The 288,358-nt window shown below is 40.3% G+C and overlaps 1 protein-coding gene and 1 pseudogene across 15 annotated transcripts; one reads left to right on the top strand and one right to left on the bottom strand.

Annotated features, from left to right (window-relative positions):
- Positions 1-144,411: 144,411 nt before the first annotated feature.
- LOC106834034 (macrophage metalloelastase pseudogene) lies at positions 144,412-171,695 on the bottom strand (annotated as a pseudogene).
- PPP2R2A (protein phosphatase 2 regulatory subunit Balpha) lies at positions 171,626-255,335 on the top strand. 15 transcript variants are annotated; one of them, XM_070505177.1, is made up of 11 exons: positions 171,896-172,230; positions 174,052-174,126; positions 207,728-207,857; positions 224,589-224,686; positions 238,033-238,198; positions 244,119-244,231; positions 245,177-245,354; positions 246,639-246,803; positions 247,739-247,908; positions 250,310-250,401; positions 253,648-255,335. In XM_070505177.1, exons 3-11 carry the CDS (start codon positions 207,842-207,844, stop codon positions 253,925-253,927), a joined length of 1,278 nt encoding a protein of 425 aa, XP_070361278.1. In that variant the 5' UTR covers positions 171,896-172,230; positions 174,052-174,126; positions 207,728-207,841; the 3' UTR covers positions 253,928-255,335. The 15 variants fall into 15 exon arrangements, with proteins under 15 accessions (XP_014700889.1, XP_070361278.1, XP_070361280.1 ...); XM_070505179.1 differs by having other exon boundaries at positions 171,912-172,230; positions 224,592-224,686; XM_070505178.1 differs by lacking the exon at positions 171,896-172,230 and adding an exon at positions 172,971-173,064.
- The last annotated feature ends 33,023 nt before the right edge of the window (positions 255,336-288,358 follow it).

Genomic DNA, 288,358 nt, shown 5'->3' with positions numbered 1-288,358 from the left:
TTTGCCCTATTACAGGATGAAAAGACCTCATTGAGCATCTTGGGCATTTAGAGAGACCCCAGAAAGGCCATACCTTGAGAAAAGTCCCATACCCTAGAGTTGTGGTTGGTAAACTTTTACTAGAGAGGACCAGATAGCAAATATTTTAGATTTTGTGAGCCACATGGATCTTCTTTTTCTTTTTCTTCTTTTTAAAAACTAATTATTTAAAAATGTAAAAACAATGCTTAGTTCACAGGCTGCACAAAAATAGGCCATAGGTTGGATTTAGTGCCTAGTCCAAAGTTTGCTGACTGCTGCCTAAAGTAAGGGCAATGCTCTACAACTGAAGGCCAAACCAATACGAGCCCAGCCTAATAAAGAATAAAGACAGCCTGGCAGGATGTAAAGGATGCACCTGCTAAAACAAAACTCATCAATCTAAAGGTGGAGAACATAATCCAGAATCTGTGTCGTATTATCTACCAGGTCCAGCATCCAACACAAAATTACTGAACATACAAAGAAATGAGAAACTGTGACTCATAATTTAAAAAAAAAGAGTCAATAGAAAGAGATTCCAAGATGACTCAGATGTTGGGATTAGCAGAAAAGGACCTTAAATTATTATAGTCCTATTACAAATGTGTTCAAGAATCCAAAAGAAAAGACAGACATATGAGTGAATACATGGAGATTCTAAGCTGAGAAATGAAAATTATGAAAGGGAACTAAAGGGAAATTCTAGAATTTTTAGAAATTCTAATATTTTATAATATCTGAGATGAAGAGTTCACTGAAAGGGCATAATAAGAGAAGAAATGGTCAATGGACTTGCAGATAGATAAATAGAAATTATCCAAACTAAAAAACAGAAAAGACATTGGAAAAAAACACATGGAACCTCAATGGTTTGTGGGAATATGAAGTGATCTAACATATCAGTGACTGGAGTCCGAGAAGGAGAGGAGAGAGAAAAAGAAGGAGAAAAAAAAAATGAAGAAATAAAGGCCAAAATTTGTCCAATATATTGAAAAACATCAATTTATAGATCCAAGAAACTCAGTAAACCCCAAGAAGAAAAAATACAAAGAAAAACCACCTAGGAACATCATCGTCAAACTCTTGAAAATGGCAAAGAGAAAAATCTAAAAAGTAGCCAGCGGGAAAATAGATGCATTACATCCAGAGAAACGATAGTACAAAATATGACTGATTTCTGCAAGAAACGATGGAAGCCATGGCAATAGTATAACATCTTTAAAGTGCTGAAAGAAAATCATCTGTAAGCCTAGAACTCTATATCCAATGAGAATATTTTTGAAAAATGAGGATAGAATAAAGATTTTCAGATAAACAAAAGCTAAAATAATTTTTGAAAGTAAACAGTCTCTCCAATAAATGCCAAATAAACCTCTTCAGGTTGCAGGGAGCTGATTCCAGGTCTCCAGATTATGGATTTACAGGAAGGAGTGAAGGATATTGAAAATGGTAAATAAGAGTATAAATATAAAATGTTGTCTTCCTTTCCTTCTCTTAATTTCTTTAAAAGACGACTGCCTGTTTAAAGCAAAAACAAGAGCAGAGTATCGTGGGGTTCATAATACATCCAGAAGTAAAATGCTTGGCAACAATAGCAAAAAGCACAGTTGAGGCAGATTGTATTTTTTTAATGTCCACAACAATATTAGTCCCACGTTCTCTTCCAAACTCTTGATATTCCTTTCAGCTGTTGGAGTCTAATTACCCTCTTCTTGAACGTGAGCTGGCCTTTATGACTCCCTTAATAACTAGAATGTGGCAAAAAATATTATATTAATCATGTTTTTTAAATTTTATGATATTTTGACATCCTGGGAGGCCTTTCTGGCTGAGGAAAGACTGCTTCTCCCAAGGCTAGTTAACTCCTAAGATAATAGAAAACTGATGTGGGAACATGCCCTTCATATGCAAACCAACTAACCCTGAGTCCATATTCCCAAACACCCCCTTTATCTGACTCTCACACACAAAGCCAATATCTCCCCTGCGCTAAATCACCGCAGGGCCAGGTACCAGACACCTAGAGACCACCCTGCTAGCCCGGAGCCTGCTGACATTGTTCGAACTCCCCATTCCTGAGTGTTTCTCCTGGTCTGCTCTCCCTTTCCTACAGAAAATGCAATACAATCTCTCAGCCACACTTGCACATGGCTCCTGCTTCTGCCTCCTGGCCAAACCTGGTGCTTCCCCAGGTGGCCCTCCATGGCATGGCATGCTTTCTTCTCTTGCAAAGTGTAAGGAATAAATTCCTCTTTCAATGGCATTGACTTCTCCAAGTCATTGCTGAGTCACTTCTATAAATTAAAATCCTGTGGGTACAATGATCCATACAGATATGTTGCAAGACTTCCAAAGCTAAATCATAAAGAGCAATATGCCCCCCACCTGGTTCTCTCTCCCTTGAGAAGCTCACACGTGAAACCCTTGAAATCGTGTTGTAATGAAGCCCAGCCCACTTAAAGAGCCCACATGTAAATATTCCAGCTAATAGCCCCAACTAATGTCCCAGCCAAGAACCAGCATCAACTGCCGGGCATATAAGTGAATGACCTTTAAGCTGTTTCCAGGTCCCAGCTTTCAAGTCCTCTGGCTGAGTTCCCGACTCTGAGCAGCAAAGACAAGCTATGCCCAGTGTGTCTAAGTTCCCAGCCCACAAAATTCACGAACACAATAAATGGTTGCCTGTGCCACTGCGTTTTGGGTTAATTTGTTATTCAGTCAAATTAACTGGAACAGAGAGTGGGTGCTTTGTATAACAAAACAAACAAACAAAAATTAAACTAAAACATGTGGGAGTGGCTTTGGGACCAAGCAGTGAGTAGACGCTGGAAGGACCTTGAGGAGAGCATTAATGAAACTGTAAAGGGCCTCAAAAACACTGTTGACAGAAGTCTAATGACTCTTCAGGAAGTGTCAGTAAGGACTTAAAGAAAAGTGAAGGAAATATTATGGGAAGTTAAAGCAATAGGACGTTTTATATAATGGTAGAAAATGTTGTAACAATGTTGCCTGTGGTAATGTGTAAACTATAAGATACAACAATTGAAGAAGACACAAATAAATGGAAAGATATTCTGTGCTCATGGACTGAAAGAATTAATATTGTTAAAATATCCACACTACCCAAAGCAGTCTACAGATTCAGTGCAATCTCTATCAACACTCCAACGGCATTTTTCACAGTAGAACAAGAAATCCTAAAATTTGTAAAGAGCCGCAAATGACCTGAATAGCCAAAGCAATCTTGAGAAAGAAAAACAAAACTGGGGGCATCATGCTTCCTGATTTAAACTATATTACAGAGCTCTAGTAATCAGAACATTCTGGTATTGTCATAAAAACAGACAGAGATCAATGGAACAGAATAGAGAGCCCAGAAATAAACTCACACATATTAGTCAATTAGTCTATGACAAAGGAGCCAAGAATACACAATGACAATCTCTTCAATAAATTGTGTTGGGAAAACTGGACAGCCACATGTAAAAGAATGAAACTGGATCACTATCTTATATCATATATAATATTAACTCAAAATGGATTAAAGACTTAGGACCAGCCCAATAGTGCCGCAGTTAAGTTTGCATGTTCCACTTTGGTGGCCCGGGGTTTGCCAGTTTGGATCCTGGGTGCACACCTATGCACCACTTGTCAAACCATGCTGTGGCAGGCGTCCCACATATAAACTAGAGGGAGATGGGCGTGGATGTTAGCTCAAGGCCAGTCTTCCTCAGCAAAAAGAGGAGGTTTGGTGGCAGATGTTAGCTCAGGGCTAATCTTCCTCAAAAGAAAAAAATGGATTAAAGACTTGAATGTAGGACCTGAAACCATAAAACTCCCAGAAGAAAACATAGACAGTAAGCTCTTTGATATCAGTCCTGGTGATTTTTTGGATTTGACACCAAAAGCAAAGGCAACAAAGCAAAAATAAATAAGTGGGACTACATCAAACTAAAAAGCTTCTGCACAGCAAAGGAAATCATCAACAAAATGAAAAGGCAACCTATTGAATGGGAGAAACTATTTGCAAATCGTAAATCTGGCAAGGGGCTAATATCCAAAATATATTTTAAAAAAAACCTCACACTACTCAATAGCAAAAAAACAATGTGATTAAAAAATGGGCAGAGGCTCTGAATAGACATTTTTCCAAAGAAGACATATAGATGGCCAACAGATATATGAAAAGATGCTCAACATCACTAATCATCAGGGAAATGCAAATTGAAACCGCAGGGAGATATCATCTCACACCCGTTAGAATGGCTATTATCAAAAAAGACAAGAAATAGGAAGTGTTGATGAGAATGAGGAGAAAAGGGAACCCTTGTGCACTGTTAGTGGGAATGGAAATTGGTGCAGCCACTATGGAAAGCAGGATGGAGGTTCCCCAAAAACTTAAAAATAGAACTACTATATGATCCAGCAATTTCATTTCTGGATATTTATCCAAAGAAAATAAAAACACTAACTCGAAAAGATATATGTACCCCAATGTTCATTGCAGCATTATTTACAATAGCCAAGACATGGAAACGACCTAAGTGTCCATTGATTGATGAATGGATAAAGAAAATGTGGGGTATACACACACACACACACACACACACACACACAAACACACGATGGAATATTATTCAGAAATAAAAAAGAATGTAATCTTGCCATTTGCAATAACATGGATGAAACTTGAGGACATTATGTTAAGTGAAATAAGTCAGACAGAGAAAGACAAATACGGTATAATCTCACTTATATGTGAAATATAAAAAAAGAAAAACAAGCTCATAGATACAGAAAACAGATTGTTGGTTTCCAGAGGTGGAGGATAAGAGGTGAGAGAAACGGGTGAAGGGGGTCAAAAGGTACCAACTTCCAGTTATCAAGTAAATAAGTCATGAGGGTGTAATGTACAGCATGATGACTAGAGTTAAGACCACTCTATTGCATATTTGAAAGTTGCTAAGAGAGTAAATCTTAAAAGTTCTCATCACAAGAAGAAAACAAGTCTATAATTATACATGGTGATGGATGTTAACTACAATTCTTATGGTGATCATTTTGCAGCATCTACCAATATCTAATCAAATGTTGTACCCCTGAAACTAAAATAGTGCTGTATGTCAAGTATATCTCAATAAAAAAATAAATAAAATATAAAGGATACTTAGTAATCTGGATGATCTTTCTAAGGAGAACTCCAGGTAGGGTGTTGGAGGTGCTGCCTGGATTCTTCTAGCTCCTGTGGGAGAGGAGAGAGATGAGTTAAAAATGAATTATTCCATTTTAAAGTGAAATTTCTAGAATATATGAAGGATTCATAACTTACTGCGTTAAAAAACAAATCTGTTTCTCCTTCCCAATCTTTTCAAAATTTGCAAATTTAGACAGGGCATCAGAACAAAGATCAAATTTAGGGTGAGATTATATGATCATGTGTTAAGGCCTCAGAAAGATCTAAGTAGGTGCATCCAAGAACTATTCAGTCAAACCAAAGGCTCTCTAAGGATCTTAAGAGCATGCCACAAAGATCCTTTCCGGTGACAATAGAGTTTCTAAGAATTTTAAGTGTTTTGATCCTCAGGAGTCTTAGAGAAATCCTCAAATAGAGAAGGATTTATCTTGATGAAATTTCAGAATGTAGCTTTTGTCTAATAATGTGATCTCTAATAAGTTCATAGAAAGAAAGCAAAGTTTTAAAGAAAATTGTAATAGTGAAAACACTACCAGCTTGAATTCAAAGGAACAGAGACAATACCAAATGAAAAGAAAGCCTTGGACCCCAAACTACGACAACAGGAAGCAACCAAAAAAACTATACCTGCAAACACGGAGCATTTCTTATGAAAAAGAAAGGATGACTTACACGGCAAAGAGCTGAAGGGTGGAGCCAAGAGCCATGGAGAATTATTCCCAGATAGACGGACTGAGATCTGATCAAGAAACTGGAAACATGTAGCTGGCTAGATTTCAGAACTGCCATGGACCGGTGACTCTGGTGTGCCTCCCGTGTCCTCTCCACTTTTGAAAGGCAGGGTCTGTACTAGTTACCACATGTCTGTCCCACTACTAGTGAGGGGAGCAGATAATTTGTCCCTTTAGTTTATGGGCCTTCAGACCAAGATATAATAGGCTCTATGTGATGTGTACACCCAACGTGCCTGGTCCACAGCTGGACCTGATTTAGGTAATGAGATCCTAGACATTGAGGCTGAGACTGATGCCATAAAAGGATGAGACCTCAGGGAGTCCTGGGAAAGGAGTGAGTGTATTTTGCAGGTGAGAGATGAATTGTTGTGGCCAGAAGGCTGACTGTGGTAGCTTATATTTTTCAGAAAAGGCCATAGCAATACTTCTGGTCCCATAGATACTCCTTGACACTCCTTTCATAAAAAGGGTAGAGTCTGATTCCCTTCCCCTTGAACATGGCCTGGTCTTCACAGCAGCTGCCTTGACAAGGAGAAGGTGGCAAAAGATACACTGAGTGGCTTCCACAGCTATGTCATGAAGTGTAGTTTGGCTTCTGCCTGCATCTGTCTTTCTCTCAGGATGCTCATCCTTGTAACACAGCCCTCGTGTTGATGCTCAAGCCACTTGGTGAGGCCACGTGTAGGTATTCCAGCTGACGGATCCAGCTAGGGTACCAACCAGCAGCCAGACTCATCTGCCTGATACAAATAAATGAGCCTTTGAGTAATTCCAGCCCCGAGCATTCAAGTCTTCTAGCTGAGTTCCTGGGCATTAAAGAGCAGAGAAAATTCATCCCCACTGAGCTCTGTCCAATTTCCTGACCTGGGGAATCCACAAGCATAATAAATGTTTGTTTACGCCACTGAATTTTGGGGTTATTTGTTAGACAGACATAATAACTAGAATAACTGCCACGAAAGGAATTATACTGTTGTAAGATATTTATATTTTATGTGAAATAGTACAATGCTAACTCTAAGTAGACTATGATAAGTAAGTGATGCATATTGTAATCCCTAGAGAAACCACTAAAAAAAACCATGAAGAAGTATAAGTAAAAGGCATAATAAAAGAATTAAAATAAAATCGTAAACAAACTTTGGTTTACCCAAAAGCAGGCAGAATGGAATCCCATAATGGATTGAAAACATAGAAAACAAATAGCAATTTTGTAGACTGCAACCTATACCATATCAATTATATCAAGTGTAAATGAATTAAAAATTCCAATTAAAAAGCAGATGTCGTCAGACTGGATTTTAAAAGCCAAAACCAAGTACAAACTGTCTACGTGATATGTACATTCACATATAAACACAGAGATAGGTTGTATAATAGAGAGGCTGACTGATTTTTGATGTCTGACAGCTGACACTTTACAAGCCTTTGTAAGGCTTCTCCCTTTTGTCCCACATCTGGGCAAACCTATACAAACGCCCCCTGGTTCCCTCCCTTGGCACTGAAAGCCAAACCACACAAGCCTCTCACTCTGCCCCACCCTCCAACCACCATGAAAACCAAATCCACCTGCCACACATCTCCCTTCCTTCACTCAAGACATTCTGGACCAGCTTACATCCACCCTGCTCTCCCCAGAGAGTCCCATCACTTGAGCCATAAATCTTTTTATACACTGTTGGTGTGTATGGCATCTTCGGTCTTGACGTGCAAACATATTTTGGTGGGAGGCCACCATTGCACTAACACCAAAACCTTAAAAAAGCATTGAAAGAAAATAAAATCATAGGCTAATATCCCATACGTATGTTTCAAAAAATAAAATTACAATTCAGAACCCTTTTAAAAGTTAGTAAATTGAAGACAGAAATATATGAAAAGGATAATACATCATGAGCAAGTGGGGTTTATCCCAGTAATACAAGGAGGTTTTTTTTTTTTTTTTATTAATGTTATGATAGATTACAACCTTTTGAGATTTCAGTTGTACATTTTTGTTAGTCATATTGTGGGTACACCACTTCCCCCTCCGTACCCTCCCCCCACCCCCCCTTTTCCCTGGTAACCACCGATCAGATCTCCTTCTCAATATACTAATTTCCACCTATGAGTGGAGTCATATAGAGTTCGTCTTTCTCTGACTGACTTATTTCGCTTAACATAATGCCCTCGAGGTCCATCCACGTTGTTGTGAATGGGCCAATTTCGTCTTTTTTTATGGCTGAGTAGTATTCCATTGTGTATATATACCACATCTTCTTTATCCAATCATCAGTTTCTGGGCATGTAGGCTGGTTCCACGTCTTGGCTATTGTAAATAATGCTGCGATGAACATAGGGGTGCAACGGACTCTTGAGATATCTGATATCAGGTTCTTAGGATAGATACCCAGTAATGGGATGGCTGGGTCATAGGGTATTTCTATTTTTAACTTTTTGAGAAATCTCCATACTGTTTTCCATAGTGGCTGTACCAGTTTGCATTCCCACCAACAGTGTATGAGGGTTCCTCTTTCTCCACAACCTCTCCAACATTTGTCGTTCTTGGTTTTGGATGTTTTTGCCAATCTAACGGGGGTAAGGTGATATCTTAGTGTAGTTTTGATTTGCATTTCCCTGATGATTAGCGATGATGAACATCTTTTCATGTGTCTATTGGCCATATTCATATCTTCTTTTGAGAAATGTCTGTTCATGTCCTCTGCCCATTTTTTGATCGGGTTGTTTGTTTTTTTGTTGTTAAGCAGTGTGAGTTCTTTGTATATTATGGAGATTAACCCTTTGTCGGATAAGTGGCTTGTAAATATTTTTTCCCAATTAGTGAGCTGTTTTTTTGTTTCAATTCTGTTTTCCCTTGCCTTGAAGAAGCTCTTTAGTCTGATGAAGTCCCATTTGTTTATTCTTTCTATTGTTTCCCTCAACTGAGGAGTTACAGTGTCCGAAAAGATTCTTTTGAAACTGATGTCAAAGAGTGTACTGCCTATATTCTCTTCCAAAAGACTTATTGTCTCAGGCCTAATCTTTAGGTCTTTGATCCATTTTGAGTTTATTTTGGTGTGTGGTGAAAAAGAATGGTCGATTTTCAATCTTTTGCATGTGGCTGACCAGTTTTCCCAGCACCATTTGTTGAAGAGACTTTCTTTTCTCCATTGTAGGCCCTCTGCTCCTTTGTCGAAGATTAGCTGTCCATAGATGTGTGGTTTTATCTCTGGGCTTTCAATTCTGTTCCATTGATCTGTGGACCTGTTTTTGTACCAGTACCATGCTGTTTTGATCACTGTAGCTTTGTAGTATGTTTTGAAATCGGGGATTGTGATTCCGCCGGCTTTGTTTTTCTTGCTCAGGATTGCTTTAGCAATTCGCGGTCTTTTGTTGCCCCATATGAATTTTAGGATTGTTTGTTCAATTTCTGTGAAGAATGTTCTTGGGATTCTGATTGGGATAGCATTGAATCTGTATATTGCTTTAGGTAGTATGGACATTTTAACTATGTTTATTCTTCCAATCCATGTGCAAGGAATGTCTTTCCATCTCTTTATGTCATCGTCAATTTCTTTCAAGAAAGTCTTGTAGTTTTCATTGTATAGATCCTTCACTTCCTTGGTTAAGTTTATCCCAAGGTATTTTATTCTTTTCGTTTCGATTGTGAATGGGATAGAGCTCTTGAGTTCTTTTTCTGTTAGTTTATTGTTAGTGTATAGAAATGCTACTGATTTATGCACGTTAATTTTATACCCTGCTACTTTGCTGTAGTTGTTGATTATTTCTAATAGTTTTTCTGTGGATTCTTTGGGGTTTTCTATGTATAAGATCATGTCGTCTGCAAACAACGAGAGTTTTACTTCTTCGTTACCTATTTGGATTCCTTTTATTTCTTTTTCCTGCCAAATTGCTCTGGCCAGCACCTCCAGTACTATGTTGAATAGGAGTGGTGAAAGTGGGCACCCTTGTCTTGTTCCTGTCCTCAGAGGGATGGCTTTCAGCTTTTGTCCGTTGAGTATGATGTTTGCTGTGGGTCTATCATACATGGCCTTTATTATGTTGAGGTACTTTCCTTCTATACCCATTTTACTGAGGGTCTTTATCATAAATGGGTGTTGGATCTTGTCGAATGCTTTCTCTGCATCTATTGAGATATCATGTGGTTTTTGTTTTTCATTTTGTTGATGTAGTGTATCACATTGATTGACTTGCGGATGTTGAACCATCCCTGTGTCCCTGGTATAAATCCCACTTGATCATGGTGTATAATCTTTTTGATGTATTGCTGTAATCGGTTTGCCAAAATTTTGTTGAGGATTTTTGCATCTATGTTCATCAGTGATATCGGCCTGTAGTTCTCCTTCTTTGTGTTGTCCTTGTCAGGTTTGGGGATCAGAGTGATGTTGGCTTCATAGAATGTGTTAGGGAGTTCTCCATCTTTCTCAATTTTCTGGAACAGTTTGAGGAGAATGGGTATTAAGTCTTCTTTGAATGTTTGGTAGAATTCTCCAGAGAAGCCGTCTGGTCCTGGACTCTTGTTTTTGGGGAGGTTTTTGATTACCGTTTCTATTTCCTTACTTGTGATGGGTCTATTCAGATTCTCCATTTCTTCCTGATTCAGTTTGGGGAGATTGTAGGAGTCTAGGAATTTGTCCATTTCTTCCAGGTTGTTCAATTTGTTGGCATATAGTTTTTCATAGTATTCTCTTATGATCTCTTGTATTTCATTGGTATCTGTTGTGATTTCTCCTCTGTCATTCTTGATTTTATTAATTTGCGATTTCTCTCTTTTTTTCTTGGTGAGTCTGGCTAGGGGTTTGTCAATTTTGTTAATTCTTTCGAAGAACCAACTCTTTGTTTCATTGATCCTTTCTATTGTCTTTTTTGTTTCAATATCGTTTATTTCTGCTCTTATTTTTATTATTTCCCTCCTTCTACTGACTCTGGGCTTTGTTTGTTCTTCTTTTTCTAGTTCTGTTAGGTGTCGTTTGAGGTTGCTTACGTGAGCTTTTTCTTGTTTAGTGAGGTGAGCCTGTATTGCAATGAATTTCCCTCTTAGGACTGCTTTTGCTGCATCCCAAATGATTTGGTATGTCGTGTTCTCATTTTCATTTGTCTCCAGATAATATTTGATTTCTTCTTTAATTTCTTCAATGATCCATTGTTTGTTGAGAAGCGTGTTGTTTAGTCTCCACATTTTTGCACCTTTCTCTGCTTTTTTCTTGTAGTTGATTTCTAGTTTAATAGCGTTATGATCAGAAAAGATGCTTGATATTATTTCAACTCTCTTGTATTTATTGATGTTTGCTTTGGTTCCCAAAATATGGTCAATCCTTGAGAATGTTCCATGTGCACTTGAGAAGAATGTGTAACCTGCTGTTTTTGGATGAAGTGTTCTATATATATCTATTAAGTCCATCTGGTCTAATTTTTCATTTAATTCTATTATTTCCCTGTTGATTTTCTGTCTGGATGTTCTGTCCATTGGTGTTAATGGTGTGTTGAGGTCCCCTACTATTATTGTATTGTTGTTGATGTCTTCTTTTAGTTCTATTAAGAGTTGCTTTACAAATTTTGGTGCTCCTGTGTTGGGTGCGTATATATTTATAAGTGTTATGTCTTCTTGGTGGAGAGTCCCTTTTATCATTATATACTGTCCCTCTTTATCTTTCTTTATCTGTTTTGCTTTGAAATCTACCTTGTCTGATATTAGTATAGCGACACCTGCTTTCTTTTGTTCGTTATTAGCTTGGAGTATTGTTCTCCATCCCTTCACTCTGAGTCTGTGTTTGTCTTTGGGGCTGAGGTGTGTTTCCTGGAGGCAGCATATTGTTGGATCTTGTTCTTTGATCCATCCTGCCACTCTGTGTCTTTTGATTGGGGAGTTCAATCCATTTACATTTAGAGTGATTATTGAGACGTGGGGGCCTTCCACTCCCATTTTGTGTCTTGTTTTCCGGTTTTCTTCAGTTTCCTTTGTTTCTCGTCCCATGGTTTAATCTGTTCTGATGTAGAGCTGCTACTCTCTGTTGTTGTCCTTCTACTTATCGCCTCTGCTCTTGGTTTTGTAGCCCCTTTCCTTTTTTGGATTTTTCAGGAGTGAGGGTTTTCCTGAGGATTTCCTGAAGAGGAGGTTTTGTGGCAATAAACTCCCTTAATTTTTGTTTATCTGGAAAAGTTTTTATTTCTCCATCATATTTGAAGGATATTTTCGCTGGGTAGAGAATTCTCAGCTGTAGATTTTTGTCCTTCAGATTTTTGAATATATCATTCCACTCTCTTCTAGCCTGTAAAGTTTCTGCTGAGAAATCTGCTGATAGCCTGATGGGGGTTCCTTTGTAGGTTAGTTTCTTTTGCCTGGCTGTCCTTAATATTTTCTCCTTGTCGTTGACTTTTGCTAGCTTCACTACTATATGTCGTGGAGTTGGTCTTCTTGCATTGATAAAGTTTGGAGATCTATTGGCTTCTGTCACCTGCAGATCCATCTCCCTCACCAGATTTGGGAAGTTCTCAGCCATTATTTCTTTGAATAGGTTTTCTGCCCCTTTCTCCTTCTCTTCTCCCTCTGGTATACCTATAATCCTTACGTTGCATCTCCTAATTGTGTCTGATAATTCTCGGAGAGTTTCTTCATTTCTTTTAAGTCTTGCTTCTCTCTCCTCCTCTGCCTGCAACAATTCTATATTGCCATCTTCCAAATTGCTAATTCTTTCCTCCATATTATCGGCCCTACTGTTCAGAGCATCTAGATTTTTCTTAATCTCCTCTATTGTGTTCTTCATTTCCAATATTTCTGTTTTGTTCTTCTTTATCGTATCAAACTCTTTTGTGACATAGCTCCTGAACTCGTTGAGTTGTCGGTCAGAGTTCTCTCTTAACTCATTGAGAATCTTAATGATGGCTGTTTTGAAGTCGTCATCATTTAGGTTATATATCTCATTTTCTTTGGGATTGTTTTCTGTGTATTTGTTACCTTCTTTCTGTTCTGGAGATTTAATGTATTTTTTCATATTGCTTGATGTTGTTGATTTGTGCCTCTGCATGGAGATAGAGTTTAGTTGCTCCTTTCACTTGTTTCAGCTGCTGTGGTGGGGGGAGCCGCTGTTTATACTTCACCAACCAGGAACCCTGTCCGTAGTTGCTAACTGGGCCTGGGCCCCTCTTCGTAGCCACAGTGGCCCTTTGTATTCCCTCCTCTGCCGTGGGGGCCGTCACAGGGGGGCTTCAGGCTGCAGGTGCCTACTGTTGCAGCCCACCTAGATGTGCTCTCTCCTTGGGGTCTGCAACGGTGTTATGGGCTTTTCCAGCGGCCAGGGGTGGGATCACTTATATTTGTTGCTCCGTTGCTCTCTGCACCCACCAAAACTCACTTGTCCTCTATGGGTCGCAGGAGAGCTATTGGCATCTTCTACAGTCTGTGGTTAGTACACCTAGCTATGCTGCTTTTGCCCTGGGGTCTTCCAGCCTTGTGGCTGGCGGCTGGGTGCCTTCTACTGGTGCTGTGCAGAGGCTTTCCCTAAGGCTGCTGTGAGCCTGTAGGGTTTCCCACTAGGCTACTAAGCTGGGTCTCTGGAACTCTTTCCAGCCCCAGTCCTCTCCGAGATCTCCGGCTATCCCTAGTCCCACGGGGCGGGCAACGGCAGCTGGGGGTTGCCCCGCCCTCTGGGATTCTCTCTGGGCCTCTGCCAGAAGCCCTGAATGCTGGGCGTGGCCCCTCTGCTAATGGCAGACAGAGAGTTTTGTCTGCTGCCTGGCGGAGCTCCGGCGCTTCCCCTCCGGGTCGCAGGACCGGCCTTTGAAAGTTCCCCCCGCCCCGGTCCTCTCCGAGATCTCCGGCAATCCCTAGCCCCACGGGGCAGGCAACGGCAGCTGGGGGTCACCCCGCTCTCTGGGATTCTCTCCGGGCCTCTCCCGGAGCCGTGAATGTTCAGCGTGGCCCCTCTGCTAACGGCAGACAGAGAGTTTTGTCTGCTGCCCGGGCGGAGCTCCGGCGCTTCCCCTCCGGGTCGCAGAACCGGCCTTTGAAACTTCCCCCCGCCCCGGTCCTCTCCGAGATCTCCGGCAATCCCTAGTCCCACGGGGCGGGCAACGGCAGCTGGGAGACCTCCGTGCCCTCCGTGTCTCTCTCTGGGACCCTCCGGGTGCCCCGAGCACCAGGCTGGGTCTCCCCGCCAATGGCGGGGAGAGACTCTCCCCGCGGGCTCAGGTGTGCAACTCCAAAGTTTCCCTCTGCGTTTAGGAGTAATTGCGGGGGGTTTAGGTAGGGTTCTGGTCACCTGTTTCCACCGTCGCTCCTCTGTTGTGTTCTCGCTCCTGGCCTAGATGTGTGTGGATCCTCTGGGGGCGTCCGTTGGAAGAAAGCCGCTTGCGGGTACTAGGCTGCCCGTCGGGGTCGGAGAGTTTTCACCTATTTCCACATCCTCCCGGAGGAAAGTCCATCCGCCTTCCGATGTATAGTCGCATGGGTGTCTCAGACGTCCTGAGATGTTGTCTGGATATCCTTTGTCAAGCGATAAGTGTCCAAATAATTGTAGACTCGAAGGGCGAGAGACAAAGAGGACTACTCACGGCGCCATCTTGGATCCTCCTCCCCAAGGAGGTTTTAACATTCAAAAATTAAGGTACTTCTCCATATAGGAATAGAAGAGATATACCATGTGAACACTTAATGAAAGAAAGTTGGAACGGCTATACTAACATCAGAGAAAGTAGATTTCAGAACAAGGAATATTACTCGGGGGGAGACAATTCATACTGATGAGGGGAACTGTTTATCAGTAAGATGTTAAAAATCCTAAATGTGTCTGCACTAAATAACTGAGTTTCAAAACAAATGAAGCAAAAATTGTCAGAACTGAAAGGAGAAAGAAAGAAGTCCACAACTAAAGGAGATTTCATTATCTGTTTTTAGTAATTGATAAAGTACACAGAAAAATGAGTAAGAATATAAAAGACTTAAACAACACTATGAACCAATTTGACCTGATTTACATTTATAGAACACTGTACCCAATCACAGAAGAGTAAACTTTCTTTTTAAGTACACATGGGACATTAACCAAAACAGAACATATGATGGATCGTTACATGAGTCCCAACAAATTTCAAAATGTTCAAACCATACAGAATACATTCTTGGCCAAAGCAGAAGTAAATTAGAAATAGGATGGTAGTGGCCACCCTTGGGGAAAGGGAGAAATGAGGAAATATTTTTTAACGGATATAGCATTTCAGTTTTGTAAGATAAAAGGAGTTCTGGAGATGGGTGGTGGTTATGGTGACACACTATTGTGAATATACATAATACCACTGAATTGTATGCTTAAAAATAGTAAATCTTACATGTATTTTACCACAATTAAAATTAAAAAAAAATTTTAAACCACAAAAGAACCCTCCAGGCCCGGATGGCTTCCTAGGTGAATGATACAGATGAAACAATACCCATCTTTCATAGGGTCTTCCAGAAAACAGAAGAGAATGAACCATTTCCCAATCATTTGATGAGGCTAGCATAACACATATACAAAAACTTGGTGAAGATTTTACAAGAATAGAAAACTGTAGTCAACATCCCTCATGAACATAGATGCAAAATCCTCAACAAAAGATTTGCAAACCATGTCCAACAATATATTACAAGGAAACTTAATGAACAAGTGGGGTTGATTTCAGGAATGCAAGGTTAGTTCAACAACTTTATAAAATCAGCATATTTTGCCAGAGTAGACAAAAAAAGAAGTATATGATAATCTCAATAGATGAATTTGACAAAAATCAACACCCATTCATTATAAAAACTCTCACAGACTGGAACAGAACTTCCTCTACCTGATAAAGAGTATCTATGAAAATTCTACAGCTAGGAAAATACTTAATGGTGAAGGGCAAATACCTTATGCCTAAAATTGGAGGAAAACTAAGATGTCTGCTCTCACCACTTCCATTCAACATTGTACTAGAAATTCTAGCAAATGCAATAAGGCAAGAAAAAAAAGTAAAAGGACTATAGCTTGGAAAAGAAGAAATAAAAATGTCTCTATTCATAAATGAAATGATGATAAACATAGGAAATTCCAAAGAATCTACAAAAAGTTACTAATAAATGAGTTTAGCAGTCTCAGGATGAAAAGTCAGTATGCAAAAAACAATTGTACTTCTGTATAATAGTAAGAAATAATCAAAAATTGAAATTTACAACAGCTTTGAAAAACATGAAATACTTGGGAATAATTTTTTTTAAATATATGCACAATAAAAACTACAAAGCATTGTTGAGATGAATTAAAAGCCTAAGAAATAGAAGGATATTTCATATTTATTAATTGATAAACTAAATACTGCTACAGTATAAATTCTCCCACAAATGACCTATAAATTTAATGCAACCCCAATAAAAATTCTAGAAGAATTTTTTCATCAAAATTGGCAAGTTGATTCTAAAGTTTGTGTGGAAATGCAAAGGACCTAGAATAACCAAAATGATTTTGGAAAAGAAGAACAAAGTTTGAAGATTTACACTGCCTGTTTTTTTTTTTTTTTTTTTTTACTTACTATAATCTTCAGTAGTTAAGACAGTGTGATTTGGGCATAATGATGCACATATAAATCAATGAAGCAAATTAAGAGTCCAGAAATAGACCCATTCATAGTCAATTGATTTTCTACAAAGGTCTCAGGTAATGAAATGGAGGAAAAGATAGTCTTTTTAACAATCTGTGCTGGAATCACTAGATAGCCATATGAGAAAAAATGAACCTCAGTTCATACTTTACACCATACACAAAACCTGGACTGGAGCTTAGGTCTATATATAAGCTAAAACTACAAATCTCCTAGAAGAAAACATAACCCTATGGTCAGCAAAGTTTCCTTAGATGGGGCACAATAAGAACATACTATAAGAGGAAAAAAATTGAATAAATTATATTTCTTCAAATTAAAAACTTTTGTTCTTTGAAGGAAACCATTAGTAAATGGAAAAGGCAAGCTACAGATTAGGAGAAAATAGTCATAAATTTTAAAAATTATATGTCCAGAATATAAAAAGAATTTTTACATCTCAATAATATAACACCCAGCTCATTTTTTAAATGGGCACAAAATTTTAATGGACACTTAACAAAAGAAGATATATGAAAGGCCAATAAGCACATGAAAAGATGCTTAATGTCATTAAACCATGATGAACCACCTATACACACCAATTAGAATGGCTAAAATTAAAAAGACTGATAATACCAAGTGTTGACAAGGATATGATGCAAGGAATTATTATATATCACTAGTGGAAATAAAGTGATTCAACTACTTTGGGGAAAAGTTTGGCTTTTTCTGATAAAGGCAAGCACACATAAGCAAAGTATGTAATTGCTTTACATACAGCCTAGCAATTCCACTCGTAGGTATTTAACCAACAGAAATGAAAACATGTGTCTACGTGCAAACTTGTACACAAATGTTCGTAGCGGCTGTATTTGCAATAGCCCAAAATCGGAAACAACCAAAACTTGCATCAATTGATAAATGACTGAACAAAATGTGATTTATCTCTATGATGCAAAACTACTCAGCAATGATAAAGAATGAAATATTCATACACAAAACAACATGGATGAATCGCAACATAATTATGTTGGGTTAAAGAAGCCAGAACAAAAAAAGTTTATATTGTATGATTCTCTAATATGAAACTCTAACAAAGACAATTCTAATATATAGTAACAGAAATAAGATCAGCTTTTCCCTGAAACTAGGGTTGGGGACTGACTGGAAAAGAGCAAAAAGGAACTTTTGGGGTGATGGAAGTGTTCTATATCTTGATTGTGGTAGTTGTTATATAAGTATTTAAACTTGTCAAGACTCACTAGAATATTAATTTTAAATAGGTGGATTTTATTTTTCATAAATTATACTTCAATCAAGTTGATTTTTAAAAATTACAATGAGGGACCGGCCCAGTGGTGTAGTGGTTGGGTTTGTGCACTCCACTTCAGTGGCCCAGGGTTCACAGGTTCAGATCCCAGGAGCAGACCTAGCACTGCTCATCAAGCCATGGCAGCATCTCAAATAAAGTGGAGGAAGATTGGCACAGATGTTGGCTCAGGGCCAATCTTCCTCAAGCAAAAAGAGGAAGATTGGCAACAGATGTTAGCTCAGGGCCAATCTTCCTCACACACACACACACACACACACAAACAGTGAAATTACAATGAGATGCTGGTGACATCAGCATCATGATGGAGTGAGTTGTTCCCTTTGTCTCTCTCCTCTAAGTTACAACCAATAGGACATCCAACAAAGGACTCCCTGCACAGCACACCAGAACTCCCAAGAGGTCCATACATCTATACATCTGAAGGTGAGTGTACTGGGCCTCTGGAAGACAGTGGATACAAGGGAGCAGCCCCTTCCCCTACCCTGGTGGTGGCAACTCCAACATGGGCCCTTCCAGCAGTGGGGGCTGCATTCAAAATGTGGATACCCCTGGCAGTGGTAGTGGTGCCTGTGACCCAAGGCTTCAGGAAACACAGCAATGCTGGCAACTCAGCCTCCTCTCCATCCCTGGGCAACAGTGACTCCAATGCTGGCCCTTCCAGCAACAGGGGTGGCATCCAAAACGAGGATACCCCTGGCAGTGGCAGTGGTGCCTGTGACCTGGGGTTTCAGAAAGCACACTGGTGCCAGAGAGCAGAGGCTGCAGGATCAGCAGCAGCACTCACAGCTCAGCCCCTCCTCCTCCCTCAGCTGTTGCAGATGGTTTTGGCAACTTGAGGATTCAGGAAATACAACAGCACTGATGGCTTAGCCCCTACCCCTACCCCAGCAGTGGCAGGTGGCACCTGCAACCTGAGGTTTCAGGAGCCACAGCAGTACCCATGACCCAGCTCCCAGTGGCAGCACCCCAACACCAACTGTATCAGCAGAGGGGGCTAAATACAAGATCATGGGCCCCTGACAGTGGCACCAACACCTGTGAACCAAGCACCCCTCGCAGCAGTACTACCAGCACCCTCAGATAACCTGGGAGCAGCAGCACAGCGGGGACACATGGCAGCAGCACCAGAGCCCATGAAGAGCCCAGGGAGAGCCAGGGGGGAACATGAGACCCAAGTGACCTCGGAGCAGCAGAGGTGCTCACAGCCTGGTGACCCTGGTGGTGATATCTGTGACTACAGTGGCATCATAAGCAGCAAGGCACCAGCAACCTTGGAGGTGCAAGGAACACAAGGAGGGTACCAATGACACCTCTGGCAGAGGTAGTGGAGGGTGGAAAGTACAAGCCCTCAAATACAACCAGAAGAAGCTCAGAATCAAAGTAACAAAAGTCTTACCCAAATAAGGAAGGCATTTAGTACCACAAATGCGCTGGCAGAGGAACAACTCATCAAGCACCACAAAGAACTATAGTAACATGGTAGAACAGAAAGAAAACGACAACTCTCCAGAAACCAAACTTGAAGTCATAGAAGATTGCAATCTAACTGACAGAGAATTCAAAATAACTGTCATGAGGATACTCAGGAAGACAGTTCAATGAGCTCAGGAATAAAATTAATGAACAGAAGGTGTACTCCACCAAAGAGACTGAAACTGAAAAAAAAAACCAGAAAGAGAAATTCTGGAGATGAAGTACACAATTAATGAGATGAAAAATAAAGTAGAAAGCATTAGAAATAGAGCAGACCACATGGAAGAGAGAATTAGCAAGCTCAAAGATAGAAATACAGAAATGACTCAGGTGGAAGAGGAGAGAGAACTAAATTTTTTTAAAATGGAGAGACTCTATGAGAAATATCCAATTCAATTAGGAAAAGTAACATAAAGATAATGGGTCTCCCACAAGGAGAAGAGAGGGAGAAAGGAGCAGAGAGCTTATTCAAAGAAACAATAGCTGAGAACTTCCCAAACCTGGGGAAGGAACTGGGTATACAAGTACATGAAGCTAATAGAACTCCTAATTGTCTCAGTGCAAAAAGACCTTCTCTGGGGTGCATATTAAAACTGTCAAACGTCAATGACAAAAAAAGGATATTCAGGGAAGCCAGAGAGAAGAAAATAGCTTACAAATAAACACCCATCAGGCTATCAGCAGATTTCTCAGCAGAAATGCTACAGGCCAGGAGAGAATGGAATGATATATTCAAAATATTGAAAGACAGAAACTATCAGCCAAGAATATCCAGCAAAGTTATCCTTCAGATATGAATGAGAAATAAAGGTTTTCTCAAACAAACAAAAGCTGAGGGAGTTCATTGCTACTAGACCTGCATTACAAGAAATGTTGAAAGGCTCCCTCCTGCCTGAAACAAAAAGGCAAAGGTTTACAAAGCTCTGAGCAAGGTGATATACATACAGAATCAGAAAATTGCAACTCTATATCAGAACAGGTTAGTAAACACTATTATAATATAAAGGCTAAAGGGAAAGAAAGCATCACAAATAACTATAACCACTTCAATTTGGTAACAAACTCACAATACAATAAAGGATAATTTGTGACAACTAAAACACAGAAGAGGAAGAGGAAAAGGATGGAACTTATATAGGCTAATGAAGACATGAAGCTATCAGAAAAAGGGCTATCTCATCTATGAGATCTTTTATACTAACCTCATGGTAACCACAAACAAAAAATCAGAGCAGAGTCACAAAACATAAAGAGAAAACTGAGAAATACATCACAGAAAACCACCAAACTGAAATGGCAGACAGAAATGCAAGGAAAAAAAACTAATGGAAATATAGAACAAACAGAAAACAAAAGATAAAATGGCAGTAATAAGTCTCATACATCAACAATCACTCTAAATATAAATGGATTGAATTCACCAATCAGAAGACACAGATTGGCTGGATGGATTAAAAGACAAGACCCAACAATATGCTGCCTCCAGGAAACATATCTCAGCTCTAAAAACAAACATAAGCTCAGAGAGAAGGGATGAAGATGATACTCTAAGCAAATAGCAAGCAAAGAAAGCAAGTTTCATCATACTTATATCAGACAAATAGACTTCCAGACAAAAAAGATAACAAAGGACAAAGATGAACATTATATAATGATAAAAGGGACATTTCACCAAGAAAATATAACAATTATTAATGTATATGTACCTAGCATAGGAGCACCAAAGTATATAAAGAAACTATTAACAGACCTAAAGGGAGAAATTGACAGCAACAGAATAATAGTAGGGGGCTTTAACACCCCACTTACATCAATGGATAGATCATCCAGACAGAAAGTCAACAAGGAAACAGTGGCCTTAAATGAAACTCTAGACTAGATGGACTTAATAGATATATATATAGAATATTCCATCCAAAAGCAGTGGAATATGCATTCTTCTCGAGTGTACAGGGAACATTCTCAAAGATAGACTATATATTGGGAAATAAAACAAGGCTTAATAAACTTAAGAAGACTGAAATCATATCAGGCATCTTTTCTGACCACAATGGTGTAAAACTAGAAGTCATCTACAAGAAGAAAGCTGGAAAAGTCACAAATGTGTGGAAACTAAACAACATGCTAGTGAACAACTGTGGGATCAATGAAGAAATTAAAGGGGAAATCAAAAAATACCTGGGGACAAATGAAAACAAAAACACAAAATACCAAGACTTATGGGATGCAGCAAAAACAGTACTAAGTGTGAGGCTTATAACAATACAGGCCTACCACAAGAAATAAGAAAAATCTCAAGCAATCTAACACTATACCTAAAAGAACTAGAAAAAGAAAACCCAAAATCAGTAGAAGAAAGGAAATAATAAAAATCAGAGTGGAAATAAATGAAATAGAGACTAAAAAGATGATAGAAAGGATCAATGAAACTAAGAGTTGGTTCTGCAAAAAGATAAACAGAACTGATGAACCCTTAGCTAGATTCACCAAAAAAAAAAAAGGGAGAAGGCTCAAGTGAATAAAATCAGAAATCAAGAGGATAAATTACAACAATCATAACTTAAAGAATAAAATACCTAGGAATAAATTTAACCAAGGAGGTGAAAGACCTGTACACTGAAAACTATTAGACATTACTGAAAGAAATTGAAGAAGACATAAAGAAATGGAAAGATATTCCATGTTGGATTGGAATGGAAGAATTAACATAGTTAAAATGTCCGTATTACCTAAAGCAAGCTACAGATTCAGTGCAATCCCAATCAGAATTCCAACAATATTTTTCATGGAAACAGAACAAAGAATCCAAAAATTAAAAGGAAAAACAAAAGACCCCAATTAGCCAAAGCAATCCTTAGAAAAATGAACAAATCTGAAAGTATCACATTCCCTGATTTTGAAATATACTGCAAAACTATAGCAATCAAAACAACATGGTAATGGCAGAAAAACAGACATACAGATCAAGGGAACAGAACTGAGAGCCTAGAAATAAAACCGCATATCTATGGACAGCTAATTTTTGACAAAGGAGCCAAGAATATAAAATGGAGAGAGGAAAGTCTCTTCAATAAATGGTGTTGGAAAAACTGGATGGCCACATGCAAAGGAATGAAAGTAGACCATTCCCTTACAGCATACACAAAAATTAACTCAAATGTGGTAAAGACTTGAAAGTAGCACCTGAAACCATAAAACTCGTAGAAGAAAACATTGACAGTACACTCTTTGACATCGGTCTTGGCAGTATCTTTTTGAATATCATGTCTCCTTAGGCAAGGGAAACAAAACAATAAATAAACAAATGGAACTACCTGAAACTAAAAAGCTTCTACACAGCAAAAGAAACCATGAACAAAACAAAAAGACAACCCACTAACTGGGAGAAAATATTTGCAAATCATATATCTGATAGGGGGTTAATATCCAATATATATAAAGCACCCATACAACTGAACAACAAAAAATGAATAACTTGATGAAAAAATGGGCAGAGGATCTGAACAGACATTTCTCCAAAGAAGGTATACAGACGGCCCACAGGCACACGACAAGATGTTCAACATCACTAATTTTTAGGGAAATGCAAATCAAAACTACACTGAGGTATCCCCTCACATCCATCAGAGTGGTTATTATTTAAACAACAAGAAATATTATTAAAAAACAAGAAATAAAAGCATTGGAGAGGATGTGGAGAAAAAGGAACTCTTATATGCTGCTGGTGGGAATGTAAATTGGTGAAGCCACAAAGGACAACAGTATGGAGATTTCTCAAAAAATTAAAAATAGAAATACCTTATGACCCAGCTCTTCTACTTCTGAGCATTTATCCAAAGAACATGAAAACACTAATGCAAAAGATATACGCACCCCTATGTTCATTGCAGCATCATTCACAATAGCCAAGACATGGAAGCAACCTAAGTGCCCATCAACAGAAGAATGATAAAGAAGGTATGGCTAAAGAAGATATGTAATGAAATACTACTCAGCTATAAAAAAAAGAAAGACAAAGTAGTGTCATTTGCAACAACATGGATAGACCTTAAGGGTATTATGGTGAGCAAAATAAGACAGAGAAAGATAGTTACCCTATGACTTCACTCATATGTAGAAGATAAACAAACACATAGATGTGGAGAACAGATTGGTGGTAACTAGAGGGGAAGGGGGTGAGGGAAGGGTGAAAGGGGTAAAGGGGCACATGTGCACAGTGATGGATGGCAACTAGACTTGGCGGTGAACATGATACAGTCTATACAGGAGTCAAAATATAATGATTTACACCTGAAATTTACACAATGTTATAAACCAATGTGATCCTAATAAAATAAATAACTGTTTTAAAAATTACAATGAGATACCACTCACACCCACTACAATAGCTACAAACAGAAAACCTGGCAACACCAAATGCTGGCAAGAATTTGACACAACTGGAACTCTTGTACAATTTTGGTGGGACTACAAAATGAAAAACCACTTTGAAAACAGTGTGACTGTTTCTTATAAATTTAAACATACACTTTCCCTGAGACAGAACCATTCCCTTATTAGATATTTATCCAAGGGAAATGAAAACATATGTTCATAAGACGACTTGTATGGGGCTATATCAATCATAATAGCCCCCAAATGAAGACTATCCAAATGTCTATCAGAAAAGAAAAGAATAAACAATTGTGGTATATTGATGTAATGGACTGCTATTCAGAACAAAGCTTAGGCCACTGATACACTCAATGATATGGATAAATCTCAAATACATTATATCAAATGGGGAAAAAAGCCAGTTAAAAGAGCACATACTATATGATTCTATTTATAAGAACTCAAACATAGGCCTATCTGATGTATGGTGATAGAAATCAGAATAGAGATTCCTATGGGGCTGGAGAGTGAGCAGAAGGGAACATGGGGAACTTTCTGAGTGATGGGAATGCTTTGCTGTCTTAACTTCGGTGTGGGTTATATGCGTGTACACATTTGCCACATTCATCAAATCGTTCACTTAATGTCTTTGAATTTCACTGTATGTGTAAACTTTATCTCAATTAAAAAAAACATAACCTCATATCATATATAAAACTTATGTGGATCCAGGTTATTTATAGATATGTCATTTATGAGGTAATTGGAAATTTGAATACTAGAAAATATGATAATAGTATGGAATTATTGTTATTTGTAGATGTGATAACAGTAGTTTTTTTTTGGGGGGGGGTTGTTTTTTTGGTGAGGAAGATAGGCCCTGAGCTAACATTTGTTGCCAATCTTCCTCTTTTTGCTTGAGGAGGCTTGCCACTGAGCTAACATCCGTGCCAATCTTCTTCTACTTTGTATGTGGGATGCCACGACGGCATGGCCTGATGAGCAGTGTGTAGCTCTGCCCTCGGGATCCTGGGTGCTAATCCCGGGTGCTAACGCTGGGCTACCGAAGTGGAGTGGGGGGGGGGGGGGGGGGGGCGGGGCAGGACTTAACAACTACCCCACTGGACTGGCCTCCTAGTGTGTTTATATTTTTTTAAAGAGTACTTTTCTTTTGGAGATACATCCTGAAATATTTTTGGATGAATAAAAAATAAAGTCTAACAGAAAAGCTAAAGAAAATACCATAAAAAAGACCAAATTCTTTGGGTGATATGATTGTGGGTGATTTTTTTCTGCTTTTGCGTTCTTTCAAAATCTTCCACAATAAATATATGTTATTTTGATAAAACAAAAATAAGTAAACAAAAACTAAAACAAGGAGGGATGAATTAGACTAGAAGTCAGTAAAGTTTTTCTGTCACGAGCCAGGTAGTGAACATTTTAGGGCTCGTCCGTCACAGTACTCAGCTCTGTGGGACGGAAGCAGCATCAAGAATATATAAACAAATGGGCATAGCTGCGCTCAAGTAGAATTTTGTTTACTTTGTTTACAAAAACAGACGCAGCAGCTGTAGTTTGCTGTGCCCTGGATTGGATTATTCTTGAATTCCTCCCTGACCTAAAATTCTCTTCTATGCAGGTTTCTGCTTTGGTTTACTAGCTACTGAAATGAAATTGCTATCAAAGCTCGGCTGGGCTGGTGCCTCTTGTCTCACTGCAAGCTCTAGATGCCCACGTAGCCAGGAAACCTGCACAATTTATAACCGAATCCTCGTACTAATGAGAAGGCAATACAACAAGTTATACCCCCGAAAGTGTGTCATTACAATTGAGTATGTGTGCTTCTCCTGTTCACATAATGCAAAGTCTGCGCTTGAGCATATTTCCCGATAGTCAGACCTGCCAGAAATCTATTCCCATCAGGCACCTCAGGGGCCCCTACTCCTATTTCTTTTCATTCTTTATTTCCTATCTTTAGGAAAATAGCATCACCAGGAATTTATGGTTTTCAAATAACCTTCAACAAGGAAAGCAGAGCTCACGACCATCAGCCTCGTTGCAGTGGGATGGAGGAGCCGGAGGGTCTGTGGACGGGGCCGTAGAGCTGAGAGTTGAGCAGACCGCTCAGGCCCGGCCTTCATTCTCCCCTGAGAGAGAGTGATCTGCCGGCAGAAAGGCTCTGTGGCTGCTACCACTGCCGCCCCCATTTTCCACTCGGGTTCTAACTACAAAGAACAGTAGAGGGTGGAGAGGTGAGGCAGGAGATGGGGAGGGAAGGAACTAGAAGCCAGCAGCCTAAAGTGGAAGACCTCTTTTCTCTTAATTATAGTGATTATTGTGATACTCAGAGTTCACCAGTCCTTTGATGTCAGCAGACAGAACAACCTGCTGATAGTTTCTGGTCGTTTGGTCTCTATTGTAGAAATAAAGCAGATGGTAGTGCCTTGGTGGAAGGATTGTGTGGTATTTCTTTTGTAAGTCAGGGTCCAAAAGGAGAAGCAGGGCAGGTGGGTAGGCTGGCCTTTGGTGATGTTGAAGGTCAAGACCCCATCTCCGGAGACAGTCGTGCTCTACCTTCGGAGAGAAAGGAAGACCTTACCCATGTTTAGGAAGACTTCAGTGGACAGCTGGTGGATCCAGCAGCCAAACCAGGCGAGGGGAGGGGTGAGAAAGGCAGCTCTGGGACCTTGAGCACCCTCCTAAAAGACCCAAATTCCAGTATTGTCCTGCCACCCAGGAGGTGTCAGAGCCTTTGAACAATGGAATGACAGTTGGGAACACGCATCACTGCAGTGGCTGAGGCTCAGGAGCTCCAAGTTCATTTGTAGGTGTTGCACTGCACAGCTTTAGGAGATGGCGTTCCTATTGAAGTCTGTAGGAATGCCACTCCCTGGAGATGTGCAGTGCATGAACTTCACAGTCATTTGCAATTACTCTGCCAGGGCAGTGGCAAGGGCAAATGCCAGACTTGAAGATCCACCTTTTGGAAGATGGCTTGCTGGAGCAGATGGCCATTCTGTGGTTGGATGTTGGCCTCTGAGATCTGGAGATCTTACTTGCCAGTCTATTACTTATTATAATATGCTACATCCCAGCATTGATTCCTTTTATTTATAAGCTATGGGGGCCACTACAAACATGAGCAACATAGGAAGGCAAAACTGGACAGCTGGGGCATTTTACAGGGATTGAGCCAAAAAAAAAATTAAGTTAATTAAATAGAAATGGCAACCCAAAAAAGGCCATAAAGATGGCAGATAGGTCCAAAAAAACATGGCCAGCTCAGGTGCAGTTAAGAAAAGCATTTGTATTAGGAGGGTGGGATATGGCAACAAGAGTTTTGGGCAATAATGGAGATGCAGGCAGAGCAGGATAGTCACTCTGGGAGATTAGTCGAGAAGCACCAGATGACCAGCTAATGGTCAGCTTCTTAGTCCTCCTACCTCAGAAGAAGGAACTAGCAGGAACTAGACAGGAGTCAGGGCCATCACCAAGTACCTTTGCTTCATAGCAGGACCCAGTTTCCTCAGAGAAATTGAAGTGGTAGGTAGAGAAATTGGAAAAACTATGGACAATGAACCAAGACAGGATCCCAATAGTGTGGACAGGTCAACACTGGGAGAATGCGGTCCTGTGAAATGGAGCTGGGGCTGGCACCCTGGGCTTGCTCCTCATATAGGGAGGTGGATGCTGAGGATAATGTTCTGGATATAATTCCTGAGTTAGGCCAAGAGATAAGAGAGGAAACCGTCAGTAGATCCAGTAGCCAGGAGCTAGGAAAGATAAAGTTCAGGGAAATGAGGTAACGAATGATACCACTCATTGTTTGGGTAAATCTGCAAATTATGGGCTCAAAATAGGCCTCAAGAGGAAGGAAAACGTAATTCTGGAAGGAGACACAAGTATAAAGGGGAAGTGGAAATATCCATGAGAAGAAACTTGCCCTGTGAGTATTCAGTGTCCTGGAGGACTGAGTAATGAGGGGGATCACAAGGGACTCAAAAGAGGAGTCTGACTGGAGAATGATCCCAGGAATTTCAGTTAGAGCATAAAACAGAGAGAGAAATGGAGGACAGATATCAAAGAGACCAAAAATCTGTTAGACTCTAAAAATCTCCCTCTTCTGAAGCCGTATTGGTTTGGGCACAATTCAATATGGCATTTTGAAATATCGTTAAATCCTTGATTTGTTGATGTTCCTCTCTTTTCAAAGTAATCCTTTGCTAAAGCATGTATTACTACTGCTTGCAAGGGGTATGTCCACCCACTGAGTGCAATGCATTTCCCAGGTTTCTGATTAGGAGTTCTGGTCAAGCAAAGTATGTCAGTAGATGCTGTGGCCCACCAGGGTCCTGAAACATGGTGTCTGCTTGGCCGATTGCCTGGGTTTTGGCCTTAATTCCCAGTTCCCACGCCTTTCACCTCATTTTCTCCCAAGACCCATGTCCTGCGCTGAACCTAGCCTGCTTGGCTATATTCCCAACGCCTCTGTCAGCTCTCATTGCCCTGGGTGTCAATTCTCATTGCCTATTTCCTGCCTTCCCCCACCCTTGAAGAGTTAATGTCATGAATTGGACATATGTTCCTCCAGCTGAAGCCACATGGTTGCCTGATGTATGGAATCTTTAGCTGTCATACACCACTCCCTGGACTGGACACCCAAGTTTGGATTCTTAGTAAAGTGAAGCCTAAGCTTGCCTTGCATCTGGGACATTGTGCCTTACATGGCATGTCTACACTTGGTGGAGCAGCCTCTACAACTGGGTCAGTGCTCCTCCCCAAGCAATAACTTATACCTGAGGAAATGGAACAATGTCAATACCGGCTCATCTCCACCTCTGGTGTCTTGTCATCCTGTGCCAGCATGCTTTTCACTTGACTTATGATGGCACAAGGGGTACAATTGAATAAATGCCCTCTTTAAAACAATCAAGAAGTCTAGCTTGTTTCCGGTTTCACAGTCGTTTCTGAGGATAAGAAATATCCTAAGAATGATAAACAAATGCAATTGATAGACCGTGAGCATTTTTCCCAATGGGTGGCACCCAATGTCAATTCAGCTCAGTGCATTGGCCAGAGAGCGCCACCTAGTGGGGGAAAAGCTGCTTATCCTGGAGATGCAGAAAAATAAAATGGAGAGAGGATAAAATGAGATATATTAGTGATATTAGAGATGTTTGGAATCCCACAAAGACAAATTATTCTGCTAGAAACAGGAAATGTGATGAGTCTCTTGAAGATACAAAATAATTCGGGCAAAACTATTTTGATACTTTTTCAGAATAAATACACGAATATATATTTTCAGGTCGACAGTTACGCACTTTGTTAGGATATTATATAACTGAACTTTATACTCCCTATTTTTAGGCAAATGTGCAAATAACAAGTTAAAAACTTACCATAGTTCTTTACTGAAGTAAATTATATCCAATATATGTCAGAAAATCCAAACCAATTAGATTCAATGCCCTGCTTCCTAAAGCTTCCATACATGTTAATGTTCACAGTGATGAACCTGGAGCAGTGCTGCTCAAGTAGTGCACGTAAGAACCGTGTTTGTAAACATGGCAAAGTCGTTTAAAGTCCATATTCTTGGTCTCTAATAACAGCCACTCAGACTCATCGGTCTGGACTGGGGCCCAGCTATCTGCCTTTTTCACAAGCACATGAAGTGGTTCTAATGCACACGGTCTCTTGCCAGGCTTGGAGTGATGACTTAAGGCAGTGTAAAACGCCGCAGCTCCTTCTGAATCGTTAAAGAATAATGAAATTATGTGTATTCAAATGTATTTCAGTGCTGGAAAGCCAGCAGCCCCGTGTGAGTCATGTGTTACAGCTCTCTGCAATCAGTGTACTTAATACGAGACCGCTCCCTGCCTGAGCTCGTTGGGCGACAGGTAACTCACCCCTGAGTGTCAGAAACAGGGTTCTAGATTCAGTGTTCCCGCTGGGGAACAGAGGTGTAGGGAGACTTGTTACCTGCCTGATAGCTCCCCGCCCACTAACCAGAGCGCATTTCACAGCACGTGTGTTCTGATTTCTCCCTACAGTCTGCCTCTCCCCCCTGCTGAGCCGCTGCCTCATCTGCAGGCTCAGCTCTGTGGCCTCCCTAGCTTCACTCTGAGGAGGCTCCACTACCCTCAGAGGAGCCCCCAAAGCGTTGAAAGCCAGAGACGTGAGTACTCCTGACTTCTTTAAACATCTCCCTGAGGCTTGGATAATAAAACTAGATTCTCTCCAAACAAATTAACCAATTCAGAGAGTACCGACTCTTACCTTTAGCCCAATTTTATCACACTTTTCTCTCAAATATACATGTACAGGTGTCCTCCAGTCCTTCTGCCTCAGCTATTTAGGGCAGTGATTCCCAACCTTGGCTGCCATTAGAATCATTACAAAAGCTTTTAAAAATTCCAATGCCTACCCACCAGCATATACAAAAATTGACTCAAAATAGATCAAATATCTAAACTTAAGAACAAAAATGATAAAACTCCAAGAAGAAAACATAGAGGTGACTCATCAAGACCTTGGATTTGGCCATGGATTCCTAAATAGGACACCAAATCAAAAGCAATGAAAAAAATAGATAAATTGGACTTCATCAAAGTTAAAACCTTTTGTGCATCAAAGCACACTATCAAGAAAGTGAAAAGAGCACCCACAGAATGGGGGAAAGTATTTGCAAATCACATATCTGATAAGGGTCTAGTATCCAGAATATATAAAGAACTCTTATAACTTAACAACAACAAAAAGACAAGCCACCCAATTAAAAAATGGGCATAGGACTTGAATGGACATTGCCCCAAAGAAGATATACAAATGGCCAACAAGAGCATGCAAAGATGCTCACCAACACTAATTACTAGGGAAATGCAAATCAAAAGCACAAAGAGAAACCAATTCATACCCACTAGGATGCTATAGTAAGAAAGAGGGCAGGTAAAAATCACTTTTAGTAAAGATATGGAGAAATTCAAACACTGCTGGTAGAATTGTAATATGGTACAGCTGCCATAGAAAACAGTTTAACAGTTCCTCAAAAAGATGAAGATAAAGTTACCACGTGACCCAGGAATTCCACTCCTAGGTATACAAACAAAAGATTTGAAAACAGATATTCAAAAAAGAATTTGTACACAAATGTTCATAGCAGCATTATTCACAATAGCCAAAAAGTGAAACAACCCAAATGACCATCAACAGATGAATGGATAAGCAAAATGTGATATATCCATACAACGGAGTATTATTCAGCCATAAAAAGGAATGAAGTACTGATAGGTGCTACAACATGGATGAACCTCAGAAACACTATGCTACGTGAAAGATGACAGACGCAAAAGGTCACACATTGTATACGATTCCATTTACGTGAAATATCCAAAACAGGTAAATCCACAGAGACTGAAAGCAGATTAGTGGTTGCCAGGAGCTGGGGGAAGGTCGTGGGGAGATGGGGAGCGACTGCGTAAAGGGTGCAGGGCTTCCTTTGGAGACGATGAAAATATTTTGGAACTACATGGAGGTAGTGTTTGCACAACATTATGAATGTACTAAATACCACTGAATTGTTCACTTTAAAATGGTGAATTTTACCTCAACTAAAAAAAATCCCAATGCTGCACCCCAGACTTGTTAAATCTTGCTTTCTGGGGTGGGACCTAGCCATCAGCATATTGTGAAGCTCTCCAGGTGATTTCCATATGTGGGCTGGGTTAAGAGTCACTGACTTAGAGAGTCAATGGCTAACATATATCTCACCCTTCCCAGAGTCCCAGTGGGATTTAGGATTGGTGGCCTACAGGTGTCCAGGTGGCATCTTTGTTGAGCACACCAACGGCCTTTTGTCTTGGCTCCCTTGGCTCTCCAGGGTTTGCCAGTCCTCCTTCCAGGGGCTGGTGTCCAGGAGGAATCTCGCCTGTCATCCCCAGTCAGCTGTGGGCTGCTTTGTTCTACCAGATGGCCTCTTCCATCGAATCCTGAAGTGGAGCACAGACTTGGATGAGTACAATCCTGATATGTTTTCCAATGGTCTGGAAGGAATTCTTACAATGACCAGGCTTTGCAGTTGCTTCTCACACTGTCTCCACCATTTCCATTTAAGCGACTGTACAGAGTCTAAAGCCTTTCCTTCCAGGAATTCTAAACTTACAAGTCATGAAGAGAGGCAAAGGTCTAGCTTAAAATGCCAGGTACTCCCTGCAGCTAAGGTGTGGGCATGTCATTTGACTTGGCCAATAAGAAGAGCCCATTCCCAACTTTGAAAAGAGCGAGGGATGCAGAGAAGCAGCAGTAGCAGGGAAGCCCCCTGGGCAGTTGCTGGGGTCTCAGTGGTCGTTGTCCAGTGCAGAGGGATCAGCCGTCCAAGCTGTGGGATCTTGTGCTCAGCAGCATGAGCAGCACGGGTGTCCAACCAGTTCAGTGCACGGGTTAGGGCTGGTTTCTGCCTGCATAGTCTCTGATATTTTAATATGTTCAATTAATTCTTAAATAAGTCAGAGTTGATTTCTTGAACTAGAAGTATTATATCCTTTTCGTTTGCATTCAGACCTTCCTCTGTTCATCTGCCCCACATCCCTCCCCTTGCCTGCCTGACTTTGGCCTAGACTGACTGTTTGGACTTGATCCTGGTGGTTCAGGGTGTGGAGAAATACCTTCACACCCTCTCTTTTGTCTTAGCTCCTGCCAGCTCCTTGTCTCCTTAGGCATGGCCCTCCCTTGCTCTCAGCAGGCCTCCCAGCCACGACAGCTGAACGGGGGTGACTTGGATGGGGAATGCTAGCCTTAATTGAACCCCAGAGCCTTGGAGTCCTCTGTGGACACAGTGTCACTGGTTATACACCTACATCAACCCATCCCTCTGCTCAGTTCTGCAACTACTCATTCATTCATCAGACATTTTTGAGTGCCCACTCTGTGCCAGACACTGTTCTAGGCCCTTGGAGAAAATGGGGAGAAAGACAAGGTCCCAGAGTGCATGCTTTTTAGACTTTATGGGGAAAAGACAAATAAGCGAATTAATTCAAATGATGATGAGAACTATGATGACGATCAAAGAGGACAAAGGGGAAACCATATGACAGCATGAGAGGGTGGGATAGGCAGTATGGCACACTGATTACTGTGGTCAGGGGGTAACACTTGAACTGACGCTTAAGTCATGAAAAAACCAGGCAAGTGACCATCTGGGAGAAGAGCGTTTCTGACTGGGACAAACTAATCAGGGCCACACATTCTTTCTCTCTCTTCCTATTGAGAGATGGGATCTATGAATCTTGCTAAATCTTCTGAATCTAGCTGCACTCCATAACTGCCTTGACCAATAGAATGTGGCAGGATTGACACTGGGGCCAGTTTCCGGGCCATAAGAGACCAGCAGCCTCCATTTCCTGTCCCTTGGGACCCTTGTTCTGGGGGCTCTGAGCTACCAGGTAAGAAATCGGACCCCTGACTCCAACTAAGTCGAGAGCCCCTAAGAGTGCCTGGAGAGAGAAAAGGGCATGGCCTTCCAGAACCTTCCAGAGCCTTCCAGACATTCCTATCCAGGGAGGGATGTGTGAGTGAAGTTATCTTAGACTCTCTAGACCAGACCAGCCACCAGCTGAATACTAGCATATGACCCACATCAATACCATGTGGAATAGAATTACCCAGTTGAGCCCTGCCAAATTCCTGACCCATAAAATCATGATAAATAATAAAATGTTTGCTGTTTTAAACCACTAAATTGTGGGGTAATCTATTATGTAGCAAAGGATAACGGAAACACAGTCCAAGGGAATGGCTGATGCAAAAGTCCTGAGGCAAGAACAACTTTTCGAGTGTTCAAGGGACCAAAATAAGGCCATTGTGGCTGACACTAATGAAAGGATAGAGACGAGTAAGAGGTGAGTTGGGAGAGCCGAGCCAGGACAGATGGTGTGGTGCCTGGTGGTCCATGCAGTGGGTGGCCATTGAAAGGACTTTAGTAGATGAGTGCTATGGTCTGAATTATGAAAGTTCTTTCTGGCTGCCTTGTAGCAAACAGACTGTAATGGGACAAGAGTGGACAGAGAGCGACCAGTTAGGAATCTGCTGCAATTGGCGATTTTCCTGGTTGGGAATTCGGCCTGATATGTGGAAACTCACCTTGCAACACTGTCATCGACTTCCTGACCTTTGTTCCAATTCCAGCAACTGGATCTCTGCCTTATTTCCGTAATTTGTCCTTCACATTGCATCCCGGTTCTATCGATGGTGTCCCTGTCATGCTCCTCATTGTCCAATGTTAATGGAGGCAGCAAGGAGGAGAATCTTTCCTCCTTCTGCTGGTTCTTTATATGTAGAAGAAGCCCTACTGGTGTGCCCTTGGGGAGGAGGGTGACTTATTTGGGAAGAATAAACGTGTTGGGCATTCTCGGCTCAGCTCCCCACTGCCCATAGATAGCATTAGTCCTGATCTACTTTCCTCTGTGTGAGGAAATAGCCCTGTCCCTGTGGAAGAGGCCTAGGGTGGCCAAGTGCTGCTGTGACTGAAGGGTAAGTCCACCTTATTCTGGGATTCAGTATTGGGATGCTCCCTCACCTCCTGACATATGCCACGTTCTTCAATATCAGCTTTATCAATAAGAAAGGTGATATTTTGACCTCCATTGCCTGATTTCTATCTCTCATTTGGATTCAAACTCAGATGGAGAAAAGGGGCACTATTTAGTGGGACCCCAAATCCCTAACACCTGAGATCCTGTGTCAATAATCTGTCTGGTAGTCAGGACCCTGGCCTTGCTCACTAGTGCTCCCAGGAATTACCTGCCCCAGACCTCTCTGTTGGTAACTACCTGGTCACCCAGCCAGATTTTCACATATTTCCTGTTCCTAGACTTTCCCATTGTCATATGACATCCACTTCTCCCAGTGCTTGCCCGTCACTTCTGGTTTGATTTCCCAGAGTGGACTGTTTCCCAGCCCGTCACAGGTCATCTGACTCTGGAACTGGGTGTGGACTTCCTCCTGCTAACACCACTGGGCCTGCTCCTTTAGGTCTGTCCCCATTTGGGCTGCAGTAGGTGTGTCTTATTCACGTGTCTGAGTCCCTCCCATTGACTAAACCCACAGCCTACTGAGCCACGAGCTCCCATCCTTATAACACAGATAAGAGAGAATAACACAGTGCTGTGAGTTCTAGAGTTCCACGAGGTCCTAACTCTGTGTCCTTTAGCTAGTTTCTTAATCTCTCTATGCCCCAGTTTCCTCTGAGGAGGGTAGTGATTATAGCATCTACCTATTTCTGTGAGAAGTGAAATAATACCTGTAAAATACTGAGTACCTTGCCTAGCATATAATAAGAACAGGATGAATACTAGCTGATACTGGGCAAGCCCCCTCCTAATGCACGTCAGAGCTGGTTTAGAATCTGAGTGGAGATAAATGCAGGAGAGCAAGGCGGCCAAGAGCCACTCAAGAAGAACATGAATTTCGTTCTAGGACTAGAGATGAGTTCATTGAAACCGTGGGCTGTGGCTTTTCATTTCTTGTGTCTCTGACACATAGCTTGGTGCCTAGCACAGAGTAGGTGCTCAATAAACGGTTGCTGAATAATTCCAATGAGCATACATCAAAGAATTGGGCATGACTGGGAAAGTCACCTCACAAAAACTCCAGAAATGGGACATTTGACCAGATATGTGTGCCCCGAATTCTTCTCTCTCCCCCTTCCCCTTCTAAGCCCAGATGGGGCAGACCCAAGGGCTTTATTCTGAATTTCTGGGTCACTGTGGTCCTACATTTATAGATCCGGGCTGAGGCCCAGCCATGTGAAGCCAGCAATCTCCCAGAACGTCAGCCCCAAGCTGGGCCCCCCTGAGGCAGTGCTTCAGGCGATGCTCTGTTCCTGCAGGATGGGGCAGGCATTATAATGAGAAGTGGAAGCTGGAGAAATAACGAGGCGACGCCAGGCCTCCTAATCTTGGGAACTGGTGCCGTTTCCAGTGAGCAGCAGCGGCGGTGAGAGGTCAGGGCAAGAATTTGGATTCCTGCTGTGCTTCATTCTGCAAGGAACTGGAGGGTTTTCTGTAAAAAAAAATCTCCTTGTAATACCAGATGCCAATGACTATGGTGAACTCAGAGTGGGTGAGTAATTGTCTCTTCTTTTCTTACTGGTTCCTGTTTTACTTGAGCCCCCCTTCCATCAACAGTGCCCCCCACTGATGTCAACAGAAGCACAAATGTATGAAGAGAGGACATTGGGGTGACAGTCTCAGGCTCTGGGTTCTCAGCTCTACAGCCTGCCCCCTGCTGGGGGCGCTGAACAAGCCATTCACCTGCCTCTGCCCCAGTTTCCTTCTCTGGGAACCCAGAATTCATAACACACAGGCCATTCCCTTTGTCTGGGTGAGGTTGTGAGCAGTCTGAGAATTGCGGGCAGATGCAGGAAGCGGTCTGCCCTGGAGGGCAGCAGGGATAAACAATCCTCCTATTTCTAAGCGCTGCTCTGTCTCTCATGCAGACCATTTCCTCCCAGTGCTGTGCCATCGTGCCTTCACCTCCTCCTAGCAAGAGGTCCTGCGAGAGCGCTAATGTTAGGATAAGGTCCCTCTCAACTGAGAACCTCGCACCCATAACTTGGCACCAGCTTCGCAGTCCCCAGGCCATTCACCAACGCCTCCCCCAGCTCTCGGTCTAAGCATGGGCATGTTCTTTTTTCCTTTCCCCCCTGCTTTATGGAGGTATAATTTGTATAAAAAAGACTGCATATAATTAATGTATACAGTTTGGTGAGTTTGGACATAAGTATACACTCGTGTTAATCAAAGTAGCAAACACATCCATCACCTTCAAACGTTTCCTCGAGTCCCTTTGTTGTGTGTTGTTTTTGTGGTAAGAACACATAAGATGAGACCTACTCTCTTAACAAATCTTTTAAGTGCACAATACCTAATTGTTAACTATAGGCACCACGTTGTAGAGCTGATTTCTGGAACTTACTCATCTTGTATAATTGTAACTTTATACCCGCTGAACAATAACTCTCTATATCCCCCTACCCCTGTCACACCCCCTGGTGACCATCATTGTCTGGTCTATCTTTGTACATGTGACTGCTCTAGGTACCTCAAGTAAGTGGAATCAAGCAGTATTTGTCCTTCTGTGACTGGCTTATCACTTAACATAATGTCCTTGGGTTCCTCCATGCTGTGTGACAGAACTTCCTTCCTTTTTAAGGCTGAATAATATTCCACTGTGTGGATAGACCACATGTTCTTTATCCTTTCATCTGTGAAGGGACAGTTGGGTTTCTTATTTACTCTCAACACCCCCATGCCTCTTACTCTCATCTCTGGAAACCACCCAAGTCCATGTCGCCTGTCGGTGGCAGAGGAGGGAACACAGCACCTGCCAGAGCAGGGCAGTGCAGAGGTTTTTCTTTCAAACACTGCCAGAGAGGAGACGGGGCTGGGAGTCATCCTTTGTAGGTCATGTTTGGGAGCTGGGACGCAGGGTCAGAGATGCTGGCCAGGCAGTCTCCAGGGTTCTGCTTTCCCCGGACAAGCTGATAGAACCAGCGGAAGTTGTGGCCGAAATTAGAGGATTCACTCCTCTCCCTTTGGTCAAGGTCAAAAACCAAAGCCCTTCGTGGAAACTCTGCAGCCTCCATCAGGACCCAAGTTTGAGGGGGAAGCTCATCTTCCCTGGGGCCCGCGCGGGTGACGTGACAGATTTTCCTCAGACGGAATCTGGTGAACTCAGCTCAGGTGGTGCTAGAACTCCATCCATCTTTGTAAAGACTTTTGTCTTAAATCTACATCTTAAATTTTAAACACCATTATTTTAAGTAAAGTAACATATATTTATAATAAAAAGTCCCAAAAGCTTTTAAAATGCAAAAAAGGAAATAGAAATCATTTGAATTCTTCTACCTAGAGCTAATCACAGTTAACATTTTGGTTTATTCCCTTAAAATCTATTTTATTGGTACCACATACATATGTTTTTAGGTGGTTAATGTAGGAAGAATTACAGATCCTAGATGAACAATAAGATAAACAGGGGCTTAGTTGTGTAGGAAAATCTAAGTCCCTAAAACTAAATAGTGATATAAGACATAAATAGTGGCTTTCTCTTGGTGGTAGGATTATGAAGTGATTTCTACTTTCTTCTTTTTACTTGCCAAGTTTCCAAATCTTCCGCAATGAATACTAATTTAGTGATAAGAAAAAAAACAAAATTATTCAAGAGGCAGATATCCTAATTCACAAATGTGTATCAGAGTGGGGCTTTCTCGTCTTGGTTTTCCCCACCTCCAAACCCCTTCTTCTTCCGTCTTCTCACTCTTTTCTGGAAGCGAGTCTTTGGTGAAGACTCTGGCAGCCTCAACACTGCTCAGGCTTGCAGGGAAGGAAGGCTCCCAGGGCAAGGGAAAAGGTCCGCGGTCTCAGGGATGCTTCACCCTAAGGAATCTGATGGGCTTGATGTCCCTCCAGCAGCACACAGGACTTGAGGGGCTGATGTTGCCTCCATACCCAGCCCAGGAGCGAGCTAGGAGGACAGCACAGGGATCAATAAGGCCATTGTGTGTGGGAGCAGAGGGAGGACACCTGGGGAGAATGGGAATTTAGAAGCCTGGGAGGAACAGACTCCAAAGGGGCTAATGGGTGACTAGATGGGGTAAGTAAATAAATATTTTATACCTCTGGACTCCAACAGTCTGTGATACAATAATAGTATGGTCGCTAAATATGTTAACAATACTAAGAAAAAGAGGAACATGATGACCACCAGGTGGCATGTTAGTTTGTCAAAAGTCAAACAAAATAAAAATAAATTATACTGGCAAAAGAATAGACAAACAGATCAATGGAATGGAACAGAGAGCCCAGAAATAGACCCACATAAATATAGTCAGATGATCTTTGACAAAAGGTCAAAGGCAAAACAAGGGAGCAAAGACAGTCTTTCAACAAATGGTGCTGGAACAATTGGACATCCACATGCAAAAGAATGAGTCTAGACACAGACCTCACACTTTTTTAAAAAGTTAACTCAAAATGGATCACAAATGTAAATGTAAAATACAAAACTGTAAAACTCCTAGAAGATAACATAGGAGAAAATATCAATGACCTTGCATTTGGCGATGACTTTTTAGGTATGATACCAAATGCTTGATCATGAAAGAAAAGGTTGATACAGTGGACTTCATTAAAATTAAAATTTTCTGCTCTGCGAAAGACAATGTCAAGAGAATGAAAAGACATGCCACAGACTGGGAGAAAACATCGTAAAGGACTTATCTGATAAAGGACTGTTATCCAAAATTTACAAAAAACTCTTAAAACTCAACAATAAGAAAACAAACAGCTGGATTAAAAAAAATGAGCCAAAAATCTTAACAGACAGTTCATCATAGAAGATATACAGATGGGAAATAGGCATATGAAAAGATGCTCCACGTCGTATGTTATCAGGGAAATGCAAATTAAAACAAGAATGACATACCACTACACACCTATTAGAATGGCCAAAATGGGACACTGACAACACCAAATGCTAGCAAGGATGTGGAGCAACAGGAACTCTCATTGCTGGCAGAAATGTAAAGTGAGGTGCCGCTTTGGAAGGCTCTTTGGTGGTTTCTTACAAAACTAAACATACTCCAGTCATACAATCCAGCAGTCGTGCTCCCCAGTATTTACCCAAAAGAGTTGAAAACTTATGTCCACACAGAAACATGTATATGAATATTTATAGCAGCTTTATTCATAATTGTCTAAACTTGGAAGCAACCAAGATGTCCTTCAGTAAGTGAATGGATAAATAAACTGTGGTACATCCAGACAATGGAACATTATTCAGCAACGAAAAGAAATGAGCTATCAAGCTGTGAAAAAACATGGAGGGAACAAAATGTATATTATTAAGTGAAAGAAGCCAATATGAAAAGGTTACATTCTGTATGATTCCAACTATATAACATTCTGGAAAAGGAAAAACTATGGAGACAGTAAATAGATCAGTAGTTTCCAGGGGTTATGGGAAGGGAGGGTTGAATAGGCAGAGGACAGAGGGTTTTTAGGGCAGTGAAAGTACTCTGTATGACACTGTAATAATGTATAGATGCCATTATGGATTTGTCGAAACACATAGAATATACAACACCAAGAGTGAACTGTAATGTAAGCTGTGGACTCTGGATGATTACGATGCGTCAATGTAGATTCCTCAGTGGTAACAAATGGACCACTCTGGTGGGGATGTTGATAGCAGGCGAGGCTGTGCACGTGTGGGGGCAGGGAGTCTACGGGGAGTCTCTGTATATTCCTCTCAATTTTACTGTGAAGCTAAAACTGCTCTAAATAAAGTCTTTAAAAACAAAAAAAATTAAATTAATTAAAATAAAAATTAATGATTCCTGTAATATGAGTTTCTTAGATGCAGAAGTCACTACCTGAGTTCCAAAACTATGCAAATGTCTATTATCTTGGTCTATGCAATTCTTCCTAGAAGATATGGAAAAAAAATGTTCTTTCTTCTCTAATTATCTTAGACCAGAGTTCCAAACGTGTAAAATAAACCCTTTTTAGCTAGAATCTATCACTATCAGTTATTATTTCAAGTGATCATCGCAATAATAACAAAACAAAACAAAGCATGCTAACCATGGGTAGGAGGATAGCAGGCAAGAAACGCATTTCCCGGTCATGGGAAGGAGTTGAAGCAGATCAGCAAGAGCTGAGGAAAGAAGTGGTTTGTTGAGTTTCATCCCCAGGCTGCAGAATTCACCTGAAAGGATGCAGTCTGTATGGATTCCTCAGTTTGAGCTCAAACCAAGGAAGTTCTTCACCTGGAGGTCTTTTTACAGAATGACTTACCCATGCTTGAGTTCTTAATTTGATCCATCTTTAAGTTGGCAGTATTAAGCCATTTTTCTCAAGAAGAATGCGAGAGTGGTATATTTGTGAGCTCTGCATATCAAAGAATGTCTGTTACCTTCACACATGAAGGAAACTTTACTACATATAAAATTCTCAGAACACTGTAGTTGCTGGTACTTGATATTTTTCCAGCGTTCAGCTGTGCAGATGAGAAGTCCGTGGCCAGTCTGGTTTTGTTCCCTTTTAGGCTACTCGTTTTTAAGCCTGAATTAATATATAAGACATTTTTCTTTATCTTTGTCTTTCAAAACTTCTTCCAGGAGGTGAGGTGCTATTTTCAGAGACTCACTTTGAACCACAACGATTCTTTTCTATTTATACACAATGCTTTTTTCAAAAAGCTTTCCTCAATTTCGTCTTTGATTGTTGCTTCTGAGTTGTTCTGTTTTTTAAGGAGCCTCTGTCATCCTTGAGTTAGCTCTCCAAACTCTATCATCCAAATCTATTATTTTAATCATCGCTCACAGTTGTCTTTTCCCTTATGTTTCTCAAGAGCTTTTCAGATTTGTTACTCACATCATTGACTTAGCTTATCCACTATATCAGCTCTATCTTTTGCAGCTTCAAATGAAGGTTTTAATATTGCTCTGATTACCTTCTGGATCTTAAGCTGTCATTGATGGCAGTTAACCAAAAATTTTGACTCAGTTCAATGTACATAGTAAGGAAATCTATTACTTCTCATAACAAGGACTTCTCAGACCCTCAGCTGGATATTGGGATGACATGCCTGGCTACTAACCCAATTTCCCTCATTTGGGAAGTCATCATCTACTCTGTCTTTGCTGGATTTAAATGGAATCCTCTCCCACCTCCACTGCCTATTTCTCTGATTTAATCATCAATTGAAATATATGAAAAGATATAATCCTGGAGATCTGTTGCCAGAACTTCCTGTCTCCAACTTTGCCTTTGGTATTTCCTTGAGGGTATTAATTGTTCTTTCCAGGACGCACCAGGGTGCAATGCAGTTCTCCCCAGGGTCAATTCTCTGTCTCTCTCTGTCTCTGTCTCTGTCTCTGTCTCTCTCTCTCTCTCTCTCTCTCACACACACACACACTTCCTGTCCATCTCTGGGAGCTGTAGTCACTGTATGGGTATATTTTGAACTGTAGTATATGAGGTGAGGATGGAGAGGGTGGAATGGTGATCATGCTGTGGGCTGCCTCAAAGAGCAGCTCTATAGAGACAGCTTCACCATGCTTTGCTTGGTTCAAGTCTTGAGGGTTTTGTCGTTTTTCTGGTGAGGAAGATTAGCCCTGAGCTAACATTAGTGCCCATTTTGCTCTATGTTGTATATGAGATGCCGCCACAGCATGGCTTGATAAGCAGTGTGCAGGTCCATGCCCAGGATCCGAACCTGCAAACCCCGGGCTGCTGAAGCAGAGCGTACAAACTTAACTATACCACCAGGCTGGCCCCACAAGTCTTGAGTTTTTGATCCAGGGTGAGGACTAAGAGGCATGAGCCCTTATTGCAAGCTGGCAGCAGACTGAGGATGAGTAATTCATTCATTTACTTTCAAAGCGATTCCCTTGGCCTTGTCTGTAGTAGACACTCCTTGCAAATTCAGGCATTACGCTGATTGTCAGCACTAGTTTATGATGATTAGCAGGTGATGGTCTTTTTCTGTGTCATAGATACAGGTATCTTCATCAGAACTTGAAGAAATATGCTACTTTCTACAAAATCCACTATCTAAATCAGAAATCTACTGTACAAAATTTGCAAGCCTGAGCCAGTGAGCACCCTGAGGGAGGGTTACAGGATCTAGAACTGTCACCTTCCCACCGTCCCCCAGGGACGAAGCCCTTCATGATTTCCATGTTAGATTCCCCAGGGCACCTGGGAGCGCCAACAGCCTGGATCCAGGGTAGATGGAAACCTTAATGCTTTTGACATGTTATTTCATTATTGACTTAGATTGCAGTACATGGCGCCGCATGATGCAGGGGCAAGATGTAACTGTAAGTCACATGGCTCAGCAATGTTGTCTGCGTCCCACAAAGAGACCCACTGATGAGTTCCTTAACTGTTATGTAATTGAGGCTTCAAAATGCTTCATTTTATTAAAAAAACTCTAGTGAGTTCTTATATAGATGTTTATGAATATCTTAGTGGTGTTTTTTTTAATTTTCAGAAAAAAGGTAGTTGAGGTTTTAGATGACCAGGGAAGCACTATTATTTTTCCCATTTAAAAAAAATTAAGCTCCCACTCTCTAAAAAGTTGTTATTCAGCACATTTTCAGGGAGGAGGTAGCTTTGGGTATGAGGAGAGGACTGCGTTTCAGTGGGAGTTGGGAACTGTGACAAGCACTCCTAGCTGATGACATCTTCCTGTCCCTTCTTGACCTGCTTGTCTCCCCTTTCCCTTCCCAGCCACTGCAGGTGGATGTGCCTCAGTTTTTATCTCTGTAATTTATTGGAACTCCAGGGCTATACTGCTTTCAACCTTTGTCTCTAATGACTGACCGCAGCAGCCAATTTTCCTTCTGGTGGAGCAGGCTACGGGCCGTGCATGAGCAATAAATAATGGTGGGCTGCAGATTGCACAACGAAGATCTGAAGCAAAGCAAAGGCTGGACCGGTGCCTGTAGGAAAGAGGGCACCCCTCACATGCCCCACACACCTTCTCTCTCTCCCTCTCTCTCACACACACACACACACGTGCTACAAACAGCAGCGTAAGGGGTTAAACAACATCAGAGAAACGAATCCATCCCCCCTCTTTCAAATCCTCCAAGCCTGGCAGCTGGTAAAGGTTGCTCTCACAGGCGTCATGTGTCAGTGATAACTGAAATGATCTCATTATTTCCTCATCACAATAGCATTTTCTAACATCACCATTGGCAAAAACAGGCTTTACCAAAAAAAAAAAAGGAAATTGCACTAATCCAACAAGATCTGATTTATTTTTTTAATCAAATATTCAGGCTTAAACCAAAGCTGATAACAGATTTTTGCATCCCCTTTCCCCCTACAAAAAGAAAATCCTGCCATCTTACTTTTGAAAAATTAGGGATGAAGGAAAGTGCATTCGTTTATATTTACATAAGATATCATACATAAGATATTTGCAGATATTTATTAGCTCAGGAATTGGCAGAATACAGCCTGTAGGCCAAATCCAGTCCACTGACTGTTTTTGTATAGCCTGCAATGAAAAAGAGTTTTTACATTTTTAAATGGTTGGGAGAAAAAAATCAAAAGAAGAAGAAGATTTTGTCTCGTGAGCAAATTATATAAAATTCAAATTTTGGTGTCCAGCAATAAAATTTTATTGGAACTCAGCCACATCCATGCCTTGACATGTTGTCTATGGCTGCTTTTGTGCTACAAGAGCAAAACTGAAGAGCTGTAGCAGGAATCAAGTGGCCCACAAAGACTGAAATATTTACTATCTGGTCCTTCGAAAAAGTTTGCCACCTCCTATGTTAGCCCATTAAAATAAGTAAACAAAAAATCAAAATGGTACTCGCATGGTATTATTAGGATACATTACATGATTAGTGAGCGAAGTAACTGCGTACCACAGAGCATAAACCATCTTAAATCAAGACTCCAGGGAATAACGACCCTCTCTCTTGATTTTATTTACCTACAAAGAAGTTCAGAGACGTCTGGCAAAAGTGGGTGAGTCAAAGTCCTAGAGAAGTCAGCAGCAATCACGCACATGGTGTAGTGGGTTGAAAACCCTGTCCTGTGCGTTCAGGGGGCCAGAAAAGTTTACTCCTTTGCTTTCTCTAACCGTTACTCCACTTTTCCTTGAAGTAGAAAAGAGCAGAGGTTGGAGAGGAAGGGTGTACGGACTTGCCAGCTAAATATATTTCCATCTTTTCCAGTTTAACACTGTTGTTTTGGTTTACTTTAGTCTCTTGCATCTTTCAGGATTTCTGCCTTGCTCCCACCCCCACTTGCCCTTCAGTTGTTGTAGGGAAAAGCTTACAGGAGCTTTGCCCCGGAGGAGACTCTCAGACCCCAGTGTGGTCCTTATGCAAGAGTCAAAGTTTCTCGTCCCTCTTCGTCACGGGCACACTGCTTGTGCCTCTCCTCCCAGTTCTGCCATCTTGGCTCTCTCTGGCTCTCGCTGGCTTTGCAAATGCTCTGAATCTTGACAACATTCTCCTACATTCCCACAGCCTCTGCTGTAGGGTCACAGCTGCCCCAGGCAGCCCCATAGGCGGTCTCCTGGCTCTACTCAGCTAACCTTACATTCTCCACCAGGAGCACACAGGACCATCAGGACCTTTTCTATGCCACACAGGGGCCTAGAAACACGTGCAGAGTGGGACTGTCTCTATCCTCTCTCTAACTAGGCCCTGCATTCGGCCCTTTGTAACTCACCCCCTGGGTGGCATCATGTTGGATGCGGCAACTCTCTGGGATTGGCATTTTTCCCGTCTGTACCTGGAAAAGTGAGGAACAAAGTCACTGCTCTGGGATTCCCTCAAACGACCTGGATGTTTCTAACACAGCCTCTTTCAGGGGAAGAAGCCAGGACACAGGTCTGATGATTTTACTTCCTATCTTCCTCTTCCTGTCCAGTCGGCTCCTCCCTTATGAAATAACCTGAGTTCTCTCTACCTAAGGCTTGTATGTCTAAATGCCAGCCCTAACTCCCCGTATATAAAGGGAGCTTTTAAAATTCAGAAAATAAGCATTTTCTCTCTCATAAAGCCTGGCTTTCAAAACTATTATTTCAATATGGAGTCAACAAAGTCAGCTTTTGAAAATCAAAGGCCATCAATGGCCTTTTTATTCCAGACACTCCCCTCCCCTCCCCTGCAGTTTGTGGCTTAGCATTCATGGTAGAAGGCTTGGGAGTGCCTGACTTACTGGGGTATGAAAACTGGGTCAGGTTAATATTTCATAATATTATTCCTGTTACCCTTACAGAGTGAAAATCCCTTGTAAACATCATTCTTTAAAAAAATTTACATTATACCTCAGCAGAACGCTTTGGATTCAGCTATTGTATCAGTCTGCTCGGGCTGCCATAGCAAAATACCACAGACTTGAAGGCTTAAACAACAGATATTTATTTTCTTACAATTTTGGAGGCCAGAAGTCTAAGATGTCAGCAGGGTTGGTTTCTCCTGAGGCCTCTCTCCTTGGCTTGCAGACAGCTGCCTTCTTGCTGTGTCCTCACGTGGTTTCCTCTGTGTGCGCTTATGCCTGTGTCTTTCTCTCCTCTTCTTATAAGGACACTAGTCACATCGGATTAGGGCCCACCCATATGACCTCCTTTTAACTTAATCATCTCTTTAAAGGCCTTGTCTCTAAAGACAGTCAAATTGAGGGTCAGGGCTGCAACATACGAATTTGTGGGGGACACAATTGTGTACAAAACAGTCGTCAAGGCTAGTATCAAATGAAGATTTTATATTATTGCTGCAGGTACCTTTTTTGCAAAAGGATTACAGGAATGCAAACTTCAGTTGACAAATGCCAGTTGATCACTTGAATTTTCATTTGCATGACAGGTTCTCGGTACTGTGTAAACCCAGGGTCCTCCTGGGTGAGCAGCAGTGACAATTCACTTTGCAGCAGTGGTTCTCAACCCCGGCTGCACATCAGAAGCATCTCGAGAGCTTTAAAAACAATTACTTGTAGCAGGTGAAAAAGCCATTATCTTGACAACTGCCACCAGAGTTCCTCTTAGGGAATGGACCTTTCTGTTTAGGAAAACATCTTGAGATTAAGAGTGAGAAGGGAACAGCCTCTGGAGATTGAGATTAAAAGATCTGGATCACAGAAATAGCTAATTGTTGTAAGTAAGCAATAAGCTGGAATTGGGGGTACAGGATAGAGAACGAAAGAAAAGGGAGGAAGAGGGAGGGAAAAGAGAAAGACCAGATGACAGGAGAGGAGGATGGAGCCTGAAGAGAAAGGTGTCCCGTGGAGGGAAATCCCTAAGGCCATGGGATGCGTTCATTTGCTAGGACCACCATAACACAGTGCTGCACGCTGGGTGACTTAAACGAAAGAAATTTATTGTCTCCTAGTTCTTAATCTACAAGTCCAAGATTAAGGTGTCAGCAGCATTGGTCCCTCTAAGGGACACAAGGGAGAATCTGGTCCAGGCCCCTCACCTTGGCTTGTAGTTGGCCACCTTCATGCTTACATGGCGCTCTCCCCGTATCTGCCCCTGTGCCCACATTTCCTCTTCTTATAAAGGCATCAGTCATAGTAGATTAGGGCCCACCCTCACCACCTTATTTTAACTCATTACCTCTGTAAAGATTCTAAAAGGTCACATTCCAAAGGGATTAGGACTCCAACATATCTTTTTTGGTGGGACACAATTCAACCCATAACAATGGGCCAAAGAGTATACAGTGATGTATAATATTCAAGGCAGAGTTGTTTGTGTTCTGGGGTAAACCTCTATTTCCTCAGAGGGAAATCACTGGGGATTTGAGGTCTGGCAGCCAAGAGCATCGTGCCCATGTCCACCCTCCACTGCCAGCCGGAAGGTGAGGAACAGTGATCAGAGGCAAAGGAAGGCTTTGCACAGGTTAGCGGAGAGGCGCCAGGAAGCAACTGTGCTGAGACCAAAACTTTTTTCCCAAATAGATAATCTCAGAAAGAAGGGAAATTGCCATCAGAGCCACATATAGACATACAATCGGGCCCCACCAGACCTACAGAATCAGAATCTGAGGAATCTAAGAGTTTCTAAACCCCCAAAGTGATGCTGACTCTGAGTTTCAGAACCACTGCAATCACCTAACAAAGAAAAGGGTCGGGTCACATCTGTTTTCTCTGGAACTGTTTAGCCCTAATTTTAGTTCAATTCTTCACCCTCGTTACCTCCCAAGGTATAGAATCTCCCAAAAGTGACCAATCATAGAATTGACACCATTTTCAAAATGGCGGCCCTCTGTCTCCCCAAAATTATGGCTGAATTATTTGGGAAAGGGGATGTCATGTCTTTTGAAATCCACCCCAGCTCTTCTTCTGATTGAATCGTTTCTCATAGAGTCTTGTCAGAGGATTCAAGTAGGTCTCAGATGCAACTCTTCCCCTGCTGATCATTTTCACAATGTTTGATAGGACTGAGAGATGGCCAAGACCGCCTACAGTTTTGTGCTGTATTCACTGATTTTTTTTTTTTTAACAAATTGCTGCTTGAAAAGAGATGGGCAAGCCAAATGATCTTTCCAGTGTGAAGATAAACCAAGCCAGGCTGAAGTGGTGAGGACCGATCGTAATTGGTGATATATATCCTATTGCAGGAGGGAAAAAGCGCAGCGTGAACTGAACTAAGTGAACTCTGATTTGTCCAGAGGTCACGGGATGTTTTCAAGGAGGAATGAGGGGATGGGGAGGGCGGTGAGTCGGGGCTCAGCAGGGTCAGGAAAGTGAAAAATTACAAAAAGGGGAAGGAGGTTGGTCCCTGTGAAAGCTCTCTGGGTTTGCTACCTGGGGCTTCTCCAAGCTAGGGTCCTCCCCTCCCACAGGGGCCCTGTCTTCAGGTGTTGGCTGGAACAAACAGTAAGTTTGCTCAGCAGTGAAGGTTCTGCACTCATTTCCAACATGTGGGGTCTTTCCCCACACCAAGCAATTCTCTGACACTGTCTGGGTGTCCTGCAATTTAACTCAATTCTGACACTGTCTACCTGGAGATAGTGTCAGATCCCACAGGTTAAGGGCTTTGTCCTACAAGACTGCTCCTCCCTGCCCCACTTCAGATGCCAGTTGCAAGTTTAGGTTGTCACCTGGGCTTCTGACCAACTGACTGTAGATTGGAGGTTCCAACCACCCTCTGCTTGGGTTTAATTAATTTGCTAGAGCGGCTCACAGAATTCAGAGAAACATTTTACTTACTAGATTACCAATTTGTTGTAAAAAGATATAACTCAAGAACAGCCCTATGGAAGAGATGCATAGGGCAAGATATAGGGGAAGGAAGGCTTGCTGTCTCCAAGCACAGTGCTCTCCCCAGATGTCCATGTGTCCACCAATCCAGAAGCTCTCTGAACCTTGTCCTTTTGGGGTTTTATGGAGGCTTCATTACATGGGCACGATTGATTAAATCATTGGCCACTGGTAGTTGAACTCAATCTCCAGCCCTCTCCCCTCCGAGGAGGCAGGGTGTGACTGAAAATTCCAACCCGACCTTCTGATCTCATGGTCTGCTCCATTGGCAACCAGCCGCCCCCCACTTAGGTCACCCAGGGGCTTTCCAAAGGTCACCTCATTAACATAACAAAAGACACCTTGATTGTTCTCAACACTTTCCAAGATCCAAGGATTTTAGGAGCTCTGTGCCAGGACTAGAAAAGCAAATATTCATTTCTTACTATAAATCACAGTATCATAGCAGTCTTGAGTTTTCTCAAGCTTTAAATTCTCTCATACTTTAAGGGGGACCAGGATCATCCTGGGGAATGTGGCCTTGAGCTGTTAGAAAGTATGCTAGCATTTGTTCACGTCTTTATGGGCCAAGGTTGAGGCCTAGTCAGGAAGAGGGCTCAGAGGAGCCCGGCTGGGTTTGGTCAAGGAGCAGATCTTCATCAATCTGCGGGCGGAGAACTCACTCAGAGCCTCGTGCCTGCCAGCATCGGGACAGAGGCGACTCTTTGTTCTGACAGACAAATCCAAAGGGTAACGGGACTGTCTTAACGTCTTTGGTGTTTTTAAGTTTACTTTTAAACAAGACACAGCCGGTTAGCTGAACTGTGTGCATGGCTGCAGCCACAGCAAACAGAGACTTCCGTCCTGCTGGTGATGTCAGTTTATTACTAAGAACCAGAAGCAGCCTTAAAAACAACTGAACTTGCCTCCCAAGCTGGAACATGGGCTTGATTATTATAATTACAACATGAGATGAAGATCTGCGTATTCTGCTGTATGAGCCCATGTGATAAAGTTAATTTGCACATTGGGACCCACAAAATGGAGGCCACCCCAGTGGCCTGGCCCATGTCACAAATCTAAACCTAAGTCAGCCTTCATTTACGGGAAACGCTGTCGAGGAGACCTGACATACACCAGTCACAATCCACCAGCTCAGCTTTGGCTAGCTTGCTGTCTCTTAGAAAACAGGACCTGTCAGTCTCCCAATGAAATGCCCTCCCTCCTAGCCAGTCAGGCCCTGTTTCCATATTTCCTCATCTAACTTTCTCTACAAGACTCCCTCTGCTCCAGATCCCTCGAGAACAGTGCTCTACTGCTTGTGAGGCCCTGTACTCCCCCAATCCGTGAATTGTTTTGCCTCAAATAAAGGACAGCAAACTTGTTACTAAATTGTTAGAGTTTTGTCATTTGACACGTGTATCTAACATTTTCGAAATGGTAGAATCATAGAGATAGAAAACACATGACTGGTTGCCAAAGGCTGGGGATGGTGGGGAGAGGATGACTGCAAAGGGGCAGCACGAGAGATGCCACCGCTCGTGTTATTCCTTTATGGTGGCCGCGGAACAGGTCTTCACTGAGTCGTGGAGGACAGGTCTGTGTCTTGACTGTGGTAGCATTGACAGGAATCTCCACGTGTGATAAAACAACACAGAACTATGTACACATATTGTACCAATGTTAATTTCTTGGTTTTTATTCTGTACTACACTGATGTAAGAGGCAACCATTGGGGCCACAAAAAAGACAAACGCTGTATGATTTCACTCACAGGAGGTACCTAAAGCCGTCAGATTCATAGAGACAGACAGTAGAATGGTGGCTGCCAGGGACTGCGGGGAGGGGCATGGGTACGGAGTTTCAGTTTGCAAGATAAAGAGTTCTGGGGATTGGGTACAAAACTATGGGAATGTACTTCACACTCAACTATGCACTTAAAAATGACTCAGATGGTAAATTTGTATATTTTACCACAATTAAAAATACAAATTAAAAAAATATTTAACTTAAAGAAATGTAACTAGGGACAGCCCAGCGGTGTAGAGGTGAAGTTCACACACTCCGCTTCAGTGGGCCAGGGTTCATGGGGTCAGATCCCAGGCACAGACCTACACGCCATTCATCAAGCCATGCTGTGGTGGCATCCCACATATGAAATAGAGGAAGATTGGCACAGATGTTAGCTCAGGGACAATCTTCCTCAAGCAAAAGAGGAAGATAGGCAACAGATGGTAGTTCAGGGCTGACCTTCCTCACCAAAAAAAAAAAAAAGTAACTATTGGAGGAAACTAGGTGAAGGGTAACTGGAACCTTTCTATAAAATCTTTGCCACTTCCTGTGAATCTATAATTATTTTAAAATAAAAAGGTAAAAGAGCCAATGCATCAATCAACGTGTACCCCACATTCACTAGAGTTTAGCTATTACCTCAGACAGTAGGTTAACTCATCCCACTAAATGGGGGTGGGGGTAATTCCTGTGGGCACATCGCAATGGGTTCTCCCTCAATCAGATGCTCTTCAGGAGTTTCAACCAGGCTCTTTTATGGTCTGAGAGCTGTTCTACCTACTTTAAACCATTTTAGTATGGAAAGTGTGCTATATATGTGTGTTAGTTGGTTTTATTCTACGTCCCAGGAGTGGTGAGAAAGCATCTGAAGTACCCAGTCACGACTGCACCCTCCAGGTGTGTTGGTCACCACAGGCAAGAACCAGAAGACCATACACCTGTGGCAGCTACTGCAACTATTTTTTGTTAATTTGTCTCAATACTAGAGGATTTATTAACCAGCATGGTGATGTTAAAATTATTTTTAATTGATGAAGTGTGTGATATTCAAGATCTACAGATTGGTTCAATATATTGGAAGGGTGCCTCCACCTTTGCATGAACAGGATATAAGAGTTCGGCCAGCCCAGGAGTCTATACTCCTCGGAGTGGCACCCTGGGCTTAGAACTGTTAGATCCGGGACAGGCCATTAGCAGGGGATTCTGTCTCCTCGTCCAACTAGAACATAGGTTGAAACGTGACTCAAATAGCATTCCATTTGCCTCAAGTAAACTTCATTAAGGTACTTATTGCTATGTAGGAAAGGACAGAGAGCTACAACTTCATCAAATTTACAAACTAAATGATTATATGACTCTGTGTTCCTTGCTAATAAACGTTGATATATATAGCAGAATTCAGTGTGATACAAATTTTCCTGGAAGCATACCACTTGACAGCAAGGTGGAAGGGAAGACACCTGTAGCCCCCCATTACCTGTAATTTTTGAGGCTACTGAGCTCTATCAAAGAGACTCAGAATTGCAGGCAACCAAATTGACTCAGATCTGTTCACAGTAGGTACTCAGCCTTGACATTTCTCTGCCTCAAACCATCTCTTTCATGTCTTATGACAGAGTGTTCACAGGGGGTTCAACTGGGTACTTCTTACAGAACTTGAGTAGATTGATGTGTGTGTGTGTGTGTGAGTGTGTAAATTGCCTTATGCTCCCCACTCCACGTAGCCTCCCCAGACCTCCTTTTCTGAGCCAGTGAGGCCACTCCTTCCCTCTGTGGTCCACACTTCTGAGAAAACATCCATCACACTGCATTACCATCTTTTGTTTGCTAGTCAGCCTCTCGTGTGAGGCTTCAAACTTCTTGAGGCCAAAGATCTTCTTCATCTGCGAGGCATCAGCTCCAAGCACAGAGCTGGAAAGCATTTGAGTGATGTAATATTGACATAAAGATGGAATGTAAAGACTATATTATCCAGGGGTCACATTACATTCTTCTCACAGTGCTACAGCAGACACACTCCAAGGCCCCACATTTTATATATTTATTCGTTTGTGTTTATTTATATAATGATGAATTTTATAATTGATTTTAGCAACCAAATTTGAGCCCATTTAAAATCTTGTGATATTATACACTCTCAAGAAAGATTTTGGGTCTGATCTAAGGAAGTGTGAATAATAAAGGGGCAGTTGGTTAGGAAACAATATCTATAATACTTCCAGCCTTTTCATTTAGAAAAAATCTGGTATCTGAGTGCTCCCAGCCAGATGCAGGTCAGTCTGAAGCAAGAATGTGAACAGAGTGTCACCCCAAAATCCCGTTGGTGAGATGCCCAGGACTTGTGCTAGAATCACTCATTTTGCTGAATGCTAAAAATACAGCTTCAGTTTTAGGTGATTGCCTTGAAGTGATCTGATCTCAATTTGTTTAGGATGCCTGTGCCCATCATTGAAGCTAGGAACAATAGTAACTGCAATGGCCGACACTGGGGACAGGAGCAGAAATCCCTACCTGGCCGCACTGGCCAGACCACAGTCATCAGGTAGTGGTGGCCAAAGAGCCACCGGTTCAGTGGTTTGAGGATTTCCTGTCGGAGGGGTGAGGCCGGCTGTGTAAGGTTGTAGGCACAGGCGGCATTCAAGGTTGGTCAACGGCCCCTCGCCTCCAGGGAGATGTTCCCTGGCGCCTGGTCATCATCAGTGACTTAGGGAGATAAACCACTGATTCTCAGCCCCACGAGGCCCAATGCTCCTTTTTATAATAAATATTTTGTAATACTCCCTTTACTAACCTAAAATGAAATTAATAGCTTATTTAAGCTACTGATACATAATTTAAAAGAAAACAAAATGCCGTAACTTGGGAATAAAAAGGAATGTAAAATATAATAAAATAATACATATTTCAATATGTGAATGTTCATACATAATTACAGTAGAAAACATTAAAGCATCAAATGCTTGCAGCCATGTTCTATGTAGCAGTTACAAACAGACTGATGGATGTAAATTTTATTGATGATTAAATACCACTCATGGCCTTGTCACTGGTGATGGTAATTTTCCAATACCATGAACAACTCTTGGTAAAGTTTTTGATGAAACAAAGGACAGATATTATATGATTCCCCTTATACGAAGTACGCATAATAGGCAAATTCACAGAGTCAGAAAGTGGATTAGAGGTTGTAAAGACCCAACGGGAAGGGGCCTGGGGAGCTATTGCTTAATAGGCACAGAGCTTCTGTCTGTGGTGACGAAAAGTTTTGGAAATATATAGCAGTGATGGTTGCACAACATTTTGAAAGTACTTAATGCCATTGAGTTATACACTTAAAAATGGTTAACATGGTAAATTCTATGTTGTGTATTTTTACTACAATAATAAAATACCCAAAAAAGTCTTGCAAAAAAAGTGTTTTGTTTATACACAAAACAGAGTTAGATTCTAGTTCAGATAATAGTAAATAGCCTTTCACTTACATGAACGTCCTGCGGGACATTTGAAAGTCATGCAAGACAATTCTTTGTCGTGCAGGCCTGTTCCATCACTGGCCAATCCCACGCAGTACCAGTAGGGCACCCCTTCGCTGTGATGAAAATGCCCCCGCCGTGTTCCAATTGCCGTAGGAGGATAGCATCTCCCTCTCGAGAACCACTGAGATGCCGGAAGCAGAGCCACGCAGGTTGCCCGGGTTCGGACCGGCCAGTGCCTGGAGTCCTCGTTGGGACGAGAGTGCTTGGCCCAGAAACCGCAGAAATTCAGTTCTTTGAAGGATCAGCATGGAGCATGAGGAGCAAGGGGAAGAAGGATGTGGGAACTATGACATGAAAGCTGCCGCCGGTTCTGACCCCTGGCACCCCGGCTCCTGGTTTCTCACGCAGAAATGCTCACGGCAGTCCCCTCCCAGACGGTGGAGCTAGAGAGCCTCGGACTCGGCTGGGTGGTGTGGGCTGGCGCGGGATGGGGCAGGGCTGACTCGGCCATCCACAGATGATGCGGCAGTGCTGCTGACTATGACGGTGGCAATAACAGCTGCTATTTATTGAATAATTAGCAAGTTCTTTACTATATTTTCATGTAATTTTAACAACCTATTTATTACAGGTGGGAAAACAAGTTCAGGCAGCTGGGAGGTGCTCGGAAAATCAAAAGTCATGGAGAGAAGGCGGGAGCCCAGTCACAGAGATTCCTAGCCGACAGATTCGAATCTGCTCGTTCTGAAGTCCCACTCGGCTGACCTCCACGTGCGGATGCGGCCGAGTTCCTCCCCCCAACCCCGCGGTTTGCTGGGGCGTCAGCTGGGGAGCCAGTGCCGCCGGCCGTGCGGGGGTCCAGCCACTTCCCCGCCGGCCGAAGGACACTGCCAGCGCCCTCTTCTCCCGCTTTCCTCCGGTCGCAGGGATCTGACTGATGGAGGGGCGCTCAGCCCGCCACCGTGATGCAGCGCCACTTGGAAAGCACTGACTTCTCCCAAGAAGCTTGGAGCTCCTGGGGCTAGAATGAGTGTGGTTGGCTGACAGCTGCTTCTGGAGCGGCGTCCCTCTCGGACTTCACGCCCGATGGTCGCCTGCAGAGGCTTCCGGGTCCAGCGTGGGACCCCAGGCACAGAAGCAAGACTGAAGTCCCTGTCGCTACTCCTTCCCCTCGTTACAGGGGGCTGGAAAAGCCCACCTCATGCCACTTCCTCCCCCAGAGGACCCTTTAACGTAAACCTTTAATTTTAACCCTTTCCCTGCCGTATCCTGCCCCCGCACACCCAGCGCTTACCGGGACTCACCTGTTTGCGAGCGCTGACGGCCGCAGTCATTTGCTTCTGTGCACAAGATCTTTGTGCGCAGGGCCAAGCCTTCTGCGTCCTCGAACCCAAGCCCGTGCTCCATTGTAATTAAGACAATAATTCGATACGTGGCACTAATAATTAGGGCAACTGCCTTTTTTTTTTTTTTTTTTTGCACTTTCACAGCACCTCATTTGATCCTCTTGACAATCCTGTCAGGCAGGTGTTACTGTCATTCCTGTTCTACAGATGAGGAAACATGAGGCCCGGGTCACACCCCTGGAATCCGGCAGAACTGGGTCAGGAGTTCAGGTCCTTTCATTGCAAGCCCCAGTGCCTTCAGCAAGGGATTTGTGTGCCTGCCGGTGAGTCCTCTGAGGGAGTCTCTTGAAAAATCATTCTGCCTCAGATTTTGATGTCTCAAGTACTTTAGCAGTTTCTTCAAACAGGAGCAAGACTTTGTACTTTTTCCTCAAAGTATTTAAATTATTTCACACTCATGAACCAGTTTAAGACTACAGAACTTCAGTAAGACTCACACAGCGGGCATTGTGTTCTTGTTTCTCTGAGGGAGCAACAGAGAGAGTCATCCGCGTCTATGGGCCCATCTGGGTTCCTGGACCAGGAGGGAAATGGAGAGTCCAGCCAGGGAAGGCCCAGACCCCTTCCTGCCTCCAGGGTAGCATTTGCAGCCAATGGGTAATTATGAAAGGTGTGCGATAAAGTTCAGAGGCACACATGTGGATCCAAACAGGCATAGCAAGACAAGGAGCCAGAAGGCCAGGCCACGCACAGTGGAGATCACGAGAATCGAAGGAAATCAAAATATGTGTTTATATCCATAGGACTGCCTGGAGGCAGAGGCTAGGAGCTGGGGAGTTAGGCGCCAGGAGGCTGAGGTTCTTGGGTCTCAAGGTCCCAGCCAGCTCGGCTCCCCACACTGCTCCCCACGGTCTTGGTGTGTCAGGTCAGAGGGCCAGAACCCCCAGCTTCATCACAGGGAGCAGTGCACAGAGCTCAGGAGAAAGGCTAGAGCAAATCATGAATCCAAAGGGACAGGCAAACAGGAGAACCCAGACAGGAGGGCACACCAAAAGCAGCCAGCGGATTCATTCCTCGCGGGGTGGGGCTGTGACAGGCAGCAGCGTGGATCGGTAGCCACAGAAGGGAACAGTCAGCTCACACCACGAATAGGTGTTCACACCAAAAGAGTTCTAATTTTCTGACAATCAATCCGATTGCTTTCTCCTCTGGACCCTCTCAAGTTGCAGGAAGTCATGATTTTGAAGGAGGCAGTTCTCAGAATGTGATGCTCTGATTGGCCCCCAAACCTCCATCCTGAGCTCCAGCCCCCGCCCTCCTGAAGCCGTTGGATTACCTGCTGCTGCTATGAACAAGGAGGGTCTTCAGACAGCTTCTAGAATTTCAAGCTGGAAACACTCCCAGGGAGAAGACATGGTCAACCCTACATCTCTAGTGAGGCCCAACCACCCTCCTGGAACTCAGAGGCAGCCTGAGGTATGTGTGAAGGAGATCTCAGAACAGGATCAAGCATTTTATTACTTTTATCTAATAACTCTTATTCTTTATTAAATAAATGACATAGAGACATAAATTAATAGAACATCGAGGAAAGGAAAAAGTTTACCCACGCTATCAACACTCCAGGTTGAACCGGTTTTCATTTGTTCCAGTTCCGGTTCTATTCATTAGTGTACGTCATTTTTATGTAGCTGAAATCATAGTAGTGTGTAACGTATTCTTTTTATCACTTAAAATGAAACCATACGCTCTTTTTTATGTTGTTACGGACTCTTCATAATTGTTTTTGGCTCAATACAGCTCCTGAGAGGTTGTGTCCCCTCACGTGCCTGACCTCCCTCCAGGGCTCTTCCACACTGCTTTCAGCCCTTCACCACTGTGCCAAAGACTACGAGGAACACGCGAGCGCATTACTCAGCGTCCCGAAGCCTCAGGGAAGATGGAGGGCGAGGTGCTGGCAATTTTTCCGGCAACTCTTTGCGTGAGATGACATGCAACAGGGAGCAGGGCTATTCTGGCCTTGTGGGGAGAGAGATGGGAAGACAAGAAAAATGGAAGACGTGACATTTGTTCCACAGCTGGCTGGCGGCACTGGTTCTGAGCCTTTGTAGAGAGGAGGTAAACAGGCAGCAGCAGAAGGTGTGTTTTTGATGAAAGGTCTATGAGACCTGGGGCAAAGCACTGTCACTTTCTGGTCCGGGTATGGAAAAGACAGTGGCCCTAGGTCAGGGAAGCAGGGCCCATCAGCAGACCTTGCCGTGCCCCCGAAATGGCGCAGAGGGAACCTGTTCATGTGGGTGGAGCAGCTGGGGTAGAAGCAGAGTGCCCCCCTCCGAGAGCTTACAGGCTGAGGGATCCACGAGCAGGCAAGAGCAGAAAAGAAGTAGATCTGGTCCTTAGCATGCGTGAGACACTTGCAAGGGACTCTAAGAACTGACTGGGGGCTCTAAGGCAGGGGCTTGAAGTCCTCCAGTTGGACATGTGGGCCCGGAGTCAAGGACTCTGGATGCCATCGCTATCCGATTCTCGTCTGTACCCGTAGGCCGGATAGGCTGGGAAGAGTCGGGGGTTGGATCTTTTCTTTTGATTATTTTCCTAGGATAGCTTCCCAGAAGCAGGATTACTGGGTTAAAGGGCACCAAAGCTTTCTGCCCCTGTGGGGATTCCCAGCGTCAGTTCTCAGGCCTGGCTACCATGTTCTTTTTTTCCCTGCCCCAATCCCTTCTCTACTCTCCTTTTCTCTCAACACTGCCACCCCTCTCTACACCCATGGGGGTGCTCCCCATCCAAGACCAACCCTACCCCTCCCTCCTCTCTCACTGTCTCTGAAGACAGACTCATGGGTCCATTGCATTTTGAAGCATTGCTCCAAGGATATAATAAGGGAATGACTGGGACATTTAAAACAAGGGAAAAGGTGCAAAAACTTTAGAAGTCTTGTTAGGACTATTTCAGTTATAATCCCTGATTCTTTCTTGAGACAGTTACTAGATATCCATTTAAGACATCAGATCCTCTTCACCTTGGGGCCATGGTGAAGATTTGGGGGTCTAGGTCAGCCAGGGGCCTGGTCAGGAAAACGAAACCACACCAGTTATGTTTAACAGAGAGAATGTAATGTAAGGAACTGATTAATCAGGTACTGAGTGACTGAGAGTAAAAAGGGAGACACTAGGTAGCCCAGAAACAATAACTGCAGGAAACAGCGCCCAACCTGGACTAGGGGAACTAGAAGCTTGGAGAAGGTTTCCACGGAGTTGAGACTCAGACTCTGAGGAGGGGTGTTATAGGTTGAATTATATCCCCCCAAAAAAGACATGTTGAAGTCCTAACCCCTAGTATCTCTCCATGTGACCTTATCTGAAAATATGGTCCCTAGAGAGGTAATCAAGTTAAAACTAGTTTATCAGGATGGGTCCTAATCTAACATAGCAGTGTCCTTATAGAAAGGGGAGATGTGGACACAGAGACAGAGGCGCAGAGGAAAGATGAGAAGACGCAAAAGGAGAAGACCGCCGTGTGACTGGAGTGATGCATCCACGAGCCAACGAAGCCCCAGGATTGCCAGGAACACCCAAAGCGACAAGAGGCAAGGAAGAATTCTCCCCTAGAGCTGTCAGAGGAAACACAGCCCTACGGACACCTTGATCTCAGACTTCTGGCCTCCAGAACTGTCACAGAATACATTTCTGTTGTTTTAAGCCATGTAGCTTGTAGTGCTGTGTTTTGGTAGCCAAGAGAGTGCTCAGCCGGTGCTCTCTCTGATGGGACACCATGAGCTGGTTCTGAAAGTATGGAAGCAACTGGAAGCTGGAACCAACCACTACTAGAATCACCTGCCACTACTAGGATGGAACACTCTGGTTGGCATGACACTGACAGAGACAATGAGCAAAACAGAAGTGCCCTCTCTCTCTTCCAGCCTTCCCGTCACCTCTTATTTGCTCCTTGGCCAATGCCCATGTAATGGGGGGCCAGCTGACAGGGGAGAAACATTGTGTGCCAAGTCCTGGCTTCACAGAACTGACTCTGGCAGGTGGAGGGGGAGCTGAGAGACAAGAGCCTAGTACCCAGCATCGGGCATGGAAGCTTGGGTGGGGAAAAAAAACCTCATCTTTATTTTCATTATCCTCTCTCTGAGATCTAGCATTCCCTTCCCTTATGAATATGGGCCAAAAATAAATGGAGAAAACCACAGTAGTATTAGCAGAACCTATAACTCTGTCACTAATGTTTTCATTGCACGTTAGAGTTGCTGCAGATATTTCAAATTATCATTTACGCTTATCACCACTACTTAAAAATTATGGTAGGTGTTAGACTTGCTGCTAGATCTGGTAATTCAATATGCTAATAAAGGGGCAAACGGATTACCGGCATGATTTTGTTTTTTAATGTTTTCATAACTTTATTTAGTGTATGACTTCCTTTTGTACTTGAGTTATTATTGTATTTTATGCATTAAACATCTTATTTTGGAAAGATGACCAAAGACTTCACCAGACTGACAAAGGAGTCCATGGCACCAAAAAAAAGCTGAAGTATCATTAGGAGGAAGGAAGGATAACCAGGCAGAGCAGAGGATTTTGGGCAGTGAAACTGTTCTGTATGATACTGTAATGGAGGACACGTGACATCATATATTTGTCCAAACCTGCAGAATGGACAACACCGAGCATGACCCTAACGTAAACCATGGAGTCTGGGTGTTAATGATGTGTCAATATAAGTTCATCAATTGTAACAAATGGACCGCTCTGCTGGAGGATGTTGATAATGGGGGAGACTATGCATGTGTGTAGGCAAGAGGTCTATGGGAAATCTCTGTACCTTCCTCTCAACTTTGCTGCAAACCTAAAACTGCTCTAAAAATTCAAGTGTATTAAAAAAGGAGGTGACAAACCTCTGACATAGATCCTTTCCTCTTTATTCCAGAAATTGGGTCTCATCCACTGGTGACACAGACACTGGTTCAGTGGGTGGGGGCTGGAGTTCTTATTCCAAACACAGACATGAAGGGGGTGCATTGGGAGTGGTGGTCTGACTCCAGCCTTCTTTGGTGTGACCTGGTGCACAAGGTTGCTTCTTTCTTGGGCATCCACTGGTAGAGTAGAAGGTTTACCTTTCCCTTTCTCCCAGGACTCAAATGCTGGTCACCGCTCCCAAGCGGGCCAGCTCCACGGACGTCCACCCAGGGCTCCTCACTCCAGCGGGCCGTGCACTGGGTTTGAAGCTCTGCTGTTGATGTCTTAAATTCTGAACAATTTTAAGCAAGGGGTGCCTCATTTTCATTTTGCACCGGGCCCTACAAATCGTGTAGCCAGTGTTCCTCGCAGGAAACGTGTGGGCTGGGCTCTGAGGTCCAAACATTTAGGGTATAAGAGACTGTACTTTCATTCCGCACATGAATTAATAATTCAGTTCTGCTACTTAATAAAGGCCAAGCCTCACCCCACTGACTTCTCCCAGTAATTCTCATAACGATTTGTTTTTCTACCTGAGGAAAGGAAAAATAGGGAAAGGAAGTGGGGTTTTTGTATTATTCAGATACTCTTGGTCTCGACATCTTTGAGAACTTCTAATTGAGAAATGGATAAAGCGTTTGTAAAATGACGTTTGACGTCACTTCTGGATGTACGGAAGATCAGAAATTTGAGACTTCTATACAACCTCCGGGTGGTGTGGGATTTGCTTGGCTTTTGTTATTTTGTTTTTTAACATGTCTGATTGGAGGTGCTATCGAAGTCCCAGAAACAAAATTTCACAGGTACTGATGGTTCAGTCCCGAGAGCCGCGGTTCGAAGTCCTCAAGCTTACAGTGTCCTCAGGAAGACGCGCCCCTGGGCCTGAGGCAGCCTGAGAAGCTGGCTCCTTTCTTCCTGCATCTGGATGGGGCAAAAAAGCCAGTGGTGGGACATCCACAGCCTGGACTGCAGCACTTCACCCCGCCAATAGAATTTTAAAAGCTTTCAAAAAAGCCAGGGGGTGGCCGAGCGGTTAAGTTCACATGCTCCGCTTCGGTGGCCCAGGGTTTCACCGGTTCAGATCCTGGGGCAGACATGGCACCGCTCATCAGGCCATATTGAGGCGGCGTCCCACATGCCACAACTAGAAGGACCCACAACTAAAAAAAATATACAACTATGTACTGGGGAGAATTGGGGAGAAAAGGAAAAAAAAATGGCAATAGTTGTTAGCTCAGGTGCCAATCTTTAAAAAAAATGTTTTAAATAAAAAATAAATTTAAAAAACCAGCTGTGGAATTGTTTCATTGGCTCTTTCAATGGGTACCTGTGTCACCGGCTGAGGGACAGCACATCTCCTCAGGCACATTTCAGAGTAGCAGCGCCTTCCTCCTTCCACATCAGGGATCGTCTCCCTGTGAGTGAGCTGTCAGAGATGGAGCCTGGGGAAGCCATGGAGGAAATCCACAGGGCAGGCAGGGTTCCTCAGCTGGATTCTGCTGCTGTGAGGTTTTTCTCACACCTGAGCTCACTTGCTCCTCATTTAATCACTCAAACACATATTTAGGAGCGCATGCAGAGGGCATCAGAACACAGCTCTGCAGCTAACTCTGTAGCTAGACCAGCCGTGTGGTCCTGGGCAATGATTACCCACACTGCTCTGGGGTTCCCTGTTCACACGATGTGGATAATGAAGGCACTTCATCAGCTCCACCAGGGCTGCTGGGAGGATTAAGTGAACTAACTGACATAAAGCACTAGAACAGGGCCTGGCACACAGCAGGCATTCTGGAAACAGTAGCTTGAAAACACGCCTGAGGGTTACGCACACCTCTCTAGGCGCCTGGGAAATGTACACCATAGTCTGTCTTCTAGGACTGGGTATTTACATCATGCTTCTCGGATCCTCGGGGTTCCAGTGAAGGGCATCCATGGCCCATGGGAGATGAGGAAGGGAGGATGGGAAGCAGGCAGCACCTCACTTCTACTCCACTTAAGACAAGAATATTTTGGGCCAGCCCCAGTGGCCTAGTGGTTAAGTTCAGCACACTCTACTTCAACATCCCAGGTTCAGTTCCCAGGCTCGGACCTATACCACTCTGTTAGCGGCCATGCTGTGTTGGCAGCCCATAAACAGAGGAAGACTGGGATAGACGTTAGGTCAGGGCAAATCTTCCTCAGCAAAAGAATTTTTTTACAAAAAGAGTCTTTATCTAATGTATATATTGAGTTTTCAGAAAAGCTTTCACTTGAAGAAAACCTCCCAAGCAAGGCCATAAAGGGTTTGAAACCACTGCTCTTGGAACCTAGTGTCTAAATGGAGACCCAGGAAATGCACCCAGGACACAAGCAAGCAGTCCCACACGAGTGAACATAGTTAGGCTTCGTATCAGTCAGGGTCATGGAGGGAAAGAAGTGGCACACACTCAAATGGGTTATTAGAGGAGTGTCATGAAGGGACTATCAGTGTAGGTAGGGTTTAGGGAAGCGAGGGAGAGATGACATGGTGCCCGGAGCCAGCACCCCTCATAGGGCTGAAGAGGGACAGGCAAGGAGTGTCTGTATTCCAGAGAGGATGGATGTGGAGAGGGTGCCTGACAGCAGCTGAAGACTTTGTAGAGGGAGGCAGCCAAGCTGGGGGAAGCAGTTAGGGACGGAGCCAGGAGAACGGATACTCTGACTACACTCTCTTCCCACCCTTCAACCCTCTTCAGGTGCCTCCCAATGTCCAAACCCAACCAGAAGCCAAAGGGGCAAGGGAGGCTATTGATATATTAACATAGCTCCTGTGGTGTGCTGGTAAATAAATATTTAACAAGCTCTCTGCGTGCGTGCACACTTATTTATAGTGTTTGCCAATTTCCATGGTGCAAATATTCCTACCATGGTCACCAAACATGGAGCTAAGAAGAGATGCACATAATCAGCTCTCACGGGCTCCAGCACACCACTCAAATGGACCATATGTGTCAGCCTCCCAGGTCACAGAGCAGGGTGGAGAAGGACAGAGAACAGATCTGGAAGGACAAACAAAAGATGTCCGGTGCTTGTGTTGCTGCCCATGCTGCAGCTGCCAGTATCAGGCCAAGGGTTCTATCATCTGGACCAAGGATGTCAGTGCCTCCATCTTCAGCATCAGCATAACTTCCATTTGCAATGCTAATAAAGAATGGTATTTTCAATAAACATTCAGCAGGTCAGTAGTGTAGGTGAGAGAGAGAATGAGACAGGGAGAGAGGGAGATGTAAATTGCACTCCAGGCTGGGAAACGTCTGCATTCCTCACAGATAGCCACGCTGCCAATAAAGACACAAGGTGGGTAGCAGTGGGAAGCTGTGCTTCTCCAACTTCAATTAACTTCATCTGATAGCTCAACAGTATCCTATAACTAGCTAGGGATGGGTCTTGTGGAGGAAGAAGGGGTGACACACTAGAAATAGGAGTCCCAGGGGTGGGGACAGGACAGAATACACCATCTGGCATGAGCTCCAGGTTTTAGAGATCATAGCACCATCTTATGTGGCTGCAGAGCCGTTCAACTGTTCTGAACCTGTGTGGCCCATCTTGACTGAGCCATTGCTCAAGGGACCAAAATTCTGTGATGCTTAGGAGTAGTTCTCTGGGTCCTAGCACTGTTTCTCTGCATGTGGAAAGCATAGTTCCAATTCTCTGGGCAACTGTGTGAAATAGGAGCTCAGCAACTGCCACCACCTACCCACCAGACCTACCACAAATGGTCTGTCCTGACATCACCATTATCCACCACGACAATGTCTTAAGTTCTGCTTCCAAGACAGAAGCATCATGAACTTACCAGGTAAAATTGCAGGTATAGAGGCTGGCCCAGTCAGAAAGCCAGGTCCAAAAGAGGACTCTGTCACAAAAGAAATGACACAAAAGTGAAATCTTCCCTTCCACTCCCAAAATCCACTTCTGCATCATGCGTCTCCATTCTCCTCTCGGAATTATGTACTGATGAACAGGTAACGTAAATTTATATTGACAATCCCTCCTTAAGATTTGAGAGGAGAATTCTAACAGCATCCACTCCTATTGCTTACGGGAAACCAAAGGCACTGGGCAGACCTCTACCAGAGGGCTGGTAAAGAGAAAAGAACCAGCACAGGGCCTGTGAAAATATCCTGGGGCACAGAAGACAGAGCACAGCTCTCAACGCAGAGGAAGAGCACAGCCTTGAGCACTGCTTAATACACAAGACAGAAGAAAATGCCAGAAAACAGACTGTAAACAAGACTTTAACAAAAATGAGGGGGAATTGAGATCTGTGGATCTGGCTAAGAGGCAGAGAAACAGAAAAGGAAATTGATGAGATGGGGAAAACAAAAAGCTAAAAATTCAATTAAAAAATTAAATCTGCATTAAAATCAGGAAAGAGAAAGCGAAAAAATGCAGAAAACATAATCCAAATATAAAGAATAAGTTTGCCTAAGAGGGTAGATCTTAAACCTTCTCATCACAAGATAAACAAAATTTGTAACCATGTGCCATGATGGATGTTAACCAGACTTATTATGGTGATCATTTCACAATATATACAAATATCAAATTCTTACATTGTACACCTGAAACTAATATAATGTTATATGTCAATTATACCACACTCTAGAAAAAGAATAATTTTGCCAAGCTCTATGATAATAGAGAAGAAAAAGATGACAAAATGAAACTAGCAGATATAAAGACTACACAAGAGAGACCCAATATATGGGCTATTGTCTTGTCTCTGAAAGAGAATCAGAAACCGAGGAAACAAAAGCAGAATGCTAGATATTATGTAATAAAAGAGTTCTTTTTTCCTTTGGAAAAACAATTGCATGGTATAGTGACTAACAGCTCAGACCCTAGAGTGAAGTAGACCTACGTTCCTCTCTCAGCTCTGCTCTTGACCTCCTATGAGCGCTGGAACTCCATCTCATCATCTCTGAATGGGGAAGGACAATAGCTATCACCTCATAGGGTTGTCACCAGTGATACGTACAGAGCACTTAGCACCGTATCTGGCAAAAGTTTCCACATTTCAAAGGGGTTCACTGAGTACCAAGAAAAGTTAACGACAAGAGACCAACCCATAGATACAAATGACAGAGTTTGTAAATATCAAGACTGCAGAAAAAAAATCATATAAGCATTGAGGGGAGAGGGATAGTTAATGTAAAAAGGAAGAAAACCCATGTGACTTCAAACTTCTCCCATAAATCCATGTTAAATGCGAAAAGAACGTGTCAACCGTTACAGTTTTGAGGGAATAGGGTAGTTAATCAAGACCATGGACTCAGTCAAGTCCTGTATAAAAACAACAAAGAAATAGTCTCAGCTCTTCACGCACTCGGAAAGTCTGTCTTCTCTATACGTCCTTCTTCAGACAAGGACTGAAAGGCTTTTTACAGAAACCAAGACACAGCAAATAAAGAACTCAACAAAGGCTAATTTGTGTTGTGAAAGGGTAGTGGTGAGCACTAAAACCTGTTATATGTTAAACGAAGCCTAAATAATTATTGGAAATATGATTACAAGATAGAATGCAAATGTCAAAAAAATAATTAATTATAACTTTGATGAGACTCCAGATTATACCAACAAAGGTAGATAGGCGAGAAAGTAGATGGAAGTAAAAGCATGCTAAGTTTTTACCTTACTCAGGGGGAATTAATAGATACTGTTTCATTCTTGTCATTGGTGATAATAAAACGATGAGTCAAGTGTATTTTTAGAGATACAAGTAGGCACTAGCACTATTTTAAAATATTGCGTGTGTTAGGGTAGACTAACTGCTAAAACAAAGAGTCCCACAATCTCAGTGAGGCTCAGAGTAAAATCTACTTCTTGCTCATGGCACAGTCCAGTGCAGGCGGTGCGGAGGGAGCAGGGGGTTCTACTCACAGGCCCCACTTAGCTGCAAGGACAGCGAGAAGCGTGGCTCAGCTGTCCGCCCAAGAAAAGAGAACGTGGGTTCGAATGAGCGCCAGCAGTCTGGTCACCAAATATTTATACTTCCCTCTTCCTTCAGAGAGAAGGCCTACCTCTCCCATTATCAGTACTGTACTAGTCAGGCTTCAGTCAAGACAACAGAAACTAGTATTTCAAATGAGGAATGCAATTCAGGGAACCGGGTGCTTACACAATCATTGGAACCATAGGTCAGGGAAAACCATGGCTAGCTGTTGAGAAACAATGTGCAGAAATTACAGGAAGCTACCATTCATGACCTCGGCTGTCTGAGGCACCCGAGCAGGCAACACGCAATGTCTCACTGTACGGTGGCTGCAGCCCGCGAGTAGCACAGAAGTCAGGACACCGCCATCCGTCCGAGATTCCACCTGCTGCTGCCGGAGGAACATGTACCTTCTCCTCTTCCACCTTCCTAATCTCAAACGAGTAATTCTCAATGGCAGAACCTAACCTGGAACCTCGATGGCAAGGGATTCTGAGAAATAAGTGCTCAGAAGGGGGTGAAGATAAGGAGGAGCTGACCGCTGACCTTCTAAGTCACTGAGAGAAAAACCGTAGAAAACAGTGCAATCAGTTCTCATTAGCCACTGTAGTCATGTTCTGTAAAGTCACCGCGAGCACTGAATTAGCAAATGCTGAGCCATTGCTCCTGGGGAAACACAGGGTTAGAGTCCTGTGAGCTTCTGGTCACAACAATTTTGTCAACTGATCACTACATAACCTTATTTTATGTGTGTTTCTGTGTAAAGACATCTTATTTGATATATATTGTTGATTCGGTAACACTGAAGTCACGGCCAACAGCACTGTAACTCATGCCTGAACGAAGCTGATCTAACACGTGTATTTTACCTATAAGGCACATCACAGCTTCCTTGGACCAGGGAACACTAGACAGCTCTTCAGCACTATGCTTGGTGGTCATTTTAAACAGTGAAATCACCAAAAAAAGGCATAAAAATGCAAAAAGCATGGCACTAAATAGGCCACACAAAGGACCCTTGTTTACGACGAGAGCTGAAACGAGAAGGCAGAGCGTTGCCTTGTTCAACCTCAGCTGGGAACTTGTGTGTTGAGCGACTCAGATTTTTCACTGCTCTGCACACGTCTGTGTAGGACCACAGAAAGGCCTGCAAGTTGACTTTGAGGTTACAAATACATTTTATTCAGTAAGTGAATTCTCAAGTACCAAGTCCTCAAATAATGAGGATGCACATATATAACAAAAGATAGAAAGTAGAGAAAATAAAGCACTAAAATAGAAAACAACAAATAAAACACACATTTAAGATATCCAGTGTAATCAAAGGCAAATGAAAATTACCAAGGCAACACTGGTCATCCATCAAATTGTCAGACCAGATTAGAATATTGGTAAGCAATAATAGAATTATTGGTAAGCTATTAACTTTCTCAAAAGAAATTTCATAGAAATATCAAAAGCCTTAAAAATGTTCAGACTCTGGGGGCCGGCCCAGTGGCGCAGCAGTTAAGTTCGCACATTCTGCTTCAGTAGCCCGGGGTTCGCAGTTTCGGATCCCGGGTGTGGACCCTACACGCAGCACTTGGCAAGCCATGCTGTGGCATGCGTCCCACATATAAAAAAAATAGAGGAAGATGGGCACGGATGTTAGCTCAGGGCCAGTCTTCCTCAGCAAAAAAAGAGGAGGATTGGCAGCAGATGTTAGCTCAGGGCTAATCTTCCTCAAAAAAAAAAAAAAAAATGTTCAGACTCTGATCTAACTGCAAATCTGGAAGTTCCATCCTAAGTTAATGGGCCTAGACATACACCAAGATCTAATTACAAGAATATTTATCTCAGTAAAATGTATAACAGCAAAAAGAAAGTATAAATAACCTAAATGTCCTATAAGAGAAGACTGGCTAATAAATTATGGTCCCTCTGAACGATAAAACACTATGCAGCCTTCAGTCATAATGTTATAGAATGATATTAAATCATGGGAAGAGGCTTATCATAAAAGTCCACCAAAATTTAGAAAATAGTATATAGAATTTGATTTCCTTTTTTTATCTAAAAGAGAAAAAGGAGAAACTTACATAATTATTTAAATAATTGTGAAAAAAGACATGGAATTAATTTAAAGGTTATCTTCTTAAACGCTTAGCAAATTAGGATGAAATATAAGTATATTTAAGGAATTAAATGTTCCAATGCCAATATCATCTTTTGATATGAAACTGATTATGTTAAAGTAAGGGAAAAACAAAGATACCACTATTATTTAAGTTCTCATCAATGAAATAAGATAAAGAAAAAAAGAAGTACGACATCATTATTGAAGGAAGGAAATAAATATCCTTACTTATATGAGATTTATCTGTGTACCTAGAAAACAATTAAATCAATAAAAATCTTTTAGAAATAATTGGAGCATTAGGTGAGACTTCTGGTAAAAATAAATACAATAAGCACATGAAAAGATGTCCAACATCATTGATCACTAAGGAAGTGCAAATTAAAACCACAACGGTGTACTAATGCACATCCACTGGAATGGCTAAAATGTAAAAGTCTGACCACACTGAGTATTAGCAAACGATATGGAAGAAGTGGGACTCTCATTTACTGCTGGATCAAAGTGATATGATCATTTGGAAAATGGTTTGGAAAACAGTTGGGCAGTTTGCTAAAAAAAAGTTCAACACATCCCCCACATAGAACCCAGTCAATCCACTTGTAGGTATTTACCCAAGAGAAGAGAAATCACGTGGCCACACACAGACTTGTGCACAAATATTCATAGCAGCTTTATTTGTAAAAGCCCCAAACTGAAAACAACAAGCAAACGTCCATCAGTAGGTAAATGGATAAACAGATTGTGGAATATGACAGATATGACAGAATACTAGACAGCAATAAGAAGAAATGAACTATTGATACACAAAACAACGTGAATGAATCTCTAAATAATTATGCTAAGACAAGCAAAAACGGGATACATACTGTATGATTCCATAACAAATTTTAGAAAATGCAAACTAATCTATAGTGCCAGAAAGCAGATGAATGGTTCTCTTGGGCCAGGGGCTGGTGCCAGGAAGGGATGGATAACAAAGGGACATATGAGAGCTTTTGGGGTGATGATTGTGGTTATGTTTTTATAAATGTATACAGATGTCAAAATTCATGCAGGCATCATTCTAAATATGTACAGTTTATTATGTCAATTATACCTCAGTAAAACTAAAAAATAAGTAAATAAACAAATAAATACAATAACCTATAAACACTGTTTTTACTTACTAGGAATAGCCAGTTAGAAAATATAATGGGAAAATGTCTCATTCAACAATCCATCACTAAATATCAAATAGCCTATAACAAATTTAATAAGCAATGTGGTTGGCAGCATATGAAAAAAATTACAAGTCTTTGTGATGATTTTAATCTTTGGAAAAAAACAGATTTGACTAAATGAGAAGCACAATATGCCCTCATTGTGTTGTAGTGGATGCTGTGATGCGCCGTCCAGATTTCCCTCTTCAGGAACTCACCTCCTTAGTTGCTGATGGCTCTCAGCTGCCTTGTCCTCCAGGAATCTCCCTCAATTGAAGAAAGCCACCTCCTCTCCCGGGGTGGTCTCATCGAGTGACCGGTCAACGGTGGAGGAGGAAGCTTTACAAAAACCTGGTCCCCTTGCCTCAATTTGGGACAACTACCAAGTTCCATCCTAGCCCCAGAACTCCCCTGGGGTTAGCTGAGGGCTTTGTCCTGACTTCACTGGGGTTCAGCCACTTCGTCTGCTCGGTCCCGCTTCCTTCAGCGCACATAGGCACCGATCTCAAGAGGACCCCCTAAAAAACCTCCTGCACCCACACCTCCCTCTGCCTCTGCTTCCCAGGGAACTCGACGGCCAACAGAGTGTGATGGCATCAACTACACCCAAACTGAAGCGCACATTCAACACGATTTCTCATCAGAATAACAGTGGAGTAATTTTATTAAGCGAAAATAACTAAGAAGTTTTGGAGAGAAAAAAGAAACAACAAAGTTAGACTTGAAACACTAGAAATTAAATTTTGTTATAGAGCTATAATAATAGAAACAAAATATTAATGATAAATAATAGAAAAAAATCAAATGAAACAGAAAACACTGTATGCAATATAAGCAACCCCCAGGATGACATTATGCTTCCATAATGTTCTCTCTACTTCCTCAACTTTTTGAATCCTGTCTCTTCCCTGAGAAAATGGCTCCCCAAGAACCCTTTTCAGTGGAAGCTACTCATGCTCTCATATGGACACCAGAGGCAGCATTAGCATTTAACTCTCTAATAACGCTAGCAGGACACTATTTCCACCTCCTTCTAACAAATCCCCTTTTTTTTTCTTTTAAAGATTTTATTTTTCCTTCTTCTCCCCAAAGCCTCCCAGTACATAGTTGTGTAGTTTTAGTTGTGGGTCCTTCCAGCTGTGGCATGTGGGACACCGCCTCAGCATGGCCTGATGAGCGGTATCATGTCCATGCCCAGGATTCCAACCTGTGAAACCCTGGGCCGCCAAAGCAGAGCACGCGAACCCAACCACTAGGCCACGGGGCTGGCCCCACAAATCCCCTTTTTGAGGTTCCAGGCCATTTATTATTCATTCCTCTACCCTTCTCTTTAATAATCTACCAAAGTGAGCATCATGCTTCTACTTTCATCGGGCACTTGATAACGGCTGTCTTCCTCTCCACCTTAGCATCTGCTATGATCTTAATGAATCCAATATCCACATGGGCGGCACATCAAACACCCCAGCCTCTTCGTTCTTTAACCTCAATGGCAATAAACTCCAACTCCCTTCCCCTTGCAGTCTACGCCCACAGACACAGTGTCACCACGAGGAACAGTTCTGCCTCTAAAACCTTAAACTCTAACGTTTCCATCTATAACAACAATCTCCTTGCCTTCCTGCTTGTTTATTACTTCTCTTCTAAGCTTACTCTTTTAGTTCACAGAGATCCCAAGAGAATTGCTTGAACTCCGAAATCAATTAGAGTCCCTCAATTCCACCTGAAATTTCTTCCTTTCCTTTTGAACTTGAACCCAGCCTTTTCAGCTCCTGGTCTCTTGTCCTTCCACCACATCCACCCAGCAAATCCCCAGTGCTGGGCCAAGGTTTTAATCTGACATCTGAAGGTTGCTGAAGGGCCGTTTTCCTGCAGGCTGGCACCATGATTGATGGGCTTTCCATATTCAAGTGTGCTCTCATGGATGCTAGAAAACGCTTTACTTTCACTTATCCTGTTTCTGCTCTCTCCCTAGTTTCTCCTTGTAGCTGTCCCAAGTCATCCTCCTCGTGCTCTTTCTTGAGAACAACTCTTTCTTGAGGCACTTTCTTCCTTTAGCTTCCTAGACCTCACACTCCCCAGGTTTTCTGCCTACCTATTAACTTCTCATCACTTGCCTTCATGAGCTATCTTCCTCATCTGTCCTTTAAATTGTAGCGCTCCCTGCATTCACTCTTCATCCCCTGTTGTCAACCACAGACAAGACTTCAAAGATTCTTTGTTTTCTGATAATGCCATACCCATTCTTCCAGCCCAGACCTCCCTCCTGAGCTCCAGAATCCTATTTTCAACTTTGCGCTGGACGTTACTACCCGGACATTCTACAGTCATCACAGACTCAGCATGTTAAAAACGGAATGGTTATGATCTACCCATCCCAAGTCTATTTCTCCTTCTATATTTCTTCTTCAGGATATGGAGGAGGAAATTCTTTTTTTTTTTTTTCAAAGATTGGCACCTGAGCTAACAACTGTTGCCAATCTTCTTTTTGATTTTTTCTGCTTTTTCTCCCCAAAGGCCCCCAGTACATAGTTGCATATTTTTTAGTTGTGGGTCCTTCTGGTTGTGGCATATGGGACACTGCCTCAGCATGGCCTGATGAGTGGTGCCATGTCCGTGCTCAGGATCCGAACCAGTGAAACCCTGGGCCGTCAAAGCAGAGTGCATGAACTTAACCACTCAGCCACAGGGCCAGCCCCCAGGGAGAAAATTCCTGCTCCTTTTTTTCGTTTTCCTCCTACTTTTCCATCCTCTCTAATCAAAATGGAAAAGTTGCAAAACAGATTGGTCTTAATCCAAGACATAGACTGAGACACATTTACCGGTGGCATGAGATTACTGTAAATTACAACTCTGTATACTCTTGCATTCTCTTGCTTTTCCATCTCATTTGTGCATGCGGCTGGGTGGGCAAGTTGACTTGGCCGGTTTTCTCCTTCTTTCCCACATCTAGATGGAATGGCCCCAATATTTGGATTCAGAGGAAGAGTTAGGTCCTCATCTACGTGCTCCAACCCCAAAACTGGTTCCAACAGAAAGGATTTTGCTGCTGCTGCTTCCTTGACAACTTCAATAGAGAGGCAGGAAGTGGTGATTGCCGAGACTGATTTCTAACACTAGGTAGTGGGCAACTATAATCCCAATTGCCCTATCCAATAGCTTGAGGTTATCCTAGATTTCCCTCATCCTCCCCTCCATCATCCAATCAGTCATTAACTTCTATTATCTTATAATAGTCACTGGAGTCCATGGCGCTTTCTCACCTTCAACGTCCTATTTAGGCATTTATCAGTCTGTGTCTAGGCTGTTTTAACAGACTCCTCTAGGGAGTCTCCTAGGCTTCATTCTCAACTCCTTCCAACTCATCCTCTGCAACACTGCCAGAGAAGTCCGTCAGAAAGACATATTTCATCAAAGCATTTCTCTGCTAAGGCATTTCCCCCCTCGTCACGAAGCCCGAACTCCTTGGGCTGGCCCAGAAGGCCCACTATGGTCAAGTCACTTCCCTCCTCACTCCCTGTGTTCCAGCCACAACAACTTCCATAAGGATGTTCTACGCCCTCATGAGTTTGCATACACTGATCCATCCACCTAGAAGGCCCTTCCCACATTCACCTTATTCTCTTTCCAGTCCTACTTCCCCAGGCTGCATGATTAGTCCTGCCTGAAAAATCTTCATTGTCCTTTATACATACCCAAGGCACCTTAGTGTCCTGTATGGAAACTATCTCAATGTCAGAGTCCGCTACTAGACTGTCAATGCCTCCTGTTCAGGCAGATGTGAATGGCATATTCATCATTACATCCACACCTATCTCATTGTACACAGCCCAAAGCAGACACTGGACAACCATGAGTGATAGCAACTCTATAAGGATGGCTCAAAGCTGCAAATGAGATAACAATGTAAAATGCATAAGATGGTTCCTGATGTACAAAGGGCACTCGATAGTTTAGTTTCCTTTTTGTTTCTCATTTCTCCTTACCTCTTGCTCTCTCTCCTCCCCATTCCTTGCTTTTACTCCTCTTGGTTCTCATCTTTTCACCCTCTCCTCCTCATGCCTTTGGAAACTGCAACAGAAGGAAATAAATCCAACTTACTTGGACTCAATCATCACAAGCTTCTCAGTGCTCCAACTCCCAGCTCATGACTCAGTCACTGCTTACTCACCTCATTGTTGCTCCACCTTAATAAATAGTTAACCTTTTAGCTCATCTGACAAGGAAAGGTTGCTAGAAACAAACTGAATGTACTCACCTGGGTGTGTCCTAGAATCTTCCTAATGAGGAACTACTGAGAGTCTAAGCACTTCGCTTAACAAGCCTTTAGGGAAAGAAGCTGTGGAATTCCGACAGCCAAACTCAACTTCATCCTCAGTGAAGGATCCGACTGCCATGGTCATTGAAATCCAGATGCTACATAATGTTGTACCGATGAAACATATAGGGAATTTCCAACTATTCTGGTGACTCAGAAAAGAAAACGAGCTAGAAACAGAGAAATCACTAATTTACAAATTTCAGCCAGATCTAAGCCTATGCCAGGGTTCCTTGATGCTCATGAGAGAATGTGATTTTTATAGCATAGCCCTATAGATTCTATCTTTATACAGTCTTGCATAACTTAACAACAGGGACATGTTTTGAGACATGCATCATTAGGTGATCTTGTCATTGTGTGAACATCACAGAGTGTACTTACACAAACCTACTGGTATGGCCTACTGCACAGCTAGACTATATAGTACTAATCTTTTTTTTTCTTTTTTTTCCTGTCTAAAGATTGGCACCTGAGCTAACAGCTGTTGCCAATCTTCTTTTTTTTTTAATTTCTTTTCCCTGCTTTTCCTTCCCCAATCCCCTCAGTACATAGTTGTATATTTTTTTTATTTGTGGGTCCTTCTAGTTGTGGCATGTGGGACGCTGCCTCAACGTGGCCTGATGAGCGGTGCCATGTCTGCACCCATGATCAGAACTGGCAAAACCCTGGGCGGCCGAAGGCAGAGTGCACGAACTTAATCACTCGGCCACGGGGCTGGCCTCCTATATAGTACTAATCTTATGGGACCACTGCAGCCTGTCATTGATCAAAATGGCATTAGGTGACACATGACTGTACAGAGACAAGGATGACACTGAAGGCTTAACATGGAAGGCAGAAGAGGTGGTAAAAACAGTTACTGTTAGAAGTGAACTAGTATAGCGGGGCACAAAAGAAAGTAAGGAAACAGAAGGGGAAGGAAGAGACCTCCCCACTATCATACCCAGCTCTCTCCTATTTTCTAAACTAGTAATAAAAATAATAACAGTTATGCACTTCTATAAGGAGTAGAATCTAATTCCAACTTTATATATTAGAAAACTGAGGCTCAGAGAGATTAAATAACATGTCCAAAGTAACACAGGTAGACATCAGTCACATCAAGATTCCAAACCAAGTCTGTCCAACTCCACAGCCCATGTCATTTCTAAGTCTGTCTTTCATGCTCTCTCAAATAAAGCGTACTAAACATGTATGAAATTAATCCACCAGGATGAACGGGGTTTATCTAACTCAACTGGTCATCATCTGGCAGAGAAATATTTTAAAATATCCAAAACCATTAGGAGGATAATTCCAGTTTCTGGTCCAGCATTTAAGTTTCTTGGAGGTCCTCACTCTGAACAAACTGAAAATCAACAAGTCTCTTAGATCTGTCAGAGAATTGGAGTCACAGGACAAACCACTTTCCCCAAAACTGGGATATTCTGGTGGAGACAAATAGACAGGTGGATCCAAAGAATCACAACCTACCAGAGCAGAAATCTCAGCAGGAACCATTGCTGGCGTAGGAAAACCTGCCCTGGTACTGATGAATTGCTCAAGGCTCAGAGTGGAGGCTCTGAGAGTCAACAATTCAAAGGGGACCCAGTCATAGGGAGGATCCACGCTTTTGCAAGTTTTACCTCCTGGAGTTCTACCAGGTTCTCACAGTGAAGATCAGAGAAACATCTCCTTGTGCTTCCAACAAGAAGAGGAGAAAAGGAGCATTCTGTTCTTCCTAACAAGGCCTGACTTCAGGAGAAACTATTTAACCAGATCCTAAACTGCTGAGGTTTTATCAGAGCCTAAGTGACTGAGAGAAGGGAAATACCCAACTCCAGCCCCCTCTAGCCATCCTGTCTCACCTAAGGGGGAAGGGAGAACTGAGAAGCACTTGTGAAGTTCACAGGCTGGGGGCAGAGGCTCACTAAAAGACTAAGATCTAACGAGAAGACTGTAGAACAATTCCACATACACACATCTTACCACCACACTGCTAAAGGCCTATTTACTGCAGTTGCTTTTAACCAGTACATCATGTCCAGCTTTCAACCAAAAATTGCAAGCCATCTGGGGAGTGATGTCAGCAACAAGGCAGAGTGAGCTGTTCCCTTTATCTCTCCTGCTTCAAACTACAACTAAATGGACATTCATAGATTAGCAGAGGACAGCCACACAGCACATCAGGATTCCTGAAAGACCTGCACAGCTATACATCTGAAGGTGGATGGGCTACCCCTAGGGAGGTGGTGGAGATAGGTGAGCACTCTCTGGCCCCCTGGCAGCCCTGTGTATGTGTGCTACTGCTCTCCCAGCTGGAGCTCCCATAGTATCACTGTGGCCCCAAGGGTGGGAGCACACCTTGGTGCAACTGCAGGTACAGGTATGGCAGCCCTGAGCCCCCACATGATTGTTTTCCCAGCCAGTGAGAGAACCCACAGTGCTGCCACAGTCCCAAGGAGTGGCCCAGGCTCAGACCCACTAGTGAGGCCCCACCCACCAAATACAGCCTGTGTGACCTAAGAGGACATGGCAGCAGATCTGTATGCCCAGGTGAACTACTTCCCAGCTGCCAAGAACACCCATAGTACCGCTGCAGCCCTGAAGTGGGAGCACACCTCAGCAGGACTGTGGGAGCAGGTGGCAGCATCACTGAGACCCCTGTGATCGTTTTCCCATTTGTAGCGGAGCCCACAGGGCTGCTGCAGTCCCAAGGAGTGGCCCAGGCTTGGACAGGCACGGCTGCCAGGGATCATGGCAGGCTCATAATACACAGTGGCAGCAGGTGGACTCTGCGACCAGATACTATCACCAGGCAAAGGCACAAAGCCAGTCCATCAAATAGTACGAAGAGGTTTATTAATACCCCAGACAAGAAGGAAAAAGACAAACACCCAGAAATCAATCCTGAAGCAGAGAAATTTACAATCTAAATGACAGAGAATTCAAAATAGCCACCTTAAAAAAACCTCAATGACTTACAAGAGACCTCAGAAAGACAGTTCAACGAAGTCAGAAATAAAATTAATGAATAGAGGGAAATCTTCACAAAAGAGATTGAAACTATAAAGAAAAACCAATCAGAAATGTTAGAGATGAAAAACATAATGAATGAGATAAAGAAGAATCTGGAGTCCTTAAATAACAGAGCTAAAATTATGGAGGACAGAATTAGCAATTCAGAGGACAGAAATGTAGAAATGCTTCAGATGGAGGAAGAGAGAGAACTAAGACTAAAAAGAAATGAAGAAATTCTCCGAGAAATATCTGACTCAATTAGGAAATGCAACATAAGGATTATAGGCATTCAAGAGGGAGAGGGGAGGGAGAAAGGAGCAGAGACCTTGTTCAAAGAAATAATAACTGAGAACTTCCCAAACCTGGGGAAGGAGCTGGAATTACAAGTAAAAAAAGTTAATAGAACTCCTAATTACATCAATGTAAAAAGACCTACTCCAGGGCATATATTAGTAAAACTGGCAAAAGTCAATGACGAAACTATTAAGTGTAGCAAGGCAGAAGAAAATAACCTACAAAGGAACCCATATCACTCTTTCAGCAGATTTCTCAGCAGAAACTTTATGGGCTAAGAGAGAGTGGAATCATATATTCAAAACTCTTGAAAGACAAAAACCTTCGGCCAAGAATGATACACTAGCCAATGAAAATATCATTCAGATATGAAGGAGAAATAAAAACTTTCCCAGATAAACAAAAGCTGAGGGAGTTCATCTACAAGAAATGATCAAGAAGGCCCTCATACCTGAGAAAAAAAAGAAATGGTTTACAAAATCTTGAGCAAGGAGATAAATAGGCAGAAAAATCAGAAAATTGCAAATCTCTATCAGAACAGGTTAGCAAACACTTAACTATAACATTAAAGATAAAGGCAAGGAAACATTAAGAGTAAATATAATAACTTCATTTTAACCACAAACTCATAACACAAAACAGAATGAGTTGTGACAGCAATAACTTCAATGGGGAAGAAGAAAGAGGTAGAACCTGCTTAGACTAAGGAAATAAAAGGCTATCTCATCTATGAGATCTTTTATACAAACCTCATGGTAACCACTAAACAAAAAATCAGAACAGAGACACACATTACAAATAAAGAGAAAACTGAGAAAACCATCATAGAGAACCACCAAACTAAACTGGCAGTCTGAAATACATGGGACAAGAAACAAGGGAAATACAGAACAACCAGAAAACCAGTGATAAAATGGCAGCATCAAGCCCTCATATATCAATAATCACCATAAAGTAAATGGATTGAATTCACAAATCAAAAGACACAGAGTAGGGGCCAACCCAGTGGTGTAGTGCTTAAGTTCACCCACTCTGCTTCAGCAGCCCAGGGTTCACAGGTTTGGATCCCAGGTGTGGACCTACACACCACTCGTCAAGCCATGTTGTGGCAGTGTCCCACATAAAAAATAGAGGAAGATTGGCACAGATGTTAGCTCAGCAACAATCTTCCTCAAGCAAAAGAAGAAAAAGATTAGCTAGAGATGTTAGCTCAGGGCCAATCCTCCTCACCAAACAAAAAGAGAGAGAGAGAGAGACAGAGAGTGGCTGGATGGATTAAAATACAAGACCCAACAATATGCTGCCTCCAGAAAACACATCTCAGCTTTAAAGAAAACACAGGCTCAGAGTGAAGGAATTGAAGATGATACTCCAAGCTAAAGGCAAACAAAAGAAAGCAGGTGTTGCCATAGTTATAGCAGACAAAGTAGACTTCAAGGTAAAAAAGGCAGTGAGAGACAAAGAAGGGCAGTATATAGTGATAAAAGGGAGACTCCACCAAGAGGACATAACACTTATAAATATATATGCACCTAACACAGAAGCACAAAAGTACATGAAGCAATTATTAATTGACCTAAAAGGAGATATTAACAGCAGCACAATCACAGTAGGGGTCCTTAACACCCCACTTTCATGAATTCATAGACCATCCAGACAGAAAGTCAACAAGGAAATAGCAGAACTAAGTGAAAAACTAGACCAGATGGACTTAATGGATATATATAGAACACTCCATCCAAAAATAGCAGAATAAACATTCTTCTCAAGTGCTCATGGAACATTCTCAAAGATAGACCATATGTTGGGAAACAAGGCAAGCCTCAATAAATTTAAGAAGATTGAAATCACATCAAGCATCTTTTCCTACCATAATGCTATGAAACTAGAAATCAACCAGATTTCTAGAAGAAAGCTCGGAAAGTGACAAATATGTAGAGACTAAACAACATGCTACTGAACAATCAATGAATCATGGAGGAAATTAAAAAGAAATCAAAAAATATCTGGAGAGAAACTGAAATGAAAATACACCACACCAACTCTTATGGGATATAGCAAAAGTGGTCCTAAGAGGAAAAGGCATAGCAATACAGGCCCACCTTAACTAACAAGAAAAATCTCAAATAAGCATCTTAAACAATGCCTAACAGAACTGGAAGGAGAAGAAAAAACAAAGCCCAAAGTCAGCAGAAGGAGGGAAATAATAACAATTAGAGCATAAATAAATGAAATTGAAACGAAAACAAAAGAGTAGAAAGGATCAATGAAACTAAGAGCTGGTTCTTTGAGAAGATAAACAAAATTGACAAACCCTTAGCCGTTAGCTAACTCACTAAGAAAAAAAGAGAGAAGCCTCAAATAAACAAACTTAGAAATGAAAGAGGAGAAATTACAACAGATAACACAGAAATACAGAGGATTATAAGAGAATACTATGAAAAACTATATGCCAAAAAGTTGGACAATCTAGAAGAAATGGATAAATCCTCAAACTCATTCAACCTCCCAAAACTGAATCAAGAAGAAATGTAGAATCTGAATCACAAGTAAAGAGATTGAAACAGTAATCAAAAACCTCCCAAAAAATGAAAGGCCAGGACCAGATGGCTTCTCTGGAGAATTCTACCAAACATTCAAAGACAGTTTAATACCTATCCTTCTCAAACTATCCCAAAAAATTGAAGAAGATGGAGGACTTGCTCACACATTTAACAGGCCAACATCACCCTGATCCCAAAGCCCGACAAGGATGACACAAAGAAGGAAAATTATAGGCCTATAACATTGACTAACATAGACGCAAAAATCCTCAACAAAATATTGGTAAACTGAATACAGCAATACATCAAAAGGATCATACGCTTTGATCAAGTGAGATTTATACCAGGGACACAGGGAGGGGTCAACATCTGCAAATCAATCAATGTAATATACTACATTAACAAAATGAGGAATAAAAACAACATGATCATCTCAATAGACACAGAGAAAGCGTTTGACAAGATCCAACATCCATTTGTGATAAAAACTCTCAATAAAATTGGTATAGAAGGAAAGTACCTCAACATAATAAAACCCATATATGACAAACCCACAGCCAACATCATACTCAATGGGGAAAAACTGAAAGCCATCTCTCTGAGAACAGGAACAAGACAAGAGTACCCACTCTCACCACTCTTTTTCAACATAGTACTGGAGGTATTGGCCAGAGCAATTAGACAAGAAAAAGAAATAGAAGGAATCCAAACTGGCAAGGAAGAAGTGAAACTCTTGCTGTTTGCAGACAACCTGATTTTATATATATAAAACCCTAAAGAATCCACCAGAAAACTATTAGAAATAATCAACAACTACAGCAAAGTTGCAGGGTACAAAATTAACTTGCAAAAATCAGTTGCATTTCTATACACTAATAATGAACTAACAGAAAGAGAACTCAAGAATACAATCCCATTTACAATGCAATAAAATGAATAAATTTAACAAAGGAGATGAAAGACCTATACAATGAAAATTATAAGATATTATTGAAAGAAACTGATGATGACATAAAGAAATGGAAGGATATTCCATTCACATGGATTGGAAGAATAAACATACTTAAAATGTCCATACTACCTAAAGCAGTCTACAGATTCAGTGAAATCCCAATCAGAATCCCAATAACATTCTTCACAGAAATAGGACAAAGAATCCTAAAATTCATATGGCACAACAAAAGACTCCAAATAGCTAAAGCAGTCCTGAGAAAAAAGAACACAGCTGGAGGCATCACAATCCCTGACTTCAAAATATACTACAAATCTACAGTAATCAAAACAGCATGGTACTGGCACAAAAACAGACACACAGATCAATAGAACAGAATTTAAAGGCCAGAAATAAAACCACACGTCTACAGACAGCTAATCTTTGACAAAGGAGCTAAGAACATACCATGGAAAAAGGAAAGTCTCTTCAATAAATGGCGTTGGGAAAACTGGACAGCCACATGTAAAAGAATGAAAGTAGACCGTTATCTTACACTATACACAAAAATTAACTTAAAATGGATTAAAGACTGGAAGGTAAGATGTGAAACCATAAAACTCCTAGAAGAAAATATAGACAGTGCACTCATTGACAACAGCTTTAGAAGGATCTTTTCAAATACCATGTCTACTCTGGCAAGGGAGACAAAAGAAAAAATAAACAAATGGGACTTCATCAGACTAAAGAGCTTTGGCAAGGCGAAGGAAACCAGGAATGAAATGAAAAGACAACCCACCAACTGGAAGAAGATATTTGCAAATTATATATCTGACAAGGGGTTAATCTCCAAAATATATAAAGAACACATACAACTCAACAACAAAAAAACAAACAACCTAATCAAAAAATGGGCAGAGGATATGAACAGACATTTCTCCAAAGAAGATACACAGATGGCCAACAGACACATGAAAAGATGTTCAACATCACTAAATCTCAGGGAAATGCAAAGCAAAACTACAATGAGAAATCACCTTACAACTGTCATAATGTCTATAATTACCAAGACAAAAGACAACAAATGTTGGAGAGGATGTGGAGAAAGGGAACCCTCACACACTGCTGGTGGGAATGCAAACTGGTGCAGCCACTATGGAAAACAGTATGGAGATTTCTCAAAAAATTAAAAATAGAACTACCATATGACCCAGCTATCCCACTGCCGGGTATTTATCCAAAGAACTTGAAATAAACAATACAAAGAGACTTATGCACCCCTATGTTCACTGCAGCATTGTTCACAAAGGCCAAGATGGGAAGCAACCCAAGTGCCCACGGACTGATGACTAGATAAAGAAGATGTGGGGTGTGCTTGTGTGTGTGTGTGTGTGTGTGTGTGTGTCGGGGCTCCCACACAAACACCGACTGAGACACTCCGGCTGGCGTCTTTCCTAAGGATGGACCTAGCATTTGGTTTTGGAAGCCACAGTTCCACTGCCAGGCTAACCCACGGTGTGATGTGGAGCATTGTTCTGGAAATTCAGCTTCAGTCTATTTTTCTCCAGAATGCCCCGAAATTCAGTAAGCCATCTAAAATCCTTTAATACGTTTGTTTTCTTCTTAATGAATAACAAAATTCACTTTGGTTAGTTCACTAACAACCAGAATCAATATAAGCTATATACCAAATGTTATTTAGAAATTTGGAGGCAAATATTAGGGAAACAAAGACCAAAAGGGTTAAAAGTGGTTGCCTCAGAGAAGTCACAATCAAGAAAAGGAGGGGTGGAGTGGAGCTGCCGTTTTTTATGAAAAATTTGGTAGTGCTAAACTGCGTTTATTTCATTTATATATTGCTTTGATTTTTTTTAACTTTTTTTTCTAATAAAGTCAAAAACGTTTAAGAGAACCATTAAAACAGCATCATCATCAACAACAAATCCTCAGGCCACTAAACGCAGAGGAAGACATTTTATAACGCAACACAGAAAACATCAGAGAGCCCCGATTTCTACGTAACGAAGGAATTCTTTTAGCCTCCACTTGCTCTGGAATGATGCTTCCTTTCCACACAATCCTCCAGAGCCGTGTCTACCACTCCTTGTTCACCACTGAGCAGAAGGGAGAGAGGGCCCGCCTCAACTGTGGCTGCGGTGGAGACAGAAAGAGGAGAAACAGAACAGTCAGCGTTCTGAGAACTTTGCGACCACGTTAAGAGCTGTGACACCAGGAAGTGCCTGTGAAGGACGAGGAGATGCTGCCCCGCCAATACAGGGCGAGGAGCCCCAGGCAGGGTCTGGGCCACACTGGGCAGACATCGATTTCCCACAGCCTCACTGCTTAGTCTCCAGCGAGAAGGATGGAGAGCCAACAATAAAATTAGAATGTGGATTACTCTATTTACAGTTGAGGAAACTGAGGCTTCGAAAAGGTAAGCAACATGTCCAATCCATCAAATTGTTTAAGAAGAAAACAAACACCCCCACACACTGTCGTCAGCATAGTAATTCAGAACACCCTTTTGTTAAGGGACGTTCCTATTCAGATTCGACAAACGTGTACTGAGGACCTCCTAGGCACTAAACCCTTGGCTGAGTGTTTTTGCACGTCTTCAAGAGCATTCATCTCCTTCAACCACATAGCTCCACTCCTGGGCATCATCCAAAGAGTAATCTAGCAGACTAGAAAAGTCAACGTCATGGAGAGATTCCTCACAGCATTATCTAACTGGAAACAATTAAGAGCAACATAAATATCCACTGGGAGAGAAGTAATTGAGTAAATTAAGGCTTATCTTTTTAAAGCACTTTTTTTTTTTTTTTTTGCTTGAGGAAGATTAGCCCTGAGCTAACATCTGTAACAATCTTCCTCTATTTTATATGTGGCTTGCCGCCACAGCATGACTGACAAGTGGTGTATGTCCACACACAGGATCCGAACCCTGAAACCCAGGCCACTGAAACAAAGCATGCCAAACTTAACCACTAGGTCACAGGGCCGGCCCCTTAAGGCACTTTCTACGGCCAACAAGCTCTGTTTTCACAAAAGCTATGTAGAAAAATAGCAAGAATCTAATTCAATGCTAACTTTAAATATAAGATAATTGTATTATTCTGTGATAACTGTAGGAAAATTATATATATAATATATATATATATGTAATATATATATGCAAGGTCAAGATTGAAAGTGAACCAGAATGAAGGAAGTTACTTCAGGTAAGTGAACTTGTATATGATTTTTTTCTCTTCTTCCATTTCCCTTCCCCTTGCTGTCCTGAAGCACTCAGGCCTCAAGCCATTAGATGGGGCAGAGAAGGTAGGTGGGACAAGGTGGTTGGGGGGGTAAGGTGCTTGGAACAGAATTCAGAGCCCGAGCAGGCTGAGAAGGGCATGCATGTAGAGGGCTGCTCAGCACAGGGGGCCGGAGCCAGAGCAGCGTACAGAGGCATCTGAACTGGAAGATGCTTTGTGGGAGGTGTTGGAGCCTGGGAGGGAAGTAAAGGGAGGAGGGCATCCACATGGTGGGGGACACCCAGCATGAGGAATCTGACCCTGAGCAGGGTGAGGAGAGTGTCCACGCAGAGGAACAATGGGCAGCCCAGCACAGGAAGTCAGAGCCCTCTAATCCAATGGTGGATTGGAACTGAAGGTATCAGGGTGAACTCGGGATTTTCAATATAGGGAACTAGATAGATGATGATGATGATGATAGATAGATAGATAGATAGATAGATAGATAGACATAAGCAGATAGATACATAGATACACAGATACATAGACAGATACATAGTTACATAGATACATGCATAGATAAAGAAATAAGTGTAAGTGTGTAAACATATATACATACATATGTTCTTAGCTTTATTTTCTGAGAGGACATGGGAGCAGTGACACCCCCATAGCAATGAGCATACTTACTTTCCCAATTTTGAATTTTAAATACCATTGTCCACTAAAAGCAACCAGGGCTCCTTGGAGAAATGGCCAATTCTAGGCCTAAGGTACGGAAATTACAAGACGAGCCTGGAACATCTTTTTGTGTTAGAAAGCAAGAAAGTGTTCAAAGAATATTGGGACATGTCAAAAGAACACAGAAGATATCTTGAAGAAGCTCCCATTTTCTAAATCACAGGCAATTTAAGCATCAAAAGAAATGATAGTAACAGATTATAACCTACTAAATAAAATAGGAAAACTTGAGCTCATAGTGATACAAATAAATAAATGAATAATTTTAAAGTTTGATAAGGAACAGGATGTTTTCATATCTTTGAAATAGCTCTTCACAAAATACTTAATTTTTATAAAGGGAAAATACTTTCTTTACAGAGGAAAAGCCTGGCAGATACCACGTTAATCAAGTGATCAAAGTGAGTGTCACCTGGAAAAGGACAAATGGAAATCATGTACCATCTTTCCTGAAAAGAGCACAATCTGAATCTTATCATGAAAAAATATGAGACACACAAAAATGAAGGACATTCTACAAAATAAAGGGCCGATAATCGTCAAAGTGTGAGTGTCACGAAAGTCGAGAGAAGACTGAGGAGCCATTCTGGACTAAAGAAACGTACCAACTGACTATAAGATGTGATTCTGAACTGGACCCTTTGACTATAAGGGCCGTTACTGGGACAACTGGCAAAGCTTGAATGAGATCTAAGGGTTCGATGAGAGTAACGTACCAGTGACAATTTCCTGGTTTTGATCTTGCATGGTTGGCCATGTAGGGAAGTGTCCTCATTCGTAGGAAATGTCCACTAGAGTACTGTATTGGTTGCCAGGCCTGCCATAACAATGTACCACAGACAGGGGGCTTAAACAACAGAAATGTATTGTCTCACAACTCTGGAGGCTGGAAGTCCAAGATCAAGGTGTCAGCAGGGTTGGTTCCCTCTGAAGGGCATGAAAGAAGGATCTGTTCAGGCCTTTCTCCTTGGCTTGTAGGTGGCATCTTCTCCATGTGTCTTCACATCATCTTCCCTCCGTATCACGTCTGTGTCCAAATTTCCTCTCCCTATGAGGACATCAGTGATATTGGATCAGGGCCCACCCTAAAGAGCTCATTTTAACCTAACTGCCTCTTTAAAGACTCTGTCTCTGAATTCAGTCACATTCTGAAGTCCTGGGAGTTAGAACTTCAACAGACAAATTTCGAGGGCACACAATTTAGCCCATAGCAAGTATCAAGGGCAATAATGGGGCATTATGTCAGCAATTTACCCTCAAATCGTTCAAGAAAAACAAGTTCTTTGTGCAGTATTTCCAACTTTTCTGTAAACTTGCTTTTGTTTAAAACAAAGAAAAAAATGTACTTGAAGGCTGATTTTATATTCTTTCTATAATATTCTAAAACGAAATGAAGGCAAGAGAGTGATTTTTTTAAAAAAAGATTCAAACGGAAAAGTATTAATTTTATCTCTGACATAACAAACTTCCATTATTTTGAAAATGCGCTTCTGTGGAAAGCTTCAAGCCTTGGAGATACGGACACGGGCCACACGGGATAACAGATCCGCTTCAGCACCGAATCACATGCTCTGGGTGGACTGGCCTGCACCAGGTCCCTCCTGGGTTTCCCTATACGGTTCAGCTCAGGCATTGTGCAGGATAAACGTGTTTATTTCTGAAGTGGTATCTTACATCATTTTATGGCTCCTTCAACAGGCTACCAGCTGTGTGAGCCTCCCACAGAACCACAAAGCATATTAACTAGCAACAGAAGGAAGTAGGAAATGTAAAGGAGAGTTTAATTTCACTTTACTGGTTTTTGCCAAATTATAACCTCATGCCATATGGTGCATGTATGATGGTACTGGACCTGGAAAAAAGCAGGTGGAGTTAAAGGAAGAAGGTGGGAGAGGACAGAAATCGGAGATTGGCCACATAAATAAAGCAAGCGGGGGAAAATGACACTCGCTGGGGACACCAGGATGAGCTGTGGAACCACCAGTCCCTCTTCTGGCCCTCGTCCACAGCCCTGCTCCCTCAAATGCACAGCCCAAGACGGAGACCCCCTCAGCGCTCACTTACCCACTGCGATTACCGGGTTATGTTCTCCAACAGTGTTCCCTGGCCAAAAGGACGTTGCTCCTAGGCCCCTCGCTCAGGGTATAAAATCCACCAGGGGAATCCCATCAAGTAAATCATTGTGTTCTTAAACTTTTCCCTTTTAAGATGTAGATTTCCACAGAAACAGTAGCGCGTTAAGACTTTCTCTGTCAAGTCACCTTAGCATGAATCGGTTTGTGAAACAACTTCTGCAGGACAGCTGCCTGAAATCCACCAGGCCTGAGACAGAAACGCAGGGGAGCGAAGCACCACGTGGCCATGCTTTCCCATTCTCCCTCTCTCAGTGACTGCGCCTCCACTCGGCCTCACACACCACAGTCAGGGAGGCGGGATTAGCCACCATTGCACCAGGATCCTCCATGTTTTCCAGGTCTTCACTTAGTCTCTTTCTTCCATCTGGATTTCCCATCCTGCCCAGGATCCCCAATTCAGCTAAGATTTTATCTGTCCTTTAAGAGTCTCCTAGGGGGTACCGGCTGGTGGCCGAGTGGTTAAGTTCGCAGGCTCCGCTGCAGTGGCCCAGGGTTTCACTGGTTCGGATCCTGGGCACGGACACGGCACTGCTCACCAGGCCACGTTGAGGCGGCGTCCCACACGCCACAACTAGAAGGACCCACAACTAAGATATACAACTATATACTGGGTGGCTTGGGGAGAAAAAGCAGAAGAAAAAAAAGAGTCTACTAATATGTTGCTTATTCTTTGAAGTCTTCTGGCATTCTCCCACCTACTTCCCTATCTCTTTTTACACTGCTTTTAGCACCTGATTCTGGCATTTATTCGTGTACTTGTCAATTCCATTATCAGGTTGTGAACTACTTAAGTGCAGGTACCACGTCTTGCTCCTCTTCTGTGTCCAGCTCCTACTACACTGCCTGGAACATATAAGAGTTTCATAAATGTTTGCTGAATTAAATAGACTCAGACATAATGAGACCTTTGATTGTCCAGGACCTTATTTACACATTCTTTTCACACTACGGTGTAGGAAGGCATTAAACCAAAAATCCATGGGAGCAAGCCTCTTCATGCAGTAAAATAAGCTTCAAAAGTGTTAATTAAAAAGCATTTCCCATTAAAAGGAAAAAACAGATCCAAGGGCAGTAACTTCATCTTCACATACGCAGTTAGTTAAAATGCATATGCTTTTGTGCTATGGATTCAAAAGTCATGAACTTGAAAATCAGTTCCCCTTGGCTTTGTGAGCTCTGAATTGCATTTCCTTCCCCATTTGCTTAACATCAATGACACCCAGAACAATGCCAGGAAGGCCTCTGGAGGTGCTTGTGATGTTATCAGGGGCTGCACAGGAACCAACCTGGGAGCCTGAACTAGGGGCTGGCCAGAAAAGAAAATACATTTCAAAGGATTGAATTTATCACTCTCATTTGTTAGTTGAACCCAGCTCTGAAAGGTTTGATTCTGTATTAAACAGATTTTTCAAACCAGTACACTAGAATTACAAATCTAAAGAAGTACTCTCCCCTCTAGAGTCTGTATGCTTGCTCCATTGACACTACCATTGTTCGCAATGCATTTCGAATTTCTCCTTGGCGTTGTCTCTGACTGGAGTCATCAGAAAGGACATTCTCAAGTTGGGTCAGTCACCTTTTACCAGACTTTGCTCCAGATGACCTGGAGCTGATTTCAAAAATGAAATCTGCTCTAAAAATTGACCCCTGAGGATACGTAAGAGAACATCCCTCTGACGCTGACATCTACAGCAACAGCGACCTCTGGAACAAACATCGAGAACAACACACTGCTGCCATAAGAGAGGATACTCATTCAGATATACAAAATTCTGGCATGCTTATTTAAAGGTCCGGCTCCTTGCCTTCATCTGTAAAATAGGCATGATGACCCTATCTGTGAAAGGAGTACAGTGATCTACCGGGGGGAAAATGGTAATTATGCGAGGTAATAACTAACCTTATCATGGTAATCATTGCTTAGTATATAGGTGTATCAAATCATCACGTTGTGCACTTAAGCCTACACAATGTTACGTGCTAACTATATCTCAATAAAGCTGGAAAAAATGAAGAAGTGGAGATTATAGAAGAAAATGACCTACAGAGATTAAATAAGAAGGAGAACGTGAAAAAGAACAGGGCTCATTTCTTCATTCATTTATTCACTCAACTCATATTTAATAAGCACTGACTTTAAGCAAGCTCTGCCTCAGGGGCTGAGGATACAGATGTATGAGACTCCGGTCTCACTCTCTCAAAGTATTCCTGCGCTGGCTGGGGAGAGAGACAGAGATAATTTCTATGCTGTTTGAGTGTTTTCGATGAAGCACGCACAGAGGAGCCGGAGGAGCAAATGGGAGGGGAGCTGACCCTGGATGTGGTCTGTTGCATGTGGGGACAGGCCCAGGATAAACATGATGGGTTTTCTGGAGGAGGGCAAACCTGCTGTGTGAATATGAGCACTAGTTTGCTTGGAGGCAGATCACGCTGCAACATCCCATCCAGGTTAAAATACCCCAACACCCCAGAAAGGCTACATGGAATTTATCCAAAGCCTAATAGAACACGAAAGGTGATAATCCATACAAATAGTTACATAATTAATAAAACATAAGTCACCATTCTATTTAGTGTGCAACACCATAAAACAGCTCAAACTCTCGGCAATAACGAAGAAAAAAAGAGTAAAGAAAAGCGACGACTGCCTCTCAGTGGGACCTCCCACTGCTGGGTTGGAGGGCTCCCTACCCAACCCCCCTCCCTTCCCCAGTTCAGCTGCTTCAGTTGTGCTGTGGGGCGGAAGGGGAAGGGGGTGTTGTGTGGTCTGAAAGTGAGGCATTGTCTCTACCTTCTAATCATGCTTCCTCATGGGGAACTACCAATTAGCCCTGCTGGGTTCCCCGCCTCTGCTGGCCCCTTCTCCTCCCAACACAGCGCTCACTGTCCCGGATTCTGGTCTAGAGTCAATCCCACAACTAACCCAGGCCCAAGCCCGGGAGGGTTCAGAAACTGCACAGTCTGGCGCCCATCTTGTCCTTGTTCTGACACCTGGACTTCCGACTTATTCTCTGATCTAACCACCAACTCATAACACATTCCATGATACCAGTATTATATTACCTCTCTGACAAATAAAAACATCAAGGTTCAGAAGAAGTTAAAATGTTGTCCGGGAGCCCATGGTTAGAAAGCCGTGGAGCAGGGACTTGAATGCAGATCTGTCTTGTTCCAGATGCCCTGCTTTCTCCTCGATTTTGCTTGCCTCCAATAACTCGCTCTGTGACCCCTGAACAAATGGCCTCACCTCTCTTCTCCCTACTTCCTCATCTGAAAAAGGAAGGGACCATACAGCATTTCTAAAATTATTGCTCCTTGGCATGCTATCCACAGTTAATAGTGTGGGGCACCAAGGTGGGGGAGGGCTCCACAGCCAAGCACACTTGGGAAGATGGATTTGAACAACCACCAGCATGTTTGTCTCCTTCAAAACTTCTCAGAGCCTTTAGCTCGATGATATGCTTTGGGACTCTTTGAGACAGGGATATAGGCTTATCTCCCTCATTTAACCACGGAACCCCGTTTTTCCTGAGACACCCAGTTTGGAAAACACTGTCCTAGATGCTGCACAAGGGCTTCCGGTTCCCACATCCAGGGCCTGGACCCAGAACCTCAGACTCTTGCTCTAATACTATGCAGTTTCAAAGACCTCCGGGGAAAATGAATACATAATGTTTCTTCATGGCCTACGTCGAAGCTGCGGAGAGAGTCTGTTAAGCTAATTAACGGCATCGTGAATTCCTTAGGTACCTTTCAGTGTCCTCAGTGAGGACCAGAGCGAAAGCAGAGCTGCAGCTGCCAAGTGCTGTATGCACAGGCCCGTTCCCACATGGCTGTCATGGGTTCACTCACTGTTTATTCCTGGTCCTTTATTTCTCCCTCAGCACTTAGACTTGGATTCATTTTCATAAACTTAAAGCTGCTATTTTGGGATTTGCCTTTGTAACTCTAAATTTATTTAGTTCACGGTGGACTACACTTCACTACATCTTCCTAAAAGGAGAGCTGCCCATTTGTCTGGATTTAGTGTAAGTGCAGTGCTGTCTGGATGGAGAAGGATGGGCTGGAAGGTTTATGGAGGCTCTTCAAAGCCCAGCATTCTGTGATTCTCTAATTCTTCATCCTACTCATATATTTCCAATTCCTTCAGAGAGCCGTAGAAAATTCAAAAAGAACAAACGAAGAAGCAAAAGAGGGAGGGAGGGAGGGAGAGAGGGAAGGAGGAAGGAAGGAAGGAGAAAGGAAATAAAGAAGGAAGGAGGGAAGGAGGAAGGAAGGAAGGAAGGAAAAGGAAGAGGAAAAAGCTCTGATTTCCCTTCCCTCCCATTGCTTAATGCTTCCTGTCCCCTCTTTATTTAAATAAATAAAATAAAAATTTTTAAAGTTTCTGAAATTGTTAAAGCCAGAGTGGCCCTGGCAGCAGGATGCGAACCCCCGTCTTCGTGGTTCGGGGGCTAGATTCTATTCACACTTGCCTCTAGTTTTCTATAAACTAATGGACAAGTCACAACAATTTGGTCTGTTTTCCCAACTATAAAATGGGATAATAATCTCTCCAACCGTTTCGTCCATCCTTAGATTGTTCCAAAGATTAATTTAATCTTATAAAGTCACTTTGAACACTTCAGTGAAAGGAACTATGCAAACAAAGGACGTAATTATAGAGCTGCTGGGTAAAGCAGCTATTCCTTCTGACTACAGGGAACCCAGACCAGACATTTTATTGGATTTTGCCTCTCTGCTTAACCACCATTTAATATATGACACACCCTGTTTCCCACTGAAAAGACCCAGGGCTCCTTGGAGAAAGGACTAATGTCAGATCTGGAGTATCCTGTCATGACAAGATGACAAGGAAATTAACAAAGACTATAAGAGTCATTTCAAAAGGACCATGGCATAACCCAAAAGCTCCTATTATCCAAAAACGGGGCCATTTGAGCTTCAAAAAGAGTAACTAAAATGGTTGGAAATATCAACATGTTTAATTTTATCAGCTTATAAAATACTTTAAAAATCTAATTTGTGAATAATATACTCATTTTCATAATAGTGGTGACAGTTTCACAGGTATAAACATTTGTGAAAATTCATCAAATTATACACTTTAAATACATTCAGTTCATGTTGGTTATAACTCAATATTAATATGGATATATTAATAAAGAGTTGAATTGTTTACAGTTTAATGATACTAAAAGCTAACTCATGATTTTGAAAATTAGTAAATAAAGGGAGAGAATTGAGGAGTTTTTTCAACCCAACTGCACTTAGAATAACCAAATAGTAGACGAAGTTTCTCTTTATAGATACATTCCCATTAATAACTTATAAAATAAGCCTTAATAAATTAATGACTGCAGGTATAGATCATCAAAAACTGCTAACATCACAAAAAGAAAGACGGCTAGATACGATCTGCCTCCCGATGGAAGACAACACCACCACCTATAAAGTTGTCTTGCCAGAAAAAAATCAAACCCACTTCTGAGCAAGCCTCTAGGCCCAACTAGCAATGTGCAGGAAATACAGAGGAGAACATGTTAAATGATATATGAACAAGCCATCAGAAAAACCCAGAGAGCAGGAACTCTACAGGACGAAACCTGATTTTTCCAACAAATACACTACAAAAGGGAGAAAAGAACCTATAAGTTTAAAAGAAATATAAAAGATATATCAATCAACACAAAATGTGAGCCATATTTAACTCTTGATTCAAAGCCACAAAATTTTTAAATTTATGATATTTATAGAACAATTGGAAATTAAAAATGGATTGGATACTTGATATTAGGAAATCATTGTTTATTGTCTATAGTGTGATACTGTCATCATGTTTGCCTTTTTTTAAACAGTCCCTATCTTTTGGAGATACTGAAATATTTATGGATGAAAATGTATGGTGCCTGAGATTCGCATCAGAATAACACGGGAGGGTCGAAATGGGTAACACAAGGTTAGCCACGACTTCATAGTTGGATGGTGGGTATACAGATGTTCATTATGCTGTTCTCCCTATTTCTGTGTGTTTAAAATATTCCATAATGGAAAGTGTGTTTAAAAAATAATAATCTATGCATCCTCTTGGCAAATTAGCTAACTCTCCAATCATATGCTTAACCAGCAGAGAAATGGATCGAGTAGCATCAAACCCCTGGGGCTGTTCATGTCTATTAATATTTAGAAAAATGCTTTGAGGTTTGAAGATGAAAGATGCCATATAATTGTAAGGTTTTATTACTATATTAGAATTAAATAAATTACACAGTAAATTTGGAAATCCAAAATGATCACCACCTATCTCAAGCTTTGGGTCATGTAGAGAATGAGCTTCCTGAGAAATGCTCATAAAGGGCCAATGATCAAAGGTTGATTCAACTGACATTCTTTCTCACGTAAGACATCCCCTTAGAACAAATCTGAGGCAAAATTACCACGAAAATTAAGTTCACCTCAGTGTTCGCTCGTCTTCCTATTCAAAATGCATCTTCTCCCTCTCCTGATGCCTCCTCTAGGCTCCTAATTAACCCATGCTAGACTTGTACGCTCAAAATCACCCCAACCATCAAGGCTTCATTCTTTCATTTGTTCATTTTTCTCTACAAACATTTATTGAGTGTCTGTTTTGTGCTGAGAATGCGTAAGAATAAAGCTCATCCTGGAGGAGCTCGTAGTCTATCGGGCCAGCAAGGCATCTAAATAAATCATTATGCTGCAACTGTACAAGGAATAGACACAGTGGGAGCAGAACAGACAGAGTTACTAACTCTCTGTGGAAGGATCTCGGGAAGTGTCACTAGGGCAGTGACATTTAACCTGCCTCGTCAAGGATAAATAGGAGCTCACAAGTGGAGTCAAAGGAGAAAGGCACTCAAGGGGTATTAGTCAGGGTTCTCCAGAGAAACAGAACCAGCAGGATGTATACAGATATATAGAAAAGGAGATTTATTATAAGAGTTAGCTCACATGGTTATGGAGGCCGAGAAGTCCCACAATCTGCCGTGTGCGAGCTGGAGACGCAGGAAAGCCAATGGTGTGAGTCACTAGAAGTCCAAAAGCCAAAGAAGCAGGACAGGAGAAAATGGGGATCCCAGCTCAACAGAGAGCAAATTCGCCCTTCCACTGCAGTTTTGTTCTATTTGAGTCCTCACAGGAGTGGATGAAGCTCACCCACATTGGGTAGAGCCATCTGCTTTACTCAGTTCACCAATTCAAATACTATGTCTTCCAGAAACACCCTCACAGACACACCCAAAAATAATATTTCACCAGCTATCTGAGCATCTCCAAGCCCAGTCAAGTTGATACACAAAATTAACCATCATGCAAGGCAGGGGGAGCAATACAATCAAAGTCATTGTAGAACCTGGAGATCACTTACTTGTGCGTAGAGGAGGTGCACTTGGTAAGCTGGGTGGAGTCAGGTCGTGAGGAGCCCTGTGCACCGACCTGGGACCTTGAACTTTATCCTGGGGCCCCTGGATGCTTTCTAAAGAAAGAAATACCTCATTCAGATCACATTAGGACTGCTCGTTGACTTGTTTTTGGACCACGTGAGACTATAAATTCTTTGCCCGGGCTTGTTTTATCTCGTAATCCCCGTTCCCAGGACAAATTTAGACCTTTTGCAACAGACAGGCTTAGAATCAGTACTTTTCATTTTTTTTAGACACAATAGCTACAAACAATGCTTTGGAAAGGAGCCTGAGGAAGAAAAAAAATAAAAGGGGGCTCTTTCCCTTAAAATAAGTCTAGCCTGGCAACTTGAGTTAATCTAACCTTCAGTCTCACCTCAGAACTCTGGGATGTCCCTCCTCTTTCTAAGTGCCCCTCGAGAGAAAGTGAAAAGGGACGTAGAGGTCAGAGGTCACATCCCTGGGTGTAAGTACTAAGGTGCCCATACAAAGGAGAGGAGAAGAATGTAGACCCCGAGTCTCCTGAAAGGAAAGGAAAGGGAGCTCTCCTTAAAGGAGGATGGACCTGAGTCCTCATCACGGGAGCTGGGTCAGGGGAGGAGGATCATTGTGTAGCACAGAGCAGAATCTTCCCCACGGAGCTACCTTCCCCTTTCATGGGAACTTGGTCTGAGCTGGTGACCAAGTGGGCTGGATGTCTGAAATATCAAGACTACCGCCGGGAATTTGAAAAGAGCTATAAACTGCCAGAGAGCTCAGGGGCTAGAGTGCCCACAGCTGGTAGGGAGGAGGTCCCAGTTGGAGGGGCCTCCTTTGCTTGGGTAGAGAGAGTTCCAACCCTGACAGGTGGGTTTTCAGGGGCCAGAGAACAGCAGTCTCTTGGGGTGTGGCAGGGACTTATAAAAGGCAGCCTAGAGACCCCAGCCTTCTCACTGGGTCTTTGGGAGTTGCCCCTAGACTTGGAGGGATACGGCTATGCAGCATGCCTGTGGACAAGAAGTTTCTAGGGACCAGGTAGTGGACCACAGAGCCGGTGAAGTCCCGGCAAAAACAGTTGGGAGGCCCACCCTGTGGACTGGATTTTCTGCCTCTCAATCACAGTCTCCTGGATGAGGAAGTCTTCTCGGATGTCCCTGATGCTGGTCCCTGGCTGGAGCGTGGACTGCATTAATACCATCTCAGACTTCGCTGGATTATTGATACTTTTAGTCTTCTGATAATACTACTTGGTCTTAACTCACCCTTTCTCCAAGAAACTGTTCTGCCTTTGGATTCATCCCCACTGTCCAACCTTAGCATTTAAAGCTGCTTTAGAGAGAGAGAACACCATCTTGGGTAAAGCCATACATGTGACAAGTTTTGTTTCTGCAAAATAAACTGCTTAGGCAATTTGAAAAACTTGATTTCTATTTTCCGCCTTTTTTTCTTTCTTCTTATTCACAGACATTTTGAGAATGTGTGTGATCTTATTAATTTATTAGTTATTACTAACAATGGATAATTCATTTTTTTTTCTATTGTTCCATCATTGGCAGCCTGTCATCTACTACCATGACAGCTTAGCTATCAATTGCTGGTATAAACACCATTGTGTGTGTGACCAGCTTGGATATTTTCATTGTTTGAATCCATTTGTGGTCCAATTGGTCTACCAATCAGTGATGAACAATCAGGCATGATAATCACTCATAAGTTAAAGTCCTGGTGCACAAAATTTACGTTTTGCATTTTATCTAATACTATCTTTTGTGTGTGTGTGTGCGGAAGCTTGGCCCTGAGCTAATATCTGTTGCCAATTTTCCTCTTTTTGCCTGAGGAAGACTGTTGCTGAGCTAACATCTGCACCAGCCTTCCCCTATTTTGCACATGGGACACCGCCACACTATGGCTTGATGAGTGGTGTGTAGGTCTGCATCTGGGATCTGAACCCACGAACCTTAGGCTGCCAAAGCAGAGTGCGTGAACTTAAGCACTGTACCACCAGGCTGACCCCATCTAATACTATCTTTAAAAATTCTGTTGTAAATATACTGGCGTATCGTATCTGTCCATGTTTATTTTTTTAATTTTAATAAAATAAAGTCAAAAGTTTAAAAGAATTGCATGGGAATTGAACTAATACCTTATGCTGACAAGCGAACGTCCTGATTTTTTTCCTGTGATTGGTCGATGTTAGAAATACATATGACTCAAAGATTTGGAATTCAGTTTTTAGGTTGCTTTAGTGCACAGGAACCTTTGAAAAGTGTTCTTGAAGCAGCACTCAGTAGCGTCTGGAAGAAAAGGGACACACTTCTCCCCAGGTACAACACATTAGTGTGTATTTGGGGGTGGGGTGGAGAGTTGAGATAATCATCAAAAATAAAAGTTTTATATTATGTATTAGTTATCACTCTTTTTTTTTTTTTAAGATTGGTACCTGAGCTAACAACTGTTGCCAATATTTTTTTTTTTCTGCTTTATGTCCCCAAATCCCCCTGGTACATAGTTGTATATCTTAGTTGCAGCTCCTTCTAGTTGTGGTATGTGGGATGCCGCCTCAACGTGGCCTGATGAGCGGTGCCGTGTCCGCGCCCAGGATCCAAACTGGTGAAACTCTGGGCCGCCAAAGCGGAGCGCGCAAACTTAACCACTTGGCCACGGGGCCGGCCCCTAGTTATCACTCTTGATCGATAACAAATGACCACAAAACTTAACGACTTAAATCAACAATAAACATTGCCATATTATGTACTGTCTCTCAGTTTCAGGAGCAACTTAGGTGGGTCTTTCTGGCTCACAGTTCATGGGTCTCTTATGAGGTTCCAGTCAAGATGACAGCCAGAGTTGTAGTCATTGAAGGCTTGACTGGGACTGGAGGACCCGATTTCATGGTTGATGAGTTGGTCCTGGCTATTGGCAGACATCAGTTTCTTGCCTCACAGACCTTTCCAGATGACTGCTTGTGTCCTCACCACATGGCAGCTGGTTTCCCTGGAGGAAATGATCCAAGACAGAACCAGATGGAAGTCACAATGTCTTATTTTTACCTAGCCTCAGAAGTCACACACCATATTTCCATAATATCCTCTTGATTACACAGGTCAACTCCATTCAGTGTGGGAGAGGACTGCGCAGGGGTTTGAATACCAGGGGCCAAGAATCACTGGGAGCCTTCTTAAAGTCTGGCTACCACAATAACCCAGATAGATATTAGCCCCTTAATATTTCCAGGACTGCTACCTTGCTAGAGCTTCCTTGCCCTTCACACCATAGTTATAAATCAGTTCATACACCTATCCCACATATAGTGTAAAACCTAATGACCATCCCAGCATCTGCATCTAGTCCCAAAAGCCCAAGGCCCCATGTTGGACATGTAGATGCTCAGCCCAGAGTCCCTTCAAAGAAGGACCAGCTGCCGAGAATGCTGTGAGAGGACAACCTCCAGCTGTCATCTCCTCTAGGGTCTGCCTCAGCTGCACCCGGCCCAAGGCCATACCTTCTGAGGAAGCCCATGACCAGTGACTGATGGAGGAGGGCATATGAAGGCCCAGCCATTTTAGACCAACTGGGAACAACTCTGACATGCCAGTATAGCCCTAGACTGCGCAAAAGTTTCCCTGAGATTGTATGGCCCAGCTCAGCCTCCCACAGTCTTGACCCTAAGCACTCTCCTTAATATACTTCCCGGACACGAACTTCTGCCTCAGCATCTGCTTCCCGGAAAACCTAAACTCCAACATCCCTTTTCCCCTAGAGTTCTTCCAGAGCTTTCTCACTCCTCAAACCAAAAATATCTGTTCATTTCTTTGGCAGAGCAAATTAACTGACTCACACCTGGCCCTGGCCACAGGGGGCCTGAGTTCTATTTTTTCACAACCAGATTGGTCCATCAAGGTCTTTGTTAAATAAGACTGTTCTCTCCCCTAGGAATTCTAAGCTCAAATGTTAGAACATCGATGTTCTTTCTCCTCACACGAGGAGGAGGAAAGTGGACTAGGAGAATGCCTCCACTTGACTTCCAGGCCCCCCCCCATCCTGCCTCAACATAAGCCTGTATCTCGCCTTGGCTCCATTGCAGCCCATTCCTGCCCTCTCAGTCAGTTGGGCCACTATCCCATCTCGTTCCCCATTTTCATACTGCTCCTGTCACCAGCTCCTCCTCCTCTGCCTCTTTCTCCCCCTCCCGACAGCTGGCTGGCCTCTCCCTCCTCCAGACTCAGCCTCCTGGCTCCAGAATCCAAAAAGGGTAACAAAAGACTTTTGTGGCTGCAGCCCCTTAGCAGGAAGAATCCTTCTTAGTTCATCAAGTTGTGGTGTTTCAGGGCTAAGGAAGGCCAGCTCATACCTTTCGGTGCTGATTTTCCTCTTACATCTGAGTTCTTAGGATGAAGCTGTGCTCCCCTCCAAACCCATCCCCAGAGCATGCCTAAGCCCCCAGCCCTGGTAGACTGGGCCATGCCTTGCTTCAGCCAGGCCCTCAGCCAGGGTGTGGACTTCTGCCGTACCTCCTGGAAAGAGATGATAGATCCCCCTGCACCACCCGCCTGCTTAATGGTCAAGTGGGGCTGCTTCCTGGATCCCCACTGCAGTAACCTATGGAATAGCTTGCTTGGGACCTCCTGGGCCTGCTCCTAAAGCACATTGCATATTGTTGTCCCCAGGCTGATGTCTTCAGACTCTTAGCTAACCTTGCACCCAGCCCTCCAACATGGGCCCCCAAGAAAGAATCACAAATGAAGACTGTTTCTTCCCCTGTGCACTGTTGGTAGGAACGTAAATTGGTGCAGCCACTATGGAAAATGGTATGGAGGTTCCTCAAAAAGTTTAAAATAGGAATATTATATGATCTAGCAATTCTACTCCTAGGTATATACTCAAGGGAAATAAAATCACTATCTCAAAGAGATATCTGCACAGTCATGTTCATTGAAGCATTATTCATAACAGCCAAGATATGGAAACAACCTAAGTGTTCACTGATGGATGAATGGATAAAGAAAATGTTTTACATATATATATACATATATACATACATACAATGGAATATCATTCAGCCTTTAAAAAGATGGAAATCCTGCCATTTGCAACAACGTGGATGAAGCTGGAGGACATTATGCTAAGTGAAATAAGCCAGACACAGAAAGAAAAATACTGTATGCTCTCACTTATATGTAGAGTCTAAAATAGTCAAATTCATAGAAGTAGAGAGCAGAATGGTGGTTGCCAGGGCCTGGGAGAGGAAGAGTGGGGAGATGTTGGTCAAAGGGTACAAAGTTGCAGCCACGCCAGATAAATAAGTTCCACAGGTGCGATGCACAGCGCAGTGACTATGGTCAACAACACTGTATTGTAGACTTCAAATCTGCTGAGGGGGTGGATCCAAAGTGCTCCCACCACACACAAAAAGAGGTAACTATGTGAAATGATGGATATGTTAATTAGCTTAATTATGGTGATTATTTCCCAATGTATACATATTTCAAAACATCAAGGTGTACATCTTAAATATATACAATTTTTATTTGTCAATTATGTCTCAATAAAGCTAGGGAGGGTGGGGAGATGGTTTCCTCTCCCTAAATTGCCTTCTTCCCTTCTATTCCAAGCCTACCCATCTTTCCTTGACTGTTTCCACCCACAAAAATCTCGCCTTCTCTCAACCCCTCCTATGCTTAAAAGCAGAACCACAGTTTAGTACATAATTATATCCTTCCTTTATTTGCTCTCTGCCTTGTGTGCGTCATGTCTCACCAGCTAATTTGTAAACGCATTAAGTGCAGAGACTGAGTCTCTCTACAATGCCGCGTTCACATGAGGCTGACTCATTCATTAATTCATCAGATATTTCAGTGACTACTCTGCCCCACGCATTGTTGTTCTAGGTACCAGATACAGGAGGCAAGGTGGCAAAAATAAACAGCATCCCTGCTCTCGCGGGTGGGAAGACAATCAAATATTTACACAAATCAATGTAAAATTACACCAGAGGGCCACTGTGGGAGACAACATAGAAGTTCCTCAACAATTAATGGTAGAATTGCCATACGATGCAGCAATTGCGCTTCTAAGTATAATGGTCAGAAGAATTGAAAGCAGAGTCTCAAAATGATATTTCTACACCCACGTTCACAGCAGCATTACCCACAACAGCCAAAAGGAGGAAACAACCCAAGTGTCCATCAACAGGGGAATGGATAAACAAAATGTGGCACACACATACACTGGAATATCATTCAGCCTTAAAAACAAAGGAAATTCTGACACACGCTACAATATGGAGGAACCTTGAGGACATTATGCTAAGTGAAATAAGCTAGACACAAAAGGACAAATAGTGCATCACTCCACTTATAAGAAATACCTAGAGGAGTCAAATTCATAGACACAGGAAGTACAGTGGAGGTTGCCAGGGGGTGGGGGAAGGAGGGGGTGGGGAGTGTGTATTTAATGGGTACAGAGTTTCAGTTGGAAAGATGAGAAGTTCTGGAGGGGGATGGCAGTGACGGTTACAGAAGAATCTGAATGTACTTAATGTCATTGAACTGTACACTTAAAACACATTAAGATGGTAAACTTTATGTTATGTATATTTTAGGATAATTAAAAATAATTTTTAGGAGGCCAGACCAGTGGCATAGTAGTTAAGTTTGTGCACTCTGCTTTGGTGGCCCAGGGTTTGCAGGTTTGGATCCCTGGCACAGACCTAGTGCCACTCATAAGCCACACTGTGGCGGCATCCCACATAAAATAGAAGATTGGCGCAGGTGTTAGCTCAGGGCCAATCTGAAAGAAAGAAAGAAGGAAAGAAGGAAGGAAGGGAGGGAGGGAGGAAAAAAAGAAAGAAAGAAAGAGAGAAAGAGAGAGAGAGGGAGAGAGAGAGAGAGCGAGAGAGAGAGAGAGCGAGAGCGAGAGAGAGCGAGAGAGAGAGCGAGAGAGAGAGAGCCAGAGAGAGAGAGAGAGAGTGCGAGAGAGAGAGAGAGCCGGAGAGGGAGAGGAAAGAAAGAAAGAAAGAAAGAAAGGAAGGAAGGAAGGAAGGAAGGAAGGAAGGAAGGAAGGAAGGAAGGGAAAGAAAGAGAGAAAGAAAGAAAGAAAAAGAAAGAGAAAGGAAGACAGAAAGAGAGAAAGAAAGAAAGAAAGAAAGAAAGAAAGAAAGAAAGAAAGAAAGAAAGAAAGAAAAAGAAAGAAAGAGAAAGGAAGGAAGGAAGGAAGACAGAAAGAATGAGGCGGGGGAAATTTCCCAATAAAAATAATTTTTAGGATAACAAACAACATTATACCAGAGATGAGAGTAACAAAGGTGAGGCTGCCCAGAGGAAGCGATGGTCGCGCTGAGTTTTGAAGGATGGGTGAGGCTCCCTGGGTTAGTGGGAGAGTCTGTGCTTCCCCACAGCTGAGGGAATCAGATTGCACAGAGCCCCAGGCTCACTGGGGAGCCCTCCTCACTCGGGTTGAAGAACCATGTGCGGAAGTAGGTTAAGGAGCCTTCCAATATCCTGTACCGATGTCCCATGATACACAGATTGCCCTTCAAGCTTTGTGCTACTTTGTTCTCCAAGGACTAAAGCAGCGGCTCTCAAACTTCGGTATGCGCAAGACGCATCAGAGGAACTCGTTAAAGGCAGACTCCCGGGCCCTAACCCCCACATTCTGATTTGGCAGTTTCAGTGGGCCACACACATATGTATTTTAAATAATATAGCCCTTTCCAGGGACTCTGAAGAAGACCACCTGGAGACGACACTTTGGTGAGATACTGACCCAGATCTCTGTTGATTTTGTAAGCCTAAAACTCCCACCTTAGGCCATCATTATTACCTATTTGCCACTCAATTGCAGGGTGAGGAACTGAAGCAATTTATTTCAGAATGGCCTCATCATCCAAAGAAAATAAATAGTAACAGGTAAATTCACATCTTCACACGCTATCTATATCTCAAGCTACTTTACAGACAAAATTACCCTCTACCACTTTCTAGGAAGCAAAGAAACATATCTTAGCACCCCATTCTATAAACAGATAAATGAAGGCAGGCACAAGGCAGTAATACGAGTTATCTAAAGAAAGGAGCTTGTCATGAAATACAACTCTCCACCACCTTTCTGTGTCCCAGAACAGCTCCTGCCCGCCAGTTCTGCAGGGCCTACTTCCCTAGAAGCAAGGCTATCAAAGCCACTTACTTAGAGGTATGCACAAGTAATGTTTACCGGTTGATTAGCTCAAGCTATTAAAACGTGCTCCCAGCAATTATTATCAGGTCAAAGCTGGTGTATTTAGCACTCCATCAACCTGAAACCATTATTTTCCAATACTGCCCTGCAATGAGGATCACAGTTGACCTGCGACTCTGCACAGTTCTAAGGGAGAAATTTTGCTCAATCACTGAAGAAAGATTACTCTGTTCTGTGTGGTTACACTGTGAAGTAAACTTTATTGAATCTGATTTCTTTGAAAATTGGTAACAAGGTATTATTAAATAGGCTGTTCATTTTATAAACCCGTGCATGCCGTCCCCCAATCACAGCAAGAAGTGGTCCCCATTCTCTATTCTACCCAATGACATTGCTCATTTCCCTGGGCTGAAGATGGGGCTGGATGCAAGACGGAATGAACACTCATGCAGAATTTAGTATAAAGTGGATTCTGTTAATAAGGATGGGCCATTTCTTTGTTTTATCTGGATCTTTTAGCTTGGCAGAATACCTGTTAGTCAGACTCGTTTAATTTCTACTCTTTCTAAGACTTTTCAAGACATTCACTGTCTTGACCATTCCATGTTAGGACTCAACCTTTCTTCCTACTTCATTCGTCTGTGTCTTATCTCCTGGTGAGTCAGTGAGCAACCTAAGGCAAAGTCAGGATGAAACTTCGGCCTCCTGATTCTTTCTACCACACGATTCCACATGGAACAGTCTCCTTACCCCTGAAAACCTGCAACTGTGTAATAATTTTATACTACAAGGCAGGATGGTGGCCTCCAATAGCTCTTGGAGTCTCGTAGACCTGTATTTGAATCCCAGTTATATCAGCTGGTATCTTACACAAGTAACACAAACCCTAAGTCAAGTCTTTAAAAAATAAGCATATCTACCATTTCTCACGACAAAGAATCCAGAGGTAGCGTTGCTCCAAGTGGCTGCTTAATTCAGTGGCTCAAGTATCCTACCCAACTCCAGGCATTGCATCCAGGCACAAGGCCAACAGAAGAAAACTATTAACTTCTTTGAGCCTAGTTTTATTTATTTGTAAAATAGTCTTATTATCTGTATGCACTTTATGGAGCTGTTGTAAGAATTAAACAAGATAAAATATGTGCAAGCCCTAAGCAGAGCCCTCAGTCTGGGAAGATGCTCAATACATGAAAGTTGAATGAGGTCTGATCAGAATCTCATAGGGGATGTAATTTAAGGGAGTGAGGATGTGGGCCCTGGATTTAAAATCTGACACCACTGCTCACTAGCTGAGCAACCTTGGATAAATTTACATAATGTTTCTAAGCCTGTTTCCTTATCTGTAGCATGAAGACAATACTAGCACCTAGCTTTAAGGGGTTGGGAGAAGTAAAACAAAATGATGCATGTAAAACGTATAGCCCTGAGCCTGGCGCCTGGGGAGTGGTCAATAAACAGAACAATTTTTTTATGATAGCGATCAGTGGGAGAGCAAGGAGGGCAGAGCTTGGTGAATAAGCTGAATTTACTAGGCCCTAAAGATGCATCTGGGGAGGGAAAATTACTAGCGCACGGAGTGCAGTGTCTCTGTTCCGGAAGGAGATAGGGTTAGCTGGATAAGGCTCATAGAGTGAGACCTGGTTTTTAGCACGCCTTCAATTGCCCAAGAAAAGATTAAGCCTTTGTTATAATAATGATCGAGAGGCCTCTGTAGGAATCCCATCCAGGCACTGGCGCTGGATTTGCTCCATCACAAGGCCAGGCCAGTCTCCGCAGAAGGAAAGGGCAGGGCCCCCGAGGCTGAGTTGCCTCTCCAGCTCCATAGGTGGCAGTGTGCGTGCAGCGATGAAGACGGGCGGCGGGTGTGGCCATCCTGCGTCTAGCCGGGACCCCGGACCAGTTCTACACCAAGCACCCGGAAACGGGTCCTGGCAACAACCCAGAATGCCTTCCCGCCGCCAGTCCCCTGGCCTCCGCTCTCCTTCAGTCAACCTGCCGTGCTGCAAACAAACTCAGATTTTTAGAGGCTCGTTTGCAATAAAAAATACAGCGTGAAAAAGCTTCAGCTGAGTTTGTAAACACCATTACCTACTGTTGCTCTCAGAGTGGAATCGTAAATTTGTTTTCACATTAAATAACCGATTCCTGGGCAGCCTTTGGTCCTGAGAAAACCACTCTGCCAGTGAGAGGTTTAAAATGAGGGTTACACGACTCCAAGGACTCGAAGTCAGGCTAATTCTTTCTCAGGGCGTTTGTCACTCACACAGAAGTAAATGTTTTGCTCACGCCACCCCACCTCCACCCCAACAAGACAATTTCAGGGCCACATGGTGATTTATACCCTCAGGGCACTCCGCAAATGATCTCCTTCTGGCACCTCTGAAAAGTGGTTATTTCAGAGGCAAAGGTACCAACTGCCTGGTAATACATATTAAGAAATTCTTTGAAGAAGGCAGTGTTGTGGTCCTGAGATAGCTATCCCCAAAACCAGGCAGGTGGCTACAGTCTTATGACAAAGAACACAGACAGTGGGGTCCTGGGTTCGAGTCCCTCTCCACCACTTACTGGAGTAAGTTATGCATCTCTTTTGACTCCCAGTCTACGGAACGGCCCTCCCTCTAGGGTACAAGAAGATGAGCAGTGCCATGCCCAGCCATTTAGGACCTGAGGCCAGAGAAAAAAATCGCTAACACAGATATCCTGTCTTTATTTAAAATCTTGATATTTTCTCATCATAGATTTGTGCATTAATTTGTATTTCTTTAAGATTCATTGAAATATTATTTATCTTGATTACTGAGTCAGGATGGGTATTTTGGCACTCTCCCCTTAAATTTTACACCAGAGGAAAACATCTCACCCTAGCCAACCACCCTAAGGATTACATAAAATAATGTGTGGAAACATACAAGGAACCCAATAGCCTTTCCACACTATTTGCCAAGAGAATGCATAGAGACTCTGAGGCTGGGTCTGGAGCCTGGGGGGCACATGAGCACGCTCTCTGTGCTGAACACCGCATTGGACCCTTTCGCCCAAGTCTTCTGTTTAATACAAACATTTGAGTTATGTGTGTTAATTTCCCCCGTCTTCAGATAAAAACCCAACTTACTAGAGTGTTTGTAGGAAGGTGACGCTCCCTGCTTCTCAGGCCCCAGTAGCAATGATGCTTCTTCTCTGAGTCATTTGAATTCTTACTCCTGCTGCCCTCTCGGCACACCCACCGGGTGGGGGGAGACAGCAGGCGAGCCTGGCAATGAGGAGGCACAGGGTGTTCCTCTGGGCCGGCACCTAGGGGCAGCCAGAGAGCCCCTGCGTCTAAGGGGTGGAGGATTCACAGAAGCTCACTGCAGCGCCCGAGCCAGCACCTTTGTGATCCAAATACTTTCAAAACTTGGTCACCGTCAGTCTTTGGGTAGGAAGAGCGAGTGGGATGAGAGAGAAGGGGGAAAACTGATTAGCAGTGTAATGTATTCACTGAAGCTCTTTATATTGGTTTCCTTCAGGGAAAATAAAATACTATTATTAAGGTTCACCTTCTTATAAAAAACGACTCCAGTATTATTTCTACCTCGAAAAAGAATATTTAGAGTTCAGTAATTTAAAAAAATAACTCCCTGATATGTTTTTTAAAAAAGCTATGTCTGCTGAGAAAAATTGGCCTTAAAGTAGACTGGATGGTGTGCTTGCTTGCTTCCGAGAGTTTTAACTGAATTCGAACATCAGGTTGGTAAGGACCCATTTAAAACAACTTGTGTTTCAACTCCTCATGGCATCTCCTCCTTCCATTCTTGCCCTTTACTCTCTACTCCTCCCTTCTGGGAAAAAGAAACAAATTGCTGAGTCCTTGCTCTGTGTCAGGCTCCAGGTTAGGTGTTTCCCATGTGTTAGCGAATTTAATACTAAAATGTTGCTGTGAAATAGACATTTGTACCGTCATTGTAAGGTGAAGACACAGCCCAGGTCCATCCAGATCTGATGGCTACACCAGGGCGTAGCCAGGCCTTCTGACTCTAACACTTCCCAACATCGCACTCCATCACTGTCTTAAATTCTGACTTCAATTCCACCATAGCCGGTAATTAGATTAGAAGATAATGGGTGTTTGCAAAGTGTTTCAATCTTGAATTTGCCATCCCCAACTGTTTATTATTTTATTAATCTGCATTTTATTGTGTGAAAGATAAGAAGTGAATATTAATTCTCTCTGTTTGAAATGAGAGAACAGAAGTATCTTGAGATGAGAGGACTCTCTGTGTTCATTAAATGAGTGAATACAAGTCCAAATCCCCACAGAAGCCCACTCCTCCCCTAACAGACCCTCGTGCGAGGAGTGGTCACCCTTTCCTTAGAGCTGCTCCTCCTGAACAAGACGAAAGTCTCTGGTTCTGCTGCTGGCAGCGAATATCAAGGGACCGAGTACACAATGCCCAGAGATCAATTTCAGGACAACAGTCATTTGTTTGCATTTTAGAGGAGTTCTTTTTCCTCCCAGAGCCCCCGTACATAGTTGTATATCATAGTTGTAATTCCTTCCAGTTCTTCTATGTGAGACGCTGCCACAACATGGTCTGATGAGCAATGTGTAGGTCTGCGCCCAGGATCCGAACCAGTGAACCCCGGGCTGACAAAGCGGAGCTCATGAACTTAACCACTCGGCTACGGGGCTGGCCCCAGAGTACACATGTGTCGGGGGGGAGAGAGAAACAGAGAGAGAAGATAAAACAACACGTGAGAAAAAGAACATGAGTGTGTAGGTGGAAGAATGATATCATTTCTTCCTTTGTTTTGGCCTGGGATGAAAAACATTAGCGTCATCACTTCTGTTTCCCTCAGTTTAAGATGTCAAGACATTAATGACAGTTTCGGAGTAGGGTGGGAGAAACACAGAGGGGAAAAACAGCTCTGGTCTTCTGCAGAACAGAAGAGGGGAGAGAGATTGCAATTTGCCTACGATAAACCTCCAGTCCCCCTTTCCTCCTCTTCCTCCTAGAACCCCACATTACTGCCCAGCTGAGACTTCATTTTCCAGACTTTCTGGCAGAGGTCTGGCCATGTGCCTAATTTCTCACCAAAGAGATATAAGAAGTACTGTGTGGATTCAGGAAAGTCTTTTTAAAAGGGAGAGGACGCTCTTGTCTTCTCCCCATTCCTTCATCTTGCTGCCTGGAACATGGATATGATGACTGGAACATTAGCAGTCACCAGGGACCAGGAGGCCACCTTAGGGGTGGAGCTGGAAGGGGCATGGGTCTTTAACAGCTTTGTGGAGCTGTCACATGAGTTCTGAAATGCCTAACTCTAGTCTTTTACATGAAAAAGACATGGAATTTTATCTCCTCCAAGACTAAATTGGGGGAGAAGGCCTGTGTGCAGAGGCGTGTTTCTACTTTATGCAGATGAACCTAATCCTAACTGATGGAGAATTTATGTTGAAACAACATAATCCTATTTTACTGGGAACTTTCTTTTCTCCAAGGTATAGGAAGAGACCACAGCCAGAACACGAAGAGCTGAGTGGTGAATCTCACCTTGTCTGCATTATTAAAATGCCACATTCATTCCAGAGGCCAAAACAACAGACTGACTGAATGCATATTTTCTGTGCATTATAACATGCCAGGCACAGGAGAGACACTGCCCGGGGACGTCCTGACCCTCTTGCCTCAAAATAACCTAATGAGGCAAGTCAGGGCATCAACAAGATTTCAGAAGCCCCCTCGTTGCCTCCCAGCGCTGCAAGAGAGAAGTGAAATGATTCGCTGTCGCTGGTCCTGATGGGAGGGTTAAGTGACATTAAGACGCATCAACCTTTCATGTCTTCACCCTCTTTTAAGCTTTATCCTAACCTGGCAATAGGTGTTACTGTCCTGAATTTACACATGTGTAAACTGAAATGCACAGAAATGAACCAACTGGCTTTCAGACCCCCAGCCCGTGAGTACTTGGGATGCTGCACGATGAACACATGTTGAATGAACGAATGAAAGCCCACGCTCTGTTCACTACCTGGCCGAGCATAAATGTAAAAGAAAAAAAGCGGACGTGTAATATCCCCGTTCCTAGATATCTTTGGAATGAATGAATGAGAATGGTTGTGAGTGCTTCACTGGAGCCAAAACCGGATGAGAAGGTTTATCTGCTCTGGGCTCCACGCAAACAGCCTGATCAGTCAATCCCCTGACCAACCTTCTCAACAGCACTGCCGCTTCTCAGATTCTTCCAGCGCTTGACGTCAGCAGGGGCCAGCCATAGCACCACAGGAAAGCCTAAGGCTCGTCCGTCGCTCTCAAGAGTTTGCTGGCGAGAGCAAAGCTTCAACTAATGGACACTTTGGCTTTTAGGTTCAATTTCACTACGAGGCATGTGACCTTAAGCAAGTTACTCAATCACTCAGGCTCAAGTGCCTCATCTATAAATAAGGATTTTATTCAACAAAAATAGGGGCTTGGCACTATGCTAAGTGTCGAGGATACAGAGAGAAAAGATAAAATACTTGTCTTCAAGGACCTGAGTCCAGTGAGGGAATTTTCAGATAAATATAATATAGTGGTGTGATTAATGCATAACATGCCGTCCTATCTCTGAAGTCCCTAATTTAGGGTACATGAAAGTACTCCAGCATGGCTCAGAAGGAGGGGTGCAAGCGCTTCTCTCCGTCCCACCCCCAGTCCCTAGGGCCACCATCCTGCTGGATGTCCAGTTGCCCAGGGGCTTATGAGTCTCCTGGTGTTGCAGGGCGGTGTCCTCTTGAATTGTCCTAATGCTGTTGGTGCTTAACAGTGCCCCCAGAGTGGCTTTTCTGGCCCCATGGCACTTCCTAGGCCATGAGAGCTCAGGGATGGAGGTCCGGGCACCTGTCAGAGCTGGAACTTCTCCCATGGCACCATTTCCCCAAAGCATCACGGTTTCCACCCACAGCCTCGTCAGTCCTCACTCCGTAAAGGCCTAATTTTACTTCTTTTTTCAAATGATAGGTTTCCATGGCCTATAGCAAAAGACATTAAGACAAAATCCAAATCCTCAGTAACACAAAATAGAGAATCCAGATTTTAGAGACAGATGGTCTTCCTTCCCAATAAGGGAGAGAAAATGATTTTACTCAGGTTGGAGTGGTACCAGGCAAGAATTGCCACTGTAGGTAAAATTCCAACTAAACTTTGAAGATGATGAGTTCTTCTCAGATAATAAGCGATAGCTAACATTTTTTCAGCACTCCTAGCACTATGTGCCAGGCACTGAGCTAAATACTCTAAAGCTGAGCATGTTAACCCTCCCCAACCCCCCAACAGCCTTACAATAGAATCTAGTATTAGCTGCATTTACAAACGAGAAAGCAGAGGCACCAGGAGCCATTAACTTTCCCAAGGTTGAGTTGAGTTGGGTCCAGCCTTGTGACTCCAGGGCCTACACCCCAATCACTGTTCTAGATTAGATTATGAGCCTTTTGTCTGTTGCTTTGAGCCTCCAACCAGATGCCCTTTCCTCTGTTTAGAATGCCCTCCTGCCACCCCTTAGTCTAACCAGCCCCTTCTTACTCCTGGGCCCCAGGTTGCATTAGTCTACTCAGGCTGCTGTAACAAAATATTACAGACTAGGAATTTATATTCTCACAGGTCTGGAAGTCCAGGATCAAGGCGTTGGGAGGATGGGTTTCTCCTGAGGCCCTCCCCTTGGCTTCCAGAAAGCTGCCTTCTCTCTGCATCCTCATGTGGTCTTTCCTCTGTGCACGAGCATCCCTGGTGACTCTGTGCCCTCAAATCTCCTCTTTCTATAAGGACACCAGTCAGATTGAGTTAGAGCCCAACCTAAAGATTCATTTTAACTTAATCACCTCCTTAAAGGCCTTATCTCCAAATACGGTCACATTCTGAGGTTGCAGGGGTTAGGGCTTCAACAAAAGAATTTGTTGGGCAGCGGGGGATTCAGCCCATAACACAGATTAAATGTCATTTCCCAACATGAGCCTTCCGCGATCTCCCGGTGAGGTTAGTTCCTCCTATTAAATGCTCCCATGGTGCCATATATGTATTCCTGGAGCAGTTAGAACTGCTATGATTAACTACCAAAATGACCATTTGCTTACTGTCTCTCTCTCCTAAGAGATGTCTTCTCTGTGCTTCCTTTCCCAGCACTGCCTGACACCCGATGACTGCTGTCTCAGTCGGTTCAGGCTGCTATAACGGAACACCATAGACTGGGTGGCTTGAACAACAGACTTTTCTCACAGTTCTGGAGGTTGTGAAGTCCAAGGTTAGGGTTCTTGCTGAGGACACTCTTTCTGGTTTGCAGATGGCCACCTTCCTGCCGCATCCTCCCAAGCTGAGCACAGCACATGGGGGAGGGGAGAGGAAGCAAGCTCTCGGCATCTCTTCTTACGAGGGCACTAACCCTGTCCACGAAGGCTCCACCCTCAGGACCTCATCTACACCTAATTGCCTCCAAAGACCATTACACTGGAGTTTAAGCTTTCAACATACGAACTTGGGGGGGACACAAACGTTCAGTCAATAGCACGTACTCAAGAAAACTTTCAAATACATCATGGACTAAGGTATAATTTTTTTTAATAACGTAAAGCATCATGACATTTCTAGTTATTGTTAGGATCTTTTATAAGATGAAAGAATATTAGAGCTAGAATGATCTTGGAGATTATTTCGTTTCCTCACAATAATGAGATTGTTGCTCGAAAAAGATCCTTAAGAAAATTGACACCCTGACACATTGTGCTTTGTCATTTTCCCGGGTGGGTAGGGGAGTTTGCTTAAGCTTTTATTTCCTTTTAAAGTAGTGCTGGAATCAGTTCATACCAACTCATGGGAACTGATTTTTAATTCTTCAGGAATTTTTCAAGTAGCTGTTAAACAGCCATTATTTAAACTTAAACCTACAAACTTATAATTTAATAAATGATATTAAAAACAAAAGAAACAGTCAAATTCATCACTTCCTAATTATTTTACTACATTTGTTAGGGACTGAATCTTATCCCCCGCCCAAAACTCATATGTTGACGTCCTAACCCCAGCACACTCAGAATCTGACTGCATTTGAAGATAGGGCCTTTAATGGGGTGATTAAGTTAAGATGGGGCCCTTAGGGTGGCCCTAATCCAGTCTCACTGGTGTCCTTGTAAGAAGAAGAAATTTGGACCCACCAAAAAGACACTACAGATGCTCGCATGTGCAGAGAGACAGGGCAGCCATGTGAAGAGGCAGCAAGAGGAAGGCCGTCCACAAGCCAGGGAGAGAGACCTCAGAGGAAACCAACTCTGCCCACACCTTGCTCTTGGGCTTCCAGCCTCCAGAACTGTGAGAAAATAAATTTCTGTTGTTTGAGCCCCCCAGTGTGGTATTTTGTTACGGCGGCCTGAGCGGACTAATGCAAATTTCACTCTTTTCCATTATCCTGAAGTTGTTTCCTCCGACTATATCTGTCTGGTGGAAATGGTACGTGACGGTGTGCTATTGCACATCTCTTCCCAACACTGCGCTTCGTGACATCACAGTGACAGCTTGAAACCCACCCTGTTGGAAATATTTACACCAAAGAAATTGGCCAAATTATAAACCAGAGCTTTTCCACCCAGAGAGTCACATGTGAAACATTTTTTAGCACACCACTGCTTTTATGTTACCAAGGAATGAACAGTGGGAAGGAGGGACCGAATAGAGAGAAATGTGAGAATGGTTTTGACTTTTTCTTTCACTTACTCATTCGCTTCAGCAGACTGCTAGCTTCCTCCCTAATATCCATCTCTAGTTCTTCCTTACCAACAAGACTCGGGCTTTGTTTGGGAGAGCATCATCTTCAACTAAAAATGCCTATCTGATGGGGCCAGCCCGGTGGCGCAGCAGTTAAGTGCACATTTGTTATGGCGGCCTGAGCGGACTAATGCAAATTTCACTCTTTTCTGTAATCCTGAAGTTGTTTCCTCCGACTATATTCTCGGCAGCCCGGGGTTCGCCGGTTCGGATTCCAGGCGCGGACATGGCACCGCTTGGTGAGCCATGTTGTGGTAGGCGTCCCACGTATAAAGTAGAGGAGGATGGGCACGGATGTTAGCTCAGGGCCAGTCTTCCTCAGTCAAAAGAGGAAGATTGGCAGCAGTTAGCTCAGGGCCAATCTTCCTCACAAAAATAAATAAATAAATAATAAAATACAATAAAATGTACAGGTCTTTGTTTAAATGACCTGTTATCTCCAAAAAAATAAATAAATAAATAAAAATACCTATCTTCCCAAACTCAGCGGTAGCTGGGAGCAGGATTGTCCGCTGCTTACAGCCTAAATGCATTCCTAATGGCTTTATTTACACACTCATGACACGAAGCGGAAAACCACTGCCCTAGGGACAGAGAAGGCACTCAAAAAGGACAAATGAACCATGCTCTGGATGTCCACAAATCTTCTTCGCTAAGTGTCAAAATGCCAGTTTTCAAGAATCGGAAAAACTGTAAAAATCAAAAACTTTGAAATGAAGGGTGAGAAGGAAGTTGGAATTTGCAATATTAACTTAAAGGAGATAAATTCCTTATACCTCTTACACAGCTATAAAACCAAGACAAGCATACACATTAAGTCCAAACCAAAATATAAAACCAATTATATTTAAATTAACACTGTCAATTTAATATGTTAGATTATTTTTGCTCAATGAACTCACACGTGTTGTGTTTAATAGTAAGGCCCTGTAGGCCCGGGTCCTGCTCTTCATTTAAACTGTTCTAGATTTTGACTTCATAACAGTGCGGCAGAGAACCTCTACTCGCATAGTATGCATTGTACAAATGGATTATTAATTTCAAAGCTTTGTTTGCTAGTTCAAGATCATCCAACTCCATGTTTAACCAAAACTCTGCTGGCAGGCAGTCCTCAACGCCAATTTGACGTGGTGACACTTGATCTCTGCAAAGCGGTTTTGTTCATTTGAATGTGAAGTTAACATTGCAGCTTTATTGAAATCTGCACTAAATAAGTATCTAATCCAATTATCACTGGAATTGGTTGCGGAAAATTTCTTCATGGCACATTTACTAATACACTTATAGCTAATGAACTGTTGCCAAGCTGCCATGCTCGGTGATGTGCTCCACGCAGAACATTTGATTGTGCTGCCGCTACGAGACTGAGACCCTGGCCCGGGGCTTTTGGAGGGCACATGCGATGGTTTGAGCCACTCCCTACTTTCCCTATTTGAACTGCTGAGAACCTTTCAGTTATGCCATACTCTGAGACATTATTTGAGGCAATGTATTATAAATGGTTGAGATTATAGCTCTGGAGTCAGAGAGCCTGAATTCGAATCTTGGCTCCACAGTTTACCAGCTCTGTGATCTTTGGTAAGTTACTTAACCTCCCTGTGCCTCAATCTTCTCATCTAAAATAAGGGTACTAAGAATATCATCTTCATAAAGTTGCTGTCAGGATTACACAAGATGATACATGGATTTAGAAGGTGCCTAGCACGGGGAATGTGCTCAGTCAAAGCTGGCTGCTGCTGTTGTTTCTGTTGTCACTGTTCAGCCTTCACTTGACATGAATTCAACCTTAAACACAAATTCAACCATGAACAGCTCTGATAATTCAACTCAGGTACCAGCACCTTCCTGACATTTTTCCTTACTCATGCCCATGCAGCACAGAATTAACCGCTCTCCTCCAGTGGAACTGTGCCCTGTGCAGTCTCCCACCACTGCATACATAAACAGTGATTGCTTTCCTACATTGGTCTCCACCAGCTAGACCATAGGTCCTATTGTCAGAGATGAATCCTAACCAGTCTTTGTATCCCAGAGTCTGGCACAGTGTCCAGCATAGAGTTGTCATGGGTGAATTCTGAAAGAGAGAAGAGAAGAGGAAGAAAAAGAGGAGGAGGAGGAACTCCCACACAGCCCCCAGTCTTCACAGGGAGGCATATTTTGAAGGGGATCCAAACCTTATAAATAAGGCACTGATGGTGGACTAGTAACTGCATCTGGCGGGAAGGGGTCGTCTGGGGTGGAGTGGGTGCCGCAGCGGTGGTGCACTCGCCCTGGCTCCCAAGAGCCCATTATGCCCGACTCTTCTCAACGAAATCTGAGTTGGGGAGCTTGAAATCGGCCATGGCGCAGAGCATTTGTACCACTGAAACATCCCCGAGCCAACTTTCCCAGCACACCGCCGGCAACAAGGTTTCTCCATGACTCCAAAAGCAATGAAATTTTACATGCTGAGTGACAGAAGACCGTGTGGGGCACTGAGGGACTCAGAAAGCCGAGTCGCCATCTGCCCAGGCTGAGGCCAGCCCCGGGTGGGTGCCAGCCATCTGTGCATCCTCGAAATCGCAGCCCTGGCCCCAGTTACGTCTCTGGGGCCCACACTTTTATCATTCTCATCACTCCTCATGGAAGCAGCCATGGAGATTCTTGTCTTGTTACTGTTGATTGCTTCTTATCTGTTAAAAGTAGGCTAATAGTAAAATTCATTATGTTAATGACTTACTAGCCACAAAACTAAGCAATTGAATGGACTATTTGCTTAATATTTTCATGAGAGAATGTGCACGTGACCTTGCATCTTGGTGCCAGTTACATTTCTATTTACATGGAGACTGGGGACAATTAGACCATTTATCTCACTTAGTCACTAGTCACCCTTTCCCCCAACTTTCCCCTCCCTCTTCCCAAAAGAAATGAAAAAACGTTTTCATTATAAACTGTTATCTGTTGGTGAAAGCAGCTATTTTTAAAAAATGATGTCACAGAGTCTAGAATGCTACTTTGTTCTGCTTTCAGAAAACACTCAATGGACTCTTTAGTTCTAGCTGTTTCTACATGTTAAGTGGACAATAAGTAACCTCCCCCTCCTCATCTCTTGTCTTCTTTTATTCATTTGCAGAACCTTCATTTGACACCTAGGGAAACTTGTATAAGTTTATGTTTTTCTTATCCTTCAAATGAGTTTTCACATATTGTATATGCATATAACCATCTCCATCCTTTACAGGACTTCAAACTATCGTCTTTATAACTCCAATTCAGAAGAATATTCCTGCTATAGAAGCATATATTTATATATTTAAGCAACTTTACTTTTTCTACAAAACCTGAATAAGCCCCAAACACTGGATGATTTTCTACAGGATACCCTCAGGAATAGAAAATGTACTGGAGGCTGCTCGCCCTGGCTCCTACAGCCAATTATGCACCACTTGCCTAGCTCCATCCAAGTTGGGGAGCTCCAAATTAGCCACGGTGGCAGAGCATTTATATCATTGAAACTTTCTCAAGTTTTGTGTTTACAGAAAGAAAGAAAAAGAACAACTTCTCCAACCACCAAAGACACCAACCATGTAACAACAAATATTTATTATCTACCTGTATAGAATTGGAAAATTACCTTTAGAAGTCTGTTTTCTAGCTATATTCTTTCAAACAATATGAAGAATAAATTGCACTTTTGCAAGAACAATATTTTATATGAGAAAAATAAATAAATTTCAAGTTTAATCTCATCTGAGAAACTAATCCCAGTGTCTTGAATGAGTGTGACCCAGATGCCATGTTTAACATGGAGGCCTCTGTGTTTGTGAGACTCCGGTAATGTGTGTATTATAAGCATGAACTAGGGATAAATTGAATTAGTGCTTGTGACAGGGACTGGAGAGATGTCCTGGAGAACTCACAGGCCAGTCAATTAACCTTGCCTGAATCTTCTTCAGCGTGCTTCAGCTTTAATTTACCACCACACTTCCTCCTCGAGTCCTACATACACACACAGACCTTTCTTCTCAAACCATTTACTGTACCTTCCAGCATCCCCACCCCACAGTTAACATACCTTCCTGCATTTACACTCTCAGCCTCTTGCTTGAGGGGATTTCCAGCTCTTGGCTTTAAGTAAAATCTAGTTATCTCCAAGTCTCTCCTAAGTGCAGCTGCTCATCTTGCCACACCATGAAGACCTGGAATCTAGAGAAAGACTGGGGTCCTCCCCCACTAGCTTGTGATGCCTTCAAATCACTATTTTCTTACTTTTGTGTGAAGATTCCTCCTTGTGCCATCTGCCCCCACTCATTGACGTCATCCACCCACCTCCCAGTTATCCTGCTCATTCAAGACCTAGCCTACGGCTCACAGTTTTCTTCTTTAAACTGAGTTCTGCCTTTATTTGAATAACTTCACTGTATATTCAGACAACCTGGCTAATATCTCAGCTTCTTAAAATTCTCACCTTCAGTGTCCATCACTTTTAATCCACTTCAAACATCCATTGCCATGAACCCACAACCGTTCAACCTCTGAATTCTGGAACTCAAACATTCTGCTCTCCTTTCTCATTCTCCTATTTTTCACTGCCTATATCGTCATCTATTGCAGCAAACCAATTACCCCAATGTTTAGCAGCTTAAAACAACAAAAATTTATTAATTCACACAGTTTCTGAGAGTCAGGAATCCAAGAACAGCTTAGCTAGGTGGTTCTGGCTCAAAGTCTCTCAGGAGGTTGCAGCCAAGATGTCCTGCAGAGCTGGAGGCATCTACTTCCTTCCTACGTAGTTCATGTAAATGCAGGACAAGTTCATGTGGGCTGTTGGCAGGGGCCTCCATTCCTCACCACGTGGCCCTCTCCATAGGGATTCTTGAGTGAACTCAAGACATGGCAACCAAGTTCCCCAGAGCAAACGCTCCAAGAGAGAGCAGGGCAGGAAGCCACAGTGCCTTTATAACCTAGCACCACCTGCTTTTTTCTATATGTTAGAAGGGAAGCATCAGGTCCAGCCCATGCTCAAGGAGAGGGGAATTGGGCTCCCTCTTTTGAAGGAAGTGCCAAAGATTTTGTAGACATATTTTAATCTACCACAGTGCTCCTTCTTTGTTATTCCCGCTACACCTGTTCTTTGACCCACTGAGATTTTTAATCCCTTGAAATGTCTAATTTCTCTCTGTCAACCTCGTTCCATTTTCACTTCCTTCCACTTATATTCTGGACCCATCTGGTCCATCAATTCATCTAGCCTCTTGTTGATATCCTCATTCCTTTGTCTTGTCATCCTTTTATTGCTCCGACCTAAAGAGGAAAAAACAGCTTTGGTTCAAACCAACCAACCACCTGAGCCCATCACCCAGACTGTTGAGCGCTGCTGGAGGTCAATACATACAGCAAACTGGTGCTGCGACACAGCCTCCCGCGGCCAGCGGGCCTTCCCCACAGCAAGCGTTCCCTCTGTTTCCAGGTCACCGCAATGGCTATTTCCATCCTTACCCATTCCCCTCAAACTTCCTTCAACACCATGAATCATGTTCCTTCCTGGTTCCTCCCTTCCCAGACCTTGCATGATGCCCCACCCCACCTCCCCCTCCTCATCTGAAACCTTCACACACGGCCCCTCTTCTTGCTCTTCCCCATCAGTCATGGTGGGAGAGATGAAGAGGTACCTTATCGAAGACCCAGCCCTCCGTGGAGCAGACACTGAAAGAATATATCTTGAAAAACAGGACTTGAACTTTGGGTCAGAAACCACCTGCGCCTCAGAAACCTCACAGCAGCTCTGTCTTCTCCCTTCCCTGTGTCTCAGCTTCTCCCTCCTGACTCCTTCTGCCAGTATTTACACACGCTCAAATCTCCTCCGTCTTACAGGAAGAGCCTCCCCTTCTAGGCCACATCCTCCTCAGGTTAGCACGCTGTTCCTCTTCGTCCTTAAAATCGTCGAAAGGGTGACAGAGTGATTACCCTCACCCTCGCCACTCCCTACTTCCTTTCACAGCTGGAATGCTCAGCGCTCCCCTTAGGCAGCTCTTGCTAAGGTCACATCCGGTGGTGCTGGCGCCATCTGCTTGCCTCCTCATCTTCCTCAGGGTCCTCGAAGCATTGACACCTGTGGCCACACCCCCCAAAAAGCCGCCCCTCCTGCGTCTTCACGTTCTCCAATCACTGCTGCAGGCAGGCTCCTTTCCCACAGCTGGGCCTGTGAATGCTGGAGTTCCTCAGAGTTTTGCCCACAGCCCTCTTCTCTTAACTGCACAGCTTATTCACTTCCAGGACTTTAATATATCTGATATAAGCTGATAAATCACAAGTCTATGTTCTCAGCTCCATTTCTCTCCTGAGCTTCAGTTTTAGGACTCCAACTGCCCCCTTAACATACCATCTTGGATATCACATAAGCCCTGAACACTCAACACAAGGCAAAATGGTAAGTGATTGAAAGTAAGGGCTCTAGAGTAAACTGGTCCCAGGGTTAACTATGCCACCTGTTAGCTGTGGGGCTTGGACAAATCACTTAATCTCTCTGAACCTCAGTCTCCTCATCTGTGAAATGGGGCATAATAATAACCCAATGGATAAGGTAACTATGTGAATAAGTCAATTCATGTAAAGTTCTTGGCATGGTGCCTGGTATATGGTACTAGGGCTCAGAAATGTGAGTTATTATCATGAGGATTAAATGACACATACATGTGCAGCACATAGCCCACAGTAGGTATTGACTAAGTATTGTCTGGTATTATTACGTCCCAGCCTGAATTTATCTCCCTGGCCCTCTCTGTCTCACTCTAAAAAGTCTGCCTCCTCCAACATTTCCTCCCTTAGCAAGTGGGGCCTCTATCTCCCCCATATCCAAGCAGTCACCAAGTTCTAGCTGTTCTGCCCCATTACTGCCTCTCCAGTCAGTCCACTTCTTCCATCCCTAGGTCCTTCCCTCAGTGTCTCTTGCCTGGATTACCATCAGGCGTCCTTCCTGGTCTCTCTGCCTCTGGACCCGCCCCTGGCCAATCCATTCTTTACACCACAGCCAGAGTGATCAGTCAAGATGCACATCAAATCATGTAATTTCCCGGAGGGTTTTGCTTTGCCCTCAGGCTAAAGTCCAACGCTCTTAATTGGATTACAAAGCCATTTAGAGTGTGAACTGTGTTTGCCTTTCCAGTTGACTCCCAGCCTCACATGACTCTCAGTTTCTCTGCCTCCTCTGGCCTCTGTATCCTGCATGCTCCTCTGGAACCTCCTCACCTGGCCACCATCTCGGGCTTTTCCTTTAGCTCTTAACTTGGGTGACACCTCCTCCAGCAGGTTTATCTGACTGTCCCCAACTATATTAAGTGTTTGGCCCAATTTACTCTCCTAGAACCATGTATACACTCCAAAATTACAATTATGTACTGTTATAATTTCCTATTTTTCTCTCCAACTTTAGACCATAAATTTCACCAAATAATAGTTGAATGCATATATGGGTAACAGACGAAGAGCTATCCTTTATCTTGTGTGGCCTGTGACATTGTTGACTACTCTCCCCACAATGTGGGTGGCCTATTTCCATCCTTTCCCTAACAACAGACATGCAGTGCCCTGGAGAGTACAGGTAAGAATTGGGAGAGCTGAGTTTGAGTCCTGTCTGCCATTTACTAGCTGCATGATCTTGATAAAGCCACTTCATCATTTTGACTATCAGTTTCCTCATCTAAAAAATGTGGACAAGGAAGCTCAAATAATGTATATGAAGGTGCTATGTAAACCAATTCCCACTCTTTCCTTTTTGGGTTTCTTGGTTTGCTCTCTCTCTTGCCTCAGGCTGTCTCTCTTTTCCCTCCTCTGCTTCTTCTTATTCCTGCTTGGGGCAACCAAGATTTGGCTGACAGTAGTCCTCAGAACACCCATGGTCAAGGGGTTACCCACTGTAGAAGGAAAGCGTGGAAGAGCGTGGAACTAGTCAACCACAACACATAGTCAGAGCTGACACTAACTCCTTGAATAGTGTTGCCTCATCACTTCTTCACTGGAGGCCTCAGTTTCCCTCACCCTTTAGATGCTGGGAGAGTCACACATAGAATTCCTAGAGTGGCATATTGCTTCCCAATTATAAACACACTATCTCATTATCATTCAGAGACCACTACAGGACCTTTCCCTTCTCTGAGTCAAGTTATTCTCCAACCAATGGACCATTTAAGATGAAGAAGTTAGGGATTTGGGGATTCCCATTAAGGCAAATGCAACAGCTTGAGACAGAAGAAACTGCTTGTTTTTAAACATTTAATATGTGCCAGGAGAGTTACATATTTTTATTTCATTTACTCTTTACAATAACTGTAAAGACGCATATTCTTTTCCTCTTTTTTTTTTTTTTTGCCTGGGAAACTAGTTTTCAGAGAAGTTAAACAACTTGCCCTAGAATATGGGGCAGGTAAGTTGTGAATTCAAATCTAGTTCAGACTCCATATCCCAAGCTTTCTACAATAGAAAAAGTATTTAGTTCATTTTCTCTCAGGTTTCTCCTCACCAGCAATTCAGAATTGCTTTTTCCTCCTTCCTTTTATGTCCTAGACCCACCCCAACTCTACATAATCTGAATATACTATAGAAATATTCTACTTAAACTGTAGGCTAAGAGCTACAGAGCACTCATGCCAAGAAGGTGGAAGCTTGAGAATGGTATAAGCATATCACTAGCTCTCTGTAGGCACAGCTACTCCCTGTAACTCCTTTATTCTTAGAAATAGTGATGTGATGGCTAAGCAACAAACTGGTGGCCACTGGGGAGAAGATGAGAGTAGAGAGCAAGAGGAAGGGTTTTTCAGTATGGCCCAAAGCTGACACGGTGGTCAGCAACTCATTCATCCATTGCTGCTTAACTCACAATGGAGCTAACCAAGCAGGGTGTCAAAGACCTCAAGCACATTAGAAACTCAGAAAAGGGCAGGTCTATGTGAGACAGCATAAGCACAAAAGTCTTCAGCTGGCAAAGTACTATGGCAGACGCTGTGATTCTTCACTTCTTTCTGGATTGAACTGCCCTATTATGTACACTTGCAGCAATTCCCAGCAAGAAATGGAATCTGTTTCCCCACCTCTTGAGTCTGGACTGGTCCAATGACCTGATTTGACCAAAAGAATGAAGTGGGAGTGACCATGTGCCAGTTCTGAGCCTAGATTTCAAGAAACCCACTCTGTGGGAATCCTCTTGCTGCCATGTGAGCAAGCCTGTGCAAGCCTGCTGGACAATGAGAAACACAGAGCCTAGTTGCGGCATTAACCCAGCCGATAGCCAGAATATCCTGCAGCTCACCAAAGATGCTAAGGGAGTCCAGGTAAGAACAGAAGAGCCACTCTTCCGGGTCCAGCATGAATTGCTGATAAGCAAATTAAGAAGTAAATAAATGGTTGTCTTTCTTTTTTTTTCAAGACTGTCACCTGAGCTAACAACTGTTGCCAATCTGGTTTTTTCCCCTGCTTTTCTCCCCAAATTCCCCCAGTATATAGTTGTGTATTTTAGTTGCGGGTCCTTCTAGTTGCGGCATGTGAGACGCCACCTCAACGTGGCCTGACAACTGGCGCTATGTCCGCTCCCGGGATCCAAACCAGTGAAACCCTGGGCCCCTGAAGCAGAGCCCTCAAACTTAACCACTTAGCCACGGGCCGGCCCCCTGGTTGTCCTTTCAAGCCTCTAGCTTTTGATGTGGGTATTATGTAGATACAGGCACTTTAGAGCTTCAGTTTGAGTCTCAGTTTCCTCATCTGTAAAACTGGGATCATAATGATTTCCCCCACAGGAATGTGAAGCTGCTAAGCAAAGAGGAGATCTTCAATAAATGTTGCATCAGAATAAATATAAAAACCTGAGAACAAAAGTCTCTCATCCATTCGGGGGGTATCCCCCATCTTCTATGCCTCTCATCTAGAGGAAACACAGCCCACCTGCTTTCAAGCCAGGCACGTCCTCGGGCGTTCTGCTGGGGCTGCGTGTGAACTCGACGCAGCATTCCCAATGACTACATCTAATCAGTTCAGCAGCTCGCGGATTCTGCAGGATTGAACCGTTTGGTGTGCAAGCCCAAGTGAGTTTTAAGGATGACAGATTGATTTCTGCTTCCTGAAGACAAATTTAAATTGATGAGACCTTAATGAATTCTTTCTCCCATTCCTGAGGGGGTTCAGATAATGCTTTAAGCACACTGTGAATAAGAACTGTTTGCCAAGTTCTCTGACACCGAGAAGGCACTGGATTTCTCCTGCTGAAGAGCTGTGCACTCGTTCAGTGACAGCAGTTTCAAGGTCTGATGAAAACTGTCCATTTCCACTGTAGTTGTCAAGGACTCGCTCTCCAACTTCTCAGAAGTCAATCAATTAACAAGAGTTTGTTTCATCTGAGTTATTTGCACAATCTCAGGTGCTTGGTGGGAAGTGAGAGAGTAGAATCCATAGTCTCTCGTTGATTTAACAAATATTTCTTTAAGGACCACCTCTATGCAAAGCACTGTGCAAAAGATCTTGGGTACATCCTTAAACAAAACACTCAGAAAAAAAAGTACCTGCCCTTCTGGGGGCGTTCTTTTTAGGTGAGATAGACAAAAAACAATAAATCTAATGAATGAGTAAACTATATAAGAAAGTTTTCAGTGCTGTGGGAAAGCTAGAATGGTATAAGGGGATTAGGAATGCAGAGTGGACCATGAATATCAATTTTAAATAGGGTGATCAGGGTAAGCATCTTGTCAACCTCAGTTGATAAAACCATGCAACCTACATTGAGTCAGTGGTAGCAGCTGAGATGGGGAAAGCAATTATGGGTCCAAGAGATGAAGGAGGCCAAGAAAATCTGAAAAGGCATGTAATGTATCTCTAAGGCACCATCGATATGCTGGAGCCAACTCACATCGGCTCCCTAGAGCCAATTATGCACGTTCCTTCCCAATTCGGTGTTCAGTGTTGTTACGTTGGTAACTTGTAATCGGTTGTGATGACAGCATTTACACCATGGAAGTTGGCAAACTCTACAAATCAGGTGGCCAGGGGGTCATTGTTTTTTTGTTTAAATAAGAGCTGGTTGTTAGGCATTTCTTAGAAACCCTCTGAATGGACTCCACCTCCAAAGGGCAGATGTTTGCCCTTTAATAGTAAGCATAGAGAGCAATGAAGTATAACACTTATAGAGAGAGATCGCTATGGCAAAGTTTAAGGGAAAAGCTTTCTGGAAGAGGGTCTCCTCGGGGAGGAGCTGGGTCGAATCTGCATAATGGAGAGGAAAGAGAAGACAGTGGGTAAAAAGGGGTGATTGCATGGGCAAGGCGCAGAGATTGGGCCGACAGGGTGTTACAGAAAAACTCCACAAAGCAAACACCCAACTAACACTGAATTCATCTTCTCACAAGGTGGGATGGGAAGCTTTCCAAAAGTGAACTAAAATTATCTTGTCTTTCACGCCCCCACCAAAGTCATTGCTAGCTCTCTGAAAGCTTTGCAAACCTTGATGAACACGGTCCACGTGTATCCTTAGGACTAGAATGTGGGCTTAATAACTGTTTGAGTCAATCTTCTGAATTTTTCCCTGTGGAAATATGACCTGGTAAATAGAAACTAGAAAGCTGAATATCCGGGGGGGAGGGGGGGTTCTACCTCTATAACTGCTTTCCTTGGTAATATCAGGAAAGTTATCTCAATGCTCAATTTTTCCACTTTAAAATTACCAGTTCACATTTTTCACTCATTGGTAGGTAACGATGAAAAATATCATCTCTGGGAAATATTCCAAGCTCTTTTAAGAAAGACATAAACAATTATATGCTTATAAGAAATGGAATCATATTATTTTTATTCCAACTATGAGTATAAACATCTTAGAAAAGCTCAAAAGGGAGAAAAATCCCCACTAAATGTTTCTATTGTCAGGAAAGCCTTTTTCTCTCAAAGTACTCCTCCTCCAGACCATAGATTTACAAAGGGAATTCCCACACCAGGCTCTGGTGAAATGGCCTCGGATCAAGGGTTCAGAGTATCAGGCTATCCAGTAGTAGAAATACAGGCAGTAAGGGGGATGTCCCATTCAGAGGCCACAGTTCAGCATGGCACTCACTCTCTCTCAGATCCTCTCGCCTCCCCAGCACCGTTCTTCTTCTGTGACATTCCAACCCTGGATGAGTCCAGAAATTTGCTTTGTTTCAACTTACACCGATGCCTCAGGCATGGTAGGGAAAAATCACACACTTTGGCAGATTGGTGGCCCTTTAAATTCTTGGTCACCAACCTCAAATGCTCATTGAAAGCCCACTCCTAACACAGCCCACTAACAAAGCCCAGTCATAACAAAGGTTATGGTGCTTTTCTAATGTGATTTTTATCCTCCTCACTACAAAAACTATTTCATGTCTTCTTCATATCTCCCTTCACCCTCAGTTAATAGCTGTCTTACTTTGGACTGCTATAACAAATACCGTAGACTGAGTGACTTAAACAGGAAATGTTTATTTCTCACAGTTCTGGAGGCTGAGAAGTCCAAGATCAAGGTGCTGGCAGATTCTGTGTCTGGTAAGAGGGCTCTTCCTGGTTTGTAGACAGCCACCTTGGCTGTGTCCTCATGGTGGAGAAAGAAAAAGGAAGCAAGCTCTCTTTTGTCTCTTCATATAAGAGCACTAATCCCATCATGAGGGCTCCAGCCTCATGACCTAATCGCCTCCCAAGGGCCCCACCTCCTAATAGCATCACACTAGAGGTTAGGGCTTGGGGTGTGAGAGGACCCAGGCATTCAGTCCATAGGATTAACCTTGCCTTACTCCTAACTTTTAACGTAGAAGCACCAGACAAAAATTTCCTCACTTTCCCCACCACAAAATCCACAGACCTATCTGCCACTACATCCATCTGTTTTCACTCCTCTTGCAAGGCAGAGTCCTTTCTCCTCCCAGAACTCAGTTCCTCCAAGTAAGTCTTCAGTCCCATCTTGTCTCATTTGTTCAGGGACCCCCAAACCATTGTTTATCACCTCTCTTTCCTTAGTCTTCAATCTCTTCTCTCGTGTTGATTATTCCTGGCAGATTCTAAGATTTGGTAGTAACTACTCTCTTTCATTTTTAATGTATTTTGAAAATAATGTGTGTGTATGTATGTGAGTATGCATGTGTGTACAGAGGGAAGAATAGAAAGAGAGAGAGAAATAAAACACATGTGGTAAAATGTTAAAAGTTGTTGACTCTGGGGCCGGCCCTGTGGCCAAGTGATTAGGTTTGCATGCTCCGCTTCGGCGGCCCAGGGTTTCCACGGTTCAGATGCTGGGTGTGGACATGGCACCACTCATCAAGCCATGCTGAGGCGGCATCCCACATGACACAACTAGAAGGACCCACAACTGAAAATACGTAGCTATGTACCGAGGGGCTTTGGGGATAAAAAGGAAAAATAACATCTTAAAAATAAATAAATAAATAAAAATTTGTTGACTCTGTCTAACAAAATGATCAAGTCACTTACAGAGGAGAGAAATCAGGCTGGCCTCAGAATTCTCTGCAGGAACATTCAATGCCAGGAGATTGTGGGGCAATACTTAAAGATCTTCAAGGAAAAAAAGTATTACCCAGGGATTTTATATCCATCCAAATTATCTTTCACTTATGAAGACTACAGACCATCTTGATCACAAAAGAATTCAGGGAATATCCATTCTGTGAACGTTTCCTTGAGCAAACTACCAGAGGACGAACGTCAGCCAACTAGGAGATCATTGGGGGAATTATGGAAAAAAGTTGGCTGCAAGCTTTGAATACATTTACAGATTAAAACTAAAATAATTCTGCACGTTAGGGTAATTGAAAAGGATGTAAAAATTATGTGATTGACAATACATAAACAATGTAATTAACAAATATTGGGAAAGGAAGAGAGAAAGTAGGTAAGAGCATAAGTTTACTCATTGCTATATCTGTAATAACTGGGAGTCTGTGCACTTTCCTCAAAGCCGACAAACCGAGTAATAAAAGCAGCATTTTTAAAATTAAAAAAAGTTATTGAATCTGGGTACAGGGTGTGTTGGAGTTTTGTGCCATTCTTATAACTTTTCTCCAAGTTTGAGATTATTTCAAATGGCACTTCCCAGAGAGGTCCTCCGATACCACCAAATCTAAAGTAGTTACTGCATATTACTTTCTTTCCTAGTCACCTGCCCTTTTCATTTCTAGAACTTGCCATCTCGGAATTCTATACATACAGCAGCCATCTCAGCTGCGTTTATGACTCAGACGTGACCAAATGTGTCTGAAAGGCTTGTGAGAGTGGACCCAGGGCCAGGACCAGGGTGAGGCAAGTGAGGTGAGTTGGGCACCCAATTTACAGGGGCAATAAAAACTCAGAAATCAAGACAACATCTAATATAATATTTTAGAAAGTCAAAATTCATGCAAAAAATCCATGATGAACAAACTATCACAACTTTAAATAAAGACAAGATCCAAACCTGTACTTTCCTGGTCCTATCTCGCTCACCTCACCCTAATTCTTATATTGGTTCAAAACTTTATTTATAAAACCAGGGCCATAATTTGCCTTTATTTATTTATTTTTTTTTTTTACGTTAATCTTGATTACTGAAGCTTTTGGTGTTTCCTTAAAATTTGCCTCAGCCTCATCCCAGCCCTGGGGGACCCCTCTGCCACTGTCACAGAGAGTCTGCAAAGGAACCTTCAGGACATGAGTAGAGGTGCCATTTGCTCAAAGATAACGGGCTAGCCTGGGGGGGGAAGGGCGGCTCTGGGCTCAGCACTGTGTCTGTCACTCGGATTGTTGCTGTGCCTGGCTGATGTAAACACTCCTCCTACGGGTTCCCCAGCACCCTGCGTACACTTTGCAAGCTGCACATTCATGTACAACCCTTCACTGAAACTATTTATTTATAAGCTGTATGCTCCTTGAAAGCCAGATAGCATCTTTATCCTTAACACTAGAGCCTGAGCTATAGCAGCTCTAATGGGGTGCCTGGGGATTCAGAGCCTCACATTTTTATATGCATGATAGGCTGCCGACCAGTGGGCTTAATGGACTCAGCTCCGCTGACTGTCCCTCAGGCTGCAGAGCTGTCTGGTGGTTGTTCTTGTTTACAGACGGGTAAGAGGAGATGAAATGAACTAATCTGCAAAGCATCCAAAGGCTCTTTCAAGAGCAAGCAAATGGATTGAGACCCCAATTCTTTTCTTTTTGAAGTTCAACATTATTAGAAACTCCCTGATGAAGTCAATGCTGGCAGGAAAATCCCCAGAGGTGCACTGCCACAGGGAGAAGAATTCTGAACTAGTGGCCTGGACCTCCGTTCCTGGGTGAGAGCCGGTTCCCAGGAGGGAACCTAATGCCATGAAACATCTCCAGATCCAACTCCTTGGCATCAGGATCATGCTTTGGAATAACGCCGAAGCGTGTAAGTGTGAGTTAAAAGAGCTCTAAGCCTGAAGTCCGAAGTTGTGGCACCACTACCACTAATGTGGGGTCTAGGCAAGCAAGGCATCCTCAACATAAGGAGTGAGCATCCTAGGCGTGAGTGGGACCAGTTCTAACAGCAACAGTGAGAGTGTGAAAGAAGCAATGTCAGCAGCACGGTGATTCACTGCTGTTCTCCCTGCCCGGCAGAACCAGAACTAGCCTAGCATTTTGGACTAGGCAAGCGTGTGCGGCTCTTGGGTAAATCAGAGATGCCTCAAGAAGATGTACTTCCTGCTAAGTTGGACATATGAGATCTTGAATGATTAACTAGAAAAATAGAAGATGTGTGATCACTTTTGTACACCCAAGCTGCTGACACAAGCCGAATATCTAGCTTTAGTAGATAGTCGATAAAAGTTTGATGAATGAATGTATGCTGTAATCCTTTCTGCTCCGTTGTCTGGATCCACCTTTTACCCTAGAGGACGCTGGTTAATGAGAGGAGAAGGGGCTCGTTGATGAGAAGGAAGAAGGTCACCTGGAACTGTGATGATTATGGCCACCAGCTACTAGCTCCCCTTAGATGACAAAAATTCCTATCTTTTTCAGTAGGGACTATATAGTTACATACCATCTTTCCTCAACTCAGCAAAAGTGCACTTCTGCTCCAAAAAATTTGTCTGTTAAAGTGTTTAGGACTCATTCTCAGTCGTGCTTCATTGCTATGCAGGATGAATCATAGATCTGTATCTCTCTATAATGTCGAGTAAAAAGGTTACAGTAGAATAGAGCACACATATTTCAATATCCAGATTTTCTTCCTTGCTTAGACATAAAAAGGTCCTTTCACAATCAATAATATTCCTGGCACCATAAATATTTAAGGATGTAAGAGGGGCAGACCCAGGTTTTACGGAGTCTCAAGCTTATACAATTTAGGGGGCCTACTTTCAGAGAAAAATTATGGAATTCAAATTAGACATGAAAATGAATATTTAATCAAAATAAGAAAATAAATCACAAGAAATAGCAATTTTCAAAGCTGATACATCTAGAAAAGCTGACCAAAAAATCCGGAAAGGGTAATGCAGTATTTTTATCAAGTTGCTGCTAATATCCTTCTTTAATACATTTTTCATGCATTTTTTAGTACATTGTCTTTGATCACTTTATCTCACAATGATTTTATAACATAATTTATAAAGAGAATAGAAAAATAAATCTCTCCTTTTTTCTAACATGATTCTTTGAAATTTGTTTTTTTATTACTGATAATTCCAATTTCTAGAGCTGTTACTAAATTTAAAAAACCTTTATCAAATTTCTTTCATATGAGCTGTAGAATTTGCAAGAATTTTCTGCAAACTTAATTTTGACTCTACATTTGAAGGCTTCTTTCTCCTCCACTCTCCTCACACTTCTGGGGCTGGGTGTGGTGGCACATTTGTATCATGATAAGTCCTCTAACCCCACATCTTCATATCACCACACCTGGTTGCCCAGCGATAACCTAAGTAGACATAGAAGTGACTCTGAACCCCGTGAACATATCCCTTTAAACTCAGAGCAAATGTATCCACAAATCGACTTCCTTTTACCTGGATCCCAAAATGACCATGACCATTCCAGTACCACCAACACGAGGGGAAATGTGACAGAGAGCAAGACCAAAGAAATGGACAGCAGTCTTAATCAACTATGGCTAAAATGTCTTAATTCTGAGAATTTTACTAAAGTGTACAATTGTGTGAACACATGGCTAGGACCCCCCATAGAGTCGTGGAAGGGAATAGTGCAAGTGAGAGGCCCTGAGGTTTAAGGTTCGTTAGCTTGGCTGTCAATCTTCCTCTGGGGTTTTGTTTCGTCAGGCCCTAGCTTTTCCCTAGGTCTAGGAGTTCTTTTGTGTTCTCATGCCCTTAAAGACTCTTTTAATGCCAATTGGACCCACAGTCGATTTCTCCACTGACTTCATTTTTCCCACCTCCCTGGCCCAGTTCCTGCAAAGGGGGCTCCTGCTTTGTCCCCGCTGTCTGTCTCACTCTTGATGGTTCTTTTTCCCAGAGCCTGGAGTTCCCACTATTAAACCTAGCATGGTGGTAGGTCCTCTTTCTTATGGTAGCCCTCTTGGTGCAGGATGGTCACTGCCCACCTGCTGGACTCTGAAGACCAGCTACCTCAGACTCTCCTCTCATTTGTACTTGGCTTGCTAGATTATGACTTAGTTGTCCTCTCATAGAAATGCTTTGAAATATTGTTTGACTCAAAGTGGAGCATGCCCATACCCTTTGGGATCTGAACCTCAGACTCAGTTCCTGGTAGCCGAGTCCTCAGATGTCGCCAACTATAAATTCTGTCCTGGCCCAGTTTCTGGCCGAAATGGTTTAGATAGGGGCCAGCCCAGTGGTGTAGTGGTTAAGTTCCCGTGCTATACTTTGGTGGCCCGGGGTTCACCAGTTCGGATCCCAGGTGCGGACCTACGTACTGCTTATCAAGCCACGCTGTGGCAGGCATCCCCCATACAAAATAGGGGAGGATGGGCACAGATGTTAGCTCAGGGCCAAGCTTCCTCAGCAAAAGGAGGAGAATTGGTGGCAGATATTAGCTCACGGCTAATCTTCCTCAAAAAATAAATAAATGAAAGAAATGGTTTAGATAACCTCAGCTCTACTCCACTTCCCATTGCCTTTGGGAAAGAGAGGGTGTTAGCTTAAGTTACCTCTTCTACCCTCTTCAGCCCACTTGCAACTTTGCTTCCAACGTACTTCATTGTTCTATTCAAGTAGACCCAGTATCTCACAGCTTTCCTAATTATGACACTCAACATATTAATTAATGACATTCAACACATATTTTCTCAAATTTTCTGCAATGTACAAGCTACTGACCACCTTTCTTCTTAAAACTCTTTCCTTTGGTTTCTATAGTACCTGCATCCTCACATACTTCTCTATTTCTCAGTTTTCTTCCCTAGCTTTTCCCCCTAATAATTCCTTAAATTTAGGCCTTCCCCATTGATCTACCACTCGGTCCTCTTCTTCATCCGAGCAATCTCCCTTAGCTTTAACTACAACCTCTAGAAATGACTCCTAAATCTATATCTGTGGCTCTGGTTTTTCTCCCAATCTCCAGACTGTATCCTTCAACTGCTTTTTAGACATCCCATATGCATGTCCCACCTGGTTTCAAACTCCATGTACCAAAGCTGAACTCCTAATCTTCGCCCATCACATTCTCTTCTTCTTTTGTTCCCCTACTTCCATCGATGGCCTAACCACTCACCCTGCGCTATCAATCTCTAGTTTTCTCTCTCCTTCCTTCAGCAAACCTGTTACATCAAATCAGGTTGAGTCCAACTCCACAACATCTCTGATACCCATCCCTGTCCATTCAGTTTCTGTGCCCATCTCCCCAGTCTAGGCCATCAGTTCCTTTTATGCAGACTTTCACAGTGGTCCCCTATTAATTTCCCTGCTTCCAAGTGTTCCTCAGTCTAATTTTTCCTGCATATTGTTGACTTTCATTTTTCTGTAACAGATTAGTTCACGTCACTTTCCTGATCAAAAAACTTTCATACTTAACGAAGAAAGTTCAGACTCCTGGATGTGACCCTGAACATCTCCATAATATGCCCCCAACTTAACTCCCCTGCCCTAACACCCACACAAACACCCATGCACATCAAGATCCAGCAACCTGAACATGCTGGCCCTCCCAATCCTTGCCCGTCCTGTTCCATCAGCTCCATGCTGATGAGCTCCCTCTCTTCCTGAACCACCCTCTCATCCTTCAAACCAACCAATCTTCTTAATTCAAGAGAATCGTCCTCTCCTCAGGGCCACAACATTGGTCTGGAATGACGTCAATTTGGGTGACTATGGTATGGTTCACGTATATTTAATTGAAGACCTCTCTTCCCCATTAAGCAATGAGTTTTCCAAGACTAAGTCGTGGGTCATCTTCCTACTTGTTTTTCTCCATTTTGGCACTGTGCCTCTGCTCAGTAAACTCATGGTTGTTGTGGAGGCTGTGGTTTAGGATCCTCGAGGACAGCGTGACTCACTGTGGCGTGGCTGAACTGCTTGGTGGAAGGCGCCCTGGGTTTGCCATCAAAGAGACCCAGATGCAAAACCAAACCGCATCATTCATTAACAGCACAACTTTGGGCAAATTCTTACCCATTTCTGTCCTCAGTTTCCTTGTCGGTAAAATCTGAATAGTCGTAACTTTACTAAGATTAAATGATACAATGGGCACAAGAGTGTTTGGGATATGGAAGGCTCTCAGATGTTGACTGGACCTCATCATGCTATCACTGCGAAGCCCACTTTGGTTTCTTGTTTTTGTTTTTGGGGGTTTTTTAAGGAAGATTATCCCTGAGCTAACATCTGCCACCAATCATCCTCTTTTTGCTGAGGAAGACTGGCCCTGAGCTAACATCCGTGCCCATCTTCCTCTACTTTGTATGTAGGATGCCTACCACAGCATGACTTGACAAGCAGTGCATAGGTCCGCATCCGGGATCCGAACCGGTGAACCGCAGGTCACCGAAGCAGAACGTGGGAACTTAACTGCTGCACCACATGGCCAGCCCCTGTATTTTGTTTTTTAACCTGGGAAGCATATTACAGTCCAAAAAGTTACTTTAGATAAAAAATATTTCAAAAATCTTTAAAAATTTACAGTGAAGGAATAAAACTAGTAGCTAGCACAGTAAGGTGACAAGTGCTACAAAACCCTTGTTACAGTGCTCACCACATTACATTCTAATAAGGCTGTGTGTCTCCTATGAGCTTCTCAAGGGAAAGGACTGGGACCTTTTACCCCCAGCACCCAGCACAGTGCTTGGCATAGAGATAGCATTCAGTACATATTTATCGTCTATGTGGAGAACAATTTCACAATCTTCCACAAATTAAATTGCACATACCCTTTGACCTAAATAATCTACTTCTAGGAATTTCTCTTACAGATAAGCTTTTACAACTGTGCAAACAGATGAGTCCAAAAAAATGAAGTTCGTGGTGTTGTTAATAGTAGCAAACCAAGAAAACAAATAAAAACAGCTCAAATGTCCAGAATTAGAGGTCCAGTTAAATAAATAAATACATGTACACCAAGAAACTCTTTGTGGCATTAAAAACTATGAAGTAAAACGCAAAAAAAAAAAAAAAAAAAAAACTATGAAGTAGATCTCCAGGTTCTGGTGTGAAAAGGTGTCCAACATATATTGTTAAATGAAAAAAGCCAGCTGTATAGTGCAAATACACACACACAACATACACATACACACGCAGACGTATGTGTGCAAGAACAATTTCTTGGAAAGTATATAGAAAGCTTATATACTGATAACCTCTACAGAGTGGGACCAAGGCAGCAGAGAAGGAGGATGAATTTTCATGCTCACTGTTTACCCTCCAATAGAATTCGAAATTTTTACCATGAGCAGCAACTAATTTTAAATTTTCCTAAGTGATAAAGTAAACAAAGAAACATCTGTTGAACAATTCTACTTTGAGTTGTCTGGATAAAATTTGTTTGATTATTAATTTCCATCAGCAGGATAAAGAAAGCGATATGCAGAAGCTCCTTTCTTTTCCCTTGATGTGAGTTCAAAGACCATAGAAACAATTTCCGGAACATTGGGTTGCACAGCGGGAGTCTCTGGTGGTTTATCAATGTCACTAAGAGCTCCAGATGCATTTATAATCCCACCCATAAGAGTAAGAGTCGATTGTGGCTTGTTCTCCATGATCAATTACCAGCCCTGACTTACACTCTGTTAGCAGAAAGCACATCCTCTCCAGGACAAAAGAGGGAATGAAGAAAATCAGCTTTGCCAATTGCCTCTGCAGAATTCAAGCTCTTTCCGTGGAAGCCATGTGGCTGCCTTAACAGTTGTCCCAAAGCTGGCACTGCACAAAGGAGAGGGATATAAGCAGCAAGTGGTGGTGATTAATTGTAAGTTGTCATGGAAAATGTTTTTTGCATGTTAATGTCAGAGAACTGCATTATTATTATAGGTCTGATGTCCCCTTGCCAAAGCTGTGTGTTTGCCCCAGGATACAAAACGAACACAGAAAGCTTTCTGGTTAGCTCCCAAGAGCGTCTTTTGGAGAAAGAACAAAAGTAATGCTGCCAAGCAGCCAGGTCCCAGTGGGGCCCTCCCCAACCTGCCTGCCTCCCTACCTCCGGCTGGAGGAAGCCCTAACTACTCCCCTCTGGCCTATGGTTGTCCAGATAGATCCCAGTTTGCCCCCTTGCGTCATTTGGAAATGCCAGATAGCGCTGGACACCCCAGAGAAGAAAAAGATAGAGAAGGTCAGAGAGGTCAAAGGTTGATAGAGAAAAGATGCTGCTGACAGTGCAGAAATAGGTGGAAGAGAACAGGGGAACCAAGATCAACCAGCACACAGAGGTCTTTAAGCTCCTTGTCACCTGGGTCTGAGTGAGACACAAAAACTTTTCCTCTACCTTACTCACTTCCATGCCTGCTAGCACGCCTCACTCCCCACTATACACATGCAGAGAGAGAGAAGAGGGGAGATGCAAAAACTGACTAGCTTTTGCATTTCAATAAAATATTTATTTCTTGCATAATCTGCCAGCAAATTAGATCAAAGAGCTGTCAGTTTTTAAAATCATGCAATTCATTAAGGGAACAAACTTAAAATATTCTTAGTCTAAAATAACATTTACCAAGAGGCAGGATTGATTTATGTAGCCGGAACAGATCTAGGAACTAGGAGAGCACAAAAGACAGAGAATCAGAACATTTACTTTCTGGCACTATATCAAATCTCTTTGTAAGAACTTAAGTTAGAAAACCATATTAATAACTACTATTTATTGAGATCCTACGTGTGCCAGCCAGGCACTTCCAAAGTTTTTATCTGTAATCTGACACATGGTCAGATAAACTGTATTTCAGTTATTCTCACTTTTCAGGCGAGAAATCTGAGAATCAGAGAACTTGCTAAGAGCACACTACAAGGAAGCCATGAGAATGCTCCCCGGTATCTGCTATCAAGAGGGATGCATGTCGTGGGTAACCAGCCCGCATCGTAAGCTCAGCTTAGGTTCGCATACTTCTTTTCATTACACCATTAGCCAACTGTTGACAAAAAATGGGTCCAAATTTAAGCTTAAAAAAATATGGTCCTTCCAAATCTTGATTGTATGTGTGGAGAAGAACACGGGTGTTGAGGAAATGGGGCAGCAAGTAAAAACAACTGTTTGAAGAGTTTTGTTTTAAAAAGAGTGCAACAGGGACCAACCCAGCGGTTAAGTTCACTTCGGTGGCCTGGGGTTCACAGGTTTGGATCCCAAGCACGGACCTACACACCGCTCATCAAGCCACACTGTGGCAGCATCCTACATGCAAAAAACAAAGGAAGATTGGCACAGATGTTAGCTCAGCCACAACCTTCCTTACCGAAAGAAAAAAGAAAGGGTGCAAAAAAATAAAGCAAAAGGTGGAGGGTTGCAAAAAATATATATATGGTCCTGAAGCTATTCAAATATTGGCTACAATAAGCCAATAGGAGAAACTGACTTTGTGCCCCTGAGTCAAAAAATATTGCTATATTTCATGTTAGAGTTTGATGGAAGGGGGCTGAGAGCCAACCTTGTATATATTATATGCTACAGTAGCTACTGCTATACTCTTATCCAGTGGATTAAGAGCTACTTTATAAGGTGGTAAGAGAATAAAATGACATATTGTGCACCATTTATGGATTAGCTCTCTCCTCTGGGCTCCAGAATCATATAACCAATGCCATTTGGACGCCCCACAGGCAGCTCCAACTCATCATGTCCAGAACTGAACTGGCCATTTCCTCCTTAACTAACTCCTCCTGGTTTCCCATCTGAACAAATAGCCCCTCCAGCCTCCCAGGGGCAGTTACTGAGGCAGTAACCTGGGTGAGATCCCTAACTTCCCATCCCCCGCACCCGGCTCTCACCAAATCATGTCAATTTTGTTCCTTAACGTCTCAGATGTGTCCACTCCTCTCTCTCTGTACGACTACAGCCTCAGTTCAGGGTTCCGTATGGCTCTCCCACTACTGCAGCTACCTCCTAATGGGCCTCACTCACGTCGGCCCTGCCCTATCCCAACCATCCTCAACAGTGATTCCAGAGACAATGTTCTAAAGAGCAAATCTAATGAGAGCACTTTTCTGCTTAAAACTGAATGACTTCCCTATTGCCCCCCAGATATTTTTTAACAGCTTCATTGAGATATAATTCACATATCATGCAATTGATCCATTTAAAGCATACAGTTCCACGGTGTTAGTATATTAACAGAACTGTGCAACCATCACCACAATCAGTTTCAGAATATTCTCATCACCGAAAAGAAACTCCATACCCACGAGCAGTCACTTCCTAGTTTTCCTCAACCCCCTTCAGCCCCTGGCAATCAATAATCTACTTTCTATCTCTACGAATTTGCCTATTCTGACATTACATATAAATGGAATCATACAATGTGTGGTCCTTTATGACTGATTTCTTCCACTTAACATAATTTTTTCTAGGTTCATCCATGTTGTGGCATGTTGTATCAGTACTTTATTCCTTTATTAAGGCTGATTAGTGTTCCATTGTATGGATATACCACATTTTGTTTATCTGTTCATCAGCTGATGGGCATTTGGGTTGTTTCCACTCTTTGGCTGTTATGAATAATGCTGCTATGAACACTCACATACAACTCTTTGAATGGATATGCATTTTGTGTCTCTTAGCAAGACATGATTGGAATTCCTGGGTCACGTGGTAAATTTATGTTTAACTTTTTAAAAAACTGCCAGACTGTTTTCTAAAGTAGCTACACCACCCCAGATATTTTAAATCCAAGTTCCTTAATGTGGTTTACAAAGCCCTTCCAAATCTAGTTGCAGTCAACCTTTCCACCTTCATCTCCATCTATACCCCAACTCAAACTGTATACTTTAATTATGCCCAACTTAGCAGTCCCTAAAAAATACATCCTCTGTCTCATCTGAGCTCCTGTAAACACTGTTTCCCATGCTTGGACTGCTCCCCTGCAGGCTGATGCCACTGTCCTCAGGCCTCAGTTTCCATGACACTTCTCCCCAGGACCCCCAACAAGACTAGCATTGCTCTTCTGCTCCTTTGTGTGTACCCTGAACTTACTGCTCCAGCAGCACTTGTCACACTACACAATCATTGTGTTTGCCGTTCTTATTCCCATCGCTGGTCTAGACCCCTTACTGAACTGAAAGCTCCCTGAGGGTGAGGAGTATCCCTTTTTTCCTCAGCCTAGAGCATTTCTTGGTTGCCTAGAGCATTGCCTAGAGCAATAAATAGTTGATAAATTTATTGAGCCCCTGGAATAAAGTAGGTTGCACCCTTCTTTCCCACTAGATTAAAGCTATGGTGCAATGGTCTAGAACTCCCTTCTCCCAAAGGAAATTGTTCACGACCCATCATGGAAATGCACAATCTGATTTTAAAAATAAAACATTTGTAGTTCCTTGCTAATTCTGTTTTGCTCAGGCTAATAATAAAATGAGTTGGCATTACTCGGGTATATATCAACTGACAGTAGAGGGAGCCAAGCCAAGAATGTGGTAGGTGGCGAGTAGGAATCTGCATGTGATTAAAAATAGGCCATGTGTAATAATGAAGACTTGAAAATTACTCAGATGACCCACAATTGAGAAGTAGTTAAATAAATTCTGGAATTGGATAGATGATAGATAGATAGACAGACAGATAGATAGATAGATAGATAGACAGGGGAATAATACTGCCATTAAAATTGTAAATATGAAAAGTTTTGTTCAAGATAATTCGAAAAATAAAACTAGAACACCAACTAGAATATACACACAGGTTACAGTCTGCAAAATTGTGTATGCACAACGACAATGACCAGAAAAGGTCATGTCAAAGAAACAGTAGGTGTCTTATAGTGAAATTTAGAATTTTATTTTTTCAATGTTCTTAGCTTTTGCTGTAAAAACCTATAACAAATAATTGCCATGTATTGTTTCCAAAGTGTGTATCATAAATTGAACCTACTGAGCTTTTCTAAGATACCTAAGGGCATTGTTTGTAATTTGTTGGATATATATGATGCATTTCACCATTTTAATTTAAAAATATATATGAGTGCGTGTATATATATTTGTATATACATGTATGTATGCAGGTCTTTCGTAGTGCTCTTACAAAAGGCAAAATGTTTTCACTTTGTTATTACACTTTCCCTCTGCTTCTTCTGGGAGTCAGACAAACAAGCACAATGGTATTATTCCCTCTTTATCAATTTAACTTTTTACATAAGCTGAAACTGAGATTTATGAGCTGACTTGCTCAAGGTTACATAGCTGGCAGGGATCAGAACCCCAGTGTCTCAACACAAACACGACTCCTTAACTCTGCCCAGAAACCCAGCCAGGACAAGAGCGGAAGGACTCCCTCAAGTACTTAGGATCTGCAGAGTTATTTGCTGAAGCACTTGGCACAGCATCCTGCACTAGCAGATGCTCAGGTAGCATTTATTCAAAGGATCCATGGATCAATGGATCCATCAATGGGTGCGAATTTAACAGGTCAACACTCATCAGCAAAAATTCTTTGGTACACTCTGTAGTGTCAGTCTTCACCAGATCTTCACTACTGCTTTAAATTTTTCCTCTATAAATATTCCATCCATTCACTTACTCATTCAGCAATTAATTATTAAGCAAAACTATGTAGGAAGCTGTGTTAGTAACTCAAGGAGTTACAGAAATAAGATATTATTCTTACTTTCAATATACTTATAGTCTACTAGGAGAATGAGATTTGTGTTTAAAAAATCACTGTAATTCCTGGCAGAATATGAGATTCACAGAGGATAAACCGTGTTCACACAGTCCAGGGGAGAGAGAAATGACGTTAAGTTGAAAGAATAGAGGCAAACTTCATGGAAATGTGGCATTTCAACAGGACCTTGAATGACAGGTGCAATTTCACAAGAAGAGATGGGGGAGGACATTTCAGGAGAAGCAAAGTATTTTAACAAAGGCACGAGGTGAAAAATTGTGCAAAATTGAGGATCTAAGAAGCACTGTTTCCTTAGAGAAACACATTTCGGCTAAAATGTGTTCTCTTTTTCCATGGTCGCTTTTTCCAGTCTCTTTGTCTAAAGCAAGATAGACGGTGCTTTAGTCATCTCCTCTGACTTGTGCAGGTGCTGGAGCTCGGGTCCCAGCTATGCAGGAAGATACTATAAGGACTTGTCTCTTAATTTCCTCTCTTTTGTGAACAAGTAGAAAGTATTATTAGCACTGTTTTACAGCAGAGTGTGAAACAAAGGTGCAGAGAGACTGGGAACTTTCTCAAGGTCACAAGATGAGTCAGCTGGAGAGAAACTCTAGAACAAGGCTGCACCTCTCCACTGGAGGCTGCATGGGCACGTCTGCGTGAGGGACAGCGTGTTCCCACCCAACACCCTCTGCATCCGCGCAGAGCCTTTCTCCTAGGAGCTCAGCATGTACTTGCAGACATTGTGTACTTAGTTCTCTCAGCACCACTGTGGTCCAAGTAGGGTGAAGGCATCTTTAATCTTCTTTCAAATAGACAAACTGAAAGCCCATGGGGTACCCTAAGCTGTTCATCTGATAGCAAGTATTATGTGTTACAGTCAAGCTGACAATTGGCCAAGAGCCATGTTCTACTTGGCTCCTGTGTTGGGACCGAAGGCTAGTTAGAGAGGTGGGAGTGGAAACGTGGGCCAGGCATTTTAAAGCCTGAGTTCTCATCCGAGCTTCATCACTTGCCTGCTATTTGATCTTGGCCAATTCCTTAACCTCTTTGAAGCTCCATTTTCCTCATCTATGAAATGGAAATAATATATTTGTATCTGTCCTCAACATATATTTTCAAATGCTAAGAAAAACATCTGGGAGAATACCCACAAATCTACCTAAAATGATTACATTGCGATAAATGTTAGTTTTACATCTAAAAATTAATCATTATGTCCTGTGCAAAAAAGAGGTGAAATTAAAGCATGAAGTCAAAGAGTAATAAAAGAATAACACCTGAGGCTGGCCCCGTGGCCAAGTGGTTAAGTTCGCGCGCTCTGCTGCAGGCGGCCCAGTGTTTCGTTGGTTTGAATCCTGGGCACAGACATGGCACTGCTCGTCAAACCACGCTGAGGCAGCATCCCACATGCCACAACTAGAAGGACTCACAACGAAGAATATACAACTATGTACTGGGGGGCTTTGGGGAGAAAAAGGAAAAAAATAAAATCTTTAAAAAAAAAAAGAATAACACCCTTTCTAATCAAGAGCCAAATTCCTTGTGATATAATAAGTGGAGAAGAAAGAACACAGACCCTAGCTTTGAAAAACAGACCTGGTTTTGAATCCTGTTGCTGCAGCACACCTGCTCTATGACACTGGAGAAGTCACAGCCTCTCTGGGCCTCAGTTTCCTTATCTGTAAATGGAGATGAAAATTCCCACCTCATAGATTTACCGTGAAGATTATGTGAGGTAAACATGTAAAGTACTTCAGAAGACACTGCATATTACAAACGGTGTGGGCCACAGAAATAAAAACACTGTGTACATCTGTGAAGCTCCTATTTTACCTGCTTACGGCAGGTAGATTGTTCCATAGGGTGTCTGTAGGACCATATCATGGGGGAATCTCCCAAAGTGTTTAAGCTATATATTATTCCTTTAAGAATATTTTGTATTGTATACTCGGAAGTTGCTATAAATGTAGGGCTTTAGTGTTTTCTCCGTTATCAACAAAATGGTAATTGCGTCAGTTAAAGGATGTGTTAACTAACCTTATTGTGGTAAACCTTATTGTAGTTTCACAGTACATATATGTATCAAACCATCACATTTACACCCAAACTTACACAATGTTATAGGTCAATTGTATCCCAATAAAGCTGGAAAAGATATTTTAACAGAAATAAATTAAAGCCAAGAAAGCACATTGAAAACCAGCCAAAGTGGATCCACCTTTCTGTCTTTCGGATGGAGACAGGCTTTTCACGCCCACATACTTGCGGTCAAGTGCTGGCCGCCGCCGTCTCCTGGTGCTTCCCGGACACACTGTGTTTACTCTACGGCAGCCTGTGCTAACAGATGTGTTTAAAGAGCCATAAACCCAGCAACGATAGATGGGAACATGCCTGCTTTCCTCCAGCCTTCCTTGTTCTGATTCCAAGGACGTTGCCTGTAGAGGCCTCTGGCCTCCGCGCTCCGTTTGGTACCAGCTAAGGGATATTTCTATAGGAAGCTCTAAATCAGGGTGATTTCTGTCCGCCTCCAGTCAGAGCACTTGGCTTTCCAAGTCTTTCTTCACCTGTGAAACGAAGCAGGCTCGTTGTCGTCATGGCATAAAATCGTGGCTTGTGGTGAGATTTGAAAGAGACGCTATACGTGACAGTGTTTTGCAAACTGGAAATAGTAAACCATCGGGAAGAAAACACACAAGGGGGCTGAGGTCCCTAACGCTAGAACTGCAGCATCGATTTTCTCGTCTAAGGAGATACTTAGGGAAAACCTTCCCGAGACTCAGAGGAAAAGGAGGATTTTGCTCTTGAACTTCACAGACATTTTTTCCCCCAAAATCTGCCACTTCTCAATTTTAATCCCAATTTTACCCTCTCGCTTTTGGTTCAGTGCTTCAGCCTGTGCTTCTGTGCTGTAGTCATCTCTCCCACCTTTCCTCCTCTTCTCTTTGCTACCACGGGCATATCCAGGCAGCAGGGGGCAGTTGCCCTGCCCTGTGAGGTGAAGGAGTCATGTTCCTCAGAGGAAGCAGAGCGGAAGGCAGTGGCTGGTAGGTCCAGCCCCTCTTGCTAATTCCATCTGCCTCCTATCCTGCTAAAACTTTGACACGACCTGGAGCAAATCTGACCGCCACCACCCACCCAACCTCCCCACAGCATGCAGGGCTGTTGTTTATCAAGCCTGGAACATCCTTTTCTCTCCTGAGAAAACCCTGGTTAATGCTTCAAGACTCAGTTCAGAAGATGTCTTTGCTGAGAAACTGGCTTGACTTCAAGGCCAGACTGACGTCAAGGCTCCTCAAGGTTCCCACAGCCTTAACCCTGTATATTTTTACATTTCAATTGTTGGTTTACTTGTGTGTCTCCCTTACAACACAGCAGGCAATCTGAGGGCAGTGTCTGAAACTCTTTGTGCATTCTCAGTGCTTCACCAGGGCCAGGCACTGGACCGTAGTTGGTCCTCAGAACTTGTCTGTTGAATGAGTAAATGGATTAATATATAATGAAGACATGAACAGCAACAACAGCTACAACAAAGAACAACCCAGCCCTGCTCCTTACTTCTTGTACCCTCATCCCTATTGATGTGACGCGACCAACCAATTAGCATTAAATCAATTCAGTAAAGATCTATTGAGCTGTAGGGTAGCATAGAGGGTACTGGCACTTTGCATCAGAATATCTTAGAAACAAGGACCCTGGGCAAAGATTCCTTGTCTGTAAAACGAGTTACTAATAATACCTTTACCACAGACTTGCCATGGGGTCAAATTGCAGAAAGGCTATGAAAGCAGTTTGGAAACTGCAAAGTGATACGCAAATGTGGGTGGTCATTATTTTATAGTTATTATTATGCACAAGGCACTATTCAGGCCCCAAAGGAGGCCTTAAAGATGAGGAAGCTATTGCCCACACAGCACCCACGACAGAATGAAGCAGTCAAAGGGCTATGATATAAGGCAGAAAATCACAAAAGTTCAAAGACCTAGAGGGGCTCAAAGGAGGGAGAAATCAGGGGTCTGGGGTCACATACGTGGTATTTGAACATAGAGAGCTTTTTCAGTGTGTGGTCAGGGAAGCCATCCAAGACCTGGGCTGGATCTCAAAAACTGGATTGGATTCAGGTTAGGGGAGAGGAGGGAAGGTGTCCCTTACAAGGAGGAGGATGTAAACAAAGGCAGGATTGAGCGTGGAGGGTCTGAGGGCTCTGTGTGTTCCATCACCGTCCTCATCCCATGACCCCAGGCAAGGCATCAAAATCGAATGTCGTGCCCCGCTGGGTTGGATCAATAGTCCATTCAGTACTCTGTGTTTGGACTATAGCTCCAGGAGATATTTTGGGAGAGCCTCTGGTCATACTCTTTGGATAATTCTTTAGTGATTAGAAGGATAAATTATATAATAACCCACTATGGAACAATTTTTTTTGAATTTTTAACCCTGTCTGTACCTATAGGCAAAAAAAAAAAAAACGAAGACCATCTTAAAGGAATGTTCTATAATACAGAGCTATTTCCATGGGGTCTCAGATGGCTGATAGAAAAAAAGTTTTTATATAAAAAGAAACACTAAATTTAAAAAAAAGCAATAGAGACAGAAAACTGATCAGTGGTTGCCTAAAGCTAGAGGTGGATATATGGATTGACTGCAGTGGGCACAAGGATGTCTTTTTGGGAGTGGAAGTGTTTGAAATTCACCTTACAATGGGTGAATTTATGGTATGCATATCATAATCTCATTTTTAAAAGACTACCCATAAACATTATTCTGTATAAAGAAAGATATTACAAGGACATAAATGAGAATGGGAGGAGACTCAAAATGATGTCACATGAGAAATGTTTCGATGACCTGGGGATGTTCAACCCGGAGTAGTGACAGAAAATAAGGGGAGAGAAAACCTGGGGAATGGATTAGAGGTGCTCTGTGTAACCCCAAGGAGGTGGAACTTAGCTAAAACAGATGAAGGTTACAGTTTGCTCCAAGAAGTAGGGAGCCACCTGACAGGGAAGGCTTCAAGCCTAGGCTGGATGCCCCGTTACCAGATGTTGTGGGTTTCTAAATAATGACAAGGGCGTGGAGTATAGGACTGTAAGGCCCTTTCTCACCATGAGAGTCTATGATTCTATAAACCTAGTGAAATGTGGATTTGCCCACCGTTTGGGAGAATAAGTTAACCCTTTTCTGAGACGTTCTCCACTTTCCTTCCCAAAGAGCCCGACTAAAAATTGTGCAAGAAGATCCAGCAACTAGCAGGGGGAACTAGATGTCAGCAGTTAATGCTGCCCTCCTTCCCCCAGCGTTTTACTTCTTTACAGTACCTAGAGTTCAAGGGTCAGTTCTGTTGTATCTTTGGGTCTTAAAGGCCTTGAGTTCAATCCTTGGCTTGGCATCCAGAAGCTTCCACCTGTAGAACTCTGAGCTCCCTTTCCAGCCTTACTTCAATGCTCCCCATTGCAAACCATCCGTTCCAGGCAAAATGGCCAACACACAGCCCCCAGGACACCTTTCGCATTTGCCATTCTGCATCTTCCTTCAGATCATTCCCCCTGCATAAAATGCCCTCCTGCGATCCCCACACTTGCCTAAGTCCTAAGCTGCCCACACGGCCTAGGTCCAGTTGCTTCCTGCCATATCCCACAGGTGAGATGGTGGTGGAGGTGTGTCCTGGGAGGGCCTCACTGGGAGTTGGCCACCAGCAAAGGCCAAAGCTGGTCATTGGGAGGCTGAGGCTGCAACAGGCCCAGGAGTGAACACAGAAGTGGAGATTGGGAATCCAAAATAGGTCAAAGCCAAAGGGAGGTTGCCTTTGGCACAGGATTAAGGTGTTCAAACAGAACACTGCTCTAGTGGGCTTTTTTTCTTTCAAAGTTTTACTTTATATATACTTTATATGTAATATTGAGAAAGTTAATCCTGAAACAGAATAAAATTTATTATCACAATTTAAATAGTTTACTTATATAATCGCCATTTTTCTTTGAGTTCTAAGGTGTATTCTGTTTTTACTCTTAATTAAAATGATACCCTTATTGAAAAATGTAAAGGTAATCAATATGTCACTTTTTAATTGTAGGCAAGCTAGAGGGGGATCATTATAATTTCTCAGACCGAGGATTTTTAGGAACCAACTTATTGAGCATTCTCCAAAAGGTTTCCTCTTGGCCTTTGAGGGTTTCTATTTCCAAACTTGACAGCAAAAATTGAAAATGAAAAGGCTATATCCTGGAGGTTTTCAAAATTGAAAAATGTTACAAAAAGTTCAATTTATATTTTTCATAATCATTAATCTATGGTCTCTCTATAAATTTTACCTTCTTATTTTCAGATGCCACTACATAAAGACGTTAGACACAAAGCCCACATGCAATAAATACATAAGCTGAAGTAAACTGATGTACACCGTTGGTTACACCTTTCCTAACAACCAAACCGACTATTGCTTTCCAGCCTTTTGTAACAAGATTGGATAGCTTATCATATTCAAGTTGATTACATCCTTGGAAAAAATTGTTGTATCCTTTGGAGTAGAAGACTGCACCAATTTTAGGTCTAATTCCTGGAAATTTATCAGTAGTCATTATGGAATAACCAGGGTCCATGAATTGTCTTCTCTCTTCTCACCTCCAGTAATGTCTATCCACAAAGAGGTAGGTCTTGTAGAAGCATGCATTAAAAACAGCAGGAGCAATCTTCTCACAGAGTCAGGGAAGGCCAGAAAATGTGTGCCTTTGGGATAGTTTGGCTGTGGTTTTAGATTACTCATTAACCACTACTTGTCATCTTTAAAAAAAAACTTGACTCCTGGCTCCAATTTCAAAGTGGCTTGATCGTTCAGGAAGCTTCCACCAAAAGAACCCATCTTTAAAGAAAAAGATTTTTCCTGCAATTGTAGTGACAGCATCAACACTCAAATTGAGACCACAGGTGGCTGGTTCTATCATGTTAAGAATGCGACATAGGTTGGTGTTTTTATGAGTCTCCATAGAGAGACTGGATGTCACAGATGTCATCAGTAGAGAGGCGAAATTGGTTGGGGTCATCATAACTATAGAGGGGGATCATAATAGCCTTTGGATCTTTGCAGTGACCAAACTCACAAACAGCAACAAGAAACAAGTTTAAGCCTTTGGCGTATTTAATCAGATTTCAGCCTCATCAAAATGTGAGTCTCCTCCAAGACCAGCTCCAGGTCCATAAGCACAGGCAATCGTTCCACCTCTGCCATCACAAAGAATAGCGTCCCTGTGAGCTCCTTGTGTGAAATATATCATAATATCAACCTCACTGGAGTTAATCTATCTGAGTTTCAGGGGTCACATCACTCCATATTTAAAAAGCCTTTGGGATGGCATAGTCAACATCCTTCCACACCATTTCAGGAGTATAATTCTTGATTATGTAGGTGACATGACATTTCATCCATACTGACTTCCCCATCATTGTGCTGAACTGGTGAACATCGGGTACTCCACATCAAGGTGTGCACATCATTGCCAGAGGAGATGCATCCAATTGCCAGTCACATTTAGCCCCAAGAACTGCTGCATTTCCTGGATTTTGCCCACCATGAAGTCCCTAGTGACTCTTATTTTGAGCACGAGAGTTCTTACCATCTGCAGGCCATAAAAGGTGGTGCCCAGGTACCTTTGTGCAAACATCACCTCATTTTCTTCTGAACTTGCACTATTAGGCAGAGGAACAGCTCCAGAAGCAGCACCTTGAAGGACCAGAATTAAGAGAGGAAACTTCACTCGAAACTTCTTTTGAAGAGTTTAACCCAATTTACTTTGTTCCTTTTCAGTCTCCAGCTGGCTTTTATTCCTGCCTTATATAGATGCAGGTATTTCCACCCCCAGCGTTCCAGAATGTCTCTGACATCAGATTCAGGGAGCACTCCCACCTCTAAATTCCTTATTATCTGTACCTCCTATTTAATGATGCCTTATATTGCTACCTAGCTTTTCATAAAAATGATCTGATTTACCAATTGTATTGTAAGATCCTTGAGAGCACACAGGTCAGCCTGAGTTTCCAGATTTATTATTGCTGTTGTTGTTTATCTGCTATTTGTTATTTTATAGGCTGACATGTCCCTTCCACTTCTCACTCTCTCCTTTGACCCTGAATCTTCAACTTTAAACCAAAAAGTTTTCACAGTTGCATTCAGATGAAAATGAGGTGAGGAGCACAGAGCACACAGAGTTCAGTCAGAGGGCAAGGAAGCTCCAGCACGTGGGATCATGCCCACAACAGGTGGCATTGTACGTATCTCAGATCAAGCTTGATTTTTAAAATTAGGACTCTGTGTATCTACAAATCTTATCTAAAACTTTTAGGCTTTTCTGAGCCTTTTGTTGTTGTCGTTGTTAAATCAAGCAAATGCTACTGTGAGGGGTCCAGCCTACATATAAAAGATTCCCTCAGAATGAAAGGACTTAATTTTTTTTTAATTTTATTTTTCCTTTTTCTCCCCAAAGCCCCCTGGTACACAGTTGTATATATATATATTTTTAGTTGTGGGTCCTTCTAGTTATGGCATGTGGGACGCTGCCTCAGCATGGTCTGACAAGCAGTACCATGTCTGCACCCAGGATCCGAACCAGTGAAACCCTGGGCCACGTAAGTGGAGCAGGTGAACTTAACCACTTGGCCATGGGGCTAGGCCCGAAAGGACTTAAGTTAAAACATTTCACTGGCAGTCATTCCACACTCTTTGAGAATTGTAGCTGTTACTTGTCTTGCCCACTAAATGGGCAGCAGCTGAGCTTTCCTCTTGCCCCTTTTATAGCAGGAGGACCATAAACATGTTTATAAATTCCCCAGTACGAGTGCAGGTCGTTAGTACCACCCAACATGCATCCACCTGCCACGGGAGCCCGGAGAGGGGAGATGGGGTTATCTTTCATTCAGATTACTCACTCTGGCTTTAGATATAGAATTATGTTTAAAAGGGCCCTTAGAGATTATTTAATTCAAATTCCCAACAAATTCTGGGATTCATTTTTCTATCTGGCCTCTGTTTGACCCCTCCCAGTGTTGGCGATCAGTACTGTGGGGGGCAGACCTGCCCACTGCTACACAGCTATGGTGGTCAGGAAATTCCCAGGGGTGAGATGGATCTTCTGCATGTGGGTCTGACATTTCCCCCCATCTGCCTCCTTCACTGAGTGTAATGTCTTGAGCTGCTAAGGCACATCCAACCCAATGTGGATATTGTACAACTGACTATCAAACCCCAGTGGAGACTATGTTGGAATTCACGCTGCACTCTCTTCTCTTTTTCGTTTCTTTCCTCTGTTATTCCGGATAAGTTAAACTTATAGAGTTACGTAATTGTTAAACTTATAAGGGACCTCAAACTTCATCTAGACCATGAATTCGCAACATGGACAAAAAAAAATCATACTCTTTTTATGTATAAAGCACAGATATACATACAATACATAAACGGATATACAGTATATCTAGTGGTATTAAAATTTTATGGGAGAGGAAAATGAGGAAAAATATATCTTTAAAAAGGCTCGTTAGAGTAGAAATAATGGGAAAAAAGTTGAGGAACACTGATAGATCAGTGTCTTCAGACCAATTAAAACAGAAACTAGAAGAAACTGGGATCCAAGCAACACTATTTTTCTTTTTGAGGAAGATTAGCCCAGAGCTACCATCCGCTGCCAACCTTCCTCCTTTGCTGAGGAAGATTGGCCCTGAGCTAACAGCAGTGCCTACCTTCCTTCTATTTTATGTGTAGGACGCCTGCCACAGCATGGCTTGATAAGCAGTGTGTAGGTCTGTGCCCTGGATCCAAACCGGTGAACCCTGGGCCACTGAAGCAGAACGTGTGAACTTAACCACTACACCATCTGGCCGGCCCCAAGCAACACTATTTTTTTAAACTATTTTTCTGCTATACAGCTGGGGGTGGGGTGGGGTGGGGATTGAGAACCACTGACCTAGACCAACCCCCTATTATTCTGTGGGGCCGTTGAGGACCAAAAAAGAGAAATAACCTGTCAAGATGATCAAACTAGACAGAAGTAGAGTCCCTCTTGACTGCCATTCCAACATTGTTTTCAGCACGCCATTACGTCTTCCTCGGCTTTTCTTCTGTACAGTTTTATTATGTTTTATTACATATTAGCCTGTTGACAGTTGGTCTGTGTTTTTAAACTGGACTTTATCCTGACAGCTTGAGCAATGATTTATAGCTCTTTGTAAAAGTTGAAAATGTACTATATGCACACGGCCTTGGAAAATTCAAATATAAAAAAATATATTATGAAAACCAAGTTTCTGTTTCTCAACCTGACTGCAGTCTCCTGGTCACCACCCCCTTACCCAGATGCAGGCTCTGTGCCAAGTGTCTTGAGTATCCGTCCAACAAAATTCTGTGCCTCCTTCGATAGCTGTGAAATAATGAAAATGTTTGATAATGAAGCAGAAATGGATACTGCTTAAATCAGGGCTCCCAGGGGCCTTTACTCCTAGCTCCATCGTGTCTTTCTTAGGGTTTGATAACAAGCACACGCTCTTCTTCAGGAGTGAAAAATAACGTCATTTTGAACAACAGTACAATTATACTTTCATTTTGTACCAAGCCTGCCTCTACCGGAAATGTCCCAACTATAAAATAGAACCACAACAAGTTGTCTCATTGTCCTGCTATAAGGCAGCAGGAGTGGTAAGTTACCCAGCGCTTCACAGAATAATCAACCTATCAGAGAAGGAAAACTTTGCCTATCACAGATGTCTGCCCTCTCTCTTTTTCTTTTCTTTAAAAGCAAATTGCTTTAAGCACAAACTGGCCAAAATCCTGTATAACTGATATGCATAGTAAACTGTAAAAAGTGTGATGGTCTTTCACATGCCCATAAGCATTTAGTATCCTTGTTGGATAATTTGGATAGTATTGATTCCTCTCTTTCATAATGAGATTTTTTAAATAGAGCATCTTTCTGTCTTCCTTACCAAGATATTCCTGACGTCCCAAAAGTGACCTGAAGCAGTGACAAGCAACCATCTATAGACTCTTATTCTAGGCTGATGACTAATCTCCAAAACTGTGCTCTTCTCTGCCCAACCCCCAACTCTGAAGTGTTACCCTAAGGAGAAAAACAATTTTACTTCTCTGGGAAGATACATTTTTAAAACTGTTCTCTTGGAATTTATCCTTACCCAGAACATGCTGACATAGAAGCGATAACAGTTAAATTTAGAAAGTTCTTTCTCAAATCAGAGAATACTCAAGCTGAGAGGAAAAACAGAGCTCCTTCTAGCCCGTTATTCCGTTTTGCAGAGAAGGAAGTTGAAGACAAGGGAGGTTAACTGGTTTGTCCAAGGTCACAGGGGGAAATTCACTCATGTTTCTTAGTAAATAGTTACTGGGTGTCTACCACATGTCCAGCACGTCCCAAGCACGGCAGCAAGTGGGCTCCTGTCAGGGACACGAGTGGCAGTGCCAGGGCTCTAACTCAAGTTCTGTCCTCTCCCACCGCCCTCCATCCCAGTTCCCTGGGGAAGACCTCTGGCCTTGCCTCCTCAGAGGATTAGCATTCAGAGTGATAAAAATAAGACAATTTCCAGGAAAATGGAGCCTCATTTTTCTCAGCCCTTCTGGCAGAAATTGAAGGACACTTGGGAGGAAGCCAGGAACATGAATGTGTCCTTATTCATAGTGATGATGCCACTGTCCCAGAGCCCATAGGACACGGCCTTGGGTGACTTCATAGACAGCCCTACCGTGGTCATGCACCCCCTTGTGAATCGAGGCAGGGTAGGGGCTAGAAATGGATGTGGTGCCCACAGAACACACACCATGAGAAAGTTGACCCACTCAGGGGTTACAGCCAAGACCTTGTCTCCCCTGGAACAGCACTGGAGCCAACCTGCCACAAACACAACAGCCCTACAATCTCACTTTCGACCGATGACTTAACTTGTTTCTGGAATGTCTACTTATTTAAGCTTCATGACTTAACAGGGACAGTGTGAGGTACAATGACATAAGTCACTTAAAGACTTTCAGACGGTGTAGTAACAACCTTGACAAGAAAAATAAAAGCAACCCTATAGACAGGCACAAGGCATGCACATGCGTGTATGCACACATGCGCACACGTACACACGCTGAAGCCAAAACTTGTCCTTACAATAACAAAATCTGACGATAGGAAACCTCACAGAACACTGACTCTGGAACATCTCTGTGAATGAGTATTCATTTTCTTAACAAAATGGAAATAAATGGATGAACCTTAAGAACACTAGGCTGAGAGAAATAAATCAGTCACAAAAAACCATGTACTGTAAGATTCCACGCATATGAGGTACCTAGAGTAGTCAAACTTGTAGACACAGAAAGTAGAAGGGCGGCTGCCAGGGGCTGGGGGAGGGGGGCTGGGAGCTTGTTGCTTCATGGGACAGAGTTTCAGTTTTGCAAGATGAAAAAAATCTGGAGATTGGTTGCACAACAATATGAATATACTTAATAATACTGAACCGTACTCTTAAAAATGGTTACAATGGTTAATTTTATGTTCTGTGTATTTTACCACAACTTTTTAAAGAATTTCAAATAGACAAGAAGTAACACATGCTCTCCATCAAGAGTTTTCTATGATATATGAGGTAGTGTTAATAGGTGCCCCAGAGGAAAAACTTTTCCTCTACCCTCTTATGTTCATTCCTTGAGGGCCAGCGAATTAAACTGAGAAAAGCCAGATTAGTAAGAGAAAAACCAATGTTTATTCAGTAGGTACTCAGGAGCTCACAAAGAAAGCGCTCAACTCAACAGCTAAAGTTAGGGGTTTATACAACAAACTGAACAGGGAAACGGAGTGGGAAGAAAAAGGCTCCTGTGGGAAGAACAAATGGGTTTCTTTAGGAAAGACAAATGGGCTCTTAGGAGAACAAAATGGGAGATAAGATGATTTGTGATAATGTTTGTTTACGGGGGTGTGTGGGTGTGTGGTCTTCTTCCTTTTCTCTGGGGCATGAAACTCCCCTGGAGATGGGGATTTATGGTTTCGTCATTCGAGGTCTCTTTCTAGGGAGGGAAACTGCCCAGATGAGAGGAGTTAGGGCAATCTCACTCCTAGAAGTTTCTGCCTTTAGTCAGATAGGCGTGTGTTTGTTGGGGGCGGGTCAGAGAAAGCCTTTTTCTGCATCTATTGATTCTCAAATGTCTTCAGCTCGAGATAACCTTTATGCCACCATGGCATAATTTGGATTACTTCATAGGTATTCTTCCAAATATTAAAGGAGGTGCTGTTTATAGTTTTTCCCAAAATTTTAATCAATAATGCTAAACAAACCTTTTAACAAACCTGCAAGGGGCCCGAAGTTCCATATATATACAAATTTCATTAATGTATATATGTAAATTTCATGCACATATATAAATTTGTGGGAACCTTACCTCTTCAATTTTAGCCCACAAAATCTGAGGCTAAGCTCAAAAGAGCTTTTGAGATCAGTTGTCATTGGAGAGGGGCAATGAAGTGAAAAAAATTGGAGGCTATATATTGGTACAAAAATGTGATTTTTTTACTTGGGAGGCACCAGCTGGGTGGCACAGAGGATTTTATTTTTGCTCTAGATTCTAGAGCCCAGAAGAAATGAAATTGATTCGTAGACTTCTATGTGCTTTACTACCTCGCTGCAAGTATTTGGAATAAGCCCAAGCAGTTTTCCTGGAAGAGTGAGATATCCTCAAAGCCTTGCTACTCAAAGTGCGGCCCTGGACCGGTAGTCTGTAGGAGCTGGTTAGGGATGCAGAGACTCAGGCCCCACTCTTGACCAGTGAATCAGAACCTGCATTTCAACGAGATCCCCAGGGGATCCCTGTGCCACTGAAAGGCTGGTTAGAGATTCGGAGTTCTGGGGTCCACCTCAGTGACTCTTTCCCAAGTCGGAGACCCCTGGCTTCGAAGTTTCGAGTTACTTCAAGAATTTCATAGGAAAATATGCAATTTCATATCCATAGAATTCCCCTGATAATAGTGATTGCTTCTGGAGGAGAATTCTCGGGGAGGGACTGTCCCGTCACACCATTTGGATGGCTTGATTTTTTTTTCTTATGTGTCCAGATTATCTTTACCGTGGTAAAGTAATCATGAGCCTTTCCTGACTACCACATTTCAACAGAACATTGTAATTTACAAAGTACTTTCCTATACATGCTTTCACAAATCCTCTAAACATCGTTACCAAGAGGTGATACATTCAGAGATCCCTATATTACAGATGAAGATGCTGAAGTATAGGAATAAAGGTCATAAGAAAACACTGAAAATGAGAGCCAAAAATAGGATACAAGTGTTTGAAATATTTTTATTACGAAAAATTTCAAACATTTAGAGAATAAATAGAACATAGTGGACGCTCATGCACTCTCCACCCCCAAGTCCACCATTTTATGTATATACAGATTTTTTTTAAGGTAAAATTTACATACACTGAAAAGCACAAATCTTATCAGGATCCTTTCTTTTCCCTTGATTCCAATATTGTTTGGCAAAAGCCTGGCTCCATTGCCTCCCAAATGTACATGCTATTGACGGATTTCCTGCTGTTTCCTACACAGAGTTGAATCATCCTTCCCTCGATTTAGGTTCAGCTAGGAGAAGAGGAATGCCTTTGTTCTCAGTCAGAAAGCATATGGGATAGCAAGTCGGTTTGCTGCACTGTTACCCACTCACAAGTGAAATCCAGGCATTCCCCCTTGAAACCGTCCTCTCGGCCAGCATGTACTCAAGAGCCTCCCTCCAAAATGGAAGCTCAGAGCCCCTTAGCTGTGTTCCACCGCCGGTCAGTGCACCCCAACCTGATGCTCGCCAGGCTGAGTCAGCGATCCGGGCCACCATAAATACATTCAAGGCTCATTTATTTAGTCCTACTACGTACCGGGCATTGCCCATACTTGATCTTATCTCAAAGAGATCCAAAATTATAAGACTCCCTTTCCCTTTAAAAGCTGGAAAAGAAAATATAAACTGTCTTCCATCTCATTGCAGGAGATGAGTCAGCAGAACAGGAAATTCTCCTTGCACAAGCCCTTCTGATCCCGTGGGTTGGGTGTGTGTGGTATCGAGCGAGGGCTGGGAAGAGAACCGGCTTCTCTCCTGGAACCACTTTGAAAGGCGAACAATGCAAGTTGGCCGGTGAGTTTAGAAGTGTTGACACCCACGTTGCCAATTAGAATTGTCCCAACACGTTTTGGGGAAAGCTCAGCTGCTTCCAAATAAGTTACACGGCAAATAAGAAAACTAGTTGTGGCCAAAGTCTAGGTGGCTTCAGAATGCCAGAGGTTAGAGGCGTTACCATCAGTGAAACTCCAGACGCACCTGAGCGGCAAGCCCAGCTCTCAGGAATGTCTGAGGAAAGAAGTGATGCCAGGCTGGGTGCAAGGAAGGCCCTTACATGCCACAAAAGTACACGTGATGCAATTCAGTGCATGCAGTAAATTACAGAAGGAAGAAGAGCTGTGTGCACTGGAAACGTTTGCGTGACGAAGGCACTTCTGGCTCCATCTCTAATGACAGCGCAAAGTCCACTGAGGGGACGCAGTCATAGTCTGGGTTCTGCCCCTAGCTAGCTGTCAGACTTGGAATAAGTCATTTAATCTCTGTGGGTCCCAGTTTTCTCATCTGCAGAACAAAAGTTAACACAGTATGCTCTTCTAAATCCTGTAGCTCTGCTACAAATTCAAATTGGTTCAGCATCAACCCCATTTTTTCCTTTCCTTCCGTTACTCTTCAATGAGACAATGAGGGAGAAACAGCTGAGCGTGGCTGTTAGCGAAACCAGGACTCTCTAAAATAACGATTCCGTGGGAATCAGGCGCTGAGTGCTGTGTGTGTGTACATTTCTATTGGGTGGGGCCTTGTAGAGGGGGGCCAGCTCTAAATGTTTCAGCTTTGCAGAAAAATAGATGCAGCAAAGATTTTGCATATGAGAAGGAGGTGGGGGAGGAGCAAATGTGCTGAGATTCCAGCACTGAATTAAAAAAAGGACAGGGATGCAGTTAGAAGGGTAGGCTGCGAATGAGCCAAGAAGTAAAAATACGCTGGAGCTTTTAAATAGGGTGTTGCCAGAGCCGGCTAAATCCTACTCTTCCACTCTGACTGGCCTTCCCCTCACCCCACCCAGACCCATTCTAAATTCTTTCAAGGCTCAGATCCCTCCCCCTCCTCCCCCACAGAGAAATGATATAGGAGCTGGGAGGAAGTGACACATTTTCCTGCCTGAATGGAGCAGGCCCGGCAGCAGCCTCTCGGCATTCGTCAGCAGTCTTATCTCACCCCGGCCATCACAGGCGCCTGGTTCCTCAAACAATGCTTTCCTCTGGCTGAACCCTGGGTAATGACTAGGACGCCTAGGAAAGCTTCATGCTTAGAGGTTCAGGGCACCCGTGCATGGTTCAAGTTCCTTTCCAGTGCAACTTCCAGTCAGTAATCAAGCGCAGAGGGTAGTGCTTAGAGCTTTGTTAGATCTGCTGAAGGGGTCTGAGTTCTGTTGTTGCATCTCAGGAAGTGCAAGGCTTTGGGAGGTGGAGTAGGAGAATCCGAAGGTGGGTAGTCTTTGAGGCCTGAATTTGCATGCCAGCTTTCTCACTAGCTGTGTGGCCTTGGGCAAGTTACACAGCCTCTCTGAACCTCTGTATCTTCCTCTATGAAAGGAGGGATGATTGGTAATAACGACTGCCTTGAAGATTCAAATGAGGATTTAATAAAGTAGTAGATGTGAAGTGCCTGAAATATTGTGGATAATTACAGAAGTCCATTTGCCTTCCCCTCCCGTCTTGGACTCTCCCCCACCGGTCCACAGCCCTATTTGCCTACCCCCAATGACACTTTTTATCAGTGCCTTCCCAGCTTAGCACTTAATTTTACGCAGTTGTACTGTAGTTTAATCATATAGGCCTCATTCTCTAAGTGACACCAGAAACAGAAACCAGCATTCCAATCTAACATCTCATTAGGAGCTCCCACATGACTAACTAAATGCTGTACTAGCAGAATAATAATACTACACAAAAATGGAGAGTGAAGTTGAAAGCATCCTGGGCAAAAATGGTCTCTAGTCCTCCCTGTTTCCACTCCTGTTTTTGTCCTGCCACGTGTGTGTGTGTGTGTGTGTGTGTGTGTGTGCGTGTCTCTACTGTATAGGATTTATCACATTGGGTTCTCATTATCTGTTTCTATGCTTGTCTCTTGCTGGACTGGAAGCTCCCTGAAGACAGGGACAATGCCTCTTTTATCTTTGTATTTCCAGAACTAAGCTTAACAAAATACATCGTAGGTCCACAATAATTGTCTAATGCATTACTTTGAACAAACCTTTGAACTAGTAGATTCTGGCCTGTTCTGTCCACTGATGTAGCTTCTGCACATGGAATAGTGTCCAGCACACAGTAGGCGCTCAATAGACACATGTTGAATAAACTTGGGGCCTTCCTGGGCCACACATTCCTCGTGTGCGTGAGGTTGGTTCACTGGGATCAGTGGACTGAATTAGTTCTTCTCAAACCCTGGCTCTCCAAAAACAGAATTGTGCTGGGGTTTTCAAAGATACAGATTCCTGGACTCCATCTCTGAATGACTCAGTAGGTCTGAGCTAGGACATATAAATTTGCTCTTAAAAAAAAGAGAAAAGCTTTCCAGACGATTCTGGCACAGGACAAAACATAGACCACACTATACCGGATATTTCTAACAGTTCCCACGTAAAATCATTCGACATATCATTTTGACTGTTTTCAAAAGATGCCAGTCCTCGGACTAGTTTACTAGGCTAATATAATGTGAGTATGTAGAGCTTGATTTCAACAATCAGGGCCTCAGCCAGACTAGTTATCATGCACTCTTTATTTATTTATTTATTTTTTTTTTAAAGATTTTATTTTTTTCCTTTTTCTCCCCAAAGCCCCCCAGTACATAGTTGTATATTCTTCGTTGTGGGTCCTTCTAGTTGTGGCATGTGGGACGCCGCCTCACCGTGGTTTGATGAGCAGTGCCATGTCCGCGCCCAGGATTCGAACCAACGAAACACTGGGCCGCCTGCAGCGGAGTGCGCGAACTTAACCACTCGGCCACGGGGCCAGCCCCTATCATGCACTCTTTAAACCCATGTATTCATGATCAGGTATTTAGTGGGGTCAGAGAGAAGTGCATTTTTTAAAGAGATGCATACGTATTGTGTACCTCTTTATGTTCCAAATAAGAGATTTATGCCACAAATTTTTTTTTCTGAATTTCTGAGCCAGACAACTTCTTAGAAGGCAGATAGCATAGTTTCAAATTTAAATAAAAATAAGTTGTTTCAAGTAAACAAGATGATGTCATCTATTATTCATGCAACTGTCAGCTAGCTGCCTTCAAGGCCAGGGCAGGACCCGAATGAAGTTGCACCTGGAACTTGCATGTGTCACAAAATGCTAAAGGTATCAGGGGTACAAAAACCAGGAAAGGTTTGTATTTCTTCCAGGGCACTCTCTACTTTGGTGGTAGCAGGACTGATTTATCTTTCACCAATTAGGTAAGAAACCTGCTTTAACTGGCTGGGATTGTTCAACTTTCCTCCAGCGATGCTTGAACACGCCTTTTAGATTGATGTCCCGGGTAACAGGCTGGCTGGCTGGCGCATTAGTCCTCTTTGCATTTGAGACACACTAATCAGGTGACAAAAGGGGACTTCTACACCCCCGCAAATATTTTTTCTCTCTCTCCCAGGTCAGTGTTTTGATCTTCCTTTGTCTCCCTCCCACTCAGTAGGCAGGGCATCTGCTGAGAGGCCAAGTAACTGGGAGGAAGGGTCCAAGGGAAACCTTCAAGAGATTCAGCGTCTCTTAGCAGGGCAGTCGAGAGGGAGAGTCAGAAACCTGTGCGCAAAGAAATGCAAAGCCTGTGAGCAGATCTGTAAACAAACACAGTGGCGACAGCCAGGTGGGAATGGGACAGCGAAGGTGCTGTGATCATCCATTAAATTATATCAGTGTGCTCATAGTTATTCTGTTTTTCTTTTCTATTTTGATGAAAAATTTTGCAGTTTTTACACTGTTGCCAAAAAACAACAAACCTGTGACATTTTACAACATATAGGCAATTCAGTCAACTTCTGACAGTTTTATCATGTTTCTGACACTTACAGAAACATGTTCAACTCCTCTGGGCTGGTGAGGGTGTCACGTGTCTGCCTTTCTGTCCCCCCATGCTTTGTTTATGTCACTATGTGACTTCTGATGCCAACACAGGCAGACAAGATCAGTAACATGGCTGTACAGTCCCCCAGGATGTTCTGCTTGGTGGCAGAGGAGAGCGTACCCTTCAACACTGCTGCCCATGGCGGGACTGAAGAGGGGCCTCCTGGAGACTTGCAGGCAAAGCAAGTGCATGCCATTGAGTTGCAGAAGGAAATTCAGGATTTAACAGTGAAATTCGAAATTGCAAAGCTTTGGCTGACTGAAAAAAATGAAAGGGACATGCACAAATACCATAGCTCCTTCCATCAGTTAATAAGAGCTGGAGTAACATGGTGAAGGTCATCAACATTTTGGTTTTGACCATAGAGTCAGGTTCTCTGGAAGGACCTGAAGTTCACACTGAAGGACAAATTCTTCCTCCTTTGAGATCCAACGCTTGAAGCACAGCTGCAAGCATGACCTGGGGGAGGGGGCCCCTTTGGTGACCAGTAGGACTTGTATTTAGCATGGAATCATTTATGGAGTGTCAGCTGATGGAGGTGGTATAAAATGGCACGTATTTCATGACTGGGCTTTCAGACTCTCTGCAGAGGGATTCACTCCCATGACAAAGAGGACTGAGGATGACTGTTCCATATAAAACCAAAGCAGCCTGCTCGTCATCTTCAACACTTGGAGTAACTATTCTGCCTTTCTTCAAAAACGTGTCTCCCACAAGCACTTAGGAGAGAGGTCATGTTCTCAGTAGCAACTTTTAAGTGAGTGGAAACTCTTTGTAAATAAATAGAAATAGAACACATTTAATTGCATTATACTCCAGTTCCCTCAACTCTAGTATTGTCATCCTAATACATCCAATTGTATTATTGTCACCTCAAATTTCTAGCCCAGTAATAATGGTAACGAGGATGACAAGCAGCACCTGCTTTGCAGCAGTATTATTTTTTCAAAACATTTGTTACTAGCTGTGGGACAGAACGGGTAGTATTAACCCCATTTCATCAGGGTGTAGGGCATAATCAAAGTACAAATTCATTGCAACTGATAATTTTTTAAGCAGGGGCCGTGATTCATGAGGAATAACCTTAAAGGACCAGTATTCTATCAACATAAGGATATTTGCTATCCCAAATAAATATCTCATATGACCTTTTTCTTTTCAATAAATCAGATGTTCTTAGTATTTTGGGTCATGAACCCCTTTAAAAATCTAATGAAAACTATGGACCCTCTGCTCCCAACAGTGTACATTTACATATGCATAGAATATTTTGCATGCAATAGCATGGGGTTCACTGATCTCAAGTTAGGATTACCCTGCTATAGACATGGGGGAGCTAGAAAAAGAAAGTTCTGGAATGGATCTTGTTTCCAAAATTCTTTGAGACCCATCTCCATGGTGATTGTTTCAAATGCAAAGTTCCAGGGCCACACCTTTATAAGATGAAACTCAGATTCCAATTTTTTTAATCTTTTTTTTTATTGAGGTCATAATAGTTTACAACATTGTTAAATTTCAGTTGTACATTATTATTTGTCAGTCACCACATATGCATGCCCTTTTACCCCTTACGCCAACCTCCCAACCCCTTTCCCCTATGGTAACCACTAATCTGTTCTCTTTGCCTTTGTGTTTGTTTATCTTCCACATATGAGTGAAATCATGTGGTTGTTATCTTTCTCTGACTTATTTCTCTTAACATAATACCCTCAAGGTCCATCCACATTGTTGCAAATGGGGCGATTTTGTCTCTTTTCATGTCTGGGTAGTGTTTCATTATATATATATACCACATCTTCTTTATCCATTCATCAGTTGATGAGTACTTGGGTTGCCTCCATGTCTTGGCTATTGTGAATAATGCTGCAATGAACATAGGGGTACATAAGTCTCTTTGAATTGTTAAATTCAAGTTCTTTGGATAAATACCCAGTAGTGGATAGCTGGGTCATGACAGTATTTCTATTGTTAGTTTTTTTGAAGAATCTCCATACTGTTTTCCATAGTGGCTGCACCAGTTTGCATTCCCACCAGAAGTATATGAGGGTTCCCTTTTCTCTACAGCCTCTCCAACATTTGTTATTTTCTGTCCTGGTAATTATAGCCAGTCTAACAGGATCCAATTATTTTTGCCATTATTTTTAACTTCTCTTCTTGCAATGGGCCTCAGCCTTGGGCATATCACATGCGGAGCTTTTAAAAAATCCCAATGTGCAGCCAAAGCCATACTCCAGATCACTTAAATCAGAATTTCTGGAGGATGAGAGCGAGGCATCAGTAGTGTTTAAAGCTCCCAGGAGATTTGGATGCACAACCAAGGTTGAGAAACAGTATTCTACTGCCTCTCCATAATGAAGAGAATAATTCAGTTAATCTGGGCATTCCAGCCCCTCACAAACCCTGTATTTTCCTTTCTGTGTCTTCTGCATGGGATATAACATTTTCCTCTTTAAGCTGATAATTGGCTTTCCCCTCATGTTGTTAGTATCTCACCAAGAAATGTATTGCTCAACTACCACTTAAGAAAAACTTCATTTGACTCAGAGGTTATGATGGGGAGAAAAAGAAGCAGAAGTAATCAAACAAAAGCTGCTCTTCATTATTAAACTCCATCCAATCTCATGAGTGTGCTTTACCAAAAGAACAGAAGACAAAGAGGTGGTGGTGGCCAAAAAAATTTTTAGAAAGCTGATTTTGAAGAGGTAGATGACTCAGTTAAATCTGCATGAGTGAGGAAGTCCAGAGATGAGACAGAAACATCTAAGGAGTGATGTTCCTTTCATCTGTGGGAGGTGAAGAATAGGGTGAAGACGAGTAGGTGGGATTGCGTAGGCAAAAAGAAAAGTTTTTTTCCTATAGTGTCATAATTTTAGAGTTAGAAAAGACCACTGAGATACTTGAGTGCTATTTCTTTCATCTTATAAATGAGAAAGCAACCCATGTTGGTGATGCCCCTGCCTGAGGTCTCAGTGGGTGGTGGCAGGGTCAGGTGTGGGCTCAGGTCTCCTGAATTTAGAGTGTTCTCTTATCCTCCATGATGCCGGGCTTCCTGGGGCTCCTGTGGACAAGAGAGATCAGGTGAGCAGAGGAAGCTACTGTCACTCGTTAATAAGTTCACCATACACTTTATCGTCTAAACCCAGATACTTTTGAGAGTAAAAAGAGACAACAGGCAAACCTGGACTTATTTCTCTCTAAAACCCATTTGCCATCTTTCTTCTGCCCCTTATTGGTAATTCTACCATCAATAATATTACTATGCGGACAGTGGCTTTTAGTAGCTTTTCAATGACCTTCGGCTCATCTGCCAGCTTTTCCAGTTGAGAATGCCAAGTTGTTAATCCAAAGAAAAGTTGCCTGGTTCTAACTCCTGTTACTTCTCTTTTTCCTTCCTTTCTTCTAGATTCTAGCATTCCCACAGGGTAACGCATAGACTCTTAAGAGAACAGTTTCACAAACACACCTGCTGTGGTAGCAAGGTCTCGGATGTGTGTATGATGCCTCGCTTTCTGCTTCCTTCCTTGTGGAGTTTCTGTGTATGAAATCTGCACCCTGTAGGGAGCCTCTCTGAGTTGACTTTTCTCTTTCCCAGAGAGGCAGTGTCGCTTCCCAAGTGAGCATACTATTTCTTCTTCCCTCAACAGGTTTCCTTTTTGAGAAGGCAATGCTTTGATTTCTGTGACTTTTTTGCTTATTAAAAGACAGATCTGTCCTCTTTCCTGATTAGGCCCTGTTTAGTTAAGGCAGGATTTAAAGATCTGCCAAAAGTAGTCAGCAACAACAATGGCACCTCTAGTCAGTTTTCTGTAGGCGCTGCTCATATGTTCCTGTGTTAAAAATTTATTCTTTTGGGACCTTCTAAGAACAGAATGCAATTTCCTTACATGAGAGGAGTGCTGTCTCCAAATGGCTAATTATGTATCTCCTGCACCATCTGTTTTTTTTCCAAGCGGCCCAAGGTAGTTACCAGACTCTGAGATACTTGGTAAGCCCCTTTATGATCTCTCTGCACTGGTATGGAATGAAGTCCTATTAAAAACTCTTGAGATTGGCTTTTGGGACTCCATTTGTAATTAAGATTGGGACCAGTCAGGAGCAGGACACAGTCAAGGTTATGTGATCTCTATAAAATACATAAATTTCAATTGTCAATACTTCAATGTCCACCCAACTGTTGCTGCCTCATCTTCAGATTTCTAAACATAGTAACTGATTAATTCAATTATCTTAAATTTAGTGGCTTACTAGCCATTGGTACTGTTCAGTTAGCTTGCTGTTACTGTAGACTTTTGCTATATGGAAATAGCTTAAGCCCATTCATTCTTGGATGTGTCACAACTTTAGCTGTGGCACCGTCTCTAATTTTGTTGAAGCTATTACTACTGTATCAGGTTGTCTTGATTTGTATTAGCCTCCTTCTCCAGACACAAAGCAGTATTTTGCTCTGGATGAGTTGCTTGGGGCCATGAAGCCTATAGCGAATAAAGAGGTTAAATTGTGGAGGTAGGTACCTATGCTGGAGGGAAATCCACTTAGGTTGGAAAGGACTCCACTCGGGACCATAGGAGGGACACTCAATAGCATTCTCATGTGACCGCCAAAAGAATCACACATTTTTCCTTCTGCAGCTTGGTGGGGATTCTGAACTTTGCTGTGGTGGAGGAGGTTAGATTGTGGAGGTGGTGCTTCAAATAGCATTTGAAGAGTGGCGTCTCATCTAATTTCCCTTGCTGGAAGCAATTTTGAAGTTTAACTTTTGTTGTAGATTTATTGCCTTCCAAATTAAGAAGTTATTACATTTAAATTTTTATTGCAAAGCTACCGACATAACATGTCAGAGAGGTCTTTGCAGGTTTATTAAGTATAAGCCGGATTTGATTCATTAAGCTTTCAATTTTCTCTAAAGCCATCTTGAAGTGTTTGTGGAAGCATTCATAACCTTTTTTGGGGGGGGACGTCTGTTCTAAAGATGAGGGGTACAGTCATACCAGGCCATATTTTGGGGCCTCATAAGTGAGTTTACATGTTTTACACCCAAGGAATTTTTACTCAGCCAGTTATATTTTGATTGTTTTTAAAATGTGTGTGTTTGAGGACATATCTTCTGTAAGTGCTCCAGATCAAAGTATAGTACCAAGATAAACAGCAGAGATATCAGCTTGGTGGGATAACGGCAGGAACACTAGACTGAGTGGATTGGGAGCCAAAAACTGGGTCCTAGCTCCCAGCCTCTCCACTAACTAGAGGGATGACTCCAAGCTACCGGGCGTTTAACAACAAATGCCTTAATCTCTTAGAACAAGAGTCCTCACTTATCTTATCACAAACAAAGCTAATGTACGGTCCAAATGCAGAATATTATTGTTGATTTTGTTGTCATGAATAATAATATGCGATTTGAAACCTGAATTACGGTAAAAACTGAAATGAGCAGGACTTGGACGCCTTTAAAAATTTGGAAAGTGAACACAGGAAGACCTGCACGGGCGTACTCTTTAGGGGCTTTAAGTGCTTAAGGCAGACTCAGTGTTGAACCAGGGGTTGAATTCAGAAGTGCTATTGTTGAGGTGGGACATTGTGAAGTGTGTGTCAATAGCAAAGGCTATCTTCCTGATGGTTAAGTGACAATTAAACTGTCGCTCTGAGGGGCCTACAAGCAACATGGACAGGACTTGGATATGGTAGAACAGGATCCAGCAATCAATATTAGAAGATCCCTAGGTTCTTGAATGTACCAGACCCAATAGCCTATCCAAGTAGCTAATTCAGAACTGATGAATAGAAGATCTGGGGGAGGCACACCACAAGATCTAGTATTTAGAGTTGAGTGTTCCAAGGCCAAGGACTCAAGGAAGTACTGTTTTGTCAGTGTTGTCAATGAATCCAGTGGAATAATGAAGGACAGTGCAGAATCTCCAGCCAGGAGGCTCGGAAGAACTGTTAGCACTAAAGAGTTTCTCGTGGCTTGCTACAGAATGCCCTGAGCTAGATATGAGGAGAGAGAGGATAATGCCAAGACACAATAAACCTAATATAATGGATGTCCAAAATGAGGATAAAGCCCAGAAACAATAGCTTAAATAAGTCCTAAAGTGCATTATCAAACATTGGGGCAGAGTTGTGGACTGACTGCTGGCAGAAAATGTGAGAGCAATACTAATTGGCAGTATGGTTAGAAATGAATAAGTAATAGCTTCTAGCATATCCAAATCGATCCTTATTGCAACTCAAAAACAATCTTTATTTATAAACAGACTTCTTTTGATGTTGATTGGTCAGTCTTCATTCATGACTATACATATTCTAACATCGCTATTTTGCCATCACAAGAGAAAAAGGTTCACATTTGATGTACAGGCATATTTTAGTAAACATCCTAAAACTGAAATAATAAAATAAAAAGTTCAGATTCATCATGGAGATGAGGGTCATCATAACTGGAATGTGTCAACGGGAGGAAATGCTTTGGGGTAAAAATCTACTGATTAGGAAGGAGAGCAGAGTGTAACTGTAGGGCAGAGATTTACTTATGTGGAAGTCAATGAATCCATGGGCAGTGACCCGCTGGTAAATGTTTAACAACCAGCTTTCTGGCGGGGGTTAGGGGGAGCCCTGGTTTCTAGCATTTGCTGATTTCTAAGGTGCAAATATTCCCATCATGACCAGTTTCCAACATAGAGCTACAATAGATGTAAATTACCCCAAAAGCACAGAAAATAGTAAAATAATTAGGGAGTGATGAGACCTGAGTATTTATTACCTTTACGATATAAATAACTTAATTGTAAGTTTATATAACTTAATTTTTAATAATGACTTTTTAAAAACCACCTTTCAAAATTCCTAAATATTTAACAACCAAGGGCCAGCCCCATGGCGGAGTGGTTAAATTCGCATACTCTGCTTTGGCGGCTCAGGGTTCATGGGATTGGATCCTGGGTGTGGACCTAGTCCCCGTCGTCAGGCCGTGCTGAGGTGGCATCCCACATAGAAGAACTGGAAGAACTTACAACTAGGCTATACAACTATGTACTGGAGGGCTTCAGGGAGAAAAACAAAAGGGAGGGAGATTGGCAACAGATGTTAGTTCAGGGCCAATCTTCCCCACCAAAAAGCATACCTTTAAAAAATAAATTAACAATCAGCTCTTGAGAGCCAGTGCAAGCTGGTTCCAGCGCATCACTGCCTATGAGTGAAAGAACCTCAGAGCATCTTTAAGGAAATATGAAAGGAGAAAGGCCTATCAGTGAAATATTCTTTTATTTATGAGGAAAATGTGAAAAAATGTAGGTTTAGATCCTTCTTCATTTAAGTTAATACTTCACTGGGAATGATTATACTCAAGTAATGCTTGTTAGTGGCTCAGTGTCTTTTGTCCTATGAGTTTGGGGAATGTTTCATGTTAAACCTCACCAGCTGCAGATTCACGATGTCTACTAAAAAAATTACAGAGTAAAGAACTCTTTTATGCATCTAGTGTTCCCCAATTTTTTTGACTGTAGAATCCTCTTTTTTCACAGAATACTTAATATCTTCTGGAAAAGAGATTGAGAAACCTGCTCCGTGGGTATGCTCTGAGTATCCTCTCCCCCAACATTTGTTATTAATGACTTCAGTCAGGCACTTTATACCATGCTGATCAAATGTGTAGATATGATAAGTCAATGATTCTTAAATTTGACCGCACATCAGCTTCACCTGGAAGTTTACTTCTTTATAAAAATTCTGTATCTATTCAAGGTGCACATCATAATGTTTTGATATACGTATATAGTGAAATGATTACTAGTCAAGCTAATTAACATATCCATTTCCTCACAGTTACTGTTTTGTGTCCATGTATGTGCATGTGTGGTGAGAGCATCTGCAATCTATTGTCTTAGCAAGTTTTCAGTATATAATAGATATGGCATTATTAACTATAGTCATTATGCTGCACATTAGATCTCCAGAACTCATTCATCCTCCATAACTGCAACTTTCTACACTTTGACCCACATCTCCCCACTTCTCCTTTCCCCCAGTCCCTGGAAACTGCCATTCTACTCTCTGCTTCTATGAGTTTGACTTTTTCAGACTTTCATATAAGTGAAATTATGCAGTATTTTGTTTCTGTGACTGGCTTATTTCACTTAGTATAATGTCCTCCAGGTTTATGCAAATGGCAAGATCTCCTTCTTTTTTAAGGCTGAATAATATTCCTTTAAATAACTCATATTTTCTTTATCTGTTCTTCCTTTGACAGACACTTAGGTTGTTTCCATGTCTTGGCTATTGTGAATAATGCTGCCATGAACATGGGAGTGTAGATATCTCTTCAAGGTATTAACTTCATTTCCTTTGGATATATACTCAGAAATAGGATTGGTGGATCATGTGGTTGGAAACTTCTTAAAGGACCTACTAAATCAGAATCTTTGGAGTGAGAACCTAAAAGTTCTCATTCTAAAAAGCTCCCCTATCAGACATGTGAGCTACCTGTCACGTTTGGTTGTGGTAGTCTACTCGTTCCTAATAATTTGTTAACGTGTAATGCATAAATTTTGGGGCATATACATATAGTATTACTGATAATAAATCGTGAACTCAGGGGACTTTAGATGTAACCACTTATCGATGGCTTAAGATAATACATTTGAAACCCTCCTTTAAATAACATTTTGCTACCAAATTTTAAGCTGGAGTCACTGAAACAATTTTCCAGAAATAATTACAACTACTTGACTTTTTAGATTTTCTGAACAAATTGTTCTTAGTTTCTATGAACCAATCATCAAATTGTAACCAATAAAATTTCAACTATGAAAAACAATTAATAGAGAATAAGATAAAAACTTGCATTTGTTTATTCAAATAGTTATCAAGTTCCTACTATGTTCCAGAGATTATGTATCAATTCAAAAAATAAGACACTGGGAAAAAGATTAGGGAGCTGTGTATTAACAGCTATGCATGGTAAAGGGCCCAGATCACAACATGAGATTGTCAAATCCAATGGACTCATGCCTACATTAACGGAATTACAGTTTGCAGGTGAGGGTAGGTAACAGTTTTACTCAGATGTGTAATTGTTGGGCCTGAATCATTACATTTAGTTCTGGGCATCACTACTGGAGGCATTTGGAACAGGTAGACCATATGCAAAGGATACTGACTGAGATAATGCATTGATGCACAGATCAAAGCTGGATAAGAAAGGACGCTTTGAAGAAGCTGAGTTGATTATTGTGGATAAGAGAAAACGTGGGAGACAGAGTTATAGTCCAATATCCAAAGGACCTTTGTGTTCATGTCAAAGAGATTCCAAACAGGAGAGTCAGGTCTGCAGAAAGAAAGTTGCAATGAAGTTCATTTCTGTATGATATGGAGAAGAATTACTTAGTGATTACAGCTGTCTAAAAACAGAATAATCTGGGGGCAGCCCTGTGGCATAGTGGTAAGTTGCATGCACTCTGCTTTAGTGCCCTGGGTTTGCAGGTTCAGATCCTGGGTGTGGACCTATACCACTCATCAGCCATGCTGGGGTGGCAACCCACATACAAAATAGAGGAAGTTTGGTTACTTGGTTACTTGGAAGTTTTTAAGTAAAGGCATGTTGAATAGGGAATTCAAGTATCCATCGAGTGAATTGGGCTACTTAGTGCTAAAGTTCCTTCCAGCCTTGAGCCTATATATTTCTGTTATTTAGGCACAAAACACATACCAGTGTCACAGCTAATCTCAAATGCCACCTAAAAAATCTATAGCCTGGAAGTAGACTCATACTTCAAACAAATAGGCTATTTGGATAATTTGTGTACATTATGGGACATTTATGATCGTTTAATAAGCAACACTGAAAACAGATCTCAGAGATAATGTTTAATTTCATAAAGTTTGCATTTTACACCAAAGAGATATTCAGGTTATATATTTATAGACTGTACCTCCCGTGAAAGCATAAAACAAGATTTTTGGTTGTAATTATAAACAGAAGGTAATGACATGCATTTACTAAACTTTCCTTCATATTTAAGTATGCACACTGTTAAAAGACCAACACAAAATATTTCTCTGTTTTATGGTAAAACCATGGATTAAATCACATCTGTGTATACAGTTATAATGGACTTCAACTTTTACTTTAATGTGGAAAATCTATAACATAGATTTTATCATCATGTTCTAACACCAGCATTACAATAGACTTTTAAAATTAAGTTTATTCTTTCCCTTAATATATGCCGATTACAGAATATTTGGAGAAACGCAAGTATCAAAGGAGAAACAATGGCCCCTTGTCCACTGCCCAGAGACACCTCTGGGAGCACCTGGTACATTTCCTTCCCGTCTTTTCAGCTCTACGTGTTTTGTGTTTGTTTGTGGTACACACTAGTGATCATATTGTATCTGCATTTTGTATCCTGTTTATAAAGCACAAGCAATTTCCTCTGTTTTTACAAACGCTTGACTACATAATCATCTGCCTGGTGGATTCACTGTCTTTTTTCTTCAACACCTGCTAGTGTAGGATAGTTTGGTGATTTGATAGTGAGTTCTACACCTTGAAATTGTGGTGTGAGTTGTCATCATAGTCTAGACTCTGCAGAGTTTTGGAAAACTGCCATCCAGGCCAAATTTGTAGATATTAAGAAAGTATATAAAGGGCTGGCAACTGCTTATAATTGTTCCCTGTAAAGTCCTTGCATCTGCTCCATGTCAGAAAGCATGGCTGTGGTGGGTTTGCCAACATTTTAAACCATATCATTTTCTAATCAGGGACTTCTCCTTTTCCCCTTGAGTTCATGGTCTTTCTTAGACACCCCTAGTTCTAACTGCCTAGTGGAGAGAAGCATTTAAACCATGCTGCTTCTCATTTAGTGTAGAGGAGGGTTTGGGTTCATCTCAACTCCAAGGAAAAGAACATCTTTCAAGTGATTCTCCTCTCATCGTATAATATACTTTAAAAAGCTGTTTTGGAAAACCCCACAAGTGAGTCTCATTAGCTCCATTCTGCTGGTGAGATTATGGGTATACTTGGCGCCTCTCAGCTCAGATTGGAAGGAGAACACCTCCAGGAAAACCCAGAGGGAGTTTTCCTCTTGGTGTGCCTATGCTGAACTCAGTTCTCCAGGGAACTATTACTTGGTGCATCTTACATGTGGTCATTGTTGAAGTTCTGGCTAGTGGCTCACATGAAAAAATGCTTGCATCATAGTATGTGGATCATGTGGATGAGGGAATGGTGTCCTATGGGATTCTCTTGGATTAACACGTATTCAGCAACAAAGGACCAGTTGAAAGTAGTTGGGATGAATCCATCTATAAGCAATTTACATATTTAACCAACTATTGCCTAACAAATGTAGAACAGAATGACCAAGATAACTTGTAAAATGCCTCTTTGTTCCAGGGATAATAAAAGTGAGTGAAAACATTTATGATATGGCACACTTTAAGGAGCCAACATTTCACTGGTTTTCTTCCCAAGCCATAGAGATCTATTCATTTATCCATTAATGCAACAAATTATGTGGCTGGTGATATGGAGATGAATAAGACATACTTCCTACCCGCAAAGAACTCAAGCTAATAATGGATACATATTTAGATAATTTAAACATAATCTAGTAAGAGAGAACTGCATTAGATTTTACGAGAATATTTAGGAAGCACAGCCAGTCCAGCTTAAGGTGGGTAGAAAATGGGAAAAAATATCAGAGAAGACTTCCTGGAAGCAGATACATTTGAATTGGTTTTTTAAAAAAACCAGAAAGAGTTTTACTGGCTGAGGAAGGAAAGAGGGATGGGCATGTGGGAATGTTGGGGCAGGGTTGGGTGAGTGGATGGTGATATTCCAGGCAAAGAGACAACATCAGCCAAGGTAGAGGGGACATGGAATCAAGACTTGTGTTCTGGGAAGGCTTGTGTTAAATCCTTATTGGACATCTGCAGAAATGTCAAGGAGGCAGGTAGAGGTGTGTGTGTCTGCAGTTCTGGGGTGAGGACTGAGATAGAGACTAGATTTTGCAGTCACTGGAATATACATATTATTTACATCTGCAAAGACCTGTAAATACTAAGTGAGGTTACCTGGGAGAGTGTGCAGTTAGAGGAGGGGATCCAGGAGAGAGGCCAGTGAGACACATCACCCTAAAATTTAGAGGGTGGTCTGGGAGGAGGAGCCAGCAGAGGAAACTGAAAGGGGTGGCTAGAAAGGTTGAGGGGAAACCAATAAGGTGTCAAGAAAGAAGAGTCTCAATAAGGATGGGGTGATCAGCCATTTCAAATGTTTTTGGGAAATAGAGAAAGACAAAACCAAAGAAGTGACCATTGGATTTTGTAACATGGACATCACGAACGACCTTGACGGAAACCATTTCTGTGAAGTGATAGAGAAGGAAGCCCCAGTGCAGAGGATTGAAGATAGAATGTAAGATAAGGAAAAGGAAATAGACAAGAGCAACTCTTGCCTTTGGGCTATTGGGTCTCCTGGCCTCTATTCCCTTCAGAAGAAAGGGAAGCAGCTTGTGTTCCGCTGAAATGACTGCTCAGGGTCAGAAACTGCCAGGTCATTTGTACCTGGGCACCAGGATGCACTGATCCTTGATTATCAGATCCATCTCAGCTCATCTCATAGGCACCTAGTACCCTCAAGACTCTATATAGTATTCCTAGAAGAGTGCCCAGCACATAGCCAGTGCTATATGAACTTTTGTTACAATTATCCCAGTTTCTAGGCAAGCTTTATTGGCTCCTAAGAAGAACAAGTCATTGATGTAGACCAAATCATTTTTCAGGATATGTGAAGATTCAAATCTTACACATGGCAAAAACTGAAGCACAAAAGAGAAGAATGACTTGCATACAAGGATGCCAAGTCCTCCAGTTTAATGGTCTGTTCTCTCTCTTTTTCCCCCTGAGTTCTGGTTAAGGTGGAGAGCTCTCACCAGGAAAAGGAAAACGAATTGTAGAGACATATCCTGAGAAAAACACTTATGAAATAAACCAAAATAGAAGTAAATACAGCACACAGTGCATTGAAGTTTGTACCTGTTTGTACAAGTAGCTGAAAGATGACAGATACAGGGTAGATTTTTAGTTTTGGTTTGTTCATTGGTAAAGTGAGACACATTGCCCTAATAATTAGAGAGTGGTCTGGGAGGAATAATAATACAATGGTACAGCTGTCCCATGTAGAGGAATTCTTCTTTTTTATTTTTGCTGGAAAAGAGTCACCCTGAGCTAACATATGTTGCCAATCTTCCTCTTTTTTTTTTCCCTCTCCAAAGCCCCAGCGCATGGTTGTAGATCCTAGTTGTAAGTCCTTCTAGTTCTTTTAGGTGGGCCACTGCCACAGCATGGCAACTGACAGACAGATGGTGTGGTTCTGCAACTGGGAAGTGAACCCAGGCCCCAAAGCAGTGAGAGTGCCGAACTTTAACCACTAGGCCATCAGGGTTGGCTCTATGTAGAGGAATTCTGATACTTGTTTTACAGTTGAACTGCTCTGGAGATCAAGAATAAGGTAGAAGGTGGAGATGATGGAGAGGAGGAGTAAATATTATAGATTTCCCCTTGGTCTCTGAATGCCTTATCACTCCTTTCAGCCTTAATGTTAAATTCTGGAGGTTTTTGCAGGTTTTTTCATGTGTAAAATGCAGATATCTATCTCATGGGAGTATTGTGGAGATTAATGAGATACATAAAGTGTACACTATATAGTGACTGTCTCATGAGTGCGTTTTTCAACAAAGTGCACATCCCGTCTTGGCTGATGACTAGTGGCTCCAGTTTACTTTCTTCGTTATACCTTTTAACTCTATTGAAGATGCTTTAAATACAAATCTAACAATAACTGCAGCTAACATTTATCATGCACTCAAATTAAGTTACTTAATCTTCGAAACTAGCCTATAAGGTAGGATTGTTACCCTCATCTCACAAGTGGAGTCAGCATTTGGCAGCCTGGCTTCAGAGCCCAGCTCTTAACTACTGTTTTTACACTTTTAGTTGCACATACCAAATATGGGCCACTTTGTCAGCCATACTCTGCTACTAGCAAACTCCCGTTTTCTGTTTAGAAACCACTCTTAACTGCATTCTGTCACCAAGGACCCTTGCCACAGTTCCCCAGGCCCATGAGAAGGTAATTTAATTCACCCGGATGGAACCGGTCCAGATACCTCTCTCTCAGATCCGCGAACTGTCACCTTGGCTAAGCAGCCAGTCTGCACCACCGTCCCTTTCTTTCACCGGCCTCAGGGCTAACCCACAATGTCACTATTTTAAGTAGCAATACGGGTATTCTCCAAAAGGACACAGGACCCCATGAATCCTTGCGAGCTGAGCCCGCCCCAGAGTCTGGGCACTGGCGCGAGGGCTTCGGACCCTGTGATGCGCAGCAGGACCGCGGACTGGCACCAGTAGAACGGGGCACAGGGCATCGCAGGACACCCGCTCAGCAGGGCGCGAGCCGGGGCGCGGCGCAGGCCAGCCCGGGCCAGGCCCGGACGCAGCGAGGGGGCGGGGGAGGAAGGGGCGTGGTCAGGAGCCCGCCCGGCCGCTCCCCGCCCCTCCCCCTCTGCTCTCCGCCCCGGCCCTCGCCCGCCCCGCCCCTCCGGCCCAGCCCGGCGGCTCCGCCCCCGGTGACGTCACTAGCCAGGCCGGCCGGCGCCATTTTGAAAGTGGAGTCGCCTGCCCCTGCCGCTGCCGCCGCCGTCGCTGTCGTAGCTGCCGCCGCCGCTGCTGGAGAAAGAGCAAGAGCAGGGAAGCCCCAGAGTGAAATCCACCATCCTGCTGGCCAGTCTGCCCGCCCCGCCTTCCTTCCTTCTCCCCCGACCCCCACCCCCTCCCCCCACAGGTGCCATCCGCCGCCATCCGCCCTCTCTACCCCCCCATCCCCAGGTGAGGGGGGTGAGTTCAGGAAGCAGAGACCCCGAGGAACCCAGCAGGGTCACCATTTGCAGCGCAACATGGCAGGTAAAGGAGAAATCACCCTCGTCCACTGACAAGGCACCGCTTCCTTCCTCCTCCCTCCATCACCCCCTAGCGACCGCCTGTGCCTCTGGTAGAGCCACGGGGCGCCCCTTGGATTTCAGGGAATTGGTCCAGTGGGGTGGGGAGGGTTCTGGAGAGGCGAGGGGTCGCTGCGGGATCGAAAGGGCTTCTAAAATGAGGGTTGGAACCTCGGCCCCGGGGGGTGGGGTGCGTGCCCGGAGCAGCGGGGTGAGGCGTGGGCGGGGCGGTGGGGGCGAGTGCAGATTTGTCCCCACTGCCTTGGAGCCCGGTGTAACCTCCGCGCCCCCCCGCCCCGGGCTTTCCTGCGGATCTTCCTTCGTTTAATTCCTGTTTTTCTCTCGGCTGCAAGCCTTCTTGGGTGTTGATACACATATGTTTTGCACTGAGAAGGAAGAGTGCTTTACAAGTTAAAATACAATGGGGACATATGTGTATTTTTTTCCCACCGTGGGTGCGTATATTTTTGAGACTTAAGAGCCTGAATTTTTTGTCTTGAACCATCTCCCTTTCGTTTCTTCCCCTTTACGTCCAAAGAGTGCAAGGCCTTTAATACAGCAAGTTGCATGAAAAATGTAACTTAAACTTTCCGTTTTGCGTGTTAGCTTTTGTGCCCATGTCCTTTTCCCAGAAGGGTTTCATCGAGTTAGTTAAAATAGTTGTGGAGTTCAGTGATATAAATAGCCAACGGGAGAGAGGTATTTAGGTAAAAGCTTGTGCGGGGGGAGGGAAGGAAGGATGCTTAGAGAAAACCAGGTTGGAATATTTAGCAAGGAGTGGTGATGAAGGAAGGGAAAGGTAATGGCTTTGAAGATTATTTTTATGCATTTCGGTGTTCCTGAATATCTGTCTTCATCTAGTAGAATCAATTGTAGATCTCGATTGTTTCTTTCTCCGTACATGCCGGACATTTCCTCATCAGTGCTTGTAAGTGAAATAGAAATATTCAGGGACTAAACCAGTTTTCTGTGCTTTTCTCAATGTTTAGATAATTAAACCTTTTAAAAAGTTAACATGTTGAATTGACTTACGGTTTGCTATGAACAGGTTGCTCTTTGGCCTTGTTGAATAATTAAATGAAATTAAAATTGTTTTGCTCAAGATGATAAATTAGCAAAATTAATTCTTTGCAAGGTCCTTTGGACTCAGAGGGATAAGGTGAAGGGAGGCGAAATGAGCTTCCTTTGACAGTCTCTTCGCAAGCTTTCCTTTCGGTTTCTTTCCCTCGCTCTCTGGATCCAGTGATTTGCTGGTAAGGAAATGCAAAGAAAAGGGTGGTGAGGTTGTTTGCCGTGTGCGCGCTTTGGTGATAGGGTTCATATGAATCATTACTCCTCACCCAGGCAGTAATGTTCCTGAAGTTTTCTCTTCGTTCCATGTTTTATGGTAGTTTAACCTTATTAACTTTTCTGCAGGCTTTTTGTACACTTAAAGGAAACCTCTCTAACTTTTGATAATTACTTTTTTCTGGTAGGTCTTGCTTGAATGTAAGGCTTTTATTGAGGGGAAGGGAAAATGGAAGGAAGTTTTGAACTGAGGTTCAGTGTTAACGATAGTACGTGGCCTTTAAATATTTCCTACCTGGAATCAATCAATCTCTCTTTTTTAATGCAGTACCAGTTGTTGGGGACTAACCTTTTTCCAAATTAGTGCTCTGGGGTGGTAGTTGTATGTGTGGGCAGTACTAGGCTATTAGTATCATGCCAGCCGTGGATACCATCTCTGTGTTTACGGGAGTAAACATGAACAGGACTCAGTTTTAATTGGTATGTTTTCTTTTTCCAGGAGCTGGAGGAGGGAATGATATTCAGTGGTGTTTTTCTCAGGTGAAAGGAGCAGTAGATGATGATGTAGCAGAAGGTAAGAAAGCTTGCTTAATAATGCAAAATCTGAATATAAATCTTTTCAAAATCTTGATTACTGAAGGATTTCCTTGCAACTGAGTGTGTAATAGTTTAAGAACATTTTGTGTTTGTTGTCCAAGCAATGGAAAAACAGTTTTAAAAGTCACTTTTCTGAAAAATAGTCTTAAATCTCTTTTATAATTAATGCCTTGTTTTGTTATTATTTTTCCCTGAATTAACTGAAAGGAGCGCTATATGATGAGAGAGAGAGATATATATATATATATATATATAAAACCATCAGAAGAAAAATCTAAGGTCCATATGATAAAGGTTTCCTTGCTATATAAATTTCATGTACAAATAAATGGTGATGCATTTTCATGTTTGTACATTGTTTTTGGATGAGTAAGTTGAAACAGGTACCGTCAACATTTAGCTCAGAAACATTTTTGACTGCATCTTTTATTTTCGAGGGAAGATTTTTAGCTTTTTATGACCTTGCCTATTTGAGAATGTAGTGTTGATTGGCATATTCTGTGAAGGAATGCTGGTTCACATGATGCATTTTATTGTCTTGTAAGGATTAATTTAGGTGAATAAGAAAACAACAATGCTATGGATATAGTTTGACTTTTGGGAAGCTTATTCTTGTGCAGTTAGAAGCTGGATTTGATCAGCTGAAGTACTTAAGTCTTAATTTTTCCCAAAAATTTGTTTATTAATGTATTTTAAAGTTTAAAGTTTTGAAACTTTTTTAGGGTTTTGCACTTATTTGAGATGGTCTTAAGTGGTGGAGGCATTTTTTCCATAAAGTAGTTGCATTATCTCATTGTTCAGAAATGTTATTTAAAGATTGAATTTTAATAGTATTCTGTCTTGAATTACAGTAGGAATTTTCCAACAAAACTCAGATATTAAAACATACTTTTAATTTTTAAACATTTCTCTAGTGAAAATTTATAAATCATTTTTTTTAAGATTGTGTTGTTCTCATGTTAAGATCCTGTTTCTTACCTGCTGTCTAGAGTACTGTTTGGGAAGTTTTCTAGGTGCTGGTAGGGTGATGGCTTTGTGATGAGCCAGTAAATGCTTGTGTGGGTGTCAATTTTAATGAAGTTTGGTCAGAGTTTGGTGAACCCTGTGGGGGAGCCAGTTGACATGTAACATTATACTTTTTGATGCTTTACAGAGCAATCTCATGTTTTTTTTTCTATTGAGTCCTCATCCGTTTTTCACTTGAGAAACGAGAAGCTTAAAGAAGCTAAGAGACTCTCTGATGGTCACACAAATATTGGAAATCAGGGTTTTCTGGTAAAGCCTGTGGTGTGTGACTTGTTTAGAGAAATAAATTCTAAATTCAAGGGAGGAGTCATGTGTTACTCATTTTGTAACACCATTACCTGTTGAATAGTAGGCAGTCAAATATTGGATCATTAGTTCTACGCCGTTGTGTAATACTCACCAAGTTATGAAAGTTCTGTATACTTGAAAAACATTGCTTGGTTGAATTCATCTTACTCCCTTTATCAAGGATCTTTTGGGGCTTCCTAAATGCTGAGCACTGGGGCCACAAGGTGTTGAGGACATAAACCTTGCCCTTTGAGAAACCATAGTTTACTTCTTAGCAGAAAAACCGCATGGGTTTTACTTAATTAGAAGAAATTGATGTTCTAAATTTACGTAACTGCATCAAGTGATAGTTTGTGATAAGTATGATGGATCAGTTGTAGTTGTCTTCTACTAATACTTAGCTGCTTTTTGCTACTGGTTCATTAAAAATTTTTTTTTGAGGTTAAATATCATTTTGACGTACAGTGCATTCGTAGCATTTTAACACGCTGAGTTTTGGTATGTATATTTAATAAAAATATGACTGTTCTGGTGCTTGTGTCTATACAACTGTATGAAGTGTAAAAAGCATCCAACTTTCAGGTTTCACTGCTTTAATTTGGGTCTTTTTGCAAACTATGGTTTGTGTATCATAGTCTGTTATGTTTAACTAAGAGAAGATTTCCTTTTGTGAAATCAAGTAAAACTATTAATATGTTTTCCCCCTTGGTTGAAACTCTCATCTCTAAGCAGATTCTATCTATCTCAGCCTTATAGTTTAGCTTGCTTGTTTTCTATTAGTGATACATCCCAATTTCTTTTCCGTTAAGGGCTCCAAATTGTCTGTCTTTCCCCTCCTCCATGCAGTCAGCTGTCATGGCATACCATTTTTACTTCTCTAATGCTTTAATCTTCTTTCCATACCCACGTTCACTTTAGTTCAGGTTCTCAGTATCTCTCATCAGGATTGCAGTAACTTCCTAAATGATTCTTTGCTTCTTGTCCTGTTTTACTTCTAAGTTAATCTTAAATGCAGTCCCAGTTTTATTTTCCTCAGAAATCTTAAGTAGATTCCTGTATCCACGGGATTATGAATTACTTTCAAATGCTTCAGCCTTTCACCAATATGACCTGTGCTTCTCTAAGTTTATTTCCTAGGATGGTTTATGATCCAGCTAAATGGATACTGTTCTTCACACAAGATGTGTACACTCTTACTTTTGGGTCTTTTGTTTTTTTGCTGTTCCCACCTTGGAATGCCTGAAACTCCTCCCACAGTTCTCTTATCAGAATCCTACTATCCTTCACATCAAACCTGTAACCCTTTTACTTATCTCCCTTTTTTGGAAATACTTTTAGAATCTTTCTTCACAGCACGTTATTTCTATAATATTTAGTAGCCAAAACCTGTACTGTTGTACTGTAAGCTTAGTGCAGGACTCATGTGTCTTTGTGCTCTATACAGGACATCCTATATAAACTTGCTGTGCTTAGAACAATGCCTGGCATATGGTAGCTGTTCAGTATTTATTAAATGAAGTAGTGTAAGTGTTACCATTATTATGAGGTTATGAAGGGGGAAGAGAAAGGTGAAAGCTAGGATGATCAAGATATACTTCTGGCAATGATGGATTTATTGATTTGGCAGGCTTTATAACTGGCTTGATGATATACAGCTATATAACAGAAACAAGTCAGGAGACCTTGGGTTTTTATCCTAGTGACAAACTAGTATATGTCACTTTGGATAAGTACTCCTCTGGGTTCCAGTAGGCTGAGACTTAAGACGGCAGGACTGGCTTAAGTGATTTCTGTTGTTCCTTATACTCTGATCTTGTTCATTCTCAAAGATGTCTTAGAAGAGAAATCGCCCAACTTTACTAGTATTGGTAAGTTAAATTGTTTGAGATGTTGGAGTCCCTGGAGGCCTTAGTTTAAAAATAAGTCTTCACTGGACTTAGTTACTCAAAGCTCAGATTTTTTCATTAAGTACATTACAGAGCTAAGACAGAATTTTGACATTTAACCAAATACTTTCATTGACCTTGGGCCTGTTTTAGGCTCTTCCAGGACATTTACAGCCTCTATGGGGATGCTTATTCTGTGTCCAGTTCTCTTCAGGCACTTTTAAGTGGTTTATCTTTGGTCTAGCTACTTGTCTGGGAGAAGGGTGAGGCACTAAAATCTCTATCACTTGGATCTTCTCGTGTCGTGCAGTTTTTCATTTTAATCTTCGTGGTTAGCAGTAACAACATTTTATCGTATTGCATACTTTGAACTTTTCCTTTATTAAGAGCTTTCTCTCATGAGACAGTAGGTAAGCGCACAGACTCTGGTGCTAGGCTGCGTGGTTTGAATCCTACTCAGTCACCTACTAGCCGGGTGATCTGGGGCAGGTCACTTAACCTCTTTGTGCCTGTTTCCCCTTCTAAAAATGAGGATAACAATACAATCTGTCTTACAATGTTGTTTTGATGATTAAATGAGTTAATATACATAAAACAGAAACCAGCATATGGTAAGAGCCTTATAAGGGTTTAGTTATTGTTATTACTTGAACGTTTATGGCAAAAAAGGGAGAGTTGGAGAGTGAAGAAACTGGAGAATTGTCTTTAAAGGCTATGAAAAAGTTTCTCGTCAGCCAAAGTGAAGAAAATGGTACATGTATGTTTTATACATATTCTTTGATTTCATTAATATGAAGTTCAGAAACATTCAAAAGTAAACCATAGGTTTAGAGACATATATGAAGCTGGTAAAACTCCAAAGAATAGCTACGCAGTAATTACTGTAAAAGCCAGTATAATGGTTGCCTTTAAGCAGTGAGAGGGAGCTGTGATTGGGGGGGCGTCTGGGAAGGCTCTTGTGGATGGTGTCTTGACCTGGATGGATGATGGTGGTTGTACAGATGTTTGTAATAACTGATTAACTTGGACATTTTTTATTTTCTGTATTTGTTAGGTTTCACAATAAAAAAGGGTTTTAAAAAATTCAATACTGGACTAAAGGGTTTAGAGTGAAAAATGGCAATCTCTGCCTCACCCACTCCCTAATCCCTGGTCCATCTCCTAAAGGCAATTACATTGAATTCTTTTAGCTGTGTTCCCTGGTGCTTAATTACATTTTTTGTGAATAAAACGATACTTCTGTTTCTCATCAATTTTAGACATTTCCAATTGACTTCCTTCTCTAGTATATGAAGATTAAGCTGTTTAATTATCATTCTCATGCCCCAGTGTTACATCACACTTTATGGTTAAATTAGAAGTCAGTGCTTACATTGTTATGACCATGCACATGTTTGCCACTGAACTAATACTATTATATAATGTTGCTCATTTCTTGTGTGTCTCTTCATTTTTCCTGAAGGTAATTGCCTGTTTTTTAATTTGCCTGGTTCTTTTTGCATTTTTAAAAAGACTTCATTATAGTGCTTTCGAACATTGCAGGAAGTAGATGGAATAATAAAATGAACCCCCATCAGCCAACATCATCAACCCCTGGCTAGCGCTGCCCCATTTATACTTGCATCACTTAACTCCTTTCCCAGACCATTGTTTATTTAATAATAGAAATATTATTGATTTTGTTTTTAAAATCAGAATTCAACAAACTAGAAAACCAATTTCATTTTAAAGTGAAACAGTAAGGAATTTTTCCTAATGATTTTTTTGCAGTAGCCATTCTGATAATTTGTTAGTTTATTTAAATTTTGTAGAAATTATTAAAAATTCAAATACATGTGAATAATCTGAAGTGTATGATTTTTGGTAAAAAATATGAAACAATCATTCAAGATGGCTATTTTAATGTTAATTTTATTATTTACTCTAATATTGTTTTAATATTACTGAATGTTAAATAATTTTTGTTATTTTAATGCTGTATTTGACAATCTTAAACTTTCCTTCGTAGGAACTTATTTTAGGAATTTGATTTTATTACATGAGGCCTGTTTTTATGAAACTTGGATCCAAATGCATTGTATCTTTTCAACACTTTGCTTCCTGTTTATTTTTAGTAGGATTTAGACTTGTGGACTGGTTCTTGGGAACAATTTTTCAATGGTAGAGTCTAAATACTCCCCAAATAAGGATATAAATAAAATTTTGAGAAACAAATAATTTTTGCGGGTATCACCTAAAATTGAATAGTTTTAAATCCATTCCATATTTCTGATGCTACAATATAAACAGAATTTAAGGTCATTTGTGTTCTGTGTTTCTTAGAGGTGTATGCATGTTAGATTTAGGCACTAGTGTCAATTAGAAAAAATAGTACAACCAGTTATTTCCAGATTTCAAAATATTGGCACATCAGCTATATTCCAAATGACCTATTCCTAATGATCTATAGCAAAGGTCTTAGATACCATTCTTGCCTTGTGTCATGTGACACTCCTCTTTTCTCTTAATATTAGCATTACTACTGACAAAAAGTCTAGTTCTCATGCAGTGCAATCACTTAAAGTAGGGTAAATTTGCCCATTAAATAACATCAATGACCTTGTTTATTTAGTATTGGGCAGTGTCTTTGTTTTCATTTAAGATATTAAAAATTTTTTTCTTATTCCTTTATTGAAAGAGAAATTATGAGAGATAATGGTTCTGAAAGAAAGTTAGCTGACATTTTGTCTCAGGTTATTAAAATAAGCCAAAAATTAAACTTAGTTATTTCTTAATACTTTCTCTTTGTGAACTAAATTTTAAAATCCTTAAAGATTGTAGAATAAGCAGAATGCTAAGAGGTTGTTTGAAACAAAGAATTTATTTTGTGAAATCAGTAATAAGTTCCCATATATTATGTATTTGCACATGTTTATTTGCTTAGTTTAGTTGAGTTGCAAGAGGAAGGGTAAACTATATCTTAAATTTCTTATGCTGTTAAATAGTAAAATTGAAGGGTTGGAGATAGATGTTTTAGCTAATATTCTCAACTATAATCTCTTTTCCCTTCTCTTAGGTGATATGAAAATTATATTTGAGTAATCAAGGGTCTGCAAGTTGCTTCCTTAGTAGAAGGAAAAGAGAAGTAAACACCTGGTAATATAAATTAGATTTCTTATAAATAATTGAATTTGATTTTTACCACTGTAGAGTCAATATAAGGAAGAGATGGCATGGCCATCGTAAGTACTCACAGCAGCTAGTGTTCACTGAGTACTTAACTATGTGCCAGGTACTGTTTTAGGTGCTTTATATATATATTACTTCCTTAATCTTCACAAAAACTCTATGAAATAAGTAGACACTGTTTTCCCATACAAATGAAGAGTCTAGGCTAGGAAGGTTAATTTATTAAATATCCTTGAGCAGGTGGTGGACTTGGGATTCTTACCTCAAATCTTTTAATTCTCCTAATGTAATTTTATTTATTTCCAAACTTGAGCTGCCTTTTTTAGGTTAGGTGAGGGTGTTTGAAGTTGTTGGAATGTGACTTATTTATAACAGAGTTTATTTATAATGCCTAATAGATTATTGTTGTTTTGAAGTAATTTGGTTTGGAGATTTACTGGATTTTCTAGTGGAATTCTTAAGAACCTGCTATAAACGGGCTGTAAGGGCTGTGTGAACCTTCTCAAGTTGTATGTAAAATTATATTGTGTGTGCATGTACATATGTGCGCTTTTCTGGTCCAAGAGGGTCTGTAACAGCTATCATTTATTCCATTTCAGAGCGTGGTCTGGCGCCCACTCAGTTCTTTCAAGAGGTCTATGAAGTCGAAACTGTTTTCATAGTAATGCTAAGATGCTGTGCCTTTTTTATTATGTTGACATTTGCACCCATGGCACAGAAGGAGTATGGGTAAATGTGCTGGCACCTTACCATGAATCAAGGCTTTGGCACCAAATGTCCCAGTAGTCATGGTAATCTTCATTGCCATGTACCAGCAGTTTAAAAATGCCAATTTTACTTAAGAATGTCCTTGATGAAGCAGTATACATTACTAATTTTTTTAAATCTCGACACGAGTACATGTCTGTTAAACATTCTGTGTGACAAAATTCTGCTATAGACCAGAGTACAATGGTTGTCTGCAGCAGAAGCTTTGGTACAATTATTTGTTTCAGAGTGAACTAGCTGCTCTTTTCATGGAACATTATTTTTCCTAGAAAGAGCTGCTGACAATCTATGGTTATTCAAACTTGGATAGTTGGCAGATATTTTCTCAAATGAACAGTGAAACTGTTGCCTCAATGGACCGTATTTGCTGCCCGTGGTAAAATTTGAGCTTTTAAGCAAAAGTCAGAATTTTGGAAAACGTGTATCTGCCATCCTGAGCTTGTTAACTTCCTAGTAAAGATTTTTCAAATGAGATCAGTAGTAATATTAACGACTGTGATTTTTAATATTGTATAATATTTGGAAGATCTGCATAACTCTGAATCAGTATTTTGCAAATGACCAATGCCTGTGATATTAAAAAGTCATATATAAGTAAAAGTGCAAGATGGAGGATTGCATTTTAACATAACAGACAACCCAATATGGTATCAGATTCCACAAACCTTTAAGAAACTACCAATTGTTGAGTTTTGGTGTATTATCAAAGGGATATCCATAACTACCTGAAAAGACTATTAAAATATTTCTTTTCCAGCTACATACCTGAGTGAGGCTGGATTTTCTTCATATATTTAACTGAGACAGCGTAGTGTAGTATGTTGAATGCGGAAGCAATGAAGAGAATCTAGGCATCTTCTGTGAAGCCAGACATTAGAGATTTGCAGCAATGTAAAACAATACCATTCTTACTAATTTTTGGGGGGGCAAATATAGTTGTTTTTCGTACTTTTTTTGTTAATGCGTAGGGCTTATTATTACTGTTTTTAATGAATAAATACTTAAAAATTTAAAAGGTCTTTGAGATTCTCAGATTTTAAAAGTGTACCTGCCATCCAGAAATATCTGACAACTGTTGGTTTAGTCTGTTATTGGATTTCATTGTGCTGTTGCCTTACAAGAGTCTCATGAACCACAGGATAAGTGATCAGAATAGTGTGCTGCTTTTGTGCACGCTTGTCTAAAGCGTTCCTGTGAAAGAGTTTCTGTGACTGCAAATTGTTTCAGCCTACTCCCTTGCTGTTCTTCACATCCCTGATTAGATCTGCCATGAGCCCTTTCCTCTGGTGAGCTTGGTCAACTAAGGATACCTTCAGGACTTTAAAATACCTATTTGTAAACTTAGCTCTCCCTAGAGAGATTAAATACCAAGACATATTTGCCAGAATGCTTTAACCCTAAAAGTTTTGTAGGGCTTTTCCAGCTATTTCTGCTCAGGTACAACTGTCATTAATACTTAACGTAGAATTACTAAATTCCTCAGAGCCTGGTCTAGTGCCATTTCTGGGTTGGCGACCTGCTCATTAGAAATGAGTTGGTGCCCTTGACATTGTGTTTTATTTTGAGCCCAACATGTCGCAGTTTGATGTGTTGTTTTTTCATGTAAGAAAGATATAAAATCGGCTTAGTAACTTTTTATTTCCCAACTGTTTTAACTACTAAAGGGAGGAAAAGGAGGAGGAACAGTGTTTTTCTTTAAATTCTACTTTAAAGTACAAAATAGTTCTATTTTAAAATAATTGCTGCATTTCCCATTCTAAGAGTGCAGTATCAACTATTTACTGCTAAGTATTTTCAGTGTTTTTGTGGCTATTTTTGTAGCCTTTAAAAAAAATCTGCCCAACTATGTAGTACTTTTAAAACTAGCTGTACCAGTTTTGCCTCCATGTTTAGAAATTGGGTTTATTAAAAGAGCAACACAGCTGTTTTTTTTATTAATAGGAATATTTTTAGTTAATATTAGCTGTAGTTGATTACAATGTCATATAGATCCTTGCCCATGGCATATGTGGAATCCTTAGCAAATCATATTGAATGCTTCTATATGTCATTATACCTAGGTTTATACTCCTGTGTTTTTAGTTTCTGTTGGTTGACCTCCTCTCTGAATGTTCAAATACCAACTGGAATTTTCTCTTCTGAAGTCTTTGAATGATTTTTTTTTTTTTAAGATTTTATTTTTCCTTTTTCTCCCCAAAGCCCCCTGGTACATATTTGTGTATTTTTAGTTTTGGTTCCTCCTAGTTGTGGCATGTGGGATACCGCCTCAGCATGGCTTGATGAGTGGTGCCATGTCTGCACCCAGGATCCGAACCGGCAGAGCCCTGGGCCACTGAAGCAGAGCATGAACTTAACCACTTGGCCATGGGGCCGGCCCCATGAATGATCTGTTTTATCCAGTTCAAGGGGGTTCACAGGCCAGTGACCCTGTTAAGAACCTCTGCCCTAGTCTATAAGGTTTTGCCTGTGATTATATGCCTACTGAAATTTGGAGGAGTCAAGGATATTTTCTATGATAGTGATAGTTTTTAGATTATTAAGAAAGTATTCTTTCTTAGGAATCCTCTTAGTACTTAGTGTTCCTGATGTAATATTAGAGGGATGAATCTTCTCTAAGATGTTAGGCTTGACAGCTTTATTGTATTCTCATCTTAATTTTTTTTAAATTAAAAACTGCTGTCTCTTTAACCATGGTTAAAAATATTAGGAATATATTGGATTTTGAGTCAGTTGCTCATTTTATACTTCATTCTGAAGGAATCTAAATTATTCTTCAGTAGCTGATATTAAGAGAGAAACCAAAGCATATAAAAGGAATTGATGGGAAAATATTTTCAATTTCCTAAAGATCTGAAACAATGTTACTTTTTAGAATTTGCTATTGTAGTTTCAGGTCTGCTCTGTGTGAAAGTGGAAATAGAACCTTTTTGGTGTTACCTGGTATCTGTTTTTCCCCATCTTACCATAGGGTAAGAGTCTTGTGGTCCTGCAGTAGATGTGTTTCTAAGATAGCATGAGAGAAATCTTTAATATCTTAGATTGGCTACTAAATTGTGAAGGCTCTATTTCAAGAGAAACAGGCTATTGTAGGCAATAAATCTTGTCAAATTCTCTATCTAGGGATGCAACATAGAAAAATGGTTATTATAGGAATTGGTAGTAGAGAAGGGATTGCTTCTTTTTAGTGTTTTTTTTCCCCTTGACATAAAAAGAGAATTACTTATTTTTTTCCAGCAGCAGAATAAATTCTTTCAGAAATATTTTTTAACTACCTTACATTTTTATGCATTTTTTGTTGTAAAAGACACATAAAGTTTACCATCTTAACCATTTGAAGTGTACAGTTCAGTACTGTTAACTGTATTCACATTATTGTGGAACAGAGGTCCAGAACTTTTCTGAATTACAAAACTGAAGCTGAGCTCATTAAACAGCTCTTCCATTCTCCTTTCCCCTCAGCCCGTTATCCACCGTTCTGCTTTGTGTTTCCATGAATTTGAGTGCTTTAGATGCCTCATACAAATGGAATCATACAGTGTTTGTCTTTTTGTGACTGATTTATTTCATTTTCTCAAGGTTCATCTATGTTGTAGCATGTAGACAGGATTTCCTTCCTTTTTGAGGTTGAATAGTATTCCATTGTATGCATATGCCACATTTTGTTTATCCATCAACCGTTGATGGACATTTAGGTTGCTTCCACCTCTTAACTATTGTCCGCTCCAATCTTTTTATATATGGTTGGGGTTCGGTGAGAAGGAACAGCGTAAGTACTATCTATAAGTGATTGGAGGTGCACAGGAAGAACCTTAGGCAGAACATGAAGGTATCAGTTAGAGGATATTAAGAATACAGATTGGTACTTCTGGGAGATAAATGTGTTATCCTAGATTTGAAACAACAGTTTGAAAATTAGAACTGGATTACTATATTTCGTAGACTCGTTCAGGATAGGATTAGACAAAATCCAGATTTTTGACCAAAGTTTCACCTCATTTGTTTTGCAGTTTCTGGTTTAAAAACAGAAAATCTTGTGGATTTTGTAAGTCAGTGTTTCATTACTGTAAAACTTCTTATATTAACAATAAAGCAACCTGTATGTTGTTTCATATATGTTTTAATTAGACAAAGTCTTCAGCATAATAGGGAAAGTCGATAACTGCATTACATTTCTTTCTAATGAAATTGTAGATAAGGAATGATCAAGGTCACATTTCTTAAAATAGCCTTTGAGATAGACGTTATTGTCATTTTGTATGTGAAGAGCAGTGTTGGTCTAAGATTATGAGTTAGTAGAACTATTCTGTCTACTTTTTAGGCTCCCACCTTGCTTCTGTGTGGTTCAATTTTAAAAAATACTGTTTGATTAAGTCTGAATCTCTGGTTCTCATAGGAAGGGGGTGAAATTAATGTGAGACCGTAGTTATTCATCCACAAGTCAACAGGTGTATGTTGAGTGACAAGTACTGTGGAGAATGTGAAGGAAATAGAAGACATGGTTCCTTCACTTTAGGTATATTAAAAAGGTCAGTTTTATTAAAATAAGCATTTTCCATAACACTTTGTGGCTTTTGATATTAAGCTGTTATGTTACTAGGAGATCCTCGCCTAATTCCATGTAAAAATTTTACAGGAGGGGCTGGCCCGGTGGTGCAGCAGTTAAGTTCCCATGTTCTGCTTTCGCGGCCCGGGGTTTGCTGGTTCAGATCCTGGGAGCGGACCTATGCACCGCTTGTCAAGCCATGCCATGGGAGGTGTCCCACATATAAAGTGAGGAAGATGGGTATGGATGTTAGCTCAGGGCCAGTCTTCCTCAGCGAAAAGAGGAGGGTTGGCAGCAGATGTTAGCTCAGGGCTAATCTGCTTCAAAAAAAAAAAAAAAAAATTACAGGTAATGCTGAAATGTGAGTAGTAAATTCTTTTCCCTTTTCCCAGTTGACATGATGCTGCCTGATTTTGAGATGGTGCTGTTGTACAAGTACTTAGTTGTTCCTTGGGGTTAAATGAAAAAAATCGCATATATCTCAAGTCTTTCTAAGACACAAATACGCCTTTTGATGGTTTCAAACGGTTGTGAATTGAATTGATTAATGAATAGTATTACTAGAGATTTCTCCAGGTAAATGTTTGTGGTAGCTTACAAGCCTTTTTTGTCTTTGTCCTCTGTCTCAGGTTTCAAAACTTTAATTTTAACAGTTTGGCAGTTCCTTAAAAAGTTAACCATAGACTTACCGTGTATAATCCAGCAATTCTGTTTCTAGGTATATACCTAAGGGAATTGAAAACATGTGTCCACAAAAACTTGTACACGTTTATAGCAACATTATTTGTAATAGGCAAAAAGTAGAAACAAACCAATTGTTTGTCAACTGATGGTACATAAGGAAAAGATGGTGTATCCAAACACTGGAATATTATGCAGCCATAGAAAGGGATGAAGTACGGCTACATGCTGCAACGTAGATGAACTTTGAAAACATTATGCTGAGTGAAGAAGCCAGTCACGAAATCCACATATTGTATGATTTCATTTATGTGAAGTGTTCAGAACAGGCAAATTTGTTGAGACAGAAAGTAGATTAGTGGTTGCTAGAGCTGCTGGGGGGCAGGGGTAAGGGGAGTGACTGCCAGTAGGTACAGCATTTCTGTAAGGGGTGATGAAAATATTTTGGGATTAGATAGTGTTGATGGTCGAACAGTACTGTGAATTGTACACCGAATTTGAAGAAATAGTAAATTTACTAAAAAATATAAGGAGAGACCAAGAGTAGGATTCCCTTTCTTAAGTGAGTTTCCAGAGCCAGTAAAAAACTCATGGTTATAAAAGAAAAAGCTTTTGTTTTGCTATACTTCTATCACACACACCACCCTACATCTGACTTTCTCCACAATATTACGCAAATCTAGTTTGCACATCTTTTTTACAAACTAAATATAAGGCAGCTATTTTTATCTTTTACTAACTAGGTTTAAATATATACACACACCCACACACATGCAGTGGTGAATCCAAACAATACAACAAGAGGTATACAGTGAAAGTATGTCTCCCTCTTGCTCCATTCTCCAAGATTTTATATCCCCAGAGATGCGATCACAAATTTCTTATATATTGTCCAGAAGTATTTTATATTTGTATGTGTTTTCAATTTAACAGAGCATGTTCATCATTTTAGGTTTGAAAATGGGAAAATATATTCCAGAAATCCATGATAGACAAGGTCCATAGGCCCTTTGTTAGAGAGGATCTGATGAATTGTCCAAATATCTACCATTTTCTTGTAACTGGCCTATGATTTCCATAGCTTCAGTCGGAAGAGTTGCTGAGAAGGTTATACACATTTGGGATATGCACCTAGATATACAATTAGTGGACTGTAACTAAAACTAAGTAAAATTTATAGTAATTAATTTCTAAGATATCCAAGTCTTTAAAAATAACCATTTTGGTTCTTTGATGCTTGGAGTCTGTGTCTTATCCCTGTCTTATCCCTTATTAAATTAGACCTTGAGCTTTCTCCAGTTGAATCTTACTGTTCCTGATGGTATGTGAAGTGACCAGGTCTTTTGGTGATTATTTAATTAGGACTATAATAAACGTTATACGGTAGGCTAGATCCTAAACATCTTTTTTTTTTTTAAAGATTTTATTTTTCCTTTTTCTCCCCAGAGCCCCCCAGTACATAGTTGTATACTTTTAGTTATGGGTCCGTCTGGTTGTGCTATGTGGGATGCTGCCTCAACATGGCCTGATGAGTGATGCCATGTCTGTGCCCAGGATCCCAACTAGTGAAACCCTGGGCCGCTGAAGTGGAGCACGCGAACCCAACCACTCGGCCACGGGGCCGACCCCTGGATCCTAAACATCTTATGTGTCTTTTTTTTTTCCTCCTAATGTGTCTTTTTGACTGTTCAGTAAACAAATGGGTCCTTTTGTTCACATGTGCACCATCTCTAATTCTTAACTGAATTTCTTGGAAATTTTGTTAACATTGTTTAAAAGGCCAAAATGTCATGATTTGTATACTGCTCAAGTTGGTGAGAATGCAGCTTCATTAAATTCTTGCTGTGTGGTAATTGTTACTATTAAGAATTTTTATTCTTTAAGGAAAAATAGCTTCCTGAATATAAACATAAAATGTCTGATATATATATATATTTTTTTAAAGATTTTATTTTTTTCCTTTTTCTCCCCAAAGCCCCCTGGTACATAGTTGTATATTCTTCGTTGTGGGTCCTTCTAGATGTGGCATGTGGGACGCTGTCTTAGCGTGGTTTGATGAGCAGTGCCATGTCCATGCCCAGGATTCGAACCAACGAAACACTGGGCTGCCTGCAGTGGAGCACGAGAACTTAACCACTCGGCCAGGGGGCCGGCCCCCTCTGATATATTTTTAAAATAAGTCCTCAAGAAACTTAGCTAACTGTTAATGTAAGTACTTTACATGCATTCTCTCATTTAATCTTCTCAACCAGCCTCTGAGGATAGGTATTATTATTATTTTCCTTTTATAGATGAGGAAATTAAAGATTATGTAAAGTAATTTAGCCAAGGTCACAGAGTTGGTCAGTGGGGAATCCAGGGCTTGAACCTTGGTTCTTCTGACTTCAGAACGTCCACAAGTAAGCAAAAAAAATCATGTCTCACTATTTCAGTCTTTATGATTTTTGCTATTATAAATTTATGATGAACATCCTTGTGAGAATCTTACTCCTTTAGGGTATATTTCTAGAAGTGGAATGGCTAGTCAAAAGGTGTCGTCTTTTTTTATGGCTTATGATATGTGTTACCAAATTGCCTGAGAAAGTTGTTGATTTTCTCTTCTTCCAGCAGTAAATGCGAGTGCCCATTTCCTGACTTGTTGACTGGCAAAATATTACCATTCAGAAAATTCTTTCCTGCTTAATTGTTTTACTGTTTTTAAGTGTGTGGATTCTGTTCATGTCCTTTGTTTGTTCTTTGGAGATGCTTGTCGTTCTTATTCATTTGTAATAGCATAGTCCCTTTTCCCCCTTGAATCATATTATAGCTGAGGAAAGTTTTATGGAAGCTCAAAGAAGAAATAATTTGGGTCTGGAGTAGATGGGAAAGGCTTTCTAAATGAAGTAATTTTTCATTTGTTTTTGACAGGCAAAGGAGGGCAGAGGATAAGGAAACATTTGAGAACTACTGTGTTTGGGTTTTTTTAAATCTGTAGGCGGGGATAATTAATAGTACTTGGCGTGTTATTTCAAGGATTAATGTACATGAGTGCTTAGTTTTTATACATACTAAATGCTCAGAAAATTTATTCACTGCAGTTATTTAGTTATTTAATGCATGATTGACAGAAATAACAGATGAACAACAGAAGAATAAAAGCCTGTTCGAGTCCACAAACGAAGATCAGCTAGTTGTTTTTGAAATTTGAGGCAGATTATAGGCACTTTCAATAAGTGTATGTTGCATTAATGAATACAACTGTAATTTTGTTGGGTTGGGAGTGGGAAATCCAAAGAGAGAAGTGGGAAGAGTAGTTTCATCAGAATTGGGGTTAGACTAGGGCCTGGAACTTTGACTATTAATTTGACTAATTTAAAACTATTATGTGGCAACAAAAGTTCAAGCTTGTTCCTTTTTTATTTTTTATCTCATTTTCCTTTTTTCCTCAAGTTCCTCCAGTGTTTTGTTCTTCCCTATGATTGTATACTCTACATCTTCTCTCAAGAATAATGTAATTTGGGAGTGAGGCTGGGAGACTTTGAACATGCGCTAGAGCCCAGAGTGTCCTTCCCTAGTAGTTTCATTTTTCCCTACCAGGTGGGAGTGGAGTTTGGGACACCTGAAAGTGTGATCTCAGGAAATCGAAGTACTGACCCTTAAGTGTTGAGGCTCTAAAAAGCCCTGTCCTTCCTCCCCTTGTTGCCTGAGGCATCATTGTGAGTGCGATATTTTTTTACATTATAAATATTTTCTCACTACTCTTTCTCCACTCCTTAGATGTTTCTGTGATGATCTGAACCCTTTACGGGACCTGAGTAGGCTGATGAATATATGTAGAGCCCATAAAAAATTCTACAGGAGTCTTGAAGAGAAAGCAAATTTTCTTGTACCAATGAACACCCTTATTTCTCTCTTTGATTCCTTATTCAGAAGTGTGCTGTGTTTTGTTGTCAAAACAGCCAGTACTTCTCAAGCTTCATGTGCTGAGGAATTCCCTGGGAATCTTGCTAAAGTGCAGATCATGATTCTGAATGTAGGTCTGGGCTGGAGCCTGTGAGTTTGCATTTCTTACCAGCTCCATTGATGGCCATGTTGTTGCTACTGCTGTTCTGATGGTCTGCACTCTTGAGAAGACAGCTTACAGCCTTTTTATGGGAGAGAACAGGTAGGGTAGTATCTTAATTCTTTTACTGAAAATTTCTGATGGACTGAATAGATCCATTGTGCTGTTCTCACATCAGTTAACGGTTGTTCAATAAATGAATAAACACCTCCTGGGGAGCTAGCTGTTAAAAAGCAGTTTGCATCATAGTACTACATGTTAGCTATCCCTAATTGTTAGATTAAATTTGTGTTTGTATTTCAAGTTTGGCTCAGGCCAAGATTTTACTGTACATAAAGATTTACTTTTGCTAAGTAGTTTGCCTTTTTAACTAGATTCCCCCCCAGTACTGTGAAAAGGATGAATTTAGGAATTGAAATCTTAACTCCTTAATTGATTGTTTCATAACCTAACACAGGTTTTTAATATGTATAAATGGTACGCTTTTAATTTTTATGTTTTTGATTTTGTGTTTGCCTTGAGGTACCATTTCAGTCTCCAATCAGGATTTCTCTCTCTCCCCCCAGCCACCTAATGTTACTTTTGTTTTAGGTTGTTATTTTATCAGTACAAGTCAATAGTTCAAAATGCTTGTGAGGAAAGTTAACAGTTTCTGTGCTTTTCACCTATCCTTACCTTGACTCCCCTTCCCTAAACTTTTCTTCGGATACAGTCATGTTTCTAAACAGTGTGCTCACATAGCCAATTCTTTATCAATTTTAGACATCCTCAGATGTAAATGGTAGCGAAGACTTGAGGTCTATTCTGCCCTTCTTACAGCTCCTCCCTTGTTTTCTCAGTATAGTTATAGCATTATTACTGTTTAAACCAGTGTTCAGAGTTGTAGGAGGCTGTACTCCCTTTCAGTTGTACCCCCGAAAGATATCCACATCCTAACCCCCGGAATGAGTGAGGATTACTTTATATGGCAAAGGTACTTGAGATGTGATTAAATTAAGGATTTTGAGATAGGGAGATTATTTTGAATTATCCTCCTAGGCCCTAAATGTAATCACAAGGGTCTTTATAAGGAAAAGAGGGAGATAAGATGATCTAAGGAGGAAGTAGTAGATGTGACACCAGAAGAAAGAGGTTGTAGTGATGCAAGGAAAGGAACACAAGCCAAGGAATGCAGGTGGCCTCCAATACCTCAAAAAGGCAAGAAACCAGCTTCTTCCCTAGAGCCTCTGGAAGGAGCTAGCCTAGCCCACACCTTAGCTTTAGTCCAGTGAAACAGATTTTGGACCTCTAGCTTCTAGACCTGTAAGAGAATGAATTGGTGTTGTGTTAAGCCACCAGATTTGTGGGAATTTGTTACAGTAGTCATAGGAAGCTAGTACAAGAGTGTACATCATGTTCATATAAGTACTGTTCACTACTACCAGGTAATGAATTACGATTATATCCTTTCTTTAACATTGTTTTCTCTAGAGTTAATAATTACCTTGTTTTTCCATTGTGTTTTGTTTTGTTTAACCTACTGTCACTGTTTTCTTTCTGCACCTTTCAATATAATTTTCTACATGGTGAAAAGAATCAGATAAACCTGTCAGCACTCCCCCGGTGTTCTCCATCATGTTTCAGTCTGGAGTGATTTGTTTTGTTTCCTGTGACTCTGTCAGTAAATCATCCTCAGATCCTTTGACAGGAGACTGTGTCTTCTGTCATGGTATTGAAGCACGTCAGATGTTCTGTTAGTGTCACTTTAACCTTGAACTCTATCCCTCCAATGCTCCTTAAGTCTGGGCTGGGTCTTTTCTAAGTTTGTTGCACAGTTATTTTCCTTGGATTTTCCTTCGTTCTTATTTTCAGGTCACCATCATGGGAATTCATTTTGCCTCTCCTGTGTTGGATCTCCTTGTTCCTGAATCCCATGTCTTTTTCTTTTTTGATTTATTCCCTCATTTTAGTGGTGTACAGTATCCAGGATTTCATGAGAAAGATTTCATGGGTGGTACAATTTTTGAGATCTTGTCTGCCTGGAAAAGATCTTTATCCTGCGTTCACACTTCCAGGTTTGGCTAGTTATTGGAAATCATTTTTCCTCAGAAATTGGAAGACATTTCTTTTTGTCTGCCAGTGTCCAGTGTTGCATTTGAGAAGCCTGATGCCATTCTGTTTCTTCTTCTTTTTTCCTTTCTGGATGATGTACCTTTGGGTAGGTCTTTTTCATTAACTGGGCTAGTACTCACTGGGCCCTTTTAACTTGTGGATTCATTTTCTTCCGTTTTTTCCTTCTCTGTTTTATTTGTTCTTTCTGGAGCTCCTATTAAATGGATCTTGGGGGCTGGCCCCACGGCCAAGTGGTTAAGTTCGCGCATTCTGCTTCGGTGGCCCAGGGTTTCGCCAGTTCGGATCCTGGGCCTGGACATGGCACTGGTCGTCAAGCCATGCTGAGGTGGCATCCCACATGCCACAACTAGAAGGACCCACAACTAAAAATACACAACTATGAACCGGGGGGCTTTGGGGAGAAAAAAGGAAAATTTTTAAAAAAAATCTTAAAAAATAAAAAATAAATGGATGTTGGACTTTCTGCCCTGATCCTCTAATTTTTTTTTCTTTTCCTATTTTCTGTCCTCTCTATATTTTTTTGTACGTTCTGAGAGAGTTCCTCAATTTTTTTTCCAACTCTTTCACTGATTTTTACAGTTTACAGTTTTTACAGTTTTTACAGTTATTGTATTTTTAAGAGCTTTTCTTTGGAGTGTTCCTTTTTCAGCAACCTGTGTTTTATAAATAGAGTATCTTTGAGAAGATTACTTTTTAAAAAAATTTTCTCATCTTGGCATTCCATTTCCTTTGAGTTCCTTTTTTCTTAGTTGTATTAGCAGACTGCAGTATCTGGTGATCCTTGGTTATCAGCATTTAAGAATGAGGTGCTAAAAAGTAGATTGGAAATGCTCTGTTCACTGGCAGAGCCCATCAGCTGCTGGGCTTCACTGTAAAGTGATGAGCCAAGGACTCTCGCTGTTTCAATATGAGAAGGAACTTCCAGTGTCCTGTCTCAGAGGGAAGTGTGTGTGTGTGTAGGGGGGGTGGGTGTGTGTCATACTCAATTCTGGCTGCTTATATTCTGAGATCCTGGAAGGTAGCTAAGCAGCTCATGGTTTAGTATGCATCCTTTCACTTAATCTTGTTTTCAGTTTGATGCTTCGCCATCAGCCTCAGCTCCAACTGATAGCTTCTCTGGTTCAGTTTCTTCAGAAAGTAAAGTAGTTCTCTCCTTTACAGTGGGGCTTCTCTGTATCTTATATAGAAATTTCAACCAGTAGCCGTGTTTTGAGCCCCAAGCCTCACTGTCATGCTTTCCTGACCCTTTTCAGGGTCTACAGGGTGAATCTGCTTGCCTCTTCCTGGCAGCCCCCTTCCACCTGCTGTTAGGTGTCAGTTTCCTTTATTCTGTTAAGTTGACTGCTTTCCCTTTTCCAGCGCACTTCTTGCTGTCTTTCTTCTGCATGTTCCTTTATTCTTATTGTCTTAAACTATTTTTATTCATTTATTGTCATTTTAGTGGGATCTAGAGGGGAGAGATAAATGAATGTGTTTTGAATCTCCATGTTTAACAAGTGGATCAATAAAATATTTATAGTTCCCTTTCCTTCATGTCCCACAACACTTAGTAATCACTTTCTCTGCCATGGAACAGGAGAATTCACAGAATTCATATTGGTAATTTTTTTTATATGAAAGTAGATTTAGTTGTTTTCTTAGATCTAAATTCTAATGTGTACAGTTGTTCTTAATATACTAAGCCTTGGAAAATTTTGGAATTCTTTTTGTCAACTACAGCAAAAAATGAGAGAAATTAAAATAAAAGACACTGACTTGCATTTTCAAACCTAAATTTTAGGCATTAGAGAGTCAGCCAAAAGCAGAGGCTTTAAAAAATTTATCACTGTTTTTAAACTTTGAAATGTATTCTGATTTATTAAACTCTACAAGGACCAGGTCTTTATTTACTGCTATATCTTCAGCACCTGCCACAGTGTCTGGCATACATAGTGGGTGCTTATGAAATATTTATTGACTGAATACATATTGAAATTTGTTCATATATTTATCATATCAGAGAAAACTTTAGCTTTATTAGATATGAATGACTTTGTTTTTTATTCCTGAAATCTCTTTTAGTTAATTAAAATGTTTGTCTCAGACTAAAGACATTCATAAGTAGAATGTAAGATTAAAGACACTTAATGATTGCAAGGCAGCTAAAATCATAGTTTTCTTTTGGGACTATCATTTGTCCTGAAACCAAGACAGAATAAAGGGAGTAATAGTTTCTCTCTGTTTTTTCATCAGGAGCACTCATCCCCTGATAGAAGTAATAGAACATTTGTGTGCTTAATACCAGACTGCTGCTGCCTACCGCTAAGATGTTTTCTGTCCTTCTCCCCCTTGTTCACCAGTAGCTCCAGGGATGGGAGCTTTTTTGATGGTCCATGAACATACGCTGTCTTGTTCTTGCTGACGTCTTTGAACTTGCCTTGTTTAACCTGGAATATTTTACGCAGATTTTTGCACAGCCTTGACTACCCTGTGTAACTGATTTCCTTTCCAACCCCAGAGTATGCTTAATGTTAGGGATTTTTTTTTTCTTTTTCAAATTCCTTTCTTATTATTTGAAATAATCTTGTTTATTTGTTGTTGGCTTGCTTATTGTAGGCTTCCTCTGAATTTTTAAGTTTCGTGCACAAAGGAATGAACTCCGTTTCTTTTGTTCTACCGCTTTATTTGTAGTGTCCTGAATAGTTTCAGGTACATAAAAGCATCTGGCACTTAGTGGACATTTTGTAATTATTTGTTGAATGGGTAGATAAATTGTGCAAGGTTTTGTTTACATCATCCCATTTTAAAATATTTGAAGCTTCAAGTTTATATTTTACTGCATATACATACTTAGTTTTTTAAAAAATAGGAAATACAGTAAGCTGAAGAAGAAGTTAATAGCACTCATATTATTCTTCCCAGTTTTGTGAACCAGTAAAATGAAGCCCAGGGAAGTACCCAGAGTCACACAAGCTACTATAGGCCAAGGTGCTGTAAGAGACCCAAATACACAATGGTTCCAAAAATTAGCAGCTTATTTCTCCGTCATGTAACTACCCAGTGGTAGAGAGGAGTCCCAAGTGGATAAGCTGCTTTTTTTTGCCAGAGATTATCCAAGTTCTAAGTTTCTTCTGTCTTAGTGTTCACCCTTCCGAAGTAGATTACTCTTGTCTACAGGGCTCAGTCTGGCTCACATCTGTGTTCAGCCCACGGAAGGGAGACAAAGAAAGGAGAGCAAGTAGCTTCTTTTTAAGGATGTGACGTGGAAATTTTACACTCATATCCCATTGTTAAGAACTTGGTCACATGGCCTTAGAAGAGCCTAAGAAGTGTAACCTCTAATTTTCTTTCAAAACTCTGTGTGTGCTTTTGCTGGGGGAAGTAGGGTGCTGGGGTGTTCTGTTACTAAAAGCAGAAAGGGGGAAATGGCCACTGGCAGGGACAGTTAGTCTCTAGGACAGCTGTAATTCTTAGAACTTTTACCCAGGCCTGTTGACTCCCTAGTTCAATGCTCCTTCCTTCCCCCTTCAGCTGCACCTAACATCAATATTTTCTTCAGGAAATTAAAAAATAAAAGTGTTACTGTGACCTTCATTGTCAGATGAAATGTTGCTTAATGCAGAATGAAATAGGTTCTAGAGTAGTAACAGAGCAGTAACAAAATCTTCAGCTTTGGTTTGGTGTATCTTGTTTAATGGGGACTTTAATAGGCCTGCGTCTCCTTTTTAAGTCATAATTCCCCTTTCCCCAATTATGAATGCCCTATATAGCCTGATTAGAATAGGGGAGATTATTTGGCTCATTGATAGTTTGGGAGAAACATGCCAGCTTAGATCTTGGTTTTCATACTGGCTAGGTGGGAAAAGACCATTCTGGCTTTTTTTTTTCCTCATTATAGGTGGATTCATGGTTTTAGGACTAAGCTAAATATGAAATGAGGTCAGACAGATATTAGATCTATACAATGAAATATGAAGAGCTGTCTGTGGGGGGCGGGAGCCCAGGGAGATGGTTCCATGAAAGGCTCAACACCCCTTTAAAAAGAAACCCAGGAAAGAGCTCTTCTTTTTTTGCTACAGTGTATGAGAATGTATCTGGAGCTGCTCTTATTCTCACCCTCTTTCCTTTCCTTCTCCAACTTTTTATTTTGAAAAATTTTAAGCCCACAGAGAAGTTGAAAAATAAATACAACTATAATTGTTTTTATGTATATTCACCAATTGTAAACATTTGGCCACATTTGCTCTCTCAGCTATACACACACTGACACTTTCTTGCCCCCAAATCTTTTGAAGGTAAGTTGGAAACAGCATGACGCTTTACCCCTAAATATTTCTCTCTCAAGAACAAGAATATTCTCTTAACACAACCACAATACCATTATCATACCCAAGGAATTTAGCATTAATACAGAAATGTTCTCTATTACACAGACCATGTTTAAACTTCCCCTACTGGCTGAAAAACAGTCCTTAAAATTTTTTCAATCCAGGATCCAGTCAAGCATTCTCTTAATTTTGAAGAGTCAAGGCTTATCATCTCCTAAAATGTCTCACTTTCTGGATTTCACCAACTGTTTCCTCATAATTAAATCCAGGTTAAATATTTCGGTCAAGACATATTATGTAAGTGTGTTTAATGTGTACGTCCTGGTGCATGAAATAATGTAAATTTGTCCCAGTATTGATAATTCTTAGTTTGATCAGTTGGTCATGTAGTGTCTGCCAGATTTCTCAAAAAAGAACCTTTTTTCCCCTAGTAAGGATTCATTGATGGCCCTTGGCTGAGGCGTTTCTTACATTGGTGGATGCAGAATGGTGATTTTCTTATCTTCCACCCCTTCCTCTCCTTTTTGGTATCACTGTGGACTCCTAGGTTCTTTTCTTTTTTTTTTTAAAGATTTTATTTTTTTCCTTTTTCTCCCCAAAGCCCCCCGGTACATAGTTGTATATTCTTTGTTGTGGGTCCTTCTAGTTGTGGCATGTGGGATGCTGCCTCAGTGTGGTTTGATGAGCAGTGCCATGTCCGCGCCCAGGATTCGAACCAACGAAACACTGGGCTGCCTGCAGCGGAGCTCGCGAACTTAACCACTCGGCCACGGGGCCAGCCCCTCCTAGGTTCTTTTCTCATTCTGTGTGTTAACAGTCTGTTAATGCCACCCAACCTTTGCCATCATTCCTTTTGATGCTCAAATTGTCCTAAATTTGGCGGTTGAGAGACACATCAAGTCCCTCCCATGTCCCCTTTATATGTCACAGTCTTTGATCGCTCCTGCTTTTCTGACATAGGATGTTTCAGATTGTACTTTTACTGCTTCAGATCTGGAATCAATAGTTTTTTAAGAAGCCTTGGGTTCTTTTAGTAGGGAATGGTATTTAGAAACCATTTTATGTGCTAAGTGTGTTTTTTGTGACTGGAATGTCATTATTTCTAGGTCCTGTCATGGTTGTCTAGACAGAGCTAGAAAATTAGAAGGATTTTTGGGTTTTGCTTTCTTTTTAAATCATGAGTTCATGTAGGACAAACCAACAGTACCTTGTTCTTCAAAAGATAAATAGCAAGGAAAAAATAGAGGGAGAACCTGTAGATTTAAAAAGACTTGAAAGACATATCAAGCAATTGTAGTTTGAAAATGTTATTGGATCTTAATTCACGCAGTTGAAAAGTTTTTTTTTTTTAAAGATTTTATTTTTTACTTTTTCTCCCCAAAGCCCCCCAGTACATAGTTGTATATTCTTTGTTGTGGGTCCTTCTAGTTGTGGCATGTGGGACGCTGCCTCAGCGTGGTTTAATGAGCAGTGCCTTGTCCGCACCCAGGATTCGAACCAACGAAACACTGGGCCGCCTGCAGTGGAGCGCGTGAACTTAACCACTCGGCCACAGGGCCAGCCCCTGAAAAGTTTTTTTTGACATAAGACAATTGGAAGTTTGACCATATACTGGATATTTGATACTAAGGAAGTGCTATTGATTTTTTTCAGGTATGATAATGGTGTTAGATTATATTAAAAATGATAGTCTTACCTTTTAGAGATACTTTCTGAAATATTTATGGGTGACATAATTTGATATCTGAGATGTGCATAAAATAATATGGGATGGCTTTATAGGTGAAACAAGATTGGCCATAAATTTGTAATTGTTGAAGCACGGTACTGAGTACACAGGAATTCCTTATACTATTCTCTTCTACCTACTTTTGTATATGACTGACATTACTCTGTGATAAAATTTTTAAAATATCACTTTATACTGATCTGCCAATTTAGGTTGAATACCACAGAATTCTTCTTTACCTCCCGCATTCTGTATTTGTATCTTTTTTTCTCCCACAGTGAGAGCCCTAGTTCCCAACTGTGTGTACCTATCTTTTGTCAGAATACAAAGATAAAAAGAACCTGGATCCTTGATGAAATAAACTAGTGAATTAACTAATCATGGATTTAATTGCCCTACCTTGGGACTTCTTATGGGAGACAACAAATAATTTTTTATTGTGATAAATTATGCGTAAGATTTACTGTTTTAACCACTTTTAAGTGTACAGTTCAGTGGCATTAAGTATGTACACGTTGTTGTGCAACCGTCACCACCATTCATTTCCAGAACTTTTTTATCTTCCCAGATTGCAACTCCATACCAATACAGTAACTCCCCGTTACGTGCTTTTCCTGCCCCTGGCAACTCTCAATCTTCTCTCTGTCTCTGAATTTAACTACTCTGTGAAATTATACAGTATTTGTCCTTTTGTGACTGGCTCATTTCACTTAGCATAATGTCCTTTTCCTACGTCTGTTCAGGCTGCCATAACTAACTGCCATAGACTGGGTGGCCTAAACAACAATTTATTTCTCACAGTTCTGGGAAGTCCAAGATCGAGACACTGGCAGATTCTGTGTCTGCTGAGGGCCCACTTTTGCTTCACAGACGGCTTTCTTCTTGCTGTGTCCTCAAATGGCAGGAGGAGATGAGAGAGCTCTTTGGGGTTTCTTTTATAAAGGGCTCCACCTTCATGACCTAATCACCTCCCAAAGCCCCCACCTCCTAATAACATCATATTGAGGGTTAGGACTTCAATATATGAATTTTGGGGAGACACAAACATTCAGTCCATAACAGTCTTCAAAGTTCGTCCATGTTGTAGTGTGTGCCAGAATTTCCTTCCTTTTTAAGGCTGAATAATCTATTGTATGTATATACCATTTTGTTTATCCATTCACTGTCAAGGCACGTTTGGGTTGCTTCCATCTTTTGGCTGTTGTGAATAATGCTGCTGTGAACATTGGTGTTCAAATATCTGTTTGAGTCCCTGCTTTGAATTTATTTGGGTATATACCCAAAGTGCAATTGATGGATCATAAGGTAATTCTGTTTAACTTTTTGAGGGACCAGCCTACTGTTTTCCACATTGGATTCCCATCGGCAATGTACAGATGTTCCAATTTCTCCACATTCTCACCGACGCAGGTTATTTTCTGTTTTTGGTAATAGCCATCCTAATGGATGTGAAGTGGTAACTCGTGGTTTGGATTTGTATTTCCCTGATGATTAGCTGTGATGAGCATCTTTTCATATGTTTATTGGCCCTTTGTATATCTTTTGGGAAATATCTTTTCAAGTCCTTTGCCTGTTTTCAAGTTGGATTTTTTCTTGTTGTTGAGTTATAGTTCTTTATATATTTGGATATTAACCCCTTATCACATATATCCTTTGCATATATTTTCTCTCATTTCCTGCGTTGCCTTTTCACTCTGTTGATTTTGTCCTTTGATGTACAAAAGTTTTTAATTTTGATGTTCAATTTATCTATTTTTTTCTTTTGTTGCCTGTTTTTTCATTGTCACATTCAAGAAATCATTGTCAAATCCGATGCCATGAAGCTTTTTCCCTGTGTTTTCTTCTAAGAGTTTTATAGGTTTAATTCTTATGTTTAGATCTTTGATCCATTTTGAGTTAATTTTTATAAATGGTGTAAGGTAAGGGTCCAACTTCATTCCTTTGCATGTGGATATCCAGTTTTCCCAACACCATGTGTTGAAAAGACTTTGTCAAAAAGCATTTGACCGTATGTGGAAGGGTCACATGTGACCATATGTGGAATAGAATACAGTGTGTTTTTCTGGACTCTGTAGTCCATTGGTCTGTATGTCTGTCTTTATGCCAGTACCGCACAATTTTGATTACTTAGCTTCGTAGTAAGTTTTGAAATCACGAAGTCTGAGACCTTCAACTTTGTTCTTTTTCAAGATTGTTTCAGTTATTCAGGTTCCTTGAGATTGCATATGAATTTTAGGATGGATTTTTCTATTTCTGCAAAAAATGCTGTCAGGATATTGACAGGGATTGCACTGAATCTGTAGATCACTTACGGTAGTATTGACAACAATATTAAATCTTCCAGTCCACAAACATTGGGTGTCTTTCCATTTATTTGTGTTTTTAATTTATTTCAGCAACGTTTTGTAGTTTCCAGTGTATAACCCTTTTCACCTCGTTGATTAAGTTTATTACTAAATATTCTTTCTGATGCTATGTAAAAGGAATTGCTTCCATAATTTTCTTTTCAAATTGTTCATTGCTGTTGAATAGAAGTGGAATTGATTTTTGTGTGTCCATTTTGTATCCTACAACTTTGCTGAGATAACAAGTAATTTTATTCCTTAAGTGCTGAAATGTTTGAAAATCCCTTTTCTTTGACTAAGAACATATCACCTAGAAATCTGATACAGGGTTTTAACCCTCACGTGCTCTGCTTTATAAATATGTCTGTACAGGATGGCTGCTTGGGGAGATTAGATCCCGTGTAGCAGTATGTGGTGGCCTTGTGTCTGCTTAACATATTTGTGTTAATTCCCTTCTTAATTCTCTTTCCCACATATTCATCAGCAGAGGACAAAGAACCTGAATTCTGGTTATCCAGTAGATTATGTACTCTGTACCTGAGTATCAGATCAGAAAATTTGTTGACATCTGACTTAGTTTTTGTTGATTCTCTTCCTACTCTCTTTATTAGTATTCTAAGGAAATAGGATGAATAAATAATCTTCAGGGAAATGAGGGTGGCGTAGAGGAGTAATACGGTATAGGAAAGTTTTTTTCCATTGTTAACCAAAAATGGATATTTTGGTTTGTGAGTGAGAATACCCTTGGTATTCTGACTTAAGCTTTTTCTTTGATTAAGTACTATGTCCATTCCACAGTGCTAGGTGCCCATTACTGGGCACATAGTTGTAAGGACTATTTTGCAACCGTGTGAAATCCTGCTGAGTTCATCTCGCTGAGCAGCTGTGTCTCATTCCTTTTCAAATTGTAGATATATTGTTAAAGTGTTTCTGTGCTTACTAAGTTTTGTAATTAGTCACATCTTAAACTGAACTAAGTTTGGTGACATTGCATTTGTTAGAAATCAGTAAAATTTAGTTAAATTACCATAGTAGAAGATATCCTGGGAATTGATGATGTAGATTAAAACATCTTTGTTTTATCCAACAATAGAATTGAATTATATGGCTAAGAAAACCAACAAGCCTTTCCTGTCATATTTATCAAAACAGAGTCTTTTAAAGAATGTGTAAAGTGCTTTACTTAAATAAATAGCTGTGTTGACTTCCGGTGGAGGAGGATGATCTAATCCTGTGTGTTAAAACAAACAGACAAACACACACTGAAATGACCAACAAACATAATGGGGAGAGTTCAGTCTCCTTGGAAACCCTGGAAGTGTGCCATAACTAAACTAAAAAGAATTTTGGCAGGAAACATTACAAATGAGAACACAGTGAGAGAAGTTCTTACTGCCTGACTCTGTGTTCATTTATGTGGTTGAGAAGCCCTCCTGGGATGTGAGTAAAGGGACCTACTTGGAGCAGCCAGAGCTAGAATTTGAGGATGGTCCACAGAACAGTTGATTGGTATGATATTTTGTACTTTGAAGCAGAGATTAAAGACTAAATGACTCAGGATGGTTCTTACCAAGGGGAGTATGACCAGTGGAGAGGAGCTGGCTAACCATGGTTGCAGGAGATAGACTAACCATGAAGCACAAAGTTGAAACTCCCTGTCCCTGACCACATATTGCTGAAGCTGTAAGCTGACCAAGGAATTGTGGCAGCCAGCCTCTAAGATAGCCCCCAATGATTCCTGCCTCCTGGTATTCATGTTCTTGTACCTGGTCCTCTCTTGAGTGTGGCTGGACCTAACCACTTGGCTTCTACAAGTATGGCAAAAGTAATGGGTTGTCACTTTCAAGGTTAGCTTACAAAAAGCCTTCGACTTCTGTGTTGGGCTGCTCTCTTTTCGTTTGCTCTGAGGAAAACCATTTTCCATTTTGTCAGCTTCCCTATGGAACTCTTGTGGCAAGAAGCTGGTGTTTCTGGCCAACAGCCAGTGAAGGCCTCTGATGCCTGCCAGCAGCGGTGTGCGTGAGCTCGGGTTGCAGACAGGTCCTTCCACCATTCAGTTTTGAGATGACAGAGGCCCTGGCTGAGAAACTGACTGCAGCCTTTTGAGAGACCCTGAGCTAGATGCCCCCAGCTAGGCCACACAGATTCCTGATCCACACAAACTGGGAGATAATACATGTTTATTGTTTTAAACTGCTAAATTTGGAGTAATTTGTTAGATGGCATTTGAGAGCTAATACAGGAAGTAACAATTTAACCTGCTCCACATAAAAAGGATTTGAACTTGGTTCTAGGTGTTTTCTGATTGAACCCAACTCAGTTCCTAGTATTACATAAACATAGAACTTTTTCTTTGAAGTTGAATACAGAGAAAGAGACAGATGCAGACTCAGTATGTGTATTAGTCACTTTAAAAAAAGGTGACCAGTGTGAGCAGTTGATTTCCTATGTCAGATTTACTGCAAGAAACAAGAGAAAATGTTGAAATTTAAAGAACAACTAACTTTCTCAAGGAGAAAAAAAAAATCAGAGAGCAGGAAGGAGTTCTTAAGTGAAATTTGTGACTCTCAGCTATTGACTCTTTGAAGGCAGGGAGCAGCAGGGCTGTAGAAATGTTCCCACAATTTGGAGGAAAAAGTAAGATGAAGATTGTAGACAAAAATGTAGGAAACGAAGAATAGATCTAATGCGTAATAAAAGTTCAGAATGACAGGCTGGAGCAAACAGATAAAAGAAAGTCAGAGAAACAGTAAAAACTTTTGTGAGCCAGAGAGAACAGGTCAAAAGGGCTTATGGAATAGAGCTAACGTTTATTAAACACTTACTGTGTTCCAAGTATTTGGCGAGTTGAAACTCATTTAGAATTCTCTACAACCCCCATGTGGTAGGGCCTGTTAATATTATTCTCTTACAGATAACTAAAGTGCATGCCAATCAAAATAAATGAGATCCATACCTAGGAATAGCCTAGTGTATTTTTAAATTTTAGGATATAGAAATAAATAGTACAAGTATCCAGAGAAGAAACAGATTACCTACAGAGGAAGGTGTATCAGATAGACATTGCATCTGTCTTCTGTGCTAAAACTGTGCTGTCCAGTTAGTGGTAGCCAGTAGCCATGTGTGGCTAGGTTTAATTTAAATAAAGAAAATTCATTTTATGAGTTTCATAGCTCACAGTTTAAGTGCTCAATAAATAGCTACATGTGGCTAGTGGCTACCGTGTTGGACACTGCTGTGCTAAAAGATGGGGGAGTGGGATCTAGAGAACTGAGGAAAAACTGTTATAACTTAAGAATCTTAAATAGGTGGCAGGGCAACAAAATGGCATTTTTCAGAGTTGGAATGACTCAAAATGTATCACTCAAGTATTTTTCTTTTTTTTTTTTTTAAGATTTTATTTTTCCTTTTTCTCCCAAATTCCCAGGTACATAGTTGTGTATTTTTTAGTTGTGGGTCCTTCTAGTTGTGGCATGTGGGATGTGGCCTCAGCATGGCTTGATGAAAGGTACCGTGTCCGCGCCCAGGATTTGAACTGGCGAAACCCTGGGCCACCGAAGCGGAGCGTGTGAACTTAATCCCTCAGCCACGGGGCTGGCCCCTCTAGTATTTTTCTTGAAAGCATACTACTCAGTACACCCAGCCAGGTGAGAAGTCAGCATCTCGGAAGCATGGTGAGTCAGCTTTAGGGCCTTATTTGTTTAACCCTCTGTTTCCCAGAATAACCCAAGGCATATAATAGTCAGGAAATCTTCATTGATGGCAGAATTAGAGAGGATACCCTTCATAAGCCAAATCTCAGGCTGTCAGTGCTTTCAGCTTATACAGCTCAACTCGAGTTGCTTCTCCTTCTGACAACTGTAAAATAAAGCTACAGAAAACAGCTTTTGTTTTAAGGAAGAGTAATCCACTGAAACCAGTTTTGTTGCAGTCACCCAAAAAATCTCCCTGTTGTCAAATCTAAGCTGAATTCTCAGCCCTCACTTTACTTCATCTATATGCACTTTTTGACACACTTCATCACTGCCTCATTCGAGAAGCACTATCTTTGCCTGCCTTCCAGAAAAGCTCTTCCTATTTCACCAGCAGTTCCTGCATAGTCTCCTTTCTTTGCTGGTTCCTCCTCTTCAGTGCTAGGTGTAGGAGACCTTCAGGGCTCAGTTCTCGGACCAGAGCTCTTGTTTTCTTTATCTATATTCACTCACTAGGAAGTCACATTTAGTTGATGATAGCCTAATCTGTATCTCCTCTTCCATCCTTAAACTGCCTTCAAATCTGTCTAGCTGCCTATATGACATTTCTACTTGTGTGTCTGGTTGAAATCAGCACCAGAGATGTGAAAATGGAATTTCTGCCTCCTTTCTTAACCGAAACCTGCTTTCTTCTGGCCCATCTCTCCCCAGTAAATGGCACTGCCTTTCCTCCATTTGGGCTTGGTTCCAAAACGTTGGAATCATCCTTTGATACCTCTGTCCATCAACAAGTTCTGGGAGTGCTATCTTCAGAATGTGTTCTGAATTCATCCATTTCTCTATGGCTGCCACCTCAGTTTATTCCATCATTATCTCTTGCTTAGGCTACTGCAATAACTTACAAACCATTCTTCTTTCTTCCAATTTTGCACTGTATTCACACAACAGATAATCACAAAATGTAGATTGGAAACTCTCCAATGGCTGCTTATCACTTTTAGAACACATCTACAGCCCTACCATGGCCTACAAGGTTGTATGTAGTCTGGCGTCTGCTAAGTAAATGCTCCATCTCCTCTGCCACCTTATTCTGCATTAGTCTTAACCAAGTTTAGCAAACTCGTTTCTCCTTAGGCTCTCTGCTTGGAATACTTTTCTTTACAAGATTGGATGACTGATTTCCTGTTCATTTTGGTTTCTGCGGAAGTCTCTTCAGAGAGGCTTTCTCTCACCATCTAACCTGAAATAATCTCCCACCCTCTTGTGTACTTTCTATCCTCTTATTGGTCTTTACAGTATTATAGTACTTAGCACTACCTGATAGATTTTATATTATCCATTTGTTTATAATAGGCCCCCATCACTGGACTATATGATCCAGGAGAGCAGGGATTTTGGTCTATCTTACTTACTCTTGTATCCCTAGCACCTGGTAGTGCTAGCATGACCTAGAGTGTCTGGCATGGAGTAGATGCTCAGTAAAATATCGTTGAAGTAATGGCTCTCTTAAAAATGAGCAAAACAACAAAAATGCACAAGATTTATGAAAAATAAGACCAGTTTTCAGAATTAGAGGAATAAATGTTTAGTTCTAGTAAATGGAGAAAACCTTTAATATTTCTGTTTTTCAGTGAGATTCACGAAAGCAGTTGCATCTTTGAAAATAGAATCATGTGAAAATACTTTCAAATCATTTGAAAAGCATGATTACAATAGTTTAAAAAATATAGTGGAGACGATGAGTTGCAGTCAAATATAATTAAAAACAAGGTCAGAAAATTACCACCTTGAGCAAAATAACCTACCAGAACTGAGAGGAAAAGGATGATAAAAGGAAAAGATGAGCAAAAAGAATTTTCTGAGCTAAATTTTTTGGTAATAGTATGATATGGTAATATGATATATTCCTTTTGGTTAAGAGTTGTGATGAAATCATCTTGACATAATCTTTTGTATTATTTAGCCAATGGAGGTTCACTTTTTTTTTTGACTTGATGTTGTACCTGCTATGTAGATGCTGTTAAATAACACTTAATGTAAGGTAAATATCTATTAGTGGTATTAAGTACATTCAGTCAGCATGAGAACCTAGACATTATTCTTGATTTCATCTTTAGCTCTCCACACGTTATCAATTATCAAGCATTGTTTTATGTACTTCATAAACGTATTTTAAAACCTGTACACTTCTGTCATCTCATGTGCCTCTATACTTTAGTTTCTTCATCTATTAAATGGCTATATTAATACAACCAACTTTTTAGGTTTTATGAGGATTAAATACCTAACGTACTATATGTGCATTTTAAATGCTATCTCCTTATGATAATATTTTTACTGTACTACACTGGCTCAGATCACTATCATTGCTTACGGGGATTTCTGAAGTAACTCCAAACTGCCCGGTGTGCTCCTTTTTGCCATTGGAATAAAAGTCTATAAAATTTTCTGTAACATGCCTTAAAGATCTCTAGCTTCTTTCTCTGAATATTCTGTACCTTTATACCCAGTTTGTCAGTGAGCTGGAGAAATCTGTCAGAAAACAACTGAGTTGGGTTTGACTCCACTAAGACAAATGGACAGTGAAGTGCTTTCTGGTTCTTATAGCATGGCTGTAATACTCTTAGTGTGTAAAGATTTTATGTAGAAATTAATAATCATATACCCATTCTGGTTATAAAAATAGGCATGCATGTAAAGATGCAGGAGTTTTGTGCAATACTATTTGTGTAATCTCCTTGAGAAACTTATTTGCGTTTTATTTTGATAAGGCAACTTAATGAGGTGATTTGCTCTGTGGAACCAATTATAAGCCAGTTAAAAGTTGGTGAACATCTAATGAAGATGGTAACTTCAGGTTTAGAATGGTCACTTTGGAGCTCTTCTTTCTAACATTATATATAACGTTAATACACCAAGACTTGTTTGTTAAGATAACACCTGTAGACTAAATGTATTAGCAAATGTTTATCTTTCTGTTCTTTATTGCAGGAGGGTATGGTTCCATTCCATTTTATCCAAACATGATATCAGATTATCCAGGAACAAGTTAAAAAGAAGGGAGGCTGGTTCCAGAACACATCTCTGGAAATTACCCTGGCTCTCATGGCAACATTACAATGTAGGTTCTGTATGAGCATCAATAGCCGGTGGTCTTTGTTGAGCTTATCGCATAATATGTTCCTGTTCACTGAGTCAGAGGTTGAGGAGAGGTTATTATAACGGCTGTTAGCACTTACTCTGTTGTTGGAACTCATGGTGTAATTGAAGTGATATTTTGGCCAAGAGACAAAGGAATACAATATCCTGTCCTTGACCAGTGGTGCTTCACCCTGAGGCCTCTTGAGCATATATACAAAGGAGCAGCTTTACTAGTTTGGGCTTTAGTCTCAGGCTACAGGGAGCTATGCAGGACCACGTGGAGAATTTATTTGCCTAGGTTAGGTTGACCTGAAGATCCTAGAAACAAATAAGTGCTTAAATGCTTGTTTTTTGTGCAACAAGCCCAAACCCCAGCCAACATCTTCTGCTTACCAATGTACCTATCATGTGCCTCATTCAAAGCTCATTTGTTTGCATTTATTGCTTGTTTAGCCATCAAAGCAAATCTATGAGGTAGGTATTTAAAGATGAGGAAACTGAGTCTTTTAAAGGCTAAGTTGCTTCCTCAGGGTCCTATAGACAGGTGAAGTGGGGATTTGACAGTGGGGAAATGATCAGTCTGACTTCTGGTCGCTTCCTGCACAAATTCCCTATAGATGTGGCCCCAAGAATGTGTTATAGGTGTGCTGAGATAATGATCCCTCCAGTCCTTGGGGGTGGGTGCCTGAGTGGGAGCTTGGCTGACTAGAGTTCCTGGGCAGATACAAGCAACTTCATCTTACCTTTATACTAGTGTGCAATACAAGTACGTTCTGTGTATGCCCTGGCATGAAGAACGTGGAGGTGCACTGCCTACCATGCAGATGGTAACAAGAGTCAGCAAGAGGGAGCATCTGCCCCCAGTTCTTACAGCCATCCTCCCTTCAGCCTCTCAGGCTACAGTAATATGCCCTAGTCAGTGCCAAGTGGGAAAGAGAACGTTTGAGGGGAGTCCTAGGAGTCTGGAAGGGAGAGAGGAAGAAATGGTTGGGGCTTACTGCCTCAGGAGCAGATGAGCAGGTCAAGCCTTATTCACTTCTCAGAAGCAAGAAATTCCTAAAAGGATGGTGCACATTTTACTTACTTAGGCCACAATGAAATCTTAAATCTTGAAGATACCACATTTGTGGGAGGAGTGTCCTGACCTTTCGGAAAAAGTAACAAGAACTTTGAGCTCCCTCTAGAGGTCAACGGTGATAAAAGAGCATCATAGTGGTCTGTGGGGAAGTAACTATATCTAAAGCTAGCCGCCTCCTTTAGCGAGAAAGTAGCATGTTATAGATGCATCATCCAGTAAAATATTTTCTTATATTGAAGAGTAATTTAGTTACCTTTGAGAAGAAGTTTGGGTTAATTGTATTCTGTTTATCTATGTGGGGCCAATCCTAAAGTTCAGTGTTTGCCTTAGAGGGTATAGTGAACTAATAAAGGAGAAAAGATCATGAAAATGGATCATGTGTCCAAACAAAATAGCATTCTTCTTAATAGGAGTTCTAAGTGTTGAAACAAACCAGATCAAAATGAGAAGGAATTTCTATGTTATGTCCCAGAATGTTTTGACAGCAGGCCCTTGACTTTAACAGAGGTGAAGATGATCAGTATACCTGCTGTGTTCTCACCCCCACCTCTCTACCATCTGAAAAGAAAAGAGCAGTGAGTACTAGCAGATTAATACAAAATCCATGTTGCACACGTATGTTAACACTTCTAAGAAAGCTAACACATAGAATTTCTTAACTTTTAGAGCCTCAGCTGACCAAAAGAGAAATCCATTCCAGGACAGAAATCTTAGACATGGTCAGATACTCCAAGGATGAAAGTTAGTTATGGTACTAACCTTTAATCTAGGTAGTCCTTTTGTTTTCAGTGTATTTCTGTTTTCTTCAGAAATCACTAAGAGAGTTCAGTGCTTAAAACTTAGTATGGGGGCCAGCCCCGTGGCTGAGTGGTTGAGTTCGTGCTCTCTGCTTCAGCGGCCCAGGGTTTCACCATTTTGGATGCTGGGTGCAGACATGGCACTGCTCATCAGGCCATGCTGAGGCAGTGTCCCACATAGCACCACCACAGGCACTCACAACTAGAATCTACAACTATGTACTGGGGGGCTTTGGGGAGAAGAATAAAAAAAAAAAAGACTGGCAACAGATGTTAGCTCAGGCGCCAATCTTTAAAAAAAAACCTTGGTCTGTAACCATATAATGAAAAAGCTAGAAGTCATGTTTAATTTGTGGTAATATTAAGAATGTATGAAAGTTACACGTTTTTAAAAAAGTTCCGAAAGTGCTCAAGAACAGAAGGATAGGAGCATGTCAGAGAGACCCAGGAGCCAACCTGAAAGAGCTCTCAGTGGCCAAATCTGGAAAAATTTGAGCAACCTACAATGCATTACATAGTATTAGATTATAACCCAGAGTATAAACTAAATATCTGTAAGTTCATACTGATAAATGATTGGTTAAATAAATAAATGGGGGAGAAGAGACAATTTTCCCCTACAGAAGAATTCCAAATAATTTATGAAGGTACTCCCCTACCAGGGGATGGAGCTTAACACCCCTCATCCCTTGAACGTGGACCACTCTCAGTGACTTCCTTCCAGACTACCTTATATAAATGGGGGCGACTTCATAGTGGAGAAATGTGGCAAAATAGTGACTTGACCCAGATAATCTAGGTTGTCATCAATAGGTCATATTGATAGGATGTACCTTTGTATGATATGATAAGAATGACATTTCACTTCTGTGATTTTCTTGCCAGTAACCCATAATTGCAGTGTGGCCATGAGAAAAACAGCTGACAGTCTCAAATTGAGGGACATAACTGCAAAGTACCTGACCAGTATTCTTCAAAACTGAGAAGGTCATAAAAAATAAGAAAAGTGAGAAACTGTCACAGAACAGAGGAGACTAAAAAGACTAAAGAGACGTGATGATTAAATGTCTGTGGTATCCTGGAACTGAAAAAGGACACTAGGGAAAAACTAGTGAAATCTGAATAAAGTGTGGAGTTTAGTTAATATTCCAGTGTTAGTTCCTTAGTTGTGACAAATAAACCATAGTAACGCAAGATGCAAAGGATAGGAAAAACTAGCTGAGAGTATACGGGAACTGTGAAGGATCTTTGCAACTCTTCTGTAAGTCTAAAATTATGCTAAAATAAATTTATGGAAAACAAAAAGATTCAGCTCAATTAATTCTTCTGCTATGTAGCTTTTGTTCATTAATGTTTGAAAAATGTTTTCTGTTACCTGTATATGCATTATCACTTGCGCTTAAGTAGTTTCTGACTTTTATGTATAAAAGTGAGGAAGATTCCATCTTATAAAAGTATAGTGAATATTGATGACATGAGAATCTCCTGTGCAGTGCTTTACTGCTGGACTGGCAGTATGAGTTGAGTGGGGCAGAAAGTGTCATATTTCATTGTTTCACTTCCATTCTGATTTCACCATTGATTGTCTTATAACTTACTGAAAGTAACTTTAATTAAATCACTGTTGTTGTTGACTTCTAGATCAAAAAGAAATAAATCTGGGATTCGTTTTTGTCAGAGTGAGATCTCTAGCAGAGATCCACGATCATGGGTAGAGAATGCAACTTTTGCAGATGTTTTGTCCTTTCAGGTCTTTCATTTTCCATATTAGAAGTTTTTTAATAAAAGCATGATATTTTTCTCCAGCCATTATTCTGTTTTCTTCCTCTCACAGATGTGTTGAGTTTGTGTCTGAGTATATCTTGTGTATGCTCTGTGAAAGACTCATCCTCTGAAGAGAGAGATCATCTATCCATGTTTTTTTGCAAATGAGAAACTTGAAGTTCATAAAGATTAATTGACTTACTCGTGGTCAAATTATTACTTAATAACAGAGCTGAGGCTTCATCCCTGGGTGTCTTGTTGCTCTTGCTCAATGGTTAATGAAGTGCCAAGGCTTGTAAGGAAAGACTTGAAAAGGGGGAGGATTTCAGGAAAAATGAGAGCAAAATGTGAAAGGATATTGGCAGAAGAAGAACATTTGATGTTTCTCTTATATTCTCTAACACTAGATAATTTGAAGACATTAGTGAGCACCTTTATACATTTAAAAAATTTGGGGGGATTATTTCAGTAGGATGACTTCTGGAACTGACATAAAGTTCCAAGAGAATGAATGCTTTGTGACTTTCGATATAAATTATGAAATAGTTTTCCAGAGTAATAATATATACTTCTATCTACAATAAAGGCAAATAGTAGTCTTTTGAACAATTTGTATTTTCTTCTAGTTTAAGACATAGAAAATAGTATCTTATTTAAAAATTTATTTAATTGATTTGACTAGATATTTGCTTATGTTTTACCAGTATTCATTCCTCTTCTGTGAATCATCTTCCTATGTTGTATAAATTGTTTTTAGAAAAACAAGTATATTTTATTTAGTTATTGTGTAAAAATCGTGTTTTTTGTTTATTATTTCTATAGCTATTTTATTTCTATAGCTGTATCCTTCTGCGATATTTCTCCCTCTCCAGAGAGCTGTGAATTTAGTTCTTTTTTCTTCTTATGGGCCACATACATGAGAGCTAAAGGAATGGAGAGAGGAGAGGAGGTATTTCAGGCAAGGTAGACAATACAGCCAAGCTAAAGAAGGAGGCGTGAGGATGGGCATAAGTGTGTATGTTGGAAGTGTAAAACATTAACCCTGGGTCCAGCCCCATGGCCAAGTGGTTAAGTTCACACGGTCTGCTTCTGTGGCCCAGGATTTCACCAGTTCAGATCCTGGTCACAGACCTAGTACCACTCCTCAGGCCATGCTGAGGCAGTGTCCCACATAGCAGAACTAGAAGGACCTACAACTGGAATATACAAGTATATCCTGGGGGGCTTTGGGGAGAAGAAGAAAATAATAATAAAGTAACACTTCATTAAAAAAAAAAGACAAAACATTAGCCCTACTAGAGAATTTGTTGGAAGCTATGGTACTAGAAAGTAAAATGATATGTTTAAGGGAGGTCTTTATATTATGGAGGAGATGAGTGCCAGGCAGTACTTCAAAAACCTTGTGGTAATTCTTAGAGGACCTTTAAAGGTTTTAGAGCAGGAAACCATTTTGTAACCAGTAAGTAAAACATCAGATTAGGATTCTGGAATGTCTGGGATGAGATTCTAGTATTTGGATTTTGTTGTTTTCTTATGATGTAATTTACATATAGTGAAATTCATCCTTTTTAGCATATGGTTCTTCAGTTTTGATAGAAACATACAGTCATATAGTTACTACCACAGTCAAAATAAAAGTAGTTCCATTATTCCAAAAAGTCCCATGTCATTTGTAGTCACCCTGTCATCCATCCCTAGTCCCTAGCAACCACTGATCTGTTTATGTCCCTCTGTTTTGCCTTTTCCAGAATGTTGGATAAATGGAATCATATAGCAGCATGGAGCCTTTTGAATCTGGCTTCTTTCACTTAGCCTAATGCATCTTGATTTTTATGCATGTCATTGCTTGTATGAGTAATTTGTTCCTTTTTATTGCTGAGTGATACTTCATTTTATGGGTATACATTTTGTTTATTCATTCTCCAGTTGAGGATAATTTGATGTCCAGTTTTTGGTAATTACGAATAAAGCTGCTATGAATATTTGCATCCCAGATTTTTGTGTGAATATGTTTTCGTTTGACTTGGATAAAACTCTAGGAATGAGATTGCTGGGTCACATGGTAAAAATGTTTGTTTTAACTGTATGAGAAACTTCTATTTTTTTTCCCCCAAAATGTGTGTGCCATGTTGCATTCCTACCAACTGTATGTAAGAGTTCCAGTTGCTCACCAGCACTAGGTATTGTCAGTTTTTAAAAAAATTTTAGTCATTCAAATGGTGTGTAGTGATATCTCATTACTTTATCTTGTAGAGGTTCATCTCTTGTCACTTTCCATGTTACTGTTAGGCTAATGGCTGTCACATTTGTTAACCTGGTCTCCCTGTCTAAGCTCTGGTAACTAATTGCATAATGCTGTGTTTTATTTATGTTACACAGGTAGGCAGATAGGCTCAAACACACTTTGTACCTTTTTTTTTTTTTTTAGCTCAGTGATATAATGTAGACAGCATTCTTTCTCAGTACAAATAGATCTGTTATTTTTTGTGCAGAGCATGTGAAATACACATGGATAAACTTCAGAAGGATATATACAAAAGTAACTATAGTGGTTCTCTCAGAAGTGGAGTTAACAGTAATGATTATCTTGTTTTACAGAGTGGTTTATTTGTGTGATTAAAAAAAGAGTAAAGTTAATTAATTATATTTCCATTGAAGTGATTTTACAGAAATCATATCGTATATAAATAAATACATCTATATATTTTGCAATTTGCATGAGTTTCTAAAAGACTGTTCAGTTCAGTTATTACTTGTGGTTCTCTCTTGGTGGTGGGATTTCAGCTTTTTATTTTTTCAGTTTTCTTTTATAGTGATCATTGTCATCATTTTTTACAAAAACAATACCACCTTAAATATTTATATACTTAGGTTCCTCTAAATCTTTTTAAAGTATTTTTATTGCAACACTAATTTTTGTTTTTGCCCTTAGAATTTTAAAATTACCAAGTGGTTGATTAGAAACAGTGGTTGTTAATATTTAGCTAATTTTATTGTGGTTAGAGAATGTAGTCTTTAAATTAATAATTAGAATTCTTTAAAGGACTCTGCGGCTCAGAGTATGAGTGTTTTTTGAATTGCATAGCTCTTTAGAAGAATGTGTATTTTCTGTATCAGTATAGAGTTTTCCCTGTGTGTTTATCAATTATATTTTTCAAGCGACTATCCCTCCTACCTCCTCCCTACCTCCACCAATCCCCCCTTGTCTACTTTTTTTTTTTAAGTCTGGTCGGGCATAGGGAAGGATATGTCAGTCTTCTACTATAATTATGCTTTTTGTCAATCCCTTTATTCCTAATAACCCCGAAATGTATAAAGTAAAAACCTTCTTTGGGCGTAAAGATTTATGACTATTGCATCTTCACCATGTCTTTCATCCGAGTGTACATATTACAGACTTTTGACCTGTTCAGTTCTTTTTTACTTAATTTTACCAGTGATTGTAGGCATTATTGGCATTTACTAGGCATGAGCCAAGTGTGCCAGCTGTTTGGCAGTTTGTAGGACAATCTTGAACAAGAAAAAATCGTTCCATGGTCTGCATGACTTAAAATATTCTACCAAGTGTTCACGGTGCCGAAAAAAGCTTCCTTATTTTCTGAGCCTAAAACCCAGCTCTGCTTTATTTTGTTAAGTATTTTTTTGCATGGGTTTAATGTATATACTAAAGTTTACTGTGTAAATCAAGAGAAGATTATGCTTTGAAATATTGTAATTTTATGAAGAATTCTTCAGGATTTTGCAAAGTCACATCACCAGTGCAAGGCTATTCGTGATTTTTGATTTGCCACTGCTATATACCTGTAGAAGTGACATTTATAACTGATGTCTTGGTTTGATTATTCTACGTACAGTGTCACCGTGCTTAAGCATTTAAATGCTGGTCATATTTTCAAATATTCCCCCCCTTTTTCCTGTGACTGCAATGATACATATGTTAGAACACTTGATGTTATCCTACAAGTTAGATCTTTGTGCTTTTTTTGCTCTTTGCTTCATTTTATTTTGATTGTATTGCTAGGCCTTCCAATTCTTGCTCTTTTCTACTGTGGTTATCTAATCTGTTAGTCCATCCAGTGTATCTTTCATTTCAGATAGTGTATTTTTCATTCTTAGATGTTTCTTTTTTGTCCTTTGTGTTCCATTTCTCATCCTGTTCATGATTTGTTCTATATGAGCATATGGAGCATATTTACAACAGCTATTTTAAGGTCTTTGTCTGCTAAGACCTTAATTCCATCATTTTTGTCACTTCTGGTTCTGTTTCTTTTGGTTTATTTTTCTTCTGGTTATGGGTCATATTTTCCTGCTTTACGTTCTTGGTGATTTTAAATTGGATGCCAGACGTTGTGAATTTACATTGTTGAGTGTTGGATTTTTTCTAGTACAGTTAAGTTACTTGAGATCAATTTGGTCAAAGTTTGCTTTTGAGCTTTGTTAGGACAAATTAGTCATTAGTGCTGATACAGTCCCACTACTAAGGGTATACTCTTCTGAGGACTCTACCCGATGCCTCATTAATTATGCAGTTTCTCTGCTGTGGCTGGTGGGAGCCCTTAATATTCTGAGCCCTCCTGAGCTTTCTGCTGGTTCTTTCCTAGGCCTTGTGGAGTATCACACCACATATTCTCAGATCAGGATTTAACTAGAGATTGAAAGTGATCCCACTGTAGATCTCTTGAGCTTTCTCTCTGTAGTCTGCCCATAAATTCTAGCTATTTTGGTTCTCCCTAACCCTCCAGTTTCTGACTCCACAACTCAGTGAGATTGCTGATCTCTGGCTTCTTCCTGGCTCGCTGACCTGTCCAGGAAGCTGGGGCAACTATAGGGCTCACTTTGTTTCCCTTCTCTAAGGGTTCACAGTCCTGCACTCCATGTTGCCCAGCTGTCTGAAAACAGTTGTTTCATGTATTTTGTTCCGTTTTCTAGTTGTTCACAGCAAGAGGATGAATCCAGATTGTCTTACTCCCTCAAGGCCAGAGACAGAAAACTGATGACAGGTTTTTAATTTTGAGTTTTGTCTTTCACTTCACCCTTTTCAAAGTGGAAGTGCTAAGTTACTGTACATTTTTATTAGGTACTTTTTTTGAATACTTTTGTTTATGCGGTTAGTTGTAGTATTCTTTGTTAGTCTTTGTTTTTACTGAAATGTAACAAAAACGGGAAGAGACTGATTACCTGGTAGAGTTTTGTGGGAAATCAAATATTGTTTGTCAAAAGATAAGATTCAGTACAGCCAACTTGATAAGTTCATTTTCTTCCAGGTATGGAAGTTTCCTTTCGTATCTAGAATACCACACTGGCAGTTCCTCTTGGAGCAAATCTTTGCAGACACTTGCTCTTTTCACCAGGGCAGTCCCTTTTGAAATAGTGTTCAGAATCCAGAATTTTAAGAAACAGTGGTTATAAAGTTTTTGTGAACCTCCTGATTATCTTAAGATTTATGCTGTCTTGTGTCGCATAAGGCACTTTTTAGAGTTACTTATTTGCTGCTGCAATGTTTAGTATTTTATGAGTTTCAGCCTTTTAAATTTTCTTCTGTGTTATTTATCTTTAAAGCCTAATCATATTGAGAAAAATAACAGAATCAGGTTTGTCAGCATCCACTGGATGCTTTGTTAACTCTTTCAATTGGAAGTTTTGGGAATCTGTAATCCAGATGGTTAGAAATATGTAAGCAGTTCTTCCTGGTTGAGCTCCCTCCACCCCGCCTTTATTTTTGTCTAAAAAAAGAGGGAACATCTTTATATATTTACTCAGTCCTTATGGCCTGGAATTTATTTTGTATTGTTTATTTTGCCGTATGATATTCCTTCTTAGGTTCTTTTAAACATTCACTAAATCCTTCCTTGGTTAACTGTTGTGATTACATTCCACTTTTTTTAGGGCGGGGGGGATGATTAGCCCTGAGCTAACATCTGCCCCCAATCCTCTTCTTTTTGCTGAGGAAGACTGGCCCTGAGCTAATATCTGTGCCCATCTTCCTCTGCTGTATATGTGGGTCGCCTGCCACAGCATGGCTTGACAAACGGTGTGTAGGTCTGCACCTGGGATCCAAACTGGTGAACCCCAGACCACCGAAGCGGAACATGCAAAGTTAACTGCCGCACCACTGGGCCTGCCCACATTCCACTTTCTTATAAGCCCCTTTAGGGAGTAGAATTTAGAATGTGGATCACCCAGTGCCTTAAATGTAGTAGGTGCTGAAAGACAGACAGTAATTATAATGTGACCATTAGTAAATAGTATGAAGTCGATGTAGTTTGACTCTGTTTTATTGAATACAGGCATTTTAGCAATGAAAAAGAGGCAGTTAACTGAATATTCTGCATTAGTCCTTTATTCATTATCCTTTGATTTACAGACTTTTGTGCTGTCACCTTACTCATATGATTGTTCACACCTGCTAAATTTGAATCATGGCTCTGACAGTTGATGCAGGTGTGATAGACAAGTTACTTAATCTCTCAGTGCTTCCTTATACTCTTCTGTGAATTGAAAATGATATCTGTATCATAGTGATGTTATAAGGATTAAATGAGAATATATGTGAATGCTTACTTAGCACACAGTACTTGGCACATTATGGTTGTACATATCTGTGTAAAGTGTGTGCTTTGACATTAGTTTGTTGTGTCTTTGTATTCACATAAACCATATTTATTATTTAATGTTAATACAGATTGTGTTAATAGGGGTTGACAAACGTTATCTGTAAAGGGACAGAGTAAATATTTTCAGTCTTTGCCAACTATTCGACCTTGCTGCTGTTGAGTGAAAGCAGCCAAAAGACGATATACAAACAAATGGGCATGGCTGGGTTCCAATAAAACATTATTTACAAAAACAGCGGGTAGGCCGTAGTTTTCCAACCTGTGTACTAGAATTTACTTTTATATTTCCTAATTACTGGATGTTTGATGTCTGTTCAGCTTTTTTTGTTATACAGTAGTCATGGGGGATGCATGCGTTCCAAGGCCCCCAGTGGGTGCGTGAAACTGCAGATAGTCCTGAGCCCTACTGCTATATTTTTTCTATGCACACATATCTATGATAAAGTTTAATTTATAAATGAGGCACAGTAAGAGATTAACAATAGCTAAAAATAGAATAATTATAACAATATCCTGTAATAAAAGTTACTGTAGATCTTAGCAACCTCAGCATATGATTTTTTTCTTTCCTTATTCAGTCGAGAACTTTGGCTTCTCTTTGGGCATCCGAATTGCCAGCATCACTTCTCTTGTGCTTTGGGGCCATTATTAAGTAAAATAAGGGTTACTTGAACACAAGCACTGTGATACCGCGACAGTCCAACTGATAACCAGAAGGCTACTAAGTGACTAAGGGGCAGGTAACATATACAGTGTGGACATGCCGGACAGAGTATGAATCACGTCCCCAGTGGAACGGAGCGGATGGAGCAAGATTTCTTCATGCTACTCAGAACAATGTGCAATTTAAAACTTAGGAATGGTTTATTTCTGGAACTTTCTATTTAATATTTTCACATGGTGATTGACCTTGGGTATCTGAAATCATGGAAATCAAAACCACAGATAAGGGAAGACTACTGGATAGATAATATACCTATAACCATGTTGGTGCTAATTTTAATTGGTTTCTTTCAGATTATTTATTTGAGCCATAGTCCTCAAATAGAACTTTAAAATCAGTGAATAACCCCATAAAGTGCCTCACAACATAAGGGTTGAAGTATTTAGAGAATGTCAGTGCTAATAATAATTTGGTCGTTTAATATATAGGAATTATTGTTAATTACTGCTATTTATATATACTATATATTAAATTCTCTCATTTGATTTTTATGCTGAGAGTGTTTTTTTTGAACCTTTCGCTGATTGTGTCCTATTCTGTTGATTATAGCACATAAGAAATAGAGAAAGTAGGTAGGTAGCAAGAAGGAACCGTGTGGTGTGCCTTGTGAAGTAGAAACAGACCAGTAATACTGCCCTTGTCATTCCTGCCACCACTACCAACTACCACTCCATCCCCAAAAGAAAGCGGTTATTTCAGTTTCTTAGGCTGAAACCCAGCTGCTGATAGTTTAGAAAGAAGGGGTTGGAAGAAATGAGTTCCATTTTATATAACACATCATAAATTCCTTGGTGTTAATAGTATATAGATTTTAACAACAAAGGTCAAAAACATTGTGTTAAATTTTCTTTAAAAAATTTGTGCCTTTTAAATACTGCATTTGTCTTGCACAATTTGAAGTCAACGTGTACCTAAAATTGCTGTGTCTTGGCTTATTGCACAGTAAGGCAGTTGACTAATGTTCTGAAAAGGAGTAATTCCTTTTTATTAACTTTATTAGAATGTTCTTTTGTAAGATTAACAGATTTTTTTATTGTGAAATAACATTTTTGTTGGTCATATGAAAGATTCTTATTTTTCTTTTTAAAAGAGGAAGTTTTTTGTTCTTCGATTTTTGTTGTTGGTTATTGTTAGTGTATGAGAACATGACCTAGTTGATTTGTCATACTGAACCATACCTCGAGTTCAGTGTGATGGCTCTAACAGTGAGGTTAATGTCTTTGCTTTTCTAAAAACTATAATCTCAAGAGTAAAGTATTCTCAAGTATTCGTAGCTTTCATTAATGGTTTATTGTAAAACTAGCATCCAGGAATCTAAATTTTCATGAAATGTATTTACATTTTCAGCCTGCTCCTCCTTGGAGCAACAATCTGTGTGTGTGTGTTTGATAGTTGTTTTATTGTACCCGGAGTATGTTTAAAGGTTCATAATTTTCTTAGTTGCAGCGTTTTTGGCTTTGCAATAAAAGTCTATGTCCACTCTGTAATGTTTTAGACCTAGGCTGTCCAGTATGGTAGCCACTAACCACATATGGCTAAAATTAAAAATTCAGGAGCCACTTGTGGCTAGTGATTACTGTATTGGACAGTCCAGATATTGGACACTTCCATTGTAACAAAGTTCTATTGAATAGTGCTATTAATAGATTTTCTGCCATCATCCACTCGAATTTTTGTTAGTGGTATAGGCATCAGAACATGAGAAGATTATTTTCTAGGAATAGATTTATTGTTACTTTCAAAAGCACAGATACCAGTATTTGACCACCCTGTGGTATGGCATGATCTGGTAGCACCATTTTTAGAGCCATGCTTCCTTACCTGTTGCACATCATGACACAACTAGGAAATAGTAATGTTTGTGTGGCACACTGAGGTAAACAAGATTGTTTACAACTGGAGATTACAGATTTGCGTCTCTGCAGTATCCAGGCACCCATAACCTGCTCTTGGCACACTAACATGCAGTGGCACATGTGGTTCAAAGCTCAGTTTTATAGTGTTGTCTATAATTGATTCCTCTATGTTTGTCTTGATCTAGAAGCGGAATTTGATTTCATTCTCCCTTTATTCATCCTTTTTATGTGTCATATTCCCAGTGAGACCTTGCGAGATCTTGGCATTTTACAACTCAGAAAAACTTTAAAAGCATTCATAAACTTGGACATTAAATAGGTACAAATGTATACAGTGGCTCTCACACTTATACAGATGGCCAAGCATCCAGAAATCGCAGTGTTTCTTTTTTCTTTTTTTGGGGGGGGGTGCAGAGACAGGAACACTATGACATCATACAAACCAGGAAAATAATTTACCTTCTGAAATATGGATATATTAAATACATGCAGCATAAAAATCTCAGGAAGGCAGGCTGGCCTGGTGGCGTAGTGGTTAAGTTTGCATGCTCCACTTTGGCAGGCCGGGGTTCGCTGGTTTGGATCCTGGGCACAGACCTATGCACTGCTCATCATTCCACACTGTGATGGCGTCCCACATAGAAAATAGAGGAAGATTGCCACAGATGTTAGCTCAGTGACAATCTTCCTCAAGCAAAGAGAGGAAGACTGGCAACAGGTGTTAGCTCAGGACCAATCTTTCTCACCAAAAAACCCTCAAATCCCAGGAAGACGGCTACGAGTCAGTCCACCCACCCTTTCTCCAAATAAAATTTCTTTACACTGTTCAATTAAGCAGTGGCTTCGTTGGCTATTTCTAAAAATTTCTCTTTTTTCATTGGCTTTTGGCAAGGTAAATACAGTTGGCTGTCTGCATCTGCAGATTCAACCAACCGCAGATCGTGTGCTATGTTTACTTTCTGAGGTTAATTGAATCCAAGATGGAAAAATCACGGATACAGAGGGCCCACTAAAGGACTTGAGCATTCACAGATTTTGGCATCTGCCAGGGGTCCTGAAACCGGTCTCCTGCAGATACCAAGGGATGACTGTACTAACAAACACCAGTGTCTGAAGAATATCTATAAATTGAGAAAATTGTATGCCTTTCACCCAATCTTGTTCTCCCTCAAAGATTTAAAGTAGCTTGACTTTTTATGGTGTAAATGTTCGATTCTTGTTTTGTCTTAACATTGAGCATCTCTTGATATTTAGGCCAGTTGTCTCTAGGATTCCTCAGCCTGTCTCCATTGTGCTAAGTTTTGTACCCTTGCTACAAAGCTGGTTCAGTACTAAACACACATCATCACTATCTGGAAGTCTCCTTGTAAAATAACCATTCCTGGGATGAGAAGTGACACGTTGTAAAAGCAGGTGTATTATTCCTGTTGCATCTTGCAATAAGTTATTGGTCTTTTTCTTTCTGTTCCCTCTCCCTCCCCGTCCTTTTCTCCATCCCCGTCCCGCCCTTTTGACCCGCCACGAGCACACAGACACGTATACACACGCTTCTTTCTTCCTCTCCCATCACATATTGAGTGAACACGTTATAACTAGCTATGTGAGTCAGTACTTTGGGGTAGGTATTGTGCCTGCTACTTTGTTACTTGATTCTTGTTCAGTCTTCTAAGAATAAGTGTGAAATCCCCACCACCACTACCCCCTTCCCAGATCTCCTCAATCCTTTATTATAATGATCTCCTTACTGATGTAATCATCTCTAGATTTTCTCCTTTCCAGCTCACCAAGGAAGATGAAGATTTCTCCCCCACTAGAAATTGAGCCCATCTTGCAGCACACCTTTTCCCCCTGCTTTTCACTACTGCTCAGCAGAGAGGCTAGTCAGGCTAGTCATACTGTGAACGTTGACATATCGCTTTAGTAAGTTTCAACCATAGCAGTTCATCTTCCTAACAAGGAGTCGTAATTACTTTAATTTAGATGAATGCAGTAATTTGGACCTGGAGAACAGATGTAAGAATTTAAATACTGAGCCAACTCTCCCTATTATTCCATTGAGTGAACAGGAGAATAAATCTGGTGTTGGTGTCAGCTGTGAGCATTTCACCAAGCCAAGAGCATATTCTAGAATTCAAGGATAAGTGTTTTTGGTGTAGCATGACTTTATATTTAAATAAACTAGTTCATTTGATGAGTTAGCCACAGGAACCACAAATTATTAATGCTGTGGGGAAATTGGCTGAGTTGGACTTAGAAGAGAAAGAATTTGCATCTCCAAAGTGATACCTGTCCGAGGGGTTTGAATTTAAAGATAATTTTTACTGTGTATGATTTTCACCTTATTGCCTAATTTTAGAACCTAACTTTTGAATAAGATGTGACTCCGTATGCTCTGATATAGTTAGCTGCTACTTATTTTCTCCCTCCAGCTGTACTCTACTGTGCTTTAAGTGCAGGAACTATCTCTATTTTTAATTCTTTATTATATTCACCACAGAAGTACAGTACAGAGCACCTAATAGAATGGCTTTTAAAAGCACTTATTCATGTTTGGCTTTACAGGGTAATCCAGTGTATTCAGCTTTATGCCTTTGTGTTACATATGCATGCAGTGTAAACAATAAATTTCTTTCCTGTTGATATCACTGACCTTGGTGGGCTGTCTGGGTTAAGGTGTTTAACCTGGAGGTGGGGTGCCGTTCAGACCCTCTGAATTGTATGCAGATTTTTGTGTGCACTTAAATATAAACATGTGCCGTTTCTTGGGAGAGCGTGTTTAACTTTCAGAGGGTTCCACACGGGTGAAGTCCTTGGACCTAGACAATGGAGGAAGCAAAGAAAGCTTTCCAAAATCAAGCTGGACTTGGAAAAATCACTAAAAAGAAAATAAGATCCAGTGTTGGACAGATTATTGTTAAGATACGTTGGTCAGTAAATTTTTTAGTTTAAGGTATATAGTCTTCTTTATTATATAAAGTCCCATTCTTAAATTCTTACAGTGAGCTAATGTAGACCAGAAAATGACCCTTATCTTCTGTAAAAAAAAAAAAGTTATTTATTTAAAATGTATGTAATGGGGTCTTTTCTAATTTGGCATACTATGTTTATAGTGAAGAACTTGTTCATAACAATGGTGAATTGTACAGTGTAATTGCTTCATCTTAATGCCCAATTCTGTAACTTAGGTTTTTTTCTTAGGAAAATGGCTCTGGTGTCAAAAAGCAAGGAAAAAACCCCCGATAACTTTATTTGAACTTGACTGTGAAGTTAGCACCGACTTTGAGTGTAACATGACTGATTCTAGTAGTCCCTGCAGTGTTTGGGAGCCACAAGAAGAGCTGTGCATATTGAAGGTGCATAGCACAAAACGTTTCTGGTATAAATGTGTTCTATTTGCAAATTTTTGTTTGACTTTATTAATTTGAATTTATTAATTTATGACTTAAAATTTCTTCTGAAATTATTTTTACATTTAATAAATTTTCCCTGTTTCAGCTATATCTGCCTTAATTTTATAAACCATATTTGGATTTGTGTAAAGAACCTTATCAGAAGTATATAAGAAAGAAGATTAGCAAGATAATTGTTCTTGTTTAATGATGCTATCATAGAATGTTTCACAAATTGTTAATTTCTTTACATTCATGAATTTAGTGAAATATTAATATAAACCACTAATATTTATTGTTTGTTGTGTTCCTATTTGTTAAAGTAGTTTCATATTGATTTATTCTGGGGATAATTAGTTTTTAGTGAACCAAAGTATTCATGAAATAAATATAGGCTTAGAATGTGTTTGGAAAAACATGTTAAATTCTTAAACTGTAGTTAGTTGGGAAAGAAAAACTGATATCTTCGTTTTTGTTTCAATTATACAGCAGATATAATTTCTACAGTAGAGTTTAATCATTCTGGAGAATTACTAGCAACAGGAGATAAAGGTGGTAGAGTCGTCATCTTTCAACAGGAGCAGGAGGTAAGCATTTAAAGTTTAATATCTAAATTTCAGTTTGCTTTTGGGACTGGAGCTTGTGTTGCACTGGAGAATCTCATCAGAGGATGTTGGCATTTTTTTAAAAAGAAGTGTCTTTGTCAAGCAGAATATCCAATGTAGAGATAGCTCTGGTTCTCTTAGCTTTGTGCGTATGTACGTGTGTGTGTGGTTTTGATTTAAAAACATAATGCTTTAATTGTAAAAATATTTGGCTAGAGAAAGGGGTGGGAAGTGGTGGAATAATTCAAGATTTTAATTTTTTTTGAAGCCTTGGCCCTCCTCAGTTTTTTCTCTTAAAACTCCATATAGCAAAATTGCTTTGACCTCTTCTCAATGCTTAGTATACTTTGTGTAATTGGGGGTGGGAGGCTAGTTTAAAGAAGTTCTAATCAATTATTTTTACGTCAGTTCATACTAATACTGTTACTGTGATTTAAATACAAAGGTTTTAAATGACAGTTGCATGTATAAGCGTGTAATGTAATTTATAACCTTTTAAAAATTGTTTCCTTTTCTCTTTGAAGAAAGGAATTTCTCATTACAGTATCTGTGATTAAAGTGGGTTTTGTTTTGTTTTGAGTACAAGTTAGGCACACTTCTAAATCCGATTGACAAGATTTCTCACTAAATTTTATGCTAAACAAAATTTGTCACACTAGAATTTTCCCTTGCTCTCTCCCACTGTTTGAGGATCAAAGTTAAACCTTTAAAATAATTTGTTTTGAAACATCCTGCCCCTGTCTATTTATAATATATTCAGAAAGTTAAAAGTAATGTGGATAAATTGCAGGGTTTTACAAATAGATATCTGAATCATAACACAGGTTTTAAAGGATTGTGAAATTCCTTAAATAAGCAAAGAATCTAGTAATAATACTACTACTTTGCACTTCTATAGCGCCTTTGACCTGAGGATCTCAAAGTGCTTTACAAACACTAATGAATTAATCCTCACAACACCCCAGTGAGGTAGGTAATTTAATTTTAAAAGAAATGATTAATAGTGTCTGATTAGAAGATGCACAAACACTAAATATGTCTCCTTTTATTTATTTATTTATTTATTTTGGTTGGAAGAAGATATGAAAATAAGAGTCAAGCTTTTCTTGACAGAGAATGTTCTTGTGGGAAGGGGGGACAAAATCAGTTTTCTTTTCCTGTTTTTAAGCTTCTAAAAACTTGACCATAAGAATATTGAAATACTTAAGAGTTGAAATGGAACCTTACAGATCATACAATTTCCCTTTCTTTACAGAGAAAGTCAAGATATTAAGATCACTTGATTACTTAGTGACAGAACCAAGAACTAGAACCCAGAACTTCTGACATGTCATCTTTCAGTGTTCTTTGATGCCTTTCCTATTAGATAACCAAAATGTGAATGTTAATTTTGTTATTCAGAATTTAGAACTGGCTTTCCCATAGGCACTCTCTGCTCTTGAATGTATTTTTTTTTACTGAAAGTTAATGGCTTTCTACACTTTGCTTTTGTTTTAAAGAAAGGTGTTTGGAGAAAAATATTCAAAATTAATTTTGCTTCCTAATCAGTTCCATCTTGAAGTATATAATACATGGGCTTACATTGAGGGTTTCTAAGAGAGTTTACATTTTTACTGAGGGCTTTATATTATTTTAAAACATAAGTTGTCAAAAGCTGATTGAGTCATATTTTGCTTGACAGTGAGGTCATTTTCACCTTTTGTAGTTGGTGGTTTGTTCTTCAGTCAAAATCAAACGTGAAAAAAGACTCATTTAATGGAGGAGATGTTTGCTTTAATAGGGGGTCGATAAATGTAGTCAAAGAAATAGTTTAGTATTTTCCTAAAGGCTGTCAGTAATATATTAAATTGGAATTAAAAGTCTAACGTGGAGTTACTGAAACTGCTCAGACATTTTACTTATATTGGAAAATAAGGCCAAAAAATTTAAAGAATAATCATTTTCTGTGATGCTTTTCTGAAGAGTCTACTGAAGATTCTAAAGTGCTATTACTGACTTTTTGAGAAGGGCCACTGGTAGGAAAAAAGGACTTCCTTTTTCATGCATCTGTCATTCTTAACTGCATTTAAGAATTCAAGACAGAGATTCATTATCTAGAACCTCAGATTAGTAGTGTGTCTTTTGAGAATTACTTAGTGTAAATATCAATGTACTTTTTAAGTGATAGATTAAATAATGATGATCATAATAATTGACTTTTCCCTCCAAAACTTGATCTTGTTAATAGTAGTTTGGCACATTTTACCTAATTTATTTTCCACATTTTCAAGCCCTGTCTTATACTGGACCTTCTAATGTAGTGCTATCTTCAGGAAAATCAGTGTCTACATCATTGATTATAGTACCTTACACTTAGAGGCACCTGTATTTCAGTGCCTAACATGCTTATATTAGATTTTAAGAATTCACTTCTATACATCTGTAAAATAATGTTACAGTTTGAAAAGTGGAAGAGAACTTAGAGATGATCTTTTCCTAGTTTTTAGATAATCCCCGGAAAAGTTGATATAACAAGGTTATATTGCTTAGTTTAATAGCAAAGCTTTGGCATTAGAACTTGGATCTCTGAATTTTAGGCCAGCTGCTTCTAACAAATACAGCTATTATCCATACGTTCCAGGGTACACTGGTGCCTGTCCAGCAGGCATTTCTTAGTCTCAAATAATGATGCCAGCTCTGTTGGCACACACGATGTGCATTTGCACTGTTGTAGCATTATTCTCTCACTCAGTGGCAGGTTTCCTTGCTGAACTTCGCCTGCCTGGAGACCAAAATATTTCCACTCACTCTTTTTATTATCTGTAATTAAAAAGAAAAGGTCATACAGAAGCAGCAGTGAATGTGGCACATCAACCTTGCCATCTTAAAAACCACCTTTTTGTCTCGCTTCTTACCCTTCATTCATGGCAGATCCCCTTCCTGTCCTCCTAACGGGAACCTCTTGCTGCCTGTCCATCTACTCCGCAGTCAGAGAAACTGATTCATTCAGTTCAAATATATTTCAGCCTGGTGACCTTGTAACATTTTTTGCTGTCATTTAATAGTTTTTTGGGTTTTTTCCCCTCCCCAAAACCCTAGTACATAGTTGTACTTCCTAGTTGTAAGTCTTTCTGGTTCTTCTGTGTGAGCCACTGCCACAGCATGGCTACTGACAGACGAGTGGTATGGTTCCACGCCTGGGAGCGGAACCTGGACCACTGAAGCAGAGTGTGCTAAACTTTAACCACCAGGCCATCAGGGCTGGCCCTAATAGTATTTTTATGACTAATATGTTTGAATAGTTTTTTATTTGATAGAATCTCTGATAGAAGCAGCGCATATAGGGAAATTGAGGCATAAGGGTAAAGTGATTTCCATGAGGTATCACACCCATCACGTGGTCAGTAAGGGTCCAAAACTTTGATATCTAATCCAGTGTTGTGTAAAGCATGTCCTAAAATAGGTGACCATCGTACTAACTTATTTTCACACCTTATCTATAATAGCTTTTGACAACAAAGTAAATGGTGGGATATGGTCTTCTTGATAATGAAGTTATTAATACAGTTTTTCTTGAAAGATTCTAAGGAACTTTTAGAGTAGGTGGTGTTCTGTAGATTTTAGGGGATCTTTAGTTATTTCTATGGGTGCTCAAATTAGGTGACTCCAGTTGTTTAAGAAGCTGGTTTCGTGTTGACTTTGGATTGCTCAGACCTTGAGTTTTCTCTCAGGCTTTCTGATGTGCATGATAAGCTAAAGGAGAGTGGTTTTTTAAGGGAGAATTAAGGAGAAGTTGAGAAGGGAAGTTGTTCCTTTTTTCATTTCTTTCCAGATCATTGTACAGCCTTTGTTTTCTGTTTTCTAGGACTGCTGGAACTTTCTAGGATATCTTTCTCATTTTTTGTTCTTTATGTGGTATTCCCCAAACTCTTTAACGGGATATAGAAGAAACCTTAGAAAGCATGCTTATCACAGAATCACATGCTTATCAGTTACCTACTCATTTTGAGGTTCCAACTCATTAAAGTAGTATATTTTTCCGGAAGTGGTGTATCATTTAAAATACCTTTGCTGATTGCCGAGCATGTCAGTATGAATGTCACTAACAGCTGTTAGACAAGATAGGATTCCTTTAAATGTTAGTTTTCTTAAGGCCAGAAATTAGATCTTTAAAGCATGTTTTTGACATATTAAAGTAAAATAATTTTCTCATTTTAACTGTTGCTGAGAAATTTGAATTAACGATATTTCTTATGTTGTCCAGAAAATTCCCAACAAAGAAACAGATCCAAACCTGTGAAACTAATAATACCCAGTAATTTTAGAATTTACTTACTTTTTTCTTCACATCATCTTTTCCCAAATCTCACACATAAAATGCTGCTTCATTGTATTCTTATCATAGGTTATTTAATTAAAAATTACTTATTAAAATTCATCATACTCATTGTAGACAATTTAGGATATATGGACAAGGGGCAAAGAAAGCACCTGTAATTACACCAAACAAAAACAGGCATTTCTGGTGTATATCAAAGGCCTATCTTTCTACAATGAGATTATAATATATTTAGGGTTGTATAATTTTTTTTCCTCACATACTGTGTTCTAAATCATCTTTAATCATTACATGATACTCCGTTAAGGAGCTGTGCTGAAGTTTCTTTATAAAGTAGTCTTTCTTGTTAGATACCTAGATTGTTTAGTTCTTGTTTTCTGTCTTTTATTTTTATTTGCTATCATAAAAGACATTGAAAACGTTGTAGTTGAATCTTTGAAGCACTTATTATTTCCTTAGAGTGTTTCTAGAAGGAAAATAGCTGGATCAAAGGGTATGTACATTTTAAGGCTTACATTCCCAGACGCCTTCCAGAAAATTTTACCAAGTCATATACTTCAACCAAAAGTTTTGAGACTGCCCCTTTCCCCTTGAGTTGTTGGTAATTTTTTCCCTCTTTTAAATACAGTGAAACAAGAAATAAAAGTGACAAACTGGTAGTTGAAAAGATATTTTACTGGGTTTTAGTTATCCTTTACCTCCTAATACTCCCAATAATTAAAATTGTTTGCTCTATGCCCTATTTTTCGAATGGGGTATTTATTGAATTGATTTGTATTGGCCGTGTATTGTGAGGGCATCAGTTCTTTCTCATGAGACAGTATGTATTTCAGTTTTGTAGATTGGCTGCATTTAAGTTTTGTTTACTTTTTTGTTTATTTTTGTTGATTTTTCTGCCCCTAAATTATTTAAACATTTACCCATACTTTGTTTCCATTTGAATTCATTATCTAGTTGGAATTTATTACCTTAAATTATGTGATACACAGATCTTTCCTTTTTTTACCTCCCTTACCACTCCCAAATTGCCAGGCAGATTATTACATTATTTATTGAAAATTTTTCTACACTGATTTTAATAAATGCACCTTTATCAGACAGAACATTGTTTTATGGAGTTGCAGCTAGACTTCACTGTATTTTAGTTTTTTAATGCCTTAAGGATGTTGATCTACTGATCTTTTCTATTCTGTATTGTGATTGAGCTGTGTAGATAGGTTTTGAAATGTTTTGAAATTGGGTTCTTTCTCAAATATCTTTTTAGGCTCTTTCAAAGTAAACACTTAATCAGAATAAAGGTGATTGTAGGTTTCCTAATTTGAAGCTTTAGTTATTAAGGAGGATTTGACTTGCGGCCTTGCAAAGTCAAATTTTCTAGCGAACTTCACCTTATAGTCAAATTATGAGAGAGAGAGAGAGAGAGTGTATGTGTGTGTGTGTGTGTGTTTCTAGCTTGTTAGGATATTACCAGTGGATAAGACTTTAAAGATCATCTGGTTCAGTCTTTATCTTCTTTGTCACTTTTCCGGCTGAGACACAGAGAAGAGACTGAAATTAGGCTCCTTGAATTAATTCCAGGCCGTTGTGTGTTAGCTGCGTCCTGCTGTCTCTAAATGGCGTAATGTGGATTCCCTGGACTTGGTCCCTCTCCGGAATGGAAACTAATATTTGAACATTGCTCACTTTCTCATTTAATTCTTAAAAATGCCCTGTCACTTCAGAAGTAAGAGGGGGTAAAGTCTATTTGACATATGAGGAAGTCAAGGTCCAGAGGATTGTCATACATTATGAACCTGCAAGGTAAAAATAGACAATTAGTAAAAATCTTCTCTTTCTTTCCTCCTTTTTTTTTCGTTTTAAATCTCAAGTAGGCTCATCTGCTAAATATTGTATGAGAAAGAAACCAACTCCTTAAAGGTCTAAGTTGAATTCCTATTTGAGAGAAACATGGATCAGAGAGCATTGAGATCTACCTTCTTTTTCAGTGATGTATAACGGGAAGAAGGCTGTGGTCTGAGGAGGCAAAGTTTGTGTGTGTGGGTTTTTGTTTTTCCTTTAAGCAGCATGCAAAACCTTCAGTAAATAAGCATTCATCCTATGTAACTTCATCCCTTAGTCTAAAGCATGGTTTAGAACTAAGACATTTTAGCTATTTAGATGATCTGGATAGCACATTAACAATTTTAGATTTTATGACATGTTAAAGTATTATATTAATTATAACTTATAAATCTCCTTTAAATTTTATTCAGATACTATAGGCAAAGAATAATACTTGATTTGATTTTCTAATTGTGTTAGCCTTTCTCTCTCCTCCACTATCTTATAGTTTTGTGTCTAGGAAACTTTGACTGATGTTCTTCTAAATTGTGTTTTGCTTACTATAGTACATAATAGGCGCTCAGTGGATGAGCATTAGCTTAGTATTGAATATAATTTAATAAGATCCCCCAAACTCTTGAAGTACTCACTGCTACCGTCATCATTTGTGATCAGTTTAGGAAAGTTTGAAATTTTTTTTTCTGCTTACATCATTGGTTGTGCTGTATTTTGCTTTGTTCTGGAAAGTTCCCTTGTTTGCTAAGTGCATTGATAGTGGTTTGTTATCAGATATGAATTGATTTTGTTTTGTACGTTTCTGTCACTGTCCCTGAATGGCCACTTCGCAAGACTCTAAAACTCTTTAAACTACTTTGAAATATAAAATAAACGATTGCCTATAACAAATGTAAGATTAAAGGAACGTTAATAAACAGTAAGTTTTAGTAGTGTTCTGTTTGGGGGCTGAAAAAAATATCCATTCTCTTTTATGTGAAATGAATGTAATAAAATATACTTAAAGTTTTCTGAAAGTTTTAATGTTTTTTTCAAGGAGCAAAGTAAATGTTTTCTAATTTCATTTAAGAAAGAAGGAAATTAGTAAGAGCACAATGCACAGTGATGTTTTCTCAGGTTGAAATATTGCCCCTCAGTCCGGGAAGTGAAGAGCCTGTTGTTGGAACCATTGAGTGGAAAGGTGTGTGTGTGTGGTCGGAAGAACATTATCCAGTCTGTTTTTATAACTTAAGTGACAAAGTTTAATAAACATGTAGCTTGTGGAATCTGCAGAAGATAGTAGCAGGAAGCATTGCACATAAGTTAATATGGTTAAGAAACATTGATCTGCTATATGAATTTAATTGGCTCTGTAATGTTTCATAATTTATTTGACCTGATGGACATTTAGGTTGTTGGTGCATTAACTTGTTTATACATCTTTGCATACATTGTTTTTCATTAGGTTATACTTTGAAGTGGAATTGTTGAGTATCTACATTTTTTAAGGCTTTCAATGAGTATTGACAAATTATCCTCCACAAAAGCTGTATAAAGTTCTTCCAGTATATATGACTGTCCCTATTCCCATCATTGAGACAATGGTCGTTTTCATGGTTTTTTATTCTTCACCAGTTTAAGGGCAAAACATTCCTTAATTTTGATTACCAGTGATGATAAGCAGTCATACATATGTTTACTGACCGTTTTTTATGTCAATTTTTGACCTTTGTCATCTTTCAAGAGAGGGTGTTAATATTTTTCCTAGTGATTTTTAAGGACATTGTATACATGAAAGATAGTAACCTGTTGTTTTAAGATACGCTTTTCTCCCCACTATACTTTTGTCAACCTTTAAATATTTTACTTCTTACCTAGTCAGATCTGTCAACCTTTCTTTGCTCTTTGCTTTGATTTTTATGAAGCACCTTTTCACTTCAAAATTATGTAGAAATTCACCATTGTACTTTATTTTGCTGCTTTTATTTATTTACTTTTGAACATTTAACTATTCCCTCTGCAGTTTACTTTTCTGTAAGAAGTGAAGTTTCAGTTCTCTTCCCAAATGGTTGGCTTTAACACCATTGGATTTTACTGTTGTCCTCTGTTTTGGTTTGTTCCAGCCCTGGGGGTGTGCTTGAGTTCATGATATGTTACTATTCTAGGTCATGGCCCTTCTTTAAGCAAACACACATGTGCACATAGGTGTACAGGCACGCATACGTTTTCCTTTTTGTTCCCATGATGTGTCTCATTCACCTCTCCCTGCAAAGATAACCATTTGAATGTGTTCTTGTAATATGTATTTTGTTTTTTATTTAATTGTGGCAGAATATCATATAACTCAACCCCCCAGCAGTTTTCAAGTGTACATTACAGTATTGCCAACCACATACACATTGTTGTGCACAGGTCCCTAGAACTCCCCGATGCTACATGACTAAAACTGTATACCCACTGAACAACTTGCTACCTTCTTCCTCCCCATAGCCCCTGGCAGCCGCCATTCTACTGTCTGTTTCTCTGAGCGTGACTACTTCACATACCTCATGTAAGTGGAGTCATGCAATATTTGTCTTTTTGTGACTGGCTTATTTCACTTAGCATAATGCCCTCAAGGTTCATTCATGTAGCATGTAACTGGAGTTTCTTCTTTTTAAGGCTGAATAATATTCCTGTGTGTGTGTGTGTGTGTGTGTGTGTGTGTGTTTGTGTACCACATTTTCTTTATTCATTTATCCATCAATGGATATTTAGGTCACTTCTACCTCTTGACAATTGTGATAGCCTTTTTGAGATCCTGTTTTTAGTTCTTTAGTGTTTATACCCAGAAGTGGGATTGCTGGATCATATGGTAGTTCTGTTTTTAATTCTTTTTGAAGAACCTCCATACTGTTTTCAAAGCAGCTGTACCATTTGTGAGCTGTATTTTTTAAAACTTTATGTAGAAAAGTACACAAAACATTGGTGGATTAACATGCAGCAGACATCTAGGTCAAGAAACAGAACTTCTCCCCCTTCCCTAAACCCTTCTCATTCCCCTTCCAGTCCTAATTTCTCCTTCTTCCCCTTGTTAGCCTCTTACAAGCCTGTCCTCTGACACTTAGCTTGGCCTGTAGTTTTAGAACTTGTTATAAATGGAAGGATACTGTAAGTATTTTGTGCCTGGCCTTTTTGCTCAGTATTATGTTTGTGCAGATATAATTTGCTGATTTTCATTGCTATATAATGTTTTTTTGTATTACTATACCACAATTTGTCTGTTATATTTTAGATGCAGACATTTGGTTGTTTCAGTTTGTGGCTATTAATAATGCTGCTGTGAACATTCTGGTGATCATGTTTTTTGGTGCACATAGTCATGTGTGAAATTATTGTGTCATGGGGTAGGCATTCAGTTTCAGTAGACATCACAGTAAAAAGTGATTTCTGCCAATTTTATTCTCATGAACAATATATGAAAATTCTGGCTGTTCCTATTGTTGGTCTTTTTAAAATTTCAAACATTTTGTTGGAGGTTATGAGTATATCTTAATTGTGGTTTTAATTTGTACTAACACTGAGGTTGAGCATTTTTAAATGCGTTTATTGGCCATTTGGATATCATCTTTTGTGAAGTGCCTACTAAAATCTCTTTCACATGTTTTCTACTGAGTTGTCTGTCATTTTTCTTGTTGATTTGTAGGCTTGCTTTACACGTTTTGAGTATGAACCCTTTGTCAGTTATATTTGTTAAAAGTATCTTCCATTCTACAACTTGCCTTTTCATTTTTCCGAGTGGTATATTTTGACAAACAGATTATTAATATAAATGCAATACAATTTATCATTTGTTTCCCTTAGGCTTATTGCTTTTTCTGTCCTCTGTAAGAAATATCAGGAAGATATATATTCCTGTTATCTTTTAGAACTTCACTGTCTAGTGTGGTAACCACTAGCTCCATGTGGCAATTTAAATTTTAATTAATTAAAATTTAATTCAAAGTTTACTTCCTTAGTCACAGTAGCCACATGTCAAGTGCTTAATAACCACATGTGGCTGGTGGCTACCATATGGAAAAGCACAGATAAATAGTATTTTCATCAGTGCAGAAAGCTCTGTCAGACTGTGTTGTCCTAGAACCTAATTATTGAACATTCACATTTATATTTCTGATTCACTTGCAATCAATTTATATGTGTGGTTTGAGGTAGTAGGGGTCAAGGTTAGTTTTTTACATATGAATGGCCACTTTATCAAAAAACATTTAGTGAAAAGACCATCCTTGTGCAGCAGGGCAGCTTTTGTCATAATTCAGGCCTGTTTCTGGGCCACCTGTTGTATTCCATTGATATATTTTCAGTCCTCTTGCCAGTACCACACTGTCTTCTTTACTTTGCTTTAAATTCTGATCGTGATAATAGTATTCTTTATATATTTATGAATTCTGTTTTGTCTATGTTGAAAATGGTAATTTTGTTTTTGTGTACTGTTTTTTAAATGTATGTGAAGAATACTCTTGTCTCGCATCTCATTATGTCCTACTTTTTTTTCCACTAAGAGCTATGTTTTCAAGATTTTTCTGTCTTGCTATGTGTGCATTTAACCCATTCCTTGTAATTTCTGCACCAAACTCTGTCCACCAGTTTAACTCCAATCTCCCATTACCATACCAGCACCACCTTTTATTCATTGTTTTTACTGTTATTATTGTTCATTTAGAAAATCTATATTGAATGCCTGTTATATGTTAGGCATTATTACAGGTAGGGGTAAAGCACTTGTAAATTTATTATAGAAAATTTTACACAGGTAGATTGTATGGTTAAGTAAAGAGATTCTCTCTTAGTGATCATAATGGCAAGCTAGGGGAAAAAAGAGGGAGGTGCAAATAGCTGTGCAAGAAAACCCAAATATGAGGCATTGTAGAATGTATCACAATTCTCTACGATTGTAGAAGAGTTTTTAAAACAAAAACATTCTTTTATGCATTCTTGTTCAAGTGGCACAGTGTTGAAGCCATGGGATTATGTTTCCTTTTCTTCTTATCTGCTCACTGTACTTAGTTCATGTGGAGAACGGTGCTGTCATGATCATTGTAAGGTAAACACCTCTCCCCAAGTTTTAGGGAAAATCCCACTGCTGGCTGAGGGCCCAGCTCTCTGCAGTCCACTAAGTCACTTTCCACTCATGCATCTGTTACACGGCCTCTTCCATGTTACTGCTGCTGCTGTCTCTGCTCTTACTCTTTGTTCTTGTCAATTTGTCTTTAAAAATTGTTTTAATGTAATTTTAGTGGATTTCAAGAGAGAGTAGGTACTAATACATGAGCCCAGCCTTGCATCTTTAACTTTCTAGACGTAACTTTCTTCTTCTGTGATATATATATTTTCCTGTTGCAGAGAAACACTGCTGCTTGTGATCTGTTGAGACTGCCAAACATCTCCATGATTTTGCTTCTGGATCATTAATAAATCACGTTTAAACCCATGTAGTTATTGAATTTTTAGGTTGATGTTCTTTTTTTGTTTTAGAAAATATTTTTATATGTATGTGCTTTTCTTTACTCATCATTAAATAGCATGACCCATATAGGCCCAGTTTTTGCATATAGAATGGTGTGTGCTTGCCCTTGACTCTTTCTATTGCTTACTTGAATTTTATGGACCTTGACCAGTTTCTGCTTTTGACTAAAGTTTCACATACACAAGTTACTTAAAGATAGAGATTCTCTGTTAGTAAATTTGTCTCTCTCTCTAAGATCTAATGTACACAGTGCTGTAATTTCTTGCTTTAAAACCTAGCATTCATATTAAAAATTTAATTGCTGCTTATCTTGGTTTTCTTGGAGAATGTAACACTTTTGAGATTAAGTAATTTTAGGTGGAAGATTTATGGAATTATGGTATTAGCATATACATATGTAATGGATTAGGTTATCTAATTTGATGTGAGTATGGCAATGAGACGAAGGTTCTGAGTTTGTTACCCCTTCTGTATCCCCAGTGTGGAGTATATTCTGTGGTATGTTCTGCATTCTTAATGTTGGCAAATCCACTCAATAATAATTGATATTGCTATCAGAGGGTCCAAATAGAACAGTGTAACAATGAATGATCAATTCAGATAATCAGGCTACTGGAAAAAACAACTCAAAACATGCTTTCAAGATACTCAGTAAGATTTTCTTTTTATATGGAGAATAATAACTAATGGGCTATTTTATTATCAAGTAATCTTAAACGTTTCATTTGATAATTCACTTTTACTTAAAATAGTGGACTATCAACAATACCTTTCATTTAAACTTTTTCCATAGGTTCTTCTTTGAACTAGACTTTGAATATTTTTGGTGGAAAGGTTTTTAATCATGTAATGATAGGTTAAAAGATGAATTTCTGACCATGGGTTATAATTCTCATTTTTGCTAAAGTATTAGTGTTAACTGAAGAAGTTAACAAGTAGTCTCTTTATCCAATAGCTTAAGCTATATTCACTCACACTAATACTAAAAGAAAGAAATCAGTGGTGTGTGCTAGTCTCATAATATAAGAAAGCTGATTTAAGGAGGGTAAGCACTTGTTGATGGGGTTCTGGAGTGAGGTTTGCTGGGTAGTGCTGAGTGTGGGCTTAATGAGTAACAGTGGTCTTGGGGTGGGGGGCTCAGGTCATATGTTGCCATCACATTTATTAGAGCTCTTCTCTTAAAGAGTTTCTCGGCACTGAAATGACCTAAAGGCAGGCATCGGAAGGGAAAGCAGGAGGACAAGACATCATATTAAATAACTGACTGAGAATTGACACTAAAGTGGGCAGAGAAAGAAGGTGTGCCTCAGCCAGCTGTTTCTGACAAGCTTTTCTTATTTAATGTTTACTTTTTAGATAAGCTCCCTTCTTATGGATGCTCAGATTTATTTTTATCAGTATGCTTCTATATTATTTAATATATAATGGTAATCAGATTGATCTATATTTTAGTGTCACTTTACTCTTGAATTGGTCTTAATTATTAGGCTTTAGTTAGCATCTCCTTTTTTTATTTTAAGCTTTCTTATTTATTGCTTGAAAGCTTTTCAGTATGAAAAATAATATAATTATATATAAGATGCAAGTTATAAATTAACTGAAATTTGCAAGGTCTGTTGGAATTAATTACGTTTGTCTGTTTTGAAATATTTCTCAACAATGGTCCAAATATTTTTGTTTCCATTTTAGAACAAAATCCAGTCTCATAGCAGAGGAGAATATAATGTTTACAGCACCTTTCAGAGCCATGAACCAGAGTTTGACTACTTGAAAAGTTTAGAAATAGAAGAAAAGATCAACAAAATTAGGTGGTTACCCCAGAAAAATGCTGCTCAGTTTTTATTGTCTACCAATGGTAAGTGTTAACTTTTCTTTTCTCGTGCCCACTTGTATGCACATCCTGTAGGGTACTTTTCCCTTATCAAAGCTTATTAGTTAAGAGATCTCTGCAAATAGACATTTGGAAATATTTCTTCCCCATACGGGATGTAAACTCTTCCTTTTTGTCTTCCTTTTTTTATTCTGTTTTTTGAATTCTATGAAGGAGATTCTCAGGCGTCAGTTTTCTTTCAGCACACACGCAATTCGTAGTGAAAAGAATGGGCTTTACTATTGGATTTAAGTCAGATCCTGTTTCTGCCACTTCTCAGCTTTAGTAACCTTGGGCAGGTTACTAACACTGAGTCGAGTTTTTGTCATCTGCAAACTGGAGATGGTAATATCTATGTTATAGTATTGTTATCAGTATTAAATGTGCTAACTCCTAGTGTACATAATGAGCACCCAGTAAATGTTGATTTCCTTTTATCCTCCTTTTTAAGTATGTCTAAACTCTCCAAAGAGTATTTCAAACTGTAAATACTAAATACTCTGTCAAAGGATGGTGTCCATTTAGGACTCTTCTTACTTGATGCTCATCCAGCAAAGATACAAACTGGAGTTGACATATTGCCCTCTTCCCAACAAGCCTCGTGGCTGAAAGAAGATTTTTCATATTATACTGTTTCGGCTTGCTCAGAAAATTAAGGAATTAAGTGAGGGTTGGAATTGTGTAATGACTACCGGAATTCAAAGTCCTTTATGACAGGTTAAGAATTGGGTAATTTTTTTTTGTTGTAAGTTTTTTTCCATGTGAGTTGCTGTGACTTGGTTTCTTCTTGGGGACTTAGGTCTGAAGAGAGTCATTAGAGTGATTGAGGGATACTTCCAGGTTCTGGATAGCCATAGTCTGTAAACATTTAGATTAAAACTCTCTTGAGGCTGGCACAAGGATTAGGGAAAACCTCTCATATTTTCTCATCCCCTCACTCTTAATAAAATCATATTTTAGCACCTAGACTTTACCGTTCTTGACGATTTAAAGAATGTAAACTCAAGTGACTTCTGGGGCAACATGGTGGAAAAATGCCATTTTCCACACAAAGGAGTGCCCCCTTCATCCAGTTTAGGCCTCATTGCCCACTTTATCGAGTGCTTGGAAGTACATTCCACAAAACGACGCCACTAGCTGACACCATAAATGTTTGCCTCCTCTCAGGTGCCCATTTTTCTGATTGTCAAAGCTCTCACCAACTAACCCATTGAAATAGTACCCTCTGCTCCCTCTCTTTTCACATAAACTGCATTCCCCTTGCTTCTCCTTATTAAAAGAAGAGAAATAGAAATAGCGGTTTAAAGCCTGTAACTCAACAACATCGTAGATGGAGGAACTGTGTTGACTTATGTTATGTGTTGGCCTCTAATCTTGCTTCAGTTTTAATTTGTATAGTAAACTAAACTACTTCAAATAGCATTTCACATACTACTATTTTCTTTGACATGAAATAATACGTAATTATACCGTTTGTATGTTTTCTGCTTTTGGAAGTAAATGTCCCAAGGAAGTATGTTATACATTTCATTTCATGTATTGGAGTATTTGTCCCTAATAATTTTGACAGTTCACTTCTTATAGGCTAAGTCATTTTACTTTTTATAATGGGGAATTTTAAAAACACAGGCTGAAATAGAATAGTAATAATGAAATCCTACATACCCAGCGATTCTCAGTTGGTAGCCAGTTCTTTTCCAGGGACTTCTCCTTCCACTCCTTTCCAGTATTATTTGGAAGCAAATCCCATTTCATTTCACTTATGGATTAAATCTTAAATATCTTTTGCTTCTCAGTTTATGTCCATGTGTGTCTTCCATGCAGGCTTCCATGTGCTCTTCTGTGGTTTGAAATAAGCAAGGCAACATATAACCAGACGAGCCTTTCTAGATGCTGAAAACTACACAGGCTCAGTGGAGGTAGAGACCTCTGAGAATTCCCGTGCTTGGGTCAGGGATTTAGGGATCTGTAGTTCTTTTCTGTAGACAGAATCAACATTGTCTTCCAAATATATTTACTATGTAAATTTGGAAAATAATTGATTAATAATACAAATTATTTTAAAGGGCACTGCACAGTGCATTGTAGGTTTTTGTCTTTTTGTTGTTCTTGTTAATGAATACTAAATAAAATACAACTATTTGAGGGCTGCGTTGTTTTTTTCTGCCAAAAATAGAGTCCAGTGTGAAAGGATAGAACAGGTATGGGGATTTTATAAACTACTGTGTCTCTGTGTGGTGGGATACGAAAAAGGATGGAAGAGTGAACTTGAACTATATCTGAAAAGCTTTATACTTTAAAAGGAAAGAAGGCAATTACGGGACAATGTCAATATCTGTTAAATCTGAATAGTATTTTATATTATTTTGTATAGTCTTCTCTCTGAGATATAGCATAATAATACCTCCTCCCCCCAAATGTAAAGGGTCTTTATACTCATAAAAAAAGATTATGAGTATAAATAATCTGGAGATTATTTACACTCCTACTATGGGAGAATGGTAGAAAAATAGGACCAAACATTCCAGCTTTAATTATCCAAAATTGATCTTATTTTTGGTTTTGCATGATCATCATAAACTGTTCAGTGTTTCCCATATTGTTTTCACTTAACTTCATAGTCACCTTCTTGTAACACAAGTTCATTTCCTGTTTCTTCAAGTGGTTTTATTCTCTCTCTTTAATCTTCTTTTGCGTTTCTCTGCATTCTCCTTGATTCCTCCACATTGCAAAAACATCCAGCTCTCACCTGTTAACCATCGACAAAGTTCAGTTGTAGATAGGTTGTGTTTTAACAGCTTGTTACTAAGAAGCTTTTTGGGTTTTATATAAAGCTTCATTCCCACAAAGGAAACTTGGTAGCATGGTTTTCCCTGTCCCAACCCTCTGCTTGTGGCAAGAGGAACAACTGGAACTTTTGGACTTCTGGAACACTTCTTTAGTTATTAGTGTTGACAATGCAGGGAATCACCATAGAGCAGTAGTAATTTTTAACCTTTTGGAAGTAGCAGATCTATTTGAGAATCTAATAATCCCCCTCACAGAAAAGTGTGTCTATTCATATAATTTTGCATGCAGTTTTATGGATCTCCACCTATGGGCCAAAAACTCTAGATAAAAAAGTCATGACTCTAGGGTATAAGAATTTTGATTTTTTTAAAAAAAATTATTAAAATACTATTTTATTTCCAACCTGCCTTGTCCTCAAGCACTACGCTGAAATTGTATAGCACTTCTGTATCCTGTGTTTATACTATTAAAAAGTTTTTTACCTCCTTACAAACTTTGTCACTTTAAAATTTTTGTTTTGAAGTTTAATTTGTTTTAGAAAATAATTACCTAATTTCTCGTGATTGTTTTAAAATAATTTTCTTCCTATAAGACTATTAGGAACCACAAATTAATTTCATCTCATTTGAAAGTTTGATAAGTATATTGTCATTTCTTTATCTGGATCTTTAATAAGGATGATGAATTTGAACAGGCCCATAAGATGATTAAGGGGATTGAGTGGCAGGGGGGAATCAGTTTGTCATCGTCATCATCTTTAGTTTGTAATTTCTCCCAAAACATGGAATTTAGGCTTGATCATTTATATTATAGATTGTATTTAGGACAAGTGGAATAATTCTAAAATATATACTTCTTTACCTAAATTATATAAATATGTATAGACTAAATAGCACATAGAAAACACATGTAATTTAACTATAGTATAACCATAAACAAGATTACATAGAGTTTAGATGAAATACTAGACTACAAGTTAATAAAGTTAACAGTTTTTCTCTGTTTACAGTTCATCTTCACTGAGGGCATCCACAGGGGCATCTACTCTTCTCTACTAGGCAAAGAGAGGCAGCCATGCTAGAGGAGTCCCTGCTGCCTCTCTAATATGGCAGAGTTTTATAAAATGCCTTGATACACTATTTTTTAAATTGTGTTATGCCCATTTGCTTTTGAAAGACCCGTAAGAATACGATACTTTTATATGAATGCAATTTTAGGGTTATAACACAAAGTATTAAATAAACATGCATGAGTCCAGAGTAATATAAATAAATGGTTGAGTGAATAATAAAGTGGGGAGAAGGGATGCTTCTTATTGGAGAGTTCCACATAATATGTGGATTGATACTCCTCCCTACGGGGAGTGTAACTTAATTATCCCTTTAAGTGAGGACTGGATTTAGTGACTCTCCTCCAAAGAATAATATGGCATGGGGGAAAATAGTAATGGTGCAGTGGAGGATCTTGGCAGATACTGTCTTCCCCTTCACTTAGTGATCAAAGCTAGCAAACATCACCAGGGAAAAGTTAGGTGGTTACCATGTGTACCCTCACTTCATCTCTGGTTGTCTTCCTAAAAACTCATGATCCCAGTTTGATTGTGAGAAAACAGCGGACATAATCAGTTGAGGGACATCCTACAAGACACTACTTCTCAGAACTGTCAGGATGATGAAAAATAAGGAAAGTCTGAGAAATTGTTCAAGTCAGAGAGACTAAGGAGACTTGACAACTAAATGCAGAGTTATTTGGATCCTGAAACAGAAAAGGGATGTTAGTGGAAAATGTGAAATCTGAGTAAAGACTGGAGTTTACGTAATAGTAATGTTTAATGTTATTTTCTTAGTTTTAACAAATGGACCATGGTTGCATAAGATGTTGACCTTAGAAGAAACTGGGTAAAGGGTATATAGAGACATTCTGTGCTGTCTTTGTAACTTTTTTGTAACTTTAAACTTAATTCCAAAATAAAAGTTTATTTTAAAACATACTATTATATATATATATATATTGTTTTGGAGGAAGATTAGCCCAGAGCTAACTGCTGCCAATCCTCCTCTTTTTGCTGAGGAAGACTGGCCCTGAGCTAACATCCATGCCCGTATTCCTCCACTTTATATGTGGGACGCCTACCACAGCATGGCTTGCCAAACGGTGCCATGTCCGCACCTGGGATCCGAACCGGCGAATCCTGGGCTGCCAAAGCGGAACGTGCACACTTAACCACTGCGCCACTGGGCTGGCCCCAATTTTATATATTTTTGATACCCTAGGAATTTTGTCTTGAAGGACTTGGGGACATATGCTTGTCATCGGTCAATTTATTTATTTATTTCTTGCTTGAGGAAGATTAACCCTGAGCTAACATCTGTGCCAGTCTTCCTCTACTTTGTATGTGGGATGCTGCCACAGCATGGCTGATGAGTGGAGTAGGCCCACACCTGGAACCCGAACCTGAATCCAGGCTGCCAAAGTGGAGTGTGCGGAACATGGACAACTTGGTCACAGGGCTGGCCCCCTTAATCAGTCAATTTTTTTCAGGCCCTGTTACCTTCTTATGAATCCCTCATTCAACAGGGGGAGAGAGATTTAAACAGAGGAATCCAGGCCTATGAAGGAATTTGTGGAGTCTTTGATAGGGTTTGCTAATGAAGTATGGGACCAAGGGAGATAGATATTCCTTACTACTTTTATTCTAAATAAAAATTTATTTTTGTTGTTTGTTCTCTTTTAAAAATTAAATATTGAGTGTATATATGTATATGTTTGTATGTATGCGTAGACACACAGTGTTTATATACATATACAGTTTCTCTCCACCTAGCTTTATTGATTTTTAGAGGATAAGGACCTGGCTGTGACTTGATTTTAAGATCACATGGAATTTTATGAGTGCCATTAACATTTAAATTTGTGATTTCTGTAGTATATATGTGTATGTGTTTTTATTCATCGGGTAATGGGAAATTCGTTTTTTATTAAGTCTGATAAGGGACTTTATTCTTGGTATTCTTTCAGGTGAAATATGAAGTAGCATGTTTAAATATGCCTTAAAATAGTTTTATTCAATTAGTATTACTGTTTTTTTGAGGACTTTCTTCATTGTCTCCCCCAGATAAAACAATAAAATTATGGAAAATCAGTGAAAGGGACAAAAGACCAGAAGGGTATAACTTGAAAGAGGAAGATGGAAGATATAGAGACCCTACCACAGTCACGACACTACGAGTGAGTACAGAAGAAAGCTGTTTCTAATTCTGATGAATGGTGTTCTCTATTCATGTTACATAGTCTAGAGCCTGAGCAGAACTTGAATAAGAACAATTACAGTCTGTCCCCTCTTAACAATTCTGTACCTAGATGGCATGTTAAGAATTCCCTTTTTATGGGGCCGGCCCTGTGGCTGAGTGGTTAAGTTCGAGTGTTCCGCTTTGGCGGCCCAGGGTTTTGCCAGTTCGGATCCTGGGTGCAGCCATGGCACCACTTATCAAGCCATGCTGAGGCGGCGTCCCACATGCCACAACTAGAGGGACCCAGAACTAAAAATATACAACTGTGTACCGGGGACACTTTGGGGAGAAAAAGGTGAAATCTTTTTAAAAAAAAAAGAACTCCCTTTTTAAATAGACCCTGACTACACTGAGACCTCACTGTGGCCAGAGGCCAAACTAGGACTCAGCACAAGACTGCGTTTTATACTGTGCCACACTCACTTTTGCTTTCGCTTTCGTAGTTTGATTGTCAGCTATTAAAAGGTTAATTTTCAAGATTTTCTTTGGAGATCAAAAAAATAGAAAGAGATCAGATCTTCTGGTTGTAGCTAAAAAATATCAAGAATTAGATGGTCTGGGCCAATTCCCTTTTTAGCCACTTGGATTTAAACTATAAACATTTATTAGCTTTGCACGTGTTTCAAGCGAAAGGAACTAGGAAGAACTGCAGATTCTATTAGTATTTCCATCTGTAATACAAGGTAAATTGTCCAGATTGTTCATTTTCCTTCTTCCCATTTCAGTACTTTAAAGGATCATCTGTTGCTTTTTAAAATTGTCTGTGTCATACTATACTGTTTATATTCTCTCAAAAACTGTAATAATGAAGTGTTCTGAAACTTGTTTTATTGTAAACAATGAACATATTGTAATGACTTTTTTTTGTGTGTGTTGTTGCCAGGTGCCAGTCTTTAGGCCCATGGATCTAATGGTTGAGGCCAGTCCACGAAGAATATTTGCCAATGCTCATACATATCACATCAACTCAATTTCTATTAATAGTGATTACGAAACCTATTTATCTGCAGATGATTTGCGGATTAATCTTTGGCATCTGGAAATTACAGACAGGAGTTTTAGTATCCATTTGGTTTCTCTTTTTTGGTGTTTGGTAAAGAAGGCATGTTGCGCCCATACTAGATTTCTTTTCATCTCTCCTTAGTGTATTCTGATTCCTTTTTTTTATAATGGCTTCTTTTTTTATGCCATTTTTTTCTTGTGTGTGAGTGATGAAACACCAGGGGAAGTGTTTATTGATAAAGGGCATAATGTGTTGATTTAAAAATTGGATTCTTGAAATTTTAAGGAATTCGTCTATTGTAGTGTCTATGAAAAAAGAAACTTTTTAATAGTTTTTTGTTAAAATACATTTGTGGACTATTCTTAAAAATGTTTTTAATTATAAAAATATTCTCATTAAGGGAAAAAAATTCATACAAGTCCTGATGCATGATGGTATAAAGGCAATAGAAATACTTCTCCAAACCCCATTTTCCTTTTTTGTATTATCCTGCTGAAATTTTTCTGTGCATATACAAGTGTGTGATATATAAACATATATACCTGGCACACACACAAATACTATATACATACAAATATAGAAATGTATATAAATATATTTGTTTTTAAGTATGTTTTTTAAAAAGTTCTTGATAAATGTTAGTAGTTATTACTACTGTTAATGTATTTCCAAATAGATACCATTTGAAAAATTAACATGGCTATAATTCATACTCTACCAATAGTGTTATAAAAGAGCCTATTACTTTACCGATCTAGTTAGTGAAAAGTCCTTTTTTGTTTGAATTTCCGTTTCTTTGATCATGAGTGGATGTGAGCATTTTTTACATTTATCAACCATTTATATATCTTTTGTTCTTTTCCACTTTTGTCATTGGATTTGTGCATATTTTTCATTTTTATTTATTTTTATTTTTAAAGCACTTTTTTTAACGTTAGGTAAATTAGCTCCATCATTTGTGGTGCAAATAGTTTCCTCTTTTTTGCCCCTTTAAGGATTTTTTGTTTTGTTTCGTTTTGTTTGGAATGTACACTAAGTTCTCTTAATATTTAGTAGGATAAACTTATCAATCTTTTCTTTATGGCTTCTGGGATTTGTATCATACTCAAAAAAGAGACTTCTGCATTCTAAAATGATTTAAAATTTGCTCATGTTTTCTTCTAAGATTTTTTTAAGCATTACAAGTTTTGATTCCGCTGAGATTTATACTCATATAGTGACTAGAATTTAATTCAGAATTAATACTTGTGTTTCAATCTATGAATGAATTTTAGATTTGAGAAATGTAAAATTATATTTGCTCTTTTTCTAAATGGAAATTCCTTAATGAAATGCCATCCAGATATTGTGGACATCAAGCCTGCCAATATGGAGGAACTAACAGAGGTGATTACAGCAGCAGAATTCCATCCCAACAGCTGTAACACATTTGTATACAGCAGCAGTAAAGGAACTATTCGGTTATGTGACATGAGGGCATCTGCCCTCTGTGATAGGCACTCTAAACGTAAGTTTATTGCGTCTTTTTTCAAATGGTAACATTTTCTGTTAGTCTGAAACTAGCCTTGGACACAGTGAGCAACATCTGCATAGGTTTACAGGTCTTGAACCTGTGTGCCCAGGACCTCCTGTACCCTTCGTTAAGTTGCCTAAGTCCACATGAGGCATTATAGGTTATTCTACTGGAAGAACTTAGAAGCTTCTCTCAGAGGCATGTCTGTTATATCCCAGTAGATATATTTTTAACGGAATGCTTTTCTTTGGGAACTTGGGGTGGGGCTCTCCAACCCTGTATTCAAGTAGAGCATTTCTTTCTTTTCTTTCCTCCCTTGCTCCCTCTTCTCTCTTTCTCTCCTTTCCTCCCTTTCTTCCTTTCTTTGTTGAGCTTCCTAGGAAGATTTCTTCTGAGAAGAGGTTTCGTTGGCATAAAAAAAAGTTTGGAAAGCACTGGTTTAAAAACTTAAGGGCTTGTATTGTTCTTGGCTTCATGTTGTTGAGTATTTTAAAACTCATGAAAATAGGTACGTGCCTGTTAATCAAAGTAATTTTACCTGGCCACTGAAAAAATGCAATGCTGATATGAATCTGGATGGTGAGAATGGTGTGTTTCCTGTGGTGGCAGTACAGGCAAAGTCAGTGAGGTGTTTGCAGAATCTGCGAACCTGGTGCACTGAAGCCGGAAGCCCTGGGTGAGTCTGGTTCTGCGAAACTAGCCGAGGACTCGGGAAGTGTCCTACCTGCTTTGGCATCTTCAGCCTCCAGTATTCAGTCATTCTCTTAAGGAACTTTGAGGGAGATTCTGTTCTTATAGCCAGAGAGATGTTTTCAGTTCTTTATTAGCCTGTCATTTTTAGCTCTCTCTTAGGAAGTTTGTGAATTGTTTCAGCAAATGCTTTTCCAAGCCAGAATATTATACCAATTGCCGTTTTTTCCTGTTTTTAGTGTTTGAAGAACCTGAAGATCCCAGTAACAGGTCTTTTTTTTCTGAAATCATCTCCTCTATTTCTGATGTAAAGTTCAGCCATAGTGGTCGATATATGATGACTAGAGACTATTTGTCTGTCAAAATTTGGGACTTAAATATGGAAAACAGGCCTGTGGAAACATACCAGGTATTTGCGGTTTTTTTCTTCAATGAGCGTATACCCAATTTTCTTTTAAGTGTTTATAGAGAAGGATTTTGTATTATGTGTTAATCCTAATACAGAGTTTGTTCACCATTAGACTGTTTTTTCAGAGATTCACAAGTATGTTGCTTTTCCTTATGTTAAATTTACATATACTTTTGTAGGTTGTGTTGTCAATTTGATTTTGCTGCCGGTTTGGTTCAACATTGAGAACTTTTTTTCCTGCTTCTACCGGCATTTTAAGTGAGGAGGGAAGAGTACTCTCTCTTAAGCTCTGAGGGGGAGAGGATTGGGGAGAATAGTCAGTCCTGGGAGGGTGTCCCGGTTGGAGTATGTGCAGGAGTGGTTGAACTAGAGCTTACCTTTAGCGTGCCAAGTCAAATGGACTGGCATTCTGCGTTTTGGCTGACAACTGTCGTCTTAAGCTAAAGCCCAGCGGGCAGCTTTAAGAGTTGCTGGTCTGTTGTAGGATGTCAGTTCTGGATTGTCTTCTTGTCAACCACCCACTACCATTAGTCCCCCTATCTCCTCCTTCTACAGAAGAGAAAAGAAGATGCTCACAGCTGAGAACAGGGTAGGGGACAGCAGAAACCTCTGTTAGACCCTAGGCTACAGTGGAGGAAAAACACTTAATGCTGCTTTAAGAATACGTAATTTATAAATGATACTTTCTTTATGTTGTATGTTTTCAATAAAATTAGAATGCTATTTGTCAGACTTTTTAATCCTCTTTGACAAACATAAACTACTTGGGATTCTCCTTAATGGTTATATGAAAATTCAAAATGAATGCCACGTTGAAACAAAAGCAAAGGAATACAATACTGCTTTGTTTTCAAATTACGTTTGTGTAACTGCCAAGATTGTGATCTGTCTCAACTTCATATTCTTCAATTGTTTGGTGAGAAATCCTGTACATGCATTCTAAAACTTTGCTAAATTGTTCTGATTTACCTGATTTGCAGTTTTCCTGCCTATGCTGAATTAGTCTCATCATACTCAGTGTGGCATGTGCAGATTCCTCTATTCTTGTTCATTTTGTATAAGCATCTTGCTGAGCTATGTGTCATGGAAGGGTAATTTTTTTTTTTTAACTTTTTATCAAGATCATGATAGTCTACAACCCTGTGAAATCTCACCTGTCCATCACTGTTAGTCATGTGTTAGGTGCACCACCCCACCCCCTGCGCCCTCCCCCCATCCCCCCTTTCCCCTGGCAACCACCAGTCAACTCTCTTTGTCTCTGTGTTCAACCTCCACCTATGAGTGGAGTCATACAGAGTTCGCCTCTCTCTGTCTGGCTTAGTTCACTTAACATAATACCATGGAAGGGTAATTTTGATCTCACTCATTTTTTGCCTTACATGCTCACTTTTAAACCTAACCTAACCCCACATGAGTTGCAATTCCTCTGTGTTAACAAATTTTCACTTAATGTCACGTTGGCATGGCCTGAATCATTCCACTAAGAGTTGAAATGAACACTTAAAATGACTTTAGCTTGTTTCATAAAGAATAGAAAATTGTAAGCATTTAGAAGGTGCCTTCTCTTTTCCATCATTACCTTTTTAAGGTTCTCTTAAGTAAAAAGGATAGTGAGATAGACTCCTTTCTTTCTCTCTCATCACAACAAATGCTTTGGAACTTTCCTTTGTAATTTAACAGTATTAATATTGAACTGTATCATTTCTCAGAATACTTATTTAAATACCAGATTTATTTTCTAGTTTATCTTTTTGTGAAATACTAGTGAGTAAATGTAGAATAATATTTCAAAAAACAGGTACATTTTCATTAGCTTTTGATATTGTGTTAGCAGTATCAGGTGATAGCAGATTTTTCAGTGATGCATACCTAGAGTGACCATGTGGTTTATCACCTGACCGGGCATGGTCATGGTATGCAGAGCAAAGGCACTTAATGATAATGTAGACTTTATTTATTTATACCCAGAAAGTGGTGTTTAAAAAGGAAGTAAAAAAGTTGAGTTTTTTAATCAGCAATTTATGGGCTGAAGCCAAATGTTCGCATATTCAAACATTGCTGTAATATTCTTTAATGAGTCTCTTATCTGTGCCATTTTCAAATGTTTTCCGGCCCGAATATTTAGTCAAGCTTATAAAGAGTACATGTGCCATGCCCAAAGGGGTATCTTCCTGTGTTGTACAGTAGTTTCATGGAAGGGGGCTCATGTGTGCAAAAGGATAAAAATGGCTTTATTGCTACTAAGGGAATTGTGTTTTAATAAGATTAAAAGGTATGTGTATGTGTCTATAAATGCATTTTTTTTAAATAAGGGCTTGTTAAATCATTTTTCTAATTTCACTCCATAGATCTTGAGGTGTAAACTAAGTGTATATATGCATATATATTTGTTTTTCTCCAGGTGCATGAATACCTCAGAAGTAAACTTTGTTCACTGTATGAAAATGACTGCATATTTGACAAATTTGAATGTTGTTGGAATGGATCTGACAGGTAATTGATTATAATTTGAACCTGTCATTCAAACATGAATTTCATTAGAGGAAAGAAACTTATAATTTCACTCCTTCTGGTATGGTTGCCACATTTCACTAAAAATAGGGCCAACTGTTTTTGGGTTGACATGAATTACGAATCTTTAAAAAATCTTCAGTTTTCCCCAGACTTTCCTCGAAATAAATTTAGTAATCTTACAGCAATATTGGCAGATAAAAATTAAACATTGTGTTTTACTAGTAAATTTGAAATATACAAGAAATTGTAGATATCATAAATTGGTTTAAATTTCTTTAATATTTTTCCTTTTATGAACCAGATCAATCACATTTTTGACATGCCAAGAGTTAAAATGGTGAAATTTCAGTTTGGTTATTACTCTACTGTTAAACTGTTTTTAGAAATATTTAGGCAATAGATATTTCATTTGGAATGTTACACACCAGTTTTTCCAGATAATACATTAATTTATTTACGATATATTATTTTAACCATATTACCATGAGTAATTAGGCTTTTTATAATCTGCAACTTTGCTATAGCATGATTCCTTTTTACTATGTAATGAAATGTGTACTATTATTTCCAAGGATAAATAAGTCTTAATCTTTCAATTTTGAGTTGTGAGTATTTATTACTATTTATTATGTACCAGTAGAACAGAAAATAGTAAAAAACGTAATTTTGGAATTACTTGAACTTGCCCTCAAGGTATTAGAGGTACTTTATTCAACCATAGTTTTATCACTGAAGCTTGATATGATTTGGTTTTTGTGGTGTTATATGTTACAGAGGATAATAGAATTTGGATTATCTTTTGTCTGATTTTTAAAATTATTTTTATCTGATTATAATATGAGGCCCAGTCATAGGCTGGCCGTGGTAAATTTAGAGTAGGAATAAGCAAACTTTGCCTTTGAGTGCCACAGCTAAATGTAAGGCATCAAGAAGGAAAAAGGAAAGGGAAGAAGAGAGGAGAAGGAATTAGCAAATTTGAAGAGAAAGAAGATATAATAGGATATGGTGCACTGCCAAAAGTAGTTCTTCCTTGCATGGTGTAAACATATTGTTAGCAGTTTTATGTTCCATTGTCAGAAAGAAGTTATTTATTTCCCTTAACATTAAAACAGTTTTTTGAAATAATTTGAAATTTGGAGAAAATTTACAAGAGTAACACAACTCTTATTTAGCCTCTACTCAGGTTCCCTATTGCTGTTTGCTGTGTCAGTCTCTCCTCTTCACATATATATGTATTATATATATATAATGTAAACACATAAATAGATAGATACGCACACTTTTTTGTGAACTAATTGGGAGTGTACTCCAAACATGATGCCCCATTTCCCCTAAGTTCTTTAATGACAATTTCCTAAAAGACACTCTCCTACATAATGACAGAGCAAGTATCTAAAGTAGAAAAGTTTGCTTTGATGCACTGTTGCCTTGTAATCCACTGATCCCATTAAAATTTCACCAGTTCTCCCAAACATGTCCTTTCTAGCAGAGAAAAAAAGATCTGGCCAAGTATCCACTTCAAAAGTGTATGTACGTTTAGTTGTCATATCTGGTTACCTCCTTTAATCTGGAGCCATTCTTCATTCTTTCCTTGTCTTTTGTGACCTTGGCAGTTTTTAAAAACAGGCCTGGGGCCAGCTCCGTGGCCAAGTGGTTAAGTTTGCGCGCTCCGCTGCGGCGGCCCAGGGTTCGGATCCTGGGCACGGACGTGGCACCACCCGTCAGGCCACGTTGAAGCGGCGTCCCACATCCCACAACTAGAAGGACCTGCAACTAAGATATACAACTGTGTACAGGGGGGTTTGGGGAGATAAAGCAGAAAAGAAAAAGAAAAAAGATTGGCAACAGTTGTTAGCTCAGGTGCCAATCCTTAAAAAAAAAAAGGAAGATTGGCAACAGTTTTTAGCCCAGGTGCCAATCTTAAGAAGAAAAAAAAAAAAAATTAAAAAAAAAAAAACCGGCCCGATGTTTTATAGAATGTTGCTTAATTTGAGTGTTGTCTAATGTTTCTTCATGATTATATTCCAGTTATACATTTTGGGGCAGAAATACCACAGAAATGCTGGCCTAACAACACCTTTTAAAATTTACAAATAGCCATAGACTGTGTCCTAATTCATTAAAACCTCACAAATTCAAATAATAGGGAGATGCCAGTTTAAATTACATAAATTATTTTAAAAGATAAAGTGTTATTACCTTCAGGTACATGCACCAACTTGAGTTGGATTAAAACGTTGTCAAGTCTCCTTTGCCCCCAAGTTGACATTACTGAATAGGTGGTCATCATTTGTATTTAACATATGATCTGTGTAATGTATAATATTTGTAAATACTCAGGGTTGTTTTCAAGCATTACTTTAAACAGGTCTTTGGTATCCTGTTGTCTTATTTACAATGATTTAAACGTGCAAAGAATATAGTAGGCAATAACAGCGCCAGACTCTTTCCAAATTATTAATGGTTTCAAACTGAAGCTTTGCCTATTGAAATACTTAGTAAATGTTGAGCAGTGATGGATGGCGTGTAGGACTGATAAAGTGTCTTAGACAGAGTAAGAATTTGACACTCCTTTAAACTGATACTATTAAACATGTTAGTCAGAAAAATTTTGCTTAAAATGTATTTAGTGTTATAGGTAAAATGATTTTCTGTTAATAAAAATTGTGTGTGCTACTTAATACTCTCAGAAGTAGATTTCTTATAAGCATTCATAAGATGTGATTATCCGAACCAGACAATGTCCTGGGAACAAATTAAATAGTTTATAATTTAAATCATAAAGTAATGGATTGGTTTCTTATGAACAGCTGTATACCATGCATTTTTTTTTTTGGTTTTAGAACCTGCGAGTTGCACAGTGGGTTGGCATTTCAAGAAGCTGGCCGGTCTGATTGATTGCATAGCCTGTAGTTGCAAAAATATTGAACAAAGATAATTCAGTACTACTGACAAGCTTTACTTGAGGATGTTTTCAACTTTAATGATAGTTTTGGTAGTCATGAAAAGGAGTCATTAATAGAAAACCAAGTTAACTACTACCATATTTCTAGTTTGTTCTAATGGTTGGTCCCTGAGTTGGTGTCAGCAGCCCTCTCCCTGAATTCAAATCTGCTTGAGGTAGCTGTTTCCGGTAGAGTCCTAGGCTAGGTTTCATGACTGAATCATTTTACTGAAAACAAACTGTTGACGTAATTTGACTGAGTGCTCTGTCTACTTTTACAGTGTTGTCATGACTGGATCTTACAATAATTTCTTCAGAATGTTTGACAGGAACACAAAGCGAGACATAACCCTAGAAGCATCACGGGAAAACAATAAACCCCGCACGGTTCTGAAGCCACGCAAAGTCTGTGCAAGTGGCAAGCGAAAGAAAGATGAAATAAGTGTTGACAGCCTAGACTTCAACAAGAAAATACTTCATACGGCCTGGCACCCCAAGGAAAATATCATTGCTGTAGCTACTACAAACAATCTGTATATATTTCAAGACAAAGTGAATTAGGGTTGGCATTCCTAGCAGAAGAGCCCACTTCCTGCTTAGTTGAGATAGTTGAATCTAGCATTCGTACCTAAAAAAGAGAGAGGTCCATTGTGGCGCCCCTTTCCAGTGTTTGACAATGTGCCATTCGACAACACATTTTTATAGCTACATGGAGAAAGCTCTGTGGATTCATCACTGTGGTGTTCTCCATGTCTGCTAGCCATTTAGGTAAGGGTAGGGCACTTTTAATTTAAATGACTTCTTGCACCATCTTGCCTAATGGACTAGATTGGACTGTATCAACATTGATTTACTCCACTTTTTATGCCTTCCATTGTGATGACGTCAAACACAGTGAAAGCCTTCAGTCATGCTTACGGGATTTAATTGTGTATCCTCATTACTGTATCATTTGTGGGGTACACCCCTTGCCCCTTTTTTAAATTAAATACAGCTCATTCTTACTGTGGCTTGTAGCATTCCTCCTCTTCTGGCCTCCTGGACTCTTCCCCTCATCTCTCCTGCCCTTGCCCCCTCCACCCATTCTTGGTGGTGGTATATTAAAAAAAAGAAAGAACGAAAGCACACAAAATGAGTCAGTTTGGGGTCAGTGGTAAAGGGGGTATATGTTGCGAACAAATGTTTTAATAACAGTTGGCTGTAATCACTCCTTGCCGTGTCTGGCACTGAAAATAAGGAAAAAAAAAACAACTACTGAATAAAAGTGACAAAGAATGGAGAATCTGGTTTTCTTTTTCTTTTTAATCTACCTCTTTAAGCCAGTATTTTGTGTCATAACTTTGGGCACAGTGAAATGAGATGAGTTTCCATTGTTACATTGATATTTTGTTAATTATTTTTAACAAGTGTTCTTTTACGTGGAGAAGGAGCGGTATTGGTTCTGTATGAACATGTTTCGAATATATATTGGTATTACTAAGGATTTCACAATCTATAAATGCTACTAGAGATTTTCTTTTTACTGTAGTTATAAGGGTATTGGATACATTGTATCTACACTCAGCTCATTTTCTGTTAATGAAATCGTTGTAAATGGGAACCACATTTGTAGAACTTCGTTTTTAAAGGCCTTTTACAGTGCTTAATTTCATTTTTGCCTTACTCTAAATACTAACTCAAAGACTTTAAAGACTTTTTTAACAAGTTAAAATTTTTTTTTGTCATTCCGTCATAAAACATAAAACTATCCTCAAGTGATTTACATAGATAAGATTGACACTGCACTAAATATTTTTTTTGTATTTTACTGCTATCAAATCTGAATGAAATGTACTTTGCCATAGATGTTTTTCTTCTATTTTTTGGTTTTCCAAAGCTATTAATATTAAAGACAAACTTTAAAGGTACAGTGTTCAAAAAGTGCTTAATGGACTCCAACAGCTGCCTCAAATAAAAATTTAATAATCTCTATATGACTACATTTCCCTAAGTGGTGATACCTTAGCCAAAGATGAAGAGTACCCCTATTTTTAATAGGTAGAATGTACCTTTATCAATCTTGCAGAAGCTTTAATGGAAAAAAAATGGACTTTATTTTTCAAAGGTAAATTGAGTAGGCATGTGTATTATTAGAGAATGGTAGTATGTTTGGGTTGAGCAGTACTACAGCCACCTTGAGTTTTAGAGGACGCGGAGAGCTTCTTAGCTGTCCACGACCCATTGTTCTGTTCTCAGCAGTGAAAAGTGATTAAACAATTCGACCATAATGCCCTCTACACTTATACAGATATTATGTCTTGTAAGTTGACATTTTTAGCACACAGGAGAAATTTTATGTAATAAAATAACTGTATTTTTTGACTTAAATTTGAATTTGTATTTAAACACATTGATTATATGTCTGATAATTCTTAAAATAATGGCACTTTTACTAACTTATTTGGGAATCTTGGGTGCATTCATACTTGTGTTATTCTTCACTCTTGACTTGGAAGTGGGATATGCCCCTGCCACAGGTGTCACACACTGATGCTCTGTCTCTGATGAGGCAGTTTTCCAGATCTTTTTAGGAGATTGTCTCCCTAAAGTTTGGGTGGAGATCTTGAGATGACACCACCAAACTGCTCTTGGAAATTCTTTTTTGATTCGGCAATAGCTGTGATGATTCTCATCCATGACACTAAGGTGAATATATGTAAGAGAAACATTTCTAAAATTAAAGTGCTTCTATAAAGGAATGCTATTATAAATTATTGTAACAATATTCTCAAGTATCAATTTTTAATTTCTTTGATGTAGCGAATTATAAGCCCAGCCACTCATCTTATATGGTCATGGTTAATCTTATTAATAAAACTTAGAATGAACTTAGCCTTGTCAAGTTGCTTGTATTCTCCTATTCTCTTGCCACCTACAAACATATACATATTCTGTCCCTTCTGTCTGAACCTTTTTTCAAAATTAACAGACTACGGAAGGAAAAAGAATTTTTGATCTCCTTTGATCTTTATTTAGTGGCTGGGCAATAGTTATTTAAAAAATCTCTATATAAGCATATGTTTATTTGACAACTAAATACTGGATATTAAACTTCTGTAAAGCCCTTAGTCTTTTGGAATACAAAACTGCATCCACACTTTTTTTCCTTTCAAATTAAGGATTTTTTTAAACCTTAAATGTGAGAATTATTCTGGTTAGAGATATTCCTAAAGATAACTAGAAATGAGAAAACTGGGGTTCTTTTGGTGTATAACTATTTATACAAGTGTTTATTAGAAAATTATATGTGAAAGCTAAATAGTACTGATGGAAGTATTTTTAGTAAAATTTAAAGCATTACCTTCTAAGGGAGCACTGCTTCAGCATCTTTTCTCTACCAGTAAATTAAAGTGGATCTATTAATGTGCACTTCTGGAAGAACAAAACCAAGCCAAAAAGAAAGAAAAGATAGGTGTATGCTGGGTAATCAAGAGTTAAGTCAATCTACTTTACTATTTGAGCGCATGACTCAGATGGTTGATAATTTAAGCTGTGTGTGTGTGTGTTACCATGGTTAAAAATGTTTTTCAGAGCCAGCCCTGTGGCCATGTGGTTAAGTTCACACGCTCTGCTTTGGCAGCCCAGGGTTTTGCCGGTTTGGATCCTGGGCGTGGACCTAGCACCGCTCAACAGGCCATGCTGAGGCAGCATTCCACATAGCAGAGCCAGAAGGACCTACTGTATATTCAACTATGTGCAGGGGGTGGGGTGGGGCTTTGGGGAGGAGGAGAAAGAAGAAAAGAAAGATTGGCAACAAATGTCAGCTCAGGGCCAGTCTTCGAAAAAAGTTTTTTACATGTTCCTCTTCCCCAAAAAGCCTTGGAAACTGACCGTGCTTCATTTTGTAATTATGCATAAGAGGTCAAAACATCATAACTCAATATTAATCAGATGCTTAGCAAACTTACAAAGTTTTGGGTATTCTCAGTAAGTGTAATGATGAAAATTCAGTTTTGTCTCCTTGATGTTTTATTGCATCGTGGTCTTAGACTTTGTGGCCTACTATCTCTATGTAAGAATTAGCAAACACCCACCGTACAGACCTAGAGTTGATAGTACGTATGAAAAAGACCCCCTTAGCACAGTACCTATCAAACTGAAGGCACTACACAGTTCAGTTTCCTCCAAAAGGAGGAATTTGGCAAACGAAAGTAAACTGGCATAAGGAGGAAGCTAGTATATGTCTTTTTAAAATGGTCTACACTTATGCTCATTTGTAATATGTGAACAGTAACAAGTTATTTGAGGACTTTCCCACTAGGGCGGGACAGTTAAGCCTTGAATAGCATTTATGAAGTACTTTTGAGAACACATAAATGGGGTAATTCTGTTTCTGCACTGGAAGAGCTTCATTATTAAAAACCAAATTGGGGGGCCAGCCTGGTGGCCCAGCGGTTAAGTTTGCACCTTTTCAGCGGCCCAGGGTTCACCAGTTCAGATCCCCCGTGCAGACCTACACACCGCTTGTCAAGCCATGCTGTGGCAGGTGTCCCACATACAAAATAGAGGAAGATGGGCACGGATGTTAGCTCAGGGCCAGTCTTCCTCAACAAAAAGAGGATTGGAGGTAGATATTAGCTCAGGGCTAATCTTACCCCACCCACCACCACCACCAAAAAAACCTAAAACAAATGAGAACCAAAAAGTCCAAAGTGTATTTATGCCCAAATAAAGCCACTATTCAATATGACCTTTGAGTGAATGAGGACCCAGTGATGGACCCAGATGTCAGCGAAGATGTCTATCATGGTCTTCTCTTATTGGGGAAGCAGCAAAAATGAAATTGGAGGAGAGTTCTGAGCTACCCTTTCTTTCAATCATAGATGACTCAGTGTGCCCACCCCTTTGCGAAAGCAGGTCCTTATGTGCCATGTTAGCTTTCTCCTTTACAAGGAGACCAGGAATTTCATGTGCATTTATGCTGAATTAACCTGGAATGTCTAAATTCTTTATAAAAAGTAACTTCTGTGTTCTGAATACATGTTCTTTAGAAAGTAAAAAAAAGGAAAGATACCCCAGCAGTCATCTCATGTAGAGAAAACGCCCAGTCGCATTTGCTTGTATTTGTTTTCTCTTTTCTTCTGGGCATAATTTTTTTAAATAGAAAATGGAATCATATATGCAGTTTAACATCCTATTTCTCCACTCAACATTATGTCATGAGCAGTTTCACACATCAAGTATTCTTAAGTAAGATTTTCTGTCTGCATAGCCTGACATTGTGGATAATTCATTATTTGACCAATCCCTCTTGTCAAAACTGATTTTTGTTTTCATTTTTGCATGGAAGTATCAGAATAGTGAACATACATACCAGTCATGGTGTGTAAGATTTTTAGGATACATTCCTAGAAATATAATTACTGTATTAAAGGATATGGAATCATTGGAGATTTCGTATATATCTTGTTTTCTGTTCCAAAAATGAAAGTCCCATCACAAGTATATGGATTACTCATATCTTCACCTGCTCACTGATGGACAAAAGTCCTATGTTTTATCTTTGTCAATTTGAAAAAGTGAAAAGAAGTAACCCAATTTGTGTTTCCATATTTCTAGCCAGATATTAATTTCTATAATCTGGATACAAGACCCTTATCAGACATGTGCTTTATAAATTTTTTCTCCCAGTCTGTGGCTTGTCTCCTTTTATTCTCTTATCAGAGCTTTTTGAAGAGCAGAAGTTCTAAATTTTCACAAAGTCCACTTTATCAACTTTAGTAGATTATACTTTTGCTGTCATATCTAAGAAATTTGGCTAACTTAAGTCGACAAAGATTTTTTTTTTTAAGTTTAATAGTTTTCTTTTACATTTAGATCTGTGATCCATTTGAGTTAGTTTTCATGTATGGTACATATGAGAGTTATATATGTACCAGATATGGATTGAGATTCATTTTTCTTTGCACCTTTGTCAGAAATCAGTTAACACTAACAGTTTTAGTCTATTTCTGAACTATTCCATTAGTTTATATTTCTGTGCTTTCACCCACACTACAGTGCCTTGATTACTGGAGCTTTACACGAGTGAGTAATCCAACCTTGTTCTTTTTCAAAATTTCAGTTCTTTTACCTTTTTATGTACATTGACAACAAGGACAGAAACACCCACTTAGATTTTGGTAATTGCACTGACTCCATAGGCCAGTTCAGGAGGAGTGGACGTCCTGCTATTTGTCCTCCAATCCATGAATGCAGCATATGGCTCCATTTATGTGGGTCTTTAATTTCTTGTATCAGTGTTTTTAGTTTTTAACTACACATCTTGCACATATTGTTAGTGCTTAATGTTTTTTGTGTGTGTGCTATGGTAAAGGGGACTTTAAAATTCTTCCATTTCCAATTGTTCATTGCTAATATCTAGAAATACAATTGATTTTTGTATACGACCTTGTATTCTGACACCTTGCCAAATTCACTTATGTAGATTTTTTAGCGTTTTCTACTTAGTTGTGTTGTCTGCAGATTATAATAAATTTTTATTTCTTTCCAATCTTTACAGTTTTCCTTTCCAGTGCCTCTTCTCTTTCTTGTCCTGCACTGGTCAAAGCTGCCAGGGTGACGGTGAAAAGAATGGTGAGATCAGACACAGCCTTGCCTTGCCACCAATATTAGGGCCAAGCATTTAGTCTTTACCATTAAGGATGTTAGTTGTAGGAGCTTTGTAGATTGCCTTTATCGAGCTGAGGAAATTCCCTTTTATTCCTAGTTTTCTGAGAGAAAGAAACATCCATCATGAATGGATGTTGGATTTTCTCAGATGTTTTTTCTGCTTCTACTGAAATGATCATGTAGTTTTTTTCACAACATTAATATGGTGAGTTACATTGATTTTCAATTCTGGAACCAGCCTTGCATTCCCAAAATATTGCTGGATCCTTTTGGTAGTATTTTGTTGAGTATTTTTTGCATCAATGTTCGTGAGAGATATTTATCTGTAATTTCCTTACCTTTAAATATCATTATCTGGTCAGTATAATATTGACCTCATAAAATGAGTTTCCCTCCTCTCCTATATAATGGAAGAATGTGAGTAGAAGTCATATAATTTCTTTCTTAAATGTTGAGTAGAATTCACCAGTGATGCCATTTGGGCCTCTTTACTGGAAGATTTTTATCTGAATTCAGGTATTTTTTTTAATAGACATAGAATTATGCAGATTGTCCATTTCATCTAAGCTGTCATGATTATGAACATAATTATTCATAACGTTTTTTCTCTTAGTGACTGCTTGGACTGCTATAGCAAAATACCCTAGACTGGGGGCTTAAACAACAGGCATTTACTTCTCTCAGTTCTAGAGGCCGGGAGACCAAGAGCAGGGTGCCAGCAGATTCAGTGTCTGGTGGGGCTGTCTTCCTGGCTTGCGGGAACACCGATGCCACCTCTGGGGCCCCTCCTCACGACGTCACCTATACCTATCACCTCCCGAAAGCCCCAGCTTCAAGTAACACCATATTGGGGGTTAAGGCATCAACATGAATTTTGTAGGGACACAAATATTCAGTCCATAACATCTTTTTAATGTTTTTGGTGTCTATAGTGATGTCTCCTCTTTCACTCCTGATATTGGTAATTTGAGTCTTCTCTTTTTTTCTTGGTCAGTCTGGCTAGAATTTGTATTATCTTTATAATATATTTAAATGTTCCCAGGCTTTTTTTTGCTTCCTTTAACATATAATATGGTTTTCATCTTTCTTTTTTTTTGGTAGTCAAAGAGTTTTATTTCATTTATGGTTAGGTCCTTCCTACATTTAGGTCCTTCCCCAACCTAAAATGAGAAAAAGTTATTTTCCATTCACTTTTTACATTTAATGCTTTTATTATGTATCATTTTATTTCTTCATTGCATTTTCATTTCTATTAATGATACATGAGATATTAATTTCACTATATTTTAAATTTAGCCATTAACTAGAGCAGTAAGTAATTCTAGTTAGTATGTCAGTTGATTCTTTGGTGTTTTGTATAATTATATTGTCTCCAAATAATTTCATTTCTTTTCCAATATCATATCTCTTATTTCACTTTCCTGCTTTAATTGCAGAAACTTACAGAATGATGCTTAATGAGGGGCAGAAACAGTATGTTTGTTTTCTTCATGACTTCACAGAAGACTTGATGTTTTACATTGAGTATAACGTGGGCTCTTGATTTGAAATACTCTATCGTGTTAAGAAAAACTCTCACTAGTCTTATTTTTACTAAGTTTTTTTCTCTTTTAATCAAATGTAACAATACCAAATGCTGTGGCTGTCTATTGAGTTTATTTTTCCCCTTTGAACTACTAAAGTGATGAATGATATTTTTGAAATTGTATTTCTGTATTCTAAATGAGATTGATCTCTAGTTTTTGTGAGTAGCCGTTTTTGTCAAGACTGGGCCAGCTTCATGAGATTAAATGAGCTGATCTTGTCTCTCTCAATGCTTTAACGTGGTCTTGCTCCTTTCACCCCAGTGTACTCTCAGCCACTCCAGTGGAGAAGGGTGGAGTGGCAAGAGGTGAGGAGGCATCTGCGTGGTGGTCACTGTCTTTTCCAAAACATCCTTCTTGTTCTAATTCTGAACTCCATCAAGATTATAATAGGTAAAAATTATTACAGGTAAAGTATTCACTCCAAATTACCAAAGAATGTGTCCCATTGGCATTAACTAATCTTGACTTATAGATCAATAAAGAATTACTTTATTGCTTAAAGGAAGCTCAAACTTCATTAAGCCAACCTCCTCATTTGAAAGATGACAGAATATAAAACTCTGCTGTCAAGGGTCACACAGCTGTGAGTAACTCTACGAAAAGAACTATAATGTACTTCCTTTTGGGAAACTGAGATGTATTATCACTGTGTTATTCTCTGAATTGCCCAGCAGAGTCAGCAAAATGAAGCACCAGAATGAAGTTTTCCAAGTGACGTTTTGCTTCCTCAAGTATCTTTGAAAATAATTTATTAGCCCAAATCTAGATCCAACTCTCTTGTTGCCCAACAGTCTACTTAGTAATGCCTGAATGGATCCACTGATGAGGTTACGCAGTTATCTTAAGTAGCAAAGAACAAGGTGGTTAGGATGTCATGGAATGCTCCACTAGGAACCCTGCCAGTTTAAGAAAATATAACAAAGTTCTTCCTCCTCTTATCTTCTCTCTACTCTCTCACATGGCAGCCAAGTGCTGACCTATCTTGCAGACAAGTTTATTGAGTCAGTGGATGAGAATGCCTCTCAACAGATTACTCTGCAATTTATTCCACAGCAGTTAGTTACTTCTCTTCCTTCTGTAATCATTTGAGTTAGCACCTCTCCTGCTTTAGAATTAGGGCCAAAACCAGGCAAAATTACTTGTAATTGGGTATGATATTATGGAATCAATACTCGTAATTAATAATAAGGTATTTTGCAGAGTACATCATGGTTTATGTAGCACTCTTAAACATCTCATTTGATCCCTACTACATCTCTGAGATGGTGAGAGAGGATTATTTTCCCCATTCTACCCTTGACATCAGGCTCAGGATATGACTTGCCCAAGATCTCACCACCGGTAAGCTTGGACGCAGGTTTTTTTTACTCCAGATTCCATGTTTTTTTGTGCTGTATTAGACACGCTACCTTTCTGAGATTGTAGACAAATGTATTTTGTTCCCGTTTTATAATGGTAATGATGATGATGATGATAGTTGCACTGTACTAAGGATTTTATATAAATTAACTCATTTAATTTTCTCAAGTAACTTGCCTAGAGCCACACAACTAGTAAGTGGTAGGGCCAAAGTTTAAACCTATGTGGCCCGTCTCCAAAGCCCACAGCTGTCTCCACTACTTTAGACCGCCAGAAAAGAAAAAAAGTTCATACATAATTCCACATCTCAGAGATCGTTTGTTTTGCTTTCATAGATACAAAAACTAGAAGGCTATTAATACTGTTTGTAAATTATTTTCACATTATGGCCCACATTTTCCCATCACTGATAAACATTTTCACTTTTGATGACTGTGTTACAAGGATATGCCATTCATGTATTAAATTGACTTCCTGTGGGCCACGTCTTGATGTTTTGTTGCAAATAATGCTGCAATGACTATCCACGTACAGACATCTAGTACTCTGATTATTTTGTTATACCGATTTCCTGAAAGTGAAAGTTCTAGATCAATAGACTATACATTTTAAATCTGGATACACGGTGTTATAACTGTCCACCAGAAAGGTTGTAGACAAAGCTTTGTTGGATATTGAAACAAGCTTAAGGTCCTAAGTTAGATATCAGCATTACAGGTACCAAAGCAGTTCCCCAAATCTTGGATCAAAACATCTATTTCCTTACTGATTTATATTAAGTTTGGTGCTGATTTTTCTAAGAGCAATAAAATTGCAGAGTTCTAGAACTGGATGAAACTTCAGAGATCAAGATAAAACATTTTCTGCATGATATACTTGTGGATCTTAACTTCCTCTTGACAGGAGGGTAAAACTATAAATTGAGAGAGACCATTCTCTAGATTAACACACAGGCAGCCAACATTTTAGTGTGAGCATTTGAAAGGAAACAAATCCTCCCTAAAAGTCAACTGCTAAATAACTAAACCTCATAGATTGAACTTTGTATAAGCCCATAAATGGAAGTAGGAACTCTGTGATTAATAAGAGGTTCTGAAGAAGTGTGCCTGGCAGTGCAGATGGTGTAGGGTATCTCAACGTGTGTCCAGGTGGGATCTCTGTAATTCTGGGTAAAGAAGGATCCGGCCCAACCAGAGCCATTTTTCTAGACAGTGCCTTGGAGGCCAAGAAACTAAACTACAGTCAGAATACACTGGTTGCTTCACTCACATTTGTGCTAAAATGCAAAGGGACCATAGTAGCTGTGAGTCTGTGCTTTGGAGTCAAACGTTCTGGATTCAACTCCTAGCTCTATCACTGTCATCTTGTGTATGGTACTTGCAAGTGTCTCAGTTTTCTCATCTGTAATATAGTAGTAATGCCTAACTCATCAGATTGTTGAGAGAAATAGGAAATTAACTCTATGAAGTACCTATAACGTCTAGCACGTATGAAGTGTGCAATAACTTTAGCTGCCATTCTACCTGATTTATTATCTAACTGGTTTTGAATAAAGACAATGGGGAAAAGGACATACAGTGTGGTATGTACAAACCCTCTAACATCCAGACTCAGTTTAACTCAAATATACAAGACTAATTTCCCCTCGTGACAACATGCTTTACTGTACAGACTCATCCTCAAGACTTCCCCCAAAGTGGGGAGCTAGATCACAGGTTCTGCCGCTAACTAGGATCTCACTTGCATGTGGCTTTTCTCCTTATAATAAACATGAGAAAGGGACATTTACCAGGGCTATTGGGAGTAATTCAGGCTTTACTCAGTAATTCAGTTTGCCTTAACTGAAACCTTCTTCTGTATACCAAGGAAATCCTATTGTAGTTTACAAAGCCCTAAATAATACGCTGTTGTCTCCCACTCCTTTTTCATCTTCTACTCTTCCCTTGTGCCCTCTGCTCCCGTTCACGGCCTCCTTTCTTTTCTCTGAGCATGCCAATTTTCTGACTATTATAATGCTGTCTCCTTTATGTTCAAATGTCTAGTCCTCAGAGAGCTTTCTCCAGACTAAAGCCACTGCCTTCTCGATCACCAACCTCCAGGTCTTCTGCTTTCTTCATGGCATTTGTTACTGTCTGAAGGAATGTCCATCACTCATTTGATAATGATCTGTCTCAATAATGAGACAGGAAGCTACAAAACAGAGGCCTTGACTGACTTCTTAACTGCAGTGATCTGGACCCAAAACATGCCTGGCACTTAATAAATGCTCAGAGAATATTCTATTGAGTGAATGAATGAATAAGAACACCTTGACTTTTTGATTAGTCCTCTATAACCTTGCCCAAGCTACTCCATGTATCTAAGCTTTAGCTTCCTCATTGGTAAAGTGATGCTAATAATAATACTTAAAACATAGAGTTGTAATGAGGATCTATTGAGGTAATATATGTAAAGTGCCCAGCATGGTCCCTAGCACTAAACAGTAGCTGTTAAGATTGTGGCATTTTTAATAATGTTGTGATATTTTGTAATGTATTTATTGAAGGAAATTTTCACTGGATATAGACCCTAGGCTGACTTTTATACTTCCAGCACTTTAAAGAGATTCCAGTGTTTTCTGCCTTCCATAGTTTCCAATGAGAAGTCTGCTGTTTTCTTATCTTTGTCTCTCTATAAGTTACACATCTTTTTTTGCTGCTGTTTTTAAGATTTTCTCTTTATCACTAGTTTTTTGCCATGTGTTTATGATATGCCTTGATATGATTTTCTTCATGTTTTTCCTGCTTGGGTATTTTTGAGTATTTTGTAAGGGTGGGATCATAGTTTTCATCAATTTAGGAAACTTTTCTTCAAAGAAATTATTTCTTTAATGGTTTTCTCTGACCCCCTTTGTGTTCCTTCTAGGACTCCAATTATATGTGTGTTAAGCTATTTGATAATATCCCATAGGTCACTGAGAGTCTGTCCTCATTTCTTCCCTTCATTTTTCCCTAAGTTCTTCTTTTTAAATGGATTCTATTGCTTTGTCTTTAAGTTTACAAATCTTTTCTTCTGCAATATACAATTGGCTGTTATATCCAGTCAATGAATTTTTCATTTCAGATATTATATTTTTTCACCCCTAAGAGTTCTATTCGTTTTTTTTTAATCTTTCAATTTTCTCCTCATTATGTCATGGTTTTATTTAAAATATTTGAGAATATTTACAATAATGACTTTAACATCCTTGTCTACCAATTCCATCATATTTGTCATTTCTGGATCTGTTTCTATTGACTGATTTTCCTCATAGTTATGGCCCACATTTTTCTGCTTCATGGCATATCTAGTAATTTTTAATTAGTTTCTGGACATTTTGAATCATAATGAATGTTATATTGTTGAACATCTAGATTTTGTTTTCTTCTCTTAAAGTGCATGAGGACTTGTTTTGGAAAGCAGTTATCTGCAGTTCAATTTCATGTCTTCAAGACTTGTCTTTATTAAGCTGCATGAAGTTGGCCATAGAACTTCACTGTCCAATATGGTAGCCTCTAGCCACATTTGACTATCAAAGTTTCAATATAAATTATTTAAATAAATTAAAGTTTAGTAAAACTAAAAATTCCGTTCCTAGACCACACTAGACACACTTCAAGTACTCAACAGGTACATGTGGCTAGTATGAACTGTACTGGAAATCACTAGTCTAGAATATCTTTTACTCTAGAGATAGTTTCAACCTACACTAAGACATGACCTTTCTGGGGTCTCTACTAGGTGTTCAATGAGAATGCTCCAATCTGTGTTATCAGGACTTAAATATATCCCATTCCTGAGTGATTTCCATCTCTGGAAATCATTCATCTTACAGTTCCCCAGGCATTCTTTGCTTGTGGAGTTTCACTCTACTTTTGCATGACTTAGTATTAAGCAAAGAATAAGAGGGATAAATATGCAGATTTAGTTTTCAAGCATTTGTCCCTTCTCTCCAGAACTATGCCCAACAACTTCCAGTCATCCTATCTCATTGGACTCAGATCTCTGTCTCTTACATCTCATCAAGCCTGCCATGCCCTGCTTTTGATTTTGTTTCCCGCTGTTGTCCTCCTTTCAAGTAGAAAACCAAGGTAATCACAGGACTTGTTTTGTTTGTTTCCTTTTTCCTGTGTATCAAAGTCTTATGCTCCTTATTGTGCACTGTCTGAAAACTATTGTTCTGTATATTTGATCAGTTTACTACTTGAATATTATCAGAAGCTAAATCTAGTCCCCTTTAGTCTATGACAGCCAGAACTGGAAGCACTATATCATAAGATTTTTAAAAATTTTATTTCCTGTCCTAGTGACTTATCCAAAATATAACAGATTTAATTACTTAATGTTTCTGCCACTATTACACATAATGATGAGATTATACACTGTAGAGTAATTTTGGTGACTTATTCTTAAATATTTGTATCCATGTTCTAACTTGTTTTGTCTAGAAATTTTTTGTACACCTTTTCAGTCAGTGATGCATTGTTTACTTGTTCTCCCATATTTACATAATTTTTTACTGTATATTTCTTTTATATTTAGACACCAAAATATGAAGTCTTATTCATAAATAAAATCAAAATTTCCATAGATAAGAAGATGACCACATATTTTAGAAGTTCTGGCAATAACAATGAAATTTGTAATGTGTTAACACTAGAAAGTAAAGGAAAAGTTATATACTAAGAGGCATTAGTTCAAAAGTTGCAAACTCATTCATTTATTATTCTACTCAATGTATCACTTTGATCTGTTCATTTTTAAATAAATTGTATTAGAGTATGATGTATAATAAATTCATTTTCTAGTGCTTCCAAGCAAATCACCACAAACTTAGAAGGTTAAAACAACACAAACTTATCTCACAGTTCTGTAGGTCAGAATTCCAGGTGATCTTAGCTGATTTCCCTGCTCCAAATCTTACAAGGATGAAGTCAATATGTTTGCTGGCCGGAGTCTTATCAGGAGGCTCCGGGAAGAATCCACTTTGAAGTGCATTCAGATTGCTGGAAGAAACCAGATCCTTGCAGGTTAGGATGTAGGTCCCTGTTTTCTTGTGTTAGCTTTGGGCCTCCCTTAGTTCCTAGAGGTCCCTATATCTCAGAGCCAAAAACAGCAAATTGAATCCTCACATTTGGAATCTCTCTGATTTCCTTTTCTGATTAATCTCTCTTTTTAGGAAAAGAATTCTCTGCTCATGTAATTTAAGTGCTCATGTGATTATATTGAGCCCACCCAGCTAATCCAGGATAATCTCCCCATTTTTGAGGCTATAACCATAATTACATTCACAAAGTCCCTTTTGCCATGTAATGTAACATATGCACAGGTTCCAGCAATTAGGGCCTGGATATTTTTGGGTGATTATTCTACCTATAACATAAAATATTTAGAGGAAAAAAGTATAATATTTAGAAAGAAAAACAGCAGTCACAAATGAGAGGTACCAAAGACAGGCAAATGACTTCTGTCATATACCTAATTTGAGTGTCTAGATAAAAATATTGTAACAGAGTAAATACTTAAGGGAAGCATTCAAGGAAATTTTCCAGAAATGAGACCCAAGTCTATAAACAAAACAAATATAGATATCTGAGGAAATCTGACACAGAACAATCCATATCCAGACACATGGATAAAGCTAATGGATGTCAAAGATGAAGAAAAAACTCTTGAGTATCCTGGAAAAAAGTCACATCAAATTATAAAGCAGAGGGGGAACTTAAACTGACCTCAGACTTCCCCCAAACAATATTCAATGCTAGCAGACAGTGGACTAATGCTGTCAAAATCCTTAAATAAACAAAGTATAACCCAATTATTTCATACCTTTCCATTACATTTAGTGTTCAGTTAGGAAACCAGAAAGTATGGTAGATTTTTTGAAGAAATATCATAGATTGTAGAGAAAATTGAATGCAAGGAATTGATTACAGAAAATGAGTTATCTAGAGACTAGTAACTTTAGGAATCTACTACTAGCCCTGAGGTCAAAGAAGCAAAGTGGGAAGTGGTGTTATCCAGAGCCCACAACTATTACTGTAATGGTAAGGCAGCTCTCAGAACTGCCAATACAACCTTATTTCAAGAAGCCAGGAATGAATACTCCTTCTGATGCTGCAGAAGCGCAGGAGTTCAAAGTGCCTGCTGCTCCCAGGTTAAGGGCCCACAGATGCTAAGCTATCAAGACAGCAGGAGTACCTGTGACTGCTACAGGGAACCATGTGGCCTAAGCGGGAAGCCAGTAGCCAGATTTACCTGCCTCTGCTACTGCCATCACTGCCAGAAGCACGTAGTAAAAGCACAGTAAAAAAATTCTTCTACCATCCTCCTACCTTCCAATTTCCTTCCGGAAGTCCCCATAAGCAGAACCTAAGTGGAAGCCAGATTGCAAAGAGAGGTGGAAATGTAATGTGCAGGCTTCTAGCTCCCAGTGCTCAGAAGAGAACAAGGAATGCCAAAAATGAAGCTGAGAGACAACAAACCAATAACTGGCACTCTAGACAAATTGTATTAGAATCTAAAACAAACAGCCATTTCCAGAGAAGATAGGATAAATAAGACCAGCTTTATCCTCCTGGGTGATGTTTTAAAAACAACACAGACACAACAAATAACCAATGGTTTTGAAGACATTGGACAACAGGCAAGAAAGGACAGTAATCCATGAGAGAAATCAAACAAGGTGAGTTCTATGATAGCTGCAGCTTACTGCTTTGTGAGAGTTTCCAGGCTGTGGCAAAAGGAGAGAGAACTGAAGTGGAGCCTGGAAAACTCTCTGAGGTAAGGTGATGCTTCTGAGACTGAGGTAGCTAGCATTCACAGGACAAAGTACCAGGGTGATGACAGCTGCACAGACAGAAAACCCCAGAGATCTGCAGACGGGCCCCTTAGAGTATTCAGCAGAATACTGACCAGCCCATGCTCATGCAGGTAAGGAAATTACCTGAGGTTTGGGAAAGACTCACCTAAAAGGATTAGAGGGACAGGATGACAGAGAGTGGGGAAGAGTGTCTTCTCCCACCAACTAGACTCATAGTTGATGGGGATTTGAGAAGAATATTCAGAAAATCTCACCTCAATAGTAGAGAATAGAGTGACATCAGCATCATGGCAGAGTTGGCTCTTCCCTTGGACTCTCCCCTCTAAAATACAACCAAAAGGACATTCATACACCAACAGAAGACATATACACAATACAAAAGACATTTGAGAGACCCATGCAGCCATATGTCTGAAGGTGGTGGTGGGGCTGCATCCTCCAAAGGATGTGGAAGCTGATTGACAGTAGCTCCACAGAGAGGGAAGGGCCACAGCTAGGGGAGGTGAGCAGCTAAGGAGAAGTGCCCCCACCCACCCAGTGCTCCAGCCCCAGGATAACAAGGAGCATGGCACACAGAGAGAAATGGCAGCAGGTGGAGCCCCATAAGTGCCCAGAGTACCACATGGAGAGAGAGACAGTGGTTGGGGGAGGCAAGTAGGTGTAAGAAAGTGCCCCTTCCCTGGCCTGGAACTCCAGTCCAGTGATTTCCCAGAGCTCCACACAGAGAGAGAAGCAGAGGCTGAGGGAAGCACAGGTGAAGGAGATCACCCCTCTCCCTGCCCAGTGCTCCAGATCTGCCATTGGCCAGAGCATCGCACAGTGAGACAAGCAGTCAGTGGCAGGAGCTGGGGAGCCCCTGATCATGCTAGGCTCAGAATACACAGAGCCCAATCCCCACCCAGTAGAGGCGGGTAGCAGCGGTGACCAGAAAATAACATCATGCAGAGGCAAAAATCCACACCACCAAGCAGTATGAGAAAGTATGTTAAATCTACAGACCAGAAGAAAAATGACAAGTACCCAGAAACCAACCCTGAAGACACAGAAATCCATAACCTAAATGACAAAGGATTCAAAATAGCTATCATAAAAAAACTCAATGAGTTATAAGAAAACACAGAAGGACAAATTAATGAATTCAGGGGCTTCTTCACAAGAGATTGAAATTATCAAGGACAAATAATCAGAATTGTTGGAGATGAAAAACACAATGGTAGAGATGAAGAAAAATCTGGACTCCCTAAACAACAAAACTGAAGCTATGGAAGACTGAATTAGCAATTTAGAAGACAATACTATAGAAATACTTCAGAGGGAGAAGAGAGAACTAAGACTAAAAAGAAATGAGGAAGCACTCAGAGAAGTATCTGACTCAATTAGGAAAGGCAACATAAGGATAATAAGTATTCAGGAGGGAGAAGAGAAGGACAATGGAGCAGAAAGCTTGTCAAAGAAATAATAGTGGAGAATTTCCCAAACCTGGGTAAGGAGATGGAAATCCACATGAAAGAGGCTACCAGAACTCAAAATAATGTCAGTGTAAAAAGACCTACTGCAAGGCATATAGTAGTAAAGCTGGCAAAAGTAAACGACAAAGAAAAAATATTGAGGGCAGAAGAAAATAACTTAAAGAGGAACGCCTATCAGCTTTCAGTGGATTTCTCAGCAGAAACCTTACAGGCCAGGAGATAGTGGGAAGATATATTCAAAATTCTGAAGGGCAAAAACTTCCAGCCAACAATACCCTATTCAGCAAAAATCTCCTTCAGATATGACAGAGAAAGGGAAACTTTCCCAGGTAAACAAAAGATAAGGGAGTTCATCACCAAAAGATGCCCCCTACAAGAAATCCTCAAGAAGGGCCTCGTACCTGAAAGGAAAAAAAAAAAAAAAAACAAAACCAGGAAAGGGGCTACAAAGCCCTGAGCAAGGTGATAGATATGGAGGCAATAATCAGAAAATGGCAACTCTCTATCAGATCAGGTTGATAAACACAACTTTTACATCAAGAATAAAGAAAAGGAAAGCACCAAAATAAAAGTTATCTCATCATTTTAACCACAAACTAACAACACAAGATGTAATAAAATATGACAAAAATAACTTAGAAGGAGAAGAGGAAAGGGACAGAATCAGTATAGTCTGAGGAAATAAGAAGCAATCAGAAGATGGACTCTCTCTTCTACGAGAATTTTTATACAAACCTAATGGTAACCACTAAACAAATAATTAGAACAGAGATATATATGATAAACAAGGAGAAAATGAAGAAAGCTAACATAGAAAACTACCTAATCAAATCAGTAGACCAAAATACATGGGATGAGAAAAAAAGGAAAGAAGAAAAACTGGAAAATGTGTGGTAAGATGGTAGCAACAAGCCCTCATATATCAAGAATCACTCTAAATGTAAATGGATTGAATTCTCCAATCAAAAGACACAGAGTGACAGGATGAATTAAAGAACAAGACCCAACAATATGCTGCCTCCAGGAAACACATCTCAGTTCTAAAGACAACCATAGGCTCAGACTGAAGGGATGGAGACAATACTCCAAGTTAACAGCAAACAAAGCAAGCAGGTGTTGCCATACTTATATCAGACAAAGTAGATTTCAAGACAAAACAAGTAAAGAGAGACAAAGAGGGGGAGTATATAATGATAAAAAGGGACTGTCCACCAAGAAAACCTAACACTTATACACATATATGCACCCAACACAGAAGCACCAAAGTACATAAAGCAACTAGTAACAAACCTAAAAGGAGATATTAATGGCAATACAATAATAGTAGGGGACCCCAACACCTCACTTACATCAATGGATAGATCATCCATACAGAACGTCAAAAATGAGATAGTGGAGGGGCTGGCCCCGTGGCCGAGTGGTTAAGTTCGCGCGCTCCGCTGCAGGCGGCCCAGTGTTTCGTTGGTTCGAATCCTGGGCGCGGACATGGCACTGCTCATCAGACCACGCTGAGGCAGCGTCCCACATGCCGCAACTAGAAGAACCCACAACGAAGAATACACAACTATGTACCGGGGGACTTTGGGGAGAAAAAGGAAAAAATAAAATCTTTAAAAAAAAAAAAAATGAGATAGTGGAATTAAATGAAAAACTAGACCAGATGAACTTAATAGATATAGAGAGAGAGAGCACTCCATCCTGCCGGGGTCCCGCCCCAGCGGAGTCCAGGTTCCTGAGGGATGGACGGCGTCGGCGCGATGAGGGGAAAATAAAGGGGAAGTGAGACTTGGGTTGGTGTTAGCAAGTCCGACTTCACTGTGCACAAGTGTCGTTTATATATTTTTCAGGATTAGTACAGAAATAGTTCTACAAATATTCTCAGAGAGATAAGGAAGTAAAAAACGAGCACAAGAATATTTATTAGCATTATGTTCTATAGAGCATAAGGTTAATGGTAGTCTTCTCCGCAATTAACTAGTGTTTGTTGTCTCTAAGCTAAAGGAGATAGGTACCTAGGCGTCTGTTGTAATTCATGGTAAAGTTAAATCAAAGAGAGAAGGTCCAGGCCTCCGGACAGGACAGCAGTCCGTCTGGTTACATCCTGGTGGAGCCATCCCTGCCTCCCTCAATCATTTACGCCATTAATGTAGATGGTTAATGGGAACAAAAGGCGACTCCAGGGTGTCTTATCCCCAGGGCTATCTGCATTCTCAGCGGGCAGTTAAACATCTTTACATTTTCGCGCCCTTTAGGGGGTGAAAGCATTCCTTTGTCTTTTAGATTGTGGAGCTAACAGTCCCTTAAGCACACTGCCGGAGAAAGTATCACTTTGTTAGTAAAGTAAAGGGCTGAAAAGCTAAGCTAAACTCTATATCTTCAAGAATAAAAAACAGAAATAAGTATAGACATAACCTTGCTAGAAAGCATGCATATAATTCAGAAAATATCAGGGGTGTCGGCCGGCCACTCTTCACCGAGGGGCATCCCTGCACCCCTCGGCCCTTCTACTCATCAATTATTTATTATTTATTGCTTTTAGGAGAAAACCTCTATAACATTTTAACAGAAAGCAGAAGGTCAAGAATAATATATAGATACTTCTTGATCATCCAATTAACCAACAAACTTAGAAGGACGATGCATATATATATTTAGACAAAGAACTGGAGGGAGAAGGAAACATTAACCAGATGGAGGCCATAAACCTAATTCGACATCTAATCTGGGCAGGATTCCTTTCTGATTGTCTCAAATGGGACTGTGTGCTCCTCCATTAATTAACTGAAAAATATCTTGAAAGTTACCTGCAGGTGGTCGCATTCTCTTACTATATCTAATTTTCCTGGGAGGTAGTGCCTCCCAAGCAGCCACCCAAAGGAGTGAAAACTGGAGGTTAAGAAAGGAAAAGGAATGAAGGGCAATTAGAAGCAGCACAGGTTTCAGAACTATGTGAGGGGCTGGCCGGTTATTCTTCACCAAGGGGCGACCCTGCACCCCTCGGCGTTAATCGGCTGGACCCTGTCAAACAGCCAATCAAATGATGTAGCCACGGCTCCCAGCACCATCCAAAAACAGCAGAATATACATTCTTCTCAAGTGCACATGGAATGTTCTCAAGGCTAGACAATATATTGGGAAACAAGGCAAACCTCAATAAATTTAAGAAGATTGAAATTATATCTACTGTCTTTTCTGACCATAATGCAATGAAACTAGAAATTAACTACAACAAAAAAGCTGGGAAAGGAACAAAAATGTGGAGACTAAACAGCATGCTACTGAACAACCAATGGGTCATTGAAGAAATAAAGAGAGAAATCAAAAAATATTTGGAGACAAATGAGAATGAAAACACACCATACTAACTCATATTGGATGCAGCTAAACAGTCCTAAGAGGGAAATTTATAGCAATACAGGTCCACATTAACAAATAAGAAAAAGCTCAAAAAAACAATCTTTAAAAAAAAATTTTTTTTTAAAGATTGGCGCCTGAGCTAACAACAGTTGCCAATCTTCTTTTTTTTTTTCTGCTTTTTTCTCCCCAAATCCCCCCAGTACATAGTTGTATATTTTAGTTGTGGGTCCTTCTAGTTGTGGCATGTGGCAAGCTCAACATGGCTTGATGAGCAGTGCCAAGTCCGCACCCAGGATCTGAACTGGCAAAACCCTGGACCGCCTAAGCACAGCGTGTGAACTTAACCACTTGGCCACGTGGCTGGCCCCTCAAATAAGCAATCTTAAACTACACCTAACAGAATCAGAAAAAGAAGAACAAACAAAGCCCAAACTCAGCAGAAGGAGGGAAATAATAAAAATTAGAGCTGAAATAAATGAAATTGAAACAAAAAAAGACTGTGGAAAGGATCAGTAAAACAAGGAGCTGGTTCTTGGAGAAGATAAACAAAATTGACAAATCTTTAGCCAGACTCACTAAGAAAAAAAGAGAGAAGCCTTAAATAAATAAAGTTAGAAATGAAAGAGGAGAAATTACAATGGATACCACAGAAATACAAAAGATTATAAGAGAATACTATGAAAAACTATACGCCAACAAATTGGATGACCTAGAAGAAATGGATAAATTCTTAGACTCTTACAGCCTCCCAGAACTTAATCAAGAAGAAATAGAGACTCTGAATAGACCAGTCACAAGTAAAGAGATTGAAACAGTAATCAAAAACCTCCCAAAAGGAAAAAAGTCCAGGACCAGATGGCTTCTCTGGAGAATTCTACCAAACTTCAAAGAAGATTTAGTATCTATGCTTCTCAAACTATTCCAAAAAATTGAAGAAGATGGAACATTTCCTAACACATTCTACGAGGCCAACATCACCCTGATCCCAAAGCCAAACAAGAAGAACACAAAGAAGGAAAATTAAAGGTCAATATCACTGATGAACATAGATGCAAAAATCCTCAACAAAATATTGGCAAACTTAATACAGCAATACATTAAAAAGATAATACACCATGATCAAGTGGGATTCATACCAGGGACACAGGGATGGTTCAACATCCTCAAATCAATGTGATACACCACATTAATAAAATGAGGAATAAAAACCACACAATCATCTCAAAGATGCAGAGAAAGCATTTGACAAGATCTAACATTCATTTACAATAAAAACTCTTTAGAAAATGGGGATACAAGGAAAGTACCTCAACATAATAAAGGTCATATATGACAAACCCACAGCCAACATCATACTCATTGGGGAAAAATGGAGAGCCATTCCTCTGAGGACAGGTTCAGTAGTAGAGAATAGGTAACTCTAGACTGAATGCTACTCTGAATTGACCTAAAAACCACCCAAAAAGCAAGACCCTCCAAAATCAAACTGGTCCTGAGTCACCTAAGGGCATCACAGAACAAAGCTCAAGATTTATAGGAATGCAGAAATATCCAGCACCCAACAGATCAAAATTCACAATGTCTGAAATCCAATCAAAGACCAGGAATGCAAGAAACTGTAATAAGACAGCCCATTGAGTAATGTCAGCATCATGGCAGAGTGAGTTGTTCCCTTTATCTCTCCCCTCTAAGTTACAACCAATCGGACATCCATTGACTAAGAGAGGACTCCCTACACAGCACAACAGGATGTATAAGTGATCCATGTATCTATACATCTGAAGGTGGGTGGACTGGACACATGGGAGGGAGTGGAACTAGGGGAGCAGCCTCTCCCCTTCCCACAGCAGCAGCTATCCAGGAGCAGATCTTCACACCTGTGCACGTGCCTACATGTGGTCACTGCAGGAACAGAAACAATGGGTGCCATAGCTCTTGTGACTATGAGCAGAGCAGAGACAGTGGATGCCACAGCTCTTGTGACAGCAAGTGGACATGGTGGGAGCAGAAAAAACAGATGTGGCTTACTCCTTGCCCATCCTCCAGTGGATGTAGCCTGCAAGCCTGTGAGTGATTGCTGACGGGGGGCAGAAAAAACAGGCATGACTTTCTCCCTGTCCATCTCTCAGCAGATCCAGCATGCATGTCCCCTCCCCCTCCCATGTCAGTGGCCAGGTATTTCCAATAGTGTAGAAAATATACAAAATTCAGATTTTTCCTAGATGAGGTCGGGTAGCCTGACCTGAGTTTTCAAAACACACTGGCTAGCACCAGAGACCAGAGGCTGCAAAAGCAAGCAACAACAACTCTCCCTACTTAGCCCCTGCTTCTCCCTAGCAGTGGTAGGTGGAACTTGCACCCAGAAGCTTCAGGAACCACAGCAGAACTGGTGACCCAGTGGTGGCACTCCCACCAACAGCTCCTCCAGCAGCAGCGGCTGTATACAAGTCCCCAGGTCCCCGGGCCCCTGGCAGTGATAATGACACCTGTGAACCCACCACCCCTGGCAGTAGAGCAACCAGCACCCCCAGACAACCCAAGAGCAGCCGTATCCATGCCCATTGGGAGCCCATGGACAGCCAGTGGGGGAACACGAGACCCAGGGGACCCTGAAAGAAGCAGAAATGCTTGTACCCTGGTGACCCCAGTAGTGACAGCTAAGACTGTGCAACATCATAAGAAGCATGGCACTGGCAACCTCAGAGGCACAAGTGGTACAAGAAGGGCACTAATGACAAATCTAGCAGAGGCAGTGGAGGAAGAAATGGGCAAGCTCTCAAATACAACAAGCAGCTCAGAACCAAAGTAACCAAAGCCATACCCAAATAAGAAAAGTGATTACTACCACAAATGCACTGGCAGAGGATCAACTCATCAAACACCATGAAGAACTACTGTAACATGGGAGAAGAGAAAGAGAATGACAACTCTCTAGAAATGAAACTTGAAGTCACAGAAGATTAGACTCTGACAGAGAATTCAAAATAGCTGAGTTACAAGAAAATTCAGAAAGACAGTTCAATGAGCTCATGAATAAAATTAATGAAGAGAAGGAGTATTTCACCAAAGAGATTGAAACACTGAAGAAAAACTAAACAGAAATTCTGCAGATGAAGAAGACAACTAAAGAGGTGAAAGATAATGTAGAAAGCATTAAAAATGAGCAGACCATATGGAGAAGAGAATAAATAAGCTTGAAGATAGAAACCTAGAAACCATTCAGGTGGAGGAGGAAAGAGAACTAAGACTTTTTAAAAATATCTGACTCAATTAGGAAAAGTAACATAGGATTATAGATATCCAAGAAGGAGAAGAGAGGGAGAAAGAAGCAGAGAGCTTATTCAAAGAAATAATAGCTGAGAACTTCCCAAACCTGAGGAAGTAACTGGACATGCAAGTACATGAAGCTAACAGAACACCTAATTAACTCAATGCAAAAAAACTTTCTCCAAGGTATATAATATTAAAACTATCAAAAATCAATGACGAAGAAAAAATATTAAGGGCAGCAAGAGGGAAGAAATAATCTACAAAGGAACCCCCATCAGGCTTTCAGTAGATTTTTCAGCAGAAACCCTATATGCTAGGAGAGAGTGGAATGATATATTCAAAATACTGAAAGACAAAAACTATTAGTCAAGAATACTCTATGCAGTGAAATTATCCTTCAGACATGATGGAGAAATAAAATCTTTCCCAGACAAACAAAACCTGAGGGAGTTCATCACCACTAGACCTGTCTTACAAGATATGTGGCCCTCCTACCTGAAACAAAAAGGCAAAGGTTTACAAAGCTTCAAGCAAGGAGATAAACAGACAAACATAATCATAAAATTGCAGCTCTATATCAGAATAGGTTAATAAACACTTAATTATAACATAAGGATAAAGGGAAAGAAAGCATCAAAAATACCCATAACCACTTCAGTTTGGTCACAAACACAACACAAAAAAGAATAATTTGTCACAACAAAAATATAGAAGGGGGAGAGGGAAAGGAGGGAACCTGCATAGGCTAATGGAGATAAGATGCTATCAGCAGAGAAAGGAATATCTCATCTACGAGATCTTTTATACAAACTTCATGGTAATCACAAAACAAAAAATCAGAGCAGAGTCACATATCATAAATAAAGAAAAAACTGAGAAAAACATTACAGAAAACCACGAAACTGAAATGACAAACAGGAATATAAGGAAAAAGAAACAATGGAAATATAGAACAACCAGAAATAAGTGGGAAAATACACTCTGAATCTGTTGTGGGGCACTCCTTCTGTGCTTTGCCAAGCTGTTTACAACTCTGTCTGAGTCCCTACTTCTTGCTTGTGCTGAGCGTAGAGATCAGCCGGAGGTCTTTTCAGGTCTTTTGTAAGCACACATCCTGCCTTGGGCACATGCATGGCTTTCTAAATTCCTCAGTATACGTGGTCACTTTTGAATGCCCTAATTTACAGAAAAGACTCTCTCCCCAGGTTTTCCTCCCGCACCTTTGGCTCTACTACTAGCCTCAACTGTAATCTTTTGCCCAGGCAGCAGCAATAGTTCATTTCATTTACAGTTATTCCAAGGAATTTCTTTTGTAGAGCCACTTTTCTGCCCTGATTGGCTTCCAAGTTAGGTGAAACCAACGCAAGCACCTTCAGGTAGCCCCTACACAGGTTAGAACAGACAGACATACTTCTTTGATAATACAGTATGCTCTTCTCTCTCTAGAACCAATGACTAGGGTCCCACAGTGGGGATGCAGACTGCCATCATCAAGACCACCTCTGACCCAGGCAAGTGTGAGCTCAGGGCAAGTAGCACCGCCCACAAAGCTTTCCTACCATTTTCTAGTTGTCTTTTTCATAACTCAACATTCCTTTGATTGCTGACTATTTAGTATTATCCAGAGTCCTGAGAAATTTGATTCTGACAGTTTTGCTTTGTTTTAAATGTTCCTGTAGAGGAACAGACCCTTGAAATTACTTTCACCATTTTTGCTCGTATCACTATTGCCTTAGCTTTTGAAAGATTTTTAGGTTGACAGTTTTTTCTTTCACTACTTTAAAAATGTTACCTTGCTGTCTTCTTGTTTGCATTATTTCCAGTGGGAAATCTGATACCATCCTTTTTTTGTTCCTCTAGATGACACACCTTTTTTTTTCTTTCTGGCTTCCATTAAGATTTTCTCTTTATTATGATTTTCAGCAATTTGATTATGAGGTGTCTTGATTTAAGTTTCTTCGTATTTCTTATGTTTGGGGTTCATTAACCTTTTTGGATCTCTCCGTTTATAGTTCTCTTCAAATTTAGGAGAATTTCAGCCATTATTTCTTCAAATGTTTTTTCGGTCTCCTGTTTTCTCTCCTCTCCTTGGGGACATTATTTATTCATATATTAGGTTCCTTAATGTTGTCCCAAAGCTCACTGGTGCTCTTTTCATTTTTTTTTTCTGTTTAATTTAGAATAGATTCCATTGCTATGCCTTCAAGTTCACTAATCTTTTCTTCTGAAATATTTAACCAGCCATTAATCTTATCTGGTTTATTTTTAATCTTAGACCTTGTAGTTTTTATCCCTAGAAGTATGATTTGAGTATGTTTTGTGTCTTCCATGTCTCTCCCTAACTTTTTTAACATATAGAATACAGATTTTAAATTATTTTAATGCACTTCTATCTTCTGTGACTGTTCTGGGTTGGTGTCAACTGATTGATTATTTTCAAAAAATTAACTGAGCACGAGCTAAAGGAACAGAGACTTCAGAGTTCTCACATTACAAAGAATATGGACTTACAAAGATAATTTTTTTATTGATTATAGTAGTTTATAACATTGTGAAATTTCAGTTGTATATTGTTATTTGTCAGTCATCACATAAATATGCCCCTTCACCTCCTGTGTTCCCCCTACTCACTTCCCCCGGTAACCACTAAACTGTTCTCTTTGTCTGTGTGTTTGTTTATCTTCCACATACGCGTGAAATCAGACAGTGTTTGTCTTTCTCTGCCTGGCTTATTTTGCTTAACATAATACCATCAAAGTCCATCCATGTTGTTGCAAATGGAACGATTTTGTCTTTTCTTATGGCTGAGTAGTATTCCATTGTACATATATACCACATCTTCTTTATCCAATCAACAGTTGATGGGCACTCGGGTTGCTTCCATGTCTTGGCTATTGTGAATTATGCTGCAATGAACACTGAGGTGCATAAGTCTCTTTGAATTGTTGAGTTCACATTCTTTGGATAAACACTGAGTAGTGGGATAGCTGGGTCATATGGTATTTCTATTTTTATTTTTTTGAGAAATCTTCATAATGTTTTCCATAGTGACTGCACCAGTTTGCATTCCCATCAGCAGTGCATGAGGGTTCCTTTTTCTCCATATCCTCTCCAACATTTGTTATTTTTTGTCTTGGTGACATTATGGGCTGTGGTTTTTTAAAAACTATTTTATAGATGTCATATTGGCTTATAACATTGTGTAATTTCAGGTGTACATTATTATATATCAGTTTCTGTGTAGATTGCATTATGTTCACCACCAACAGAATTTATCCATTTCTTCTAGGTCGTCCAATTTGTTGGCATATGGTTTTTCATAGTATTCTCTTATAATCTTTTGTATTTCTGTGGTATCCATTGTAATTTCTCCTCTTTCATTTCTAAGTTTATTTATTTAAGCCTTCTCTCTTTTTTTCTTAGTGAGTTGGCTAAGTGTTTGTCAATTTTGTTTATCTTCTCAAAGAACCAGCTCTTGGTTTAATTGATCCTTTCTGCTGTCTTTTTTTTGTTTCAACTTCATTTATTTATGCTCTAATTTTTTCCCTCCTGCTGAGTTTGGGCTTTGTTTGTTCTTCTTTTTCTACTTCTGTTAGGTGTAATTTAAGATTGCTTATTTAAGATTTTTCTTGTTTGTTAACGTGGGCCTGTATTGTTATGAATTTCCCTCTTAGGACTGCTTTTGCTGCATCCCATATGAGTTGGTATGCTGTGTTTCATTTTCATTTGTCTCTAGATATTTTCTGATTTCTCCTTGAATTTCTTCAATGACCCATTGGTTGTTCAGTAGCATATTGTTGAGTCTCTGCACTTTGTCTCTTTCCCAGCTTTTTCTTATAGTTGATTTCTAGTTTCATAGCATTGTGGTCAGAAAAGATTCTTGCTGTGATTTCAGTCTTCTTGAATTTATTGAGGCTTGCCTTGTTTTCCAACATATGGTCTATCCTTGAGAATGTCCATGTGTACTTGAGAAGAATGTGTATTCTACTGTTTTTAGATGGAGTTTTCAATATATATTTATAAAGTCCATCTGGTCTAGTTTTTTGTTTAATTCCACTATTTCATTATTGACTTTTTGTCTGGATGATATATCTATTGATGTAAGTGGGGTTTTGAGGTCCCTTACTATTATCGAGTCATTGTTAATATCTCCTTTTAGGTTTGTTACTAGTTGCTTTATGTACTTTGGTCTCCTGTGTTGGGCACATAAATATTTTTAAGTGTTATGTTGTCTTGGTGGAGTGTCTCTTTTAGCGTTATATACTGCCCCTTTTTGTCTCTCTTTACCTGTTTTATCTTGAAGTGTACTTTGTCTGGATATAACTATGGCAATACCTGTTTCTTTTGTTTGCAATTAGCTGGAGTATTGTATTCCATACCCTCACTGTGAGCCTGTGTTTGCCTTTGTAGCTGAGATGTATTTCCTGGAGGCAGCATATTGTTGGGTCTTGTTTTTTGATGCATCCTGCCACTCTGGGTCTTTCGATTGGAGAATTCAATCCATTTACATTTAGAGTGATTCTTGATATTTGAGGGCTTGATGCTGCCATCTTATTTCTCATTTTCTGGTTCTGTATTTCCTTTGTTTCTTATCCCATGTATTTCAGACTACCAATTCAGTTAGGTAGTGTTATGACGGTTTTCCTAGTTTCCCCTTATTCATAATTTGTGTCTTTATTCTAATTATTTGTTTAGTGATTACCATTAAGTTTGTATAAAAAATCTCATAGGTGAGATAGTCCATTTTCTGATAGCCTCTTATTTCCTTAGAGTAAGCCAACTGCATTCTTTTCCTCTTCTCCTTCTAAGTTATTATTGTCATATCTTATTCCATCTTGTCTTGTGAGATTGTGGTTAAAGTGATGGGATTATATTTATTTTGGTGTTTTCCTTTCCTCTAGCTTTAATGGTATAACTAAGTGTTTACTAACCTGACCTGGTAGAGAGCTGCAACTTTCTGATTTTTCTTACCTATTTATCTCCTTTGTCAGGGCTTTATAGACCCTTTCCAATTTTTTTTCAGGTATGAGCACCTTCTTGAGGATTTCTTATATGGGAGGGTCTTGTGGCAATGAACTCCCCCAGCTTTTGTTTATCTGGGAAAGTTTTTATTTCTCCATCATATCTGAAGCATATGTTCACTGTACAGAGTATTCTTGGCTGAATGTTTTCGTCTTTCAGAATTTTGAATATATCATTCTACTCTCTCCTAGCTTGTAAGCTTTCTGCTGAGAAATCCACTGAAAGCCTGATAGAGGTTCCTTTGTAAGTTATTTTCTCATGCCTTGCTTCCCTTAATATTTTTCTTTGTCATGATTTTTGCGAGCTTTACTACTATATGCCCTGGAGTTCTTTTTACATTGATATAGTTATGAGATCTACTGGCTTATTTATCTTGTATTTCCAGCTCCTTCTCCAGTTTGGGAAGTTCTCAGCTATTATTTCTTTGAACAAGCTTTCTGCTCCATTCTCCTTCTCTTCTCCCTCTTGAATACCTATAATCCTTATGTTGCATTTCCTAGTTGAGTTGGATATTTCTCAGAGAATTTCTTCACTACTTTTTAGTCTTAGTTCTCTTTCCTCCTCCGTCCCAAGCATTTCTATATTCCTACCCTCTAAATTGCTAATTCAGTCCTCCATAATATCAGCTCTATTTTTAGGGAACACAGATTTTTCTTTGTCTCTACCATTGTGTTTTTCATCTCCAACATTTCTGATTGGTTCTTCTTTATAGTTTCAATCTCTATTGTGAAGAAGTTCCTGGATTCATTGAACTTTCTGTATTTTCTTGTAACTTGCTGAGTTTTTAGCTATTTTGAGTTCTCTGTTATTTAGATTATAAATTTCTTCAGGTTGATTTCTGGGTGCTTGCCATTTCATACTGCTAGACAGCATGGATTTGTGACTCTACATAGTGATACTATCTGGTTGCAGCTTCCACCTGCCACCATTGGGTGGGGGTCAGGAGCTGTGTATTCTGAGCCTACCATGATCCCTGGCTTCCTTGCCACAGACACTGGGTGCTTTCCTGTCTGTGCACACTGTGGCCACCTGCTGAGCTGGATCACTGGGCAGGGGGAGGAGCGCTTTCTTTTGCCCATGCAACCCCCGCAGCTGCTGACTTCTTTTCTATCTGTGCATGCTCTAGACATCTGCTCAGCTGGAGTGCCAGTTGAGGGGGAGGTGGCCTTTCTTTTGCCCACACATTCCCCCAGCCACTGACTGCTTTTCTCTGTGTGCGTGCTCTGGCCATCTGCTGGGCTGGTGCACCAGGCTGGGGGAAATGCACAAAAATAGCTTTTAAAAACCACTAAAAAACTAGACTATAGTCCACAACTAACAAAATAAACCCAAGAAGGAAAACATCTGATTTCCAGAGTTGCCATATTATAATATGCAAAATGTCCAGTTTTTGACAAAACATTATGAAGCATATGAGAAACAAGAAAGTATGGCCCATTTATAGAAGAAATTAACAGAAATTGTGCCTGAGGAAGCACAGACATTGAATTTACTAGACAAAGACTTCAAGTCAACTGTTTTAAATTTACTAAAGAGCTAAAGAAAACCATAAATAAAGAACTAAAGGAAACAAGGACAATAGTGTATCAACAAATAGGGATTATCAATAAAGAGACAGAAATTATAAAAAGGAACCACACAGAAATTCTGGAAGTGAAGAGTATAATAATTGAAATGAAAAACTCAATAGATTTAAGTGGACAGAAGATTTAAATGTACAGAAGAAAAAGTCAGCAAACTTGAAGACAGGTCAACTGAAATTATCCAGTCTGAGGAGTAGAAAGAAAAAAGAATGAAGAAAAACAAAGTTTTCTAGTTTGTGGTCTGGCATGTAAGAAGCTTGGAAGTTGCCACTCCATCCTATCAAAAAGTAAAAAGCTGAAGAAACTGAAAAAATTAACAATCCTTCTAGGATCCATAAGAGAAGTGAGAATGCAGAGCAAATAGCTATGTCCCAAAATGGAGAGCCTGACAGTCAAATACAGAGAGTCACAACTTTTCAGGGTAAAAATCCATGAGCTGAAACTTCCCTAGCAGCCAGTGCTGGGGGTAGGAAACCTGAACTGTAATTGATGAATTGCTAAAGGCTCAGTGCAGATAACTCTGAGAAGTAAAAACTCCAGGGGGACCCATCATTGGGAGATCCCCACACTTGTGAATTTTGCCTCCTGGATTTCGACCAGTTTCTCACAGTGAATACCAGAGAAAAATCGCCTCATGGCTTCCAGCACAGGGAGGGGTAAAAACCCTTTTGAAATATGCCAGATCATTCTGTTCTTAATAAGGTCTGCCCTCAGGAGAAACTATTTAACCAGACCAATACCAGCTGTGGTTGTTATCAGAGCCTAACTGACCCAGGGAAAGGGAAATATCCAACCACAGACGACTCTAGCCTTCCACATGGAGGAAGGAAAGTATTCGACTCCAGGCCCTTCTAGATCTCCACACGGGAGAAGGAAAATACACACCCTCAGCCCGTTCTAGCCATCCTGTATCACCTAAGGGGAGTGGAGACTGAGAAGTCTGTGTGAAGTGTACAGGCTACAAGCAGAGGCTCATTACTAAAAGACTGAGACCTAATCATAGGACTGTAGAATATTCCCCCTCATCTATACCTTATCAGCGTGTTACTAAGGGTGTATTTACAGCAGATCCTTTTAGCCAGTACAGCATGCCCAGTTATCAAAAAGACAATTACAAGACATACTAAAAGGCAAAAAACATGGTTTGAAGAGACAGTACAAGCAACAGACCCAGACTCAGATATGGCAGGGATGTTGGAATTTTCAGGCTGAGAATTCTAAACAACTATGATAAATATGCTGAAGTCTTTAACAAATAAAATAGACAACATGCAAAAATAGATGGGCAATGTAAGCAGAGAGATAGAAATTCTAAGAAGAATCAAAAAGAAATGCTAGAGATCAAAGACACTGCAACAGAAATAAAGAATGCATTTCATGTGCTTATTAGTAGACTGGAAATGGCTGAGGAAAGAACCTGTGAGCTTGAGAATATGTCAACAGAAACCTCCCAAACTACAAAGCTAACAGACAGAAGACTGAAAAATGCAGAATACAATATCCAAGAAGTGTGGGACAACTACAAAAGATGTAACATATACAGGTTATAACAGAAAGTTATAACCGAAGGAGAAGAAAAAGAAAAAGGAACCAAAAAAAACATTTGACACAATAATGACTAAGAGTTTCCCCCAAATTAATATCAAACACCAAACCAATGATGCTGGGAGCTCAGAGAACACCAAGCAGGAAAAACGTCAATAAAACTACATGTAGGCATATAATTTTCAAAATACAGAAAATCAAAGATAAAGAAAAAATCCTAAAGGAAGCTAAAGGAATAAAGATAATTACATCAGACTTCTCTTCAGAAACCATGCAAGAAGAGAATAAAATGAAATATTTAAAGTGTTGAGAGAAAAAACTCATGAACCTAGAATTCTGTATCCTATGAAATTATCTTTCAAATGTGAAAGATAAATAAAAGCTTTCTCAAGCAAAAAGTGAGGGAATTTGTTCCCAATCATCCTGCCTTGCAAGAAATGTCTCTCTGTAGAGAGAAGGAAAATTATACAGGTCAGAAACTCAAATGTACATATAGACTGGAAGAGCATTGAAGAAGAAATAATTGAAGGTAAAATAAAAAGTTATTTTTCTCATTCTTAATTGATCTAACAATTACAGTTTGTTCAAAATAATAACAATAGTAACAATGTACATATACTTACCTATAATTTAAATAGATGAGAAAAATGATACAAGAGAAGGGATGAAAGAATTAGATTATTTTGTTATTATACAGTACTCAAACTACCTGAGAAGCAGTATAATGTCATTTGAAAGTAAACTTGGATTAGCTGTATATATGTGTTGCACACTCTAGGGCAACCACTGAAAAAAGGGGGAAAAGCATAAATAATATGCTAAAGAGAGAAAATGGAATCATATAAAAAACTCAATTAAAACAAAAAAGTTTGTTAGACAAAAATAGGAAGAACAAGGGCAACAAAAAGAAAACAGTAATAAGAAAATAGTAACAAGTAACAGCCATAAAAAAAAAAAATCTTGCCATTTGTAACAATATGGACGGATCTCAAGGGTTTTATGCTAAGTGAAATAAGTCCACCAGAGAAAGACAAATACCATATGATCTCTGTTGTATGTGGAATCTAAATAAATAAATAAGTGAACGAATTTTAAAAACCAAGCTCATAGATACAGAGAACAGGTTGGTGGTTGCCAGAGGCATGGGGTGGGAGAAATGACTGAACAGTTTTTGGTTTTTTAAGTTTAAATAAATTGAATTAAACAAAATAAAACAGTAACAAATATGGTAAATCTTAATCCAACTATATCAATAATCACTTTGAACACAAATGCTCTAAATGTGCCATTAAAAGACAGAGATTGTCAGAGTGGATCAAAAAAAAAAAAACAAGACCCAACTATATGTCTACATAGACACATACAGTCTACAAAAAAACTTATTATAAATATAAAGACACGTGTAGATTAAAAGTAAACAGATGGAGAAAGATATACCATGTTAACACTAAGCAAAAGAAAGCAGAAGTAGCAATATTAATTTTAGACAGAGCAGACTTCAGAAAGTGGAAAGTTTTTAGGGTGAAGGAGGGGCATTACATAATGATAAAGGGATCAATTCTCCAAGAAGACATAACAATCCTTAACAGGTATGCACCAAACAACAGAGCATCAAACTACATCAGGCAAGAACAGAACTGCAGGGAGAAAGAGATGAATCTACTATTACAGTTGGAGACTTGAACACACTTGTGTCAGAAATGGACAGATCCAGCTGGCAGAAAATCGTTAAGGACAGTGGAAATCAACACCACCATCAAAAAACTGGATATAAAGGACATCTATAGACTACTTCATCCAACAACAGCAGAATGCACATTTTTCTCAAGTTCACATGGAACATTCACCAAGACAGACAATATTACGGGCCATAAAACATACCTTAACAAATTTAAAAGAATATAAATCATATAACAACTGCTCTCAGATCACAGTGGAATTAAACTAGAATTCAATAACAGAAAGATAGCTGGAAAATCTCAAAATACTCAGAGAATATACAATACACTGCTGAATAACACATGGGTCAAAGAAGAAATCCCAAGAGAAATGTAAAAATATTTGACCTAAATGAAAATTAAAACACAGGTTATCATAATCTGTGGGATGCAGTAAAAGCAGTGTTTAGAGAGAAATTTATGGTGTTGAATGCATACATTAGAAAAGAAGAAAGATCTAAAATCAATAATCTAAGCTTCCATCTTAGGAAACTAGAAAAATAAGAGCAAACTAAATTCAAAGTACATAGAAGAAAACAATAAAAATTAGAGGAGAAACCAATAGAGAAAAATCAAAGACACAAATAGCTG

The sequence above is a fragment of the Equus asinus genome, chromosome 3 (genome assembly GCF_041296235.1).
Source record: "Equus asinus isolate D_3611 breed Donkey chromosome 3, EquAss-T2T_v2, whole genome shotgun sequence".
Classification (NCBI taxonomy): Eukaryota; Metazoa; Chordata; class Mammalia; order Perissodactyla; family Equidae; genus Equus; species Equus asinus.
The sequence above is the reverse complement of the archived record's forward strand: the minus strand, read 5'-3'. Positions and strand labels throughout refer to the sequence as shown.

Excerpts from the sequence above, each read along its gene's own strand:
- PPP2R2A (XM_070505169.1), top strand. The coding sequence starts at position 173,616 with ATGTTCCTGAAGTTTTCTCTTCGTTCCATGTTTTATG. Across the intron at positions 174,127-224,588 it reads AGATGATGATGTAGCAGAAG|CAGATATAATTTCTACAGTA; the intron begins GTAAGAAAGCTT and ends TCAATTATACAG. Across the intron at positions 250,402-253,647 it reads TGTTGGAATGGATCTGACAG|TGTTGTCATGACTGGATCTT; the intron begins GTAATTGATTAT and ends CTACTTTTACAG.